The sequence below is a fragment of the Acanthochromis polyacanthus genome, chromosome 7 (genome assembly GCF_021347895.1).
Source record: "Acanthochromis polyacanthus isolate Apoly-LR-REF ecotype Palm Island chromosome 7, KAUST_Apoly_ChrSc, whole genome shotgun sequence".
NCBI lineage: Eukaryota > Metazoa > Chordata > Actinopteri > Pomacentridae > Acanthochromis > Acanthochromis polyacanthus.
The window spans coordinates 2,361,927-2,623,082 of NC_067119.1; the positions used below are offsets into that span (position 1 = coordinate 2,361,927).

Here is a 261,156-nt window from a genome sequence, read left to right on the forward strand (position 1 = left end):
GACCTGCTTTACATTATTTCATCATATGGCATGTTTTTACGACATATTGAAAAAATGTCATTTTTTTTCGACATAGTATACTATGACGTTTTTTTGGACAAAATTCGTGATGTTGGTTTTTTCAAAGAAAACTGCTCTATAGTGTTTTTCACGGCCTGCTTTACATTATTTCATCATATGGCATGTTTTTACGACATGTTGAAAAAATGTCATTTTTTTCGACATAGTATATATACTATGACGTTTTTTTGGGACAAAATTCATGATGTTATTTTTCAAAGAAAATTGCTCGACAGTGCTTTTCACGACCTGCTTTACATTATTTCATCATATGGCATGTTTTTATGACATGCTGAAAAAATGTCATTTTTTTTCGTCATAGTATACTATGACGTTTTTTTGGACAAAATTCGTGATGTTGGTTTTGTCAAAGAAAACTGCTCGATAGTATCTTCATGATAGGAGAGACAGGAAATGAGTGGGGTTCAGACATGCAGCAAAGGGCCATGAGCAGGAGTCAAACCCAGGCCACTGCATCAGAGACCAGCCATTATGCACAGTTCACCTGCTTAACCCATTGAGCTATACAGGCGTTGCCTCTACGGTATTTTTCATGGCCTGCTTTACATTATTTCATTATATGCCATGTTTTTACGACATGTTGAAAAAATGTCATTTTTTTGGACATCGTGTACTATGACGTTTTTTTTGACAAAATTCATGATATTTTTTTCAAAGAAAACTGCTCTATCGTGTTTTTCACGGCCTCTTTTACATTATTTCATTGTACAGCATGTTTTTACGACATGTTGAAAAAATGTCATGTTTTTTTCGACATGCGATATTATGACGTTTTTTTTTTACAAAATTCATGTTTTTTCTTCAAAGAAAACTGCTCTATCGCGTTTTTCACAGCCTGCTTTACATAATTTCATCGTACAGCATGTTTTTACGACATGTTGAAAAAATGTCATTTTTTTTCGACATGCTATGCTATGACGTTTTTTTTTTTTTTACAAAATTCATGTTTTTTTCTTCAAAGAAAACTGCTCTATAGCGTTTTTCACGGCCTGCTTTACATTATTTCATTATATGGCATGTTTTTACGACATGTTGAAAAAATGTCATTTTTTTCGACATAGTATAGTATGACGTTTTTTTTGGACAAAATTTGTGATGTTGGTTTTGTCAAAGAAAACTGCTCTATCGTGTCTTCATGATAGGAGAGACAGGAAATGAATAGGGTTCGGACATGCAGCAAAGGGCCATGAGCAGGAGTCGAACCCAGGCCACTGCATCAGAGACCAGCCATTATGCACGGTTCACCTGCCTAACCCATTGAGCTATACAGGCGTCGCCTCTACAATGCTTTTCACGACCTGCTTTACATTATTTCATCATATGGCATGTTTTTACAACATGTTGAAAAAATGTCTTTTTTTTTCGACATGCTATACTATGACGTTTTTTTTTGACAAAATTCATGATGTTGTTTTTTTCAAAGAAAACTGCTCTATAGTGTTTTTCACGGCCTGCTTTACATTATTTCATCATATGGCATGTTTTTATGACATGTTGAAAAAATGTCATTTTTTTCGACATAGTATACAATGACGTTTTGGACAAAATTTGTGATGTTGGTTTTGTCAAAGAAAACTGCTCTATACTGTCTTCATGATAAGAGAGACAGGAAATGAGTGAGGTTCGGACATGCAGCAAAGGGTCATGAGCAGGAGTCAAACCCGGGCCACTGCATCAGAGACCAGCCGTTATGCACATTTCACCTGCTTAACCCATTGAGCTATACAGGTATCTCCTCAACAGTGTTTTTCACGGCCTGCTTTACATTATTTCATCGTACAGCATGTTTTTACGACATGTTGAAAAAATGTCTTTTTTTTGACATAGTATACTATGACGTTTTTTTGACAAAATTCATAATGTTTTTTTTTTTTTAATGAAAGCTGCTCCATTGTGGCTTCATGACAGGAGTGGGGTGAGGACTTGCAACAGAAGGGCCACGAGCAGGAATCAAACCCGGGCCACTGCATCAGAGACCAGCTGTTATGCACATTTCACCTGCTTAACCCATTGAGCTATACAGGTATCTCCTCTACAGTGTTTTTCACGGCCTGCTTTACATTATTTCATCGTACAGCATGTTTTTACGACATGTTGAAAAAATGTCATTTTTTTCGACATACTATACTATGATGTTTTTTTTTTTTTTACAAAATTCATGTTTTTGTTCTTCAAAGAAAACTGCTCTATAGCGTTTTTCACGGCCTGCTTTACATTATTTCATTATATGGCATGTTTTTACGACATGTTTAAAAAAATGTCATTTTTTTCGACATAGTATACTATGACGTTTTTTTTGGACAAAATTTGTGATGTTGGTTTTGTCAAAGAAAACTGCTCTATAGTGTCTTCATGATAGGAGAGACAGGAAATGAGTGGGGTTCGGACATGCAGCAAAGTGCCATGAGCAGGAGTCGAACCCGGGCCACTGCATCAGAGACCAGCCATTATGCACGGTTCACCTGCTTAACCCATTGAGCTATACAGGTGTCGTCTCTACAGTGTTTTTCACGACCTGCTTTACATTATTTCATCATATGCCATGTTTTTACAACATGTTGAAAAAATGTCATTTTTTTTCGACATAGTATACTATGACGTTTGTTGGGACAAAATTCATGATGTTGGTTTTTTCAAAGAAAACTGCTCTACAGTGTTTTTCATGGCCTACTTTACATTATTTCATCATATGGCATGTTTATACGACATGTTGAAAAAATGTCATTTTTTTCGACATAGTATACTATGACTTTTTTTTGGACAAAATTCATGATGATTTTTTTTCCAAAGAAAACTGCTCTATCGTGTTTTTCACGGCCTGCTTTACATTATTTCATCATATGGCATGTTTTTATGACATGCTGAAAAAATGTCATTTTTTTTCGACATAGTATACTGTGACGTTTTTTTTGGACAAAATTCGTAATGTTGGTTTTGTCAAAGAAATCTGCCCTATAGTGTCTTCATGATAGGAGAGACAGGAAATTAGTGGGGTTAAGACATGCAGCAAAGTGCCATGAGCAGGAGTTGAACCCAGGCCACTGCATCAGAGACCAGCCATTATGCACAGTTCACCTGCTTAACCCATTGAGCTATACAGGCGTCGCCTCTACAGTTTTTTTCACGACCTGCTTTACATTATTTCATCATATGGCATGTTTTTACGACATATTGAAAAAATGTCATTTTTTTTCGACATAGTATACTATGACGTTTTTTTTGGACAAAATTCGTGATGTTGGTTTTTTCAAAGAAAACTGCTCTATAGCGTTTTTCACGGACTGCTTTACATTATTTCATCATATGGCATGTTTTTACGACATGTTTAAAAAAATGTCATTTTTTTCGACATAGTATACTATGACGTTTTTGTTTTGACAAAATTCATGATGTTTTTATTTTCAAAGAAAACTGCTCTATAGCGTGTTTCACGGCCTACTTTACATCATTTCATCATATGGCATGTTTTTATGACATATTGAAAAAATGTCATTTTTTTTCGACATAGTATACTATGACGTTTTTTTTGGACAAAATTCGTGATGTTGATTTTTTCAAAGAAAACTGCTCTATAGCGTTTTTCACGGACTGCTTTACATTATTTCATCATATGGCATGTTTTTATGACATGTTGAAAAAATGTCATTTTTTTTCTACATAGTATACTATGATGTTTTTTTTGGACAAAATTCGTGATGTTGATTTTTTCAAAGAAAACTGGTCTATCGCGTTTTTCACGGACTGCTTTACATTATTTCATCATATGGCATGTTTTTACGACATGTTTAAAAAAATGTCATTTTTTTCGACATACTATACTATGATGTTTTTATTGGACAAAATTTGTGATGTTGGTTTTGTCAAAGAAAACTGCTCTATAGTGTCTTCATGATAGGAGAGACAGGAAATGAGTGGGGTTCAGACATGCAGCAAAGTGCCATGAGCAGGAGTCGAACCCGGGCCACTGCATCAGAGACCAGCCATTATGCACGGTTCACCTGCCTAACCCATTGAGCTATACAGGCGTCGTCTCTACAGTGTTTTTCACGACCTGCTTTACATTATTTCATCATATGCCATGTTTTTACAACATGTTGAAAAAATGTCATTTTTTTTCGACATAGTATACTATGACGTTTGTTGGGACAAAATTCCTGATGTTGGTTTTTTCAAAGAAAACTGCTCTACAGTGTTTTTCATGGCCTACTTTACATTATTTCATCATATGGTATGTTTATACGATATGTTGAAAAAATGTCATTTTTTTCGACATAGTATACTATGACGTTTTTTTGGACAAAATTCATGATGATTTTTTTTCCCAAAGAAAACTGCTCTACAGTGTTTTTCACGGCTTGCTTTACATTATTTCATCATATGGCATGTTTTGACAACATGTTGAAAAAATGTCATTTTTTTCGACATACTATACTATGAAGTTTTTTTTGGACAAAATTCATGATGTTGTTATTTTTCAAAGAAAACTGCTCTGTAGCATTTTTCACGGCCTGCTTTACATTATTTCATCATATGGCATGTTTTTACGACATGTTTAAAAAAATGTCATTTTTTTTCTACATAGTATACTATGACGTTTTTTTTGGACAAAATTCGTGATGTTGATTTTTTCAAAGAAAACTGCTCTATCGCGTTTTTCACGGACTGCTTTACATTATTTCATCATATGGCATGTTTTTACGACATGTTTAAAAAAATGTCATTTTTTTTCTACATAGTATACTATGACGTTTTTTTTGGACAAAATTCGTGATGTTGATTTTTTCAAAGAAAACTGCTCTATCGCGTTTTTCACGGACTGCTTTACATTATTTCATCATATGGCATGTTTTTACGACATGTTTAAAAAAATGTCATTTTTTTCGACATACTATACTATGATGTTTTTATTGGACAAAATTTGTGATGTTGGTTTTGTCAAAGAAAACTGCTCTATAGTGTCTTCATGATAGGAGAGACAGGAAATGAGTGGGGTTCGGACATGCAGCAAAGTGCCATGAGCAGGAGTCGAACCCGGGCCACTGCATCAGAGACCAGCCATTATGCACGGTTCACCTGCTTAACCCATTGAGCTATACAGGCGTCGTCTCTACAGTGTTTTTCACGACCTGCTTTACATTATTTCATCATATGGCATGTTTTTACGACATATTGAAAAAATGTCATTTTTTTTCGACATAGTATACTATGACGTTTTTTTGGACAAAATTCGTGATGTTGGTTTTTTCAAAGAAAACTGCTCTATAGTGTTTTTCACGGCCTGCTTTACATTATTTCATCATATGGCATGTTTTTACGACATGCTGAAAAAATGTCACTTTTTTCGACATGCTATACTATGACGTTTTTTTTGGACAAAATTTATGATGTTGTTTTTTTCAAAGAAAACTGCTCTATAGTGTTTTTCACGGCCTCTTTTACATTATTTCATCGTACAGCATGTTTTTACGACATGTTGAAAAAATGTCTTTTTTTTGACATAGTATACTATGACGTTTTTTTTGACAAAATTCATAATGTTTTTTTTTTTTAATGAAAGCTGCTCCATTGTGGCTTCATGACAGGAGTGGGGTGAGGACTTGCAACAGAAGGGCCACGAGCAGGAATCAAACCCGGGCCACTGCATCAGAGACCAGCCGTTATGCACATTTCACCTGCTTAACCCATTGAGCTACACAGGTATCGCCTCTACAGTGTTTTTCACGGCCTGCTTTACATTATTTCATCGTACAGCATGTTTTTACGACATGTTGAAAAAATGTCATTTTTTTCGACATACTATACTATGATGTTTTTTTTTTTTTTTTACAAAATTCATGTTTTTGTTCTTCAAAGAAAACTGCTCTATAGCGTTTTTCACGGCCTGCTTTACATTATTTCATTATATGGCATGTTTTTACGACATGTTTAAAAAATGTCATTTTTTTCGACATAGTATACTATGACGTTTTTTTTGGACAAAATTTGTGATGTTGGTTTTGTCAAAGAAAACTGCTCTACAGTGTCTTCATGATAGGAGAGACAGGAAATGAGTGGGGTTCGGACATGCAGCAAAGGGCCATGAGCAGGAGTCGAACCCAGGCCACTGCATCAGAGACCAGCCATTATGCACAGTTCACCTGCTTAACCCATTGAGCTATACAGGCGTCGCCTCTACAGTGCTTTTCACGACCTGCTTTACATTATTTCATCATATGGCATGTTTTTACAACATATTGAAAAAATGTCTTTTTTTTCGACAAAATTCATGATGTTATTTTCAAAGAAAACTGCTCTACAGTGCTTTTCACGGCCTGCTTTACATTATTTCATTATATGGCATGTTTTTATGACATGTTGAAAAAATGTCATTTTTTTCGACATAGTATACTATGACGTTTTTTTTGGACAAAATTTGTGATGTTGGTTTTGTCAAAGAAAACTGCTCTATAGTGTCTTCATGATAGGAGAGACAGGAAATGAGTGGGGTTCGGACATGCAGCAAAGGGCCATGAGCAGGAGTCGAACCCAGGCCACTGCATCAGAGACCAGCCATTATGCACGGTTCACCTGCCTAACCCATTGAGCTATACAGGCGTCGCCTCTACAGTGCTTTTCACGACCTGCTTTACATTATTTCATCATATGCCATGTTTTTACGACATGTTGAAAAAATGTCATTTTTTTCGACATGCTATACTATGACGTTTTTTTTTGACAAAATTCATGATGTTTTTATTTTCAAAGAAAACTGCTCTATAGCGTGTTTCACGGCCTACTTTACATCATTTCATCATATGGCATGTTTTTATGACATGTTGAAAAAATGTCATTTTTTTCGACATAGTATACAATGACGTTTTGGACAAAATTTGTGATGTTGGTTTTGTCAAAGAAAACTGCTCTATACTGTCTTCATGATAGGAGAAACAGGAAATGAGTGAGGTTCGGACATGCAGCAAAGGGTCATGAGCAGGAGTTGAACCCGGGCCACTGCATCAGAGACCAGCCATTATGCACGGTTCACCTGCTTAACCCATTGAGCTATACAGGCGTCGCCTCTACAGTCTTTTTCACGACCTGCTTTACATTAGTTCATCATATGGCATGTTTTTATGACATGTTGAAAAAATGTCATTTTTTTTCTACATAGTATACTATGACGTTTTTTTTGGACAAAATTCGTGATGTTGGTTTTTTCAAAGAAAACTGCTCTATCGTGTTTTTCACGGCCTGCTTTACATTATTTCATCATATGGCATGTTTTTACGACATGCTGAAAAAATGTCACTTTTTTCGACATGCTATACTATGACGTTTTTTTTGGACAAAATTTATGATGTTTTTTTCAAAGAAAACTGCTCTATAGTGTTTTTCACGGCCTCTTTTACATTATTTCATCGTACAGCATGTTTTTACGACATGTTGAAAAAATGTCTTTTTTTTGACATAGTATACTATGACGTTTTTTTTGACAAAATTCATAATGTTTTTTTTTTTTTAATGAAAGCTGCTCCATTGTGGCTTCATGACAGGAGTGGGGTGAGGACTTGCAACAGAAGGGCCACGAGCAGGAATCAAACCCGGGCCACTGCATCAGAGACCAGCCGTTATGCACATTTCACCTGCTTAACCCATTGAGCTATACAGGTATCGTCTCTACAGTGTTTTTCACGGCCTGCTTTACATTATTTCATCGTATAGCATGTTTTTACGACATGTTGAAAAAATGTCATTTTTTTCGACATACTATACTATGATGTTTTTTTTTTTTTTTACAAAATTCATGTTTTTGTTCTTCAAAGAAAACTGCTCTATAGCGTTTTTCACGGCCTGCTTTACATTATTTCATTATATGGCATGTTTTTACGACATGTTTAAAAAAATGTCATTTTTTTCGACATAGTATACTATGACGTTTTTTTTGGACAAAATTTGTGATGTTGGTTTTGTCAAAGAAAACTGCTCTATCGTGTCTTCATGATAGGAGAGACAGGAAATGAGTGGGGTTCGGACATGCAGCAAAGGGCCATGAGCAGGAGTCGAACCCGGGCCACTGCATCAGAGACCAGCCATTATGCACGGTTCACCTGCTTAACCCATTGAGCTATACAGGCGTCGCCTCTACAGTGCTTTTCACGACCTGCTTTACATTATTTCATCATATGGCATGTTTTTACAACATATTGAAAAAATGTCTTTTTTTTCGACAAAATTCATGATGTTATTTTCAAAGAAAACTGCTCTACAGTGCTTTTCACGGCCTGCTTTACATTATTTCATTATATGCCATGTTTTTATGACTTGTTGAAAAAATGTCATTTTTTTTCGACATAGTATACTATGACGTTTTTTTTGGACAAAATTCATGTTTTTTTTTCCAAAGAAAACTGCTCTGTAGCGTTTTTCACAGCCTCTTTTACATTATTTCATCGTACAGCATGTTTATACGACTTGTTGAAAAAATGTCATTTTTTTTCGACATGCTATACTATGACTTTTTTTTTTACAAAATTCATGTTTTTTCTTCAAAGAAAACTGCTCTATAGCGTTTTTCACGGCCTGCTTTACATTATTTCTTCATATGGCATGTTTTTATGACATGCTGAAAAAATGTCATTTTTTTCGACATACTATACTATGGCGTTTTTTTGGACAAAATTCATGATGATTTTTTTTCAAAGAAGACTTTTCTGTTGCTGCTCAGGCAGCGATCGACTCTCCGGACAACACGACACTGTTTTCGAACGACATACTGTGACGTTTTTTTGTCCATTTTCAGACGACATACTAAACTACGACGTTTTGTCCATTGTTGGACGACATGCTAAAGTTTGATGTTTTTCCCATATGTCATAGTTTCGTACGATGCGTTGAACTACAGTTCTTCTTGTATTACTGCAGTTTTCTGAATTCTCCTGTTTTCACTGAGAAGCAGTTTTTTTTTGTTACAGATAAAAATTTGAGCTAATAAACTATGGAGGAGGATTTAGGTCTGACATCACATTTGTCTCTTTATTATCTTCCTTCGTCTCAGTAGATGGATGAGTCTGAACATCTACACACACACACACAGCTGCATGTGTGTTAACATGTTATTGAACATGTGATAACACATGTTGTCTGTCTGGTCGACCTCCAGCTCTGTTCTCTGTTTTTTTTTTCTATTTTAACATTCTATGTTGTTTCTGTTTGACTCTATTTCTTCAGTTAAACATGTAAATTTGTTTAATATTTAAAGCTTTTCTTTAAACTGCCATCGTAAAATGTCACTAAAAACACAGAGGAAGCATTAAAATGCTACTTTTAAGTCAATAATTGTCTGTATTCTTAATAACTATCCAATAATTTAATACTTAAACAGTCCATCTGATAAAGTTGAAGTTCAAGCTGCTGGTATTTTCTACGCTTTCCAACAAATACAAGCATAAATGTAGGATTTTAGACTCTATAATATTAGTTATTTCAGTAAAGATGGGGAGAAAAGTGCAGAAATGTTTCTTTTTGTTAAACTCACATTTAAATGAGTAAAAATTCAGCTGCAAGTGAAACAGAAAATAAAACCTCAGTCAGTGTATAACTATTTGTGAATTTGTTTTAAATTCCACGGGTATTTAATTTGATAATGAAACAAAAGAAAACTAGAGGACTGTTAAATATCTTTATTCTAGAAACAGGATCAATAAAAACTAGCACAGAGATCATCTTTTATCCAAAAATAATTTATTCTAAACAGACTCTCCGATGATAAAAAAAATAAATTAACGTCTCTTATTGTCTGCAGACTTTCCTGAGGCTGCAGCGCCACCTGCTGTCAGACTGCAGCCTCATTATGCTTCATTTTACATGTTCAGTAACTCACAGTCATGCTGGCTTTCACATGATTTTCTTCATCTAAGCTGCTCTTTCCTCTAAAAGTTCACTGACTCTCCAAAATGTCGGCGATATTTAACAGAAGGTTCCACAAGATGCTCCACTGTCATTGAACGCATCATCATGGAGTGTAAAAGTCTGCAGTTTGGTTAGACTCATCAGTAATTTGAAGATTAAAACATGAAAAACCAGCAGGATGAAGCTTCACAGACTTCAGTTGACGACAGCTGGACGTTTGTTTTCCATCGTTTAGAGTCGACGGATCATCAGCCTGGATGGACAGAAAAACAAAACAATGAAAATTTGAACTTATTCTGTCAGATTTTTAACAAGAAAAAGACGGAAACAAATCTGTAACCTCCTTCAGAGTCTAAAACGGTCGAAAGTTCACACTAAACGACACAAAACAAACAGAAAATGACCAAAGTGATCAGTTTTCCGTTCATCCAGGTGTCAGTCTGAACACCACATCTAATTTCTCTTCGTTTTCTCAAGAATCAACTTGACATAAAACTGTCCAAAATGATTCTAAACTTGTCATAAATAAGTTAAAAATACCATAAAAGTGTCTCTCTTCCCTAAAAATAGCTAAAACTGATTGAAAACAAAGTCCAGAATGATTCAACCCGATGCTTCCCATGACGACAAAAATGAGCCCAAAACCGTCCAAAGTCCCTACAACCTGGTCAAAAATGATTGGGAATGGATTAAAATGACATAAAACTGTCCAAAATAATTCTAAACTTTTCATAAATAAGTTAAAAATACCATAAAAGTGCCTGTCACCTAAAAACAGCTAAAACTGATTCAAAGCTCCGTCCAGAACGATGCAGGAATTTTCTCAAAAGTGTCCCACAATGACAAAAACTGACAAAAACGACTCCGAAACTGTCCACTGTCCTTAAAACCTTTCAGAAATTTAACACAAACATGTCAAAATGGTTGAAAATGGACTAAAATGATGTAAATCTGTCCAAAATTACCCTAAACTTGTGTTAAATAAATAAAAATGAAGCAACATTACCAAAAAAATGTCCACAACCGATTCAAAAATTCAGCAAAATAACCTACAAGTTTTTAAAACCGACTCGAAAAACGTCCAGAATGACGCAAAAACAATCATTGGTTCTCTGGATGCGTTTCTGTTGTTTGTTCACAGTGAGACAAAAATTTACCAAAATATCCCCAACGGATCCACATTCTCTAAAGCTTTACATGATGACGAGAAAATTGTCCAAAATACCTAAAATCTTTCTGAAATTGAGTCCAACATGGTTGAAAATGGACTAAAATGACACAAAATGGTCCAAAATGATTCTAAACCTGAACTAAACGAGTTAGAAATGAAGCATGTTTACAATGAGCCAAACGTTTACCAGAACACCTCCAACTGATCCAGATTCCCTCTAAAGTTTCACACTACGACCAAAAATGGAGTCAAAAAGGATCCACAGTGACTCATGATTTGTCCAAAATTAATACAAAATGGAGCAGAATTTCAAAACCTGCTTTAAAGGAGTCAGAAATTCTGCAAAGTGACATAAAAATGGACAAAACTGATTCAAAACAATGTCCAGAGTGATGTAAAAACGATCACTGTGTCCTGGATGTGATTCTGATTGTTCACACGGAGTCAAAAAATGGACCAAAATACCTCAAAAGATTCCTACAATGACAAAAAACTGCCCAATAAAACTACAAAACTCCCTAAAATACCTGAAACCTTTCTGAAATTCTGTCAGAAATGGTTGAAAATGACGTAAAACTGTCCATGATTATTCTCAACCTGCTAAATAAGTTAAAAATTAAGCAATGTTGCCAAAAAAGTGTCCACAATGAGACAAAATATCTCCAACTTATCCAGATTTTCTCAAAAGTTTCCCACAATGACAGGAAACAGCCCAAAAGTGTCCAAAATGCCTAAAACCTTTCTGAAATGTAACGAAAAAATGACTCAAAAATGGACTAAAGTGGCAGAAATCTGACCTAAATGAGTAAACAATGAAGTAAAATCACCAAAAAGTGTCACAATCACTTGAAAAATGTTTTAAAAACCTATAAATATATATAAATAAATGTCCAGATAAACTACTGCAGATATAACGACACATGAGCTGACCTGAGGGTGTTTTTAGTGGTTTAGCTTCAGAGCTAACGATGCTAACTGGACTCAGTTTGAAGATTTTCTGCTAGAAGCTCCGACACCTGAACTTCCTGGTTTACCTGCAGCTCAGGTGTGCTCAGGTCTCCTCTGATTGGCCGTCGTCATGGCGTCCTGAATCTGTCTGTTGAGCTCGGCGATGATGCGGTCTTCATGCGTGTAAACTCCGGTCCTCAGCAGCGTGTCTCGCTCCTCCAGCAGGCGGCTCAGGTGTTCCTCACCCGGATAGGGGGCGGAGTCAGAGGTGGAGGGGGCGGGGCCTGACAGCTGCTCCTGCTGCTTTAACCTGCAAGATTCAAAAACAAACGTTAGCATGATAGCTGGTTAGCTAGCTTCAGCCTCCATCAGGCTACACTAGGGCTGGACAGTTAAGCTAAGCTAATACTAGCATGCTAGTTTTCTACAGTATTTTACAGTTTAACGATCTTTCTATGAAGCGAGGAAATAAAAGGACAGCTGATGCTAATTTCTGTTTTCAGCCAGTTTTCTGCTGCTTTAACTTTTATCTTTGTTTCCTTTTCTTTCAGTCTCATTCATGTTTTTGGTCTTTAACTAGTTTTCTTCCATGTCAGTAAAATCTATTATTAATAGTTCTACTTTAGGTGTAAATGTGGGAATTAATCATTCAAAAATAAACTGCTGTAACTGTGTTTTTCTTTATTTTTAAAATTTGACACTAAATTATATAACGAGAGCTCCGTAGTTAAAATAAAACTAGTAATAATAAGTACATTGTGAAGGATTTTGATATAAAACCTGAATATTTAATTTCTTTAACGATTTAATCTTTTTTGTTTTTTGCTGTAACTCTTAGTTTTGATGCCTGACATCATCAGACTGTGACTAACTGAACCTTTTGTTAACTCGGGTACATTTATATTTATTTAAATATTAATACTGTCTCATAATAAATAAACTGAAACTAAAGTGTGTTTTACCAGATGGAGGAGCAGTTTTAAACTGTGTTAGTTCTGATTAATTTAACGATAAATCGATCAATATTTGTCCATCGGGAGCCAAATAAAATCACGTTTTTAGTGTTTTCCAGTCAAAGTTTTGGTTAGAAATGTCAGATCTAACTCAGAGCAGAAATAAATCTAACAGAGGGTCTGATTCAGTCATAATACAATTATTTATTATTGATCCAATGGAGTTCATAGTGTCTAAAGTTGCTACAATGTTTAACCTGTTTTTATGTATTATTATTAATCAACAGGATTCAATGAACGGCTTCAAACCTTCAGACGTTTTGGATTCTGTGTCTGTAGTTTCATGTAATTTACTGATATCAGACGTATTTATTAGCTTATTATTGGTATTTCATTGCTTTATAGTCTTATCACTACTTTTATTTTATTTGTTTTTTCTTTAAATCTCACCACATGTAAGGACGCTGATATTAAACAAACTTATTGGTACAATTAAAAACTGGCTTTTTTCCAGTGTTTTTTAATACGTCATTCTTCTACCTTTATACGTTTTGTTTTATTAACATTACACCTTGTTTTTTATTATTTATTTCAGAATAATGTTATTAAACTATTATAATGAATTTGTGCAACATTTCATTTTAATGGTTAATGATTTATTTCTGTCTTTATTATTCTAGTTAGTCGTCATATTTAAAACTGAAGCCTGAGTATTAATCACAGTGACTGAAGCTGTTTGGAGGTTTTAACTGTTAGTATTTCATGATTCCTGTAAATTCACACTAGAAGCATTTAAACTTTTCCTGATCTGATTTTTCCATCAGAAAACGCTTCAGCTCGATGTTTGCTGCTAACAAAGTTGCATAAATGTCCCTTTAACCGTCTGTAAATGTGAAACTAAAAAGCCAGTTCAGCATCACTCTGGTATGTTTCCATGTGTTTTAGAACAGAGCAGATCTCCGCGGTGTTTCCGTCCTCAGGTGTGCTCTCACCTGTTCAGCTGGTTCCTGATGTCGTCCAGCTCCTGCCGGTCGTGTCGCATCGCCTCCTTCTCCTCTGTTGCTAGGTAACGCAGCCTCATGGCCTCCAGCTCCGCCTGCTGCTTCTTCAGACGGCTCATGGCGTTTTCCTGCTCGCGCTGCGGAAACAAACCGTCGGCGTCGTTTTTAGTTCCTTATTATTGTTGAAGAACTTCAGAGATTTTAAACAAGACCCACAGAAAAGTCAGGAAGTCTTTGAAACGGGACAGAAACTGGAGAAAATTTAGTAGAAACTGGTAAAAGTCTGGGTTTATAACAGCAGCTAGTGATGATCAGACGACTACATTCCATGATTAACTGATGACCTGTTTCATTCTTATTCCATGATAATGTGGACATTTGCCTTCTGTTGTCCAACCTACTGTCCAAAGTCACATTAAAACATTGAAGAAAAGCAGAAAATTCTCTAATTTGTTCGCTTGGAAGCATAAAAATGAGTTAAAATGATAATTACTGGATGCTGAACGCCAGCAGGAAGGCCAGGAAGTCATCAAAACAAGACAGAAATTAGAGGAAAACTTAATGGAAACTGGCAAAAAGTTGTTGTTTATGGCAACAGCTAAGAACTATTTTCTTTATCAGGTCACCTGATGGTTAATTTATGATTAATCAATCAATAGTTTGGTCTATAAAACACCAGAGAACTGAAAAACTGTTAAAAACACCCAAAATTTAAATCTAAAATAAAAAAAAATGCAAATTCTTCTATTTGTTCATTTGGAACCATCAAATATGTGATGATTAATGGATAATCAATAATCAAATATTGGTTTTCTGTGACTGAATCGATCACATCCAGACAGAACATTCAGAACCAATCCTCTGACCTCAGTGCTGTGAAACGTTCCAGTAAACCTGAATTCCTCACATTCAGTGATAAATTTGTCTGGTTTCACATTTTTCTGAAAAAGCCGCCTGAGAAAAAATGCAGCCGGAGAGAATTCACACGGTGAGAAACCCAAAGAAAAACCCAATAAAGACGTCTCCAAGTCGTATTTCTCTCAGCTGCTCCCAAAAGCAGAACCCATAAATCAGAGACGCTTTAATTATCGATTAAAAGAATTATTACTGCATGAAAAGAAACAACCTGCTGGAGGAGAAAGAGTCCAAAATAAACGGAAACATGAAAGATCCGAGAAATCAAAGCACAGAACATTCAGGTCAGACACAGCAGGTTGGTTTTAGTAAATTAGAGAATCATGAGGATGCAAATGTTCCTTCCTGAAAAATCACCAAATCCAAGAACTTCTTTAAACATTATTTTTCCAAAGAAAAGCAGCAAATTCTGAAGTATCAGTACTTTGTGCTTTCAACTGGAAATTATGGCTGGTCCGAATACTGGTTTCTGGTCTCTGAATATTCGGGCCCTATTAAAGACAAATATCCGAATATTCGTTCCGCCCCGTAACATCCGCCGGGGGGGCGGGGCTTGTGGCGGAGACGGCCCGAATATTGGGATCCGTTCGTCTGGTCTCCTGGGTCCAAATTTTTCCTTCGTTCTGTCTTTAGTTAAACTGAAGAATTCCCAAACAGCGGAGGTCTTCAGCATCTTGTCTTGTGTTTATGAAGGAAGTGAAGCGTGACGTCAGAGTCAGCAGCAACCCGGACATTCAGGTGGTGGTAAGAAACACGAATGGATGAGCTGAAATGAGCCGAGATGAGCCAAAGGCGAAGGGAAGACGGTAACGCTGCATATTCTTTCTGCCCGGTAACGTCCGACCGGGGGGCAAATATGCGGGTACCAAAATTAATATCCGGATACCGCCATAGTGAACAAATATTCGGATATTCGGGTCCAGCCCTACTGGAAATGACCAAAAACAATGAATTAATTCTGAAAAGAATCTCTTAATTGTTGCATCTTTATCTAGAAAACCGTCCAGTTTATTGGAGCACCAATAATTCCTCTGATAATAAACTTTATTCTGATTATGAAAGTTTAAACTTAAGGATGTTTTTGACAGATTTCTGTGTGGAAGTCGCTAAAGTCTTGTTTTTTATTGTTTTCATGATTAATGAGGTGTTTGTTCTTGAAAACATCAGAGTTATGGACCTAAACCCTGAAATGTTCAAGCTAAGATGCTAAAAGACCAACTAAAATGGGGATTTGTCGTATTTGGTGACTTGAGAACCATCGATGATTGATAGATTATTGATTATCTAATGTTTGCTTTTAATATCGTGGATTTTAACCTCAAGCTGAAAAAGTCAGGAGGTCTTTGAAACAGGACAGAAACTGGAGAAAATTTAGTAGAAAATGGCAAAAGTTTGGGTTTATAACAGCAGCTAGCAATGGTTGTGTTTATCATGTGATCAGACGACTCATTTTCATGATTAACTGACGACCTGTTTCATTTTGATTCCATAAAAATGTGGAAATTTGCCTTCTGTTGTCTAACATCACATTAAAACGCTGAAGAAAGACCAAGAAAAGCAGAAAATTCTCCAATTTGTTCGCTTGGAACCATAAAATGTTAATTATTGATTAATCAACCATCAAAGGCTTGTTTTCTGCTGTTAAAATGACAACTAGCAGATTGGAACCATTAAATATTTGGTGATAATCGAAAATTAATCATCACACATTGGTTTTCTGCCTTTAAAATGACTTTAACGAGGTTTTTAGTCATAGAAGAAAGTCAGGAAGTCGTCAAACGGGACAGAAATGAGAGAACACTTCATGAAAACTGGCAAAAAGTTCTCATTTATGACTGCAGCTAATAATTATCTTCTTTATCAGGTCATCAGATGGTTCATTTATGATTAATTAATGAGTTTTTTTTTCTATAAACACCAGAAAACTAAAAAATGTCCTTGTTTTCTCTGATTAACTGTTCCAAACGCCCAATCATTTAAACTGTAAGATCAGAAAAAACCTCAAAAGCTTCTATTTGTTCACTTGGAACCATTAAAGATTTGATGATTAATAGATAATCAATCATCAAGTCTTGGCTTTCTGCCTTTAAAATGACATTAACAACGTTTTTAGTTCTAGTAGAAGGTCAGGAAGTCGTCAGAACAGAAACGTCAATGAAACACTGGCAAAACTTTTGGTTTAAAGTTGAAACTAGAATTATTTTCTTTATCAATCAATCGATCAATTAATTAAACAGCAGAATATGGTCAATATTTCCTTTTTCTGTCCAACTAACTGTTCAAAAAGCAGCAAACTCCTCCATGTGAGGACCTGGATCTATGAAATGTTTGCTGCTTTGGTAAAAACAGCAGCGTGTTGGCTTTCTGCTGATCAGCTGATTGATTTATTGATGAGCTGCAGCTGCTTCCTGGGTGTTTTTAAAGCTAAAGCTGGCTATAAATCTGCAGCTAAACGGTCTCTGGCTGCAGGGAGGCGATGTGAGCTGTGATGACGTCGAGCAGAACGTCTCGGTTGTGGATGGGAAAAGCAACATTTCCACCTCCACTTTCACACAGCGCCGTGTTGACTCAGGCTGCTCTCTGAGGACCATTAGCCGTCTGCATTACAGCCGCTCTCAGCCTAATTACTAGAAAAACAAACAGGCCAAACATTTTCTCTGCAGCCGCTGCCAAAGACAATCTGAGTCCTGGAACAATCGGAGGACGAGGCGATACCAGGAGCTACGAGAACCCTGGAAACCCAAAATACTCAACCGAACACCGAGAAAGATCCAAGAAACACGGAAAAGTATCATAGTAGTGATTCTGTCATAGTCGTCATAATTAATGTTTTGGTCGATAAAACAGTCGTAGAGCTCCAGGTGGCTGAAATAATGTCTGGTTTTGTCCAACTAGCGGTCAAAAACCCTCAAAAATATTCAAGTTAAATATAAAGTAAGACCAAAAAAAGCAGCAGATTATCACATTTGGTGGTTATTCGATTAATCAACAGGTTTGACAGAAAACCAACAGTCCAAGACCAAAAAAAATATTCAATTTAAGACACTAGAAGATCAGGAAAATGGTTAAATTCTCATATTAGTCAGTTTAGAACCATCATATTCCTGCTTTACTTCAACAACCAAACGGTAGTCTGCTCAAACAAGCACGACTCACAGCAAACTCCAGCGTTTTGGTTGAACTGATTCATGGTTCGGTCCATGAAATGTTGCTAAACGGTCGTAGAGCTCCAGGTGGCAGCTTTAAATATCTGGTTTTGTCCAATCAAGAGTAAAAAAAACTCCAAAATATTCAATTTAATGCAAAGTAAGTCCAAGAAATTCTGCCTTTTAGTGTTTTCAGACTCAACTGGTTAATGTGACAGAAAACCAACAGTCCAAAATGTTCAATGTTCAGACAGTTCACCTCCCTGGTATGCTGGAGGGCCTGGTATAAACCCACTGATGGCACCAGATGCGTCAACATCTCCAGGGGCACCGGTTACACCAAGAGATGAAGATGGTGAGGTCTCAACAGGAAGATGCTTGACAGGTTCAACTGCCCAGCTGTAGACTTGGGGTGCACCAGGTTGCAAACTTGGCTGCACCGACCCTGGAAAGTAACCACCAGGGTATTGTGCAGGTACGGGGGCAGCAGCATAGTAGGGACACTAAAAGATCCAGAAAAACAGTGAAATTCTCACATTTGGTTTCAGACTTCAAATGTTTGATAATTAATAGTTAATCCCTTATTAAATGTTGGTTTTCTCCTTGTGACATGAATTTAATTAACTCAGTTTTGAGTTGTTTGGATTGTTTCATTGCATTTTTATTCCTTTTACCGATAAAGCACTTTGTGTTCCATTACATCTGTATGAAAAGTTCTATATATAAATAAAGTCTGATTGATTAATTGATTGATTCACAACTAAAGTCAGTAGAAGATCCTTCTTTCTGGACGTGAGGCAGCAGAAGTTAACATCATGAAAGCCATCCTCAGTATTTCTGCTCACGTCTCGCTGCTGTAAAGTTTAAATAAATGTGTTTAAAGATGAAGAAGGTTCAAATAAACTGATCATTATCAGGCTAATGCTCTGATTTCTGCTCCACTAATATTTTTAAAGAGGAAGAAAAAGTGAGCTCAGCTTGGTCCTGATGATAATATGTGAGCTCTTCAGAGGGAATGAAGCTCAGATCCAGGTTCTGACCCAAACATGACTTCTCCTCCTCCATTATTCTGCTTCCAGAGCAGCTGTGCAGGACAAACACTTTCCCCCCTCACATGGAGTTTTCTGAGCACCTGTGGGAGTTCAGCCAGAGTTCCTCCTCCAGGTCTTCTGAGGGTTTCATGGATAAAAGACGAAAGGAAAAGATCTGAACTCACATTAGAGATAAACGACTGTTTCTACTGCAGCAGCTGAAACCACTGAGAAACATTACAAACATCTAGAAGATGTGTGAGAAGATGAGGAATCTTTCAGAGAAAAACTTCATCATCTGAGCAGAAACACAATAAAGTTAGAACAACTGATGAGTCATAAACAGTCATAAGATCCACCAGAACCAGAATCTGGTGGATCAGAACTCCTGGACAGAACGACACCATGAAGACGGAAGAACCAAGAAACTCTGAGAAAAGCTTCAGTCAGGATGATACAAGAACATTTAAAAGTTCCTGAAGATCTCCTGGAGTCCAGTTAAATCCATCATGAAGAAATGGAAGATGGAACATGAATAAATGTGACTAGAACAGGACGTCCTCAAGACCTGAGAGACTAGAGAGGGAGGCCACCAAGACTCTATGACTCCTCTGAAGGAGAAAGAGACTAGAGAGGGAGGCCACCAAGACTCTATGACTCCTCTGAAGGAGAAAGAGACTAGAGAGGGAGGCCACCAAGACTCTATGACTCCTCTCAAGGAGAAGGAGACTAGAGAGGGAGGCCACCAAGACTCTATGACTCCTCTGAAGAAGAAAGAGACTAGAGAGGGAGGCCACCAAGACTCTATGACTCCTCTGAAGGAGAAAGAGACTAGAGAGGGAGGCCACCAAGACTCTATGACTCCTCTCAAGGAGAAAGAGACTAGAGAGGGAGGCCACCAAGACTCTATGACTCCTCTGAAGAAGAAAGAGACTAGAGAGGGAGGCCACCAAGACTCTATGACTCCTCTCAAGGAGAAAGAGACTAGAGAGGGAGGCCACCAAGACTCTATGACTCCTCTCAAGGAGAAGGAGACTAGAGAGGGAGGCCACCAAGACTCTATGACTCCTCTGAAGGAGAAAGAGACTAGAGAGGGAGGCCACCAAGACTCTATGACTCCTCTGAAGGAGTTCCAGCTTCAGACTGGAGACAAAGAGAAAGACTCTGATGGAAAAAGCTCCAATTAAATTTGGACGAGAGTTCAGCAGAGCACACCATCCCCATTGTGAAGCACGGTGGTGGCAGCATCATGGTGGTTCTAACTTCAGCTAAAGGATCGTCTACTAAACACTGACTGGAAAGAGGTGGATCCTGAAGCACTTATCTTCTGTTTTAAAATTTAATTAATCAACATTACTTTTTTACAATTAGAAATCTCTTTTTAAAAGTTTCAAGGTTTAAATTAATTCAACAATAAAACGTAATTAAGCTCATTTAAAGTAAATAAAACATATGAAATGTACATTTAAAAATATATAAACATATAAATGTGGTTCAAATCCCAGTAAGAAATTACTGATGTTTTTCTAAATTTTAATGGCTTTAATTAGTTTAAAATAACAACAAACTAAAAAAAAAAAAATCATGAAAAAAATCTTATTTATTATTTAATTTGTCAGTTATTTTTGTCCAATTAACAGACCAACATTTGGTCTACATAAACTTCTTTCTACAGATGTCAGGTTATTATTTTTTTCTGGTTAATGAACAGTTTTTGCTTTAATTGATGGTTTCTGTTCCTGCAACAGTAAAAAGTTTAACCTTAAAATGTTTAGTCGTCTCTGGTCTGTAATTATTATCATTTCTAACGAGGTTCATCGTCTCGTTTCCAATCAAACTGATTGATCCCAGTGGAAGTCTTTACTGGTTTCCTAATAATGTTACAAACCTCTGTAGACGTGCAGAACGATATTCCCTAAAATCCCTCATCAGTTCCAGAAAACGACTCAAACTCTGTGACCGTCTGGAGCTCCAGAACATCCCAGTCTGACCGCTGAGAATCAGAACCTCCTGAGACCAGAACTCTGAAAGAAAAGTTCCATCTGCTGCCAACAGACGCTTTTATACAAACAGACGAGAGACTTTTAGCCTCTGAAACCGAGACGTTCAGTTCATCCACACATTATTCAGTCCAGATAATCAGCTTTCTATGAAACTTTTTTTTACTTCCACAAAACACATTTCCTCATTTTTCTCTTAAAAACTTAACTATAAAGGAACAGATACTGAATAACGCAGTAACAACAAACAGCTCCTAAAAAGCCAAATCTAGCTAACTGACCTCCTACTGAGCCTCTAAAAACACCAAATTCAGCCCCTCCACTCAAAACTTTAATCCAGTGGCGTCATTAGCCCCTAAATAGTTTTATGTTCATTTATTGAAAAAAAAAGTGTTTTTTTGGGGTTTTTTTTTTACAAAAAAGTGCTGACAAGTCCAATATAATGTGGCCAGAATATTAGTTTAAACAAATAATCACATAACCAGTCATAATTAACTAAAATATGATGATAAATCTTAGTTTCCCTTCACTTCATAGTGGAAGGTAGACAGTTCGACCCAGTGCGTCGTTATGTCTGAGAAAACATCATAGTTAGCCTTTGGTATGAAAAAACGCCATCAACTCCAAGATTTTAAAAACTTTCATTTACTGCAAATGAATATCTCCTCCAAATGTCTCACTAATAATCATGATCAGCCTTAAAAACCCACAAACACCCCCCCTCTATACTGGACCACACTTAGTACAGTCCGGTTCCCCCTTCTATAAATCTGCTTGGAATCTTCCACTTCCTGTTTGTCAAAGTGGCCTTCTACCTGGACAGGTTTAGTTGGAGCTCATCAACAAACATTTTGGCTAAATGCACTTTAATCTGGATGGATGACACCGAATTAGAGTCTGTTTTAATGAGACTGAGTTCAGATGTGTAGCTCTGTCATTAAATAGGAAATTATTTCTCAGAATTCACAGAGAAAAGTCTAAATGTTTGCTAGGTTAGCGTCCCACATGTTCTTTGGCTCAGCTAAAGCTAACTCTCTCCAACTTCTGGATCTCTGGAGCTGCTTGTTGTTCAAATATCTTCTAGAGGTGCTGAAGCTCAGAAAGTCTGAGATGAACTGTCCTCTTTAGTTTGAACTTTCCCTGATCTAAAATATTTAATCTTTAATGTTTAATTTCATAATTACATGTTTTGTATCTTCTGTTTAATCTAATTTAATTGTATTAAATGTTTAATTTTATTTTTTAAAGTTTTATTGTATTAAATGTTTCATTAAAAGTAGTTTATTTCTTTAATCTTTTTTTTCCTGTCAAGATTTTAACCCCAAACTTAAAAATGAAACAAACCCTTAAATCACAATAAAAATTCTTCTGTTGTCCCAATCATGAGTTAGTTATTCAGTTCATCAACTCAACTTTATTTTTTGTTTAGAACCTTTCACACAGATGACAAAACTACACAAGCAAAGAGAAAAAGCTATTAAAATTTAAAAACATATTTAAAAAAATTTAACATGTTAATAAAATGTGTTGTGTTCAGGGGATGGAGGGAGTTTATTGAAATCTTCTTGGGCTCACACAGTAAATCATTTAAAATAGAAACTTGATATTCAGTCCAAGGAAACTGCAGAGCAACAGAAGAACCAACAATATCTCCTGTTTTCTCCTTTAATGAGTCGACTCTTCTGCTGCTTTCAGACCAAAGAACTACAGACTCTTCACAACCTGCTCAAACTCTTGGTACAGGACCTCACCACACGGGTCAACAAGGTTTCCTTCTCATTTCTACTCTGAAGCTCACCTTCTCCTGCTCAAACTGCTGACAAATGTTTGTGCTGCTCTAAAGTCTGGTCTCCAGAACTTCCTAAAAACTCTCAAAGTCTCTTCTGCTGCAGGTTGCTTTGTAGAACTGTTCCAGAAAACCTCACTAAACCACATGGAGGGGCCTCAAGATAGTCGTCCTAATGAAACCGTACAAAAACCAAACTAGCACAACCCAAACGCTAAAGTCTCCTGCAGCCTACCAGAGAAGTAGCCTAGCCGCGCTAGACAACCCACGGCAATGAATTTAATTCTCTGCCAGCATGGGTCTAGTTACCCTCCATAAGGCTCGAGGCTGGATTCTCCTAAAACTGGCCGGACCAATCACCATGAAGTGTAGAGTCAGAAGGCGGGCGTAACTAAGTGACGACAGAGGTGCGACGATTCTGACAGAAACAACCGGAAACAACTAGCCTAGCCGTGCTAGACAACCCACGGCAACGAATTTAATTCTCTGCCAGGGTCGACAACAAAAACGACAACAGTCATTGAGCTCCATTAGCACCGACTCTGAATAATCTTTCTGTTAACATGTCTGTAATATACTTGAGCTTCACCCATTGACTGTATAAATAAGGCTTCACCGAACTACCGCATCCTCTGATTTCCGGCGCTCTAGGAGCCTATTCGTTGCGCTGATTGGTTGTATACCTACCCAATTGCTGCAGAGTGATTTGATAGACAACCTTTTAGCCCGCCTCCCTCCCTGTCCAGCGTGCCGAGACCCTTGTGCCTTCAGAACATGGGTCTAGCAGGGATAGGCTACCAGAGAAGCTCTTTAACTCGTTAAAGTACGGCGGCCCGCGGGCGGGCCGTTTTTTTATCGGTATACGCTTTTTTTAAAATAGAAGGACACTGCAAACACGATTATACAAACACTATACACACATAGAAAGCTGAGATTCTCATGAATCCGCCGGTATAAACCACTTTCAGATGTGATTACCACAGCGGGTAATATAAACACATTTATCCAACAAACAACAAGTCATGTAAACGTGCACAGCTCACCTGTCGACGCAGTTTGGACGCTCGTTTCTGGTCATAAAAGAAGATAATCCACAAAAACCGGCCAGAACCCAAGCTTAGCCATCCAGAGGAAACAATCCAGTATAATACTTTGGCCAAAACATGTCTCGAAATAAGTAAAAAATCCAGAAAACGATCGGCTCCGTGCGCGTGCACGCGGCGCGTGGTGGCGCTGTGCGTTTCATATTCACTGCATCTTTCTATTATAACTTTATCATACACGGTCCTATTTTCTTTGTTCGCGATTCAAAATGGATACTGGAGGCTTCTCGACCGCTTCAAACCGGACTTCAACCAATCAGGTGACTCGTTTCCGCCTACTTCGGCAATATAGCCAACCATGGCCGAGTCTGACAGATATCGATTACATCACTTGATTGACTTGTTTCTCAGCAAATCACGCCGGAGGAAACGTTAGATTGACAGGCCTGGTAGCCAATGAGCTTGCTGAATGGCTTGAATATAAATCCCGCCTCTGCCAGCGGCTTTATATGATATTTCATTCGTGAGCTCCGGGCTCCACCTGCTGTTTCTCTGTATTCCTCTCAATCTGTGTGTGTGATCGACACTGAAGCCTATCTGAAGTGATTTTTTGAGTTCTTTATGAGTTTTTGGAATGAAAATGAAGTGGAAAATGAAGTGAAAATGAATTTATACCATTCTGTAGAGAGTGTGCACAGTGTATAAAGAGTGTATCCAACATTGACAGGGGCGGAGCATATCAGTACAAATACATGTGTGAAACACTCATTTCTTGTAGTATTGCTCTGAAATTTTGACCTGAACTATGTAAGACCCCAGGCTTTTGCAATATTGTGTTTTCAAGCTCTTACAGTGCTGCCACACTGATTTTCAGGTGTTTTATTAGGGAAAAAATGTAGGCGAGAAAAAAAATTCATCCTAATTCAGTGTGTGCCAACATGAAATACTCTGTGCCAGTAGCACCTAGAGTAATTCTGACTGCACTGGGTGAAAATTCAGGTTGTCAGCTTTCAAATGAGACCCCAACCATGCATGTACTCCAAACAGTTCAAGAACAGCATTCAATTTACTTTCTGTAAATCTCAGTAGAAATTTCGGGCGGAAATTGACCAAACCTTAAAGGGAATCAGGACAGGAACTCTTACCTTCAGGACAACCAACGTTGGTTCACAAACAACCAAAAACCTCTAAAGACTCACTACAGCCAAGATAAAGACACAACTCAGCTGCACCAAACCCACTAATCACTGCACACATTAGCACCATGTGCTAACTGTGGCTAAAGAACCACATTTACCAAGACAACTATCCAGTACAAAGCCCTAAAACACACCAAGAAACACATTAAAGAGGATTTTACTGCTGGAAGCTGCAAGCCAACACCTAAATAACAAACTAAAGCAACGGAGCCAAACCGGTTCAGTGAAGAGAAGCAGAAGAAATGTTTGACTACAGACATAAAGCAGGAAGACACTGAGCTGCTCAGGTGTTCCTGATGACACCAAGCAGCCACCTGGACAGCCAATAGGAACACAGCTTACTGGAAGTCCAGAGGGCTGCTTAGTGAAGGAAATTTAGTTTAAAGTTGAAGCAGAAAGTTAACAGAGAAAGTTGAAAACCACCTTCTGATCCCTGAAATCTCTGAGTTTTCACACAAAGAACACCTGAACATGTCAAACTGGTTCCATAGTAGAACCTTCACTGTAAAAACATCATAGTATGGTGTGTTGCTCAGAAAACATTACAACCGGCTGTCTAGGAGCGACACAAAAACAGGACAAACGCTGGTTTCCAGGGGGTGAAAGAGTAAGTTTACAACAACACAACATGTGAGCAGAAAAATCACAAAGTCTGTCTTTAGTTCAGCTGAAAATATTAGTTTTTGTCTTTTTACTGACCAAACTTTTCAGGAAGTAGATGAAGAATTAAAGCTCTCATGTAGAAGTCCAACTTCTTTTGGATCCTTGTGGAGAGTTTAATCTTAGAGTTTGTAAAGCTGTGGAGTTTTTAGAGTCACATGGATTGTTTTGACATTTAATAGAGAGTTTATTGTCTGATTGTAATTCTGTTCAGTGAATGGATCATTTAAGTTATGAAGATGTTTTGTTTCTGCTTTAGCACTTTTTATTGTTTAGTTGCTGATGTGGTCAACTTGAAGCTGTCGAGTGCATTAGAATCCTCCAAGACAAATGTTACAAAGTGGTCGCTGGAGTTATTTAAATTATGCAGATATTTATGGAAAATACTGAAATGTGTTGTGCTCATCCAGCAACAGAACTTTCATCCATATTTTACATGAAGAACCATTTTCAATACTGCCTGTCCTTGTTCTGTTTTTTTCAGATTTTTTTTAAGCTCAATGTTTTTTTTTTTATTATCCCTTCATGTTAAGATTTTAACAGACAAAAATAATAATAATAAATTTAATTCATAATGCACTTTACATTTGAAAACCAAATCTCAAAGTGCTAAACCTAGTGACGCCCCTGATCATATTTAAATGAACTTCAATGGAACTGTGTGTTTATTTCTATCTAAATAGCAGCTCGGCTTTGGGAAATTCTGCAGAAAGTTTTACATTTGGGTTCAAATTTACCAAGAAAAAGAATCAAAAAGCTCAGTTTCTGTATCAGCCGACAAGAAACTAGAGTTGACTTCACTTCAAAATGTGAGCTTAAATTAAACAAAAAACTGACACCTGGGCGTAAATATTGACCCTAAATGTGACATTTTTCTTGGAGAAACACCTGACCTCCACTAGATCCACCCCACCAAACATCAGGACTACACATAGCTCTTTATTATTATTATTTATAACAACATTACTTTGATTTAAAGCTGTTAAAGGATCCTCTAGAGATGAATTTCTCTGCCCTGGAATCCAACCATCATCTGTAAAACGACCAGGAGACTTTTCCAGTTTCTCTTTTGCTAAATGAGGTTTTCTACGCTCCTGTTGGACTTTCCTTCTTTCTCGATAAAATCACCAAGTTTAGTCTTCAGTTCCACAACAAGCAGCTCCTAAAAAGCCAGATTTAGATAACTGACCTCCTACTGAGCCTCTAAAAACACCAAATTTAGCCCCTCCACTCAAAACTTTAATCCCTTTGTCCCAATATTTTCGCTTTGGAAAGACCAACTTAAGCTCCTTGTCCCAATATTTTGAATGGAGGGAGACGGAGGCCGGCGCTCTGATCTCAAACCTCGGCATTAATTCTCCGGACGCCGGCACCTCCTGGGTTGAGGAGCACATTATTCGTGGGACAAGAATTTTTATGATCCGACTTGAGCTAAACATCACGCCATGCGAGGCGCTGAGAGGAGAGAATAAATAGGCGAGTGGAGGCCGAGAAAAACCAAACAAGCGGCGGCTTGAAAAAGCTCCGAGCGGCCAGACGGACGGTTGTGTAAACACCGGCCTGATATTTTATAAAAAGCGAGAGTGTGACATCGGAATAGTTAGCGCCTGACTGGCTTATTGCTCAACAGACATCCCAGAATGATTAATAGGAGGGGGGTGACACTCAGCGCCAAACCCCCTTAGAGCTGCATAAATCACCCCGTGTTTTCTTTACAATGATGTGGCACTTAGAGAGCGAGGAAGGGGGGATGGAAGGGAGGAAAAACCCATGAAAGAGGGCAGAAGGAAGGCTAGAAAGGAAAAGGAGCAAGAAACAAAAGATGAAAGAACGGAAATAAGAAAGACGCGAGCAGAGAGAGGGGAGGATAAAGACTGAAAATGACAGTAACAGGGCTGAAGGGATGAAGAAAAGGTTGAAAATCGAAGGAAAAACTGAGAAAAAGGGGGAAGAAATCTGAGAAATGAAAGTGAGGAAGGGGCAAGAAACAAACGATGGAATAAAGAGAAAGAAAGGAAAAGAAAAAGAGCAAAAAAGTAAAGATGGAAGCAGAAAAAGAGCAAAAAAGTTACAGAAAACGGAACTGAAAATAAGGTAAAGAGAGGAAATGATGAAGACGTTTGACAGTGATGGAGAAGGAATGTAAAAAGGTTTAAATAAATGAGAGAGAGGGTAAAAGAAAGACTAGAAACCAAAAGGAGGCTAAGACAAGAAACAAACGATGGAATAAAGAGACAGAAAGACAAAGAAAATGAGCGAAAAGTAGGATAAAAGGTAAAAAGATCAGACTTACAGAACAGAAAATGAGGTAAAGATAAAGGGATAAGAAAAGGTTCAAAGAAGTCAAGGAGGAGGAAAAAACGGAAGAAAAAGGGGAAGGAAAGACTAGAAACAGAAAGGAGACAGACAAAAAAGACTGAATGAAGAGAAAGAAGAGAAAGAGGACAAAAAGCAGAAAATTATGGACTAAAATAATGTTAAGACAGGAAACGATAAAGACTATTGAGAGGGAAAACTGGATGCAAAACGGATAAAAGAACGAGTGAGAGGGACGGAAAAAGAAACGAGAAAAGAAGGATTAGGAACGAGAAAGAGGCAAAAACAATAAATACAAGATGGAATAAAGAGAAAGAATAAAGCAAAAGGTAAAGATGAAAGCGAGAGAAAGAGAAAAGACTAGAAATTTAAGACTAAAGTAAAATCGTGAAGAGGATGATGAAGATAAAAGGATGGAAAAAGTTTAAAAGAAGAAGTCAGAGGAGGGAAAATGAAGAAAAGGGAGGAAAAAAATACTGGAAATGGAAAAGAGACAGAAACTAAAGATGGAATAAAAAAGAAAGAATGAAGCAAAAAGCAAAAGATGGGAGCAGAGAAAGGGGAAAAACATGTAGAAATAAAGACTAAAACGAGGTAAATTAAGGCAGTGATGAAGATAAAGGGATGGAAAAAGGTTGAAAGGAGGAAAAAAACTGAAGAAAAGACTAGAAATGAAGAGATGAAAAGACGAAATAAGGCAAAAGAATAAAGCAAAAAGTAAAGATGGAAGCAGAGAAAGAGGAGAAAACCCTAGAAACTAAAGAGTGAAATGCGATTAAGAGAGGACATGATGAAGATGTTTGAGGACGACAAAGATAAAGAGATGGAAAAAGGTTGAAAAAAGAAGTCAGAGGAGGAAAAAACAAAAAAGGACGTAAAGACGAGAAAGAAAAGACGGAATAAAGAGAAAGGAAGAGGACAAAAAGTATAAAATGATGGACTGAGACAGGACTGAAAAAGAAAAGAGGAAATGAAGAAGAAAAAAGGATAAAAGAAGCCGTCAGACTGAGGATGAGGACCGTGGCCCAGTTGTCCAGAGTTTTCCAGCTGGATTTCGTCAGTAACAGTTATTAGTTCATGGCTGGAGGTTTACTTTGGTCTGGCTGAGACTGAAACTCCACTTAGAGCTCAACATGTGATTACATGAACGTCTATCTCTGTGAGGACGTCCAGACCTCCACCTCTTCAGACCACGATTCAGCTTTTCACTCTTTTACAGAATCAACGATTCATTGTCTACTTCACGTCGGCTAAATATTTATCTCTGGTGTAAAAACACACCTCGCTGCCTCCATTTTACTGCTCCGTCACACACAAACACTGGACAAGCTTCTGTACTTCTGAGGACACAACCTGAACTCTAACCAGGACTTCAGAACAGCGAAAAATGTCCTCACTAAGGATGCAAAATGTAGACTGTGTTTCCAGGAATATCAATCAATAAACAATCGATTATTAATATGAGTTAAGTACAGAAGAGTTTATGTCATCAAAGAACTACTTAACCCAAAACACAGCTGGCCATCAGAACGTTGTCTTTGTGGCCTGGAGGTCATTAAACGCCACTGAAGTCTTTGTCATGGTGCCCCTTTACTAGCTAAATTCCCATAATGCTCTCTGCTTGTTTCTTAATCAATAATCAGCAGCATTGAGAATCAAAAATTAATTATTTGTTACACAAATGCTGATAAGGCTGTCACAAACTTTTGGACAACACTAACATTTCACATGACTTGGATATATGTCATTAAACGCCACAGAAGTCTTTGTCATGGTGCCCCTTTACTAGCTAAATTCCCATAATGCTCTGTGCTTGCTTTCTTAATCAATAGTCAATTATTTGTAACACAAACTGAGCACAGCGAACAATAGTCATATGTTGATAAAGTGGTCACATGCTGTCATTTGTATATAGGAGGTCATTAAACGCCTCAGAAGTCTTTGTCATGGTGCCCCTTTACTAGCTAAATTCCCATAATGCTCTGTGCTTGCTTTCTTAATCAATAGTCAATTATTTGTAACACAAACTGAGCACAGCGAACAATAGTCATATGTTGATAAAGTGGTCACATGCTGTCATTTGTATATAGGAGGTCATTAAACGCCTCAGAAGTCTTTGTCATGGTGCCCCTTTACTAGCTAAATTCCCATAATGCTCTCTGCTTGCTTTCTTAATCAATAATCAGCGGCACTGCAAATCAATAATCATTTAATTGCCAACATGAGCTTCTTATAGTCTGAGTGACGCCTCCTCTGGTCTCTGCAGTATTAAACACTAAGAGGCTCCACCTGGTGGAACAACCAGGAACTACAGCTGATCTACGTTTACTGACACGCAACACCTTCTTTCTGCCTTACTGGTTAATGTGTTTTTAACTGTTTAAATTGATAATCACTCATTAACATCCCTAGTGTCATCCAAACCCACATTTTCAACACAGTGGCTGCCTCCTAGCTTAGCCGCTAGCTGTTAGCGTAGCCTTAGCCATAGTGAAAGCAGCTGATGTCCTGATTTTTGTAGATGTTTGTTCAGGTTTTACAGAGTCATGTCGATCAGTTAGAGGAGAATTAAAAAGTTAATCTGACTTTACAAAGATTCTACGATACTACAGATAGTTTTAGCTGTAGGCTACAGGACACAGCTAACATCTTAGCAACAGCCGTAGCCGACCACCATCACTGTTTTTACACTGTGAATCGTCCTGGGCACTACAATGTGGTATTTATTTTAAATATATACATTAAAATCCTATTTATATGAAGTTTTCAGCTCAAAAATATGATTAGTTTAAGTGTTTACATCCAAAAAAACAGCTTCTTAAATGATGACAGAAGCAGATTAAGCTAAATTAGCCTCCAGTGCTTTAACGCTAATTTAACTTTTTTACTTCATCAGTTTAAAAGCTGCTGTTACTTCTGATCATTCGGCCCATCTCTTGCACATTTTCCGTTTAATTAGATTTAATTTCCAGCTAACGTTTCTCGCTGCTACACGCATCGATCATACGTGTTAAAGTCGTGTTTCTGCTGCTGCGCTGACGGATGGCGTGGAGGCGGCTCGTCTTTAAACAGAGCTGCTGCTAAACGTTAAACACTGTCAGCTCGTCTCCAGCAGCAGATTAAAAACCAAACGCAGAAAAACTCCCATTATCTGCCGTGAAATACGACCGCTGGCCGACGCAGAGTTCAGCGTTTTTAAACATGTTGTTATGACTTCTGTCAGAGGTAGTTTCAAGCTTTGACTTCACGTTTAAAGTGTTTTTCTATCATCTCACTTCACATCATCTTTTATAGAGAATTAAACCTGCAGTAAGATTAATATATTATTAGTAACATTTATTATTTAATATAGCCTCATGTGTTGTTTGTTTAAATATATAGAATTTTTGTGATTTTTTTGGGGGGACTTACATTTTTTATAAATGGATTTCTTTTCTATTAATTGCTTTATTAAATAATTTTATTGTAATTTAATAGATATTTATTTTTTCATATTTATTTCACAATTTGAAAATTATGAAATTTTACTTACTTTTAATTTCATCTTTAAAATGTAATTTTATTTGTCTATATATTGTATTTTTGATTTATGAATTATTTCTCTTTATTTTTCTTTCAATTTTTGTATTAATTATTACTTTAAATGTGTTTAATTTCATTGGTTATATATTGAATTTTTAATTAATTAATTATTATAAGTTATATTTATTTTAGCTTAACTTTACCATTATTATTATTTGCTTTATTTTACATATTTTTTAAAAAATAATTATTTTCTACTCATTTTATTTCCATTATTATTGTGGACTTTTTCTTGCTTTTTTTTTTTACAAAACCAGATCTATGATTCACGTTTTCATTTTTCTGATTTTTAATGACCAACTAATGTTCTTTAGTCAGGAGAATAATTAGCAGATAATTAAAAGCTCTCTTATATCTTTACATGTTAACAGCAGTTACTTTTTTATTATTATTTATTAACATTTAAATCCTTTTTTCTTTCTATATCGATAAACACTATTTATTAACAATAAATAGTGTGAAAAATGCAGAAAACCGTCCTTTAGTGGTGAAAATAGAGACTTTCAGGCTTTAGTTTTCCGTTTTTGTTCTTTAAAAGTCGTATTGTGGCGTACACGTTGGTGAATAACGTCTTTATAAAAATGATCTGTACCTGTTTGAAGCGAGCCAGCTCCTTTAAGGCTCGACCCCACTGCTGCTTGTAGTGAAGTTTGGATTTAGTGGTCGACTCCAGTTTCCTCTCCAGCTCCACCTGAACGACCACAGAGAAACCATCAGTCACAGGAAAGACACAGTTAAAAGGTTTACACAAATATGATCAACATTTACTGACATTATGGTGGAAAATACAGATTTACAGCCTTTTATTCTAAACTAAAGGCAGAAAAATGATCAAACTATAAACTGAAAATGTTGAATCGTGTTTGTCTAAACGTCTCGATCAACTTTCAGAAAAAAAATAACACCGTATTCTGTAAAAACTAAAAATCCTGAGCTCCTCAGTGAGTCTGAGAAACCAAAGTGTGACAGAGAAAACTGAAATTAGATTAGGTTGAACTGCAGGCAGTGTTTCCACAGAGAGACTGGGAGGAAAATCACAGCTACTAGAAGAATAAATAAATAAATAGAGTTTGTTTAGTACGGTGAAGCATCTTTCTGCTGTATGTGGACACAAAACCACCACAAAGAGACACAAAATTACAAAAATGAGAAACACAGAACAACAGTGAGACAAAAAAGTTACACAAACAAGACGAAAAATGACACAAGGAGACAAAACAAGTTATATCAACGGTATGTGGAGACAAAACGACACAAATGATACAAAAAATGACAAAAATTAGACACAAAATGGCAAAAAAATTGCATAAAAAATTACAAAAATGAGACAAAATAACTATTCATATTCAGAGTATGTGGGAACAAAACAACAGACACAAAATTACAAATTCAAGAGAAAACACGGTTTAAAAAACGACAAAAACAAGTCATTTTGTGTCTTGTTTGTATTGTTTTTTTGACTTATTTATGTCATTGTTTTGCCTTGTTATTGTCATTTTGTGTCTCGTCTTTGTCTTGCTTTTGTCATTTTGTAAATCATTTTTGTTGTCATTGTCGTTTTTGTCATGTTTGTGTCTCGTTTCTGTCATTTAGTACGTCTTTGGGACAGTTTTATCACATTTTGTCGTTTATTTGTCTCGTTTTTGTCATTTTGTGTCTTGTTTGTATTGTTTTTTGACTTATTTATGTCATTGTTTTGCCTTGTTATTGTCATTTTGTGTCTCGTCTTTGATGTTTTGGTCTCCTTTTTGTCTCGTTTTTGTCATTTTGTAAATCATTTTTGTTGTCATTGTCGTTTTTTGTCATGTTTGTGTCTCGTTTCTGTCATTTAATATGTCTTTGGGACAGTTTTATCACATTTTGTCGTTTATTTGTCTCGTTTTTGTCATTTTGTGTCTCGTTTTGTCATTTCTCGTCTCGTTACAGAGAAAAACGAACCCACAGTGGGTTAAAAAACCCAGAAACCTCTTGTGGTTCTGAGGATTAACGCCTTCTGAACCTGCAGATGAGCTGTTTTCATTCTTTAATCTGGGATCTAACGCTGCAGCTCTGATATTCTCTCAGCAGTAAAAGCTTTAAAGGAGCTGCTGACCTTCTCCAGAGTGAGCAGGTTGATGTCTGCCTGCAGTCTGAACTCTGGTCTGACGTTCTGCTGCTCTCTGAACATCTGGAACTCTCTCTCCAGATGTTTGTATCGAGACTCTGCATCTGTAATCTGAACATAAACTCAGTATTAGTTTATTAATTACAGAGAAACGGGACCAAACGAGCAGACGGTTCCTACCTGCTGCAGCAGCCGTCCTCGCTCCTCCTCCATCAGACGGACCTTCTCTCTCTCCAGCGCCACCCGGTGGTCACAGTCCTGCTGCAGCCTCCTGCTGGCGTCCTGCTGCTGCCTCTGGACCAGATCATGTTCAGCTCTCAGCTCCCTCTGCAGCCTCTGGGTCTGAACATACAGGAAATAATACATGTACAGCTTTAAAACGACCTGTCAGAGCACTTTGTGACTGTTCTTCTGAAAGACGTTATACAATTAAAGTGATTATTAATAAATGAGACACAAACTGAGTAAAGCAAAACACAGAATGAGACAAGAACAATACAAACAAGACAAAAACAACACAAACAAAACAAAAAACAACAAAAACGAGACAAGAACAATACAAACAAGACAAAAAACAACACAAACAAAACAAAAAACAACAAAAACGAGACAAGAACAATACAAACAAGACAAAAACAACACAAACAAAACAAAAAACAACAAAACGAGACAAGAACAATACAAACAAGACAAAAACAACACAAACAAAACAAAAAACAACAAAAACGAGACAAGAACAATACAAACAAGACAAAAAACAACACAAACAAAACAAAAACAACAAAAACGAGACAAGAACAATACAAACAAGACAAAAAACAACACAAACAAAACAAAAAACAACAAAAACGAGACAAGAACAATACAAACAAGACAAAAACAACACAAACAAAACAAAAACAACAAAAACGAGACAAGAACAATACAAACAAGACAAAAAACAACACAAACAAAACAAAAAACAACAAAAACGAGACAAGAACAATACAAACAAGACAAAAAACTACACAAAAAACGACATAAGACAAAACGACATAAACCAGACAAAAAAATAACAAAAACGAGACAAAAAATAACAAAAACGAGACAAGAACAACACAAACAAGACAAAAAACAACACAAACAAGACAAAAAAATAACAAAAACGAGACAAAAAACAACACAAGACAAAAAATAACAAAAACGAGACAAAGAATAACAAAAACGAGACAAGAACAATACAAAAGACAAAAAAACAACACAAACAAGACAAAAAATAACACAAACAAGACAAAAAATAACAAAAACGAGACAAAAATAACAAAAATGAGACAAAAAGCAACACAAGACAAAAAATAACAAAAACGAGACAAAAAATAACAAAAACGAGACAAGAACAATACAAACAAGACAAAAAAACACAAACAAGACAAACAATAACAAAAATGAGACAAAATATAACAAAAATGAGACAAAAACCAACATAAACAAGACAAAAAATAACAAAAATGAGACTAGAACAACACAAACAAGACAAAATCAACACAAACAAAACAAAAACGACATCAACAAGACAAAAAAAACAATACAAATGAAACAAAATCGATAAAAAACAACACAAACGAGACAAAAACAAATGACAAAAACAAGACAACACATGACAGAAAGGATACACAAAATGGCAAAACATGACAAAAATGAGAACAAAATGACAAAACACAAAACGTAACAAAATGGCAAAACATGACAAAAACAGACAAAAATGACTTAAATGGAACACAAAATGAAATAAATGACAAAAACAAGACAAAACACAACAGCAACAAGACACAAAACGACACAAATGAGACAAAAAAACGGCAAAAAAAGACACAAACGAGACACAAAATGACAGAAACATGACAACAAATGACAAATTGAGACAAAATGTGATAAAAATGAGAAACAAAATGAGACACAATAAAACAAAAAACTAACACAAACAACCATCAGAGCTGATCTGACAACACAGTTAAACATTCTGATGAAAGTGAAAATGTCGTCTGCTTTAGAGCTTAACTGGAGCTGGAATACTTTAATGGATCAAATATTTTGATCATTATTGATCATTTAACTCATTTCTAAGGTAAACTGTGAGCATTTGTTGGTTTATTTACATCTGAAGGCATCTCAGCCTTCAGAAAAACACCCTTTAATTCACTGTTTTACAACATTTTATACACTAAATTATTTATTAGTTGACTAATTATTTCATTTATTTATCTAGCACCCTGAAGAATGGCTTCAGAAATTAAAAATAAAACAAAGAATTAAAGAAATCAAAGATGATATTCAAACATACCCAGGACCAAGTTTAACTTTAATTATCTAACATGCACATTTTCCAAAACTAGACTGGATTTTCTGTTTTTTTAGTCTGCTACTCTGTGTTTGACCACAAGATGGAGCTACAGTGTGAGGAGTGCAGATAACACTGAATTATGGGATGCTCTAATCACACAGAAGTGATGAAAGACAAAGAAAAAAGTTCCCACTGAACAAACCTTCATCACTATTTATCTTGTTTTTATCATTTAGTGTCTCATTTGTTATTAAATGCTTCATGCTTTGTGTTCACTGCGTCTTTTTTCATCGTTTTGTGTCTCATTTTTGTCATTTTTCGTCTAGTTTGTGTCGTTTTGTGTCTCATTTTTTCTTTAATACGTCTTTAGGATAGTTTAATCTCGTTTTGTGTCTCATATTTGTAACTTTTTGTGGTGTTTATGTCATTTCTCGTCTCGTTTGTGTCATTTTTTTGTCTCGTTTTTCTAACTTTTTGTCATGTCTATCATGTCTCGTCTCATTTTTGTCATTTTTTGTCTCGTTTTTGTCATTTTGAGTCACTTTGGGACAGTAATATCTCTTTTCTGTCTTGTTTTGTATCTCATTTTTTGTCATTTCCTGTCTTGTTTTTGTAATTTTGTGTCTCATTATTGTCATTTTCGTCCCGTTCGTGTCATTTTGTGTCTCGTTTCTGTCATGTTTTTGTAATTTAGTGTCTTATTTTCTCTTGCATTTGCCATTTTGTGTCTTGTTTTGGTCATTTAATGCGTCTTCAGGACAGTTTTATCTCTTAGTCATTTTGTGTCTCATTTTTGTCATTTTGTGTCACTTTGGGACAGTTATATCTTTTTTCTGTCTTGTTTTGTCTCATTTCTCATCCCATTTTTGTCATTTTTTGTCTCATTTTTGTCATTTTGTGACAGTTACATCTCTTTTCTGTCTTGTTTTGTCTCATTTCTCGTCCCATTTTTGTAATTTTTTGTCTCATTTGTCATTTTGTGTCACTTTGGGACAGTTATATCTCTTTTCTGTCTTGTTTTGTCTCATTTCTCGTCCCATTTTTGTCATTTTTTGTCTCATTTTTGTCATTTTGTGTCACTTTGGGACAGTTATATCTCTTTTCTGTCTTGTTTTGTCTCATTTCTTGTCCCATTTGTCATTTTTTGTCTCATTTTTGTAATTTTGTGTCACTTTGGGACAGTTATCTCTCTTTTCTGTCTTGTTTTGTCTCATTTTGTATCTCAGTTTTTGTCGTTTCCTGTCTCGTTTTTGTAATTTTGCGTCTCATTTTTGTTGTTTCATGTCTCGTTTTTGTAATTTTGTGTCTCATTTTTGTAATTTTTCATCCTGTTCGTGTCATTTTGTGTCTCGTTTCTGTCATGTTTTTGTAATTTAGTGTCTTATTTTTTCTTGCTTTTTCCATTTTGTGTCTTGTTTTGGTCATTTAATGCGTCTTCAGGACAGTTTTATCTCTGTGTTCACTTTTTTTTTGCTTCGTTTTAGTCATTTTGTGTCTCGTTTTTGTCATTTTTCATCTTGTTTTTGTCATTTTGTTTCACTTTGGGACAGTTGCATCTCTTTTCTGTGTCGTTTCGTGTCTCATTTTTCATCTTGTTTGTGTGGTTTTGTGTCTCTTTGGGACAGTGATATCTCTTCTCTGTATTGTTTCGTCTCATTTCGTATCTAATTTTTCATCTTGTTTTTGCCATTTTGTGTCATGTTGGGACAGTTGCATCTCTTTTCTGTCTTGTTTTGTCTCATTTTGCATCTCATTTTTGTAATTTTTCATCTTGTTTTTGTCATTTTGTTTCACTTAGGGACAGTTACATCTCTTTTCTGTCTCGTTTCGTATCTCATTTTTCATCTTGTTTGTGTGGTTTTGTGTCTCTTTGGGACAGCTCTGTCTCCTCCTGTTGTATAATAAACTATTCTTATGGATGTTAGACCCTCAGATACTGCAGATAAAACCGGCAGTAAGTTCTGACCTCCAGTTCGGCCTCGGCCAGCTGCTTTTCTCTCTTCTCCAGATCAGACAGGGTTTTCTGAAGCTGCTCCTCCAGCTGGTTGTATTCCACCTCCTACCAACACAGATCAGAGACGTTAAAGTCCGTCTTTGCTCTGTAATCTGAAGGATCTGAGGGCGTCTGTGCGGGTTCTCCACCTTCTTCTTGACCAGAGCTTCCCTCTCTCGGTCCCTCTTCCTCCACTCCTCTGCCAGCGCCTGCATGTGGCTCGACTCCTTCTTCCTCAGCTGGAACGAAAACTTTATTTAATCCGGCAGAACACGAAACGCTCAGCGGACAGGAGGGGAAAGTGAACGTCTGACAGCCTGAATAAACAGAAAAACGATCTTCAAAGAGGAGCTGAAGCCGCAGACGTTTTATAGAACAAAGAGCGGCTGATAAAAACCAGACAGAGCTGCTGTTTGGGGTTTTATTTACGTGTTTTCTACGTTTATACTCCACTAAAGCGTTCTTAAAATGATAGATTTTACATGAACACACAAAATAATCATGTTTAACAGTTAATAAATGAGTAAAAAAACCAAAATACTAACATTAAATGCAACAGACGGACTATTTTAGAACAAATGCAACATCAAAATTATTTTAAATATAACATTTCTTGAATTAAAATTCTAAATTTTGGAGCTTTTTTGTTTTTAGAGTTCATTCCCATAATAAATTTTGATTTAAAGTGACTTTTTGTTTAACTAATTGGTTTCTTATGGGTAAAATAGCATTAAAAAAGTGATAAATTTGAGTCATTTCTATGTTTTTTTCCCCTAAATATCTATAATTTTACCCTGAATGCAATATCCAAAATTACTAGTAGGCTTTAAAAATGTGTAAATTGTTGAGAAAATTCTGCTTCTATATCATTTCAGGACAAAGATCTGGTTTTGTGAAAAACAAGAAAAAGTCCACAATAATAATGGAAATAAAATTAAGTTAAATGAGTAGAAAAATAATTATTTAAAAAAAATATAAAAATAAAGCAAAGAATAATAATGGTAAAGTTAAACTAAAATAAAAATAATTTATAATAATTAATAAATAAAAAACACAATATGTAAAAATGAAATTAAATATATTTAAATTGAAAATAAATTCAAAAATGACAGAAAAATAAATAAAAATAATTAATAAATTAAAAATACAATATATAGATAAATAAAATTAAATTTTAAAGATGAAATTAAAAGTAAGTAAAATTTCATAAATTTTGACTTTAAGTAACTTTTTGTTTGACTAATAGGCTTCTTATGGGTAAAATAGCATAAAAAAGTGATAAATTTGAGCCATTTCTATGTTTTTTCTATTTTTAAAAACTTGTAAATTGTTGAGAAGATTCTGCTTCTATAGAATTTCAATTGATCCTGGTCATTTCTACTGTATTTTCAAACATTATCATACAATAAAACATCTATTACACATTTATATAACAATATCTTATGTTTTGTAATTTTTTTGTCATTTCCAGCCAGAAGACGTACAGCAATGAAATAAAAATCTACTTAACACCAGAGTTTTCCGTGTCTGTGGATGATCTCGTGTTTAAATGTTCAGTAAGCGTCTCTTTGTAAAAACAGCTCTCACCTGGTGGTCGAACAGATCCTCCTGCTCCTCCTTCCACAGCTCCAGCTCCAGAGCCGTCCGATACTCCAGCGTTTCTCTGGGAGCCGGAGGCCGGACGGGAGCCGCTGGGTGGGAGGACGGCCGAGTGAGGGCTGGAGGTTCATTCTGGAGACGAATAAAGAGAGGAAAAAAGTTCAGACTATGTGATCGAAAAGTCTGTTGTGATTTTGAACTTGTGCAATAAAACCAATAATCCCAGACCCAGGATTAATCATCCTAAATGCTTATTAATGTTTCTGTTTTTACACTCTATACACACTATTTTTTTGCTAAATATCAGCAATTCTGCACTTTTATTCTCAATATCAACACTTTTTCCTCCTTATTTCTTCAAAAAGCACAACTTGCAGGTTAATTTACCTTCTTTTTCTACATTGGTTTCCTCATTATTCCTCAAATTTAACTCATGTGAGCCTCTGGACACCTTAAATTTACCAAGAGAAGGATGAGAAGTCGTTCTGTCTGCTACCTTAAACATCCACAGCAGAACTGAATAAAATCTAAAGACGCACATTTAGAGAGAGCAGATGTTTGTTGAATGTGGAAAAAAATATATTTTCACAGTGAAATTTCTGATGTCCACATTTTAAACATGTCTGGGAATTTTTTGAACATTTTTTGGCAGAAAAAAGGAAATGTTAAAATGTTTCTTAGGAAATATTAGAAGTTTTACTGACACTTATTTAATCACTTTAGATATTTTCAGGATTTTTTTTGGAAGGTTTTTACTCATTTTTTGAAAATATTTACAAGAATTTTCATGCAAAGTTTGGTGGATTTTTTTTTTTTATTAAACTTTTGAGGGATTTTCTTCCTGAAGGTTTTAAAATTTTAAGAGGATTTTTTTTGCTGAATTTTTGGATATTTTTCTGACAATGAAACACTATTTTTTGATGAACGTAAATGAGGACAACGGGAGGGTGGGCATCCTTTCTGACCTGTGACGACTCGGACACGATGACCTCGGTGGCTTTAACCAGGCCCAGGTCCTCCAGCGTGGCCACGTAGCTCAGCTCTGCCACCTTCTCAGCCGCTCTGAAGGACAGAAAACAGAGTCAGACAGGTTTAAGGTCAGCGGGACGGGACGGGACGGTCAGAGCCGCCTCCTACCGCTGGGTCTGGACCACGGGGACCCGGTCCTGGTGGCTCTGTCTCCAGCCCTGCTCTCCGGCGGGCCCCAGGAACCGGCTCCTGTCAGAACTCAGCAGGTGGGACAGCAGGACGGAGGCTCGGCCAATCAGCTGGTCTCTGCTGGAGGCGTCCCGGTGCCAGACCTCTACGATCAGAGGAAACCTGCAGCAGGGGAATCACAGACAAAAACACTGGAAATCAGCGCTAGAAAACGACCATTTTTAAAGCAAGTCATAGAAGAATTTCTGCTCCACCGTCTGATTTTCCTGAAACTTTAACTGCAATAATGATTGGTATTTTTAGCAATATTTGTGAAAATTTATATGCATAAATCAAATATTTTCTATCTCAAAAACTGCCCCTCAACCCACTTTAAGCTTTTTTTGACGGGCACTCTTTTTTCTTTTTTTTTATGACGGGCACTCTTTTTTCTTTTTTTTTATGACGGGCACTCTTTTTTCTTTTTTTTTATGACGGGCACTCTTTTTTCTTTTTTGACGGGCACTCTTTTTCTTTTTTGACGGGCACTCTTTTTCTTTTTTGACGGGCACTCTTTTTTCTTTTTTGGACGGGCACTCTTTTTTTTTTTTTGGACGGGCACTCTTTTTTTTTTTTTGGACGGGCACTCTTTTTCTTTTTTGACGGGCACTCTTTTTTCTTTTTTGGACGGGCACTCTTTTTTTTTTTTGGACGGGCACTCTTTTTTTTCTTTTTGACGGGCACTCTTTTTTCTTTTTGACGGGCACTCTTTTTTTTTTTTTGGACGGGCACTCTTTTTTTTTTTTTGGACGGGCACTCTTTTTTTTTTTTTTTGGACGGGCACTCTTTTTTTTTTTTTTTTGGACGGGCACTCTTTTTTTTTTTTTTGGACGGGCACTCTTTTTTTTTTTTTTTGGACGGGCACTCTTTTTTTTTTTTTTTGGACGGGCACTCTTTTTTTTTTTTTTTGGACGGGCACTCTTTTTTTTTTGGACGGGCACTCTTTTTTTTTTTTTTTTTTTTTTTTTTGACGGGCACTAAGAAAATTAAAAACACTTTACTAGTTGGTTTAAAAGTCATTTACCAACAACAACAAAAAAAGACATTTAAATCACAAAATCTGCGCAGAATTTAAACAACTTCAGATTAAAACACAACTTTATCTTTCATTAAGCTGAATAACTACTGTAGCAATAGAACTTTACATAAAAATGTACTAAAATCCACGCTATGAAACAATAATTATTGATGTCATTCAACCTCAAATCACCTAATTTCTAGAACTGCTGCAGCATCTCTGATTTAAATGGAACTTTAACAGCATCAATTACAGATAGTAGTGAAATGTTATACGTCTAAATCAGAAACTTTCTGAGACACATTTCTCTTTTAGAAAATAGCCCATTTTCAGCACTTTGAAATGTGAGTGGATGGAGAATCTTTAAAAAATGTTATTTCTGAAAGCGTTTGATAAATCAGTTTAAACCTGTAGATGTAAAAAACGCACTGATCTCCTGGTTTAAAAGTTATTTACCCACCGTAAAAGGGAATTTTAATCACCAACTCTGTGTGGAAATGGATTTAAACAGAACTCTTCTATAAATGAACACTTAGTTCTGCAGGCTTTATCCTGTAAAAGAAACCTCATGCAAACATCATCTGTGTATTCAGACCGATTATTGTTATTTCTTTGCACCAGTTCTTTATAAAATAAATAGATTTTAAAACAACACACGCAGGCCTTTATCTGTAGTCACTCATACTCACAGCTCTATCTGCTAAAAACATGGAAAACAAACAAACTAAAGCATTTTAATAGAGTTTTGTGTTATGTAAAGAACTAAAAATGACACAAAAAGATGCAAAAATGACACAAAAAGATGCAAAAATGACATGTAAAGAACCAAAAATGACACAAAAAGATGCAAAAATGACACAAAAAGATGAAAAAATGACATTTAAAGAACCCAAAAATGACACAAAGTGATGCAAAAATGAAATAAAAAGATGCAAAAATGACACAAAATAAGCAAAAATGACACAAAAGAAGCAAAAATGAAACAAAAAGATGCCAAATTAACACAAAAAGATGCAAAAATGACGTGTAAAGAACTAAAAATGACACAGAAAGATACAAAAGATGACACAAAAGATGCAAACATGATAAAAAGAATGCAAAAATGACACAAAAAGATGCAAAAATGACACAAAAAGATGCAAAAATGACATGTAAAGAACTAAAAATGACAAAGTGATGCAAAAATGAAATAAAAAGATGCAAAAATTACACAAAAGAAGCAAAAATGACACAAAACGATGCAAAAATGATACAAAGGTGGAAGAATGACACAAAAAGATGCAAAACGGACACAAAAAGACGCAAAAATGAAATAAAAAGAAACAAAAATGACATTAAAAAACACAAACAAACTAAAGCATTTTAATAGAGTTTCGTGTTGGAGTTTGTTACTTTCTTCACTTTTACATCCGTTCCAAACATCACTGATCTTTGTCCTACATTATTAATGATAAAAAGCTCCCACTGCTTGCTCTGTACGTAAACACATTAAGAACACATGTAGAGAGCACATAAAGGTGTTCTACCTGAGGAAGGTGTCCTGAAGCTGCTGTGGAAGAGCAGCGAAGTCGAAGGCGCAGTACGACTGAGGAAGACAAACCTCCATGTTCCTGCTGAGCTCCACAGGAGGGTTGGTCATGATGGGAGCCGCACTGCCGAAGAACTGGTACGAATATCTGAAAAAACACACAAAAATCAGTCAGTAAAGGACACAATGAGACTTATATCAGCAAAAAAACCTCAACTTTAGCCTGTAAATCAAAATACTGTGAGCTATCTATGAAAATAAATGTTGTTTTAAACACCACTGCTCTAATATTATGTTAAATATTACACTTTAAAAACTACCTTTTGTTGTTTCTAGAGCTACACTTGAGCTCAAAATGATTCATAGGAGCATAGAAGTGAATTTTAACTTGACCAAGACGTTTACTTTGGTTAAAAACTACAAAGTAGCGAATTTTTATCATTTCTATGAGTTTTTTGTTGATACATATATATAAATACTATGAATCAAATGCGTAAAATTAGTCATACTCTTTTAAAATGTTGAGAAAATGCAGCTTCCATGCCATTTCTCATCATTTCTACTGTTTTCTAACGAGTTCATCGTTAACATCTCAAACAAAATCTCACTTTCTTTTGTCACTTATGGTGTTTAATTGCTCATAAATTAGTAAGAAACTAAACTTTAGCCTGTCACTATACTTAGTGTCAACTATCCTTCCACAGTTTCTCTGAACATTAAATGTCTTCTACCCTGCCAAAACTCAAAATGTCATCAAGCCTATTCGTCTCATTTTTAGTCTAAATGTCTCATCCTACTCGATTTAAGATAAATTCACTCAGCAAGTGACATTTCAGCAGATGGAGGGACTTGAAAACTCAAAATAAGTTTAACACATCTCAAATCAGCACTCGATTTAAGGCCGAGAGGTCCGATTTTTTGGGCCACCAACAAACATCAATTTAGACATTTTTAGGAGCCAAAATCAACTTTTAGTGGCCAAAAAAATTAATCCGCTGGGCAAAGTGTGCCTTAAAACCCCCCACGGCCGTGAAAAGTCACCCACGAATGAGCAGCGCATTGTCCGGAGCTCCTAGCGGGCGACTGGGACGTTGACAGCCGGAACAGGTGCGGTTTGTCCCGGGCAGATGAGCGGCGAGGAGCGGCAGGTGTTAGCCGAGCAGCTAGCGGGGGATAGCTAGCCAGTCTGGGAGTCTGAGCAGTCTGTGACCGGGGACCCGCCGAGTTAAAAATGACAGCTCCGGTGGCTTGGTGCTTTCCGTTCACGGTGCTCAGGCTCAGTTGGTGCTGTCCTCCGGATGCCGCCACCACATTCTGGGCTGGTTCTGGATCCGACGGAGTCCGCGAGATGTTAACGACGTTAACATCAGCGACAATAAAGTGTTCAAATTTAAAATAAATCGGCGGAAATCCGTGGATCCGCGGAAAATTGCCATCCCTGAAACTTGGATTTGGAGGTCAGTAGCCCAAATCAAAATATTTGGGTCCCTAACCAGCGTGTTTTTGTCATTTTTGGTCGCCAAAATCGGTTTTCAGTCGCAAATGGCGACCTGGCGACCGTCTAAATCGAGCGCTGTCAAATTAGGAGGTTACATGAAAGCAAAAACCTATTGTTGAGTTAAAAACTGCATTTTTTAAGCATGTCTGGTTTATGTTAAGACTCCTAAGGTTGAAACCTAAAATACAACTTAGAATAAGTTTTCTCAAATAACTTTAAGATCTCAGTATTCTAAACATCACGTCTTATTTCAAGAAATCTTACTAAGCCATTTTCACTTGTTCTATTAGCAGTTTTTTCCCCACTTATTTCAAGGTAAAGGTTCCTTGAAATAAGCTTTTTTTTTTCTTGTTTTGAGAGGAGCATTTCTTCCAGTGCAGACCAGCTCTTGCACCTATTTAATCCATGCATGCTTCAACATCATAAGACTGCCTTTTCTAGACGACACCCAGCTCTGACTGTTCAACAAACCACTCTGACTTGCTTCATCTTTGTTTATACTTTATCTTTGTTCCCGTCTCATCATGAAGCTCAGAAATTTACTTCTTCAACACTCAGACTGAACATCTGGACATGTTGTTGTGCTGCAGAAGAATCCAAACATCTAAAGTGCCTCAAACCTTCTGCACAGTTCTGTACTTCATGTAAAACACTCAGGGACGTTTCTCATTTCCATCCTGGAGACGAGGAGGTGTTTCTACCTGAGCGTAGCGGCGATGGGGTGAGTCAGGCTGAGGTTTCCGAGGCTGCGGAGGTCCAGAGAGAAGCAGTAGTGGTGAGCCGAGGACGGGATGGAAACCTTGGGAGCAGAAACGCTGACGGACGAAGCTGCACCTTCAGCTCCACCTTCAGCTCCAGGAGGATGGTGAAGAACGTCAGGAACCTCCACATCTGCAGCTGGAAGAACAAACTTTCAGCTCTGGAACCGAACATCTGGAGATGATCTGTGGTGTTCTGAGACCAACCTGCCAGCTCTGCCTGATCTTTGGCTCGTTGAAGCTCCTCCAGAAGACTCTCAGCTTCACTCTCAGTGTGGGAGGAAGGAGGAGGAAGAGGAGCAGTAGCAGGAGGAGGAGGAGGAGGGTCTGGAGGTTTTCTGACTGGAGAGCAGCTTCGAGGTCTTTGTTGAGCAGCAGGAGGAGGAGCTCCAGCACCTTCTTTATTCCCTACAGACTGGAGAAATGACAGAAAAATGTTAAACAACATGACAATGATAAGAAAAAACCTTTGATCCATCAAGTGCAGAGACGTATTTATTTGTGTTCCCTGTTGTTCATGATAAAATAATAAATCTTTCATGTCAACTCATCAACTTTTAGAACAATTTCTGCTCAGTTTTCTCTGATTTGATTTAATTTTTAGAACATAAAATATTTATATTATTGAATGCTTTTGTTAAATTATTTTACGAGATAAAACAAATCTGTTCAACTTTCTAGGAATAATCTCTGACAGCCATTTTCTAGCTGCTGACAAAGTCTTCATCCAGTGGAACGTTTCAATAAATCTCACAAGTTGGAAATTAAACAAGACGCCGCTTTCACATGTTCATAGAGCCTTCAGAAAATAGATGCAAAATGAAATAAAAAGATGCAAAACTTACACAAAAGAAGCAAAAAATTACAAAAAAAGATGCAAAACTAACACAAAAAGATGCAAAAATGACACAAAAAGATGCAAAAATGACATTTAAAGAACTAAAATGACACAAAAGGATGCAGAAATGATACAAAAGATGCAAAAAATGATAAAAACAATGCAAAAATGACACAAAAAGATGCAAAAATGACATGTAAAGAACCAAAAATTACATGTAATGAACTAAAAAATGACACAAAAAGATGCAAAAATGACACAAAAAGATGCAAAAATGACATGTAAAGAACCAAAAATTACATGTAATGAACTAAAAATGACACAAAAAGATGCAAAAATGACATTTAAAGAACTAAAAATGACACGAAACGATGCATAAATGATACAAAAGATGCAAAAATGACACCAAAAGATGCAAAACGGACACAAAAAGATGTAAAAATGAAACAAAGAAACAAAAATGACATTAAAAACAAAAACTGAAACAAAAATATGAAAAAATGACACAAAGGGAAGCAAAAATGACACTTAAAGATGCAAACAATTAGCCAAAAAAACAGTTCTCAGAAGATGTTCAGAGGTTTCTGGTGAATGGAGAGAATGCAGCAAATTCTGGCAAACAGGCCTCAGGTTGTGGTTCAGATCTCACATTCAGGATTTGTTTAAAAAATTGCAAATAAAGTGGATTCCCTCCTGCTGGCTGAAAGAAAGAATGCAGCTTTAATGCGAGTGTGTAAAACAATAAATAAATGGATGAACTTTTTAACCTGTGTGAACTTCTGCTGGCCATGACTCCCATTTCTACCAACATGTGAACGCCTTCTGATCACCGGGAAAACATTCAGACGTTATTCTCACAATAACATTCATCAAACAGATGCGATGGATTAGACAGAGATGTCTCAGAAGTTTTTTGGAAATCAACTTTATCTGCAATTTTTAACAAATCCTGAATCTGAGACATCGTAAACACCAAACCGCTGGTTAAAACAGAAGCGTCAAACTTAAAGTCCCCTCATAATTTAATGATTATAGGTCCGTATAGGATGCGGTCTAGGCTTTTATTTCCTCTGAATGCTGACAGACACTTGGCATAAACTGTAGTTAATGAAGTACCTGTGGCGGGACCTCCTCCCTCCTCAGGGTAACAGCGACTCCTACAGTCGGCTGCAGGTCCACAGGAACCACCGGCAGCTTCAGTTTGTTTTGTCTCGGAGGCTCCAGGACGAACGCTCCCTCCACCGTCGCCGGCTTCTCCTCCAGATCCACAGAAACAGCAGAAAGAGCCGAGAGGGAAACGTCGGTGCTGCCCAGGGAGTGGTTCCCACAGCAGAGGTGGATCTGAGGAGGGTGGAAGCTCGAGGTTAAAGCAGAGGAAGGACCAGAGGTAAAGAGGTGAGAGAGGTTCCGGTTCTCACCTGTAAACTGGGCTGCTGGGACAGGAAGCTCTGCAGGATCTGTTTGCTGCTGCGGATGCGCACCGAGGCGCGCTCCGGCTCGAAGTCGGGGCTCAGCAGGTTGTGGAACGGCTCGCTGGTGATGTCGTTGCCCAGCAGAGAGTAGTAGAAGAAGAAGTCTGAGCCCTCGGCCGACAGCTTCATGGTGCTGGGGATCAGCTGCAGGAACAACAAGAAGGTTACACCTGAGAACAGGAGGTCCTCGACCTACAGCGCTTCATCGTTAGAGTAGAACTGGTTACACGGAACTAGTTGGTTGCAGGGTGGATGAATACGTCGTCATGCGGCGCTATCAGATGGAATTCTCCGGTTCTACGTCACCTTGGATTGTGCTACATTCACAAACTTTTTACCTTCATTACGGCTCCCAGTGTAAGTCAGACTCTTCTGACACTTGAAGGAAAGGAAAGCCGTCTCCATGGAAGTGGAATTGGACAGAATAAAACTCTGGGAACAGGGCTTTTACAAAGAACTGATCTATATCGCGATGCACGTAACATCTTTGTTTACATTTTCACCAGAGTTTCGACTTATGTGAAAACCGACTTAGGTAGATCCGTAGGAATGAAACTCTGACATAAGTAGAAACCTCTGTTGGTCAGTTCTAAGCTTTAACTACTTTCATGGCTCTTATCCAGGTTGTTTTCCCCTGAATAGATCTTTGCTGGTGTTGGATCTACTCTCAGATGTACGTCGCTTAGGATCAGTGTTTCCCCTGGGTTGAAATGGCTGTGAGGTGGTGGGGTCACTTTCACCTGAAAGTTGTTGGGGGGAATTATATATACTATCGGGCCGTCTCCACCGTCTCCGCCGCAGCTGTGCACCCCCCGCGGACGATCTTGTCGGTCCGGCGGGTTTTGCGCTGCACTTTTTTTTTTTTTTTTGCCGCGGACCAGTGAGGCGGCAATGTCGGCAGAATTTTAATGAGGCGCTGCCTATACCAGCGAGGCGGCCCGCCTCGTCGGTTATATGGGAGGGGGCTTTGGATAAAAGCTAAAAGAAATGTACCCAACCTCCAACCAAGACACTGAAGGGGAGATCCAACCACCGAGGCGCTCAAAGCCAGTCCCTCGTCCAGTGATGAAGCTGAGCTGTGATGAACTTGGCAAATCCTCTGAACATCCTGTCAGTTACAGGGATCCCAGAAGCAGCTCCTGTCAGGTCCTCTGCTGCCACCCCATGGCGTTGTGTTCCACTTCCAATGAGACCTCTTCACTAAATCATAAGACTATTAGGGTCCTCTAAATAAAATTTAAAAAAGTAAACAAACTTTATTTGATTTTGATGAGGACATCAAAATCTTTTAGAAGAGGGAGGGTGCAGCCAGGTGGTAATGGGATTATTATTATTATAGGTAATCCTGCCTTGTTTTACTCTGGCTGCATGCCGTTTGATTGGTTTGATTGGTTGTGAGCGTGTCTGGGTGGAGCAGCAGACTCAGACCAGGTGGCATCACTGCTCATCAGACTCCAGGTGGCTTCTTTTGGTCTCTTAGTGGAGCAGGAGGCAGAGCGTGGCGGCGTGGAATCTTCTGGCTTGGTTGAAGCAGGAGGTTTGGAGAACGGGCTGAAGACCCATAAGACCCGCTGTCAGACGGTGAGCGGGAGGACGGAGGACCGACTGTGGGAGCAGCTGGATAGGAGGCTAGCATTAGCCACGCTAGCCCGGCGGCCTTAAGATTGTAATGTTTCACCGCACTCAGTGTTTTGTGGACCAAACAGCGTTGCAACGTGTTGTCGTTTCGGACTGAACACTGAACAGTGAGTAAACTTGGCCATGTGGCTGCGTGTGTGCGTGTGTGTGTGTGTGGACATGCGTGCCTGAGTGAGTGATCACTGAGCATAGTTCTATTGTTCTATTGTATTGACTTTGTGGGTTTTGAAACGGTGGGATAACCTGAAAGTTTATGTTTAGACCATAACCAGGTTTTATTCTCTGCTCCTCAGACTCATTCTGGCTCCGAAAAACCGACAACAAACCAGCTCAGGATTTTAAAGCCAAGGAAAAGTGTTTCTCTGTTCTCAGACTCTGTTCCAGATGTTGGAAACTTCTGGACCTTCTCCTGGAAACGTGATCCAGACAAACATGAACTCAGCTCAGGTTACCAGCTGTTATTTACCTGTTCCAGTTTGGTAGCGAACGCCACGGTGACAGAGAGGACGAAGACCTCGCTGCAGAGATCTGCAGGTCCGACCTGATGGTAGCCCTGATCTGGAACCAGAACCGCCTCCAGCCTGTCTAGGAGAAGATCCGTGACCGACGAGGAGCCTACAGCAGCAGGAGGTAAAACACAAATGTAGCAGGAAGTAAACTCTGAGTGATTGGAACGTTTAGAAGCAACAACTGAAACTGATCAGCAAACTTTTGAAACAGTTTTTAAAAATGTAAAAAAAATGAAACAGTTCTGGTGGTGATTGGTGCTGAGGCAACACCAACCACCACCAGAACTGAAGAAGCCTCTGGGATGAGAGGTGAAACGTCTTCAAGGAGCTTTCTGAAAGTCCAGTGGATTGATTTAAACTACTTTGGATATTTCTATTATTCTAAAACCAAATCCTCTCAGATGCTGGAGTTGAACCTGAAACAAAGAAAAGCTTCAGAAAAAATTATATCTGAAGAGTTTTAATCCTAAAAGAGACGTTAACGCCTCAGAGTGCAGTGATCAGTAAACGTCGTCCTGTGACCCGTTTAAGTCTGAAAATGTGGGAAAATATATATTTTCACAGTGAAACTTCTGATGTTCACATTTTCAACATTTTTGGGAAGGTTTTGAACATTTTTGGTGGGAAAGCAAAGAAATGTTAAAAATGTTTCTTAAGAACTTTCACATAAAAATCCAGTGAAATTCACTGGATTTTGGTTGATTTTTTTATGTGAATGTTCTTAAAGAAAATATTAGTTTTACTCATATATGGAATCACTTTAGATTGTTTTTGGAAGATTTTTGCTCATTTTTTGTAAATATTTACAAGAATTTTCTTGTCAAATTTGGGGGATTTTTTTTAAATACAATTTTTTAAGGGATTACTGGAATTTTCTTCCTGAAGGTTTTACAAATTTTCAGAAATTTAGGGATTTTATTTGCTGAATTTTTTGATTTTTTTTTTTTTTCCAGACAAGGAAACAATATTTTTTGGTGCCCGTAAATGAGGACAACAGGAGGGTTAAAGGTTTAATGAGCTCAAACAGATCCAGTCCTTCAACTGAGCTTCTCACTCACAGACTGAGTGAAGTGTGGGGCGTTTAGGGAACATAAGTACATTGTAGTGTCTGTTGATGACTAAATGTTCAGCGATGTGTTCTGACTGTGAGCAGGTGGAGGTTTGACCAGATGATCTCTGAAGAGAACTGCAGTGAAGCTGACCTTGTCTAGGAGGAGCCTTCTTGGCCTTGAAGCGGTCCGGTGAAGGTTCTGAAGGTCTGCTGTCGTTCTCCAGCTGCATGCTGAGGAGCAGAGCTGGTTTCTGTTTGGTGTATTTACTGCTGAGCAGAGGAAACCAGCGAGGCTCCTGAAGGAACATCAAACTCTGATCAGATCGAACAGGAGCTGGACGTGACTTTAAAAGACGCCATCAGAGAGGACGTTTACCTGCCTGACCTCCTGAACCGATCGCAGGTCCAGCACGATGTAGCCGACGTTCTCCCTCTTCTTACTGACGGAGTCGACGGCGAAACACTGAAGCTTTATGGGAGTTCTCTGAAGTCTGAGGAGAAGAAGTCAGGAAGCATCACAGAGGTTAGTAACTGTGGAGGGTTCATTCATCTTAATGCAACATCTGAGGAGACATTCAGTAGATGATATCCTTTATCTTAAACATATTTTAGAGCAACTTTAACTCATTTAGAGCAACTTTTATTCATTTAGAGCAACTTTTATTCATTTAGAGCAACTTTACTTTAACTCATTTAGAGCAACTTTTATTCATTTAGAGCAACTTTAACTCATTTAGAGCAACTTTAATTCATTCAAAGCAACTTTTATTCACGTCCACTACTGTTCAAAAGTTTGGGATCACTTAGAAATGTCCTTATTTTTGAAATAAAAGCAGTATTTTCAATGAACATAATATTAAATAAATGATAAATCCAGTGAGGACATTGCTAATGTGCTAAATGGTAAATGGTCTGTATTTATATAGCGCTTTACTATACCTGCAAGGTACCCAAAGCGCTTTACATGATACGTCACATTCACCCATTCACACACTGATGGCGGAAGCTGCCATGCAAGACGCTAACCACAACTCACCAGGAGCAATTCGGGGTTAGGTGTCTTGCTCAGGGACACCTCGAACACGACGGGGCGAGGATGGAACCGGTAACCCTTCGGTTGCAAGACGGCCACTCTACCCACTGAGCCATGCCGCCCCAAATCTAAATGACTGTTCTAGCTGTAAACAGCTGATTTTTAATGGAATATCTCCATAGGGGTACAGAGGAACATCTCCTGTGTTCTAATGCTACATTGTGTTAGCTAATGGTGCTGAAAGGCTCATTGATGGTTAGAAAACCCTTATGCAGTTATGCTAGCACATGAATAAAAGTGGGAATGGAAAACAAATCAGAAAATGAAATTTCACAGTCGATTAAAATGATTTAAAAAGTAATTTTTCAAGAAAAACCCAAATATTTGGCGGCTCGGGTTTGCCAGATGTGAGGATTTTCAGCTTCACTGTAGATGAAAATCTGTTTTTTTAAGGTGGTATTCAGAGAAAGGCAGACGTTTGATGTTCCTTTAAGCTCCATATTATTCATGACGGACATTTTACATTCTTGTCCCGTTGAATTACTCATTTAATAGAAAACAAGCATAATTATTTGCTGCTGAACTGCAGTTAAATGTTGATTTTCATCACTTTAATAGGTATTCCTGTTAATCAGAATGATTTTAAACCCATGCAGGCATCAGAGGAAACAAACAAACAGAACTAGACTGATGATGTGACGGGCGTTAGTGTCCAGACCTGTGCTGGTGCAGCATGCGGCGGTCCAGCTCCCAGGCCAGCTCGGTGCTGAACTGAGGCTGCTCTCGATGCTCCACCGGATCCGTGGAAAGATGCTCGCCGTCGAAGCTCGCCTGAACCACCAGACTGAGCCGAGGACTCTTGGGGAAGTGGCGACCTGCCGGAGAAAAGAACGTTTCATCGTCCAAATCATGAGTCAGATGAACTTAAAGTCACGTCCTGCAGGATTTAACAAATTCAATCTTAGACTTTTTACCACGTAGCTCCCAGTTTAAGACACTTTTCATGGTCTTATAAACGTCCTGCTGGGTCCACATGAGCAGAAATCCTGTCATTTATTGGCAGTTTTCATCATCTATTTGGTAATAATCGATGTCAAGTCGATAACTTCCGTGATGCTTTTAAAGCCTCACCGTTTAATCATGGAGTAAGAGCCAGAGGGTCCAGTTTGTTTTGTTTCGTTTGTCTCAGTTTTTGTCATTTTGTTTCTCGCTTTTATCGTTTTGCGTCTCATTTTTGTAATACTTTGTCTTGTTTTTGTATTTTAGTAAATCTACTACAGTAAAATTCTCTGATTCAGTTCCAGATAGCAGAGACTGAATGTTGTTTGTAGACACTCTGATGTGGAAGTTATGTGGAAATACACTCAAAAATATAAACAAGTGTAATAAACTGAGGCTGAATGTTGCTGGAATTGAACGTACTTTTCTTAAACCTGAGGTTGTTCATGTTTAGTAAAAAGATAATTCCTCAAATGTGAACATTTTCAAAATGTGTTTTTTGCACTAAAACAAAGGAAACCTTTGGAGTTGTGATTATTTATGTTATTATTCCATCATTTTACTGGTCACTGGAGATCAAACTGGACTAAGATGAGTCTGACAGCAGATAAACTCAGTCTGTCGTTTGACAGGCTTCACAAACATGAACACACACTCTCTACTTTCTTATTTAACTATAAACTACCACTTGAACAGAGTAATAATTAAGTTTGCCTTTAAAATGCGTATATTTAGTGCCAGAAAAGATTCTTTCGCTTTGGGCAGCAAACGCCAGACTCCAGGTCAGGTTTGATTTAACTGACGGAGCAACAGGCTGCTGCTAGTGACGCACGTTAACCCGCTTTGTTCAGTTAACTAAAGAGACAGAAACACCGAATGTAATAACGTATTACTGATATATTCTGGATAATTCCCTCCAGAAGCTAGCGTCCCTTTAACAACCGCTCACCTTCCAGGACGGACACAACGACCAGCAGCTGCTCCGTCCTTCCAGACATCATGACATCTGAGCAGCTCCAACCGGAAACTTTTGTCCAAAGCGACCAACTTTCCGTTAAATCCCGAACTAGAAAGAAGAAGTTTATGTTTAGTTTAGCTGAAGAGAAGCTAACTATCCGTTAAAAACTCCAAACAGCCGCTTTGTTGTCAAGCTTTGGCGCCACCCATTTTTGTTTTCAAACAAGAAGTGACGACAGTGACAGTTAAAGCTCACAGCGACGTCTGCTGGTGGGAGACGGAACTGCAGCGTCACTGCAACACAATACAATTCTATGAATACCACCAATACTACTACTACATCTAACAATAATATAATCATGTTATTATTAACAGTTAATAGAAAATAGTATTATTATTGCTATTATTGTTGTTATTAGCATTAGATGAATAAAAATATATAAGATATAATGTAATATATCATAAAAGTTGTTAAAGTAATAGAAATAAAATAATAACTATTATTAAATAAAAATAATAGAAATAATTATTATTGCTATTATTAATAATCTTATTAAATATCTAAAATATATATTTAATAAGATATAGTAATATGGTATAATGCAATGTAACAAACAAAATATATTACAAAATATACCAAGAGTAATGATCATATATATAATTGCTAATAATAACAAATATACAATAAGAACTATATTAATAATAATAATCATAATAACGACTATTATTATCATTACTATTATTATGTATTTTTAATCTTACACACAGGTAACAGAGACAAGTTTATCAGAACAATCTTGTTTTTTGTGCTTTTTTCTTCTCATCTAATGATACTTTTTTTTTTTTACAGCATTTTAAAAACAAATGTGATTGTGGTTCTGAAAATATTAGTACAGCTGTCGTGTTTTTAAAATTTTGTTTTGTTTGTTTAAAACAAGATTCTTTTTTTCTCACAAAGTGCTGCGGTTGATTTGAATTATTATTCTGAAGCCGGTACAGACTCACAGTTTCACACCACACTGGTTTAGAATTCAAAATGAGAAAAAACAAATCCTGTAGAAAAGTCAAAGCATTATTTTTATTATTATTACTGAGTTTTTCAGCCTTGTTAATCATTTTGCATCTTCGTATCTTGTGTCTCACCAGCTTAGAAATGTAACGTTTTTAGTAAACTTTTCCAAATATATAAGTTAGTCTGGTAAATTTACACATTTATAATATTGTAGCATGTTTACTGTAATCATTAGCCCCGTAAGTTTGCCATGTAAATCTTATTTATCTGTTGAAAAGCACTTTGGGGGGAAAGTCTGTTGTCTTTAATGTGATTTATAAATAACACTGGCTTTACATTTGGTCATATGCGTTTATATAAAGTGGGTTTCAAATTCAAACTGGAGCAGAGACCTACAAAACAATGTCCTCTCATGTATATTTCAATAAAACCTTGTGAATAAAAGATATTACAGAGGTCTGAAAGGTGTAAAAGTCAACAGAGATTCAATGTTTTAGACACAGAACTGAACATTTTTTTTTTTAGAGACGCACAAACACCCTGAGAAAAAAAGTCCACAGACAAGAGAATATATATAAACATCCTTTAATCATGATTGCCAAACATATGAATTAAGGCATATACAGTATAAAAAAGCAACAGCAGGTTTCATGTTTATACGGTTTCAGTGAGTTATTAACTGGATTCAGCAGGTGGATGGACTGAACAAACCAAGCAGCCTCGATAAGACAACACCGTGTCTCCCAAAAGTCGACAGCATTTTGTAAACAGAGTTCATAGCACTATATTCAAGTAATAGAATGATCACTGATACTATGTAGGTAAGGTGTTGTGTAGGTGAGGCAGAGCCGCTGCTAGACGACGAGCGCCATCGGGACGTTTGGTGTCGGCCATGTTGGCGCCTTGGCGGAGCTTTAACGGTTTAATACACAATATAGCATGAAGACATCGGTAAGTTCTTGTAAATACAGATTCCAACCCATATTTCCGTCATAAATGACGGCATTACAGCTGAATCTGAATTATGTTGTGCGTTCAATATCACAAAAACACTGAAAAACAAAGTCAGAGAGCAGTAACTGCAGGAATGGTGACAATAAATGGCTTAAAGACTCTTTCTTGCTCTCTTTTTAACTTAATTTGAAGCTCTTTCAGGCCAAATGTTAGTAATTGTGAGCCAATAAACTAAAGTTTTATATATTTACCTTTAGTTTGAAGTGTTTAAATTATAATTTAAAGGCAGTGTCATGAAATAAAATCACATGAATTCCTTTAAAGGCTGCAGAGCTGCATTAGCTGCTACTCTGATATGCTAAGCTAACTGGCTAACTTCTTCCCCATTAGAGTTAAATGCTGTATTTTTAATGTGGTATGAAAACTCAGACCCTTGGTAGATGTTGGAGCATTAAAATATTTTTCTCAAACAAGAAGCAGAAAAAAAAGCTAAATTAGCTTCACCTAATTTGATTCTTATTCTACAAAGTGAAAAATGTTGTGTCTAAAAACAAAATACGTTAATTTTGCAGCTTTCTTGTCAATCTGCACTAATGAGCCAAAGTTGAACAAGTTTATGTTTCATTAAAAGGATTTAAATACACAAATCAAAGGTAATTTACTCCTCCTCTGCTAAGCTGGCCACCAGACTTTTAGCATTAGACGTTTAGCTGGTTCTATCTTCTTTACTTTTTATGACTAGATTTACGTGCTCCAGTTATTTATATAACATATAAACTTAGTTAGTAATGAGTTAAAGCATTAAATTATTTCTTTAAATGCAACAGAAAAAACACAAAATAAAAAAGGCTAATTTAGCTGTAGCTCAGGTTTGCTCACTGGCTAGCCGTAACTCGCGAAAGTGCAGTCACATTTCATTTAACAATTGTGTTATTTATAAATACTTTTCATAACAGCTGTGAATTTCAATGCCAAAATAGTGTTTGTTTAGTAAGTAAAACGTGGAAAAAATCAAATTTTGGTACTTTTAACAGGCGTTGGAGGCAGCTTTTTCAGCAGCTCTGCTTAGCTAGATTAGCTAATTAGCCAGCTTTCAGCTGCGCTAATTTATCTAGATTGATCTTTTTATGGATATATTTAGGTCCTGCATTATTTATGCGATAAAAAACAAAGTTTTAACAGTTCTAACGTGTTAGAGCACTCATTTCTTTTTTTAAAGAAAATAAATAAGGGAGGAAATGTTTAAATTAGCTACTAAGTCTTGCTCACTAGCAAGCTGCAACTAGCTAGCATTCAGTCACTGCAGGTATAAACACTGCATCGGCAACTCAGCATTAGCCAGATATGTAGTTACTGCAATGTGATTTTGTCGGAATAATGTGTCACTGTTTATACTTCTATTTAGCATACTAGCTCATACAGCTAGTAGGAGCTAATGTGAGCATAGCAACAACTAGATTACAGCTGTTTTAGCCAAATACACCAAACAGCTCGGCTAAATTTACTCAGCAGTAAATCAGCTGCTGCTGTACACTGACAGAATATGAATTTGGCATGTTTTAGTCATCGGAAAGGAAAGCAATCACATCTCAACTAGCTTGAAAAGCTAAGTTCTGAGCAAGTAGTGAAGCAGATTTAGCCCAAGATTAGTGGAGCTGATCCTAGTACCAACCTACAAACTCACTGTGATACCGGCTGTTTAGTCCAGCATTGCATTTTTAGAACATTTTCCAGGTATTAAGATAATGATTTAAGAGTGAATTTTGGGCAAATTTTGGTTAGAAATAAGTTTCCAAACAATAACATCGTTTGTAGCTCCTTTGAGGTGATTTTAATGATAATGAACATCATCAAACCTCAAAACGTTAAGAGAAATTTGGGTTTTTATGAATCAACTTCATCTGTTCTGGATATCTGGCAGTGGTATGACGCCGATGGACAAACCGTCTATCAGAGGCTCTGCAATGAGCTAGTTCGCTTGTAGAAAGCATCGGAGCAGAGGCAGGGTGACGGAACGAGCGAGAACAAGCATTTATCAAAACTATCATCACTGAAAATACAAGTATGAGCATTTTACTGCAAGGATAATTCCAGTGTGTGTCCATTTTGCATCACCGTAGCTCCAGTTTCTGTCAGATATTCTGGTTTATTGTTCCTAAAATGTTCCTTACCAGGATGCATGTGTGTAAAAACACTTCAGCCGGCAGCATCTTATACTCTAAACTGAATTCAACACCTGTAGAATATGACGCCACAAGTCGAAGATTTAACGTGCGACTTGCAGATTTCTGAAAACAAAACACTAAAACATCACATTAAAAATTCACGTCATGCAACCAAATGTGAAAATGATCAAAGTTAAGCATCCGACAAGCAACGAGGCCAAATGTTTTCTGTGTTTTTGGTCATAAACTCACTATTTTACCTGAGTAAAAACCACCACGTTCCATTTAGTTTGGAGTATGCTGTCAGCCTCAGAGGTAAGATGAATTCATTCAAGCTAGAAAACGGCAAAAATGATCAATTTAACACTGGAATTATCCTTCAGAGAGAGGTATTGTAATGAAAAGTGTAACTGATAGCTCCAGCTTGTGCGTCTTATTTCAGCATCACTTTCTCAGGTTTATTCTTCACACTAGCAACAGTCTTGCTCAGTCATATTATCTTATGTCATTTAGTGCATTTTTATGGCTTAATGAGGTTTAGACAGTTCGGTAAAATGTCAGAAAGTCAGATTCTGGACTGCAGTTTCTGCATTTTGCTTTTAGAAAGTGTCGTGGTGTCGACACGTCAAATCTAAATCTGCTGCTGCATAAAACTGTCAGTGTGTGAATTTGTTTGCTCTTAAAACCTTCGTGAACTTCAAGAGAATTTAAAGGCAATGCATCAAAGAAGCACAAACTGGGGCGAACACATGGCTTCCAGAAAACAGTATTCATCAGCTATGCAACCTAAACAATGACAAACCTACATGAGCTGCAGATACAGGCATGAACAACAGTTTAGATCCACTTGTAAAGAGACATGACCGTTTTGAGTTTCCAATGACTCCTAGAACTCTGAATTTTCTAGGAAGGAGTCTAAAGTCCTGACTTAAACCTATCAACAACCCTAAGAAACAAGTTGGAAAGACGACAAATTGAGTTGAATTCTGTCCAGAGGAGTCGAAGATATACCAGAAGATTGAAACCAGAAAAAACAAACTGAAGTGGAAATGGACAAATTTAAACAATTTCTGTATGTATATTTCTGATCAGGTTCTTGATAGGTTTGGGGAGCCAAAGTCCTGACTTTAACCCATCAGGAACCTGAAGAAACAAGTCAGAAAGACGACAAATTTAGTTGAATAACAACTAAATTAGTTGTCTTTTTGCCTCAGACTTGAGCCAGTTAAATTGACAGTGTAATGATGCTTCCACCTCCATGCTTGACGGTAAGAATAGTGTCCGGAGGAGTCAGAGATAAAACAGAAGATTGAAACTTGAAGAACTGAATCAAATTAACATTTCTATATGTCTATTCACGATCAGGTTCTTGATGCGTTTCAATCAAGACTTTGGCTCTCCAAAGTCCTGACTTAAACACATCAAGAACCTGAAGGAATGAGTCAGAAAGACGACAAATTCAGTTGAATTCTGTCCAGAGGGGTTGAAGATAAACCAGAAGACTGAAACCAGAAGAACCTAACTGAGGTAGAAATGGACGTTTTACCAAATATTGATATTTCTGTATGTATATTTTGACCCAGCAAACCTTTAATAAACTTATGAAAGAGCCAAAATTAATGATTGTTTTTTCCTGACAAAGATTCACGTGTTTCAAAGATTCCAAGTTCTCGGAGTCATTACAAACTCAAGACTATCCCATCTTATGCTTGGTCTTTACCTGTGGATGTAAACTCTTGTTCTTGCATCCATTGATGATCTAAGTTGTGGTTGTTTGAGCTGTTCGTCGCCCCGCTCTCTGCCGCCCTGCATGGCTGATGGAGATCAACGTAGTGTACGATAAAGCATGGTAGTGCTCCGCCATGAATCTGTACAGAATATTTACACCACTGGGTTCCTACATGGCACTGGGCAGGTCGATGTGAAGGTTTACTCTCACATAAAGACAATACAATCAACATGGTTACGCTCAAGTACAGGTTAGTAATACAAATGTAGCGTCAGCACTATGGAGGGAGGACCACTTCAATAATCATAATGAGAATAATAAGGATAATAATAGACTTTTTAGCTTCCTAATGCTGTTTTTGCCCCAATAGGAGTTTGTTTAAAAAACCAAAAACGATCCACACTATCGGGAGTCATCGTCAGTACATTCAGTCATACCATCGTCTTAATACACGACCATCAATGTGCATTTATAAAGTCAGGCCGCGGTCGGGCTCAGTGGGATGGTTTTATTGGCGCCGCCGGCTTCTGGCAAAACTGCAAAAACTGAAAGCTTGAAAAGTCCAGTGATTGTGTTTGTACAGGTAGTTCCTCTCCGTGTCCGTCCGTCCGTCAGCTCCTCCTGATGACTTATAAAACTGGTGGCTGTCATTAGTAAGAAATGAAAGAGGTTTTTTTTTTTTGTTCTGTTCTCTGCCTCTCAGCGAGGCGAAGCTTATTCAACACCATGGAATTGATGTCTGATAAATCTGCCGTTCCTCATGTGAGACGTGGTCACATGGTCCTACTTCTTCCCTTCGCCGTCTGCGGAGACAAAACAGCTGTTAGCGTGTCTCGTTTTAGAAAGTTTTGTTCATGTCTCTGTCACAGTTTCAGCTCCTTTCTGTAGTTTTGTGTTGTTTTATGTCTCATTTTTCTGCTGTGTCTTACTTGTTGTTTCATATCTCTTTTTGACAGTTTTTTCTGTCATTTTTTTCCGTCTCATTTTGTCCTTTTGTACCTCATTTGTTGCTTTGTGTCTACAGCTGTCAGGAAAACAAGAAAATGAAGTTGCGTCAGGGAATAGGTTTGTTCCAGACGGGTTTCTGTCCGACTTGATTCTGACGTCATGGAAACGGAGGCAACAATCAGTCAAACGATGAAGGCAGACTGGACAACCTCAGGACGTGGATAAAAGGTTTTCCACTGCAGGAACTCACAAATCATTTGGAGGATCATGAATGAAGGTCTGCTCAACTCTGGGTTTTCTGTTGGACATTTTCAGAATATATTCCAGTTTTTAACATATGCAGCAGGTTTACAGTGGATTTTGGACACATTTTGGTTAAAAACAAACTACAGAAGTGTGGAGTTATCTGGAGATCTCATTAATTATCTTCCTTGTTATGACATCAGCAGGATTTCTAGTGAAAATCGCCGAATAAACGTCTCTTATCGGCTTCATTGTGGAACCTCTCTCTGCCGCTAGATAGAGGAAAGCGTTTGTTTTCAGATAATGAATTCATAAAGCAACAGAACAGTTTGATATCTCCAGACGAAGAGATAATTAATTAGAGATCTCCAGATATCCGTCTGGAGAAATTAAGCAGCACTGCTGCTGCTTTCTGGCTTCAAACTGGTCATGGTTTCTGAGGCGTTTTGGGTCCAATTCCTGCCATTTTGTGTCTCATTTTTGTCATTTTGTTTCCCATTCCTACCATTTCATGTCTCATTTCTGACATTTTATGCCTCTTTAATGTCCTTTTGTATCTCATTTTTGTCATTTTGTTTCTCATTTCTGCCATTTTGTGTCTAATTTCTACCATTTTGTGTCTCATTTTTGTCATTTTTTGCCTCCTTTTTGTCATTTTGTTTATCATTTCTGCCATTTTGGGTCTCATTTTTGCCATTTTGTTTCTCATTTCTACCATTTCATGTCTCATTTTTGTCATTTTGTGCCTCATTTGTGTCCTTTTGTATCTCATTTTTGTCATTTTGTTTCTCATTTCTGCCATTTTGTGTCTAATTTCTACCATTTTGTGTCTCATTTTTGTCATTTTTTGCCTCGTTTTTGTCATTCTGTTTCTCATTTCTACCATTTTGGGTCTCATTTTTGTCATTTTGTGTCTCATTTCTGCCATTTTGGGTCTCATTTTTGCCATTTTGTTTCTCATTTCTACCATTTCATGTCTCATTTTTGTCATTTTGTGCCTCATTTGTGTCCTTTTGTGTCTCATTCCTGCCATTTTGTGTCTCATTTCGACCATTTTGTCTCATTTGTTAAATTTTGTGTCTCATTTGTGTTATTTTCTGTCTCATTTCTGCCGTTTTGTCACATTTGTGCCATTTTCTGTCTCATTTATGTAGTTTTGTGTCTCATTTGTGTTGTTTTATGTAAATTAACTCGTAAAGCAACAAACAGTTTGATATCTCCAGATGAGGAGATAATTAATAATTAATTAGAGATCTCCAGATATCCGTCTGGAGAAATGAACAGTTGCTGTAAACTTGTGATGGTTTCTGAGTCGTTCCGTGGCTGCCGTTATAATCTCCTCTATTTCACAGCAATTAGCATTTCTAGATAACCGCAGCGTGGCATTAAGCTCCTCGGCTGCCTCGGCTCTGCATTATTTCACACTTTTACGTGGAGTCTGAAAGCTGAAAGCACTGCAGAGCCGGTAATGATGTAGCGGAGGATAATTTAAGCGGCCAGGTTGGAGAGCCGCTCAGCCGAACACGCAGTTATTCCCAGCGGAGAAGGCTTAGATATTAGATTCACTGACCCTGCAGACGGACTGAAGCTCGCTTTACTCCCAGTTTTATCCAATTTATTCCACAGAAACGGAGCTGAACAAGACATTCTGCGCCCAAACTGACAGATAATTTAAAAAGCACGAGAGCTACAAACAAAGCAGCAGCAGCCGCTTCAACAGCCTCTGGTTTCATACACATGCAGATAAAACACACATTTATTCAGGTTTCTACATGCAATCTGTCATCACTAACACCCTTTTCTGTATCAGTTTTTCTTGTTTTGTGTCATTTTGTGTCTAGTTTGTGTCTTTTTTTGTCATTTCTGGTTTTGTTCATGTCATTTTTTTTGCTTTTGTGTCATTTTTTTTGTCTTGTTTGATTATTTTTTTTGCCATTTTGTATCTCATTTGTGTAATTTTGTGTCTCATTTTTGTCACATTTTGTCATTTTGTGTCTTGTCTGTATCATTTCTTGCCATTGTTGTCTTGCATGTGTCATTTTTTATCTTGTTCATGCCATTTTTGTAATTTTTTTGTCTTGTTTGTGTCATTTTTGTGTCATTTCTTGTCTTGTTTGTGTCATTTTTTTGCTTGTTTGTGTCATTTTTGTGTCATTTTATTGTCTGTTTGCGTCATTTCTTGCCTTGTTTGTGTCATTTTTTGTTTTGTTCATGTCATTTTTGTAATTTTTTTGTCTCGTTTTTGTCATTTTTTGTCTCATTCGTGTCATTTTGTCTCATTTATGTCATTTCTTGTCATTTTGTGTGTTGATTTTTATCATTTTTTGTCTTGTTTCATCATTTTTAACAATCTTTTTCTTGTTTGTACCATTTTCTGTCTCAGTTGTGTCATTTATGTCTCATTTTCTGCCTCATTTTACTCATTTTATATGTTGTTTGCGTTGGGTTCTGTCAGGTTTCTGTTCAGTTCATACAGTTTCCAGTTAAAAGTTGTTTTAGGCTCCAGAACACCTTTATAAGTTATGTTTTATGTAGTACATTTAGTAAAACCAGAACACTGCTGTTAGAATGTGGCCGTAGTTTTACAGTAACTTATACTAATCATTAAGAAACAAGCTGGACAAACACTGACGTCTGAGGAGATCTTATAAAATGCAGATGTGTAAATCCAGTCACAAACAGCTGCACAGATCACTGTTCTGCTCTGTGGAATGGAATCCAAACTGTAAATCAGAGTAAATGAGTCATTGTGTTGTAAAAACTCAGCTGCAGCTCCACTGGATCTGATGCAGAAGAAGAGATAAACCCTCTGTAGACCAGCAGCTGCTCACACTAACAGATAAACAGCAGATGTTTTGTAGACGTACCGGTTGAGGAGTGTCCTGAAACCTGCTGACTGGAGACCAGAGACCTGGAACTCAAACCTGCAACAACAAGAGACAGAAACAGAGAAAACCAGCTCAGAGTTCACCAATAAATACTGACTGATACACAGATACACACATTAATGCTGACATTAAAAGATTAATACACAAAACTGGTGATTTGTTAAAGAACACTGAGATCAAACTAAACCAATAAATCCTGTTTTATGAAGTTTATAATGTTTAGGTTTGAGAATCATCTCTTCAAAGTCTCATTCATGTTATTTTGTGTCTCTGTGATAGTTTTGGATCAGTTCTTTTATTCTCATTTTATTCTCATTTATTTTATTCTCATTTAGTCTCATTTGTGTCTCACTTTCTTCCATATGTCGCTTTTGTTGTTTTTTGCCATTTTGCGTCTCGTTTTTGTTATTTTGTAACTTGTTTGTGCCATATTGTGTCGTTTTGTGACTCTTTTGTGTTGTTTCGTGTCTCATTTATGTCATTTTGTGTCTCATTTGTGTTGTGTCTCATTTCTGTCATTTTATGTCTCATTTATGTCATTTTGTGTCTCATTTGTGTTGTTTTGTGTCTCATTTCTGTCATTTTATGTCTCATTTATGTCATTTTGTGTCTCATTTGTGTTGTTTTGTGTCTCATTTATGTCATTTTATGTCTTGTTTTGCCATTTTGCGTCTCATTTGTGCTTTTTTACTATTCATTTTGTCATGTTTTGTACCGTATGTGTCATCTGTCTTTTTTTCCTCTTGTTTTTGTCGTTTTAGAGGAGCAGAATTTACTTTTTTCTTGTATCTTCTTTGTACAATGCATAAACACGGCCTGCAGTTCATCTGAAAACCGCCTGAAATTCTAAAACACCTTCTTATTTCTAATTTAACCTCTGTTCTGTGTGACTTCATCCACATCGTCAGAGCCAGAACGCTGCTTTCTGTTGGGTTTTTTCACCATTTTCAGGATATAATGTAGAATAAAACCACAGCTGTTGTTAACTGGCCGCTGTTTCAGGATTTATCGTGCTTTTTGTGCGACGTTCTGAGCGTTTCTGGGGCCTGCTGAGGAAACGTTCAGCGATAAAAGATGGGATTCTGGTTAACCTCGTCATTAAGACGAAGCCGCGGCTCTGTGGAGGTTCACCGGGATGGAAGTGGAACAGACGGCTGCCGTGAAGCTCACCGCTCACACAAACCGAGCTGACAGCTGCCACTCCAGCAGCCAACATCTGGATTCATGGATTCACTGCTAACTCAAAGCTCAATGACCGTCTAGTTTCACTGAACTTCAGCTGAAGACACAGAGTATCCAGATGTGGGTGGTGCTCTAACATCTGTAAGGACGGATGAAACCTCTGCAGCCTCAGAAACTGAACAAACAGACCATCTTTGCTACATAAAGGCGCTTTTTAATCAGCTTGCATTTAAGTTTTTAAGTGTTTTTCTGGTGGAAATGTTCTGGATTTTGAAATGATCTGTGAGTTTGTGTGCAGACAACAGCAGAAGAACAATCACAAGTTCACCAATTAATCATCTCCTTATCTTCAGATCTGTTTTATCTGTTTCATCGCATTACGAATTAATTAATTAATCTTCCTCCTTCACGGTCGTATTGTTTCCAGAGAGGTGCAGGAATTTAGATAATGGAGAACAATGAGTCCAAAAAAGTCCATAAAGACTCAAAGTTTTCTTCCACGATGCAAAGTGATGGAAAAGTTGTCCAAAATGACTGGAAATCTGCCAAAATAACCCAAAAACTGAACAAAATGACTCATAATTAGATGGAAATGACCAAAAGTTTGACCAAAACGCCTCAAAATGTGTCTCCAGTGATCCAAAACTGTCCAAAATGACTGAACATGTGTCTTACATGACTGGAAAAATGTCCAAAATGGCTCCAAATTGGACTAAAATCATTGAATGTTTGTCTGAAAGGACTTAAATTATCACAAAAGTGTTTTAAGTCCCACCAAAATTACATTATATGTGTCCAAAATTACTGCCCATCAAATAATAATGCACAAAATGACTCACAATTTAATGAAAATTACCAAAAGTTTGTCCAAAATTACTCAAAAATGACACATGATTTGTGTGAAACTACTCAAACGTCGACCAAAATGGCTCTAAAGGGACTCAACATTTGTGCTAAACAACTGGAAAAATGTTCAAAACGGCTCCAGATTTGGCTGAAACCAAATTATGATAAAAGTGGCACATTTGTTTTAAATGACTCAAAAAGTGTCCGTCATGCTTCTAAATGTGACCGAAATTACATTATGTGTGTCCAGAATCACTCCAAATCTGACCAATATAACCCAAAAACTGAACAAAATGACTCACGAGTTGATGGAAATTACTAAAAGTTTGTCCAAAATGACTCGACGTTTGTCTGAAATTCCTCAAACACTGTTCAAAAATGACTCAAAGGTCCACATGCATTCAAAAAGAATAGAAAACGACTCAACATTCATCTTTAATGATAGAAAATGATCAAAATGATTCAAACTTTGACTCTTTGTGTTGTTGTCGTCCTGCCTTGGTAACAATACTAACACAATCGTTGTTGTTGTTGTTATTGTTATTGTGTTGTCGTTGTTATTATTGTTGTGTTGTCGTTGTTGTATTGTTGTGTCGTTGTTGTCCTACCTTGATAACGATACAAACACATTTGTTGTTATTGTTGTGTTGTCGTTGTTGTTTTGTTGTCGTTGTTGTTATCATTGTTTTGTTTTCATTGTTGTTGTTGTTGTCCTACCTTGGTAACTATACTAACATATTCGTTGTTGTCGTGTTGTTGTTGTTATTGTTTTGTTGTCGTTGTCGTCCTGCCTTGGTAACAATACTAACACACTCGTTGTCGTTGTTGTTGTTATTATTGTGTCGTTGTTCTGGTTGCGGTTCTACCTTGGTAACTATACCAACACATTTGTTGTTGTTGTTGTTGTTTTGTTGTCATTGTGCTGTTGTTGTCGTTGTTGTTGTCGTTGTTGTTATTGTGTCGTTGTTGTTCTGGTTGCGGTCCTACCTTGGTAACTATACCAACACATTTGTTGTTGTTGTTTTGTTGTTGTTGTTGTTATTGTTTTGTTGTTGTTGTTGTTGTTATTATTGTGTCGTTGTTGTTGTGCTGTTGTTGTTGTTGTTATTATTGTGTCGTTGTTCTGGTTGCGGTTCTACCTTGGTAACTATACCAACACATTTGTTGTTGTTGTTTTGTTGTCGTTGTGCTGTTGTTGTCGTTGTTGTTGTTATTATTGTGTCGTCGTTGTTCTGGTTGCGGTTCTACCTTGGTAACTATACCAACACATTTGTTGTTGTTGTTTTGTTGTCGTTGTGCTGTTGTTGTCGTTGTTGTTGTTATTATTGTGTCGTTGTTGTTCTGGTTGCGGTTCTACCTTGGTAACTATACCAACACATTTGTTGTTGTTGTTTTGTTGTCGTTGTGCTGTTGTTGTCGTTGTTGTTGTTATTATTGTGTCGTTGTTGTTCTGGTTGCGGTTCTACCTTGGTAACTATACCAACACATTTGTTGTTGTTGTTTTGTTGTCGTTGTGCTGTTGTTGTCGTTGTTGTTGTTATTATTGTGTCGTTGTTGTTCTGGTTGCGGTCCTACCTTGGTAACTATACCAACACATTTGTTGTTGTTGTTTTGTTGTCATTGTTGTTATTGTTTTGTTGTTGTTGTTGTTATTATTGTGTCGTTGTTGTTGTGCTGTTGTTGTTGTTGTTGTTATTATTGTGTCGTTGTTGTTCTGGTTGCAGTTCTACCTTGGTAACTATACCAACACATTTGTTGTTGTTGTTGTTTTGTTGTCGTTGTGCTGTTGTTGTCGTTGTTGTTGTGCTGTTGTTGTCGTTGTTGTTGTTATTGTGTCGTTGTGGTTGCGGTCCTACCTTGGTAACTATACCAACACATTTGTTGTTGTTGTTTTGTTGTCGTTGTTGTTATTGTTTTGTTGTTGTTGTTGTTGTTATTATTATTGTGTCGTTGTTGTTGTGCTGTTGTTGTCGTTGTTGTTGTTATTATTGTGTCGTTGTTGTTCTGGTTGCGGTCCTACCTTGGTAACTATACCAACACATTTGTTGTTGTTGTTGTTTTGTTGTCGTTGTGCTGTTGTTGTCGTTGTTGTTGTGCTGTTGTTGTCGTTGTTGTTGTTATTGTGTCGTTGTGGTTGCGGTCCTACCTTGGTAACTATACCAACACATTTGTTGTTGTTGTTTTGTTGTCGTTGTTGTTATTGTTTTGTTGTTGTTGTTATTATTGTGTCGTTGTTGTTCTGGTTGCGGTCCTACCTTGGTAGATGTCGTACTGTCCTGACATCAGGTTGTAGCTCATGCCCAGGTGTGTGTGATGGTGTGTGTGCAGGTGTCGGGCGAACGACACGTGGTTCCTCTCTCGCTCTGGTTCTCTCTCTCCTTCAGGGGAACCTTTCTCACCGGGCTGCAAACAAACACACAAACAAACAAACAAACTATTGTTTGTGTCTATTTCAGTGTAGTTTTGTCTGTTTTGTGTAGTTTTGTGTGCTTTTCGATTGTGTTTGTGTCTAGTCCAAATGTAGGTCAAATAAATGCTAAATAATGTAACTTTTCTTTCTTTTAATTTCTCTGTTTAAATATTTATTGTAAACATATAAGCTCTTATTTTGACAGTCTGTCTGTGAGGAAGCTGTTTAAGATGCTTTGTGTTCTGTGTGTGATTATTAGTTATTGTTATTTATATTTCTAAAATGGCCAATGTTTATAGAATCACGGATTTAAATTTTTCTCTAAATCATTACAGAATAATTCAAAATATTTTACCAAAAGTCGCTCAGCTTGTCAGCAAAAAATAAATATTGAAGCTAATTTCCTGAATCTGTTCACAAAACTTGTTTATAGTTTTTGTTGAAAACCCTGAAGTGACCAAAGCTGCAGTTCTTCTCTCCACCACTAGATGTCAGGCTGACAGGAAACATTCTTAGTAAAAGCAGTTTTTAAGCTGTTTTTCTAATAAAGTGAGTCTCAGAGGTGGTTTTTATTCCTTCCAGGTGTCTCTGTTCTTTCTTTCTGACAGTGACTCATTTTTTTTAATCTTTTCTAACAGACTAAATAGTCAAACTGCTGCTTTAAAAGTCAGATTAATTTTCTTTTTCCATTTAAAGGATTATAAAACGACATTTTAGGTTTGTTCTGAACCGTTTTATAAATAGTCAAACTGCTGCTTTAAAAGTCAGATTAATTTTCTTTTTCCATTTAAAGGATTATAAAATGACATTTTAGGTTTGTTCTGAACCGTTTTTCTGTTGTTACGCTGTGAAAGTCAAACTATCTCAGTAATTTTACCTGAAACAAGTTTTCTCTGAGACACGACTCAGTTTAAAGCTTTTAGTTCTGAAAGTTTCAGAGGAAAGTTTCTGTTATAATTTATAGTGATGGAAGGATGTCAACAGGAAGGAGAGGTTATTAAATGGAAGATAAAAACACCTGAAAAGCTGCTTTGCCTGAAACAGCAGCAGTTTTTATCACTAAACGTTGTGAGCTGAAGCCAGATGGATCAAAATTAAACTGAAATTTCTTTGTGTTTCCTCTTCCTGCTGTGTTTTCAGTGTAAACGTGTCTTTGTTTCCTCACAGCGGGGGATTTTCCGTGGTACTGGTGACTCTGCTGCTGCAGCAGCTCCATGGCCGACGACGACGACGAGTCTCCGCTCTGTTTTCCGCTCACGTTTCCTCCTCGGCCGGGCGGAGTCACCTCTGACTCCTCCCTACCCGCCGTCTTCCCGTACAGAGGGTAGTGGAAACCTGCAGAGGAACGTAAGCATGTTTAGATGTTTAGATTCTGTCACAACATGAGCAGAAAGATCACATTTAAAGGACACTTCCTGCTTATTTCCTATTAAAACAGCATTTATCGGGTTGTTTTTAGGCTCACTAAAAGGAAACGCAACCTTAATAACACAACTAAATGTCCTGGATCTGGTCTAAACCAGCTCTGAATTCGTCCGGAAAGTCTCATAATTGTCCCTTTTTTAAAAAAAAAACAAAACAAGACAAACACTTCTATAAAATGCGTCCAAAATGAGTGAAAATGACTTGAAACGTTCCAAATTCTAAGGTTTGTCCACGCGGACTCACAAGTCGTCCAAAATGACGCACAACTTGTTTAAAAGGAAAAAAAATTTAAATAAACTCCAGATGTGTTCAGAGACTTAAAAGTGGTCCGGAATGACTCAGAAACAGTCCAGAAAGTTTCAAAATAAAAAAACTACAAACTGTGTCCAAAACGAGTCAAAATGATGTAAAATTTGTTCAAAATGGACCAAAAATTTGTTCCAAAACTCTAAAAATGACAAATACTTGTTATCTCGACTATTCAAAGTATCACAAATTACCTAAAATGTGTCCAGAATTATTTAAAACTTGTCCACACGGCCTCAAATGTCGTCCAAAATTACTCCGAACTTTTTGAAAATGAAAAACAAGAACAGCCCTCAGAGCTGCAGTCCTCCTCCAAGGCTGCTCAGTGTTCGGATCATTTCTGATGGATAAGTCCTGATAAGTCCTCAGAGGTGGATTTGTAGCAGGATCACAATCAGCTGATGTAGTGTTCACTGGTTGTCATGGTTACAGTGACGCCGTGCCACTATCTGGCAACGATACAGAAATCTTTAACAAATCATCTCTGCCAGGATGTAATCAGGTGGTCCTTGTGTCATTTCTGACCTTCAATGGAAATATCATCCAAATCTGTGAGTCTGTTTTTGAGTAATGTTGCTAACAGACAGACAGACAGACAGACAGCCTCACAGGTTGTCCAGAAAAACATCACATTTGTTAAAAACAAAAAAACTTTCTGAATGGAGGTTCATAAAAGCAGTTATCAAAATATTAATTCCAAGAGGCCAATTTCAGACTGAAAAAAAAACATTTAAAATAATTTACAGAGAAATTTCTGGAAAGATGCAGGAAGCTCACACATCTGTTGTGTCTATTCTGTGTGTAGTTTTGCCTCTGTTCTCTGTGTGTTTTTATCTGTTTTGTGTCTATTCTGTGTGTAGTTAACCATGCCCGACGGGTACGTCGGCGGGGTTATTGCATTCGGTGCGGTATCTGGCTGGGTAAGTATGTATGCATGTATGTGGCTATGTCCGGTCCGATATCTCTGCAACCGCTGAAGTCAGGATAATCAATCTTGGCACTGAAGATCAGTTTAAGGTCCCCTGCTCAGTTGTGGAGTTACAGGTCAGCAGATCAAGTAGGGAGGGAGATATGTACGATGATCAAAATTGATACATATTGCATCATTTGTATAGGGAGAACAGGGTTTTCGCCAGCAGAGGGCGTGGTTCTGCCCTCTACTGAGGGCTCATCTAGTTCTGTCTGCTTTGTGTCTATTGTGTGTAGTTCTGTCTGTTTTGTGTCTATTGTGTGAAGTTCTGTCTGTTTTGTGTCTACTGTGTATAGTTGGTAGGTAGTAGTGTGTTGTCTCACCGGGGTAGTTGTGGACTAGGGTGGGGGATGATACCCCCCTGTAGGAGCCCCCGCTGCCCTCACACATGGCCAGGTATGGGGGGTAGGAGGAGTGCTGGTACTGGATGTAGGGCTGCTGGGGGTCATGGGGGGCGACACCGCTGCCCGGGCGCTCTGGGACTCCTCGGCCGGTCCTCCGGTGGCCTCCTGGCCCGGTTCCTCCAGGGCCTCCAGCCGGTCCGGGTCGTCGACGTCGGGCGGCGGGTCGAGTCTGGACTTCTTCCCCTCGGCTCCTCTATCTGCTGCCCCTGAGGTCATCTTGGCCCCGGCCGGCTCCACGGTGACGCCCCACTCCTTCCCAGAGTCCGCCTCGCCCTCCTCGGCCTCCTCGCCGTGCTGCAGCTCCGAGTATTTCCCGTGAGCGAGGCGGTGGGGCCAGCCGGGGCCGTCTGAGGGCTAGATCGATGGACAAGAGTTGGTGCGAGTCGCAGTGTTTCCCCTATAAGTCTGACAGCGGCCGACAGCTTTTAGGGTCAACGTTAGCGGTTTCTTTTGGCGTCCTGATTCCGCCGCTGCTCAGCGACTATAGAGGAAACACTGAGGGCCTCAGACGGTGAGGATCTGGGCTCTGGGTGGGATGGAGGATGACGGCTCGGCCGGTCGGAGGTGGGATGTGAGGAGAGGCGGCGTCCCGGTCAATGAACCAACAGACACATGAGGCCACGACCCGGCATGGAGGGCGGCTAAAAAAACTGTACAAGCTTTTATATCAAACAACACTGAACATAGAAGAGCTTCTGTCAGAGTCTCACTTTAACCCTCTGAACCCAGAAGACCCGCCGGCAGGTTTAAGATGCAGTTTCTTTAGAAAAATAACAGTAAAAATTACATCATTTAGCATAAAAACGGAGAGAATCATTGGATATCCAACTTTTCTGACTTGTTGAAAAAACAAATAATCTGAGCGTAAAATCAAGTCTCATTTAAAAATCAGGAAATTATTTTAATTTGTGCTGCTGTTGAAGTAGGGAAGCAAATGATTGATTGGAAATTGATGGATTGCTGTTAAAAATTATATCATTCTGAACCATTTTCAAGCATTTTGAACAAATTTCAAGTCATTTTGAACCATGTTCAAGTCATTTTGAAAAGGTTTTAATCATTTTGAAGAGGTTTTAAGTATTTTAAACAAATTTTAGGTAATTTTGAACAATTTTCAAGTCATTTTCAACAAATTTTGAGTCATTTTGAACTAATTTTAAGTCAATTTGAAGTCTTTTCAAATCATTTTGAACAAATTTTAAGACATTTTGAACCCTATTCAAGTCATTTTGAACCATTCTCATGTCATTTTAATCATTTTGTCATTTTTTTGTTGTGATGAAAAACCAAATTTGAGCTTAAAATTGTGCCATGTGGTTCTGTTGGGAAACTTAAATCAAATTAACTTTACAAATTCACAAAAAAAGAAACCTTTGCTGTAACCAGATTCGGTAAAACACAAAAACTTTTGTGTTTCTCGGGGTAATTGTGAAGCCATAACAGACTCAGGTGTGACCAACAGTCACGTGACAAAAATTTGTGGACTTTTTGGGTTGAACTGCAGGCAGTGTTTAAAATTTAAGTTACAAAATATTGATAGTTATGTGGATATCTATTTTTTTTAGTGTTGGTACTTAATATGTACATGTTGAATTAAGTTTTTTTCAGTTTTTCTGGGAATAAATGATCAAAGGAATTACATTTTAAAGCTCTTTCCTCTACAATCCATGGTTGTGCTGCTTCCATACAACGTGACAGCTGCAAAAAGAAAAAAAAAGGCTTGAAACTTGCTTGGAGTTCAGAGGGTTAAACGTTAAAAACATCTGCATCCATCTAATCAGATTACATGACTGGAGTGGAAGTACAGCACCACAGAAGCCACACGGTTGTTGACATTAGCACCTACGGGTTTTAGCTGTACACATTTAATCTCTTTGCGACACCCACAGCGGTCGTTAAAGCACCACAACAACAGCGTCAGCGGCGGCGGCGGGTTATAGACAGAGGGAGAAACTTACACTGGAAAAGGAAACATTTGAGTCCAGATCTGTCTGACTGTTCGGGTTGTGGAGTGATGAAGAAGAGGAAGAGGAGGGCGACTTGAGGTCGTCACAGTCTTTGATGGCGGCCGGGTGCTGCTCCACCTTCACGCCCAGGCCCTGCCCCCTTTCCCCCCTCTCACTCATCTCCACGTAGGACAGGACGGGTTTGGGGCAGCAACCTTTAGTACCGTCGGCGCCTTTGCCTCCCGGACCCCCGACCATGTGCTTGACCTCGTCGCTGTCCCTCGCCCCCCTCTGCTTGGGCGTCTGGTCGCAGCACTTGGAGGCCAGTAACAGTTTCTGGTCCATGTAGAGTCCTCTGGAGTACTGGCCGTAGTACAGCGACTGGGCCAGCGCCGTCTGGGTCTGGCTCATGGCGAGCTGCAGCTGAGACTGAGGCGGTCCGTCGCCTTTCTTCGAATCCGAGAACTCGTGGACGGAGCTTTTATCGTCCTCTTTTACCTCCTCTTTTCTGTCCTTCCCTTTGCAGTCGTGGGAGCTTTTGTGGAAAGCGACGCCGCTGCTGTTCTGCCGGTCCGACTGCATGTACCCCTGCAGGTAGTAGGGATCGTAGCCATGGTAGTACGGAGACTGGGGGTCTTTCGGGGCTGACGCCGTGGGTGGGGTTTTACCGGAGTTACCGTGGTTGCTGCTGGAGCTCACCTCGGATGAAGCCGAGGAGCTGGACTTGGATCTGAGCCCATCTGACCGACATTCGGAGGATCCCCCATCATCCCCGGCGTCGGAGATATCGGAGTAGGCGGGGCTGTTGTTCTTGCTGCTGCCATCCCCCGTTGCCAGGCAGCTACCGCTAGCGTCAAGCCTCGATGACCCACCGATGGAAGGACTGGGGGCGTTGTCGGTGAAGGTGTAGACCTTGTCGGCCTCGGCTCGGATGCTGGCCATCCTGCTCTCCTGGCTCTCCGTGAGTCCGTTTATTACATCCTGTTTGCTCAAGTGCTCCTTCAGAAGGCTTCCGGAGATTTCCTTGATGCCCATTTTGGATCCGCCGCCACCGTCCTCCATTTTGATCCCGCCGCTGTCACCATTTGGCGTCCTGGATGGCGCATCTTTGTTGTGTTTGTCCTTCAGCCTCCGTTTCTCCTTCTTCCGGGTCTCCTTGCAGGTCACCAGGGTGGCTTTGACGAGGCTCGGCTCCACGACGATGCTCAGCTTTGGTTTGATGGGTTTCAGTGGGAGGTTCTTACTGGTGAGGCCAACGGCTGCCATGGGAGATGGCTGCTGGGAGGTGACTGGATCCGTGGTGCTGCTCGGATACGCCGTGTTGGGTATGGCGATCAATTTGGGCGGAGCTGGTGCCGGAGCGATCGGCCGATTGGTCCTGGACTTGGACATCTTCTCGACCTTCCCATTGGCCTTCTTGCCCTTGTCACAGGCACCTCCCTTCTTTTCGATCAAACCTTCTGCTTCCAGTTTGGGCATCTCCACCGAGGAGTTCCTGTCCGGGACCATGCAGTTCTCCAGAACCACGGTCATGTTGGAGATGATGGGCAGGTTGCTGAGGTCATCGATCAGGCCGTCTTTCAGCAGCGAGGTTCTTCTGGTTTTGGAGTTGGCGTTGGGGCTGTGGTCGGTGCTGAGCAGCAGCCGCCTGTTCTTCGGAGAACCCACCGTGGTCACCTTGTACAGGGGAGCGGGTTTCTTGGAGGAGCTGTTGGTGTTGCTGTTGGACTCCGAGAGGTCGTACGTCACGTTGTTAATGCCGTCCTCACAGTCAGACAGTCGCTCCTCGCTCTCCACGTCCTTCATGGGCTCCAGGTCAGGCTTCCTCTGCTCCTCGGCCTCCAGATGTGCATGCGTCTGGTGGTATCTCAGGCCGTTGATGTGCTTGTAGCGCTTAGTGCAGTTGGGATGGGGGCAGTCAATGAGGATGGGCGGGGGAGGCGGCGAGGAGCCACAACCTCCCCCCGGATCCATGAATGAGGGGTCGGATTTACCCTGCGGTGTTGACGGGGCGCTCCGGGATTTTGCTCGGATCCTCTTCCCGTTCCCGTTTTTAATGTCGTCTGAGGACACCAGGCTGAGGTCCAAATCGGCCGGCGGTTTGTTCTTACGCTTCCCGGAGGAGAGCGAGGTGGCGCTGTTGGCCGGTTTCACGTCGTCCACGGTGAAGAAAGACGGAGGCGCTCGGCAGTTGCTGTTGATGAGGTTTAGGCTGCCTCTCCTGCCCTTGCTGTGGATGGGAGCGGTTGATCCGGCGATGCCGCCTCCACGGCTCCGGTGCTGTGATAAACCCCTGACTTTGGTGGCAGGCGTCGGATCCATGCAGGGCCGATCCGCCATGGCCATTCGCATCCGCTTCCCTCGACCACGACCGCCGGGCAGCTCCGGGTCGCTGGAGGGAGACTCACAAAACCTGGACAGAAATAAAGAAAATAACAGAGAATTAGTTTTAATTATCAGAGACTGGAAATGCTTCAAAGATGTTGTTTAATTACAATTCTACAATTTCATTTAGTAGACGCTTTTATTCAAAGTGACGTACATCTGAGAGTAGATACAACAACTAAGGTGGGAAAGAACCAAAGAATTGTTTGTTATTTATTTAAAGTTGTTTAATATTTATGTTTTGCTTTTTAAAGCCTGGCAAACCCCTACTTATTGTATAAAGAAAAAAAATAACAACAACATAATCAACAATACTTCTGATTTAGTAAATTAACGTTCTGTATAAGACGTTCTGGTTATGTGACATATTATAAGCAGAACAGTGAGGCTTTTTGAAGAAGGAACACATTATGGATCATTCTCTATAAGACGTTTCCACAAAGTTTGAAAAGGAAGAAATTTCTCCAGAAATGTTTTGAAGATGTCATCCAGGCCTCAGATGACGGAACGTTCCTCATAAGACTCTAATGTGATATATTAAAGGTGGAACATTCTTCTTACAGTGTTCTAAGAGTGTTTTGGGGAATGTTGTTGGGGAAAAACATTCCCACAATGCTCCACAGTGTTCCATGACAACAAAGGAAGAACGTTCCAAAACTAACATTTAAAAAATGTTTTCCAGCTGTTATCCAGGCCTCAGATGATAGAATGATCTTTATACAGAAGGCTTTTTTTTTAACATTCCTGTAATGTGATATATTAAAAGTTTTTCTTTTAGTTGAAGGAACACATTAAAGAACACTCTTCTATAAGATGTTTCCACAATGACAACAAGTAAAGGATGTTCTTAATACAACATGTTTGTCAGACGTTCCTGTACTGTGACATATCAGCAAAGGTGGAACGTTCATCTTACAGCGTTCTGAGAATGTTTTGCTGAAGGAAGACATCACAGACTTGATAAACATTTTTAGAACATTTGTAGTCATCCTGTTTTCACGAAGAACATTGTGGGCACAAATATTGGAGGAACTTTGCAGAACTTTCTCAGATTTCTGTCGTACTAATAGAGGGAGTTGATGGAAGAGAGCAAATCGATCACGTAATCTGTCAACACAATCTTAGCATCGTTTCATTTTGTGTTGCTGTTCCACCAAATCCTTAAATCCCGTTGTTCTTGAATGATCCTCGCCATCGGGTTCCTCCTTGTCACCCAAACTGAACTCAACCATCAGACGGATAAACCTCGGAGAGATAACGGATCCGGGGCTCATGTGAACCACTTTGCCCAGACGTCGAGCATAAAAATTGATTTTTTCCTGTACAAAGCCTGCTCCTCTTTTGATAACACAGAGGAGAGAAAAAAAAGCCCTGTTCAGTTCTCGGTTATCTCTGTATTTGATACGGAGACATTTTCTATTCGCCCGCCGTCGCTCCGACTTTGAAGTCCTTTGATGCTGTTTACGACGGCACCTTGCATCTCAACGCCGGAGACGCTTTTCCACGTTTCAGAAACCTTTCTGCTGTGATGAGGTCATATTTACCCACATTTCTGCAGCTGGAACCTCGATGCATTAATTATTATTGCAGCTCTGGTTGGTGTTAAAGCCTCAATGGATGAATTCTGACCTTGGAACGGCTGTTTTTGGGTTCTAATCACCTTATTAATGGAACCGGCTGCAGAGCACGTTGACACCAGACTTTCTCGTCCCCCCTCTGTGATTTCAAAAAGCGATGATATCTCACTCCTCCTGTGATGTTTGTAATTGCTTTTTTTCTTTCCTTCTTTTTTTTTATATCGCTGAATGTCACCGCAGCTGAAATTTTTACTGATTTCCTCTGACATTTCAAGGATATTCGTCGCCTCTCGCGTTCCCTTATGACGTGTTTTCTTTTTAATGTTTTTAATTTGATGTTTTGGTTTCATAATGAATCATCAAAGTGGAAGTGTTTTACTCCCATTGATCCGCAGAATAAAACCGCATTCGGCGACCGCTGACAGACGGTGACAAGAGTCCAAATGAAAAAAGCAATTTAGCCCCCGCTTCCCGAGATTAAGCCGTAATCGCCATGACAACAACCATTTACATACAGGAGCAATAATTGAGAGGTTTCAGCCGAGCGAGGAGGGACTGTCACATTTTCCACTTGGCAATTACACAAAAAAAAAAAAAAAAGGACCCACTCGGCGTTAGTGAAAGTGGAGAGCGACTCTGTTAAATCTCATCAGCTGACAGCCAGTTTGGCCCTTTTATCATTTCAGCAACATTAAAGCTCTTTGAAGAAAATAAGTGCTCCTTTCAGCTGATCAAATAAACAATCAGCGGCAAATAAAGGCCAGCGAGGACGACAACGAAACGCCATCGATCAAAGCGGGGAAATAAGCGGAGCAGGAGCGTGCTGGGGAAATTACACAGTTCTGTCCCCGTCATTAAAATGTTTTCATTGCCGGATTAAGGATCGATTTTCAAATATGATTTTTAGCCTGATTTCACCTGCAGACGAATTTTCACAGCAAGGCCTCGACTTCTGGCCAAAAAATACTCTGTCCCTGTGTAGAGATGCAACAAGGAAAGCAAAAAGACGGTTTTAAAACTAAAATGTATACTCAGTACAGGAAAATGGTGACTGTATAAGACATTGCATTAGCAGGAATAACTGTTTTTAATATTAATATTTTAGTCACTCCAAAAACATCATGAAGCACGGTGGGGGCAGCATCATGATGTGAAGCATGGTGGTGGCAGCATCATGATGTGAAGCATGGTGGTGGCAGCATCATGATATGAAGCATGGTGGTGGCAGCATCATGATGTGAAGCATGGTGGAGGCGGCATCATGATGTGAAGCACGGTGGTGGCAGCATCATGATGTGAAGCATGGTGGTGGCAGCATCATGATATGAAGCACGGTGGAGGCGGCATCATGATGTGAAGCATGGTGGTGGCAGCATCATGATGTGAAGCATGGTGGTGGCAGCATCATGATATGAAGCACGGTGGTGGCAGCATCATGATGTGAAGCATGGTGGTGGCAGCATCATGATGTGAAGCACGGTGGTGGCAGCATCATGATGTGAAGCATGGTGGTGGCAGCATCATGATATGAAGCACGGTGGTGGCAGCATCATGATGTGAAGCATGGTGGTGGCAGCATCATGATATGAAGCACGGTGGTGGCAGCATCATGATGTGAAGCATGGTGGTGACAGTCACTAATTTTTCATTTTCTAGTTGTAATTAATGAACATTACTTTGTAGAAATCCCTCCTCAACCCTCCCACTAGTCTTGTGGTAGGTCTTGGATGTTCTGGTTACCTTGGAGGAGCCCAGTCATGTTTGGTGCAGTCCAACAGAGTTCCTACGTAGGTCCTCTTCCTCCACGTCACGTTCACCACCAGCACACCTGTCGACCACAAACAAAGAGGTTAAGGTGGATTTACTGGGACTGTATCAGGGTGACACAGGGTTCAGGACTCAAACAGGAGCAGCCGGTGGAAAGAAATTAATGTTTACTGCATGAATCTCACAAACAGACACATTTTTACAGGAAATAACATCTTAAATTGGACTTTTATGCAGAAATTAGACTCATAGAACCAAAGAGTTATACAGGTATGTGAAATGGTTTGTTTCATTATTTTACATCCCAAATATTCACCCTTTCAGAGAAACTCTCATGTGATGGAGACCACCAAGACACCTATGACTCCTCCGAAGGGACTTGTGAAGGTGGCCACTAAGAAATTAATGTTTTGTGACTTTATTCTTGCATACAAACACATTTTTATGTGAAATAAGACCTTAAAATGCTGAATTTGGACTCCAGAGATACAGGTGTGTGAACAGATTTGTTGTTTTATTTAAAAGACGAGTTGCTGTCCAGCACCAACCCTGTCTGACCGTCTACTTCGCCTCTATTTCGCCTCTTTTTCACTCTTTCACGGAGCTGCAGAAACTCTCGTCTTTGTTCTCGCTTGTGTCTAACGAGGAATGTGTAACGAACGATAAAAGACGACATAAAAAGCAGCACCTGAAAGAGGAGGAAAAAAGCCGGCTGTGATGAGCAGACGTCTGTAGTTAACAATCTGGAAATGAAAAGCTGAAGGACGGAGTTCAGCTTTTAAGAGGCTCAAAGTGGTTCCGACTGTTTGTTGCCGCCTCGGTTAGTCAGAAAGTGGAGTCTTACATTCCTGTCAGGTTTCTGCCGGAGAGAAATGTTTAGTCTTCAAGGTTTAAACTCTAATCTGAAGCCCCTTTAGTCGTCTGAAATCAACGCCGCACTCTCAGGCTGACATTTGAAAACCATTAACCTCCGTTTTTTGCGATACGCCGGCGGCAAATCAAATTTTGGACGCATTACAGCTTTGAAACGAGGTTCGACTGCAGCACACGACTCCTCGCTCTTCAATTACGTCTGACGGCCGCCACCTTCACAGGTAAACCAGAGGAAGCCAAACCTGCAGATAATAAACTGGATGGATGTGATTAGAAACAACCCACAGCTGAAACACAGCTCTAACGTCTGATAAAACATGGTCATGAACAGGAATCTGTCGCTTTATTGATTTGCTATTTGGGATGACAAAAATTAAAAAAACTTCTTAAGGGTTAAATATCTCCAGATTAAATGATGACAAAAGTAACGGTTAGTCACGGAAATATAGTTTAAAAAACATCAATAAGCCACAAATTTTACATTTTTTTGCATTTTTGCAAAACATAAACGTATAAATATATTACAGAAGTAGAATTTACATGTCTAGTGCAAAAATACAGTGAAGAAAATAATCTATGAAGTGTTTTTAGGTAAATTTATTAATTTTAAACATGGACAGTTTTTGAACATTAAAAATCTGTCAAAAATCTGTGATATGAAGCACGGTGGAGGCAGCATCATGATGAGAAGCACGGTGGTGGTAGCATCATGATGAGAAGCATGGTGGAGGCAGCATCATGATGAGAAGCACGGTGGTGGCAGCATCATGATGTGAAGCACGGTGGTGGCAGCATCATGATGTGAAGCATGGTGGTGGCAGCATCATGATGTGAAGCACGGTGGTGGCAGCATCATGACGTGAAGCACGGTGGTGGCAGCATCATGACGTGAAGCACGGTGGTGGCAGCATCATGACGTGAAGCACAGTGGTGGCAGCATCATGACGTGAAGCATGGTGGAGGCAGCATCATGACGTGAAGCACGGTGGTGGCAGCATCATGATGTAAATACAAGATTTTTGCGCAAAATACATTTAAAAACTCCAAAAATACTTGATATGATCTCAGACAAACTACTACTAATAAACAAGATTTTTATGTAAAGTTATATGTGAAAAACACCATAAAATTGATATTAAAGAAAATTTAGTTATTATTGTTGTAATTCTACTAAAAAATGCTTTTTGTTTTTAGTGTTTTAGGTAAATCCATTCATTTCACATTAAATATTTGTCAAAAATACAAGATTTTTGGGGTAAAGATACATTTAAAAACTCCAAAATACTTATGACAGATTATAATTATCATAATAATAATCAGTTAGTGTTTAATAATAGTGATGTAACATTATTTTATATTCAGAATTGCCTTTTTCAACACAAAAAAATGCAAAATAACCAAGGTTTTTATCTTTATGTTGTGTTTTCATGTAATAAAACATCCTTGACATGATCTAACTACAGGAACTTTCAATTAGAACCTTAACTTAGTAAATTTAACTTGTATTTTTCTTTTTTGTAAGACTTACATTGTAATTACACAATAAAAATAATAATGCCACTTTACTGCCGAAGAGCAGTATGTCTGATTATTTGCATTTTATCATTCAAATATCATTCATTTAACAGTTTTTGCATGTGTAAATATCCTTTATTAAGCAGTTAAAAGCTATAAAAAATGTAAAATTGAGGCGAGAAGCTGTATTCAATTAATAAGGCGATTGTTTTTCATTTCCAGTTTATAGAATGTCAGCATTTTTTCATTTTATTTCGTGTAAAATGAATATAAATGAGGAGAAAAGTGGATTATTTTGGAGCTGCAGAGACACAAGTGGCTGAAAATGAGAAGAACCGGCAGCAGAGACGGAGAAATAAAGCGACGCTCGTTAAACGAAGCGGCGATAACGAGCAGCAACGTCTAAAAATACGCAGATAAACTGCAAAGATCAGCAGCAGCAGCGGCTTCTCGTCGTCGCCTGAAGCCTCGCCGGGTCGGAAACGTGACGGCGTTTCTATTTTTAGGCCTCGTGACTCCGTCTCCGCCTGAAGACGCCAAACACTCGACATCTCGTCAGTCTGCTGGAGGCGGGCGTCGGTGCTCAGGACGTGCCTGACATTCACAAAGTCTGTTTTCTCCTGAAGCTCCCTGAAATAAAAACAGCGTTTCCGCCTCACAAACGAGCTGAACGTTTGTTGTGACTCGGAGGAAAGCGACGCGTTCTCCAGAAACATCACAACAAACCTAAAGGAGGAATTAAAAATGAATGTTCCTCTCCTCTCTCAGCTGATTTCTGTCTCGAAAGAGGCCGGTTTAGCTGCAGTTTGGTTTATTTCAGCTGTCAGAGTCGCTGCTGCTGCTTCCTTCCTGCTTCACAGATTTTACTGCTGCTTTGCTTCAAACATCAGCTGACGTCTCCTCGGCAGCTTTAGACACACTTCTTCTCCAGAAACCTTCCAGAAATCAGCTTTATGAAGCATTAATAGTGCTGTAAAAGTCCCTTTTAGCAAAATTACAGATAAAAGCTTTGATTTCTATGTTAAAAAACTGAATGTTAACGTACTAGAGCATCAAAAGCTTGAGTATTAATATTTCAAAGCATCAAAAACCTGGAAATTAACACATAAGAGCATCAAAAAGCTGGATATGATGGCACAAAAGCAACAATAATCCAGATAATATCACACCAAAACATTAAAAACTAAATTTAGACGCACCGAAACGTCAAAAATCTGAATAGTAACACATCCAAACATAAAATAGCCTCATTATTAATGCATTAAAAGCTAAAAATACTGGAAATCAATGCAGTAAATCTTAATATTAATATCAATAATCTTAATAATATCACACCAAAACATAAAAAACTAAACTTAGACACACCAAAATGCCAAAAACTTGACAAAAAAACAAACTAAAATGCAAATAAACTGAATGAGAATGCACCAAAGCAGAACAAATGTCATATTATGGCAAAATCTGAATAAGATCCACCAAAATGTCCAAAATCTGAATACTAACGGACCAAAATATTTAAAAACACACTCAAGATTAATGCACCGAAACATCAAAAACCTGAATATTACCACACAAGAGCATCAAAAACTAGATATGATGACACAAAAGCATCAATAATCCAGATAATATTGCACAAACACATAAAAATACTAAATTTGAAGGAACCAAAACACCAAAAACTTGGATGGTATTGAACCGTAGCATCAAAAATCTGAATACTGATGCTCCAAAATGTCAAAAAAAACTGGAAATTGACACAACAAAACAACAAAAACCCGGACATTTATGCATCCTAACATCAAACATCATGTGTTGTGTTAGTACACAACAAATTGTTCAAAATCTTATTAATGCACCAAAATGTAAACAAACCTGAATATTAGCACACTAAAACATAAAAAACTGGATATAATGGCATAAAAGCTTCAATAATTCAGATAACAATGCACCAAAATGTCAGAAACCTGAACATTATTGCACCAAAACATCCGAAATCTGAATATTAATGCATCAAAACACCAAAAACCTGAATATTAATGCAACAAAACAGCACCGAAACATCAAATAATCTCAAGATTAATGCACCAAAATGCACCGATATGTCAAAAACCTTAATTTCGATGCCCCAAAATGATAAAAACAAGGATATTTTTGCATTAAAACACCAAAAAATGAATATTAATGGAACAAAACTCAAGATTAATGCACCAAAATGTCAGAAATCTGAATATGTCCAACCAAAACATCAAATATCTGCATATAAAAGCCCCAAAACTGCAAAATCTGGACATTACTGCATCAAAAAGGTGAATACTATGAACCAAAACCTGAACTATGTGAATGCAAAGCGTTCCTTTAAGAGCTAACGGGCTAACGGAGCGTTTTCTGACTGTTTGCTGTTTACTGGATGCAGATTTATTCTGTGATAATTATTTACAGACAGTTAGAGGTTTAGTTAATCAGGCTCTGATTAGAGTCTGCTCTCCTGCAGGGAGGAAGAGGAGGAAGAGGAGGAGGAGGAAGCTTCCTTTCTGTCGCTACAATTAGCATTCGGCTTAATTAACATTCAACCTGCGTCGCCGTGACGACGGGGCTCCGGTTGTCACTCCGCCTCCCGAACAATAAAACAGCCTCCATGTTTTTTCTTTTTCCTCTGAATCGGATGATGATGATGATGATGATGATGATGAAACTCTTCCTCTGGTCTCCATCTTTACTGCAGTCGTCTAAAAACACGTTTAAATCCTCCTCCTCTTCCTCCTGTTCTGTGTTAGCTAGAAGATTCCATATTATTTTATCAACCAGAGCTGCGGTTCGACTCATTCTGAAAATGCCAAACAGTGCAGTGAGGCTGAAGTATTTACTCCCCAGGAGGCGTCACGAATCAAAAAACTGTCCTTCTCCAGCTTCTAAATGCAGACGAACGACTCCACAAACAGCAGCATCTTCGGTTTTAACGAGGACGACTAAAAGAGGTGATTTACTGGAAACCTGCTGGAGGTTTAGTAGAAGAGGTCTTCTGTGTTCTCAGCAGGTTAACCTCAAACTCTCACAAACAACAGGAATAAAACCTGAAGGAGAGTTTTTCTTTTCCAGACGTCTTCGTCAGCTGAGATCAGAGGAGCTGCCGAGGCGTTTCAGGCGGCTCAGATTCTACTGAGGCGTAGAAAAATCCATTTTATTTGACACCAAAGTCTTTCCACATCCTGCATCTCTGGAAACTCTGTGAATTGGACTCAGCACTTTATTTTTCCAGATTTTATTCACATCTCTGCTTATAGACAAAGTGCATCAAAGCTACGCTAACAGGACTTCATTTTGAAATGCAGAAATTCCACGACATTTACAGTAAAACAGAGCAAGAAATCTCGATTGCTTTGTCTACATTGGTCTGACAATCTCTGCTGTTACTTTCATAAAGAGAAAAGCTCTGAATAGACGAGGTCCTCGACTTAGGTCGGGGTCCGTTCCTTCGGATCAATGTAAGTCGGAACAAAGCGGTTACGTGCATCACGATATCGATCAGTTCTTCATAAAAGTCATGAATACCAACGACTTTCATGCATGTATGAATCAATCTATAAGAAGATACCAGAATATGGTGACCTGTGTTTACAACTTGGTCTACTTGATCATGCTTGGAAGCCATAATGAAGGGCAAAAAGTCAGCAAATGTAGCACAATCCAAGGTTGGCATACATCCGAAGAACGGAAACAAAGTCATCTTATAGCGCCATGATGACGTATTCATCCACTTCGCTTGCCAAATAGTTCCACGCAACCAGTGCTGATGTAACGACGAAACACTGTAGGTCAGTGACGTCGTAAACCGAGGATCTTCTGTAATTAGTTATACAGGAGGAACAAACCACCTCTGGACACCCCCGCAATTTTACAGCTCTGAACCCAGTGCAGACAGCTGGGTTGAACTTGCTGAACGGAAGGTTTCCTCCAAACTATCTGAGACCACATCAGAGAATTCATCAATATTGGTGCATTTTCATCCATTTTGGGAAACGATGTAAAATGTTAAATTTGAGAAATCTTATCTGTGTCTCTGAGTACGAAATACGACATCGTGTTTTATTTTTTTCCAGTGTTTCTGGTCAGATATTGGAAATTCCAAGTTCCCATTTCAGGAACTTGGAAAATTGTTGGGTTTATTCCTCCTGCAGCCAAAAATAATGGACTAACCCTGGAAAACTGTTCATTTAGAGCTTTTCTCTTTGTAAAAGTAAGACCACAGATTGTCAGATCAATGAGAATTTGGTCAGATGAGAACATATCAACCAATCAATCAAGATTTCTTTGCTCCATCCGTCCCTGTTTTACTGTAACTCTCTGTAAACGTAGCGCAAGTTCTGCACTTTGAAATGAAATCCTTTGAACGCAAAACTTTACTTGCCAAAACTACATTTACCCTCTAACGCTATATTTACCCTCTGATGCTACATTTACCCTCTGACGCTACATTTAGCCTCTAACGCTACATTTAGCCTCTAACGCTACATTTAGCCTCTGACGCTACATTTACCCTCTAACACTACATTTACCCTCTAACGCTATATTTACCCTCTGATGCTACATTTAGCCTCTAACGCTACATTTACCCTCTAACGCTACATTTACCCTCTAACACTACATTTACCCTCTAACGCTACATTTACCCTCTGATGCTACATTTACCCTCTGACACTACATTTAGCCTCTAACGCTACATTTACCCTCTAACGCTACATTTTCCCTCTAACACTACATTTACCCTCTAACGCTACATTTACCCTCTGACGCTACAATTACCCTCTAACACTACAATTACCCTCTAACACTACATTTACCCTTTGACGCTACATTTACCCTCTAACGCTACATTTACCCTCTGAAGCTACATTTACCCTCTAATACTACATTTACCCTCTGATGCTACATTTACCCTCTGACACTACATTTACTCTCTAACGCTACAATTACCCTCGAACACTACATTTACCCTCTGAAGCTACATTTACCCTCTAATGCTACATTTACCCTCTAATGCTACATTTACCCTCCAATGCTACATTTAGCCTCTGACGCTACATTTAGCCTCTGACGCTACATTTACCCTCTAACACTACATTTACCCTCTAATGCTACATTTACCCTCTGACGCTACAATTACCCTCTAACACTACAATTACCCTCTAACACTACATTTACCCTTTGACGCTACATTTACCCTCTAACGCTACATTTACCCTCTGAAGCTACATTTACCCTCTAATACTACATTTACCCTCTGACGCTACATTTACCCTCTAATACTACATTTACCCTCTGACACTACATTTACTCTCTAACGCTACAATTACCCTCGAACACTACATTTACCCTCTGAAGCTACATTTACCCTCTAATGCTACATTTACCCTCCAATGCTACATTTACCCTCTAACGCTACATTTACCCTCTGACGCTATATTTACCCTCTGACACTACATTTACCCTCTAATGCTACATTTACCCTCCAATGCTACATTTACCGTCTAACGCTACATCTACCCTCTAACGCTACATTTACCTTCTAATAATACATTTCAGACAGTGTCATACTGGAGTTTCACTAAAAGGTTCATGCTCACCTACAGAACATTGAGAATAGATTCAGAAATAGTGTTGTTTCTTAACAGATTGCAGATCTTTCCAGTTGTCCAGCATTCATCGGATCGCTTTTAGGAACTTTGAGGAGTGTATTATGTAGAAAAATTGCATCAGATTGGGACTTGGTATCAGCAAATACTAAATATTAAATGATTCAGATCAGAGTGAGGGCAAAAATAACTCCAGACATCTCTAAAGAAACGCATGCACCGTTAAAAACATGGACGCAAACACTTGCATCATCCTTTGCATAACTGAAGCGTTGAAAATGCTGCTGTTTTAGTGGATCAAATCATGCAAAACACATATTTTTCAACTTAAATATAAATCAAGTCATGTGGTTAGTTCTGGTCTATGTGTTGACATTTTGAAAGACATTTGGAAGAGAAAAACTGACAGCAGCCGGCATTTCCAGAAATAATGAGACCGTAAGACTCTACAAAACAGTTCCTGTGAGATGTTTAGAATGTGTTAGAGGTCCAGAGTTTCCTTCCTCGGTCTCGTTAATGGAGACAAAGTCTAAGAATCCTGAGAAAGAGTTTTCCTTAAAGGTCAGTCGGACTACTGTTGGTTCAGTATCAGCACCGGAAATCAGACTGATAGTTTAGGTTGGACATCATTAATGTCACCATTGGTCGGAACCATTTGGTCTCCAAGCAAACTTTTTTATTTTAGAATGAATGAATGGAAACTGTTGGCAGTAGTGAAAAGCACCATGCAAAATACACATTTTTCTGCTAAATTAGTGAGAATTTTGTCAGGATGTCCCAGTTGTACCTTAAAAATTGGGAGTGTCGTAAAGAGAGAACTCAGTTAGTGGCACAACGATAGATATGCTACTTTTTGGATTGATTGTTAAACTAAACTGACATTTGAGGAGATTTGTCTTGTGTTGATATTAGTGTTTTAGTCAACAGACATATGATTCACGCCACAAAGCCAGCTCTGTTATTAGAAATACCACTCAGATATGAGGTCATTAACCGCCACAGAAGTCTTTGTCATGGTGCCCTGTTGCTAGCTAAACCCCCACAATGCTCTCTGCTGGCATCATGTAGTGAAAACAGGTTTTCTTCGTCTTTAATGAGACCGTAAGTCCGGATACTCAACGAAACCATCCCTGTGAGGTGTTTGTGATGTGTCTACTGGTTCAGAGTTTCCGCCTACCTTCCTCGGTCTCGTGCCAGACGATGCCCTCCAGGTTGACGCTGGTCCCCGGCTGGCAGGGACCCAGGCAGGCCGAGTCGCCCTCCAGGGCCCCTGAGGCACCTCCGTCCTGGGTGTTGGTGCCGATGGACCTTGTCCTCACCGCCAGCTGCTTGGGGTTGGAGGTGGGCAGGGCTGGAGGGGAGAAGGATGGGGCCGAGGGCAGGGAGGATCCAGGGGCCCCGGGGTGGCCTGGAGCTGGGGGAGCTGGTACTGTGAACATGGGGTCCACCTGGAGGTCAAAAAGAAGAGAGGACTCAGACAAGTAAGAAAAAACGTAGAAATTTTCTGTTCCGCCATCTTTGATTTGCCTGAAATTTTTACAGGAAAAAATATAAATGTTAAGATATTTGTGATTTTTTTCTTAATATATCAAATGCTTTCTGAGCTAAACTTTTTTATTAAATTGCAGACTTTCAGCAGGTTTTTCTCGCATTGAAATGTGAGTCTGTACCATCTCGAATCATCTGAGGCTTCTGCTCGACCATCTCTGATTTACTTTAAACTTTTCCATCACACACTGGATATTTACAATGATATCTTTGAAATTTTAGATGGATTTATCAAGCACTTTGAGATATTTTTTTTCCCCATCGACCCATTTTTCTCAGTTTTTTTTTCCACATTGAAATTTGAAGCTGTTTGAACGACAATATCTCAGGAACTATTAAAGACAAAAATCTGAAATTTCCAACATAGATTACCAATAAAGTCCACTACTGTAGTGATATTTTCTGAACCACATGTCACAGTAATTGAAAACTAAACATGTAGAATACTTTTATGATGAAATATTTGATCACAGAAATGTTTTTGTTGTTGCACTGTCTTAAATGGCATGACACATTGTACCACAAAACAAAAAGAGACTGGATCAGACAAAAAAGTTCCATCTGGTCAGAAAACAACTTTGGTTCTCCAAATATAACTGGACTAATTTGTTGAACATTTCAGATTCTAAATCATGATGAGAAATAACTGTGGAAATGTCAGGTTTTTGTCTGAGATACTGCCATCCAAACACAGGCTTATATTTCAAGTAGGGATGTGCGTGACTAGTCGTTTAATCGTTTAACCGCCTACTCATTTATTAAACGTTTAGTATTTTACTAGTCGGTTAAACGTTGCATTAAGCATCATGCACCTTGTTCTTCGCGCCTCTGCATCGGCTTCTTTGTAAACAGGCTGAGCAGTGAGGGAGAGAATTGCTCCTCCCCCCCTCCCCTCATACGTAGCAGGGGGCGGGGCCACACAGTTTGGGGAAGAAAGTTTGGAAAGGTAAAGTGGGAAGATGGCGACGCTCCTGCGTAAGAAAATCAGCACCGTTTGGCAGTATTTTGAAGCAGCAGATGACAACAAGGTCGCCTGTCGGCTGTGTAAGCAGAAACCAGTGTTGCGAACTTAGCGACTTTCTCGCTAAATCTAGCGACTTTCCAAAGCGTCCTAGCGACTTTTTTTTTGTCAAAAGTGACTAGCCACAAATCTAGCGACTTTTTCTGCCGTTTTGGAGACTCTGACAGGAAAACTCGGATCATTCTGCAGTTACTGTTTTCAACAAGCAGCAGGTGCTGCTGTGAGCTCCTCCCCCTCCCAAAGCACAGGCTGTCAGTCCAGTAACCCCACAGCAGTCCCAGTGTCTGATTAGAGGACACATCACTCCAGACGGCAGGTGAATCGCGCATGCACAGTCACTACAGATCCCATCCAGACTTACGGAGCGGGATATAAATGAAAATGTTTCTTCACTGTCATTATGTGGCTTTATAGACTAGTCGACTAGTGGCAAATAAAATTTGAGACTAGTTGGTGGGGAAATTAGTCGAAATTCCCATCCGTAATTTCAATGTGCGGGAAAAAAAATTTTTCACCAAAAATACCTCGGAAAGTACTTGATAAATCCATCTAGAATTTCACAGATACCATTTTACACATCCATGGTGTGTGATGAAAAAGTTTCCATCAAATCAGAGATGGTCGAGCAGAAGACCCAGATGATTCGAGATGGAACAGTTGAAATCTGTAGTTTCACTTCAGATAACTTCAGTTTCATTATTTTTTAATGAGATTTAGATCTAGAGCGGCGCTGAATGTTTCTGCACAAATGAATATGTGAAAGACTGCATGCGAGAGGGAGAGGGATGGTCGGAAATATAAGATTATTAAAGTCATTTTAATATTACCGAAGTGAGCTGACATCTGATTATTTGAATGTGGATAATGCCGCATAACGGCGTCAAGCATCGGAAGGACATTTTTAGAAGAGGAGACATTTTCTCCAAATGTCACACCGTTCATTATTCCCTCCGCAGGCTGCAGCTACCAACTTCCTAATGTTGAGTGGCAGCTAATCAACTCTCAACTACATCCAGACTTTAAAAAAAAAACCTTTTTCTTTCCCTCTCTGTCGTGACTGCCGGAGTCCTTACGAGACCCTCCATCACGAGTTTCTGGGATGAAGGTTTTCCAGCCGAACGTACAGAAGCTGCACATTTTAATTAGCTGACACTTTCTCACGGAGTGACTTAGCAAAATTCACCAACAGCACAATGAAGCAACTCTGGAACTCGTCCAACTTGAGAGTAATAACAGGAAAATGGTTTCTGTGTTGGCAGGGAAATGAGATTTGCCTGCTGTTTAATGTGCAGATCACTTCCTCTACAACGCAGATTATTTACTGACCTCCGTGATCTCTGAAATTTGTCAACCCTGATGGTTCCACTCCACTGTGTTGTTGCGGAGATGTGAGGAATAAAGAAAGACTAAAAAGGAGTTTGCAGACGACTTTTAGTGCTAATTTGAAGTCTGATTAAAGGACAAGACTTTAAATTACGTAAAGATTTTTGTTGAAAAACTGAAGGATGCTATGAGTTTGTGTAGAAAAAACTAAATTCCAGATGTGCTTCTAATGTGAAAAACATTTTGTGGTTGGTCCAAGCTTTCAGATCTATTGATCCATACACTACCATTCAAAAGTTTGGGGTCACCTAGACAATTCCATGCTCTCCATGAAAACTCCCACTTTTATCCATGTGCTAACATAACTGAACAAGGGTTTTCTAATCATCAATGAGCCTTTCAACACCATTAGCTAACACAATGTAGCATTAGAACACAGGAGTGATGGTTGCTGGAAATGTTCCTCTGTACCCCTATGGAGATATTCCATTAAAAATCAGCCGTTTACAGCTATAATAGTCATTTACCACATTAACTATGTCTACACTGGATTTATCATCCATTTAATGTTATCTTCACTGAAAAAAAACAACTGCTGTTCTTTCAAAAATGAGGACATTCCTAAGTGACCCCAAACCTTTGAACAGTGCTGTATGTGAAATTTAACCGGTTAAAGTTATATAAACTGATACAATAGAAGGACAACTAAATGATTATAATATTGTAAGTTTTTCTCTACTTCCAACTGAAACCAAGGAGCAGTAAACCGAAGCTGCATTATTGGAAATTCTACACGAGTTAAAGCTGCAGCGACAGTTTTTTAAAAAGCTAATTAGGAGGCTGAAAGCTTCGATTTTCAGCAAAAACAAAACCACATCTTGTCATTTCTCTGCATTGTATGAAAAATTCACGACGTTCAAACTAAAATTTAATAACTTTAATATTAATAACACACTGTAATGTTGTTTATTCGTATAAATGAAAACTACGAGGACATGATGATGACATAAAATACAAATGATGCCAAAAGTCTGGAAGCATTCAGCCTCGGTGTGCCTGCAGGAAGGTTTAAAACTCTGACAGGGTTTCACTCTGCATTCAGCACCGAGCTACACTCATTTTACAGTCTGTCAGACACTCTGTCTCTCAGAGAAATGCTCACAGTTATTCCATATTTCTTCCCACTTTCTCCTTCCTAGCAGTGTTTCATAAAACCAAGAACACGTCTTTAAGTTTTCAAAGCTTGTGAGTGATCTTAGCCGCCATCATCACCATGGCAACGCGTAATGAAATCCATGTCAACGGCGCCTTTAAGAGCTCCACTCTTATCTTCGCCACTTATTACGGTCACAATTACAACCGCTCTGGGAAATAATTCTGCTGAGAGAGCAGCAGCAATCAGCGGCGAAGGATTTTTCTCGCCATTACGGCTCAATAAAGATTACCGGCTTGACAGATATTCTTGAGCGATTTAACGGCTCAGAAGAACTTCCTCGTCGTGCTTCGTTGTGGACGAGTCGAGAAAACAGCAGCGTTCTGTCAAGTCGGAGCTCATCCGAGGCGTTTCCCGGATAACGGAGCGGCGCTTCTGTTCTGTTATTATGAAGATCAATCACACAGGTAGCGCTCAAATCCGACAAGGAAAGATTTCTCTTACTTGTTTAGCCGGAAAAACAAATGACTGGAAGTTGCTCTGAATCTTTCTTTAAAACCCTCCTGTTATTTTTCTTCTGCAGAGGTTATGGTCAAGGTCACAACTCCATCACTGTGGGCTGGATATCAACAAGGTTTCTGCAGTTTTAGAGGACTCAAACTGGAATCAGAGCCAAAAGCTGTTGTCAGCAATGTCTCAGGGAAACTTTTGCCAAACCTTCCATCTATCTGCAACCAACTCTCGTTAAAATGTGAATCTGAGTTTCTCATTGAATGCTTTTCCCAGGAAATGCCAGAAACTTTTATCTCACAGCAACTAAAGTTATTGCAAACATTAAAAGACAAAAACACTGTAAAAAAAAAACAGTCATCAAGGGTGGCGAAAAGTACATTAAACCCGGCCGGACACCATGAACATCACAGAAGTCTTTGTCATGGTGCCCCTCTAATAGCTAAACTGCTTCCCAACATGAACTTCCTGTAGTCTGAGTGACGCCTCCTCCGGTCTCTACAGTATTAAATGGTAAGAGTACTACACCTCATCTACAATACATTTTTAACATGTATGCTATTCGCCAGTCTTCCTACATTTGGTACACTACAAACAAACCGTGCCATGGTTCACTTTGACTGTGGTCAAGATCAGGTTTCACATCTATAATTTTGGTTTGAATTGATCTTTGTGTCCTTAACACGATAACATTTGACTCGCATCCTTTTTAGCAAGAAAAATGTTTACGAGAAAGAAACTAAAGCATCCTGAAGTTATTCGAAAAACTCAATTTAAACTTAGACTTTATTAATCCCCAGAGGGAAATTCACGATTAAGTGCCACAGAAGTCTTTGTCATGGTACCTGTTGTTAGCTAAACAAGTTAAGTTTCCTTCAGTGCAGAATGGTCTTCTTTTAGTTAGTTTTGGTCCCTTTTAGAGGAAAATTAACGACAGTTCTCAGTTAGATCCCATTCTCGCTTTTTACATCCAGCTTCAAAAAAAAAAACCCAAGACAGTCAATTTCCAAGAAAACACTCTATATACAACGGGTGACATCTATCTTTTGGAAGCCCAAGTAGATACCAACTAAAAAGTATAGAAATATGAACATAGCATCCAGATCTAGACAGCAAAGTCAGAACCAAAGTATCTTCAACCCGCATTCCTTCCACCAGCCAGCAGGGGGCGACTCCTTAAGTCCGATTCTGTAGAAGTCTATGAGAGAATGAGCCTCTATCTCACTTGATTTGTTACTTCAGCAAATATTTTCCTAACGGGTTTATGATTTTATTTGTAATAAAACCACATGATGTTTATTTTGTAAATTATGGTCCCATTTCAAGGGAAATAGACAAAACGAAAGAAAAACCCAAGAAAACCCGAGATGGTCAAATTCCAAAGTCGAGGCTTCAAAACAACATTCTACAAACAGTGGGTGACAGCCATCTTTTGGAAGTCCAAGCAGATACCAAGCAAAAAGAACATATATATATATATATATATATATATATATATGAATGTAGCATCTAGGTCTAGACAGCAAAGTCAGAACCAAAGTATCTTCAACCTGCATTGTATCTTCAACCTGCATTCCTTCTACCGGCCAGCAGAGGGTGACTCCTTTGTCTGCAATTGAAGTCCAATTCTGTAGAAGTCTCACTTGATTTGTTACCTCAGCAAATAATTTCCTATTGAGTTTATGGTCTTAACTGTAAGTTTCAAGTCTTCTTAAATGGTTTTTATTTTGTAAAATATAGTCCCATTTCAAGGGAAATCAACAAAAAAACAGGTTATGAGTTCTCAGTCAAATCCAATCTTCACTTGTTAGGTAACCAAAGGAAACCCAATGGTCGAACTCCACAACTGAGGTTTCAAAACGATTCTCCACAAGCGATGGATGACGTCCATCTTTTGTATACAATCTATGGTTAAAACTACCTCTGGGATCCTCGATTTACACTTTGGTTTCTCTGGTGAAAATGCATCTGAGTTTCTTTAAAATCCTTTGGAGAAGAGACATCTATAATTCCAAGAAAGCTGAGACTACTGAGGTTAATTAAAGAGGTCAAACCGGGATTTATGTGACGTTTTCCAGTTGCACATATTCTTGCAACTTCTAAAACAACTACTTTCTTCCTCTTTTGTCACTTGCATGCTTCAGTACGTGGATGAAACTCACCAACACTTCAGGTTCTCGGCCGCCCACGCAGCCTCAGTAATCCAGCTATTATGGGAAGCTTTGTTTCGGCTGCACCAACCGGCGTTGACGTTAAAACCTCGACAAACAATGCAAATTTATCATGCAAAGCAGCAATAAAACAAAAGGCAGACGATCCGCCGAGCTTCCTGTTAACTCCCACACAGCTGCTGACAAAGACCACCCAGGACGACCTCGACCAAAACACAGAGCAAATTAACTATAGAACAGGAACCACCATCCCCGGTGACTTCTGTTCTGCCGTTAACGCCTTTTTTTTCTTCCTCTTGTAGACAAATCACACGGCAGCTACAGCCATCCGGAGTCGCACTGCAAAAATAACAATAAAAACATGAAGCCGATTCCCTCGTGGCTTCAAACAAATCATCCTTTCTCACAGTGTTTCTTAATTAAAAAAATCCCCACACTGAAATATCACTTCGACACGACACAGCTGGAGGGGTTTTTATTGTGACTGCATGGTTTAAACCCGAAGCTTTTACCCCATCTGACCCGACAGGGGATGTATTCCTCTCTACGCCTGACAGAGCTCGGATAATTCTCTGCAAACGGCAACATAAGGGAAATAAATGAACAGCCCCGAGGCCAAGAACATGACGGGGAGCTGTCCGATAAAACTGCTGGACAACTGATGTGCGTCAATGCTGCATAATTAGCACAGTAGAGCCAACAGACTGAGTTAATTCTGTGTGGAAGAGCAGATTATAAAGATTCATGTGGTGAATCCATGAGTTTCTGGTCACGTCAACAGCGTCAGCTCCAGTTATTGATCAGCCACAGACAGTGAGACAGTTTCAGACAAAGCAAAATACTCATTTATAGTGGTACCACTAGCAGAAACTAAGCAAGGAGTAAATAATTATGAATATAGCATCCAGGTCTGGACAGTGAAGTTAGTATGGAAATGTCTTCTACCTGCATTCTTTCTAAAAGCCAGCAGGGGGCGACTCATTATGTCTATGAGAAAATGAGCCTACTTCTTAATTGATTTGTTACTTCAGGAAATAATTTCCTAATGAGTTCATGGTCTTAACTGTAAGTTTCAAGTCTCCTTCGATTCAAAATAGTGTTTATTTAGTAAATTCTGCTCTCATTTCATGGAAAACAGATGATAAAAAGTGTTATGAGTTCTCAATCAAATCCAATCCACTCTTGTTAGGTACAGTTTCAGAAAACCCAAAATGGTCAAATTCCAAAATGAAGGCTTCAAAACATTAGTCCACAAACAATGGGTGACATAGTGGAACAGAATGTGTTAATTTTTTGAAGAGCAAAATACAGGGCTTCATGTGGTGGAATCCATGAGTTACTGGTCACAATAACAGCATTGGCCAACTCCAGTCTACAGTTTTACACAAAGCAAAATAGTCATTAGTGGTAGCCCTAATAGTTACGAAGCAAAAAATACATAAATATGAACATAGCATCCAGGTCTGGACAGTAAAATCAGTGTAGAAGTGTCTTCAACCTGGATTCTTTCTAACAGCCAGCAGAGGACGACTCTATAGAAGTCTGTGAGAAAATGACTTTACTCCTCACTTGATTTGTTACTTCAATAAACATTTTTCTAACAAGTTTATGGTCTCAGTTGTAAGTTTCAAGACTCCTTCAATTCAAAATGGTGTTTATTCAGTAAATTATGGCCCCACATGGAAAATGGACGATAAAATATGTCATGAGTTCTCAATTAAATCCAATCCTCACCTGTTAGGTATAGTTTCAGAAAACCCAAGATGGAAAAATTCTAAATTTAAGGTTTCAAAACAGTAGTCCAGTAGCGACTCCTTAAGTCTGATGTCCATGATAAAACAGCTTTACTTCTGACTTGATTTGCTACCTAAGTAAATATTTTCCTAATGACTTTATGGCCTCATTTTTAAGCTGTAAGTCTCTTTCAATTCAAAATGGTGTTTATTCAGTAAATTATGGCCCCACTTCATGGAAAATGGACGATAAAATATGTCATGAGTTCTCAATTAAATCCAATCCTCACCTGTTGGGTATAGTTTCAGAAAACCCAAGATGGAAAAATTCTAAATTTAAGGTTTCAAAACAGTAGTCCAGTAGCGACTCCTTAAGTCCGATGTCCATGATAAAACAGCTTTACTTCTGACTTGATTTGCTACCTAAGTAAATATTTTCCTAATGACTTTATGGCCTCATTTTTAAGCTGTAAGTCTCTTTCAATTCAAAATGGTGTTTAATTAGTAAATTATGATCCTATTTCTAGGGAAACCAATGAAAACCTATGATGGTTAAATCCCAAAACTGAGGGTTCAATACGATTCTCCATAAACAATGGGTGGCGTCCATCTTTTATGTACTATTTATGGTGAAAACTACTTCTCCAATACCGAATTTATTCTCTGGTGAAAACGTATGCGAGTTTCTTTAAAATCCTGTGAGAGGGTGTGAGCCAACAGAGCGTCTATATGAGGCTCCATGTGGTGAATCCATGAGTTTCTGGTCATGTTAACAGCGTCTTTATTTTCTTGTCGGGTGCTTTGCTGATTGAAGCTCTGCATCACTGCCGCTGCCTTCAGCTTCTGCGAACATCGATTTCACTTGTTCTGTTTTTTTATTTACCCCCCCCCAAAATATCTTGTTTTGTGAGCATCTTAGGACAACAAAGACGGAAGAAGAAACGAGAGAGGAAGAAATCGAGGTTTTAACTAAACCACACAGGAGCGCGAAAATACACAAAGACCCAAATAACACTAAAATATGCATGGAGCCTGGAGCTGAGCACAAACACAGAATCTGTCTTCCTCACTTCGCTTCAGTCGAAATCCACCCTCGCTCTTCCTCACAGAGCCGGAATCAGACGGCATAAAAGGCCCACTTTAGTGCATTTCTTATTTCCTCTCCTCACGAAAATAAGCCAGTTAATTATTTACCATATTGGGATATCAAAGTTGATTTGCTGTGGAAGTAAAACGGATAAATTAGCGTCAGAAGTCTGTTTATCTCAACGCCTCGTGGAACAAACAAACGGAGCTTCTAGTTGTGGAACGTTTTGGCAGAACACCAGATGTTGTCCATCAGTTTAACAGCGTCTCGTTTTAACTCCTGCAGCCACAACCTGAGACTTTAATCCGAGAATGCAGGATTCAGTCGATGTGAACACCAAACCTCTGTCCACTTACAGATCAATACAGGTTATTTCAACACCTCCAGTGTTTTCAGGGTTTAAAATCTGAAGATAAAAGAGAAAAACATTAATTTAAGAGTTTGTTCTGTTTTTTCTTTTGTACTGAAAACCCATTTTGTGTTCTGTTCAAACCCCTACTCTCAAAAATTACCTGAAAAACAACCTTTTATTGTCTCAATTTAACAACGTAGTGAACACAAAGCCACAAGAAAACTGATGAAATTGTGAAGCTATCTTGAGATTGTGACCAGAAAGTACAATCCCTTTGCTTTTGCATGAGGTAGCAGCTACATTATTCGTATTAATTTGGGGTTTTACCAAAGTGAAGTGTCACTACTTACATTCTGAGGGTTGAAATTTACCTTTATGTTTAATATCTATTAATCTGCTACGTTTTCAACAACTTTGCAGAATTCAAGGTGATCAAATGCCTTGCTTTGACCGACAAAGATTTAAAATCCAGTTTTATCTGGGCCAAATTTGCGTCATCTTAGGTGGACGACTGTTTTCAGCACCGTTTCTTAGTCCGTTTGTCAGCAACATTACACAAAACTACCCAAACTTGTTGGAGATGTGGAACATCACCAAAGGAAGACTCTGTTAAACCGAAGAAATTTTCTTTAAAGTCCCTCTTCAGTCATTGATTAAGCCCCTAGAAACTGAATTCTACATACCGGTATTTAAGTTACATATTTTGAAGTTTTCGTCCATGAAAACAGCCCCTTGGAGCCTTAAAATGTCTTGGATGTAGCTCAAGCACACCAGCTCACCTCCAAACTCTGTACAACTACTCAACACAACCCAATGGTAAGCTGTAACAATGGAGTAATCCAGCCACACATGTTGGAGCCAGAAGAGTTTAGATGCAGAAAATTCCACCCTACAAGTTGTCAGGATCTGGGTTCTTTACGTTTGTTACGACTGAAATCCAAAGTGTCATCGGTACACTGCAGCTTTACGATGGAAATGCTCGACCACATACACCATATTTACACGTTAACAAGGTTAAAAAAACAGAAGGACAGAGTTATTTGGCCACAAGTTTGGAAGATTTTCAGCAAAAGAACTCAATATCAACTGTGAGGCATGGTGGTGGAAATGGTTTGGGGCTGTCTGAAGGACTTATTGATTCAACTATGAATTCTGCATCATATCAAGGTGTTTGAAGATAACTGACATTTTCTGGTCTTCTCTGTAACAACAGCATCAAAAACATAAAATTCACCACATAGTCCAGCATAACAAACCCCCATTGTTCTGTTTCCTACATAGAAACTGATTTATGTCCAGTAACTACTATCTGTTGGTGCAGCCGGACTTTACGTCTTGATCGAAGCAGAAACCAAAAAGACTTCAAGAGTCGATTAGTTGGATTTCTTGTAACCATTTGAGCAACTGCCCAAGTTCCTGCAGAGGAAATCTCCTTAACGGAACACCATCTGTTTAAAAGGTGAAACAGAAGTGGACATTTCAACAGGATAGAGATGCTAAGCAGACTAGCAAACCCAGCTCAGAAAGTAGAAATGGAAGTTTATCAAAAGGCCTCATCAAAGGGTTTAAATACCATTGATGTCAGAATTGTTAACATTTATGCAAAACACTTACAAAATATGATTTCTGCTAAAGGTGGTAAATACTAGCTTCTGGTGGCAAGGGTTAAGTTATTTTATGAGTATTTTTGCTCAATACAAGACTGAAAAAGCAGATTTTCATTGTGGTTTTGTTCAGATACATCAGTTTTATCTGTAGGAACAAAGAGGATCAAATGTTTGCTTAATTACAGGGGAGTTTATGTAAAAAATTGTCTAATTGCTCAAGTTCCTGCAGTGGAAAACCGCCCAACAACACAACATAAGTGGATAATTCAACAGGATACAGATGCTATGTAGGCTAGCAAACCTAATTTAGAAAAAAGAAATGGAAGGTTATCAAAAGGCATGATATAAGGGGGTTAAAAAGGGAATTTTACAAGAAAAAAATGGTCAAAAACCCAATAAGGTTGACGTCAGAATGGTTAACTTTTATGCAAAAATGGCTACAAGATGTTATTTCTGCCAAAGGTGGCAATACTAGCTTCTGATGCCAAGGGTTTATTTACTTATGTGCATGTTTTTGTTCAATACATGACTGAAAAAGCACATTTTCATTGTGGTTGTGTTCAGATCTATTAGCTCTATCTCTCGAAAAATCAAATGCTTCCAAATAAAAGCCAACAAACTCCTTATTTTTCATCTACAACCGCAAGTTCACCTCAAAAGACATAAAACAAAACTTCACAGAGCTCGTATGCGTCAATAAGACCTGCGTGTTTGATCAGTTTCGACTGTTTAAATCCTCTGAAAGGCGTCGGACGAAGGCGAGGGGAGGAAGATTTGCTGCAGTGACTCGACTTTAATGTTTCCTGCGACTACACTGGAGCTTTGTGTGGGGCTTGAATCACAAACAGCTGTCCTAACTGGCATGCAGAGCTGGATTTACCCAAATTAATCAGGAGAGGGAGGCTGGGCGGCGGGTGTCAGGGGAGCCGCCGGAGTTTTCCATTAATTCTGCCTCTAAAATCTATAATTAAACAAAGACACGTTTTTTCATCTCTAGTCTTTTTATGCAGATTTTTTCCCTCCTTTTTTTTTTTTAAAAGCTTCAGTCACATTTCCATACGCCTCTGACTACAGAGGAATGTTCAAAAATGCCAATAAAGAATTTCAATCAATGCAACGATCCAATTATCCATCCATCTTTTGGTTTTTCCGTCCGGCCGCCTCCTCATCCAGCTCTAATGGATGCAGGAGGGTTTATAGCTCGTTTGGGAGGAAAACGACGCCTCGTCTTTGTCTTTTAATGTCAGTCTTTTCTTTTTTCCCTTCCTTCAACCATCTTTTTCTTTTCCTCCTCCTCCTTGAAAGTTCCTTCACTATTCTCCTTTTTCCATCTTGTCTTTCTTTGCTCTTTTCCCTCCATCACCTTTTATACTTTCCTCATTTTTCTATCCTTTAATTCAATTTAATTCGGTTTGAATGTCTGTAGCACCAATTTATATTTTGCAGTGCAGAATATAGAGCCTTTTATTGCCTTTCAACATTGAATCAAAGTCGGTAAAAGTATAAATGATGCTGCCACCACCGTGCTTCACGTCATTATGCCACCACCTGGCAGCAGCTTCTTCTAACTAAATGAAAGGATATTAGATGAAAGACAGCTGAAGTTACCACTTCCTGCATCAAAATGAAGCAACTGACTCTTTTACTCCCCAACTCACACCATGATGCCGTCACCACCGTGCTTCATGGTGGAGATGATGCGCTTGTTGATAGTCTAAAATTTCAATTTTGGTCTCATTAGACTAAAGACAACTCCTTTCTTATACTTGACTTCAGAATCTCCTACATGCTTTCTGGTGAACTCTAGACAAGATTTGCTAAATATAAGATAGACTGCCATCACCATGCTTCATACCATGATGCTGCCACCACCGTGCTTCATTATGATGCTGCCACCACCGTGCTTCATTATGATGCCGCCACCACCGTGCTTCATACCATGATGCTGCCACCACCGTGCTTCACACCATGATGCTGCCACCACCATGCTTCATACCATGATGCTGCCACCACCGTGCTTCATTATGATGCCGCCACCACCGTGCTTCATACCATGATGCTGCCATCACCGTGCTTCACACCATGATGCTGCCACCACCATGCTTCATACCATGATGCTGCCACCACCGTGCTTCATTATGATGCTGCCACCACCGTGCTTCACAACATGATGCTGCCAACAGCTTCATCTAGCAAAATAAATGGACATTCAATGATAAGACGGCTGAAGATTCCACTTTCTGCATCATAATTGAGTAACTGAATCTGATACTCCTCAATTCACATCATGATGCTGCCACCACTGTGCTTCACAGTGGAGATGGTGTGTTTGTGATCATGTTCAGTGTTTAGTGTCCAAACATTTCATCTAGTCTGATGGACATAAAGCTCCATCCTGGTCTCCTAACCAAAGAACCTTCTTCCAGGTGTCTTCAGAGTCTCCACATGTCTTCTGGTGAACTCTAGTCCAGATTTAATTGGAGCTTTTTCCATCAGAGTCTTTCTCTTTGTCTCCATAAAGCTTTGACTGGTGAAGAACAAACAACAGTTGTTGGATGAACAGTCTCTAACATCTCAGCTGCTAAAGCTGGAACTCCTTCAGAGGAGTCATAGAGTCTTGGTGGCCTCCCTCACTAGTCTCAGGTCTTGAGGACAGTCTGCTCTAGTCAGATTTATTCATGTTCCATCTTCTTTCCATTTCTTAATGATGGATTTAACTGGACTCCAAGAGATCTTCAGGAACTTTAAATGTTCTTCTATCATCCTGACTGAAGCTTTTCTCAGTTTCTTGGAGTGTTCTTTAGTCTTCATGGCGTATTTCTATCCAGGAGGACTGGTCCACTAGATCAAGGAGTATTTATACTCCAGTCACTGACCTCAGAGCATCTTTATTTCGCTCATTATGTGGCTTTTAGCACCAACTGACTGCAGCTGTGTTCAATTAGCTGACTCACTTCTACTGATGTAATCACTTATTCATGTTTTATATTTCAGATAATTTAAATTACTGCGTAGAAACCGGTTTCATTTTGACATGAAAGACTTTTTATTTCTAAAAAAATGGGAAACCAAAAGGTGAATGTGTTTTATGAGCACCGTCTGTCATGGTGAGGTGAAGTCTTACTTATAAATTAAACATCTGTTCTCTTCTTCAGTCCTCTTTTCCTATCTTACCTCTACTTGAAGCATCTTTTCCTGTTTTTTCTATCTTTGCATCTTGTCCTGATTTGCTCCTTCTTACCTCCCGTCCTCCTTTTCTTCCTCAAACAACTCATTATTCTTTCATCTCTTTCATCCCATATTTCCTCTCCATGAGTCCTCCTGAATCCCTATCTTTGATTTTTGTCCTTATTTGCTCCCCTTTTCCTCCATTTTCCTTTCATGTTTTCTTCTTTTCTTTCTTCTTGTACTTTCTCTTTGCATCTCACCTCTTCTTGAACCATTTTCTTTTTTCTTGTCCTCATTTTTTACCCATCTCTTTCCCAATTTTCTCATCTTTTGGCCTTATTTTTCCTTTACCCGTCTTTTTCTTCTCCCATCTCACCTCTCCTTGAACCATTTTTCTCTTTCCTTCTTGTCCTAATTTCTGCTTCTTTCCCTCCATTTTCACTCTCAACTCTTCTTTTCCTTTTTAATATTCATTATTTTTGCTTCTTGTCCTCCTTTCATCCATTCTTTTCCTGTCTCATTATTTTTCATCTATCTTTTCAGTTCCTGTCTTTTCTCTCTTTGCACCATTTTTTTCCATTTTCTATCGTTGCATCTTGTCCCTGGTTACTCTTTTCACATTCTTGTCTTTCCTCCTGTCCTTTTCTTCATCAACCACGTCTTTATTTTCTCATCTATTCTCTCCATGAGTCCTGCTTTCATTTGCACTTTTCCGATTTCCATTTTTTATTTCTTCTTCTTTTCCTTCCTTTTGCCATCTTCTCTTCATTTCTTCCTCTCCTATTCCTTTCTTCTTCCTCATTTTTATCTTTCCTCATCTGTCCTTCTCTTCCCATATATTCATTTTCTTTCTTCTTGTACGTTCTTCTCTCATCTCCCATCTCACCTCGAACCATGTTTTCCTTCTCCTCGATGCTGCTTGTCCTAATTTTAAATTTTGGTCCTCATTCTTTCCTCTACCCATATTTTTCATTTCCTATCTTTCCTCTCCATGAATCTGTTTTCCTTTGCAGTTTTTCTGTTTTCATTTTTCCCATTTTTCTCTTTACTTCTTTGTCCTCATTTTCTCATCTTTTTACCATTTTTTCTTTTTCCTATCTTCCCTTCTTGTCCTTATTTGTTCTTCTCTTCCTTCCTTTTCTTTTCCTCGACTGTCATCCTCCTGTCTTCACGTCTTTCCTCCTCTTCCTCTCCTAATTTCCTCCTCTCCTGCTCTTCCTCTCCCTCCTTTGTGTCTTCCTCCCCCTCCTCTTCCTCCTCCCCTCCTATTAAATCCCTCAGTGAGCCGCCACACACTGTTTTTTTCTTTCCGTTCGCAGACAGAAATCATCGCTGTCTTTATTGTCAGGCTGCTGCTGCTGAAGGAGGAGGTGTGTGTTTGTGTGCGTTTGTGAGAACGGCAGCCATCTTTTCTCTTTTTTTTTCTTCCTATTTCCTCCCTGCAGCCTCGCTCATCTCCGCTCTCCCCTTTTCCAGCCAGACACAAACGTTCTCCACTTACCTTCCTGAATGACAAGCCCTAATGGCATTTAAACCGGCCGAGTGAAAAACAATGGACATTACTCACCGCCGTAATAACTCCTGAAGCCGCCGCCGCTTCAACGCCGCCGCACAATCAAACCAATAACAATAATTACGTTAGCACAGTTCTGCATAAATTAATCTGCCCGAGTTGCAGTGTTTGCAATCACAGTGATATAATTAGGAGGCGTCTGAAGCGAGGCTGACAGCTGACGAGACGGTTCTGATGTGCAGGAAGCCTTTAAGGTGGCGGAATAATCAGCCAAACCGACAAACAAATCGATAAGCGGCCAACGCTCAGTGTCTATTATCCTTTAAAAATGACATTTCAGGAGCACAATAAACCCAGATGTGAGTGCCAGATGCAGCTCGCCAACCTCGCATCCTCAAAATTACAGAAGCAAATTGAAACAACTGCCACCAGACAGCATCTTTATAACGACATAACGTAAATATTTCACTAACCAAACCACACACAGACCTCCAGTTTCACAGAAAAGCCTAAAAACTATTCTGATAAACGACACAAAGCATATTATTTCCACAAAAAGGCTGTAAAATGATGAGATGTTTGCGTTCTTAGGGGCTGTTTCTGTGCAATTTATGAGCTTTGTGGTGGGTCTGGGTGATAAAACGACGGAGATAAACACCAGAGACGGTCCTGATATGCAGGAGACTGTCAGGTTACGATGGGAAACCTTTAAATGGTCCAAAAAAAACAAATGTTAGGCAGCTAGCATCCATTAAAAACAACATTTCATTAACACGAAGACCCAGATGTGACGTGCCGACCTTGTATCCTAGAAACTACAAAAACAAACAGCAGTAACTGCCATAAAAACACGTTTTCTAATAATGTAAAATATGCTGACGTTGAACATATCGTTGCTTTTGTGCCGTAAACCAAACCACAGACGGACCTCAATGTGTGCGGTCGCTTCCCACTTTCACAGAATCTGCATCACAAAACAGAATTGTCACAAGAAATCTGTAAAATTCTGAAATGTTTGTGTGTTTAGGGGCTACTGTTGTGGCCTCATGAACCGAATGAATCACAAAACAGCTGAGTAGACATGAAAAACCGCGTATGATGACAATAAACAACATTCCAGCCATGAAGCACGGTGGTGGCAGCATCATGACATCTGTTTTCACTTTCACTTTTTTGAGTCAAAAAAGCTAAATTAAATTAACCATAATTCAACGCTGAAAAGCAGGAACAGAGTAAATCCTCCACTGAGGGTAAATATTTAGATTTTGGATTTATTTGTAGCAACATTTTCCTAAATAAGCCTTTAAATCAGAATCATTATTCTACATCGATCAGGAAATTTCATTGAAAACAGAAGAGATAAATGTTCGTCTATAATTAAAAATCCAGTCTGATGTCACTGTGAGTCTGGAGGACGTCTAATCATCTTCCAGAACATTTTCATTAGATAAACCACTTTACAAGGACATTAAATATTATTACCATTACAAACAACGCTCAGAATTAAACCAGAACTCTCCCCAGAGCCTCCATTGGCCGATCGATGCAGATGAAAGCGGCTTTAATCTGATTTCTACAGATATCTGCTGCCAGAGAGGAAGTGAGGTGGTTCTCAGACGCTGTTTTTCTGTTTCAGGTAGCGACAGACGGTGGGAGGTGATGTTATGATGCCGTTTCATTTCAGTGGTTCCTCTGAATGGATGCTGAGGTGAGCGGAGCGTGGGCGAACCGTCCAACCACCGAGACTTTCACGGACTCAGGAAAACACTCGCTTCAATCCAGTCAAACATAGAAACCATCTCCCATCCACCAGAATCACCTCAAAAAATCAAAATAAACTGAGTCGTATCAACGTTCAGTCACAGATGTCCAGCCGTGATTGATCACATATTTATTATTCCAGCTGATCAATAATCATAATGACCCAACATGTATTTTTAGGAAGAGCTGTAAAAATTATGTTTTAAAATGTAATTGGTATTGTACATATTTCTCCAGTTTTGTTAAATTCTACAGAACTAGTAAAAAAATGTCAAAAATATTAATTTAGACATTAACCACAAACAACTCAAAACTGTAAATAATGTCCACATCAAAATCTCTAATTTGTAAATTTTAAAAACTATCTAAAATCTGTATTTTACAGACATTTGGTGTTATTTAAAAAAAACATGCATCTATCTATAGCCTGTCATCTATCTGTCTATAGTCTATCCATCCATCTATCTGTAGCCTATCCATCCATCTATCTCGAGTCTATCCATCCATCCATCCATCTATCCATAGTCTATCCATCCATCTATCTATAGTCTATCCATCTATCTATCATCTATCCATCCATTCATCCATCTATCTATAGTCTATCCATCTATCTATAGTCTATCCATCCATCTATCTATAGTCTATCCATCTATCTATAGTCTATCCATCCATCTATCTATAGTCTATCCATCTATCTATAGTCTATCCATCCATCTATCTATAGTCTATCCATCTATCTATAGTCTATCCATCCATCTATCCATCCATCTATAGTCTATCTATCTATCTACACTGTATATACAGAGTTATGGAACGTATTTATCTTCTGTCCTTCCTCCTGCTGATCCTCTCCAGTTCTGTCAGATCCCACGATTACTCAGCTAGTCTGGACGACCAGCTCTAGAAGAATTCTGGTCGTCCCAAACGTCTTCCATTTAAGGATCACGGAGGCCACTGTGCTCGTAGGAAGCTAAAGTGCAGCAGAAATTCTTTTATAACCTTGACCACATCTGTGCCTCGGCATAGTTCTGTCTTTGAGACCTTCAGGTAGTTCCTTCAACCTCATGATGCTCATTTGTTCTGACATGCACTGTGAGCTGTAAGGTCTTCTACAGACAGGTGTGTTCCTGTCCTAATCAAGTCCAATCAATACAATTAAACACAGCTGGACTCCAATGAAGATGTAGAACCATCTCAAGGATGATCAGAAGAAATGGACCCGAGTTAAATACACGAGTGTCACAGCAAAAGGTCTGAGCACTTGGTCTTCATTTGCTGCTTTCACATTTAATTTGCTTTCTGTTCTCAAACTCTTTCAGCCCTTCAGTTATTTGGGTTTTCGTCTTGAAAAAGGTGAAATAAATAGCTGTGAAAAGCTAGAGGCTGGTTGTTTTCTCACATTTCTACACAGTTTGAATGTCAGACGTCAGAAATATGAGTTTCTATTTCAAGTATTTAAAGTACGAGAGGATAGACGGATCTCACAGCAAACATTTTAATTCTGACTCTTGAGGTTTTGCTTGTTGGAAACCGACTAATTATCATCAGAATATTCTGGAGGAGGAACGTGAGTTTGTTGAGCATTAAAGGATTAAACCTGCTGCAGATCTCAGCACAAAGTTACCCCGAACAACCGAAGCACAAGAAAGAAAAATAAAGAACTTTCAAGGTCACTCGCTCCTTTTCAAAAGCCTCTGAAGTGGATCCACCAGGAGCCTTCGTCCCGTCTGATCTACACGTTTTTAACCAATAACCTGAGAAAGCTTCACACCACAACACGGAGGAAAATATCTACCAACGAGGTAAAACATCAACAACTCCTCTTCAGGAATCAGGCAACGGTGAAAGTGAAATGTCCCAGGAGAGAGCGTGACCCTGAACACACCGTGCCGGCTTGTTTATAGTGAATAAAGCTGGATTTTACTGGAGGACTTTAAATCTAACACCTGCTGGAATCACATCTGAGGACCATAAACTGTTAATAAAGAGACTCCAGGACCGGTTCTGAATTTAAAACAGGTTCTCCCAGAAGTCCGTGACGAGCTCTGAACACTGATACGATCAATAACGGAGTTTTTTACCCCAGACCTGATTCTTCACGGCATCGACTAGTCTTTGGGTTTTCTCTAACATCCAACTAAAGCAGCTTTTCCACAAAAACATTCTGGTTCTGGTCCAAAATGTGTTCGTTGGGCCGAATCATAAAAAGGTTTCAGTTTCTCAGTAAAGTTTGGATTCTTGGATTTCTACATTAAAACAACGTTCCTAAAGGAGAAGGTGGTAGCGTTAACATCAACACACTGAAGCTGGATTCCTGTTTCTTGTGGCGTTTTTACTACTTTTATCTTCTAACACTACATTTTCTGCCTCATTTTTGTCGTTTCGTGTCTCGTTTTTGTCATTTTCTGTTTTGTTTCTGTCATTTTCTGGCTTCCCTCTGTCATTTTTTGTCTCATTTTTGTTGTTTTGTTTTGTCTTTTTCTGTCTCATTTTTGTCATTTTCTGTCTCGTTTTTGTCGTTTTCTGTCTCGTTTTTCTCATTTTTGTCTTGTTTTTGTCATTTTCTGTTTTGTTTTTGTCATTTTCTGTCTCGTTTTTGTTGTTTTCTGTCTTTATTTTTTCATTTTCTGTTTTATTTTGTCTTTTTCTGTTTTATTTTTGTCTTTTTCTGTTTTATTTTTGTTTTTTCTATCTTGCTTTTGTCATTTTCTGTCTTGTTTTTGGCATTTTCTATCTTGCTTTTGTCATTTTCTGTCTTGTTTTTGTCATTTTCTGTCTTGTTTTTGTCATTTTCTGTCTTGTTTTTGTCATTTTCTATCTTGCCTTTGTCATTTTCTGTCTAGTTTTTGTCATTTTCTATCTTGCCTTTGTCATTTTCTGTCTAGTTTTTGTCATTTTCTGTCTTGTTTTTGTCATTTTCTATCTTGCTTTTGTCATTTTCTGTCCAGTTTTTGTCATTTTCTGTCTTGTTTTTGTCATTTTCTATCTTGCCTTTGTCATTTTCTATCTTGCCTTTGTCATTTTCTATCTTGCTTTTGTCGTTTTCTGTCCAGTTTTTGTTGTTTTCTGTCTTTATTTTTTCATTTTCTGTTTTATTTTTGTCCCTTTCTGTTTTATTTTTGTCTTTTTCTATCTTGCTTTTGTCATTTTCTGTCTAGTTTTTGTCATTTTCTATCTTGCTTTTGTCGTTTTCTGTCTAGTTTTTGTCATTTTCTATTTTGTTTGTCTTTTTCTGTCTAGTTTTTGTCATTTTCTGTTTTTTTTGTCATTTTCTATTTTGTTATTGTCATTTTCTGTTTTGTTTTTGTCATTTTCTGTTTTGTTTTTGTCATTTTCTGTTTTGTTTTCATTGTTTTGTTTTTTTTTTTTTGTCTTTTTGCAGATTAGTGATAGGAGTAGGGCTGTCAAACAACAAATAAAACATGGAATAAAAATGCTACCAATAGTGTGTAAGCTGAGCCAATCAAGCCTTTGCTAGTGTATTACCTATTTTTGATGAATACGGAGCAGAAGCCTGGAAAAGAGAAGGTTTATTTTTCAAACATTTAGAAGCCCAAATGTCCTCCAGTTCTGGAATGACCCGTCTTGTCGAACACATCAGATTTATGTCATGTTCGATATCCCTGTGTTATCTCAGAGGTTGTGTTGTAGTAACTGAAGCAGCTCCACTGCCTCATTCAGAGTTGAAACGTGGCTTCAGTCTAATTCATCTGCTCTGAACGCTGACACTGGTTATTGTTCTGCACAGAGAGCTTTTAAATCAGCGCCCTGTAGCCTCCTCCGACTCACAGCCTAACAGCCGTAAATCTGAAGTCTTTGGATATGTCAGCACCGACGTCTCAGCGGTCGTGACTCAGATCCCCGGCAGTTCGTCCCTCTTCACAAATCCACATCAAGAGATCGCCGTCAGACATTTTGTGCCTTTAGAAAGACGTGCTCGGCGTTTTGGAAAGACACGCGGCCGGCTGTTAGATAACCGTCTGCAGCCGATACTCTTTGAAAAATGAAAGGACGAGGCACATCAAAGCGCCGCTGATTACCGGCCTCGGGTGAAGACCGGACACATGTGACGCGGGTTTGAATCCCGCTGAGGACCGGTGACCTTTCTGTGGCGATAACACGTTAAATAAAAAAAAGCAACCGACCGCCACAAACTCCTGTCAGCGATCCTCAGGCGGTGAAAAAAAGCCACAGCCGACAAGCATAAAAGACGCGGCTGCATTTCATTTTTCTCTTTAAAGCGGCGGCAAACTGATTCTAATTCACAACGTCTCTCTCTCTTTGTGGCGCTGAAATACTCCACGTTAGATTTCAAGACATCATTAGCGCTTTTTTCTCTTCTCTTTAGCATCATTAGCGGCTTGTAGGTGTAAAGTGATGAACCTGCACAGCTGCTCTTCACTTCCATCCTCCACATGCAGACGCTTCGGAGACGAATGTTTTTTCTGAAGTCAACTAAGTGATGTTATGAGTCACAGAATATGTGATTAAAAAGGGTTTTCTTTTTTTTGGTTGCTGTTGTTTTCGCTCTGAATCCTGTTTAAAGAATAAAAAATGACTGAAGAATTAATGAAGCATTTCACGACAGCATCAGTAAATGCCCCAGATGACTAAATGACAAGCTGTTTTCCATTGGATTGCCGTTTTTCTAGTTATCTTGCGTCTCTTTTTGTGCGTCCTTGCTTTTGTTTTGTTCCTATTTTCATTGAATTTGCATCTATTTGTGCTCATTTTTGCATCTCTTTCTAATGTTCCCGTTGATTCGTCTCTGTTTGGATTGTTTTCCCATCTGTTCGTGTTCATTTTGTGTCAGGTTTCATCTCCCTCTGGTCATTTATTGTGTTTTTGTAGTTGTTTGACGTCTATTTGTGACCGCACTTTCAGTAATTGTACGTTTATTACATTATTTTTTGATATATGGCCACGAATTGGAACAGGGAGGAGGTTGGGGTGGATGGATGAGCCAACAAAACACAGAATTTTTACCACATCAACGTTGCTTCTTTTAACTATGTGTTGACTATTGGAACCACAACAACTTAGCCGAAGACCAGAGATGCTCCAATCCGATCTAAAACACTGTGATCAAGAAATTGTTTGACTGATCGGTATCAGCACAAACCGAAGCCCAAGACTTTGTTTACATCTGTTGTCACACAGGTGTTGTAAAGGCAAAATACAATTTGTGGAAAGACCTTAGGGATGGATGCAAATTATTACAGATGTTTGTCATCAATAACATTATCAGCATTATCAATCAATGATCAGTTATTAGTAACACAAACTGAGCACAATCGATCGCCTTATCACCAACACATTAGTGTTCGCCAGAGGTCATTAAACGCCACCAGAGTCTTTGTCATGGTGCCCCTCAACTAGCTAAACCCCTTACCCTTCAACGCTACATTTAGCCTCTAACGCTACATCTATCCTCTAACGCTACATCTATCCTCTAACGCTACATTTAGCCTCTAACACTACATTTAGCCTCTAATGCTACATTTAGCCTCTAACGCTACATTTACCCTCTAACGCTACATTTACCCTCTAACGCTACATTTAGCCTCTAACGCTACATTTACCCTCTAACGCTACATTTCAGTGTCCTATTGGAGTTTTCCTACAAGTTTTCCTACAATGCTCCTCAACGCCTATGGAGCATTAAGGAACAACTTGCATGCAGAAATGCACTTTTTCCTTGATTTTAATAACTTCAATGTGCTCAAATTGTACATTATGTAGGAAAATAGTATTAGACTGGGACAGACTGGGGACAAAATAACGACAAAACAAAACCTGCATGGTCTTTTCCACCTTTTCCACAAAACCGTCACATCAGACGGTTTTTGCTTTATCTTTCTCTGACTTTAAACACTTAATGAACGTCATATTTCATTCATTTATCATTGATCCATTTAGTGGTTGATACAACTGAAGGAGCAGTATGACAGCCATGTTGAAAAAAGGTAATTACTTTGAGTTCATTGCTGATCTAAAAGGTGCGTCACATGTTCCTCCACATCCAGCTATTTTTGTTCCAATGAACAATCGTCACTTGCACTACTGTGCATGTATGTATGTATATATATATATACATATATATATATTCTTATCTAGATGTGTAAATATCCTTAGTTATTCTTAATTTTTTTCCACAGATATTTTGTTTTTGTCTTTCCTTATTCCTAGAGTGACACCAACAGCCAAATTCTTTGCATATTGTGAACATGCTTGGCCATTAAAGCTGATTCTAGTCTCAAAAGTAAACATAAAAGACAGTTGAAGGAGTCGCTGTCACCTGAACAGAGAGACGATTAATTCAACATAAATTATATAATGGCGGTATAGAAGTGGACTTCCAGCACATAGAAGAACACCAGCGGAGGTAGAAGAGACAAAAACACGACGAATCTGCACAAAACGAATCAGCTGTCACCTCGTTAAAAGGTTCACCGACACCGTTCGTGAACATCCTCCTCTATGCAGCAGCTGTTTACATGCGACGTCACACCCCAATTACAAACCGGCCCTCGGACAAACCAAACACCGCCACCGTCGCCATGGAAACCCAGCCTGTGCAAACCTGTTAAAACCCGGCAGGTGAGCGAAGGGGTGAGTCACAGCAGGCGGCAACGTGAGACGTCTCCGTTTTAGAAGAATCAGCGGGTATCGACCTGGGCGACCGGGGCTCGACGGGATGTGATTTTTGTTGTTGGGTCGTCGTGCCGCCTGTAGGGAAGCATCGCCGACAGACAGGAAGTGATGGCGGATCGGACGCCGTCATTCGCACAACAACTCCACCGAACCTTATTGTCATGCTGATGGAGTCTCAGAGATGCTTTTTATTCCTGTCAGCGAGGAGCTTCATCACTGCTGCTGCTATTAAAGCTAAATTTTAACCTTTGTGATAGAGGCTTGGGTGGTCCTGATTTAAATAACTCCACAGAGGTCAACTAACAGATGACATAATTCACAGATTAGTCGATAATGGAAATATGATCGATCGAGGCATTTTTTGAACTCATCATTCAAATCCTTTGTTTACATCTGCTCTTACCCCTAACAGAAAATGTAACCACCTCAGGCTAAATTGTAGTCATCAGGGCACACGTGCGATAATTATTGTTAAGGTTTCCTCGATGTCGGTTTCGAAATAACTGATGTCAAAGAATCCGTCTGCATTTTGCTCAGTTTTGGGGCATGAGATCAAGGTTGGAAATCTGACTTCAGCTTTCATTTCTTTGACTTTTCCAAGCTAGAAATCAGAAATTCAGAAGTTCCTGTTGCCGCTGAGCGCAGAAGTAACAGTACAACACTCCACCTTTGCTCCCCAGTAAGAGGAGAATTATGTATTTTAGCCTTTTAATGTGGATGAAGCTATTTGCAGAAACGAGTTGGTGTCGGCTGATGTCTGACCCAAACTAATGGAGTCTCTAATGGGTCAGACTTATTTAAAGCTAACTTGTCTGTGTTTTATTTCTCAGTAGTTCTTCTGCTGGTTGATATAGTTTCAGAAATCCTGTGAATACGTGCAGCTGCTGGAGAAAACAACTATAAAATGCTGCATAAACTGGCTTTTTATGTTGATTTATAATTCATTTAGGCTGATAGAGCTGCAGGCAGAATGAACTTTTACCCTTCAACTCATCAAGAATCAAGATTTCTGGTTCACGATAGTCCTACAGATCACAACAGTGCCGATAACTGGACAAGAAGGACTAAAATATGAAGCTCAATCCTGACGAGATTACAGACATTATACCTGCCAACCAGCTCTCCGTAAATTACACTTAATATATGGTTCTGTGCTATAATCTTCCTTCCTCTCACGGCTTTGAACAGCTACTACTCCACGGTTGTTCTCGTCTGCAGGCTGCAACTGTTTAATCCAATCCTGATTCCATTTAAATTAAACGCAGCGACTCATTTTAATCAGATTAACGTCCGAAAGGTGCAGCGGCTCTAGAACCGTCTCTTAATTGGAAGCCGCGTCGAAAAAGACTCCGGAATAATAATTAAACGCCGAGACGAGGAGCGGCGTTTGTTTTGAAGGCTGAACTTAAGCCGGCGGCAGCTCGGAGACGAGACGAGCAGGTGGACGGAGGTCTGGGTTTGATTCTACCGAGAGGAAATGCGATATTTCTGCAACAGCTGTCATGATTTTCTTTTTTTTATTCTGCAGAAAGAAAAAATAAATCAGATGCAAACACCGTGACGACAGTGCAGCGAGCGGAGCGTTCATCCAATCAGTTGTGAGAAGGGTTCGTGGTAAACCGTCGATCAGACATCGTTCAGCTGGGAGGTGAAAATCAATTATTGTGTGGCTTTACAGGAGCTTTACAAACACTCAAAACCTTCTGAAAACACCCTGGAACCAACTGAGCAGATGTAGGTAAGACTGGGTGACGTAGATGGAAAATATATCACCATAAACGTGTCACTTTAATCCATATCAAGACCAGCAGAAGGTTTATTTTGCATGTAACCACCTTTGATTAAACTTTATTCATCGGGGCACACAGATGAGAATTTTAATGTCAATGCAACAATGAAAGAGATGCAAATAAGCGAATTTATGTACATATAACACTTCATGAGGATAAAGGACTCTACTAAGTAAATAAAGTAAAATAAAGTGTAGTTAGTGGTCAGGAACCTTGTAGGGGTTTAGCTAGCAAAATGGCCACCATGACAAAGAATTCTGTGATGTTTAATGACCTTTTACCAGCACTCATGTATTTAAAATAAGTCAATAGAGCAAAATAAAGTTTAGCTGGTGGTCAGGAACCTTGTAGGCGTTTAGCTAGCAAAAGGGCCACCATGACAAAGAATTTCGTGACGTCTAATGACCTTTTTACCAGCACTCGTATTTAAAATAAGTAAATACAGTAAAATAACAGTTAGTTAGTGGTCAGAAACCTTGTAGGCGTTTAGCTAGCAAAAGGGCCACCATGACAAAGACTTTCGTGACGTCTAATGACCTTTTTACCAGCACCAGTAAAAGAGAGATGAAGCACCATGTTAGCCACTCTTTGTTTGCGTGAAGTTGAGGTTTAGGCTACTTTATGACATCGAACCGCCGCTTGACGCCTCTGGAATCTTATGAAAACGTAAAATTAAGACAGATTCAGCAATTTCATGTCCTATTTCTCACCTCAGATGTTTTCAGAAACCTACTCTGATCAACTATTTTAATCATTTAAGAAACCCGTGTTGGTCCAGTTTGAAATCTTGTCCACAACTGCAGCATTTGTCCAATCAGGTGCAGCCAGTTTTTTCTATAAGAGGGTGTAGCCTGTATCATTGGATGACATCTATAGACATCGTCTGGTTGCACACCTGTCAGGCGTCCAATGTTCACATCTAAAAACACCCCTGTGGACACATAGTTCCTCCTTTCACAAACCAGTGAAGGGATCGAACCAAAAACCTTATGATTAGTAGACTTCCTGCTCTATCACCCCAGCACTGACAGACTTCTGGTCATTTTGGTCAAATTTGGAGCCATTATGAAGAAATATTGGGCAATTTTCATCAACTCGAGTTATTTGGGACAGTTTTTATATAACTTTGGTACGATTTGGAGTTATTTTGGAGATATAATGTAATTTTGATTAGATTTAGTCATTTAAGACAAATATTGAGCCGCTTTATCATGACTGTAGTCCTTTTAGACAAACATTTAATGATTTTTGTCAAAATTTAAGTCATTTTTTCCAGTCATTTAAGATGAATGTTGAGTTGTTTTCATCAAATTTTGAGTAATTTTAGACAAATGTTGAGCCATTTTGGTCAGATTTGGAGCTATTTTGGACAATTTTTGACTCATGGTGACATTGTGAGTTCCTGTGGGCAGACTTCTAGTTATTTTAGTCAAATTTCGAGTCATTTTGGACAAATATTTGGCAATTTTGAGCAACTTATGAACCATTGTAGACAAATGTTGAGTCACTGAAGACAAATTTGGAGTAATTTTGAACAAATTTTTGGTAATTTTCATCCCTATGACCCTATGCTTTTATTCTAGCGCCACCAGGAACATCCATCCGTCAACATCCGTGGTTTTGTTAGTAAAGTCATAGCCTCCAGGTCAATTAGTTGACTGATAAGTTCTCATCTCACCAAAATCTTATTGATTCAAAAATCTCTGATGCTACTTTAACAGTCTTCCAGGATTGATCCATTATTTTTGGCAGCAGGAGGAACAAACCAACAACAGCTTCATGTTCTCACAACTTTGAACTGAGCTGAATGTGGACTTGGTTCCAAGCTAACCGACGTTAAAGAAGTGAACAGTTTCTACATTTTTGTGTCAAAAACTCAAGTATAAACTTCACAGCTCAACAACCAACACATAGATCATCTTGGACATGTGGTAACGTCCAAGGGAGTTCAGGTGGACCCTGAGAAAACGTTCAAAACTTCCCAGTGCCCACCAACAGGAAGTCCTTTTAGCGTGTCTTAGGCAGCAGCTACCAACCAACGGCTATTCTAGCACTAAGGATTAAACAACAGACCAGTTAGTCAGTTAGATGTCCAAGGAAGGTCAGGGAGGAATGGAAGAATTTACTTTTCTTCATATTTATTGTGAGACCTGCCTGCCTTAGCTCATCCGGAGCTTCTTGAACCTCTTTGAAATGCTGGTTCCAGGAGTGGGAAGAGATGATTACATCATCAAGGTTCCCTCAAGGTTTTTCAGCACCATGTCCATGAGCCTTTGGAAATGGTCAGGGGCATTTTGTAAACTGAAAGGCATTATTTGAACTGGTAAAGACCATCAAGGCAAACGAAAGCTGTCTTTGATCAGGAATCTGGATCCATCTCCACCTGAGGAGGTCCTTCAGGGGACGTCAGAATCCCAACGGCTGCAGGCGGCTGAGGACCGCAGATAACTTAACCGATTCGCCTGAGGAGGAACCCTGACCTTCCTCCAACATGTGGTATCGTCTAATGGCTGCTAACTGGTCTGTTGTTTATTCCTCAATAGTTCTTGTGCTGATATATTTTCAGAAATCATACGAATATGGTGCTTCCTGTCAGGGTACAACGATTAAACATGCTGCTCATACTAACTTTTTGTGGAAGTCTATCAAGGTTTTGGGTTCACAACCGCCTCTACAAATCACAAGAGGGAATAAAATACGATGCTCAACGCTCACAGATAAGTGTTTTAATGCCTCTGATGCTTCAAAGTGGAACTATTACCCCTGACAGTTTTACATATTGCTATTGGTTTCCAGCCTGGTCTGCATAAAAGCTACTTTTTCAACATCCACCTGAATAAACATCCCTAAATTCAGCTCCATAACCGCGAGGTCAAACCAAACGACGTGAGGTCTGCAGATTAGGTGCAAATACAGAAATACTTCTTCACTTCTGCAAATTAGAGAGTAAAAAAACTGCCTGAAAAAAACTCTCAGCTGCAAAATCCACCAAATCTAAAGCAACGGAAGTGAAGCACAACCAAACGCTGCATCCATTTTATTCGCAGCAGCAGCAGACGGCCTCATTGGAGGCTCTACGCTCGTCCAGATCAGGAAAACAGCAGCAGATAGATGTAGAAACTGCTCTGAATACACGACGTTTTAACATCTCACAGCTCAATGAGAAGAAACAGCGTCTCCTAAAAATGTTTCCTCACAACAAACGTCCAGGAAAACAAAACATGGAGGTGTTTCTACGATTCCTGGTTCAAGTTTTGTTTGCAAAAAATGTAAAAGTATAGGATAGTGTGCAAAATGTCCACTGATCTTCCTCTGATGTGACTGCTGCACGTGTCGATGTTCAAACTAAATATAGAATAATAAATTGTGCAGATTTTCTGCAACTCTATTAGCTAAATGTAATTTCAAGCCATCTAATTTCTATGATTTCTTTCAGATAGGCTGAAAACAAAGAATAATTCATATAAAAGTCAGATTTTTTTGGAATGTGCTTTTGTTTTGTCGTCTTTTTTCTGAATCTGATGAATGAGGAGAAGTTAGCGAGAAGCAACACAATGGAGAGAAACGCAGCGGCCCGAAATGAAGCGGAATCTCCAGAATAATCCAGTTTTCAGGGTTTGGGAGCGTCTGAAAAGCCGTCAGCGCTGCCCGGATCGGTGCTGACAGGGAAGACTGGGAGTCTCAGGGCGACTGGGAGCGTTTCACCGGGAATCCTTCAGATCAACAAACAAACAAAGCAGCCGAGCCGGCCAGCGTTCCTCCTGTCAGCAGCATCTGCCAGCAGCGGGAGGAAGCTGCTGCCGCCGCCGCTGTGTCTAATCCTGCATGTATGAAATAATAACAACACAACAAAAGAACTCCTCCTGGACGTCCTCCATCTGCCTCGCTCACACTCTCTCAGCTCGTGTCCTCTGCTGTCACATCCAATCCCTGCCTCTCCATCAAACATCTCTCTCCCACCTCAGCTCACCTCTCCTCCATCTTCCTCCGTCCTCGACTCCCCTCCACCAAAGACACAAAGAGACGCAAAACAGCAGAGAGAAACGCCAAACAGAGGCTAAATCACATGTAAAATGAGCAGAGAGACGCGAAAACCACCACAGAGAGACAAAAAATTACCAAAAAATGCAAAAAAAATGGCAAAAATCACAACACAGACTAAAGAAAATCCAAGACGAAAACAGAATAGAGACTAAATCAGACACAAAATGACCAGAGAGATGTGAAGAGGGACATAAAAATGACCAAAAAATGCACAATAATGACAAAAATCACAACATAGACTAAGAAAATCAAAGAGAAATGTGAAATATAGACTAAATCAGATAGAAAATGACCAGAGAGATGTGAAGAAAACGACAACAAAGAGATGGAAAAATGCAAAATAATGACAAAAATCACAATATAGACTAAAGAAAACCCAAGAAAAAAAGAGAATATAGACTAAATCAGACATAAAGTGGCCAGAGAGATGCGAAAATGACAATAAAGAGATGGAAAAATGCAAAATAATGACAAAAATCACAACATAGACTAAGAAAATCAAAGAGAAATGTGAAATATAGAGTAAATCAGATAGAAAATGACCACAGAGATGTGAAGAAAACAACAACAAAGAGATGGAAAAATGCAAAAAACAACAGAATCACAACACAGACTAAAAAAAACTAACACAAAAACAGAATAGACAAAAATGTGACACAAAATGACCAGAGAGATGCGAAAATGATCACAAAAAGACAGAAAAATGATCAAAAACAACGCAAAGTGGACACATCGACACTTAAAGTCACAACACAGACTAAAGAAATCTGTCAAAGACAGAACAGAGACAAAAATAAAACACAAAATGGACAGAAAGATGTGAAAATGACCACAAAGAGGCATAAAAACGTTAAATAACGACAAAAATCACAACACAGATTAAAAAAAAATGTAAGAGAAACACGGAAAAGAGACAGAAAATGACCAGAGAAATGTGAAAACAACAACAAAGAGACGGAAAAATGACAAAATATGACAAAAATCACAACATGGGCTAAAAAAATATCAAAGAGAAACACAAAATAGAGACAAAAATTAGACACAAAATGATCACAGAGATGTGAAAACAACAACAAAGACACGGAAAAATGACCAAAATAACGTAAAATAACAACAAAAACCTTCAAAATCACAAGAGACTAAAAAACTACACTTAATGTCTCCATAAAAATATACAATAAAACCACAAAACACCAAAAACACCAAAGACAAACACAAAATAGGGACAAAAATTGGTCAAATGAGAGACTAAAAATAATTAGAAAATGCTAAACAACCACTAAGATGCTTGAAATGACAGAGATGTACGCAAAAAATACGCAATAACCACCACAAAAAGATTCAAAATGACCACAAAGAGACTAAAAACACCAAAAACAAACAAAATATAGTCACAAAAAATCCAAACTAACCACAAAGAGACTGAAAATTAGCAGGAATAAAGCTAAATAACCACAAAAACCATCAAAATGTCAACAAAAACACACCAAATAACCACAAAGAGACGGAAATTACCAGAAAACAGCTAAACAACCACAAAGTTACTCTAAATGATTAAAACTACACCTAATATCTGCACAAATTTATGTAAAACACGCACAAAGAGACTGAAAATGAGAGCAAAAATACACCAAACCATCAGCAAGAGACTGAAATGAGCAGAAAAGAAGTTATTTAACCACTAAGGTGCTTAAAATGATGTAAATAACATTAAAAGTTAACCCAAATATATGCAAAACAAACACAAAAAGACAAAAAATACCAAAGAGAAACACAAAATAGGGTCAAAAACTGGTAAAATGACCTCAGAGGGACCTAAAATAAGCACAAAGAGACAGAAAATGACCCAAAAAAGCTATGAAACCATAAAGATGCTGTAAACAATGAAAACTACACTAAATATAACCTCAAAAATATGCAATACAGTTAAAAAAAACACTCTAAATAAGCACAAAGAGACAGAAAATGACCCAAAAAAGCTATGAAACCATAAAGATGCTCTAAATAATGAAAACTACACTAAATATAACCTCAAAAATATGCAATACAGTTAAAAAAACACTCTAAATAAGCACAAAGAGACTGAAAATGACCAGGTAGAAAGCTGAATAAGCATTCAGATGCTTAAAATTACATAAATGACACTCACAATTAGCACAAATATATGCAAAACCACCACAAAGGGATGAAAAATGACCAGAAAGAAGCTCAATAAGCATTTAGATGCTGAGAAACTGAGAAAATTGTGCTAAAAATTCGCACAAAAATACACAAAACAACCACAAAGAGACTGACAATGACCAGACAGAAAGCTAAATAGGCATTCAGATGCTAAAATTGAGTAAATTATGCTGAAAATTAGCACAAAAATACACAAAACAACCACACAGAGTCTAAAAATGACCAGAAAGAGACCAAAAACAGCAAAGAGAAACACAAAACAGCAACACAACCCCCTAAACCAACAATTATTTGGATGTAAAATGATTCTTCTGCTGCTTTTATTTCTGCTCTGAAACGAACCAGGAAACAAAGATAGAAAAACAGGAGGATCTGGTCTGAGACAGAATTAAAGGATGAGGAGGAAGAAGAGGAGGAAGAGGAGGAAAGGAGGAAAAGGAGGAAGAGGAGGACACACTGCTGCTCCTTCATCATCATCATCATCATCATCAAGACAAATACAAACCTGAAGCAGCAACAATAGAATAAACCTGAACATCTGAAGCTCTTTGTGCTGCACCTGAGGCCTGGAGAGAGGCTGTGTGTTACAATGTGTTGGTGTGTGTTATAGTGTGTTATAATGTGTGTGTGTGTGTGTGTGTGTGTGTGTGTGTGTGTGTGTGTGTGTGTGTGTGTTGTGGCCTGCAGACAATAAAAGCTGTCCCGGTGTCCTACCTTGTCTCCTCGGTGTTTCTTGGCCGCCGGTGTGTCTTCATGCTGCCTCCGGACAACAATAGCTCCGCTCTTAACTCCACAATCCAGCGCGGCTTTACCGGCGCCGTTACCGCCGCTATTGTTGTTATTGTTTACGTTGCCGGTGTCTCCCGGGAGCCTGGAGTCCGGCGCGGCGGCGCAGCGGCACAGACCGGGGCCGTCGCGGCACAGATGATGCTCGGGCAGGAAGACGGAGGGAGGAGGGGACGAGCCTTCCCCGGGCTTCTCCTTCCTGGTCCGGGCGGGAGGAGCGGCGGCGTCCCTCTCCCGTTCCCGGTCCCGGTCCCTCTTCCAGCCCCGGATCACGTTCTTCCCCTTCCTCTCCTCCTTGGCTTTGGCGCATGGCGCAGCGGGAGCGGCCGCGGTCACCTCGGAGACGCCGCCGCCGCCGTCCGCGTCCCTGCTGACCGCAGAAATCATCTCCGGAGCTTCTCCTCCTCCGCCGCTGCGTCCTTGAGCCTCCCGACGCTGCTGCTGCTGCTTGGCGACCCCGAGGATCGGCTCTCCGCCGCCGCCGCCTCGCACCGCGACACCCGCCGCCGCCGCCTCCGGTTCCTCTCGTCCCTCCCGGCCGGCTCGGCTGCGTTTAAGCCCGGATCTCCGCGGCTCCGACCCGCCGCCTCCAGGTCCCCGGGTCTGGAGCGAGGGCAGGGCCGCGTGTCTGTCGCCTGAGCCAGCGGCGCTGGAGGAGGAGGAGGAGGAGGTGATGGAGATGGAGGAGGAGGAGGAGGAGGAAGAGGAAGAGGAGGAGGAGGAGGAAGAGGAGGAGGCGGTGTGCTTCGGTGACAGCTCCCTGCAGTCCGCTCTCAGGAAACGGTTCATCTCCTCCTTTCCTTGTCTCCTTTGTCGATCTCCACAATAATCAGCATTCAGGTCATCGTGGAGCCGCAGAGGCTTCAGTCTGTCGGCCTGAAGCACCGAAACTCCGGAACACCGGAACACCGGGATGAAGGACAGCTGCTGTCCACAGCCTGCCAGGACCCATCTGTAGAAACACACTCAGATTACTAGATAATAATTAGAATAGATCGGAGAAATTACCTTTAAAAAGTCTACTTTTAATGTATTTTGGGCACATATGACATAAAATGACAAAAAAGAAACCAAAAATATCAGAGAAAAACAAAAAAAGCTACAAAATTAATTATAAAGAGACACAAAATAAACACAAAAAGAATCAAAATGATGAAAAAAAGACTAAAAACAGCAAAGAGACTAAAAAAAAACAACAAAAACACATCAAGTGACCACAAAGAGGGGCAAAATGGTAACAAAAATGCAAAAATAACTATAAGAAAGACTCAAAATGACCACAAAGAGACTAAAAACAACAAAAAGGAAACCGGAAACAGCAACAAAAACACATCAAATGACCACAAAGACGCACAAAATGACCAAATTACCTTAAAAGATGCAAAACAATGATAAACAGACTTAAATATATCAAAGAGAAACACAAAACAAGAACAAAGATGCATAAAATTACCACAGAGATGCAAAACGTTCTTTACTAATATTCTAGAATATTTTGCAGTAATATTAATAATATACGTAGAATAATACTCTTTCTTTGTGTTCCATCATGAATAATAATAAATGAGCTGTGTGTCAGATGTAGTGTTCAGTCAGCAGGGGGCGCTGCAGTGTTTGGGTCCATAAATTCAGCTGGAACTGACTCAATATCTGCACAGTTTGATGGATTATTATCATCTGTCTTTGTTGGTCACGCTATAACGCCTGACGCTGTCTTTTTATGTTGTTATAAATATATTTACATTCTGCTGTTGGAGCCATTTCCAAACATTAAACCGGTTTGTGCTGCAAATCATTAAGAAGAAACAGCATGATTCTGACTCAAAATGACCAAAATAAGAAGAGAAATTTCCAAAGGGAGACATAAAATAATTACAGAGTCAAAAAATGCCAAAAAGAGATTCAAAACAATCACAAAAACACGTAAAATGACCAGAAGGGAACACAAAACGGCCACAAAATACATAAGGTGGCCACACAGAGGAACAAACTGACCAAAGAAAGTCACAAAATGATCACAGAGATATGTAAAATGACCACAAAAACAGCCGCACAGAGGCCAAAGAGAGAAAAAAAATCATCACAAAAATCTGGAAAATGACCACAAAGACATAAAAATGATTACGAAGAGATAAAAATGACCACAAAGACATAAAAATGATTACGAAGAGATAAAAATGACCACAAAGACATAAAAATGACTATAAAGAGATAAAAATGACTATAAAGAGATAAAAATGACCACAAAGACATAAAAATGACTATAAAGAGATAAAAATGACCACAAAGACACTTAAATGATGACAAAGACACTTAAAATGACCGCAAAAAGACACAAAATGACCACAAAGAAACTAGAAATGACCACAAAGACTCTTAAAATAACAACAAACGCGTCACCAACCCACCAAACAAACAGACATTTCATGAGTTTGTCAATGACTGACCAGAGATTAGAGATTTGGGGTAGCAGAAGAAGAAGGAGGTCAGAAGCATCACAGTGTTCCATTAAACCAAACAGAAGACCAGGAGGTGGATTTGAGTCTGAGTGAAGATCTACCACCATGACGTCCACATCTGGAACCACCGGATGGCACCGGTAGGAAGAAACTACACTCAATGTTCAAACCTGAGCATTTAAAATAGGTTTTCCATGTTAGTGCAAGGAAAAAGTCCTAGAAATCTGCAGACGTTGACTCTAAACACCAAGCTGTTCTTCTGTTTACGTCAAACAAGTGTTTCAAGCAGTATAAACGGACAATTATTCTAAATATAACCCAACAGTTTATTGGAAAAGTGTTGCATTTGTTGCTTTGACTGGTTCCAGTGCAAACAGTGACTATCTACAGCCTTGTTAGCTAAAAAAAACAACTCTAAATCAATGTATAAATCTGGTATTTACAACATATTTAATAGTTTTAACCTGGTAATTTCATCAACATCTGTACACCAACGGATTTCACCAGTAAGAAAAAATAATATTTACTGGTAAAATCTACGATAACTAAGGTCCAGAAATCCGCAGATGTCGATGCTAACTACCAAGTTTTTCTTCTGTTTACATCAATCAAGTGGTGTCACATTTTAAAAAGTGTCTCATACAGTTTTAATGGACCGTTCTGCTCTTTATAATACCAACAGTTTATTGGGAAAGTGTTGCATTTTGGGCTGTAGTGGAAGAAGTTCCCTCAACTTGCAGCCTTATTAGCCCAAATCTACGTAAAAAGTTGGTATTTGGAGCATATTTAAACATCTTAACCTGGTTATTTTCTACTGAAATGATCAGAACAGACTCTGAAAACATATCAACCTGTAAACCAGCACAGGACTGAAACACAGACCAGATAGCTGCTGTTGGTGGACGATACTGGATGTTGAACTGTTTGCAAAGTTTAGTCTTCATTACTCTTAATAAATAAGTCAGACCAGTCCAGACTTCTGAAAGACTTTCTAACCGATGAGAATTTGCTTAGAGAAGAACGTATCGACCAATCAGTTGACTCTCATCGTGGTTTGTGTTGCTGATTGGTGTCCAGATGTTTTTGGGACCTTTCAAGACTCAGAAGCGTCAACCTTGGAGAAAACAGCTGACAATGAAAATATCTCTTTGTTGAAGCCTCGGCTAATTATTCTCTGGACTAATCGATGAGTTGTTTGGTCTATGAAATGGCTTAAAACGTAGAAAATGTTGATTCCCAAGTTTACTCTTAAACTCTTGAACACCGAGTTAAATAAATTCAACCCCACCATCTCCGCTAGTTTAGGACTGTTGATAGCTATAAAAGTGGCACCATCGATTGTCCAACCAATGAGAATTTCCACAGATAAGATAATATCGACCAACCAGTCAGCCCAGAGGTTACACAACCACTTCATCCTGGTTAATGTTGATGTTTAGTCTTGTAAACCCCCAAAAGACTGGAAATCAACTATAATTTAGAAAATACAGTTAAAAATGTGCATTAAGGTGCTGATTTTGTTTCCTCTACTGCACTGAAAACAAACCATGATTCTAAAACCAAGCTACAAACTGCCACTAGCACTAAACTCACACCGTCAAAATTAGCCGTCAAGCATTTCCTCAGTTAATCAATCAGTCGTTTGGTCTGTAAAATGACAGAAAATGGTGAAACATGTGGATCACAGTTTACTCAAATGTCTTGTTTTGTCCAAAGATAGACTATATTTGGTTTGGAGGACAAGTGTCTTGTGTTTAAACTAACATGATGAAAATGGCTGTTGGGGCTGCAGAGGATTTCTTAGTTGCAATACCACAAATGGCCACTAGGATAAACTGTACCATTCTATTAATAAATCCACTGACAATTGATGGAAAAATGGTGTTAATCTTGTTTTATATTGCTACACAGGCGAATTATGTCATAAAACAGCAACTAATAGTTTTGCTGAGATTGAGTTTGATGCTTCAAATTAGTGAAATTCTCCTTTAACTGTCTTTTCTCCAGTTAATCAGCCTTTGAAGGGTCCAGCAAACCCAGTTTAACCTGCAGAGATTTTCTCTCCAGTGGCCTCCTGCGTTGAATGAATCAGTTGGATATTAAAAAAGAGGCGCTGCAGGGATTTAGAACCTGCAGTTACAGTTCAACACAGATTTAAAAATTGATCAGAATTGATTGAGCGGTATTTTGGAGGTCTAGATGTTTGCGGTTCACGCGGTTTATGTTTGCGTTTCAAAGGGCAGCTGGTCTGTTTGTTCATGAAAACACACCACTAAGATTATCTTCTGGATGTATGCAACAGGATCTGGTTTAAACTGAAGCATTTTACAGCTTCAGTCCTAAAACAGCAGGAATTAAAGCATCCTGCAGCGGATATAACACGAAATATACATAAAATAAGAAGAGATTCGGTAGGATTTAATCAGAAATACAACGTACTGATGCTCTGCAAGGTAGGAAATCAGAATCTAATCAAGAATTTAAGCATTATTTCTGATTATTTTAGCTCAATGTGGGAAAAGAGGGATGTAAAGACGAATCAGCAGCAAATTGAAAACCCTTTGGAACATTCAGGCCTGTTTGTATTTCAAAGTGCACCGACTTTTATCAGCGAGTTCCATCTGTGAAGGGTCAGTTTGTCAATCAGTGAATAAACAAAAGTAACGCCACAGAATTCTGACAATCAATAACACAAACACACAAAAATGATGCTCAGTCTGATCACAAAGACAAAAAAAAGGCCTTAAAGAAACTTAAAATGATCAAAGAAGGTGTAGTAGGAACACAAAGGCTAAAAAAATAGACTAAGTATGAACAGAGAGACACTAACTATCCACAAAGCACAAAATAACCACAAATAGATTTAAAATGAACACAAAAAACAAAATTAATCACAAATGAAAACAAATGACTCAAAGTGACCACAAACACACAAAAATAACCACAAATAAACATAAAACGACCACAAAATAACCTCAAAACAACAATAAATACGTTCAAAATGACCACAAAAAGACAAAAATAACCACAAATAAACGTAAAATGACCACAAAATAACCTCAAAACAACAATAAATACGTTCAAAATGACCACAAACACACAAAAATAACCACAAATAAACATAAAACGACCACAAAATAACCTCAAAACAACAATAAATACATTCAAAATGACCACAAAAAGACAAAAATAACCACAAATACACTCAAAATGACCACGGATACACAAAAATAACCACAAAATGACCACAAATACACTCAAATGATCACAAAAAGAAAAAATAACCACAAAAAAGTAAGAAAATAACCACAAAGACTCAAAATTACCACAAAACGCCAAAAATAACCACAAAATGATCACAAAAGGACAGAAATAATCACAAAGAACAATTTTAAGCTTATTTTTTGTCATTTTTCATGGCTGAATCTTCATTTCACACATTTTCGGACCTTTTTTTTGCAGTTTCTGGCTGATAAATGGTGTTATTTTGTTGATTTTTTAAACAGAAAACATTGCTGGTGAGTTCTGGGCTTCAGACGGTTAAATACAGGTTGTTGTTTTTAAATGTGTCAAAGGGAAGTGGGTCAGATTTCAGTCTGTTTGAGAGAATTAAAGGGAAAGCTGTAACCTGAGCAGGACAGATCATGTTGGGAAATCACCGCATTTCTACCGACACCGAATATCTGTGTGTGTTCAGGTGGTCCAGAATTAATATAAACAGAACTAAATGTAATAAAATGTAACACAATAATGTAATTTAAAGTGTAAATCAGTGTCTCAGAGTTTAATTGAGGCTCTGCTCTCCAAACCGGCCTACATGTCACTGATCAAAGGTTTAAATTCTCACCACAACCTGCCTGTGTCCTGCCCTCTGATTGGCTGAGACACGTGAGCCCAGGGGGCCCGTAGGCCACGCCCCCTCACACAGGTGAGGATCGGGCTGCAGGTCGCCTCAGCTTTCAGTCTGTCAGTCGGTCGGCAGGAAGTCGTGATGACAGAACAGAAGCAGCAGAAGAGAGGATCTGGAAAGCAGCAAGACCGAGATTACCAGTGAGTCAGAGAGCACAAATACTGCAGGAGTAGGAGTAGGACTACAGTTTTTATCAGGGCTAGTAGGACTACAGTTTTTATTAGTTCTAGTGGTACTAATACCTGTCTGAGGATCCTCTTAGCTTCTCAGGTGGAAGAACTCAGTAATAACGCAGAGAAAACTCATTTCCAGACGCTAAAAAACAGCACAAAAAAAAAAACAGATTTTTTAACTATACGAAAGAAAAGAAGTTGCATTCTGGGAAATGTAGGATAAAGAGCTGCTTTAATTCAGATTTAGCATTTATCAGGTGATCGTTGGTCTCATGTGCAGTAAAACTACAAACAGTTAAATTTGAAATGCAGCTTTTAATGCATTTTATTCTTAAGCCTTTTCCCAGTGTAATTATTTTAATCTAAATTTGTCTTTTGATATTTTCTTTTTTCTTTGTCTTTTAATGAAAATTGATTTTTTATCTTTTTTTCCATTTTATCATAATTTATTTGATAAATTTCTTTATTTTTAATGCTTTGTATTTAAATCAGCTTTAATTAAGATTTTATTATTTTTATTCTATTTGCATTCTTTGTCTTTTAATGAATATAAAAATAATTTTTGATTATTGCCATTTAGTCTTACTTTATTGGCTTATTCTCATGTTTTGTTTTTTTTCAATTTTTATCAATTAAACTAAAAAATTTACTTAAAACAATGTAAGTTTAAAGTTTTTATATTATTTATTATTAATTTATTGAATTATTATTTTTATTTTCCTGCTTTTTTGTGATTGAATTTTTATTTTTATAAGTTTTATTATTTTATTTTTCTTCTTGTCTTGCCCAAAATTGAAGTATTTTTGAAAAATTATTTTCTTTTTCTTTTTTTATTTAAATAATCGAAGCTAAATTTATGTTTTCATATAATTTTATTATTATTTTATTGACTTCTTTTGCTATTTTTATGCTTTGTTTATGTGTTTATTATCCAGTTTTTAAAGTTTGATTGACTGACATTCTTTTTCCTACATCTCCTCGACTTATTTGGAAATATGGAAATTCCTCTGTTGCGTTGCTACGCAGCAGAAAGCCAAATCCAAGCTGCAGCTAATCTTTCGTTTTGCATTGCAGTCGTTCAGGGCGATAAAAGTGGATCTGATGGACAATCAGCAGCTAAAAGGTCTTTAAAAAACAAAACACTGGGTGAAAAAGAACGTCAGAAACAACTGAAATTAAAGTTTAAATGAATGTTTCCCTCCATTAACCATAAAAAGTGCTAATGCTAAGCTAACGAGTTCCAGATATGTAAAAAAAAAAAAAAAAGACTTTCACTTTGTTTTATTACTCAGACATCATTTTACACCCTAAAACATCCGGCTGCAGGTTTTAAACAAGCAGCAAAAGGAAATCTGAATTAATTAAGCAGTTTAGATTGCAAATAATTTAATTCTTTTTGGTTTTATTTAATTTTCCAGAATTTTAATTATTTTTACGTTTATTTTTTATGCTTTATTTTTGATCTAATCTTATTTAAGATTTTATTATTTTATTCTTTAATTTTATTTACTTTGGGTTGCATTGATTTTACTTTAATCACTTCTATTTTAATCTAATCTTATTGAATTTTTATTATTTCGTTTATTATGACTTCTCTTGTCTTTTAAAGTAATTTAATTTTTTATTTTCTTGTTTGTATTTTAATCTAATTTTATTGAATTTTTATGCTTTGTCTTTTAGTCTAATTGATCTAGTCTTTATTATTATATTTTTATGCTTTTTCTCATATAATTTTAAGAAGTCATTTTGTTTTATTTCATGCTTTGCTTTCTAATATTATTTATGTTTTTAATCCATCAATTTAAGTAGTTTATCTACAAATTTATTCACTTTTTTTAATCCAAATTTAATTTTATTGTATTTTACATGAACAGAATTCTGAGTTGTAAAGAAAGATGGATTTAGACAAATGTAAAGAACTTTTGTCGATGAAAACATCACAGAAATGTCTGAAAAATTATAAAAAATGAGAAAAATGTGGCAATTTTTAAACTGTCGAATAAAAGTCTTATTTCTGCAGCTTTAATACTGACTGGCATTCTCATATTTATTCTGTTCGTTCTCTGGTGTCCTCCTGTCGGCTGCTAGTTAATATTTTGGGTGATTTGTCGGTTTAATTATCTGTTTTTCCTGTCTGTGTGCAGCTCTGATGTGGACAACGTGGTGGAGGAACGTCAGAAATATGGAAGAACCGTCAGCGAGATTCTGCAGGATCAGGATCAGGAGGCTTCAGGGAGGAGGAAACCAGTTCTAATCCGGTAAATAAACACAGATTTATTAGTCACAAGTCTATCTGCATTATGTAGACTGTTGCTGTTTGATTAACAAAGAAAGAAAAAAATGGAAATGATACTAAAGGGGGAAAAGAAGAGATTTGAATTGTTTGCGTCGCTTTATTTTCATTATTAATGGACAATATCAGTGGGGAAAATGCCAATTTAGTGTCTTATTTGCTCATGAATTAAAACCAAAAAATAGAGAAAATGGAATTACACCACACCAAAAACAAATTAGCGGTTTTACTTCTTCTATTATCTTTAAACATTTAAAGTCAAACGGGGAGGGGGTTGTACTTTGATATTTAAGGTTATAAATTTGCAAAAAAATCAACCCCAATCCAGCAAATTTCTCTGGATTGTGACTGATTTTTTTCCGAATGTTCTTAAAGCAGCGTTTTGTTTTTAGCATTTCTATTTTTGCACCATAAAATGTTCAAACATTTCCCGAAAATGTGGAAGTTTTCACTGTGAAAATATATTTCTTTTTCTCCACATTTTCAAACTTGAAAACAGGTCAATTTGATCAACAGCAGGGTTAAAGTAAATGGTCTGTATTTATATAGCGCTTTACTATACCTGCAAGGTACCCAAAGCGCTTTACAAGATACGTCACATTCACCCATTCACACACTGATGGTGGAAGCTGCCATGGAAGGCGCTAACCACAACCCACCAGGAGCAATTAGGGGTTCGGTGTCTTGCTCAGGGACACCTCAACATGAGCTCGATGGGCCGAGGATCGAACCGGCAAGACGGCTCCTCTCCCCACTGAGCCATGCCGCCCTCCAAAGTGTCCTGCTGTGCTTCAGGTGTACTGTAATTACATTTAGATTATACCACCAGGAGCCACAGATGGACAGAAGGTGGAACCCAACAGTTTACTTTAGGTCTTGTTTGTTACGTAATCATTGAACTCTTAGATCGATTTTCTTCGTCTGCAGGTCAAAGACCTTCGATAATTCGCTGCTGACTCAGGTTCAAATCGACTCCGACTCCAAGATAGAAAGAAAGAAATCTCACTACAGCCAGGTGAGCCTTCATTATGTCTGATACATGTTTTATTACGTCTATAAACCTTACATCATGTCGGACGCCTGGTGTCCAGATGAGTAGCATCAGATTTACTTCTGCTGACTGCTGGTCTTTATTATCTGAGGTCCTGTGAGGACAGTAGAGTCTCTGCTGCTTCACCAAACAGCTGCTTTTTTTACTTTTAACACTGAATGACAGATGAAATAAATGATAAAAGGGAAACCACTGAGCTAAATCTGGCATGTTTCAGCTGTAATAATGTTAATTAACAGGATGTCCGTGGATCATTTATGCCAAATTAAAGCTTTAATTGTCCTTAAAGTGACTGTCAAGTCCTCAAATCTATCTTTCAAAGGTCTTCAGATGCTTTAATTGAGATTTACGCTCAGTTTAACTTCAGATTAGCTGTAAATTGCAAGAATGTGCACTCAGATGTTTGTAACTGGACATTTAAGAAGATTTAATATGGGACTTTAAAAGGTAAAGACGTCAAATTTGTCTATTAATGCAATTTCCTTCTAAAAAAAACTCACTCATGTGCTGCACATCTGTCAAATCAAACAGACACCCACCAAGTTACATCATTCACACGCCTTCATTAAGACTTTGGTGCGATCAAAAGGTTCCTGGACTACAGTTATAAAAATCCAACTAAACTCAGCCACCATGCCCATCAAAGTAGTCTCCTGGTGCAGCAATATTCTGCTCCCAGTGCTCCTGCAACACCTGGAAAACTCTGGAAATCCTGTTTTCTAAACATGTCAACAACAACAACAACTTCTAAACAGCAACCCACATGCTGAAAATAGCAAGTTCTCTGTGACACGCTGACTTCCTGTTGAGTGGAAATCACTAGAAATGGTTTTGTTTAAATGAAACCCAGGTATACCATCTTTGGCTCGATGGATCAAAGACACTCTGGAGACTTTTAAATACAGTCAGTGAGATTTTGAAGTCAACTCTGGAGGTTCCTGTACCAGCTCCAGGAAATATCTGGTTTAATCAGAGCTTCCCTTCTGCAATCTAGATGTTACGGTTCAACAACATCTAAACTCAGGCATCATGCCCATCAAAGTAGTCTCCTGGTGCAGCGATACTCTGCTCCCAGTGCTCCTGTAACACCTGGAAAACTCTGGAAATCCTGTTTTCTAATTGTGTCAAGCACATACTGCAAACAAAAAAGGTGTTAAACAAACCAGAATGTGTTTAGTATTACAGATTCTTTGATGACACCTTTGCACACTCTTGGCGTTCTTTCAGTCAGCTTCATGAAGTTGTCTCCTGGACGGTTCTCCGACAGTTTCTGAGTTTCTGGTTTCTGAGGCCGGTAATCTAATGAACTTATCTTGGTTTCCCTTTCCTCATGAAAGCCAGTTTTGTTTGACGGTTTTTGGGACTTCACTTGAGGATACAATCAAAGTTCTTGACATCTTCCAGATCGACTGACCTTCATGTCTTGAAGTAATGATGGACTGTCGATTCTCTTTACTGAGGACAGCAGTTCTTGCCGAACTATGGATTCCAACAGCAGTCAGATAGGGTTATCCACTGTGTACCATCAGTTGTGTTGTCCTGATGGCCTCAAATGCATTAAGAAGGCAAGAAATTCCATAAATCGACTCTTGACAAAGCACATCTGTTAATTCAGAACCATTCCAGGAGACGACTTTATGAACTTTTTTTGTTTACTACTTAATTCCATGTGTTCTTTCATAGTTTTGACGTCTTCAGCATTAATCTACAACATAGAAAACCACTGATTGAGAAAGTTGCCTGGACTTTTTACTTTTTGAAACTGGAATCTCTGCTGTTCTATTCTGTATAAAACCCTCTAATTTATATTAACATGATTGAAGCCTCATCTCGTCTTAAGGAGTTTTACGGAGTCACACTGTGCATTTTAACAAACTGTGTATGTGTCTTTGCTAATGCAATCCGTTGTGTTCCAGCTTTCCAAGAGCAACAGCCAGTACCATAAAATATTCAAAGAGATCAGCAAAGAGGAGCAGCTCAGACAGAGTAAGTCCTTAATGATCACAACCATCGGTCCACCTTAAATACTGCATGAGGATGAGATAATCACCAAACATCTGATACCCGTTTGTGAACCACCCGATGAGGATTTAATGCTTGTAACTGAAGCAGCACAGGAGGACAGAATCTCAGCTCAGTAATCAGTTTAATGTTTTGTGTTGTCTGCTCACCTGTCCATCAGGTTACACCTGTGCTCTGCAGAAAGACATCCTCTACCAGGGCCGCATGTTCGTCTCCGACCACTGGATCTGCTTCCACTCCAAGGTGTTTGGCAAAGATACCAAGGTACTGAAAACACAGGGACACTGATAAAAAAGTGGTTGCATTTGAGTGAGTAACAGATGGAAACCTGAAATCTTTTGGAGAAGATTCCTTCGACTTTCTCGCTAATGTTTCTTGTCTCCACGTCGGTTTCCGACACCGACTTCACAGCGTTTCTTTGTTGTGTTGAACCTGAATGAGACTTTAAATCCAGCGAGGTGCCAGCAGCAGCAGCAGATGTGATTTGATTCTGAGATGTTGGTTTAAATTATTCAACATTCGAGCAGCTTCACAGGAAAAAAAAACTTCAAGTATTGACTGCAGTGCAGGAAACGGTTGACGGAAAATGGTCTTTTTTTTGGAGAGAAATGTTTCAAGAACGACTAAACAGAGAAGCTGCAATGACTAAAATCACTTTTCAGTTTCATGTGGTGTTATTTCACCTTTATATTACTGAGATAGTTGGGTTTCAGGTAACCGTTCCTGCATGCTTAGAATAAACTATTACTAACTTGGTATGTATAGTGTAGATTCAATGTGTGGGAAGCAAGTGAGGGATCATGACCTGACTGGACTTTAAGGCTTTATTACTTGTGCATCCTCATGAATCCTCACTGTACAGAAATTAGTGACACACTGACTTCCTGTTGAGCGGAAATCCCTAGAAATGGTTTAGTTTAAATTAAACACGAGTATACCATCTTTGGCTTGATGGCTCAACGACACTAGGGAGAATTCTTGAAATACAGTCAGTGAGATTTTGAATTCCACTCCCTGGAGGTTCCTGTACCTGCACCAGGAAATATCTGGCTCAATCAGAAGTTTAATAAGATCAGTGTTCGTTAATATATAGTATAAACTTTCACATTTCATGCAGTATCTTCCATCCCTTCTGCAATCTACATGATATGATTCAACAACACCTAAACTTTGACACCATTCCAATCGAAGTAGTGTCCTTGCGTAGCGATACTCTGCTCCCAGTGCTCCTGCAACACGTCTAAAAATCTGGAAATCCTGTTCTATAAACATGTCGTCAACAACATCAGCTTCTAAACAGCAACCTACATGGCTGAAAATAGCAAGGTAAGAAAAGGTTTGGATGGTGCAGTCAGGAAGGCCCTAATTAGCCGTTAGCCACCCTCAGAGTTGTCAATGATACATTTTACATGACATGTTTGGATTGTGTCACATCTGCTACAACATCTGGAACCATCAGTCTGGGCAGAAAAACGCTAATATTTCAAATTTACTCAAGTTCCTCAATCCTTTTACACGATGAGGTTTCAGAGCTTTAGTTTCAGCTTCAGTCCGTCCAGAACTAAACGTCCGTCTCGGTGTTTGTCGTCTCAGATCGCCATCCCAGTGGTGTCGGTCACCAACATCAAGAAAACCAAAACCGCCATCCTGGTGCCAAACGCTCTGGTGATCGCCACCGCAAACGACAGGGTGAGAAAGAAAACTTAACGTTCTTTCATTTGACACTCGTGGAAAAGCTTCTGAAACAAATCTTTGCGTTTGCAGTATGTGTTCGTGTCGTTCCTGTCCAGAGACAACACCTACAAGTTCCTGATGTCCGTCTGTCTTCACCTGGAGGTAGGATGGAGATGGATAGATGGATGGACAGATGGATGGATGTATAGATGGATGGATGTATGGATGGATAGACGGATGGATGTATGGATGGATAGATGGATGGATGGATGATGGATGGATGTATGGATGGGTAGATGGATAGATGGATGATGGATGGATGTATAGATGGATGGATGTATGGATAGATAGATGATAGATGGATAAATGGATGGATGGATGGATAGATGATAGATGGATGAATGGAACGGATGGATGGATGGATGTATAGATGGATGGATGGATGGATAGATGGATGGATAAATGGATGGATGGATGGACGGATGGATGGATAGATGGATGGATAAATGGATGGATAGATAGATGGATGGATGGATGTATAGATGGATGAATGGAACAATGGATGGATGGATGTATAGATGGATGGATGGATGGATGGATGGATGGACGGATGGATGGATAAATGGATGGATAGATAGACGGATGGATGGATGTATAGATAGATGGATGGATGGATGGATGATAGATGGATAAATGGATGGATGGATGGATGGATGGATGGATGGATGAATGGATGTATAGATAGACTGATGGATGGATAGATGGATGGATGGATGGATGGATGGATGGATGGATGGATGGACGGATGGATGGATAAATGGATGGCTAGATAGACGGATGAATGGATGTATAGATAGATGGATAAATGGATGGATGGATGGATGGATGGATGGATAAAACCTTTATTAATCCCACAGTGGGGAAATTTACTACATGCTGCTATTGGCTTTTTTTGAGGATCAGATAGATATGAGCTCAACAAATGTGCACTATTACCCCAGAAGAAGAAACCGACTAACATGCACGAATAGTTTCTTCATTTGCCTACGTGTTGCAGCTGATTGGAGTCATGCAGATTTGAGGATATTCTGAGTTTGTAAAGATGCTGTATTTGTGTTTTATGTGCAGGAGAAAAGTCCATGCAGCAGCCCGGTTCCTTCATCAGCCGACAACAGCTTCAGAGGTCAGAGGTCGCCGCTATCGCCTCGTTTCCCTCTGGTGGGTCCAACACATGACAAAAACTGATTTTATTCAGCTGACATGAGGGGAGATGTAGCCGTAAAACCCTCACTAAACACTTATCAAATCAGCTTCATTCATACAAAAACAGAGTCGACCAAAGTTCTGCTCATGTGACCAGCAGTCGTTGGCTTTTGCTCGCTCCTAACGATCCAACTTCTTCATCTTTTAATCTGTATTATCTTCAATTTTCAGCCCATAACTTGTTTTTCCTTGTTGCATTCTCTTACGGGGAAATAACTAAATAAAATAAATAAAGGCCACATTGTGATACATCTCCTTATAATACGGTATTTTCTTTAGATGTTCAGTTTAATTTATGCTCATTTGTATAAAATGTGTGCAACAACATCTACAGGCACATGAGTGAACCATGAACCGGCCTTAACTGGACGTTCTGCTGCTGGTACAGCTCAGAGGGACGTAAAACCTAAAAGTGGTGGATCTAAAAGTCCGCTTCAGAAGCACCAGGAGCTGTGATTTTCTAACCTGCTTCATGCTTGATTTCCTGCAGAGTAAGTTCAGCGATCTGGATGGATCGGTCCGACATAGGAGGCAGGAGATGGAGGAGAGCAGCAGCTCCGACTCTCCAGAATACGAGAAGATAGCAGGTAAGAGACCAAACATCTGCCAAACATCATCACAGCTGGAGAAAACAGCTGGATAAGATCTACTGGTAAACAACAGCCAGAAGTCTACTGTATGGTAGTAAAACTGGACAGAAATGTCAAAAACTAAACCAAAACTCTAAGAAATAAATCTGTAAAATAATAGAAAATAACTAGCAGGAATCAATACACAGACTTTATCCCATAAATTAAAACTGGAGAGGAAAAAACTGACATTTTCTACATTTTAATAGAAATCAGTGATAATAAAATGAGCATTTTCTGTAACTTAATTGTGTATCTATGGTGAAAAACAGGAATTTCTTGTCATTTAATGGTAAAGCTATGGATAGAAAACAGATATTTGATATTATTTAAAGACAAACAGGTCATTTTCTGTTATTTAATGGTAAAACTATAGACAGAAAATGGGCATTTACTATTATCTAATGGAAAAATAGGACATTTTCTGTTTTTTTTAATGGTAAATCTATAATAAAACAAATAACTTTACTGGTAATTGTTGGTAAATTTACAGCATAAAAACAGCAAATGTTAAATAAATCTTTAAAATTACAGAAGACGTGATGGGAGATGTTTTCAGTCCTGGATGTAAAAAAGAGAACATTTTCTTCTAGTTAATGGCTCCCCAACTGTAATTTTATTTCATGTTTTTAAATGTTAATGCCAGCAGCATTATAAATGACTTTAATAACGTTAATTCTGTTTCATCTGTTTCCTACTTTAAATAACTTTCTTGTCTTTTATCTGCTGCAGAGTTCCCCGTTCCTCCTTTCCTGGATGTTTTAAAGCACAAAGACGCTTCATCTCCTCCTGAACATCCAGAACACAAAGTCAAGAACCAGCATCAGAACCAGAACCAGCATCAGAACCAGCAGAGCCCCGACAACCAGCAGCACAAAGGTACCATCAGTTCATTCTGTAATACCAGCAGCGTCACATTTTATTTATCTACAGTAACTTCAGTTTATTTAACGAATCCATGCAGAGTTTTACCTTCATACTACACATAGTGTCAGTTTCAGGCCCTAAAAGTCCAGATTTAGCACTTTTTTAATTAACTTTAGCTTCAGAACTTCATCAGTGCAGCAGACAGACGTCCTGGATGTGTTTCTGTTATGATTGTTCACAGTGAGCCAAAAAATCTCAAAATGCCTAAAAGCTTTTCTGAAATGTGACAAAAACAGTCAAAATTGAATCAAAAATGGTGGAAAATGACTCGAAAATGACCTAAAACTGCCATAAAATATTCTATTCTGTCTAAAAGAATTTAAAATTCAATCATCACCAAAAGTTCTCCACAAAGACTCAGTGTTCCAAATTACCTCCAACTCCAGATTTTCTCAAAAACTTTTCAAAATTACTAGAAAATCGTCAAAATACCCGAAACCTTTCCGAGACTGAACCTTTTTTTTTTAAATTGAGCCAAAAATGGTGGAAAACGACTCAAAAAGGAACTAAAATGGTCATAAATTATTCTAAACTTGTGTTACATTTATAAAATGTTGCCTCAAAATGTGTCCAAAGTTCAAGTTCTCCAGAAGACCCCAAAACTTCTAGAAAATGAAAGGAGCATCTAGACTCACATTCAACACCAGAATCATCGATAAACACGATTAATTCTGTGGGAAAATGATTAATCTGGTAGCTAATAATAATAATAATAGAGCAGCTTTAGGGAACGTTTGGGAATTACTTTCAGGATATTTCTTTTTTGTTGTATTTAAGATGATTTTTTCACTGTTTGACATCAAGTTTGCGTAGAATTAAGCATCATTTTATCTTTAGACGATTAAAAACAGGCTGCATTCATGTTTTCTAACTGATTTCGTGTTTTTTTCTGGTCTCCAGGCTCAGAGCTGATGATCAGCAGCAGAACTCTGAAAGCCGTTTCTATCAACACGTTGCTGCTCGTCTACATGTTTCTGTACGTTTGTTTTATTCATCCATTACAGAAAGTCTTATTTTAATCCTTTGTTTCATTTCTAATCAGATAATAAGCAGATTTTTTAATATTTATTCAGAATTTGGTCTTTGTTTTATCACTAATTTATTCACTTTTTCATTTACTGACCTCATAATTCACTGATTTACACCCCTTGTCAAAAGTTTTAGGACACTTTCTCATTTATTTGAATGAGAAAGTGTCCTAAAACTTTCGACAGGGGGTGTATCTTCCATTTCTTTCTTTCCCTCCATCCTGCTCCTCCAGTTCAGCTCTTCATTAATCTGACACTAAAGTTTTGGACCTTTCCATCCCTACAGCCTCCTGTAACCCTATAAATCTCACCGTTTTCTTTCCGTTCCCTCTCAGAGTTTGTGTCCTGGTGCTGTCCTCTTGTTACCTGGCCTTTAAAATCGTCTCGTTGGAACAAAGACTGACGACTCTCGGCTCCGAGTTCGTTCATCCAGGGTGAGTTTGTAAACCGTCCCAGGTGGAAAAATCCTGGAAAACACGGAGAAAAAAGAGATTTAAAATCTTATTCTGGAGCTGCAGAATTAGAATAAAACACATTAAAGCTGCAGGATGTTGTGTAATATGAAAAAAATTGCAGGAATTTACAGAATAAACTGAAATAAGTCTAGTTAGAAAGAAAAAAATAATTATTTGCACAGAAACTAAAATCAAAAAGCTGTTTGGAAGATTTCTAGTAAAGCTTTTAATCAACATTTTTCACTTATTTTTATTATTTTATGATTATGTTATTATTATTATTAGTTAAACATGGAATTATAAAAAAACTACAGGTATTTTAACAGATTAAATAAATGAACAAATATAAAAAATAATAATTATTTGCATAGAAAATAATTCTAAGACAGTTTTGGAAAATTTATTATTATTATTTATTTCTATATTTTATTTTTTCATAAAACTAAGATGAATCTAAGGTTCCACTGAAGCATCTTTTACAGATTAAATAATTATTTAAAATAATTTAGTATTTTTATTTAATATATTTTACTTTATTAATATAGTGATGACTATATATATTAAAAAACAATAAATCTACTTAAAAATTTAGAATAATCTCACATTGCCACTAAATAAGTTAAATAAAATTATTTAGCATTTTAATTAAATAAACTTTATTTCATTAATCTACTGAGAGATCCAGGATGGATTTTTAGTTTATTTTCCTTTCTGTGCAGAAAAGTTCTTAAATCTGTTGACTGCAAACTCAGTATTTATTTCTACAGTTTTATTTATCATGTTTTTTTCTGATTCATCTGAACATTTATGTGTGTTTTTGTCCACAGAAATGATTTTCTGAGTTCTGACGTGAACACTGACCTTTTCTCTGAGCTGCTGACCGTCAACCTGATGAAACTGGAAAAGGTTGGTTTGTTTGTTTGTTTCTTACAGGTTCTATACTGTTTTGTTGTTCAAACAGAATCGACGCTAAATGAACAAAAAAAGCTGAAAGTGGGTCGACGGGCAGTTTTTAAAAATATCTCTGAAAACATTTGTGATATGAAGCTAAAACTCCACAGATTCCATTTATTTTATAAACGCAGATTTTATCCTAAAAAAGGTTTCAACAAATCAGAGCTGGCTGAGCAGAAAGTTTCTGATGATTTTAGAAGTAATAAACGATATAAAACACACAAACCCGCCTATTGAATACGTCACAATCCCCATTTACACGTAAAAAACCACACGGGATGGGGTTAAAACTGAACTTCCAGCTAGTTTAAAACATCCAAAAGTTTAAAATTTGGAGGATAAATGTAGAAAAAACCAACAGAAATCTGTTTTATTTGATAAACATCGCATGGCATGGCTCATAGTAACACATTTACCTGTGAAAAGTCACAAAAAAGTAGAGAAATAACTGTTTTTTTAATGCTGGATGTTTAAATGTGCGGGTTTCTTTCATTTCCATCACAGTGACCTTTGTGCAGACTCAGTTCCTGCAAACTTAAATGTTTCTCAGGACTTTACGCTCCGTTCTGCACGTTTAAGGCTTCAGAGAGCAGAGTGTAACCGGACGCCGGTCTGCGTTAATCAAACATTTATAGTGAGTGATCTGTCGGTAGAGAAGTGAGGACGTGGGCTGTAACAGGAGCTTCTCCTCATCCATCAGCCTGTCGGAGCTGCATTAACATTTCAGGCCGACGCTCCGATAAATAAAGCAGCCGACGTTCAGTTTGTGCACCGTGAAAATAAACCACGGCGTCGTCTGCAGACGGTCGAATCCACCTGTTGATATTCACTCAAAACCGACCCAAAAAAGAAGAAATGTTACAGTAAATGAGCCAAAAAATGAAGTCACGGAGCTGTTTTTGTTCGTGCAACAGCCCAGATTTCAGGGAGGATGCAGGATAAATGTTTTCAGGATAAACTAATGCAGAAAAGATTAAATTTGGTGCACAAAAACTCACCAAAACACTCAGAATTCAGTGTTTGATGCACAAAATGCTCATACCCACTTTCACTGCACATCCTCCAAAAGATCAGCAAAAATCATTTTTAATTTATTTCAGTTTAAAAAGTGAATGTAAATTAACTGCACTCTGATTGGTTAAAGAGTAAAACCAGACAAGAAACCTTATTAAACCTAAAAAAAAAAAAAAAAGTTTGGCAAGTTAAGGATATTACAGCGAATCAGTCACATATAAACTGTTTGATTTAAGTGTTTTTGGTCGAGTTTACTATAACTTTACACATTTATTTAAATCACAGATCATTTCCTGAAGTAAAACCATTAATTTATATGTCAACTCTTACACAACATCTGACTGGAAAATTACATTATTTTTAATCAGCAAAAAATGGTTTTATTTTAAAGATAATAGAATGAAAAATGAACTATATTTGGGCAAAATTCTAAGAAGGCAGTCTTCATTTTTATGTTAACTGTATGAAAATAAAATATAAATTTAAAAATCAGGTCATGACTGTAAATAATGTTAATAATAATCATTTGTTCTTTTACAATACACGACCATAAAATTAGCCTTTACTGTATTTTAGTCTGTTGAAAATGATCATTTTACAGTTTTTACATTTTTAAATATTTGTGTGTATTTTTTGGCAGCTCATCTTTATTCATTTTTCCATATTTTTACTATTTTTTTAATAGTTCTACTTCACTATTTTAGAAGGAAATCTTTTACTTTCTTGTCTTTGTTATAAATAAAACTATCTAAATTTAGTTGATTAATAAATGTCACTTGTGTGAAAATTTGTGATTATTTTTTAGGAATTTCTCACCATTTTGCTGAATTTTTAGATTTTATTTTACTCCATGCAAAAAAAAACTCTTCCATTTTCATCACACATTATATTAATGTTTATTTAATTATCAGTTTACAGCTCAGTAAAAGGTATTTCTGTTGTTCCAGGTGCAGAAGAACCTCCAGAGGCTGCTGGAAGAAGCAACCTGAAGAAACATGAAAGTTCTGTAAACATTCTGTACATATTCTGTAAATATGGAGTTTATTAAAGGTAAACGTTACAACGCTGACATGTTGCTGCCCTTTAAAAACAAACCGCTGTAGCTGCTGTACGTGTTCGATGAAACAAAGAAACTGCATCTGGTGTCAGTTTTTACCTGTGTCTATCTGCTGATGACTGATGAAGCTCTGAGGCTCAGAAACGACGGAAAAAGACAATAAAAAGTGACTAATCTGGACATTTGAGGGTCTAAATCTCTGGAAATATTCACAGTATGAAGGTAAAACTCTGATTAAATAAACTAAAGCTCCTGGAGGTGAAGAACCAGATGATTTTTGGGGAGAACTGGTTGAATTTTAACGGAAAAACATCAATTTCCTTCACAGTGTTATTCTCCATTTGACCACCAGAGGGCGCCACAGTAAAACCACTCACTACACATTAATCACGTTTATTTCTGCTTCTTCCAACAGACTGTTACAGAGAGAAGAATGTCTGCGATTCTGTAAATATTCTAACAATAATGAGTGGAATGGAGTTTTATTTTGAAATAAAGCTTTATTTTTGCTCTACATATGTTTGAATCTTGGGGTTTTTTTGTGCTTCCTCCTACAAAACTAGATTTCTATACGATGAAATCTCATTTAGAGAAATGTTCTGCTGCTGGACTAAAGTTTTCTGTTTATTTATGAAAAACCTGCATGTCCGTTACTTTTCATCACCTGCTTCTTTTTCATCACTGATTTGCTGCATTTGGTTGATTTTTAAAATCTTAAAATGAAGATAATTCTGACTCTAGTTTGAGAGATTCCCCCCCACACTGCCTCTCCTTGTAATCTGACCCCGACCCATGATGCACTGGGGGGTTTCTACGGCGACCCCGACAGTCAACAAACATGGCCGAAGCTGCAGAGAGCCCAGACCAGCACGGGTGAGTTAAATTACTGATTATTAGACTAAAAACTGAGCTTCTATCGAGTCAAAACCACGTTAAAAATCAGTTTGACTTGAAGATTTTACAACAATAATTTGCATTTTTCTAATCTGATTGTCTCAAACGTGGATATTTTTGTCGGTTTGCATGAAAAACCTGCAAATTTTCCAGATTATTAGACGTAATCAAAGTGTTTTAACGTATTTTTAAGCGGAAATGAGCCTCAATTAACGATATACTGATAACAATGCCCAGCCCAGTTTACATTTTCTGCATATTTAAGTTGAACTTTGCTTTTTTCTGTTGCTGAATCCGGTCAGTTTTAGATCCAGTAAACTTTAATGTTCTCCTAAAGTTCAGATGTGCTGCTTTAACCGGAGTTTAGAGGATCTTTGAGCAGCAAAAACTTTATTTCTGCATCAATTTATGACAAAAATTATCTAAAAGAAACCCAGTGACGTGATTCAGTGAAACCTGCAGAAAACAAGAAAATAACCTTCATTTATCTTCCAGTAATAATATAATTATTGTATCGCATGAATGGATAAAAAGGAGTTAAAGCAAGAATTTCTCATATTAGCACTGTTAAAAATAAATAAATAAAATGTTAATATTCTAATAAAATGATGGAAAACAACCATTTAATGAAAGTACAGTAATTTCACAGAATTAAAACCGTTTTTAGCTGCAGTTAAATTTTATGTTTGTTTTGTGGCTCTTTTTAATGATTGAGGATAATTTTATAAAAATGCAGCATTTTTATATAACTAAAACAGTTTCTTGCCTCAATTTTATTCAATGTTTGGTTTTTAAAAGCTTTTTATGTTTATTGAACAATATTTTATATAAAAATGCAGCAATTTTATAGAATTAAAACAGTCTCTTGCCTTAATTTCATTTAATGTTTGTTTTTTTTTCCTTTTAAATGTTAAATGAAGGATATTTTTTATAAAATTACAGTAATTTTACCGTTTCGTTTCTTTGGCTTTTTTACATTTAAGGAAGCATATTTGTGCAAAAATACAATAATTTAAATAATTAAAAAAACATTTTTAACTTAAGTTTCATTTAATGTTCGTTTTTGGCTCTTTTTTGTGTTTAATTAAGGATATTTTATATAAAAATAAAGCAATTTTATATAATTAAAACAGTCTACCGCCTTGATTTTATTTAATGTTTGTTTTTTCCTTTTAAATGTTAATTTAAATTACAGTAATTTTACCGTTTCTCACCCTAATTTTATTTACCGTTTCGTTTCTTTGGCTTTTTTACATGTAATGAAGCATATTTGTAGAAAAATACAGGAATTTAAATCACTTAAAATCAGTTTTTAATTTAAGTTTCATTTAATGTTTGTTTTTGGCTCTTTTTGTGTTTAAGGATATTTTTTTATAAAAATACAGTAATTTCAAATAATTAAAACACAATTTCTTGCCTTAATTTTATGTTTGTTCTTTGTTTTTTTAAGTTAAATAAAGGATAGAAACACTTAAAAACGACAATAATTATAAATAAATTTGATTAACAGCATTTTATAAATAATTCAGACTGAATACTGCAGTGATGTGCCAACATTAATTGGGCTTTATTCTATAGTTTAATGTAAAAAAATAAAATAAAATTAATAAAAACATCAAAGCAGTGTTGTATGCTGTAAATATTTGTTGGTAATTCTGATCATATGAAGCGTAATAATTGTTTTTCATTTAACTTTACATCATTTTCAGGATAAAACAGTAAAAACTTTAAACCCTAAATTGTCAAGTTGGAGAAGTTTGCATGACATGAATGTTAAGAAACAAAAAGCCAAAAATATTTTAGTTAAAATCAGAGCGTTGAGACGAAAACTCTCAGATTTTAACGATATTTTCTGATATTTTCTGCCAGACAAACTTCCTCCCACGTCCCGACGTTTTCCGCCCGACACCCGCTGATCCCCAGACTGTACGTGATGCCCTGGAGGCGGGACATGAAGCACCGGGGGCTGCTGATGAAGGTACGTCCAGGTGAGGGGAAACAAACGCACCTGTCTGCAGATCATCCAATCAGATTCTCCGTTTGTTTGTGGATCAGAACGCAGCTCTGGCCGGCATCCCCACGGCTCCTCTGGAGGAGTCTTTGTGTTTCTGTGGTCGAGAACGTCTCTGCCACGGTCAGGACTCCACCAGCAGATCTTCATCCTCCTCATCCTCAGCTCCTCTCAGCCAGACGCTCCTAACAGCTCATCTCTCCTCACACCTGTCCAGGTAAGAGTTCAAGATGACACGAAAATAATACGAAATAGTGGTTGGAATTCACTCAAAAATGTTCAAAAAGACTCTAAAATCATCCGATATTACGTAAAAATGATTCAAAATTACTCAGAAAATGTTCCAAACGACACCAAAACTGCACAATATGACTCAGAAATCACTCGAAAACGTTCTAAATCACACTAAAGTTGTCCATTACATTAAAATGATGCAAAATTACTCCGAAATTATTCAAAATAACACAAAAATTGCTCAGAATTACACTAATTGTTGAATGAGACTCAGAAATTATCCAAAACATTTGATGAAGTTGCCTAAAGTCACACAGAAATTATGCCACATTAGTCGTATCTCCACGTTCCTAACAGCTGATCTCTCCTCACACCTGTCCAGGTAAGACAAAAAGCTTGTTTCCACTGATATTTCAGAGGAAAATTAAATACTTTCTGTTGTTTTCCTGCAGGTACAACAGCTCAGTGGTGACGACCAGGAGCCTCTACCAAACCTGAGCATCACCAGCGGCTGTGTAACAGTAAAGATAAAACTGCTTTGTAGGTCCAGTTTAGTTTAATTAAGTCCAAGAATCTTCTTTATAAAGCACCAAATAATCCATTTATACAAACAAAGTTGCTTTGTAGGTCAATTTAACTCGAATTAAGTTGAAAGAGTTCCTTGTAAAGCCAAATAATCAAAAACAATTTGATATTTGAGTCTAAATACACAATTATTAAAGAAACTGTGTAATAACAACAAAGCTGTTTTTAAGTTAATTGAACTTTCTGGGACTCCTTAAAGTCAATGACCTCTTCTGATCAGTCTAATTATTCTCCAAAAATGATTTTTCTCTGGTCCTGCAGTTCACAGTTTTACCACAGGAGGTCAGTATTTTAAATGTCACCCATCAACAAGTGCTTCTTCAGCACCAGAACTTCCTGCCTCAGGTAGCATCACCTGAGAAGATCCAGCATCTGACAGCAGCTCCAAGCTCAACATCTGTGAAGTCTGAAACATCTGGAAGCTCTGATGAGCCAAAACCTGATTTAAAGTTTGACTCCCTGAATCTTGACTTTACAGCTGAATAAATATAAATAAATGTCTCCTGTCCTGTCTGTGTATTTATTGTTCAGTGTTTGGCTCCAGCATCAAGAGTTCAGCCACAGAAAGCGGCTGTTGTTCGCTATGCTAATGTTGCTGCTGCTGCTGCCTATCTGAGTGAATGTCTCAGTGTGTCACCAGCACCGATGACAAATGGCTTTGTTTGACACGAGCGCACGCACGCGCAGACACACACACAGGAGCGGTGGAGACGCGGAGAGTTGGTGTCCTTTACGCACACACCAGTGCGGCAGGACGCACGGCACCGATCTGTGCGTAAAGGACACCGAGTCTCCACTGCGTCTCGAGCGCACGCACACGCGCACACATACACACACACCGTCTTTCTCACCGTGTGTGTGTTTGTGTGGAGACGCGGAGGCTTGGTGTCCTTTACGCACAGATCGGTGCCGTGCGTCCTGGCGCATCCATCCACATCCAGAGTTTGCCAGCGGACACCAGGAGAGTAAATGACCGCCTGGAGCTTTAATCTCTGAATGTTTGACCTGGACTCCAGTGTTTTTAGGATTTATCTCCCTCTGGCTGTTCGGTATTAAATGCTGCGGCTCCTCTCGGTGCCTATCTAACGGTTCGGTGCGTCGCTGACTCCTGGTTCCGTCATGTCGGGACAGAAACCGTCGCTGAGGACCGGAGGCTCCCCTCAGAGCCGCTTCCAGGTGGACGTGGTGACCGAAGGATCCTCCGCAGCTCCCGGAACAACTCCCGCTCCTGCCCCGGGCTCCACCGACGGATCCCGGCAGCCGGAGGAGTCCAAAGGCCGGTTCCGGGTGGTGGGTTTCATGGATCCGGGCGCGCTGGGCAGCGCCATGGACATCGGCCTCCCGCCTGATGTGTCCCACGAACCGGACACGACCAAGAGCGACTCGGTGAGCCTCCACTCCACCGGTACCGGACAGACCCACATCTCGGACTCCCACTCCAACACCTACTACATGCGGACCTTCGGACACAACACCATCGACGCGGTGCCCAACATCGACTTCTACCGGCAGACGGCTGCGCCTTTCGGGGAGAAGCTGACCAGACCGTCGCTGTCGGAGCTGCACGACGAACTGGATAAAGTAACAATGAACACAGTTTTACTGACTTATCACCTAACTTGTCCTAAACAATTCAAAATTTGTAAAAAAAAAAAAAGTCTTGAAACTCGTCCCCAATTATTAAAAATGTGTCAAAATGACAAAATCTAACCAACATTACTGAAACCTTCTACTAAACTATTCAAAGCTGTTCCAAAATGTCTCAAAACTCCTCCCAAAATACTCCAACTTTTTCCAAAACAACTCAAAAAAATCTTCACAAAGACTCCAAACGTGTCCAAAAACACTGAAATAACAGATTTAACTGTAAATGTTCCACAATGAGAACCGAGTGGCTTCATTTTGACCTTTAAGTTAATTTAAAACTGGCTGCATGTTACATTTACTCAAGTTGAACATGTTTCCAGGATAAAAATCATTAAAGTAAGTCTTATTTGTACGATATCCAGCCACTTAAACTAAATTAAGTTTAAAAATCTTCCCTAAAAAGCACCAAATAATCCATTTAAACGAGAAAATACTCTAAAAAAAAATCCAATTTTTGAGTGTAAATGTGCGATTATTAGCCCTATCCTGCAGCTATCCGTCCTTCTTGTCCACCTGACAGCAGTCGGCTAGTTTTTATCCTCCAGTAAAGTTTCTCTGAACACAAAGCAGCCGGTCATGACGCCTACGGCTCACATTTAAGGTAACAGACGCTCACTGTACATCAGCAGTGGTCAGAAAACTACAACAACTGGATAAAGTCTGTGAATGTCTCAGGTTCTTCCCATAGAATGATCTAATGTGCAGAAAATTCACCCAAAATCTGTCCTGAAGACCTGAATTGTTTGTTCCATCAAACTGCTTCATGTAGCAAAGTGAGTGAAAACAACGAGCAAATATTCACATTTAGGATGCAGGTTGAAGAGAATTTTTTATCTTTGCTTTAAAAAGGAAGTTAAACAATTTAAAGAAGTTGTTGAAAACCCAATAAATGTTCTCTAAAACTAAGTAATGCAGTTTTTCAAGGGTGTATCTGGGCCGATAATGAAACCACTGTGAGCTCAACAACAATCCAGACGTTTTACTTTAACGAGGCGACAAAAGGAGCGAGAACATAAAGCATCTCATCAAGGTGTTGTTGCAGAAGAACTATTTACATCATTTTTATTAAACTATTCAAGAAACTGTCATGTTTTTCCTTTAATTTGTGTTGTTTTTATCTATTTTTTGGTCTAACTTTGTCTCATTTTATGGTGGTTTTGTGTCCACATACTATAGATATAACAGTAGAAAGATGCTGAATGGATCTCCAACAACTTGCTCCTCTGTTCACCGTTTCTGATCCATGCTGACTTTATTTTATTCATCCAGTAGCTTTGATAGCTTTGGTGTCTCATTGACTCTTTCCATCTTGTCTCTGATTGGCTGTCAGGAGCCCTTTGAGGAAGGTCTGGCCAATGGCGAGGAGCCGTCAGCAGCCGAGGAGGCGGCGGCTTTGGCGGCGAAGGAGGCGAAAGGAGGAACGGTCAAGTTTGGTTGGGTCAAAGGAGTCCTGGTTAGTGTCGGCTGGAAAAATGGAAGCGAAAGACAAACTCTGCTTCGTCCTGTCGTATTTAAACGTGTTTTAATGATTAAACTGAGCTTTAAATCTGTTGTTAAACAGACATGCACTGTAAAAAAATAAATCGGTAAAATGATTGTAAACGTGGTTCGGCAGGATGTACCAGAAAAAAGGTTTAAAAAGGTGGAATAATGTAACATTAAAAAATGTAAAACCTTTATTTAAATACAGTAAAACACCAGTTTCACAGAAATAAACAAGCAGATTTTTTTATGTGGACATTATTTACAGTTTTGGTGCAATTTGTTTACGGTCAACATGTAAATTAATGTTTTTCTGGGATTTTTCTTGACATCATTTAACAACCAAAGAGATGATATTTGTAAAAATACAGATTTTAGATGTGTGTACTGTTTACAGTTTGGGTCTGTTTTTGTTTTAACAGTCAACATGTAATTAATACTTTTTCCTGCAGTTTCACTAATTAGTATCTACAATTCTCCAAAATCATTTCAAATAACAGTCAAGCATTATTTTAAATGTTTAAATTTTAGGGATACATAGTTCTTCTTTTAAATATCAGAAAACAGTGATGAAATCTGTAGATTTTTTTATACATTTCACTATTTATTTGTATTTAAACCAAAATGGAGAAGTCTGTGAAATAACAGCAAATTGAAAAAAATCAGTTAAAATTGCTTAAAAAGATATTTTTACAGGATAATTTAGCAGATAAAAATCTCACCAGATACAGCAGCTCCAAAAATTCTGCTCCTACAAAACTAAACTGCATTCTAGTTTAAATTTTAAAAGAGTCAAAGTCAGTCTGAGGACTAAATCAGTGTCTGGTTTCATCTAACGTATGACTGGTTGGCTGAAAAGAAGTGACAGTAGAGCAGTAAAATAAACGGCACAGATATTTTAATGTGTGTGAAATTATATTTGTGATCAGTTACAAAGAAGCAGAAAATGTTTACCTCAAAATCCTCTTCAGAAAAAGTTCATGTGACTTTAATCTATAATCCCCACGATGTGAATTCTTTGTTTCAGATCCGCTGCATGCTGAACATCTGGGGTGTGATGCTCTTCATCAGAATGTCCTGGATCGTTGGACAGGCTGGAATCGGTACGTACTGATCAATCAATCATGGTGATCTGATAATCAATGACCATGGCTTGTCTGCAGGGTTCTCAGAGGAACCTTTAACCCTCAATTTAGAAAACTGCAATAAGTCCAGAGGGCGTCCTGGAGGATTTTTTGTAGACTTATATATGTCGGTCCAACTGAAAGTTTCCACCTGATTTTATGCTGTTTCATTTATTTTACCTTTAAAGCGGACAGTCTTACAATGTTTTATTTTTTGTCTGATATAAAAACTATGCTCAAAATTCTCAATATTTACAGAAACCTTCTGAATGAGAATCTAAAAGATTCTTTTTGCTGAAGCTCTTGTGATTACCAAAACCGTAATGATCGAGCGTCTTTCCATATTATAGTGATAACAAATAATTAAAAGTAAGCATTGGTCATATGGTGGAAATGGGACACACTAAAGCACTAACAAACCGTTTTTAGACTTTAATATTGAGATAGCTTCAAAATAAACCTCCATCAGTTACTTTATCGTTGGATCTTTGGTGTCCACATCAACAAACTAATGAAAAAGTGCAACCAACAACTGACTGACTATAAGTTATCATAAGGCAAACGGCATTTGTGCAAAATTTCACCGTTTATTCCACATAAATAACCAGTGTACACGTTTTATGCTATATGCACTTAATTACTGATAATTCAATGTTTTTCTTATTGTTGTTAAACAGGGCTGACCATTGCGATCATCCTGATGGCCACTCTGGTCACCACCATCACCGGTCTGTCTACATCTGCTATAGCGACCAACGGCTTCGTACGGGGAGGTCAGATACAAAACGCACTATTTTTAAAATGTCACCTTATTTGTCCTGTTTTTTTGTAGTATTAAAGATCTAAAAAGTGTAAAAAGTCCAAGATACAAAGTTACAAACTAAATAGAAAACTTTCATAACCATAACCAGTTGTGTTCACACATTCAGCAAAGTGATTTTCAAGACATTTAAAAGTTTTTTTTATATTAACTTTCCACCAAGAGCCAGGTTCATCAGTGTTTGGTGGTTTTTGCAACTGAACTTAAAGACATTTTCAAAGATCTTGAAAAATTCTGGACCGACTGACCTTCAGGTCTTAGAGGAATGATGGATTGGATGGATTGTAGCTTCTGTTTACATTGTTGAGCAGTTGTTGCCATAAAATGGATCTCTACAGTAGTTGAATCAGACTGTTTGTTGTATGCTAACGCTATACTGACACAAGGCATGAAGAACTATCCATGCCTTGCATCCAGGTGGGGCGTACTACCTGATCTCCAGGAGTCTGGGGCCTGAGTTCGGAGGCTCCATCGGCCTCATATTTGCCTTCGCCAACGCTGTGGCTGTGGCCATGTACGTTGTAGGCTTCGCTGAGACAGTTGTGGAGTTGCTCAATGTGAGAAAGTCTTTGGTTTAACTATCACAACCTCTTTCTGTCTGATTAGAACGGACTCTAGTATTGATCTTCATCGGGTTGTTGATTGCAGGACGTTGACGCCCTGATGACAGACGAGCTGAACGACATTCGTATCGTCGGGACTCTGACCGTCATCCTGCTGCTGGGAATCTCTGTAGCTGGGATGGAGTGGGAAGCCAAGGTAGGGCTGTGGTTCCACAACATCACTGGGGCAACTCAACGTCTTCAGCTAACATCTAAATAAACATTGATAAGACTGGTTTTGACCATGTAAATTGGTAAATGGTCTGTAATTATATAGCGCTTTTTACTATACCTGCAAGGTACCCAAAGCGCTTTACGTGATACATCACATTTACCCATTCACACACTGATGGTGGAAGCTGCCATGCAAGGCGCTAACCACGACCCATCAGGAGCAATTAGGGGTTAGGTGTCTTGCTCAGGGACACCTCGACATGAGCACGACGGGCCGAGGATCGAACCGGCAACCCTTTGGTTGCAAGACGGCCACTCTACCCACTGAGCCATGCCATTCCTAGAGCCTGTAGAGCCTGAACCCTTTGATGAGGCATTTTCTACTGGAAAAGTGACAGTTGTAAGTCGGTGTTGTGAGAAGATCGTGCCCACATATCATCCAACCAAAGTTTTGTCTATGGTAATGCCATGGCTGTCACTAGCTGTGTTTCCATAACATATGCTTATGCACTTTTATTAACTATTGTATTAGCAACGGGTAAATGGTTCTCGTCCTTGACCTCTTCTCCTACTTTCATTAGAGCCTACAGGACTGTAAGCAACCAAGCGTATTTGCTCTAAAGCAGCTACTAGATTTTTAAAACGATCTTATTATCGAAACCAGCTCCATCCAGACAAGCATTTAAACAGTGTTTTAGCTTTAACTCGGCACATTAACACGCCTGAAAATGCAAAGCACCATTCATGTACAACGTATAAAGATGTTCTGGTATGAACATGAAGCAGGTTGATCGCTTTGATTCAGAAAATGCTACAGACAAACCACAATCATGAAAACTAAGACCAGAGATTTCCTTACATTCTGCCAGCAGAAATAACCAGATCAGCAATGCCTGTAGCCTTATTTATTATCTATGATTAAGTAACCACCAGTAGTCAAGACTGACATCTTTGTTTTCTTCTTTGAACTTGATTGGAGAAGGACGAATCAGGGACGACACATATTGACAACTAAAACCCAGAAAGTCTTAGTTTTTCCTGTCCAGACAAATCATAGAGTTAGCACAGTATCCAAAAATCTGTCTTCTAGAGGTCCTAAAACACCTGAATTGTCTTTATGTGAGGTATAAAAGTATTGTGGTGCAATCTGGCGGTGTAAGCTAGCAACCCAGATTCAAACACATCAGCAAATGTCCTTGCTAGTTGAGAAAACCTAACATCTCTAACATCTCTTCCTGTCAGGCTCAGATTGTCCTCCTGGTGATCCTGCTGGGAGCCATCGCCAACTACTTCATAGGAACCTTCATGCCATCAGAAAGCAAAGAGCCCAAAGGATTCTTCGGATACCACAGTCAGTCTGGTTTTGGTTTTCATCAGTTCACGACGGCCCACGACAGGATTTAAAATCAATAGTCTGCTGTTTGTTTTGTCTCTCTTCTCCTACAGCTGCCATCCTGTTGGAGAATTTTGGTCCAGATTTCAGGGACGATGAGACGTTCTTCTCGGTGTTTGCCATTTTCTTCCCTGCAGCCACTGGAATCCTGGCTGGAGCAAACATCTCTGGAGACCTCACTGTAAGTTTTAGGTCTTCATAAAGGCCCTTTTATTGCATTTAACACGCTCCTAAAATCTTGTATTTGCTGACATCCAGAGGTTGTAGATCTCACATTGTTTTAGCGATGGAGTCTTTGATCAGCAAAAACTGTTAATCAAAATAGTCACTGCCAGAGTACTTTCTTACTTTTTATCTTCTGTTGTGTTGTACGCAACTTACTGCTATTTTTATAGCATTGCATTTAATTGTAATTCTTCTGAGCAGTGTCTGGCAGAAGGTTTACCTACTGGATCTTATCTTATTAATTATTTGCATTTAATTTCTACATCTCTTTTTGCCTTCAAGTCTTTTCTGCATCTTTTAATGTCTCCTACATCTTGCATCTTTCTGTGGTTTGAACGAATTGCATCTGTTCTTTTAAGTGTTTGAACAGTCTATAAATTTGAACCTAATCATGTTTCCGTCTTTAGGATCCTCAGTCGGCGATCCCTAAAGGCACCCTGCTGGCCATCCTCATCACAGGACTCACCTACGTGGCCGTGGCCTTCTCCACAGGTTCACATCATACACTTGATTTTAACACTAAATTTTATTTTGTTTTCAGAGACTTCCAGCTCTGATCTCATATGTATCGTCTAGACGTTGACCGCAGTGCTTTACTTTTAGGGAGACAAAACCATGATGATATGCCCAACACCATCTTTACAAATATGAAATGTCTACTCTTTGAATTTTTGTCCAAAATCAATTATACATCAATAAGAAAGTGCTGTTGAAGGTAAATATCACCCAGATGTACAGTGTTAGATGTCGGATGACCTTTTAAATGGGCCTGGTGGACCTTCTAGTACTGGATTCTGCTGCTGTTACATCAGCGCTCATGTCGGTTTGTCCTCCTGCAGGTTCCTGTATTGTCAGAGATGCGACCGGCGACCACAACGACACCGTTAGCGACACGGTGAACTGCACCGACGCCGCCTGTACGCTGGGCTATGACTTCTCCATCTGCAAGGAAGGAGGCTGCCAGTACGGCCTCATGAACGACTTCCAGGTAACGCTGCAACCGAGTTTAACTTTCAAACCTCGAGGCACAAACAAAAGTCTACATTCACTTAGATCTTACATATCCTGGCATTCGTGAGTTTCCAGTGACTCCTATAACTGCTTCAAGTGACTTCCGTGGCTTGTTCAAGTTAACGATTTACTTTTAGAGCCCCAGAGCATGATACTGCCACCACCATGCTTGATGGTAGGTTTGGTCCTTTTGGGATTAAAGGCCTCATCTTCTCTCCTCCAAACAGATTTCTGCTCAGTTTTTGTTCCATCTGACCACAGAACTTTCCTCCAGAAGACATTTTCTTTAAGTGATTTTTGCAGAAACACAACTTTTTCAGATTTTTGCTGGGCTCATCAGACTTTACACAACTTTTTACGTCACCGAAACTGGCAATTTAAGTTGTTGTATGTATATTTTTGAAACAGCAAATCTTGAAATATTGCTAGAAAACATTTAATAAATCCATGAAAGAACCAAAATGAACATTTGCTCCTTTGTGACAGAGATTCATGTGTTTAAGTGATTTCATTATAGAAAATTCTGAGACATAGGAGTCATTGGAAACTCAAGACTGCCAGGATATAGATGGTGAAGAGGATGGAAAGTCCAGTTTCCCTCTATAGAAGTGCTTAGGAAGCTACAATGAAAGGTCCAAAAGTGATTGCAGGATGAATCAACATTTTGGCAGATTATTATCACTATTATTGTTCACTTCAGTGAAAACAGTCGTAGAAGCCGAGGAATTCGTATTACATAAAGGCCGGCACACAGCAGCAGAGTGTGACGTGAACAGAACAACCCACAGCCATTGTTTTCTATGGAAGCCCACACATGGACGGTGAAGCCGTGTCAGGATACAACGATGCCCTATTTCCCATCGCCGACACATCGACACCACACCGACTGTTGGATTAACGCCGTCTGTTTACCTTCATAGCATACTGGTGCTTATAGCTAACTACTGGTTCTGTCTGATGCTACGCTACACAGACTGTTTATTTATCATATTACTGTATTTCCATTATAACACAAGCATTTCACACACTTATGTTTTCAGCTGCCAACATTCTTCACATACCACCAACTCTTTATAGCTAATATTGTATTTTCACACATTTTAAATGATTAAAAACATTTTTAGCACATTTTGTAGCTGTATAGCACGACTTTTTATGTAAAATAACAGCAAAAGAGGCATTTAATTATGTGAAAAATCTAATTTCAGTCAAGAAATGTAAAAATGCATAAACTTATTTACTAAAATACAGATGTTTTGCATTATAAGATGAACATTTTAGACACTTCAATGTTTCGAGCTGCTAACATTCTTGACATACCACCAACTTTTTATAGCTGCTATCGCATTTTAATACATTTTAAATGCATTATGGTGTTAATAACTTCAAAATAATTTAAAACTTTATATATTTTTCTTTGAGCTCAAAATAACTAAAAAATAAATGTAAAAATGCAATGAAACATGTTTAGCTCTGATAGTAGGGTTTTAACTTAAAAATAGCAGCAAATATTTGTAAAATGTGCGTATAGCTATGGTAAAATTATGTTTTTATTAAGTCAAGAAATGTAAAAAATGTAGTTTTGTTGTAATTTATTGCATTATTTTTGTTAATTTCACACAACAGGGAACATCTATAAAATAACTGACAATTTTCAGGTCAAAAAATACAAATAAAGTTCATTTATTACAGCGTATTTATATATTACTATTGATGTTAAACAACTTTCTGGATGTAAATTGTACATTTTAGTTTTCTAGTTTTATAAGTGTACTGGTTATTGCACATGGGATCAAAATTCCTGATCAATATATTGATTATATATTGGTTACTGCTGTAAAGATATAAACCAGGTTTATAGATTTCATGTTTGAGTTCAGTTCTGGTTTAACAAGAGTTCAGATCACGTCATTCTGCAGCTCTGATCCTGTTTCTGTGCACGTGGATGTAACGATGGCTGCAGAGGTTGTGTGTGCATGTGTGTGTGTTAATGTGCATGTGTGTGTGTTTATGTGCATGTGTGTGACGGAGTTGTTCCCAAACAAAGTGCAGCAGAGATAATAGCTGCTGTTGTTTTGAGTCACAAGGTTCTCGCTGGTCGGAGCTGAATGGGAGCATTGACAGCGTCCACCTACACTACCACAGACACACAACAACACACAGACAGACTCACACTGCTCACTGACACTGATATCGCTGACATTGTGCGCGATCTCGTGCGCCGCTGCAGACACAAACAGCCGTTTGATTGTAATTCTTGTGTATTCACAAATCTAAGCGTGTGTTTCTGATCCTCCTCCATGCCAACAGACGACACATGTTGTTAGTCGGCAAACATGTTAGACTGCAGAAGTCGTTCACACCTTCAGTTCACACAGGAACAAACTACAATAGAAGCCTCTAAACCTACGTATTTCTTGAACTGGGCGAATGTCTTGTGATAAATTATCTACAGGAAGACCAGTCGCCAAAGACAATCTAACCCGAGTTTTTCTGATCCTCTTTCATGCTGACAGACGCCTCATGTTTGTAGGTAAACATTCAGGAACAAACTAGGATTTCTTCCGTTACACCTGTCCTTCCTGCTCTCTGAATGTGCTTTATACTTCCCATTCTTGAAAACTGTTGCCCCATTTGGACAGAGGTTGAGTACATTTAGTTAAATAACGCTCTTAACTACTTTTTGAGATACTTGCACATTTACTACCATTCAAAAGTTTGGGGTCACTTAGAAATGTCCTTATTTCTGAAAGAAAAGCATTATTTTTCAATGAAGATAACACTAAATGAATGATAAATCCAGTGGAGACATTGTTAATGTGGTAAATGACTATTGTAGCTGGAAATGTTTAATGGAATATCTCCATAGGGGTACAGAGGAACATTTCCAGCAACCATCACTCCTGTGTTCTAATGCTACATTGTGTTAGCTAATGCTGTTGAAAGACTCATTGATGATCAGAAAACCCTTGTGCAGTTATGTTAGCACATGGATAAAAGTGGGAGTTTTATGGAAAACATGGAATTATCTGGATGAACCCAAACTTTAGAACAGTTGTGTATCTATTGTAGGATCTTCACCCTAATATTTAAATTACTCAGATAAAGTTGTATTTTATAAAACATTAGAGGGTCTTACTGATAACATTTACTCAATACTGTAAGATCTGAACCTTAATATTCAAACTTGTTCAGTAAATTCATGACGTCTCATTTCTCCGTTGGAAAAGGCCGTCATTATAAATGGAAAAAAACAGCGATTTGACTATTCAGGTTTCATTGATTTTAATGTTCTATTTGTGTTTATTAATGTTGGCATGTTGAGTTTGCTTTTTTGTGTCTGTTTCTTGAGTATCCTGGATTTATATAGTCTGTCAAACCATTGTTTTTACCTATTTATATTATTATTATTATTATGTGATGTCATACACACTCTTTAAACAATAAGACGTCTATAATCTACATATCTACTCGGTAAACTTGCTGTTTGAGTGAAATCTCCATTCTGTGACTGGTCAGTGTGAACCTGAAGGTCTTCCTGTTTCCTCCAGGTGATGAGCTTGGTGTCGGGCTTCGGTCCTCTGATCACTGCTGGGATCTTTTCGGCCACTTTGTCCTCGGCTCTGGCCTCGTTGGTCAGCGCTCCCAAAGTCTTCCAGGTCAGGAACCAAATATTTACATTCTGCACGTTCAGATTTGTTGTTTCTCTGTTGGTTTTAAATCTGCTTCAAAAACAGCTCCTTTGTCCTTCTTTTGCCATAACGATGTAAATATTAGTGCATTTCAGGGATTATGTTAATTTTTCCCTCTGACAGCAGCTTTAAGTCAAACATGCATCACCATAAATACTCCCTGACTAAAGGCATGAACACGGCTACAAATTCATGTTGGAAACAGCAAAACATGGTTAATTTCTAACAAAAAGTTGGTCTCAGTGGTCAAGAAGCAACTCTTAGTCTCAACTTTTACATGAAAAAGTGCTACAGAGGTGCTGACGAAGGTCAAAAGGAGTTTATGTTAAGATAGTTTTTCCAAATTAACAATAAAGGAAATGTTGGCTGGTTGTAATTTAGGCTTTTTAGATTTTTTTCAGGGGTTTTAGCTGCTTCAAACAGTTCTCTTTGTCATTGCATGACATCTAAGTACAAAATGTGACAACTGAGAGCATCTTCCATTCATAGATTCAAGACTATATTATGGAGTTAAAAATCACCAAAAAAGGTTTACGCGATGCTTTTAGGCTATCCAAGGTGGTAAAACCTGCACGAAAGTCTTAATTTAAGGCCAAATCCCTGTAAAAGACTAATATATTGAAGCTGTTGTGGTTCCAGGCGCTCTGTAAGGACAACATCTACCCAGGTCTGGGTATGTTCGCTAAGGGTTACGGGAAGAACAACGAGCCTCTCCGTGGCTACGTCCTGACCTTCTGCATCGGTCTGGCCTTCATCCTCATCGGTAGGTTGGAACTCTGAAGGTTTTAAAGCTCCTACAGAACGACTTTCTTCTGTTTAATCCTGAACTTGTCTGCCGTCGTCTCTCAGCCGAGTTGAACATCATCGCTCCCATCATCTCCAACTTCTTCCTGGCTTCTTACGCTCTCATCAACTTCTCCGTCTTCCACGCCTCCATGGCCAACTCTCCAGGTGAACTCTGATTCTCTAAATAACTAATATGCTGTAATAAAACAACTAAAATACTATAAATAAGCTCTGAAAGTTTCTAGTCTGGATATTTAACAAAACTTCCTCAGGGTTCAACTTTTAAAAACTTGAAAAGGTCTAAATGAAATTAAAGTGACAAAAATCATCATATTAACAATAGATTTCTTTAAAAATGTCAAAATATTGTGTTTTTCTACACTATTAAAAAAATAAATTCTGAAAAAAGCAAAAACTCTGCCATGAGTGACAGAAAAAAATACATTAATAAATGGCTTACCGTACAAAATACTGAACAACTGTAGAACCAATAAATATCAGTAAAAGAATGATATTTTTTGCCATTTTAAACACAGTAAATGTGTATTTTTTTAATCAAATGCTGTAAAAGAACAAATTACTATTAGTAAAAACACAGATTTTTAATAACTTAATTATTTACAGTTTGTTGGTCTATTTTTGTTTGCTCAAAATGTTACTTTGGTAAAAGGAAAATCTGTAAAATAACAGTTTTACACAATGGTTCACCATTTTTCAATCCTCAATATGCACACCTTTACTGGAAATAATAGCAAATATCTGCAAAGTAATTCAACTTTAATGCTGATTTAAATATATTAAAAACTAACGTAATTTCATAGTCAAAGATTAGAAAAAATTAAATTACGACGGGTAAAATTACAGATATTTTATGAGGACATTGGAGTTTTGATCTGTTTTTTGTTTTGTTTTGTGATATCGTAAAAAATACAACAAAACTAAGAGGAATACTCCTGATTAGTGCACTAAAACACACACAAAGGCAACCTCATGAATGCAATAATTATTCTAAATATGAAATTAAAAATAATTACTGTTTAAATCCAACCCCAGACGTTGCATCAGTCTTGTTCCATCTATTCTTCTGTTATCTGCAGGTTTAACTCTGGTGTTTGATGCTAACATGTCCCGTTCCCTCCACAGGGTGGCGCCCCAGCTTCAAGTACTACAACATGTGGGTTTCTCTGGCCGGAGCGATCCTGTGCTGTGTGGTGATGTTCGTCATTAACTGGTGGGCGGCTCTGGTCACCCTCCTCATCGTCCTCGCTCTCTACATCTACGTCGGCTACAAGAAACCTGGTGAGAACCGGCAGTTTCTCTAAGACTTACTGGTTACTTTAAACCCTCGTGTCGTCCTGCGGGAACGTTTTCACAATGAAACTTCTGATGTCCACATTTTCAACATTTTTGGGAAATTTCTTAACATTTTTTGGTGGGAAAATAAGAATTGAAGATATTTGTTTAAAAATATTCACCTAAAAATCAACCAAAATCCAGTGAATTTCACTGCATTTTGGTTGATTTTTAGGTGAATGTTTTTAAAGGAAATATTAGAAGCTTTACTGATATTTATCTAATCGCTGTAGATATTTTAAGGGCTTTTTTTGGAAGATTTTTACTCATTTTTGAAAATACAATAATTTTCTTGCTGCATTTGGAGGATTTTTTTTAAATAAAACTTTTAAAGGAAACTTTTAAGGAATTATTTGAATTTTCTTGAAGGTTTTGCAAATTTTGAGAAATTTGGGGAATTTTTAGATTTTTTAAGACAAGGAAGCAATATTTTTTGGTGCCCATAAATGAGGACAACAGGAGGGTTAAACTGTTCACTGTTTTCGATTGTACAGATGCTACTAGTTTTGTTATATTGCAGAAAATAGCTAGTAAAATAACAAACTAACATGTCAACTGTCAGAAAAAAAACTGGCTAAAACTGTCAATAATGTCCACATCAATTAATAATTCTTTTACAACATTTGGTCAGAAAACAAATATTATTGTAGAGATATCTGGCAGCATTTGAAATAAAAATGTGCATTACAGACTGAAAAAATTGGAAATCATCTGTAATTTTACAGATTCTGCTCATTTTTTGTTAAACTTCAGATAACTTAGTGTAACCACAGACAAACTATTACTTCATATGTTAACTGTAAAAATAAATACATAAAGTGTCCACATCAAAAAAATATATCTGTTGTTGTTTTTGTTTGCTTTATAAAGACTCCTCTTCACTGCTTTACCCTCCTCTTTCTTACAGATGTGAACTGGGGTTCGTCCACTCAGGCTTTAATCTACAACCAGGCTCTGACTCACTGTCTGAACCTCACCGGAGTCGAAGACCACGTTAAAAACTTCAGGTTTGATTTGGATTTTAAACCTGGGAACAGACGTAGTAGACGTTTTGTACCAACTCAGATGGCTAACGTTAACTAGTATGTGTCTATGACGAGAACCACAAAGTTAATTTACCAAAATGACCATAACTTAATCGTCCTTTACCAGAATTCCATCAAACTCAACTTGATTTCATTTTATGTTCTAAGTGTTTAATACCCTGTTTGCAGGCCACAGTGTTTGGTTCTAGCGGGTTATCCAAACTCTCGTCCTGCTCTGCTGCATCTAGTTCATTCTTTCACCAAGAACGTCAGCCTCATGGTCTGCGGTCACGTCAGGACGGTACGTAAACGCCGCCAGCTACCACGAATCACCAATCAGTGAGGTCATAATTCAACATTTTGTCCTCTCTTCTACCACCAGGTGACCCGGCGGCCGAACTTTAAGGAGCTGTTTCAGGACCACGCCCGCTGTCAGCGCTGGCTCAATAAAAAACGAATCAAAGCCTTTTACGCTCCTGTTCTGGCCGATAACTTGAGACACGGGACGCAGCTGCTGCTGCAGGTACGAACACCTGGACAAACCCAGCACTTTACTTTGAGAATCAAAGTAAAAAATTAAGCTGCAAACAGTCTGTCAGGTCCTCACATCCTGGGGGTGTTGTGACTGAGACTGGATATTGTTATATGGATGTCATCAGGGCTGGACTGTGATCAAACATGTCAAGTTTGAGGCCAATTGGAGCATGTACAGGCTCGTTAGACAGCACTTCCTGTTTCATTTCCTGTTGTATCTACAGGCCAACTTTAACGTGTGTTGGACTAACTCACAGGAGGAGTTTGCTGTCTTTTTTGACCAGTTCGGACATGTGTACCAAATTTAACGTGTCTTCAAGTATGTTTAGGACCTCAAAAACCTTTTTTTGTATGAAGAATGGCTCTTTGGATTCCAACAGGGTTCTAGGACCCTAACTAACTAATCTGGCTTGTGTACTACTTCAATACCTTTTTTTCTGCCCTACAGGCGGTTGGATTGGGTCGACTGAAGCCCAACACACTGGTCATGGGTTTCAAGAACAACTGGAGTGATGGCGACATGAGAAATGTGGAGATTTACATCAACACTATACAGTAAGGACTGAGGTGTCTTTAAACATAACATAAGGTAGTTCAGAGGAAGTTCGTCTTCACTTCAGCAAACTCAGGGCAAAAGAACCAAAACTTCAACAGGGATACAACAGACAAACAGGAAGTTGATACGCATGCTTGAGGTGTTTTTTTGTTTTGAGTTGAGCTTCATGGGAGATGGAAACTTTCTGAGTTTAGAAAATGAATTGATTCATATTATATCTCCTGCTTTACATTCCAGCGATGCCTTCGATCTACAGTTTGGAGTTGTGATCCTCCGACTGCAGGACGGACTGGACATCTCTCACATCCAGGGCCAAGGTCTGTCCATCTTTTTACTGTCTATCCTCTGTATCTACTTCCTGTTTTTACTGAATCTGTCCGCTTTCCATGCAGACGAGCTGCTGTCTTCTCACGATAAACCACCAGTCGGCAGTAAAGACGTTCTGATTTCTGTCAGTCTGGCCAAAGACTCGGATTCTGACTCCTGTCCTTCAAAAACCACCAGCAACCAGAGCAGCCCGCTCATCATTAGAGGTAAATGTCTCATTTTTCCTCACGGTGGGTTCATTTTTCACTACAATCTAAAATCCTGCTGCTCTACGGAAACAGCACAACCACGAAGAAGGAGAGAGAATTAATCTGGGCAGTATGATTCAGCTAGAATGACAAAAAAAAGTTGATTTTCTTTGATTATTTTACAAAAATCGGAAAAAACGCAAATATGTGCAACATCTTTCCTAGCGCTCACAAATGTTACCAACACTGAAAAATATGGAGGCTTCACATGCTGCAGATCTTAAATTATTTACATTTTTACAGGCTCTACAAACAGAAGAACTGTTTACATTACTTTTTATCAAACTGTTAAGGAAACTTTCACTTTAGTTTGTGCTGTTTGTACATTTATTTTGTCTATTTTTGTCTTGTTTTTGTCATTTAATATCTCATTTTGGTCATTTTATGTCTTGTTCATGATGTTTTGTGTCTCTTTTACTGTGCTTTTGTCTCCACATTCTGTAGATATTTAACTATTTCCATGTTTACAACCTCTCCAGATTTTTTTCTTCTGGTACAAACGTTTTATTTTTAGCTATTTAAAAAAATGAGACACGTAGAATGAAGGAACTTTGGTGAAATTTCACAAGTTTAAGCTTAGATTTGGTTAATTTTCTCAGCGGAACCATTCAAGACACATGATTAGTTCAAGGACCCTCAGAAATTTGAAACTCGGATGATTTTTTCTGTTTTTACTGTTCCTTTCTCTGGCATAACGTGTATTTTTCTCTTTTTTTGAGAACATAACATGCTTTTAAAGTCCACTCGCAGGTTTTGGAGCTCAGAGCATTACCTGCCAACCTCAGTTAATTATGAATAATTGCTGCTTTAGTTGAACTGAATCTGACACGGAGTTATTTCTGTTTCTTTATCTTGTTGCAGAGACCAAATCTCCTCTGAGTCTGACCGACCAGCGTCTGTTGGAGAGCAGCCAGCAGTTTAAGAAGAAACAAGGCAAAGGAACCATCGACGTCTGGTGGCTGTTTGATGACGGAGGTCAGCTTTTATGAACTGAACTTTCCACCGCATGTTTTCTACATCACCCTGATTAAGTGCCTTTTTGGTTACTCACTACAGCAGAGTTAAATTTAATCAAACTCTGATGTAAAACACATGATGACCTGTTTTTCACCACAAAAACAAAACTAAAAGTAAATCTAAAGTTAGATTTAAGACAGGAACTATGACAACATATCATACATTTTGACATAAATATTCAAGCTAATTAACTCAAACAAACTAGCTAAGAAAGCTGAAAGAAAACGGGTCATGAGTGGTTGTGTTGCTCATGATTTTTGGAGGTTGAAAATCCAACGCAAAAAGATTAAAATTAAGAACGAGTGTCTCTTAATGGACAAGGCTTACCCACATATGTAGCAGACATGTTTTTTGTTGTTTTTAGCTACTTTGTCCATAAAACTGACCAACACGTTGACTTATCAAGACATGTTCATGTTCTGAGGCTCATTTTTCCTAATTGGAATTTCTAATTTTGAGTAACTAGACAGACACATGTTGTGAACACCGCAGTTTTCAAGGAAAATGAATGTTACAGCCTAACGATAAATCAGATTTAAAACACAGCTACCATGCATGCAACACTGAAGTAGTCTGAGCAAATCAAACTGTTTTATTACAAACAGTTTGATTTAGAAAATTAATTTGGGATCCATCTGATGGTACCAACTGATGGATAAGAATCTAAAACAACTAAAATATCCCAAACTTTATCACCATTTTGTATAACCAGGAAAATATGGTTGTATGAGAAACTTAAGAGTGAGTTTTATTTTCTTGTCAGTTGTGTTACTGGACCTTACTATCTGTATTTTAGATTCTTGAAAATGGAGACTGACGTTGATTAAACATCAAGAGAAGTGAAGCTGGTTCTAGATGAGAGCTAATTATAATCTTTAACATGTATTTTGTGTGTTTGTGTGCAGGTCTGACTCTGCTGATTCCCTACCTGCTGACCAACAGGAGTAAGTGGGGCGACTGCAGGATCCGAGTTTTCATCGGCGGAAAGATCAACCGGATCGACCACGACCGCCGAGCGTGAGTCCTCCGTCTTCTGCTCTGCGATAGAACACACGCTGTGAATCTACAGTATTTACAAACACTGGTTAACAGACGTGTTTTCTAAATGTTTAATTAGCTGTTATTGTGCGTTTGTGCTGTCAGGATGGCCACGCTGCTCAGCAGGTTCAGAATCGACTTCTCTGACATCAACGTCCTCGGAGACATCAACACCAAACCCAAGAAACACAAGTACGACCTCTAATGGTGTCTACAGAATCACTAAAATTCATCATGATTCTTATTTAAAGGTAATATAAGATTAAAAAAGAGGTTAGCAAGTGCTTCGCTGGTCCACTCGGTTCTGTGAAAACAAGACAAGACTTGGAACCAGTAACTCTAACTGGGTTGAAGCGCTGCAGGAGAATCCACAACAAATATTAGAACTATCCGACTCTGTTCCACTGTTGCTGTTTGTTAGTCAATCAGATTGATTGATAACTGATCATTCTGCTGTTGGTGGTACTTCTGTTCTCTCTTTTCTAATCTTTTGCATTTTCAATCGAGTTTATTCGCGTTGGGTCTAGCATTGGTCGAGAAATTCAACTTTTCCATGATACGTTTGGGTAGACGCAACATTTCTGACATATTAAAAGCATGGATGAAATTAACAAATTCAAAAAGATACATCAATTACCAATTACCAGCAGTGAGATCAATTGTCCAATCATCTTTACTTCAGTGACAAATTGAGAGTTTGGTCCAGTGATTAGAGATCAGACGGTCACACCAATAGAGAGTTACCAGATCTGCTATGATTGAAGTTGGATTTTTCTATTGCAATAACCACAAATTAAGTTAACAAAAAAAAGTCTTCAGATATTTTAAAGATTTAAAAGGCACAGAGTTTAAAACTGTTCTGATAAGAGTTTCCAAACAGTGCAGCTTTAATCCCATTTATTACGATTAATTTTAAAGGAAAACAAAAGTCCTCAGGTTGGATGACGTCACTAAAGGGCACCAGGAATCAACACATATAGGCCGTAAAATAAAAAGAAAAATGTTTTTAAAGAGTCTGATTAGATGACACATCTTATAAATTCTTAGTTTAGCTGTAAGATAAAAATCCATTGGTCGTAAATAATGTTTTAACAACGACTTTAAAGGTTTCAAGGAGTTAATCTGTAGTTCTCTTTCAAGGTAAAACCTAAATAATTACCAACATATAACTTCATGCTTTTTGTATAGTTGAACTAGACTGTTAAGTATATAGTATTGTTTTCGCTATTAGCATTTTTTTTTTAGTTATTTCTGCCTCATTTCATTGAAAGCGTTTTAAAATGCATCACCAGACATGTTAGTTAAAAACCTAACGTGTGTTTTCCAGTAAGCTGAGTTTCAAGGAGCTGATCGAGCCCTACAGGCTGAAGGAGGACGACATGGAGCAGGAGGCTGCAGAGAGGCTGAAGGCCCAGGAGCCCTGGAGGATCACCGACAACGAGCTGGAGCTCTACAAGGCCAAGGTCCACCTCTGACCAGTCCCAGCACTCTATCTGTTCAGGTTAACGTCCACGTTTGAGTTTAAACGGACATGCTGTTTGTCACTTTCAGACCAACCGTCAGATCCGACTGAACGAGCTGCTGAAGGAACACTCCAGCACCGCCAAGCTCATCGTCATGTAAGAAACTCATTGGGTTTGGGTCTAGATGTAGTTCTCATCAGAGGTTTTGTTTTTAACTGATAAACTAGATGAATCCGGCTACCCAGAAACCTAGATCTGGGGTTTATATGACAGAATGTACGACAGTTGAAGAAAAAGAAGAAAAAGAACGTGTTAACCACAGAGAACAGACACAGCTTTTAATATGAGTAAAAACATTGAGCAAGATGGTCACAGCTTGAGGGGCAATGCTGTGAGTAGCGTAGTATGTCCCACCTGTACTGCATGTAATACTGAGTACCTTGTAGGAGCAGTTACAACCTGTGCAAAAGTTTCTATAGACATAGTTGGCATTTACAAAAGTTTATGCGAATCTTTAAAAACCTTAAAGACCTAAAAGGAAGCTTAAACTAGGAATGGAAAGCAGCTAAACTAGAAGCTACGAGATGCTAATACTAGCAGCTAAAATACACAATTATGATAAAAAGCAACTAAAAAACGAGATTCAAACTAGCAACAAAAACTACGAGCTAGAAACTACCAAATGTAGTTTCTGTAACGCTAGAAGTTAAACGCAGCTGAAGTAGAAGGTAGAGCAGGATAACGCTAAGAGTTGAAATCAGTTCAGCTAGAAGCTAAAAGAGGTTAAGACAGGCATCTAAAAGACACAAAAAACTAATAATAAATAGCAACTAAATTAAAAGCGAAAAGAGATGAAAGCCAGTAACAAAACGGGCTAAAACTATGAGCTAGAAGCAGTCAACCTAGAACTTAACAGTGGCTAATGCTTAGAGTTAAAAGCAGCTAAAATAGAAGTTAAAAGTGGCTAATGCTAAGAGTTGAAAGCTGCTACACAAGAAGCTAAACTATGCCAAAAATATGATTACAAGCAAGTAAAGATGAAGCTAAAAGAGATTAAAGCTAGTAACTAACCAGGTTAAAAGTATGAGCCAGTAACTACCAAACTAGAAGCTTAAAGTGAGTAATGCTTGGAGTTAAAAGCAGCTAAAATAGAAGCTAAAATAGGCTAACATAGCAGCTAAAAGATGCCAAAGCTATAAATTAAAGGCAGCTAAAGTACAAGCTAGAAGAGATAAAAGCTAGTCGCAAAACAGGAAAAAACTATTAGCCAGAAGCCGCCAAAGTAGAAGATAAAAGTGGCTGATGCTAGAGGTTAAAAGCATCTAAAGTAGAAGGTAAAAGAGGCTAGCACTAGTAGCTAAAAGACACCAAAACCATTAATTAAAAACAACTACAGCAGAAGCTAAAAGAGAATAAAGCTTGTCACAAGACAGGCTAAAACTACAAGCTAGAAGCAGCCAAACTAGACGTTAAAAGGGGGTAATGCTAGGAGTTGAAAGCAGCTAAACTAGAAGCTAAAATAGGCTAACACTAGCAGTTAAAAGATGCCAAAATTAATAATTAAAAGCAGCTAAAGTACAAGCTAGAAGAGATTAAAGCTAGCAACAAAACAGACTAAAACTGCTTGCTAGAAACAGCCATACTAGAACCTAAAAGTGGCTAGTGCTAGGTTCACTGTGTTCGTTTGCACTACTGATAAATTCTTTCTAATTAATGTTTCATTTTCTGGACTAATTTCCATTCCTAACTTATTAAACTTACAGTAAATGCTGTGTTTTGTGTGTAGGAGCATGCCTCTGGCCAGAAAAGGCACGGTGTCTAGCGCCCTCTACATGTGCTGGCTGGAAACTCTGTCCAAAGACCTTCCACCGCTGCTGCTAGTCCGAGGAAACCACCAGAGTGTCCTCACCTTCTACTCCTAACGCAATTATCTACTCTGTCAACGCACAAATACACCGTCTGTGTCAGTCTTCATGTATATTTATCACACATCTGCAAAACAACAGACATATTATCCTGGTTTAAGTTTGAGAGACTCCTGCTGTGAAGAGAAAGTACATTTGTGTCGACCCTCATTAACAAATTAATTAACAGTGAACATATAAAATGGATGATTGTTTACTGTTAATAATAACAACAGGCTGTATATTCATTCTATGGCTTCTGTGTGTTTTACATGAATGAGAGTAACCGCGGTAAATAATAAAATTATTTGTAATGATGTTTTCAGAATGTGTGTTCAGGTGTCCTATGATTATGCGTTGATTTTATTTTTTAAGTGGCAAGACGCTGTATGTCTGGTAACTTTATTTTGTACATTATTTTATTAAAGTATTAACTAAACCACATGTTTCTTGTCCAGTTTTTCTTTTTTCTTTTTTTTTTTGGGGGGGGGGGGTATTTATAGAGATTTGATTGTAAGCTAAAACACAGAGGAGGATAACGATAGTATCAAAACAGACTAAAACTATGAGCAATAAGAGGCTAATCTAGAAGCTAAAAGTGTGCAATGCCGGGAGTTAAAAACAGCTCAATGAGGCTAAAACTAGGGGTTGAAAGTATCAAACTATAAGTTAGAATCACAGAAAGTAGAAGCTATATTAGGCTAAAATAGGAGCTAAAAGTAGCAAAAGTGGACGCTAAATGAGGCTAAACTATAAGCTAAACGCAGCCAACGAAGTTAAATGAGGCTAAAACTAGCAGGTGAAAATAGCTAAATTAGAAACTAAAACAAGCTAAAACTAGACTAAAGCGTGCAACAAAACTGCGAGCTAGAAGAAAATAAAGCGTGAGCCAAAACTAGTAGCTAAAAGAGTTCGAAAGTAGGAGGGGAAAGAGTTAAACTAGTAGCAGAAGAGGCTAAAACCAACTAAAACTAGCTGTTGCTGGGGAGTACCTGAATGCAGCACAGGTCTGGCCAGCAGCCGTTGTTGCTCTTGAACGCAGCTCGTCGTTTTTTATACAACACCGGAGGGACGACGGAGGAGAAACGACACAGAGCAGAAGGTAAGCTCGTGTTTTCATAACATTTCCACCGCAAAACCGCAACCGTTAACGTTCTTTTAGTCCCGTTAAAGTTACAGTAACGGTTACGTAGCTCCGGTTGTCATTTCCAGGACTGTTTGTGAGTCAGGGAGCTGCAGGACGTTTTTAAAAGAACACGGTGGAGAAACAAAAGTAAATGTCATTAACCGGAACTGAAGGGGTTTAGTTTATGTTTACCTGACGGTTAGAGCTGAAACACACCTGCGTTAAAGGCGTTTCACGTAACGTTACGACGGCCATACGGCCGTGTCCTTTGGTGGGCGGGACTTTGATTGACAGCCGTGTGCACCAGTGAGAGAGGACAACCTCTTATAGCAGAATTTGGAGGGATTTAAATTAAATATAACATTAGTAAAATTATGTTTGAATGAGTGATTATTTACCTAAAATGTCTTTTATTTAACCTTTTACCTAATCCTATAAGCTGCACCTTGAATACAGATTTAAAAATAATAATTAGGATAAAATATGAGTAAAATGGACATAATTTATTATTAGTATTTATTAGTTTGTTTGTTGCCTTTTTATTTGTGTTGAGTTTTTTCCAAATATCTGCATGATTTAGACTTGATTTATTTTATCTGTTGTGGTTTATTTCAATGGTTCACACTACCCACAGAGCTATCAGATGAACTATCCCCAAATATTATGTAACTGGCTGAATTCAGATAACATTAATAACTTTGATCTGCCAGTGTTCAGATGTTTGATTAGGTGTGGTCAAGTTTGCAGCTGTGATAGAAGTTAAATAAGCTTTTTCAACATTTATCCATTACATTTATTTTAAATATTATTTCCATGACCTTTAGCTTCTTTAACTTTTCTATCCATAACCTTTAACTTATTAACCTTTGATCAGTTACTCATAGCTTTATTTTAACTATTATAGCCATAATTTATAGTTTTTAAAACATTTATCAATTTGTTTTTGCTCCATTTTAACTGTTATATCCACAACCTTTAGCTTTTTAAACATTTACCATGCACTTAAAACTTTATTTTAGCTGTTATAACCGTAATTTACAGCTTTTTAAACATGTAGCATTTTTAAAGCTTTTTTTTTTACTGTTCTAACTATAATTTCACGCTTTTTAAACACTCATCAATTCCTTTTAGCCTCATTTTCTCTGTTATATCCATAACTTTTAGTGTTATAACAATTTATTGGTTATTTATAGCTTTATTTTAACTGTTATAACCATAATTTATAGCTTTTTAAACATTTATCAATTACTTTTAGCTTCATTTTCACTATTATATCCATAACTTTTAGCTTTTTCAACATTTATCAGGTACTTTTAGTTTTATTTTAACCCATTAAATTTATATGTTTAAGCTTTTCTTAAATCATTGGTTACTTTTAGCTTAATTTACATGTTATATCCATCATTCTTAGCTTTTCCACCATTAATCAATTACTTTTAGCTTTATTTTTTATAGTTGTACCTATAATTTTGGGCTTTTCAACATATATCATGTACTTATAGCTTTATTTCAACCCTTATATCCATAACCTTTAGCCTTTCAACATTTTTCAAATACTTGCAGGTATCCACATCTCAGTTGTTTTCAGAATTTTTAGCCTTTTTACAATTTAGAAATGGCTCTTAGCTGTTTTGTCTGTTTGTACGTCCCATTTAGCAAACTCAGCTGTTTATAAATTGCTTTTTTCTGTTCATACCTCACTTTACATCTCCTTGTGATTTAACTCAGCTTTGAGGCCAGGATGACGAGCTTACAGATGAGTGCGAAGGAGGAGATGGTAGAGAAGTTTCTGGATGCTGCAGCCCGAGGAGATGTGGTCCTGGTGACTGCACATCTGGCCCAGCTTCCCTCCGTCATCAACCAGACGGGATACAGCGGCTGGACGGCGCTGATGCTCGCTGCTCGTAACGGACACTACGACGTGGTGGAGAAGCTGCTGTCACACAGGTACATGCAGTTTTAATGATAACCACCGTTTCTGCTTCATGTCTAATGACTTTACTTTATAAAACTGCCCTTCAGGTCTTAAACATCTTGTGAGAAAAGTTGGATTAATCATTTTTGAGCTATTAGGAGGCAGATGAACTATGAACTTTGAAATAAGCACAAATCCCACATATCTTTCTTAAAATGCATAATATGAGGCTAAAACTAGGAGCAAAAGTAAACTAAAAAGATATCTGAATAGAGGCCAAAACAAGGTGAAATGCAGGAACCAAAAGAAGTTAAATTTAATGATGAAAGACACTAAGTAGAGGCTGAAAAGGACGCTAAACAAGGCAAACAACAGGGGATAAAAGAGGTTAGAATTGTTGCTTATAGATGCTAAAACCAGATGCTAAATGAGGCTATAAGGAGGAGCTAAAAGTAGCAGCTAAAAGAGGCTAACACTTCGAGTTAAAAGTAATTAAACTAGAAGCTATAAGTGGTTAAAGCTAATACTAAAACAGGCTAACAGCCAGAAGTAGCTACAATAGAAGCTAAAAGCAGATAATGCTAGGAGTTAAAAACAACTAAAGCAGAAGCTAAATTAAGCTTAATCTAAAGGCTAAAAGCAATCAAACCAGAAGTTAACAGTGGTTAAATCTAGTAACAAAACAGGCTAACAACTAGATGCAGCTACACTAGAAGTTAAAAAGAGGTTATAGCTAGTAGCAAAACAAGCTAACATCTAAAAGTAGCTACATTAGAAGCTAAAAGAGGTTATAGCTAGTAACAAAATGGGCTAACAGCTAGAAGCAGCTACACTAGAAGCTAAAAGAGGTTATAGCTAGTAGCAAAACAAGCTAACATCTAAAAGTAGCTACATTAGAAGCTAAAAGAGGTTATAGCTAGTAACAAAATGGCTAACAGCTAGAAGCAGCTACACTAGAAGCTAAAAGAGGTTAAAGCTAGCAACAAAACAGGCTAATACCTAGAAGCAGCTACACTAGAAGCTAACAGAGGTTATAGCTAGTAACAAAACAAGCTATCATCTAGAAGTAGCTACACTAGAAGCTAAAAGAGGTTAAAGCTAGTAACAAAACGGGCTAACAGCTAGAAGCAGCTACACTAGAAGCTAAAAGCAGGTAATGCTAGGAGTGTAAAGCAGCAACAAATCAGGTTAAAACATTGGGTAAAGGTAGCTAAAGTAGAATGTAATTTGGGCTTAAACCAGAAGCTGAAAGCAGCTAATCTAAAAAATTATTAGGCTAAAATTAGGAACTAAAGCTAACCCTACAACTAGGCTATTAAACTAGATGAGAGAAAAACTACAACTAGAAAATAAATTAGAATAAAACTAGGAGTTAAAAGAGGCAAAAACATGTCAAAACAAGACTAAAACTGAGAGCTGAAAGAGGATGAAATTAGGACTAAAAACCAAGGACAAAAAAGGCTAAAACTAGAAGCTGAAAGAATGTAAATTTAGCTGTGGATAGAGGCTAAATGTAAGAATGAAGATGCAAAACTACCAACTAAAAGAAGGTAAAATGCTTTGAGAATGTGATCAGTTTGATTATGTAGAAACTCAAAGGAGATAAGAAGAACCCCAGACTTCACTGTCATCTGAAACAAAGCCTAAATCCCAGAATAGACAGCTTCCAGATATTTCTAACCTCTTGTTTTTCTGCTTTTCTACACTAAAGCTGTGATAAATACTTGGTGAACAGTTCGTCACAAACCGCTTACGATATCGCCAAGTTCTGGGGCCACACACACATTTCCAACCTGCTGAGCCGGACAGACGAGGGCAGCCAGAGAGTTCTGCCGGGTTCTGAAGTCAGTCCACAGGAAAACTACTTCAGCAGGGAGATGCTGGACCGGCTGAGCGGGAAGAGGACCGATAAGACCTGGTTGGAGTCCAAACACAGCGACCCGGATACCGTCTACCTGATGTTCTCCAAGCTCAACCCCATGGTCAGCATGCCACAGGAGGACGACGGGGTATGTAGCCGTGGACGTTTTTAGGTTAAACCTGCTGTGATTCGTCTGGAAATTAACGTACTGCACTTGAAACCAGCCACAAGGTTTAGAGGTGAAGAACCAAAAGTATATTAGAAGGTGGTTACCTGAGCAGGCAACAAAAGTCTACTTATTCAACAACACAAGGAGTGAAAACAAAAAGAGACTAAAAGCTGAAGCTAAAAGAGCCAGAAACTAGGATTGAAAGGAGGCTAAAAGAGTCAGAAACAAGGAATTAAAAGAGCTAAAAACTGGAGGGAAGCTATAACTACTTGCTAAAAGATGCAAAAACTTTTAGCTAGAAGAAACAAAAACTAGGAGCTAAAAGAGGCTACAACTAAGAGCTAGACGAGGCTAAAACCGGGGCTAAAAGTTGCTGAAACTGTTAGTGGTAGGAGACTAAAATAGGCTAAAACAAGGCTACAACTGGTAGCTAAAAGATGCTAAAACTAGAACCTAAGAAAGTCCAAAACTAGAAACTAAAAGAGGTAAAAACTAGGAGCTAAAAGAGGCTAAACTTATAGCTTAAAGGGGCTACAACTAAAAGCTAAAATAAGCTAAAACTAGCAGCTGAAAAATGCTACAACTTGTAGCTAAAAGAAGCTAAAACTAGAGCTAAAAGAGATGAAGCTGGACGTAAAAGAAGCTAAAACTATAAGTTATAAGCGGCTAAAACTTGTAGCTAAATAGGCTACAGGTTGGTGTTTAAAGGGGAAAAAAACCTGTAGCTTAAAGAGGTTACAACTTCTTGCTAAAGGAAGTTTACTTTGGAGCTAAAATATTCTGTAACTTGTAGCTAAAATTAGCTAAAACTGCTATGAGCTAAAAGGGGTGACCACATGGACCTAAAAGAACCCAAAACTAGGAGCTAAAAAGAAAATGTACAACTTGTAGCTAAAAGAGACAAATCTAAGAGTTAAAAGATTCTACAACTTGTAGCTACAAGAGTCCATAACTTGGAACTAAAAGAGGTAAAGGTGGAGGTAATAGAAGCTAAAAGTACAAGGTAAAAGAGGCTAAAACTTGTAGCTTAAAGGGGCAACAACTAAGAGCTAAAAGAAGCTAAATTTGGGGGCTGTAAGAGGCTACAGGGTATGCTCTTAAAGGGGCAAAACCTGTAGCTAAAGAGGCAAAAACAAGGAGTTGAAAGAGTCTACTACTTTTAGCCAAAAGTGGCTCAAACTTGGACTAAAAAAGGGAAAACTGGAGCTAAAAGAAACTAAAACTAGGTGCTAAAAAATTGTATATCTTATAGTTCAGAGGCAAATCTAAGAGCTAAAAGATTATACAACTTGTCACAAAGAGGTTAAAATTTGTGGCTAAAAGAGGCTAAAACTAGGAGCTAAATGAGGCTAAAAAATAAGTGCAAATGTAACTATTAAACGTTCACTTAGTTTCTGAAGACTTACAAAGACTTTGGCAGACAGATTTGACGTAAAACTTAAAGTCACCACCTACTAAACCTGGACAACATACAGATGTTTCCAGGTTTAGCTAGCTGCTAATAAGTGTTTCTAACTCTATCAGGGCGAGACCAAGCTGTGTCGGTTCAGATACGACGCTGTGAAGGACCTTTTCCAGAAACCTGCCACTGTGCTCATCTTCCTGGGAGTGGAGAAGAGGAAGAATCCCTCGTCTTCCTCCGACGGCGTCCGGGAGCCTCCTGCCTGGTTCGCCATCGGCACTGATGAAGACACCGTTGAACTCCTGAAACGCAGCAGAGAAAAGAACTGCTGCTTCCCCAAGTCGCCCCACAGAGACCTGCTGAAGCTGAACGAGGAAGAGGCCGGTGAGGAAGATGCTTCGTATTAGTTGTGTTTTCTTTCTCTGCCCTGTCTCGTATATGAACGTAGAGCTTCTTTGACCTCCAGGAGTCATGGCCCAGGCCCGGTCGGTGTTAGCCTGGCACAGCCGCTACAGCTTCTGTCCGACTTGTGGCAGCAGCACCAGTCTGGAGGAGGCCGGATACAAGAGGAAATGCCTGAACTCTGAGTGCAGGAGCCAGCAGGGCGTCCACAACACCTGCTACCCTCGAGTCGGTACGATTATCCAACCTAAACTCACCTGTCTGCTCCAGAACTGAAGACGGCAGGTTGTTAAGTGTGCAAAAACAATAAGCAGCATCCCTCAACAAAGTACAGACGGACATTTATGTTGAAGTACACGACTGAGCGACCACAAACAGACATTATATTACTGTAAGATCACAGAAAGAGACGGAAAACATCCACAAAACAACCACATAATGATGCAATATGGCCACACAGAGACACAAAGCAACTCAGTGACACAAAATGATCACAAAGACATGGCAGAACAACCGATGTAACACACCTGCAAAGAGACAAAAACAAATAGATTTAAAAAGACCACAGAGGCACAAATTGACTGCAAAACTACCCCAAAAAATCCAAAATAATCATAAAGAGACACAAAACAACTGCAGACTAAACATGACCACAAAGACACCAAAAGCAACTGCAAAGAGATAAAAACAACTGCAAATAGAAGGAAAAAGATCACAAAAAGATGCAAATTGACTATTAAGAAATGCAAAGCAACCACAAAAACATGCAACATGGCCACAAAGACACACAAAACAACTGCAAAGAGAAGCAAAATGCCTGCAAAAAGATGCCAAACAATGACAGATAGACACAAACTGACCCCAAAGAAAAACAAATCCACAGCAGAGAGATGCAAAATCATGACAAATAGACACGGAACAAAAACAGAGACTCAAACAACCACAAAGACACAATAGTAAGACCGTGTACTCACGGCTGAAACAGCGGTGATGAATGAGGTTTTGTGTTTCCAGACCCGGTGGTGATCATGCTGGTGATCCACCCTGATGGAAACCAGTGTCTACTGGGGAGGAAGAAGATGTTCCCAGCTGGGTTTTTCTCCTGTCTGGCTGGATTTGTGGAGCCTGGTAGGTGTTAATAAAGTTTTATTCTAATAGATGTAATAAACTAGAAGCTGACCTGGTAACGCCGTGTTAATAAAGTTTTATTCTAATGAATCTAATAAACCAGAAGCTGATTTGGTAATGTTGTGTTAAAGTTTTATTCTAACAGATGTAATAAACTAGAAGCTGACCTGGTAACTTGTGTTATTAAAGTTTTATTCTAATAGATGTAATAAACTAGAAGCTGACCTGGTAACTTGTGTTATTAAAGTTTAGTCTAATAGATGTAATAAACTAGAAGCTGACCTGGTAACTTGTGCTAATAAAGTTTTATTCTAACAGATGTAATAAACTAGAAGCTGACCTGGTAACTTGTGCTAATAAAGTTTTATTCTAACAGATGTAATAAACTAGAAGCTGACCTGGTAACGTTGTGCTAATAAAGTTTTATTCTAACAGATGTAATAAACTAGAAGCTGACCTGGTAACTTGTGTTAATAAAGTTTTAGTCTAATAGATGTAATAAACTAGAAGCTGACCTGGTAACTTGTGCTAATAAAGTTTTATTCTAATAGATGTAATAAACTAGAAGCTGACCTGGTAACGTTGTGCTAATAAAGTTTTATTCTAACAGATGTAATAAACTAGAAGCTGACCTGGTAACTTGTGCTAATAAAGTTTTATTCTAACAGATGTAATAAACTAGAAGCTGACCTGGTAACGCCGTGTTATTAAAGTTTTATTCTAACAGATGTAATAAACTAGAAGCTGACCTGGTAACGTTGTGCTAATAAAGTTTATTCTAACAGATGTAATAAACTAGAAGCTGACCTGGTAACTTGTGCTAATAAAGTTTTATTCTAACAGATGTAATAAACTAGAAGCTGACCTGGTAACGTTGTGCTATTAAAGTTTTATTCTAACAGATGTAATAAACTAGAAGCTGACCTGGTAACTTGTGCTAATAAAGTTTTATTCTAACAGATGTAATAAACTAGAAGCTGACCTGGTAACTTGTGTTATTAAAGTTTTATTCTAACAGATGCAATAAACTAGAAGCTGACCTGGTAACTTGTGTTATTAAGTTTTAGTCTAATAGATGTAATAAACTAGAAGCTGACCTGGTAACTTGTGTTATTAAAGTTTTATTCTAACAGATGTAATAAACTAGAAGCTGACCTGGTAACTTGTGTTATTAAAGTTTTAGTCTAATAGATGTAATAAACTAGAAGCTGACCTGGTAACTTGTGTTATTAAAGTTTTATTCTAACAGATGTAATAAACTAGAAGCTGACCTGGTAACTTGTGTTATTAAAGTTTTAGTCTAATGAATCTAATAAACCAGAAGCTGATTTGGTAATGTTGTGTTAAAGTTTTATTCTAATAGATGTAATAAACTAGAAGCTGATTTGGTAACGTTGTGCTAATAAAGTTTTATTCTAACAGATGTAATAAACTAGAAGCTGACCTGGTAACGTTGTGCTAATAAAGTTTTATTCTAACAGATGTAATAAACTAGAAGCTGACCTGGTAACTTGTGCTAATAAAGTTTTATTCTAATAGATGTAATAAACTAGAAGCTGACCTGGTAACTTGTGCTAATAAAGTTTTATTCTAACAGATGTAATAAACTAGAAGCTGACCTGGTAACTTGTGTTAATAAAGTTTATTCCTGGTGTTTACAGGAGAGTCTCTGGAGGAGGCGGTGAGGAGGGAGGTGGAGGAGGAGAGCGGGGTGAAGGTCGGACCCGTCCACTACGTCTCCTGCCAGCCCTGGCCGATGCCGTCCAGCCTCATGATGGGATGTCTGGCCGTCGCCGTGTCGACCGACATCCGCGTGGACGAGAGCGAGATCGAGGAGGCCCACTGGTTCCCACGGCAACAGGTACCTAACGAGTTCTACCAGTTTATCAGTATTATTTAGAAGCTGACCTTTACTTTATAAATGACAATAAGAATTATTATAAAAAAGAAATCAAATAATACTAAAAAAAAACGTTTTTATTTTATCTTAATTATATTGTATATTAAATATTACAAGTAATTATTATTTTAATTGTGTATATAAAAATAAAACATCTATTTTATTATTGTGATTTATTTATTTATGATTATTTAAGTAATTTAATTGTATTTAATCCAAAATATTATTATTAAAATAAATACATTATTAAAAATAAATACATTTATTTATTTTAATGATACTTAAAATAATATTTTATGCTAAATATTATCATTCTTACTAGTAGTATATTATTAATTATATACAATAGTTAGTTATTATTTATTCTTTCAGACATTTGTTTGATCATGATCGATACAAAGAACTCTAAACTTTCAGATTTTAGCTTCTTTAATGTGAATATTTTCTGTTTTCTTTCCTCCTCCGTGTCAGTAAGCTGAAGACATTTGGACAAAACGAGACATTTATCATCTCTGACTTTGGGGAAAAAAACTTTTATCCATTTTCTCAAACAACTAATCAGTTAATTATTCGGCACATTAATCAGCAGTGAAAATAGTTACAGCCTTAAATAAAAATACTAACACCAGTTTTCACACAAGATGGCGCCACTGCTCCACATTAATTCTTTTAATTTCTGAACTCATTTCACTGATTTATTCTGCAGACAAATCTAAACTCCTGAAACTTGACAGTCTTTTCTGGTCTTTGTCGTTGCTGTTTAGTCTGATTCAAGAACTGTTTCTGTCTTTTCTCAGGTGATCGACTCGATGTTTAAAGGTTCCCGTCCGGCCTTCACTGTCCCTCCCAGACAGACCATCGCCCACCAGCTCATCAGACACTGGATCGGCATCACCTCCAACCTCTAACATCCAGACTGTTCATTCCCACCGTTTGTCTGTAAATGAGTCCAGAAAAACACCTCAGGTCTGAGGTTTGGACTGAAATCTGAGACGTGGCACCGAGAAGACGAATTAAAAGAAGAAGAAATGTGTAAAATTCCTCCAGACACAGAAGAAGAAATGTACTAATAATGATGATCTGAAGGCATTTCAACACCTTTAATCAATGAAAAATAAACTTATTTTAATTCAAATGTGGTTTTAAGTCAAACTAAAAATACTCAACAAATCTACAAGTTGACATGATTGTAAGATAAATCTGCATTAATAAATGATGTCTTGTACAATTTTATAACAGTAAATAAATGGAAAATGTGCAGTAATTTACTTTTTAAAAATGCAAAATGATCACACAGAAACAAACAACTGCAAATACAAAAATAACTGCAACACAAGGCCAAAAATAGTCAAAACAATCACGACTGGACGCAAAATGATCACAAAGAGACGCAAACTGACTGCTAAGAAATGAAAAATAACCATAAAAACACACAAAACAACTGCAAAGAGACATAAAATGACCCCAAAGAGACCAAAAAACAACTGCAAGTAGAGGCAAATCAACAGCAAAACAAGCCCAAAAAGATAGAAAACAGTCACAAAAATGAATAAAACAACTGCAAAGAGACACAAAACAGAGAGATGTAAAAATGTGGCAAAGACACAAACTGACTACAGAAAGATGTAAGTCACCTGCAACGAGACAAAAACTGCAAATAGGTACAAAATGACCAAAGTGACTTCTAAGAAATGCAAAACAGCCACAAAGACACATTTAACAACGGCAGAGACACAAAACGACCACAAAGATATCGCAACAAGACACGAAACAACTGCAAATAGATGCAAAACAGCCACAAAGACGTGAAAAGTGGTCACAAAGAGACCAAAAAACAACCGCAAAGACAAAACACTGCAAATAGACGCAAATCGACCGCAACACAAGCCCAAAAATAGTCAAAAGAATCACAACTAAAGGCAAAATGATCACAAAGAGACGCAGACTGACTGCTAAGAAACGCAAAACAGCCACAAAGACACACAAAACAACTGCAGAGTCAGAAACTGACCCCAAAAAGACCAAAAAGCAAGATGATGCATAGATGGATGCAAAATGACCACACAGACACAAATTGACTGCAAAACAGGCCAAAAAGATTCAAAACAATCACAAAGAGACACAAAACCACAGCGGAGAAACCTAACATTGTGGCAAAAACACCAATTGACTGCAAAAAGATGCAAATCACCTGCAAATAGACGCAAAATGAAGCAGACAATTTAAATGCTAGGAAATGGAAAACAGCCACAAAAACATGCAAAATAGCCACAAAGACACAAAAAAAACTGTAAAATTACAGAAAGAGATGGAAAATGTCTTAATAATGATGATAATCTAAAAGCATATCAAAACCTTTAATCAATGAAAAATAAACTTATTATATTGAAGTTATGCTCGACACTGAAAAGACTAAAAATACTCAACAAATCTCGACATAAAATATAAATTTTAGCTGATTTTAAGATACATTTTTGCAGTAATAAACTAGTTCCTCACAGTTTTACAGGATAAAAATTCAAATAAAATATTTAAACAAACTTCTGTCTGCTTTGAGCTAACGCTGACCCTCAGTGTCTTATTCCCAGAATCATCTTCATTTTTCTTCCTATTGTCCTGTTTTTTCTTTTTAGGTTATAGATTGGCTGAAATCCACGTCATTGTATACATTTTATACATGTATACATACATATAAACATTTATGACTATTATTATTCCGTCTGTGTGCATCTGTTCTGGATGATTTTCATCAAAAGGACGGCGACAGAAAAACTAGAACAGCCGTTTTGAACACCAGCGGAGAAAGCAGGAACCACCAGCCCTTGGAGTTATCTGCAGAGACACAACATCAGCATCAGTTAGAACAAAAACACAAGAAACCATCAATTAAAACAGTTCAGAAAGCGATCTTGGTGATTAGATTAGTTTTTTTTAGGGCTGGGATGTTAATGTGTTAATTTAGATTAATTAATTACAGAAGAAATAACGCGTTGAATAAATTAACTCATTTAATCACACCTTTCTGTTTCCTAATTTGTAACTCTGATGAACACTCAGGCCCAGTAGGTGGCGCTAATGAACCTACAGTCTGTCTGCAGCATACGGTCTATGGTTTGCAGTGAAGAAGATAACCAGGAGTGACGTCAGCGCACGAGGAAGTTTGTTCAACAGTGAATGAAGAAGAGACTCATTGAGCTTGTTAGGAGGAAAGTTTTCTTTTAAAGATCTTCCTGATGTCAGCTTGGAGAAAAGCCTGGTTGTTTGAAACTGTGCCACAAAGTTTTCTGATCACTTCAGTGTAAAACATGCTGCTGTTAGCACCAGAGCTAACGTTTGCTACAACAGACCTGCTAACGGCTAACGGTGTAGCCATCCCATAATAGACCACTTTAGAAGACACTGAAAGTGCTTTAGTTTACAAAAACTCTTAAAATATTGAATATAATCGCTATAATTGCATTTTGAGTTTGCAGTAATCTGTGAAAGTAGCAGACAGATGAAAAATGCAGATAAATAGAAATAAAAAACATTTTTGTGGTTTGAGTTTTTACACGAAGCGGACCCTCGACAGAGGAATAAGTTAAACCACAAAATGTCTGTCTTTTAATAACTTAATTATATATATATAATTATAATTTATTATTATTATTATTATTTATCAGACCCAAAAAACTATGAAAACAGAATGAATCTGGATTTTCAACTTTCTGAAGCTCCTTGAACTACTTACACTGATGTTATAGCCATACAGTGGAAAAACACAAATCACTTTTTATCAATATGTCCCATTTTAAATTGGATTATTTTATAAATTTTAAGTTATAAACACTATATGTCTGTTTATTGATTCAACAAAAATGTGCTTGATTGAACATTATTACTTATTTTGTCAAATATTGCTTTTAACAAAAAGCGATTGAGATTAATTAATTACAAACCTGTAATTAATTAATTTTTAATTGCATCTCACCACTAGTTTTTGCCCCCCTTTCTCAGTTAAAGGAGTGAAAAAGTAGAATTCATCCCAGCAAGGACTACAGATTCAGATTAGTTACGATTTGCAGAGTTTCAAACCAGCCTCAAGGTTTCATCTGAAGTCAAATTTGAGAACTGTCGCTTTCAATCATAATCTGAAAAGTTATGCGTTCAGCAAGTTGTTGGAGATCCATTCAGCATGGTCAAACATGTTTCTACAGCATAAACAACACAAAGGAGACACAAAGTGACAGGACCGAGACACAAATTACAAAAAAAAAAAAGACAAAATGACAAAACACAAACTAGACACAAAACAAGAAAAGCGAAGAAAGGAAAGAAAAAAAAACAAGACACAAAACGACCAAAAACAGAAACAAAAAATGACCTAAAAGCTACTGAACGAATAGAATAAAGTCAGCATGGCTCAGAAACAGAACAGAGCAGCAGGTTGTTGGAGATCCATCCAGCATGGAGAAACATCTTTCTACTGATGATGAGCAGAGCAGAGAGGAAAAGTCTGGAGAGGCTGGAAACATGGAAATAATTGAATATCTACAGGATGTGTAGACATAACAAAAACACAAAAAAAATCTCCAAAACGGCACAAACAAGACAGATTTTTTTTTAAAGAAACAAAATGACACAAATGTTGTATTTACAGCTCTGAGGTTCTTCTGTTTTCCTACCTTCCCCGTCTTCAGGACAACAGATTGGCTCCAATTCACCTGAAAAAATAAAAGAATAAAGAAGACTTTGAAGCATTTCATTCAGTAAAGTCTTCATTGGTGGCATCTGCAGCTCTATCCACAGAACACAGCAGGAAGCAGCTCTTATTCACAGGTTTACCTGCAGGACCAGCTACAGGGCTGCACAGGAACCACCACAAAGAGTCAGTAGTTGAGAGATGCATGAGGGGCAAGATGCAGAGCATCCTGACAAATCCCACCCATCCTTTGTACAGTACTGTCTCCGGATAAAAGAGCAGCCGCAGTGACGACTGCTTTCAATGCGCTGCAGGACGGAGCGCTTCAGGCGATCCTTCATCCCTTCAGCCATCAGAATACAGAACTCCTCATAGCTGCCCCACTTTCAACTCGGTTGCCCTTTTTATGTTTTTACATGTGACGATGTTTTTATGGGTTTTGTTTGGTGTTTTATATGAGCTGCCGGATACAACAATTTCCCTATGGGGATAAATAAAGTATCTATCTACTCCACTCCACCCACCGGGGTTTCACTGCCACATGTGGTTTTATTTTTAACTGCCCGCCTGCTGTTTAGTCTCACTATTAATACAGATGTGTTAAATACAGTGTAGGTTGTGTGATACTGCCACCTCCATGCCTGATGATAGGTTTGGTGTTCTTGGAGTTAAAGGCCTCACCTTCTCTCCTCCTGACAGATTTCTGCTCATTGTGGCTAAATAGCTTTGGGGAAACTAATCTGGAACCTTCATTCTATCCTGATGGAACCCATTTCTTTACCACATCTGATGAGTGTTTGGACTCATTGTCTGATTGAAACATCCAACTGTGTCCAAGATCAACCTTCTGCTGATGGTTTTAGGTTTTCCTGAAGAATGTGGAGGTGATCCTCCTCATTCATTATTCCATTTACTTTGTGTAAAGCTCCAGTTCCACAGAGCATGATACTGCCACCTCCATGCTTGATGGTAGGTTTGGTGTTCTTAGGGTTAAAAAAGATCCACCTAAGACAGTCTGAAACCAGTCCAAAAAATGCTCAGAACCAGTTAGACTACAGTCTGAAACCAGTCCTAAAAAGCCAGTATAAAATCATGACCTAAACTATTCCTAAAACAGTCCAAGACCATCTAAAACCAGTCCTCATCCAGGACCAGATCCAGAGTAAAATAATCCTAAACCAACTTTAAATCACATCCAAAACCAGGAGAACCAAGACCAGAACCAAACATAAACCAGTCCCAAGAAAGTCCAGAACCAAGAGAACCAAGACTGAAAGCAAACATGAACCAGTCCAACAAACAGTCTGAAACCAGTCCAGAAATACTTCTAGAAAGCCCCAGAGCATGATGCTGCCACCACCATGCTTGATGGTAGGTTTGGTGTTCTTGAGGTTAAAGGCCTCACCTTCAGCTTTTGTTCCATCTGACCACAGAACTTTCCTCCAGAAGGTTTTTTCTTTAAGTGATTCTGGCAGTAACACAACTGGACCATGAACTTTATTCTGACAAACAGATGATTGTGGATCTGAAGCTGCTTGGGAATGGCTCTAAGTGACTTTCTGACTTGATTTTCTTTTTCAGATCTTTCCTGATCTCCTCAGACTTTCCCACTGCAGTGTTTGAGTCTAATGAGTGGATCTAATGGTTCTGTTTAAACTGGATCAGAGGAGTCAGCAGCTGTAGTCAAATTGTAATGAACTACAGAAAGTACCAGGTCATGACAGTAAGAAAATTTGATTAAAGCAACCGTCTTCATCACCAAAAGTGATCATTCCAGTTTTTGTGTGTTTAGATTACATCATATTTCCAGAAGACCTTAAATAAATCTACAAAAGAACCAAAATGAAGATTTGTGTAGTTCGATTATTCCCTTATGTTAGAGTTGAATTTGTAAATACATTTATCATAATCGAGCCTTTGAGCATTAACTGTGTGTGCATAGTATTTTACATGACTATTTTATAGAATACCACTCACTCACTTCTACCTGCACACATCTCTCCCTCTCTCTCTCTCCCTCGTCTCCACATCCCAGTATATTTCCACTCTTACAGCTTAGCACACCCCCTTGTGTAACTCGAGCTATTTCTTATCTTATGCCATGTCTTCATTTCTGCTCGTGTAAAAAATAAACCTTGTATGGGAGCAGTCTTTGTAGCTCGCACTAATGTGTCTTGTTACACTGTGCTGTGTTACCCTTGCAAGTAAAATTACAGTCTCTGTGTTTTTCTGGTTCGGTGAATATCTTCTTATGTTATGTGGGAGCTCTCAGCGGAGCTTCTCTCTGACACCTTATTAGAAAATTCAGAGTTGTATGAGTAACTAAACTCCAGACTGTCATAACATTCCTGGTCTTCCGGTGTTTCCTCTAGGATTTATTTTTCCAGCAGCAGGCTCTCCAGGAGCTGCGACGCGTAAACAAATGACACTTGACTGTAGACTTTACTTCTACAGCCTATTTATTGAATGGCCAGTTGAAAATGACTTTTTAAAGGCTGAATGTAAAAATATATTTTTGAACAAGCTCATCTGAAAATGCAGTCAGCAGTTACATCATGGAGTGTCGATACTAGCTTCATGCTATCAATAGTTTACTTCCGTTAGTGACGTCAGATATATGTCAATATTTTTGTGAATGTCTGACTTGTAAAATCTATTGTGCGTTATCTTAAGCTAATAACTTTTCTCCAGTGAGTTGCTGACCCATTTTCCAAGATGACACTCCTCTGACTCTCTGACCTGCTGCCTGGATGCTTGAAGTGACGCTACTTTCAAGGTCACGCTCTCGTGAGTAATTAACATCATATTAACCCCACGTATCAAAGAGTACATAATGAGCAAGATAGTTTATCTGTGGTTTATTTTGGAACTTGCAAGTACCTGACACAGTGGAGGACTCTGCTGTGAAAGTGGAGACATGTGGCGGTGGTGTATATGCGACAATAACAAAAAAAATGAAAGAAATTTGAAGGAGTGGCAGCTAGGATTTAGGAACGACGGCCCGTCACTGCTGAATGAATGTAGAGGAAACAGTCTTCATAAGTGGGTGTAAACTGCTGCTCACATCTGTACCAACATTTTCCTCCTGTTGTCTGTGACGGTGCTCGTAGGTTTACTTACCGAACACTGTGAGGTTGTAGGACTTAGCAAAAACATTTCCTTTGTAAGATTCAACGGTATAGAGCCCGGTGTCATCTCTCTGCAGCGCTGTGATTGTAAGAGTCCAGTCCTTCTGTTCCACACTATCCTGTCCCTGTAACGTTCCTGCCAGATGTCGAACTTCTGGTCATGAACTACAGCCAAAGTTGTGACGTCAGAAATCAGAAGTCCTGATTCTCCCACAGAGGCAGGCAGAGTGACGTTTCCTCCCTCACTTCCTGTCAGAGTCTCCTTCACTTCCACACCTGCAGCAGGTGAAGTCAGCGCTGGAAATGATCGTCACAAAGCAGCTTTTAGACGCACAAATCCAACACTATATGGAGTACCAATAGTGTCTTTTACTTTTAACACAAGCAAAATGTTTAACCTGAAAAAAGGCCAAAATTAAAGTTTAAAAGCCAAATGTAGAACTGAATCATTCATTTATTACAATTAACTGATATTAGCACCAATAACAGTTTTTATTGGTTAAAACGCTAAAATAATCCAGCAGCTACTTTTTAACACACGTAAAAAGACTCAAACTGCAAAAAAAAAATCTAATTAAAATTTAAAAGCCAAATTTAGAAATGAATCGTACATTTCTGAAGTTTGACTAATATTGTATTATATTTCTATACAGACTCTCCATCTAAACATATATCCACATTAAAAAAAAATCACTTTTCTTTTTGCACAGATTAGTTTAAATACTTCGTGTAAACCTCTTTAAGAGCAGATTTCACATTTAAATTTGAGTTCAGTGCCGTCACCAAACACTCCAGCGCTGCTGAAATTCACTCAGAAAGGCTTTCAACAATCAGACAATGATTGATAATCAATAAGTCCAGTTACCTAGAAGAAGGACGAGGCTCCTCATGAAGACCTTCATGGTTCCTTGGAGGTCTTCTGCTGCTTTTACTGCATTTGACACTAAAGAGAGAATGTGCAGCTTCTTCCTGGATCATGTCTACATGAACATCAAGAGCATTTAAAGCAGCCCCTCACCCCCACCTCGGCTAATCAGACCACATCTTCCTGCAAGTTGTCTTCAAACTCAACCAACCGCTGAAACCACGGGTGACTCTTGTTGCTATAGAAACAGCTACCTGACCAGGAGTTTTGCTGCATGTTCAGACAGAAAGGGTATGATCTTTTTGATGTTAAACAGGACAAATCGACATGACCGAGCAACAGAGGACACACATTCAAACATCTGTTTCCCTTTACTTAGACTTTCTTTACAGTCCACTTCAAGTAAACAGCGTCCAGTTCATCGTACTCATTAACCCTATGTAGACCACTCCAGTCAAACCACCATCTCCATCCTGCACCCAGCAACCCCTGGTGGCTGGAGAAGCACTTTAACAGTGTTGGAAGAGAAACAAGACCAGGAGGACCATACATGGGGTGGGGGATTATCTGGGCTGTGAGACGATGGTGACAGACTGGCAAGTAGTGGAGACCAGGAAGCCAGGCAATTCGGAGAACAGGAGCAGATGGGACATGAGCGGGTGGCAGTCCAGATAGCATCATTCATGCTGTCTGGTTATATTGTAGCAAGAGAGGCTCCTGATTGGCTCTGATTCACCTGCTTGTGCTTCTGCTGATGATGACTACTGATAGTCATCACCTGCCACTGCAGCTTAGATAGATAGAGCTCTTTATTGTCCCGAAGGAAATTTGTTTTCACAAGCTGTCATGTCACAACAGCTTCTGGGCCAAGCACATCTAAAAGGAAAACAGAAAGGTGGGGGGAAGGAGGAGCCCCATCCAGAGCATGCAGCAGAAGACCTGACAGCTGAATAACACACAGAGTTTCTCACCCAAATCATGTCAGCCATTATGTGGCCAGACTGAATGCACACAGTCAATTGCTCATTTGACTGGTGAATGTCTGTAAGACTTCAAGGAAGACCTGCCACTTGATTGACCATGAATAATAATAAGTTGCCATATGAACACAAAACCCAGAATTCTTATATTGCTTATGTTGTTATAAGTCACAAGGGACTGTTAAGCCATCCATCCATCAATCTATCTATCCATCCATCCATCACCTGTACACCATTTAACCCTCATCAGGGTCATGGGGGGTGCTGGAATCTATCCCAACTGACTCGGGTGAAGGCAGGGGACACCCTGGACAGGTCACCAGTCTGTCACAGGGCTACATATACAGACACACAATCACACTCACATTCACACCTACGGACTATTTAGAGTAACCAATTAACCTCAGCATGTTTTTGGACTGTGGGAGGAAGCCGGAGTACCCGGAGAAAACCCACGCATGCACAGGGAGAACATGCAAACTCCATGCAGAAAGATCCCAGGAAGGCTGAGACACGAACCGGGAATCTTCTTGCTGGAAGGTGGTGGTGCTAACCACTGTCACTGTGCAGCCCTATTTTGCCTAAAATGTTTAATTGATTTGTGCTTAAGTTAATATAAATTTATTTCATTGATGTAATCTCATATTACATGTGATGTATTTTAACATGGAAGGGTATATTCTGAGCTGGGCTATTTCAGCCTCCGGGGTATAAATTAGGCTAGCTAAAGTACACTTTGCGTGGGGGTTTAATCTGGCCTGTTACACATGGTTGTTGCTAGAGGTACGGACCCGTACCCGTAGTCTGTGGACTGCGGATACAGCACTTGCCATTTGCTAATCAGATACGCGAGATCTGGTCACGTGACTCCCGGTAGACGCTAGCAGTACGGACCCGTAGCATCGGTACTACAGGTACGGACCCTAAATCTGACCTTAACACTAACCCTAACCTTAACCTTTGATTACCTTTCAACAGTTTGCAGTGGTTAGCAGCTTCTTGACTCGTGAGACTCGCGTACGGGTCTGTATCTGTCTGGCAAATGGAAAGTGCACTTTCGGGTCCGTATCTGTAGAAACTACCGTTACACATAGATCAAGTAAATCTTAGTTTAAGCACAAATCATAGACAATACAAAGTGATATTCTATTGAAATCTGTTACACAGAAACAATTGAAAGCAACACCAGCCCCAGTGTGGATGTTCTTTCATAATGTTTTGCTTAATTTTTCTTGGTTTGTAATTCAGTTTTTTCTTTGTTTTGAGCTTTTTCATAGTCGTGAACTTAAGACCACACTTCTTTGTAAAAATAAAACCCCACTAAATAATTTAACAAAAAAGGGTTGAACATGCTTAATCTTCATGTGTCAACAAAGTGTACCTCGAGGTATAACTTTGGCCTAGGCCAGTTTATACCGGGTATACCTTAGTCGAACCACTAACCCAAAGGGAGAATTCATTTTTGTTGGGGATTGTAACCAGGCAAACATGAAGACAGTTTTACCCATTTTACCTGCATGTGGACTTTGCAACTCGAGAAGGGAACACACTGGATCATGTCTACATGAACATCAAGAGCCTTCAAAGCAGCCCCTCACCCCCACCTCGGCTAATCAGACCACATCTTCCTGTAAGTTGTCTTCAAACTCAACCAACCACTGAAACCACGGGTGACTCTTGTTGCTATAGAGACAGCTACCTGACCAGGAGCTTTGCTGCATGTTCAGACAGAGTCTGATCTTTCTGAGGTTGAACAGGACAAATCGACATGACCGAGCAACAGAGGACACACATTCAAACATCTGTTTCCCTATACTTAGACTTTCTTTACAGTCCACTTCAAGTAAACAGCGTCCAGTTCATCGTACTCATTAACCCTATGTAGACCACCCCAGTCAAACCACCATCTCCTGCACCCACAACCCCTGGTGGCTGGAGAAGCACTTTAAAGAGGTTTTGCAGTTATTGCTTTTGTGTCTACAGCCTGTTTAAAGTTATTATGCAAGTATCGCCTGTCAACCGAACTGGTCAGTTCTTTGATGGTCTCTTTGCTTCCTCCATCTGCGGCAGCTTTCACCGTGCACCAGAGTTCATCCGTGGAGGTGTACTGATTTCCGTTTGCCACAAGAAAGCCACCTCTGAACAACAAACACAAGCCTCAACGGATGGAATGGGCCACGAAGTATATGAAAACAGACTTTTCGAAGGTGATCTTCACAGATGAGTGCTGGGCGACACTTGATGGTCCAGACGGATGTGCGCGAGGCTGGGTCAGTTCACAGCATGCAGCACCAACACGTCTCCGTCGTGAACAGGGAGGCGGAGGTGTCATGTTCTGGGGCGCCATTGTTGGGGACAGTCTGGTGTGTCTTGCCTGAGTAGAAGATGCCGTAAAGATCAACTCAGAGGGGTACTGCAAGTTTCTGGACAAAAACTTCTTTACTTGGTGGAAGAAGCAACCAGTGAGGATCCGGAAATCACTGATGTTCATGCACGACAACGCTCCATCACATGCTTCTACATATACCAAAGACTGGCTCAAGAAACATGGCATCAAAGATGAACAGCACATGTCATGGCCGCCTTGCTCTCCGGATCTCAACCCCATCAAGAATCTGTGGTCCATCATCAAACAGTCTTCGTGGCCCATTCCATCCGTTGAGGCTTGTGTTTGTTGTTCAGAGGTGGCTTTCTTGTGGCAAACGGAAATCAGTACACCTCCAAGGATGAACTCTGGCGCATGGTGAAAGCTGCCGCAGATGGAGGAAGCAAAGAGAACTGACCAGTTCGGTTGACAGGCGTCTGATAGCTGTGATCCAGAAGAAAGGTGGATATGTCAGCAAGTGATCTCCTGAACATTGTGTACCAGTAAATGGGACTTGTTGCTGAATATTTATGGTTATTTGTTGGTTAATAAATATATTTTGGTTCGTTTTCAGTAGTTTTGGTTTCATCTTCGCCCGATAAATATAAAAAATCTGATTTGCATAATAACTTTAAACACTTCTTACATAGCATTTTCCTTAAATTATTCTAAAATACCTTTAATTTTTGCGTATAGATATCACTGGGCTTTTTACAGTTTTAGTTCTTCAATATAAATCAAACTTCCAAATTTGAGCGAATGAACATTAATATTTCCTTCGATATTCTCTTATAGCATACTTGCACAATAACTTTAAACAGGCTGTATGTAGGAAGCTCCCAAACCATTTAGAAACCATATCTAGAGCCAGCACTCCCTGAGAACTACTGTATTTTTACTGTTTTAACACAGTGGAACAAACTCTTGACTGTCAGAACAACTCAGTCAGTTCCTCACTTTAAAAAGCTCATAAAAACCCACGGCACAGACGAGCATTCATACGTTTTTGTGTTTTTATTATTAGAAAGTGAAAAACAAGAGAATAATTTAAAAGCAAACAGCAGTAAAATATTTTTATTTAGGCTATATTTACACAGGTAATCTCATTGAGACACTGAGTGTCATTCTCAAGAGAGACCTGTCCTTAAATAACATTACAGGATAACATTGAGTCACTGACAACACTAAGGGACCTATACTAGACAATACAACAATACAATAAAACACTGAGTTCCAGACGAACAGGGTCATAACAAAAACACAACATAGACATTAAAATGGCACCAAGCAATGACGTTAAAAAATATACAAATAACAGAGATAAACAGTAACAAAAACAGCACTAAAATATACATCTAACAGAAAAGAAATTAATTGTCAACATGCTGCTAGGTATTAAAGCCATTTTAAACAGAAAGGTTTTGAGCTTTGATTTATAAAACCCAGGTCAGTGATGGTACATGTCAGCAGGAGCTTGTTCCAGAGCCTGGGTTAAGCTACAGAGAACCCCCAGTCACCCCAGTGTCTGGATTTAGACCTGGGGACTTCAAGCAGCCCCTGATCGGACGACCTTAGAGCTCAGCTTTGGTCCCATGAAGTTAAAATCTCAGATAAATAAGGTGGAGGAAGAACGTAACGCGCTTTAAAAACAGTGCAGCCGTAAAAAGCAGCAGCTAAAAGACAGCCATACGCTTTTAGAAGAGATTTAAAAGAGGATCCTGAGTTTCTGTTCCTGAGACTGGAGGCCTGAACACCGAAGGCTGGGAGAACTTTAGTGACCAAACTGGATTTAGGAACCGTCAGAAAGACTCCTCAGGTGGATCTCAGGCTCCTATCAGGCTCATTAGGTCTTCTAGAATGTGGGAGTCTGGTCACTGAAGGCTTTAAACACAAGAACTAAAATCTCTAAAACTGACAGGAAGGCAGTGAAAGGCAGCAAGGACTGATGCAATGTGGTCACTTCTCCTGGTAGGAGCTAAAAGACGGATTAGTTGGAGTCTCTGAATGGTTTCAGAAAGTAGTTGTCAGATATTTGTTAATTGAGCAAAGCAGGATTGTCTAACCTTGGTCATGTGTGCATCAAAAGACATCTGGGAATCAGGAATAACACCTGGGTTACAGACCACCAGACTGGAGGTCAGACCTAAATGGTGTTATCGCTGTGGCCAGGAGGGGTAATGATGATAAACTCTGATTTAGTGTCATTTAACTGTAGAACATCTTTGGACAGACAGGATACCTTCAGCTCAGCTGAAACTGCCCCAATTGCACACAGAAGGATCAATCTGGGAGGTAAGATGTGAACCAGTCCAAAGCGGTGCCTTTAATGTCTACACAGCGTTCGAGGTGTGACAGGAGAATAGTGTGATCCACTGTGTCAAATGCTGCTGTTAGGTCTGGAAGAACTAAATTCAATTCAATTCAATGAACTTTATTTTTCCGATAGGAACTTCATTTGTGCCATAGCATCTGTGTGTGAGTTGTACATGCAAAAAATAGTATACATAACACAAGCAGCATACTATACACACAAGACGTCCAACATACCAGAGATGGTAGATAAGAAGAATGATAAATATAAATATATAAACTTAAATATTATCCTTACAAAAAGTGAAATGCTAAATATATAAATAATTAAAAAGACTTTAAAAGGTGGTAACAAAATAGATAAAATGGCTCAATCATTCATAAGTCTGATGGATGTTGGCACGAAACTTGACAAGGCTCTCCTGGTCTTAAAAATGAGTGACCTGTATCTCTGCTCTGAGGGCAGCAAACTGTAGTGTTTGTACAGTGTGTGAGTGGTGTCTGATGCTATCAGTGTTCCTTTACGTTTTGTCCTGTTGTAGATGCTAATGAGTGGTTCTTGCTCCAGTTCGATTATTTTACTGCACATCGTTACAATTTTATTTAGTGGATTGCGATGGATGGTGGACAAGGACACAAACCAAACTAAAAAAGGCACAATTACCAGAATCAAGGTTTAGAAGAAGATTATAGAAACGAGACTGGACAACACTGAAAGCAGCTTGGACAAAGTCTAAAGCCTGAGTGAGTGAGGATGAACAGCAATAAATAATAATGTCATCTGCATAAAGATGAAACACTGCATTTGACAAGTTGTAACAGAGATTATTTGTGTAGACTGAAAATTAAATGGGTCCCACTACTGAACCTTGGGGCGCCCCTTTGGTAATGTCCAGAAAAGAAGAGGTAGTTCCAGCCCCCTGAACACATTGTGTCCTGTTGGAGAGGTAGTTGGTAAACCAGACAGCTGCATGTTTAGATCAGCCAATGGGATGCAGGGATTGTATCAGCAGGCTGTGGTCTACTGCGTCAAATGCTGATGAAAAATCAATACAAAGAGACACAATGTTTATTGATGTCCAGAGCCCCAATGAAATCCTTCAGGACCTTCAGTGTAACAGTGATGAGCTGTTTTCTAAAACCAGACTGAAATGGAGATTAAACATTATTTGATTCTAAAGATTCCTTTAGATGTCACTAATGATCCTCTCAAATAATTTAGTTAAAAACACAATTTAAAAACTGATCTGTAGTTATTCACATGTGCAGGTTCTCCCCCTTTTTAAACAGGGGAGAACAAAGGCCGACTCCAGATTTTAGGGATTTTATTGCTGGTAAGAAACCTGTGAGAGGCTCATCTATAAAATCAGCTGCTAGCGTTGAGAAAAAGGGTTCAGTTTCATCAGGTCCTGCTGCTTTACTTGTGTCCAGCCTCGTTTTCATTAATTAAACATATTAATTAAACTGAGGTCTCTGCAGTTTCGTCACCAGGAGGCATCATGGGATGATTCACCTCGTTTCCGTTTGCTGTTAGATTCAAATCAGGAGCAGCTTCTCGATTTGTTCTAACAGTTCCGTCACCAGGAGGCATCATGGGAAGATTCACCTCGTTTCCGTTTCCAGGAGCAGGTTCTCTATTTGGTCTCTGAAGCACAAGAAGTGATAAAACATCACAATTAGGGGAAACAACACACCAGACAGCAAACCCTTTCTCCCTAAAGACACGGTAAATGGAACTTAAAGCATAAATCTGCTCTACTTCAGGTGATCAGGTCAGACAGCAGCTTTTTCCTGATGGATAATTACAGTTTTTCTCAGTTGATAACACTAAATTCCACTCACTGCACACAGACACCAACTGACTGCACACATTTCTCAAAAACAGGACTCTGCTGTCTAAATGTTGGACACTATTCATGTTTGCACACAGTTTCCATAACTCTTGCACTCTTTTTGTAAAAGACTGAACACCTTTTTTGCTCATTTGAGTATAATTTTTTACTCACAGCACACATTTTTCAAAAAATGAACACTAGGGAGCAGAAGTGGGACACTGTTCCAACACTGCTGACACATTTAAGACACAACAGGTCAAAACTGAAAAGACTTTTACCAATGAACTGCACACTATAAAACCTGCTGGTAAACTATATTAGCTGTTCAGAATACAATCTGTTGGTGAGGTCAGCAGCTGGTAAGGATGGTGCAGTTTTGTGATGCGTGGAATCTCTGCACGCTGGAGTCCAGTCTACTTTATGCAAATGAGCTGCAGGTAAACACACCGGCTCACAGCTGGAAACACCCCACATGTGGCATTCTGGTCTGGTTGTGGTGCGTTTCCATCTGCGATCCGGTGTGTTTACCCGGAGACGGCTGCAGCTCATTTGCATAAAGTAGACTGGATTCTACTTTATGCAAATTTGATGCGGGTGTGGAGGTTCCACACATCCTGAAACTGTCCTCAAACTTCTAAACTAGCCGTTGCTGAACTAAAATGAGAACAGATTCAGCTGCTGCGGATTATTTCTCACCTCAAATGCTTTCAGAAATACTTTTCGCTGAAGTGTTTTTGAAATAAAAGGGAAAGTTTGTGGCCGAGCCGCTGTGTTTATCTGACATGCCTGTCAGACCATCAAGCTGAAAGCTTGATCACATCACCACATAGTGACCTGCTGTTGCTCAAACACTGTCATATGACAATGTTGTGGTCCGTTAGTGACTGCCCACAAGCCGTGCGATTTTCAGATGCAGTGCGTTGCCGTACAGGAAAATCACATCTAGTGGACACACGGCTTAGCTCTGTCTGTCCACAGAAAACATAGCTTGTGATGAGCTCCTGTGTCCTGACCAGGCTGAAAGAACTGATGCAGACGTGGTGTAAATATCTGCATACTGTACTGTGGACAATACAGTGCTGTATTTTTTTGTCTAACATTAATTTTAATTTCTAATGTACAGTCAGGTACTGCAGTGACCCCCCCGATTCATTTATAGGATGCATTTATGTTTAACTTATCATTTTTGAGGACTGGATCATTTTTTCACACTTCATGTTAAAACACAGTAGTGTTCTGTATTTAGCAGTGCAGTGTCCTAGTTTTACTTTGTGTGTCTTAATTTTGAAAACAAAGTTTAAAATTAGACAATAAAGTGCACTTTTGACATGTGTGCAGTGTTCAAATAAAAACTATAGGGTGCAGTGTGTTAGTAAATGTGTGCTATTTTTCAGGAACAGTGTCTTATCAGAGAGAAACTGTAATGCTGGTGATAAAATGTCTGTTCCAGGTTCTAAGATGGAGTCTGTAGAGTCTGAATCTGGTGCAGACGCCATTTTAAACTCACTTATTTTAGCATTGTTTTGGTCTTTTTGTGCCATATTTGTGTTACGTTTGGATCATTTTGTTTAATTTCTGAATTATTTATGCATGTTTTTGTGTCATTTTTGTATCTTTGTGTCATTTAAGCACCGTTTTGTCATTTTTCTGTTATTTTCTCCCAGATGGAGATCCTTAATGTAGCTGATAAAATGTCTGTTCCAGTCAGACTGAAAACTAAGAAATAAATAAGTTCTACAAAGCTACAAAGCTGTTCTGACCCACAGACACATTAACGGTCTGAAATAAACCTAAACTACTAGTTTTAAAGGACGGCTGCTCAGTAAGTCTTCATTTGCAGCTTCCTAGGAAAAAAAATCTCACAAATTAAAAGCTTCTGTAGCTGCAACATTCTGGTATTTTAACGGTTTGACCAACTTTCTTTGAACCACATTTAAACTAGAACAGAGACGGAGTGAAATGAAGCAAACATGCACATTAAATTGATCTGTTTTGGTGAATACACCACATTTATCTGATTAAATCCTCCTCTACAGGCAGAAATCATCAGAAATCATCAGCTTCCTTCTGTTTTTTCATCATAAACTCTGGATATTTAAAATGGCGTCTGCAGAAGGTGGAACAGACCAACACGGTCCTGAACATCCTTTAAGCTTCCTGCTGTAAACAATCTGAACTCATCCAGAAGGTTCCGTCCACCTCTGGTTTACATCAAGGACTGGTTCTACTCTTTATGCAGCTAAATGAACGTTCTGGACAGAAAGAAGATAAAGTTCTGTAAAATGAGCAGTGACAAAAGAAACACTTACATTGGCTGCCATCTTACGGAGACAATACACAAGTCCTGCAATGACTGGGACCAGGACCAGGACCAGGACCAGAGGCAGGAGCAACCACAACATTTCATTCCCTGGAGGAGTCGCTGTAGGAGTTGCTGTAGGAGTTGCTGTAGGAGTCGCTGTAGGAGTCGCTGTAGGAGTCCCTGTAGGAGTCCCTGTAGGAGTCCCTGTAGGAGTCCCTGTAGGAGTCGCTGGTGGAGTCGCTGGTGGAGTCGCTGCAGAGGAAAAGTTAGACTTTGGTCAACATACATTCTATATTTTCTTCATTATACAGCTTATAATAAAGACTATTTACTTCTAAACTCTGTTTTTAAAGGTCGCTACTCTGTAAACAAGTAAAGCACTCAGAGAACACAGTATTCTGTGAAGGCTGTTCATTCCTCCGTATGGCATTGTCAGAAATGAAGCATATTTATTGTTATTATTGATGATCAGAAATCACAACACTATAGAAGGTCTGTTGATCAGTTCATCACTTTTTGCAAGCCTGTGTTTTGCTCGTGTTAAATAATCGTTCCCTCCATGCTTTTATTTTGAAGGCATTTTTAAAAAAAATAATAATACAGGCTCGTAATTTCGGCAGCATTCCAGCGGCACAGGAAGTGTTTATCTCAGGTTTCTTGACATGAAGAAGCTGCGGAAAAGTCTGAAGGTTCACGTAAAGATGGAAGGAAAACTTAGAAACACCTTCACAATTTAATCAACTGTTCATTGGATCATTTCTGACGGATAAGTCCTGATAAGTCCTCAGTGGTGGATTAGTAGTAGGATCACAATCAGCTGATGTAGTGTTCTCTTGTTGTCATGGTTACAGTGATGCCGTGTTGCTATCTCAAAATGATACAGAAATCTTTAACAAATCTGTGAATCCAGACTATAAGCTGCATCACTGCCAAAATCTAATCACTCTGACCGTCCTTCAAAGTTTCATTCAAACCCGTTGGTCTGTTCTTGAGTAATGTTGCTGACAGAAACACAGTTTGACAGAAATGTACAATGACACATAACTAATAATAAAGTTATAATTAATAATCAGAACAGGAAAAGGCCTGTTTTATGGTGACGATGGTCCAGAGAGAACAACTCTGTGGTTGATTTTTCTGAATTTCATCTTCAAATGTTCCAGTAAAACTGATTCACCTTCATGGTTCCAGTGAGTCTGTTTACTGTGATTATTATAGAATTCAGAGCTGGACAGAGGCTTCAGAACCAAAAACTACTTTAACTTACTTTATGACTGACTCCAGACCTATAATCAGTAGATTACGAGGGAATTTTAAATTTGACAGGACACTTATATTTTAACCAGAGCAGCTTTTCTAGTGTTTACAGTATTGTTTAGATCAGAGGCTGAACTATGAAGACAGTTTAACACAGTCAGACTTTCTTTGTGTGAGTGGACAAAAACTAAAACCTCAGTCAGAGTTTACAGGTGTGGAGGTGGTTTTCTCCTTTCTTGAAAGCAACATCAGGAGTATTTGCCTTCAGACTGATACTCACCATGGACGGTCAGGTTGTACTTTATAGAGGAGTTTTTGCGGCTCAGAGTCAGCTCCCCAGTGTCGTTTGTCTGGAGATTAATAATCGTAATCTCTCCGGTGGAGCTGTTCCATAACACTTTGCCATCCAAAATATGATCGATAGTACCATCTACCACGTGCAGATAAGTTTTTCCTCCCCCTCTCAAAGTCCCAGATTTCATCACTTTGTCAGGTAGAGTGATGTTCTTCCCTTCAGTACCGTTCAGAGGCGTTGGTTCCCCGTAGACCTGACCTACAAGCATCCCTGGAAAACAGAGAACAACAGTCAGCAGCTGCAGCGTTTCAAACCAGTTAGATGAAAACCAACAGCATGGAGAGGACGAACCTTTCAGTTATGAGTCAAAATCTGCTGAAGAGTAATAATGTGTAACAAATCATCTAGAAATTTAAATTCTTTTATTGATTAATCAAAGGACATTTTATTACACTTTGATGATTGCCTTAACAATAGAAACATATGAAAAGATAGTAAACTAGGCAAGTTTTTGACAAATGGTCTATCAAGTTTCCAAAATTACGCTTATGTATGTTACTTTCTGAAGGAAAAAAATCAAAGTTTTTTATGAGTTTTTCCCTCTGTTTGGTGAAGTTATATGCATGTAAGAGTGATATGATGAAGTTTTCACCAACCAAGATTAAATTTGACAAAAAGTTCATCAGAAGATGGAAATATAATTATCTTATGAACTGCCGACATAATCTATGTCTGCCATGCCAACTAACAATGTTTAAGATTTCCCCTTTACTCAGAGAAAGGAAAACAGTTTCTATGGAGAATTCCTCAAAACACAACAGAAATAACTTCCAATTCATGATCAATATCCACAATTTGTCCATGCTTAGTAAGCAGAAAGTTAAACATCGCACACGAGTACAAAATTGATCTCAACTCAATAGAATTTAGTCGAAACGATTGAGGGACCGAATGAAAGAGTCCACACAGCATGTCAATGAGAATTAGCGTAGATATGATGGAAGAACTTCGCTGGTAGGGTGAACGATTGTGCATTTTGTGTTGAACTCTGACGGAAACAGGAAGTCGTACGTTACATTTTGACGGACATTTTTTATGTACATTATGTATTCCGTACGTTATGTAGTTTGACAGACGACACCACCACACCGCTTAGGCAGTCATTTTCTCCTTCTTCCTGGAAAGCGCCGACGTAGTCAAAACATGCTTTAGTGTGGGTTTTCCAGGAAATGTGTGTACCACGTGGACCCGTACATCGAGCAGATACCACCACGACTTATGTACGTTATTTTTGGACAGACAGCGATCTAGTTATCATGTGATCGATATATTTTGATCACAGACGGGCTGCTAGCCACAAATGATTTATTTTTCAGTCGGAAATATTTCAGTGGGTTGATTGATTGCAGAGAATGTTTCGTTGTACTGTTTTTTGTTGAGATATCTGGACTGACAGCCGACTTGATTGTTTGATGGATGCAGTAACGTGCATAAGGGCTGTAATTTCCTTTCGTTTTCTATTAAATAAATATGCTCTTGAATCTAGTTAGACTTTTTAGTAGGTCAATGTCTATGTTTTTCAGAATAAAGTTTGTTTTGTGGCAAATACAAATTGTAAAGCAGCAGGTGAACTCCAAATGTGGCTCATTGGAATTGTTACACTCAGCACCATTGTAATCGTCGATTATGAAAATAAAACCTTATTTTTCTCAAGAAATCATTAGAACTGACACATGGAATTGTTTCTATTATCTCTTATCACTTTATTATTTTGTCTAAACTATTTTTAAGGCACATTTTCTGAAAAACAGTCTTAAGAAATGACTTTTTGAAATACTAAATCTAATTTTACCCATTAGCAGATAGTGACTTTTATAGACACTGAAACAACCACCAGCAACACAGGAAGAAACTGTGTGACTGTTAAACCAACTTTACTCGTATCTACACCTCACCATAACAAAAAAAGCAGAAAAAGACACAAAAGGATGCTTAAATAACTAAAAAAAATTACACAAAAGTAACAAAATAACACTAAAATAACAAAAATGATAAAGCAATGCTTTGAAATTACACAAAATTAAAAATAACACAAAGGCATGCTTAAATAACTATACAATGACAAATAAAAACACACAAAACAATGTTTAAACAACAACAAGTCCCAACAAGGACACAAAAGCACGCTTGAATAACTAGAAAAATACACAAAAAGACACAAAAGGATGCTAAAACTACACAAAAATGACAAAATGCTTAAATAATGCAAAAATGACACAAAAGTATCCTAAATAACTAAAAATTACACAATTACACAAAGATCCACAGTGGCAGCTTTTTACCATCAAAATGTTTTTATGTTCCTCATTGTTCTCCGTTAAAATAATCTGTTTGCACACAAAGACACAAAAAATGACAAAAGATGCCAAATTTATCAAAAAAAATACCAAAATACGACAAAAATGACACAAAAATATGCTTAAATAACTTAACGACACACGAAGACACAAAAGGATAATAAAGGAACACAAAAATGGCAAAACTATGCTTCAATAACCAACGAAACAGAAGTAGAAGTCGCTCTATATTAGTTAAAGTTGCTCTAAATGAGTTAAAGTTGCTCTATATTAGTTAAAGTTGCTCTATATTAGTTAAAGTTGCTCTAAATGAGTTAAAGTTGCTCTAAATGAGTTAAAGTTGCTCTAAATGAGTTAAAGTTGCTCTATATTAGTTAAAGTTGCTCTATATTAGTTAAAGTTGCTCTATATTAGTTAAAGTTGCTCTATATTAGTTAAAGTTGCTCTAAATGAGTTAAAGTTGCTCTATATTAGTTAAAGTTGCTCTAAATGAGTTAAAGTTGCTCTATATGTTCCCCATTTAAACTCCTACTTTTATCCATGTGCTAACATAACTGCACAAGAGTTTTCTAATCATCAATGAGCCTTTAACACCATTAGCTAACACAGTGTAGCATTATTTGGTTTTAAAAGCGGCCCAGAGAGGATTGGACTCTGAACTAAACCATGTAGAGAACTCCATCTGAACGTCATCTATCAGCACCCAGGACCTCTCCCTGTTCATCTCACTGGATAGCAGCTACACACCTTTAAATAATCCGACTAGCAGGTAGAAAAAACGCTTTTCTCCAGTCCACCTCTCCCTCCCTCTAACAGCATAGCTCCAACCTGGAGCTCGTACCTTGAATGCTTTTCTTTGCCATTGTAAAACACCGTGATTTGCCTTGTTGCGCCAAACAGATAAACTGTCCTTACTAGCAGAGAAAAACGGCAAAACACTTCACATGGACGCGATGAGGACGATTAAAAAAACCGCTCCCTTCGACAGGGCAGGTCTCCGCCGCTGACAGCCGGCGTTACGCACCGGTTTGTATTTTTTCACAGCAACTTCAGTAAGCTAAATACGGAAATGAAAGACTTACCTGTACAGGTGGCGAGGAGCACGAATATCCGCACAGGTTTCCTTGAGGACATCGCGGCGTAGCAGCAAAAAGTGAAATGAAGGAATTTTCCAGAAGTTGAACACCGGCGCATCCGCGCTGGATTAAAGGGAGGAGTAAGAGGGAGAAGACCAATGACGTTGGGGAAGACGCTACAGTGATTCTTGATGGGTTTAGCCGGTGACGTGCTGAGAAACGTCAGTATGCGCTTTTCAGACAGGTGTTTGACTCACCGGTATAGTGGTTAGCACCATAGACATAATAAAGAGTAGACACCGCATCGACCTCTACTGCCTATTGGGGCTGACGAGACGTGGGGCCGCCATCTTGGTCCGGTCAGCCGCTCCACTCAGCGCTGTTTGACAGCGCATTTAATCCATCTTAACTCTGAATATTAAACTGATTTTCACGCGTTTTTTATTTTTATTTTTTTGCTGCAAACGTCATACATGTAGCTATGATACAGGACAAATGGTTCGGCGTATTTTAATATTCATAGCGGGAATAATATATAATAATAATAATAATAGGTAATAGAATATTCTGATATTAAGATCAACTGTAGACAGGTATTTTGCAAACACTGTAAACACACACACACTAATATATGTTAGAGAAGCAGATAATGGCAGTAAAGTCAATTATTTTAATAATTTAAAGAGACAATATATGATTAAGCAATATATACATATATAAACAAAATACTGACTAATGAACACATATTTCTATATAAAACAATAGACAGAAGTTATATAAATCATAGATGGAATATCGACATCATTCACATATATATATAGATAAAAGTTATATATCAGAGAAAATTATTATATAAATCACATATAGACTATCAATATAATTCATACATATATATTAAAAAAGACATGTCAGAAAATGATATTATATATATATTGTTTTATATAGAAATATGTGTTCATTAGTCAGTATTTTGTTTATAAATGTATATATAGCGTAATCATATATTGTCTCTTCAAATTATTAAAATAATTGACTTTATTGCCATTATCTGCTTCTCTAACATATATTAGTGTGTGTGTGTTTACAGTGTTTGCAAAATACCTGTCTACAGTCGAGCTTAATTTCAGAATATTCTATTAGCTACCTATCATTATTATGAACTATTATTCCCGCTATGGATATTAAAATACGCCGAACCATTTGTCCTGTATCATATCTACATGTATGACGTTTGCAGCAAAAAAAATAAAAATAAAAAACGCGTGAAAATCAGTTTAATATTCAGAGTTAAGATGGATTAAATGCGCTGTCAAACAGCGCTGAGTGGAGCGGCTGACCGGACCAAGATGGCGGCCGTATTTCTCGCTGCGCAGCAGAGTGGCGTCTACCCTTTATTATGTCTATGGTTAGCACTTTCGCCGGTTCAAATCCCGCCCTGGGCCTGGGATCTTTCTGCATGGAGTTTGCATGTTCTCCCTGTGCATGCGTGGGTTTTCTCCGGGTACTCCGGCTTCCTCCCACAGTCCAAAAATATGCTGAGGTTAATTGGTTACTCTAAATTGTCCGTAGGTGTGAATGTGAGTGTGATTGTGTGTCTGTATATGTAGCCCTGTGACAGACTGGTGACCTGTCCAGGGTGTCCCCTGCCTTCACCCGAGTCAGCTGGGATAGACTCCAGCACCCCCCATGACCCTAGTGAGGATAAAGCGGTGTATAGAGGATGGATGGATGGATGTTTGACACACCTGTGGCTCACGGGCCAAAACCGGTCCTCCAGAGCGTTCAATCCGGCCCGACTTTGCAAAGTGCAAAACTTCCAGAGAAGACATTAACTGCAATTAATTGTAAATTTGTAAAACTATGAATCTAAAACAATCTCTACATCTTGACAAGTTGTTTGATCATGAAGTAAAATACCAGATTGTGCAGAAGCAGCTACACTAGAAGCTAAAATCAGGTAATGCTAGGAGTTAAAAGCAGCTAAATTCGGCTAAAACTAGAGGCTAGCATCTAGAAGTAGGGTGACCGTACGTCCTCTTTTGCTCGGACATGTCCTCTTTTGAGAGGCTGTCCGGCCTGTCCGGCCGGCGTTTATAAAGTCCTTCAAATGTCCGGGTTTTTGATCCCCTAAATTCCACATAACGCGAAACTGCCGCGCCGCGCTCTTGAATCGTACTGTGCAGCACTTAGAACCCATTCTCCTCTATCAGACAATTTCCACTGCACACGCTGCGGAGCGCCAGCGCCGCGTCTCTGAAGCCCCGGCGTGCGCCACGGCGCTGGAGATTCACTTCCTCGCAGGCTGACAGGCAGGTAGGCACACTGCGAGAGAGCACTCGAACAGAAAGAAAATACCGAAACGCAAATGTCATTTCACTGATGAAATGCAAATAAAGTACCCCTGTTTTCATCCGGGTCGTGTCAAATGGGAGGCAGAATGTACAGTCTGCAAAGCTGGGACTTATGTCTCTGTAGCTAATAAGAAAAGGAAAAAGAAGGAAAAAAAGGACTGTTGACTTGAGGCATTATTTCTATATTTTTTTCATTTGCCATTAGACACATTATTTTGAAGAATGGTACTCTACCTCACTTTTCCTAACTAAGGTGTAAGTGTCAGACTTAAGAGAGATGATTATTTCTTATTTTGTTAAACATCTGAATACATGTGTTCCTACACAACTTGAGTCAATAACTATTAAAGACTAGAGCATGCCATGTTTGTATGTGACTGATTATATTGTTTAGGAGAATTGCTTTAAATTAATAAATATATTATTTATAAAGCAACTGTTTGTGAGTGTTTTGGGCCATTTTTCTGTATATCCAGGTAAAGTGTTCTTTTCTGGGGAATTCAGAATATCTGTTTAACTGAGTTTGAAGCACAGAAAGCCCCCTGACCCATGGAAAACCCCTAAAAATTGGTGGTGGTGGTGGTGGTGGTGGTGGTGGGGGTGGGGGGGGGGCTGAAAATTTTTCGCGCGCGAGCTGGACGTGTGTCCTCTTTTCAGAGAAACAGAATATGGTCACCCTATCTAGAAGGAGCTACACTAAAAGCTAAAAGAGGTTAAATCAAGTAACAAAACAGGCTAACACCTGGAAGCAGCTACAATAGAAGCTAAAATAGGTTAAAACTAGTAATAAGACAGGCTAACAGCTAGAAGTACCTACACGAGAAGCTAAAAGCAGGCAATGCTAGGAGTTTAAGGCAGCTAAAGCAGAAGCTAAATTAGGCTAAAACTAGAGGCTAGCATCCAGAAACAGCTACACTAGAAGGTAAAAGAGGTTAAAGCTAGTTGCAAAACAGGCCAACAGCAAGAAGCACCTACACTAGAAGCTAGCGAAGAGTGGGTAATGCTTGGACTTAAAAGCAGCTATACTAGGCTTAATCTAGAGGCTGAAAGCAGCTAAGCTAAAAGAGAAAGGTGGGTAAAACTGGTAGCTATAAGAGGCAAAAACTATGGATTGAAATCACGTGAAGTAGAAGCTAGAAGAGGTTAAACCTAGTAACAAATCAGGTTAAAACCTTCAGGTAAAGGTAGCTAAAGTAGAAGCCAATTTGGGCTTAAACCGGAGGCTGAAAGCAGCTACACTAAAAAATATATATATTAAAGGTTAACAACACTAGCGGCTAAAAGAGGCTAAAAATGTGAGTAAGTTTGTAAGAAAATAAACTAAAGCTATGAGCTAGAAGCAGGAAAAGTGGAAGCTAATTGAGGCTAAAATTAGATGCTAAACACAGCTAAATTAGATTCTAAAAGAAGTTGAATTTACGAGTTAAAAGCAACTAGACTAGAAGCTAAAACTGGGAACAAAACAAGCTAAAATTAGTAACAAAAGATTAAAACTCGGAACAGAAGAACTCCAGACTTCACTGTGCATCTGAAACAAAGCCTAAACCCCAGAATTCACAGATTCCTGACATTATTTACCTCTTGTTTTTCTGTTTTTCTACACTAAAGCTCTGATAAATACTTGGTGAATAGTTCGTCACAAACCGCCAACGATGTCTCCAAGTTCTGGGGCCACGGACACGTTGAGCCGGACAGACGAGGGCAGCCAGAGAGTTCTGCCTGGTTCTGAAGTCAGTCCACAGGAAAACTACTTCAGCAGGGAAATGCTGGACCGGCTGAGCGGGAAGAGGACCGATAAGACCTGGTTGGAGTCCAAACACAGCGACCCAGATACCGTCTACCTGATGTTCTCCAAGCTCAACCCCATGGTCAGCATGCCACAGGAGGATGACGGGGTATGTAGCCGTGGATGTTTTTAGGTTAAACCTGCTGCGATTCGTCTGGAAATGAGTGTTCTGCACCTGAAACCAGCCACAAGGTGTAGAGGTGAAGGACCAGAGGTATATTAGAAGCAGAGGTTTACCTGAGCAGGTAACAAAAGCCTACTTATTCAACAACACAAGGAGTGAAAAGACTAAAAGATACTAAAACTACGAGTGAAAGGAGACTAAAAGAGGCAAAAACTGGAGGGAAAAGAAGCTAAAATTAGGAGCTAAAAGAGGCTAAAATAACTAGTGAAATGACATTAAAAGATGCAAAATTAAGATCTAAAAGGGGCCAGCCATTTAGCTAATAGGGCTAAACTAGGAGATGAAAGAGACTACAACATGTAGCTAAAAGCGGCTAAAGTAGGAGCTTAAAGAGGCTAAAAGTGGACCTAAAAAAGTTAAAACTAGGACCTAAAGGAAATTGAGATAAGGAATGAAATGGAACTGAAAGAAGCAAAAACTAGTAGCTAAAAACAAGCTACAATTTGTGGCTAAAAGAGACAAAAACCATAAGGTAAAAGAGGCTACAACTTGTGTGTAAAACAGACCTGGGCATCATACGTCATCATCCATTAATCAGCAGTGAAAATAGTTTGAACCTTTAAAAAATACTAACACCAGTTTTCACACAAGATGGCGCCACTGCTCCACATTAATTCTTTTAATTTCTGAACTCATTTCACTGATTTATTCTGTAGACAAATATAAACTCCTGAACGTTGAAACTTGACAGTCTTTTCTGGTCTTTGTCGTTGCTGTTTAATCTGATTTAAGAACTGTTTCTGTCTTTTCTCAGGTGATCGACTCGATGTTTAAAGGTTCCCGTCCAGCCTTTACTGTCCCTCCCAGACAGACCATCGCCCACCAGCTCATCAGACACTGGATCGGCATCACCTCCAACCTCTAACATCCAACATCCAGACTGTTCATTCCACCGTTTGTCTGTAAAATGAGTCCAGAAAAAACACCTCAGATCTGAGGTTTGGACTGAAATCTGAGACGTGGCACCGAGAAGACGAATTAAAAGAAGAAGAAATGTGTAAAATTCCTCCAGACACGTCTGTGTGAGCAGTAACAGAAGAAGAAATGTACTAATAATGATGATCTGAAGGCATTTCAACACCTTTAATCAATGAAAAATAAACTTATTTTTATTAAAATGTGGTTTTAAGTCAAACTAAAAATACTCAACAAATCTACAAGTTGACATGATTGTAAGATAAATCTGCATTAATAAATGATGTCTTGTACAATTTTACAACAGTAAATAAATGGAAAATGTGCTGTAATTTACTTTTTAAAAATGCAAAATGACCACAAAGAGACACAAACAACTGCAATTAGATGCAAATCGACTGCAACACAAGGCCAAAAATAGTCAAAACAATCACGACTGGACGCAAAATGATCACAAAGAGACGCAAACTGACTGCTAAGAAATGAAAAACAGCCACAAAAATACACAAAACTGCGAAGAGACATAAAATGACCCCCAAAGAGACCACAAAGCAACTGCAAAGAGACAAAAACAATTGCAGATAGATGCATTATGACCACACACAGACACAAATTGACTGCAAAACAGGCCCAAACACTTTCAAAAGAACCACAAAGAAGCACAAAACCGCAGCAGAGAAACATGAAATTGTGGCAAAAAGACACAAACTGACCGCAAAAAGACGCAAACAGACAAAAACGACGATAAATGGATGCAAATAGCCAGAACCACCCCCCCACCCCCCACTGCACCCCTCTACTCCCCCACCACCCACCACACCTTCTCCCGCCCGACGAGTTTTTCGAAAATCCGAGTTTTGGCGGGTTTCCCGAGTTTCTAGGTTGGACGCAGAACAAGCTGTCATGAAGAGGTGTTGAAGTCGGTGAGGATGGAGTGACTTTTTACAGCGACTAGAAGGAAGACGACTAGAAGAGCAGGTCTTTAAGCAGCATCCCTAAAATCCATGGAGTCGCTCCAGAGAAATGAAGGGAGGTCAACTTTTATCAGCCTCCATCCAGATGTTCAACTTGATATCTTTACTTTGACATTTTTAGCTCCACAAACCTTTAGTATCACACTTTATGACCATTTATTAGGACTTTAATGGAATCCAGCAGCAGTGTCTAATTAAAGGACATTTATTTCCAACGTAAATGTGTGATGTTCATCCTCTGGAGCTTCTCTTCACATCGTCTTCCACCTGGACTGGTTTGGTCGGGAGCATGAGCAACAAACATGAAAAACTGCACTTTAACATCAATGAATGACACTGAAGTTTAATCTCTACATAAATGAGACTCAGTCTGGATGTGCTGCTCTGTCATTAACTCCTAAGTTTAAGGAAAGTTCAAACTAAAGAGGACAGTTCAGATCAGACTAGAGAATGAGCTGATTCTGAACAAACATCTCAGACTTTCTGAGCTTCAGCACCTCTAGAAGATATTTGAACAACAAGCAACTCCAGAGATCCAGAAGTTGGAGAGAGTTAGCTTTAGCTGAGCCAAAGAACATGTGGGACGCTAACCTAGCAAACATTTCAGACTTTTCTCTGTGAATTCTGAGAAATAATTTCCTATTTAATGACAGAGCTACACATCTGAACTCAGTCTCATTAAAACAGACTCTAATTCAGTGTCATCCATCCAGATTAAAGTGCAGTTACCCAAAATGTTTGTTGATGAGCTCCAACTAAACCTGTCCAGGTAGAAGGCCACTTTGACAAACAGGAAGTGGAAGATTCCAAGCAGATTTATAGAAGGGGGACCGGACTGTACTAAGTGTGGTCCAGCATAGAGGGGGGGTGTTTGTGGGTTTTTAAGGCTGATCATGATTATTAGTGAGACATTTGGAGCAGATATTCATTTGTAGTAAATGAAAGTATTTAAAATCTTGGAGTTAAACTTAGAAGAACACAAACTCTAACAGAAAACTTTGTTGATACGTTTTTGTTTTGTTCACAGATCTTTTATTGGTGACATATAACCAATCAAATCACTGCAGAAGACAGAGCGACCACAGCTAGACAAAGGTTCAGAGCCAAAGTAGCACCATTTTTAAATGGATTTATTACCGTAAATCAGTAAAAAATAAAATGGCGATAATCAGTAAATCAATCAGAACCACCACTGCACAAAGATACACAAAAACCAAAGCAGAGAGACGTAAAAATATGGCAAAGACACAAAAGACACAAACAGACAAAAACAACTGCAAATAGGTACAAAGTAACAACAAAAAGAAATAAATTCACTGATAAGAAATGCCACAAAAACATGTAAAATGGCCATAAAGACGCACAAAACAACTGCAGACACAAAACAGCCACAAAGACAAGGCAGAGACACAAAACAACTGCAAATAGATGCAAATCGACTGCAACACAAGCCCAAAAATAATCAAAACAATCACAACTAAAGGCAAAATGATCACAAAAAGATGCAAACTGACTGCTAAGAAACGCAAAACAGCCACAAAAATGCACAAAACAACTGCAAAGAGACAAAAACAACTGCAGATAGAGGCAATATGAGTGTACATAGACACAAACTGGCTGCAAAACAGGCCCAAACAAATTGAAAACAATCACAAAGAGACAGAAAAAAGACACAAAGATGCACAAAAACACAGCAGAGAGATGTAAAATTGTGGCAAAAAGACACAAACTGACTGCAGAAAGATGCACACCACCTGCAAACAGACAAAAACAACTACAAGATGCAAAACAGCCACAAAGACATGAAAAATGGCCACAAAGACATATAAAACAACTGCAAAGAAATGCAAATTGACTGCAAAACAAGCCCAAAAAGATGTAAATTGCCTGCAAACAGACAAAAACAACGGCAAATCGATACAAAACAGCCAGACAGATGTGAAAAATGGTGACAAAGAGACCAAAAACAACCGCAAAAGACAAAAACAACTGCAAACAGATGCAAATCAATTGCAACACAAGCCGAAAAATAGTCAAAAACAATCACAACTAGATGCAAAATGATGACAAAAAGATGAAAACTGACTGCTAAGAAATGCAAAAAAGCCACAAAGACATACAAAATGGCCACAAAGACACAAAAAACAACTCCAAAGAGTCATAAAATTACAAGATTCCAATTATAAGATTACAGAAAGAGATGGAAAATGTCTTAATAACAATAATCTGAAAGGATTTCAAAACCTTTAGTCAATGGAAAATAAACTTATTTTAATTAAAGTCAGATTGTAAGTCATGCCTGATACTGAAAAGACTAAAAATACTCAACAAATTTCAGTATAAAATATACATTTTAGCTGATTTTCAGATCAATCTTTGCAGTAATAAATTATTTCCTCACAGTTTTACAGGAAAATATAAAAAGGAAATATTCACTAAATGCAAAGAAACTGAACTGACAAAACTGTGTATTCATAAATGATGTCTTGTACAATTTTACTCCAGTAAATACATGAAAAATGTGCTATCATTTACTTTAAATAGTGAATAAATAAATAAAAATAATAATAAAATTCCACGATGTGCATCAGCTAATAACAAGATCTTTTTTTTTTGTTGTTGAAAAATCTACATCCTTTTAAAATCCATCTATTTTTTTAATAAATAAAAGGAATCCTGCACAAAAACGAATGATTTAGCTCATCCTCATACAGGTCACATATTTAACCATCAGTAATTATAATAATTAAGTTCATTAAAATGACTGAATATTAATATAATACACTGTCAGTTATACCAGACTAATCTGGAATATAATTAAGGTAAAACATTGAAGTGAGTGTGCTTTTGTTTGGTTTCATGATGCCATAAGAACCACAGTCGTTTCACTTCCCTTTAAAGCAAGAATTCCTCAAAGATGCGGCTGAAAGTAGCTCGACTCACCGCTAGACGAACTCTGTTTCTAAGTTTAACCAACACTTAGTGAAGCATTAGTGCTGCCGAGGAGATCTGTCTGTATCTCTGAAGAAAAAAAAAGACGCAAACCGGACACGAAACAATCAAGCAAACAAAAAAAAAAAAACAACAAGCAAGAATTTACTTAACCCGTTGCGCTTCAGTGTCCCGCCCGCGGAACACTTTGAGATCTGCATAAGCATTTCCTTAAATATCTGAAGCTGCAAACGTGATTATACAAACAGTATACGCCGATGGAAAGCTTAGATTCTCATGAATCCGCCGGTATAAACCACTTTCAGATGCGATTACCACAGCGGGTGAGAAAAACACATTTGTCCGACAAACAACAAATATCCATCCATCCTTTCTCTGTACACGGCTTCAACGCACACAGCACGACTGACATTTGTGGGTTCATTATTACACACAGATGAAAATATTCCACAAAAAACGGCCATAATCCAACCTTTTACATCCAGACGAAACAAGCCAGTAAAATATTTTTTCCAAAACATGTCTTGAAGTCGGTATAAAATCCACGAATCGGTCGTTTTCAAGGAAATGCACCTCGCGATGCGCGTCCAGTATTCCCTGTATTTCTCGTCATATTTTCATTTACAAATAGAATATTAGCGATTTTTTGTACTGAAAATGGCTGGAATTGACTGTACCTTATAGGGCTATTAAACACTGCCTGTCCAAAAAAAAAAGTCAAGCACTGATATGTCAGTGGACTGCCTTAAGCTCTGAGAACGACACACATCCACTGTGGTGTCTAGGGCTGGCCCAAATAGTGGTTTCTGGCCTCCGAATATTCGGGCCCTATTAAAGACGAATTTCCGAATATTCGTTCCGCCCCGTAACGTCTGACCGGGGGGCATCTGTCTCGAGATGGATTCCTTTTTTACCAAGATCTTCTATTGATGATGGGAGAGTCGGACAAAGTCTTCTCCAGAACATCCCAAAGGTTCTTCGTGGGGCTGAGGTCTGATCCATCTCATCTCCCTGATCCAATCATTTACAATGTGAACCCCATGAATCCTGACATAGTCATCATACTATCAATTTAACAGACTCAGGTCTGAGTCAGAAAGATGACAAAGCACAATGATACTGCCACTTTCTTTCCTGACACAATTCTGAGTCAGAAAGAAGACATGTAGTGGAACAGCACCAGAATTGAAACATGCCGTCTTTCTGACTCTGACTTGGTTCTTCAGGTTCTTAATCGGTCCTAAGTCAGGACTTTGTGGAGACCAGTCTAGAACCTTCATTCCATCCTGATGGAACCATTTCTTTACCACGTCTGATGTGTGTTTGGACTCATTGTCTGGTTGAAACATCCAACTGTGTCCAAGATCAACCTTCTGCTGATGGTTTTAGATTTTCCTGAAGAACATGGAGGTAATTCTCCTTCTTCATTATTCCATTTACTTCCACAGCGCATGATACTGCCACCTCCATGCTTGATGGTAGGTTTGGTGTTCTTGGGGTTAAAAAAGACCTGCCTCAGACAGTCGGAAACCAGTCCTTAAAAAGTCTCAAACCAGCACAAAATCAGGACCAAAACCAAACCTAAACTTCTGCCCCCATCACTCTGGAACAGGGTAAATCTGGACTCATCAGACCACATGACCTTCTTCCATTGATCCAGAGTCCAATCTTTATGCTCCACAGCAAACTGATCAGTGGTTTTCTTAGAGCTACAGCTGTTTAGTCCCAATCCTTTGAGTTTCCTTCATGTGGAAATGTTCTTCCTTTCACTATTAAACAGCTGTGGGTTCTACTGTTGGTTTCCTACAATCATCTAAGAGTTTGTTCCTGAAGATGAAGGTTCTCCGCTATCCTTCAGGTTTTAATGATGCGTTGGACGGTTCTTAACCTGATTTTAGTTGTTTCATCTTCTTGGTTGTTTTCTTTGTTTGATGCAGGCCAATAATTTGACCCTTCTGAGACAGATTAACATCCTTTCCATGACCACAGGAAATGTCTTCCAACATTTAAGAAATGAGAAGCTCCTCACTGCATCAGCTCCAGTTAAAGAAGTTGTTTCATCACTGCAGTTATTATCCAATGGAAGGATCTGAACTATTTGATTAGCTAAATCCAGGTTGTGTCTTTTTTTTTTTTTTTGGACTGGCAGTGTATTTGCGTAAAAGCTGAACTGAAGCCTTTGTGATAAAACGTGTCCAAAAACAAAAGAATTCAGCTAAAAATTGACTAATCGGTAGAGTAAACATTGTGTTTCTTCCATTTATCTGGTGGAAAATAAAATATTTAAATGAAGCAGTGGATTAATGTCAATTCTGTGCAAATTCAACACAACTTGCAAAATAGTTTAGAGGTAACTCTGACCCTCAGTGTGTTAAACTGCACAACAAGGTTGTTCAGGATTCACAGAATCATCTTAATTTTTCTTCTTGTTTTCCTGTTCTGTCTTTTTAGGTCACAGTTTGGTAGAAATCCACGTCATATATAAAAAAACAAACAAAAAAAGCACAATAAGCACACAAAGATGTGATTAGTTTTGGGAAGTCTCACATCGTTTGGTGTTTAACCAACGCCTGCCGTCTCATCTGAACACTTATTACGATTATTACTTATTACCACTTATTACTAACACAATTATTACTATTATTATTACGCCCGTGTGCAGCTGTTCTGGATGATTTTTGTCAAAATGACGACAACAAAAACAACAACAGCAGCTGTTTTGAACACCAGCAGAGGAAGCAGGAACCACCAGACCTCAGAGTTATCTGCAGAGACACAACATCAGCATCAGTTAGAACAAAAACACAAGAAACCATCAATTAAAACCCAAAAAACACTTCAGAAAGAGATCTTGGTGATTACATGAGTTTTTTTGTCTCTACATAAAAGAGACACAAAATTAGACAAATAAGACAGAAAGCAAAACACAAAGGGACAAAACCGAGACAGAAATTACAAAAAAAAAAAAAAATGACGGAAACAAGACACAAAACAAGAAAAGTGAGGAACAAAACAACAAAAACAAGATATAAAATGACTAGAAGGAGACGCAAAAGATGACAAACTAATGTGGTCAATAAATAAAGTCAGCTCGGCTCAGAAACAGTGAACAGAGGAGCAGGTTGTTGGAGATCCATTCAGCATGGAGAAACATCTTTCTACTGATGATAAGCAGAGCAGAGAGGAAAAGACTGGAGAGGAAACATGGAGATAGATAAATGTCTACAGCATGTGGAGACAAAACTGCAAAAACACAACAAAATCTCCAAAACAGCACAAACAAGACACAAGGTGACAAAAACAAGACAGAAAATTTAAAAAAACACGAAACACAAAATGACACAAATGTTGTATTTACAGCTCTGAGGTTCTTCTGGTTTTCTACCTTCCTCGTCTTCAGGACAACAGATTGGCTCCAATTCACCTGAAAAAATAAAAGAACAGAGAAAACTTTGAAGCATTTCATTCAGTAAATCTTCATAGGTGATGTATAAAGTCCTACCTGTGAGGTTCAGTCCGCTGCAGAACGTCTCAGCGTCCATCTGAAGGCTTTTATTCTCTGCAGGGTTTCCAGCCTCACATCTGTAAGAGGAGCTGAGGTTCTGCTGGGTCACGGTGAGCAGCAGAGACTCAGTAGAGCTGATCTGGTTCTGCATCTGCTCGTCTCTGGACCACCGCAGTTTGACGTCTGCAGCTTTATCCACAGAACACAGCAGGAAGCAGCTCTCATTGACAGGTTTACCTGCAGGACCAGCTACAGGGGCTGCACAGGAAGCACCACCACAAAGAGTCAGAACAGAGAAAGTCACACTCCACTCCACCCACTCAGTCCTACACATGTGGTTTTATTTCCAACTGCCAGCCTGCTCTTTAGTCCCACTAATAATGGAAATGTGCCAAATGCAGCGTGATACCGCCACCACCATGCTTCATAGTGGGTTTGTTGTTCTTGAGGTTAAAGGCCTCTCCTTCTCTGGACTAAAAATGTGGACTTCAGTGATTTCTAGCTCCAAATTTAGTAATTAGGAAATTACTTTTACAGGGTGTGAATGATTCCAGAGTCAGGACAGCTGAGCAGAAAACAGAGTAGTGATGACTAAATTTATGTTTTTTTTACAGCAAAAACAAGAAGTTCGGAGCCTAAATGACTCACAAAACAATAAAAGTCTTTACTAGAAACATGTCTGGATTTCAATGTTTCGATGATTTCCTCATAGAACATTCAGAGTTGTAAGAGTAACTGGAAACTTCAGACTGTCATAAGTGGGTGTAAACTGCTGCTCACATCCGTACCAACATTTTCCTCCTGTTGTCTGTGACGGTGCTCGTAGGTTTACTTACCAAACACTGTGAGACTGTAGGACTTAACAAAAACGTTTCCTTTGTTAGATTCAACGGTATAGATCCCGGTGTCATCTCTCTGCAGCGCTGTGATTGTAAAGAGTCCAGTAGTTCTGTTCCACACTATCCTGTCCCTGTAACGTTCCTGCCAGATGTCTAACTTCCGGTCATGAACTACAGCCAAAGTTGTGATTTCAAAAATCAGAAGTCCTGATTCTCCCACAGAGGCAGGCAGAGTGACGTTTCCTCCCTCACTTCCTGTCAGAGTCTCCTTCACTTCCACACCTGCAGCAGGTGAAGTCAGCGCTGGAAATGATCGTCACAAAGCAGCTTTTAGACGCACAAATCCAAAACCATGTGGGACACCAATAGTACAACACATTGTATTCATGTTAACGTACAATAGATGGTTTGGTTTTAATTGATCTGTACGAGCTGAGAGAAACACGACAGCAAACATAGAATGAAACAGACGTGTGAAGGAGTGGATTATTTGTTCTTTAACCCTCCTGTTGTGTTCGTTTCTGAGGAACACCAGTGACGGTAATTTGGCCTGGAGCATGTTTAATTGTCCAAAAATGTCAGAAACCAAAAACAAATCCCCAAATTTGTTCAAAATGACTAAAACTGAACCAAAATGAATGAAAAATTGTTCAGTAATTGGTCAAAATGTCTAAAACTGGTCATAAATCAATCAAACTTTGATCAAAGTGGCTAAAACTGGTCAAAAATTAATAATAATTTGCTTATAAATGATCAAAATGCTGAAAACTGGTCATAAATGCATAAAAAATTGGCTGTAAAATTGGATGCAAATCAAATCAGAAATTGTTCAAAATGACTAAAACTGGTCAAAAAATAGATGAATCGTGTAATTTCTTAAAAATGAACTGATATCAGCACCAGTAGCAGCAGTTTTTATTGGTTAAAAAGCCAAAAATAATCCAGCAGCTACTTTTTAACACAAGTAAAAAGACCTAAACTGTCCAGAGTTTGAAAGAAATGGCCAAAAATTAAAATTTAAAAGCCAAATGTAGAAATGAATCATACATTTATGAAGTTTAATATTATATTTCCACACAGACTCTCCATCTAAACATATATCCACATTAAAAAGTCACTTTTCTTTTTGCACAGATTAGTTTAAATACTTCCTGTAAACCTCCTTAAGAGCAGATTCCACATTTAAATTTCAGTTCAGTGCCGTCAGCAAACACTCCAGCGCTGCTGAAATTCACTCAGAAAGGCTTTTAACAATCAGACAATGACTGATAATCAATAAGTCCAGTTACCTAGAAGAAGGACGAGGCTCCTCATGAAGACTTTCATGGTTTCTTGGTTTTTTTTCCTGTTTTTACTGCGTTTGACACTAAAGTGTAAATGAGCAACTTCTTCCTGCCAGTCGGTGTCAAACTGAACCAACCACTGAAACCACATGTGACTCTTGTTGCCAGAGAAATAGCTTCCTGAGGAGGAGTTGACAGAAAGGATGTGATCTTACTGAGGTTGTACGGAAAAAACTAACAGAAAAAACAGCAGCTAAGAAAAGGCCAAAATCTTTAAAAAGAGATTTAAAAGAGGATCCTGAGTTTGTGTTCCTGAACCTGGAGGCCTGAACACCGAAGGCTGGGAGAACTTTAGTGACCAAACTGGACTTAGGAACCATCAGAAAGACTCCTCAGGTGGATCTCAGGCTTCCATCAGGCTCATTAGGACTTCTAGAATGTGGGAGTCTAAATTCTCTAAAACTCACAGGAAGGCAGTGAAAGGCAGCAAGGACTGATGCAATGTGGTCACTTCTCCTGGTATGAGCTAAAAGACGGATTAGTTGGAGTCTCTGACTGCTTCACTGACTGATACCACAGTGAAGGGCATTTCAGTAGTCAGGGGTGGAGCAGATAAGAGAAGACAGCAGAAAGAAGTGGTCAGATATTTGTCTTAATTGAGCACAGCAGAATTGTCCAACCTTGGTCATGTGTGCATGGAAAGACATCTCTGAATCAAGAGTAACACCTGGGTTACAGACGTCTTCACAAACATTCTGGAACTGTAGAACATCTTTGGACAGACAGTTTTTGACTCTGGTTAGGAAGGACAGGACCTGCAAAATAATCAGTACTACCAGGTTTAAGCTAAACATAAAGTTGGGTGTTGTCGGCATGACGGTGAAAATTGATTTTGTGGCTGCGCAGGATAAGTCCCAGTGATAACATGGAGATCATGAAAAGGCATCTCCACGCCTGACCAATCAGATCTGTTAGACAGGCAGGAAACGAACCAGTCCAGAGCCACGTCACTACACTGTGCTTCAGACTGATTAAAACTTTGTGGTTCCACCAAGATGAGGTCCAGGAGGATTCAAATGGAAAGCAGACCAGAATCAGCTGCAAGCATTAGCTGAGTGTGTACACCTTTCTCTACAATTTTGGAGAGCTAGCACAGAGGCTATTACTAATACGGCAGTTGACGCCGGATCGGAGGCTCTGGACCCGACTGGTGATGAGGTCCTCGATGCTAAAGAAGCAATACTACCAACAATATGTAGCTTAAAGTCTGAGAAAAAGTCTTGGATGGCATCCTGCATGTTGTTGAAGTAAGGAAAGAGCTGGTGGACTGCAGAGAGAAGAACATGAATGGAGACGCACAGATCAACAGTGGAAGACGATCATCTTAAGTTAAGAGAGGCGCTCCAGACGCTGGAAAAAACAAACAAAACTCTGGAAGGAAAAGTTGTCAACATGGAAACGAGGGTTCAGATGAATGACGTGAGGCTGGTGGACATGCCTGAAGGAGCAGAGGAAGTGGATCCTTGACCTTTTCTGGAGGGACGGCTGTCGGACGCTGGACCTGGATCCTCTGAGACGCACCATCACAGCTGGAGAGGGTGCACCATGAGAACTTTGATAATGAAGTTCCAGAGCTGTAAGAAAAAGATGCTCATGATGAAGGCGGTGAAGGCGAATAAAGATCTTCTCTATAAGAACCAGTACGAATGATTGTACAACAACCACGCAACAGAAGTACGTAAACAACGAAGGCAGTACGACTCAATACGCCAGCAGGATCTGGGACTCGGACACGGATTCATGCCCAACGCCAGGCTGGTGGTCATCTACAAGGAACAGACACAAACATTCAACGGACCGACCGAGGCACAAGAGGAAGAAACTGGATCAGTAAACACAAGTACTATAAGAGGCCCTTATGGTAGAAATAGCCGGATAGAAATTAAATAGGGGCACCTTTTGCTTTTGAATGCTTATGTGACAAGAGCCCTCGATTTTGGCAAAGATTGTTTTTGATAACTGACCAACTTATGCTGCAGTTTAAACTTCTTGTAGTAAAAAGGATGCCTGCATTCTGATGGCTGAGAAAGTTCTAATTTTACATTATTCTCTATTTCATTCTAACATTTAATAACCTTTCATTCATCATTAGGAGTGATAACAGTTTGTGAAAACAGAGATGGGATGTGAGTATATCTGGTTACAGTAAGGCAGACAGTTGCTTGTTTACGTTTTTTAGAGAGACGGGCAATGGAAGAAGATTAAGATACCAGTTCTATCACCGCCCTTCCAGATTATTTTCCACTCCAGTTTCAATCTTGTTGGTTTCTTTAAAGACTTAAATGTTTTGAGAAATGGAAATTCAAAATATTTGGATCTTCATTTATTTATCTATTCCTTTTTACATTTGGGTATAACATTACAGAATAAGCAGATGCACCTATAACTCTATAAGCGGCAATGAGTACGTAATACGGGTCGAAGGTTGCTGTTTTGTAATCTGTAAACTCACGAGTGATGACTAATCCAGAAACCTTTCCAGAACAATAACAGGAAGTGAAATACGATAAGGGGGTTTCCATTCATCTGGGTTCAATGACTCAGTTAACCGTTAAATGTGTCTGTCCTCTCAGACATGACAACTTTATTGCAGGTAATTTCATGACACAAAAACTTAAATGTCACAAAATGGAAAACTTAAATTCATTTCCTGGAATTGTATGAGTTTACAGAAAACAAAGAGAATCAAGCGATTCATTTTTTACAAAAGACTCATACTTTAAATGAAAAATAATAATAAAACCCGCTATAGGACATGGAAAAGGAACATTTATGCACCATCATTTTATGGGGTTGGAGAACAACATCAGCTTAGCATTGTCTGCATTGAGAACACATTTGAGGTCAAGTAATGAGTGCTGGACTGGGCTTTCTGCAGGGATTCAACAGCCTGAACAAGAGTGGATCCACAGCAGTAAATAACTGCATCATCTGCATAGAAATGGAGATCAGCACCTGACACATTTAGACCCAGATCACAGATATGAATAATGAATAAAAGTGGACCTAATACTGAACCCTGCAGCACCCCTTGTGGACAGTACCACCTTCAGCGCGCAGACCATCATATTTAATGTTACTGAGATAGTTTGAAAACCAAGCGACCCCGTGTTCTGAGAGTCCCGAATGAAGGAGTGTAAGTTTTAAAATATCGTGGTCAACGGTGTCAAACGCTTTTCACAGATCAATAAAAAGTGATGTTAGTTTGATATAAACGTGAACACGCAGGGCTGTGCTGTTATCTGATTCCATTTTGTTGTTTTTCACAGTAAAGCTCAGCAGTGTTAAACTCATTCTAGTCCAGGGGCCACATGAAGCCCAGTTTGATCTCCACTGATCAATAAAATCACAGCATAATAACCTACAAATCAACACAACTCCCTTTGTCAGCATTTAGCTGTCTGGAACTGAACATTAAAGGATTTTACTTTATGATCCAGACAACTTAAGATGTAGAAATTATTTAAAACTGACAGTTAACCCTTACAAGGCCATGTTTCTGGAGAAGTACACATACTAAAACCACCTAATCCATAAAAATATCAATCAAGTCTTGCGAGGTCGCATTGTTGTAGACGTTCGCCACATTGAATTTCGGCCGTGTTATTACGGCAACAGTTCAGCTAATCAGTTCGGCGTAGAGGACCCATGCCTCTGTCTTACACTCTGAGAAACACCGAGATAATCTCAGAGCTCATGACTGATTTTACTTTCACAACGTCCCCAGGCTTGGGACCTGTCCTCTGTCTGCATCCAAGGCTGCTCCATGACTAATCACAATAGACTGAGGTCTCTGCAGTCCGCCACCAGGAGGCATCGTGGAATAAATGTTCTCATTTCTGTTCGCCGTTGGAGTCAAATCAGCAGTAGATCCTTTATGTCCTTTCTGAAGCACAAGAAGTGACAAAACATCACAATTAGACAAAACAACACACCAGAGAGCAAACCCTTTCTCCCTAAAGAGACGATAAATGGAATTTAAAGCATAAATCTGCTTTATTTCAGGTGATCAGGTCAGACAGCAGCTTTCCTCAGATGGAGATCTTTGATGCTGCTGATTAAACGTCTGTTCCAGGTTCTCAGATGGAGTCTGTAGAAGGTGCAGGCACCATTTTAGACTTATTAGGCAGTATTTTGTGTCTTTTTTTTTTAACTTATTTAAGCACGTTTGTGTGTTATTTAGGCATCGTTTTGTCATTTTTGTGTTACTTTAGCATCGCTTTGTGTCTTTTTGTGTCATTTTTTAGTTCTTTAAGCACACTGTTGTCATTTTTGTTCTATTTAAGCATCCTTTTGTGTCTTTCTGCCCTTTTTTTGTGTTGTTTAAGCATGCTTTTTGTGTCATTTATTAGTTATTCCAGCATGCCTTTGTCATTTTTGTATCTTTTTTTAGTTATTCAAGCATGCTTTTGTGTCATTTTTGTCTTTTGTGCCATTTTTGTGTTATTTTAGCATCCCTTTGGGTCTTTTTGTGTCGTTTAAGGAGCGTTTTGTCTTTTTTGTGTTACTTTAACATAATTTTGTCTTTGTGTGTTATTTTGGTATTATTTTTGTTGTAAATTGTGACATGTTTTTTGGTCAATATTGTCTGTCATTTTTTATAAAATATTTTAGCATCAATTTATTGTCTTTTGTGTCAGTTTTTAGTTATTTAAGCATGCTTTTGTTTCATTTTTGTCTGTCTCATCTTCTTCATTATTTAAGCATCGTTTTGTCATTTTTATGTTATTTTCTCCCAGATGGAGATCCTTAATGCAGCTGACCGAAAACTAAAAAATAAATAAGTTCTACAAAGCTACAAAGCTGTTCTGACCCACAGACACATTAACGGTTTGAAATAAACCTAAACTACTGGTTTTAAAGGACGGCTGCTCAGTAAGTCTTTATTTGCAGCTTCCTAGGAAAAAAATCTCACAAATTAAAATCTTCTGTAGCTGCAACATTCTGGTATTTTAACTATTTGACCAACTTTCTTTGAACCACATTTCAACTAGAACAGAGACGGAGTGAAATGAAGCAAACATGCACATTAAATTGATCTGTTTTGGTGAATACACCACATTTATCTGATTAAAATCCTCCTCTACAGGCAGAAATCATCAGAAATCATCAGCTTCCTTCTGTTTTTTCATCATAAACTCTGGATATTTAAAATGGCGTCTGCAGAAGGTGGAACAGACCAACACGGTCCTGAACATCCTTTAAGCTTCCTGCTGTAAACAATCTGAACTCATCCAGAAGGTTCCGTCCACCTCTGGTTTACATCAAGGACTGGTTCTACTCTTTATGCAGCTAAATGAACGTTCTGGACAGAAAGAAGATAAAGTTCTGTAAAATGAGCAGTGACAAAAGAAACACTTACCTGTCTGCAGAACTCGACTGCGTTCTGACAGAGACGAAAATGATACGCTAGTCCTGCAAGGACCAGGACCAGGACCAGAGGCAGGAGCAACCACAACATTTCATTCCCTGGAGGAGTCACTGGAGGAGTCGCTGCAGAGGAAAAGTTAGACTTTGGTAAACATAAATTGCATATTTTCCTTCTAGCTTACAGTAAAGACTATTTACTCCTAAACTCTGTTTTTAAAGGTCGCTACTCTATAAACAAAGTTATTGTTAATAATCAGAACAGGAAAAGGCCTGTTTAATGGTGACGATGGTCCAGAGAGAACAACTCTGTGGTTGATTTTTCTGAATTTCATCTTCAAATGTTCCAATAAAACTGATTCACCTTCATGGTTCCAGTGAGTCTGTTTACTGTGATTATTATAGTATTCAGAGCTGGACAGAGGCTTCAGGACCAAAAACTACTTTAACTTACTTTATGACTGACTCAACAACAGAAGGTCTGTCATGAATTCATCTCAGGTAATGTACTGCTGTGAGAGTCTACGAGGCTGTTCCTGTTTTTCCCTGCGATGAACATGACGGAGGAAGAAACTTCCTCAGAAACTAACAGACATTCTGTCTTTTGGCATTTACAGAAATAACAGTGGACATTTCAGGTGTTTATCTTTAACAGTTCCACAGATACTGCTGTTCAAACCTTGTTCAAAGCCACATGAGGAGTATCTGACTTCAGAATGATGCTTACCATGGACAGTCAGGTAGTAGGTTATAGGCTCAGAGTTTCTGATGTTCAGGATCAGCTTCCCAGTGTCGTTTCTCTGTAGATTTTTAATGGTGATCTCTCCAGTGTTGTTGTTCCACATCACCTTGCTGTGGGATCCATCAGTGTTAGTACCCTTTAACACCATCAGACAGGTGGTTCCTCTCCATGTCAAAGTCCCAGATTCCATCAGTTTGTGAGGTAGAGTGATGTCTTTCCCTTCAGTACCGTTCAGAGGCGTTGGTTCCCCGTTGACCTGACCTACAACCATCCCTGGAAAACAGAGAACAACAGTCAGCAGCTGCAGCGTTTCAAACCAGAGATAGATGAAAACCAACAGCATGTAGAGGACGAACCTTTCAGTTACAGACACTGAAACAACCACCAGCAACACAGGAAGGAACTGTCTGACTGTTGTGAAACCAACTTTCCTCATAGCTACACCTCACCATAACAAAAAAAAGACAAAAACACACAAGACAATGCTAAAATAACACAAAAACAAACATAAAAGCGTGCTTAAATAACTTAAAAAAATGACACAAAAATGTTGTTTTAGTTTCTAATTTTTCAAAACTTTCACCAATGGATCCATTATTTCTCAGTGGAGCTACATGTGTGCTGTGGAACATTTGTGGGTACGATGTGGTAAAAGTAAGAGATGACATCATCACGGCAAATTCTGGTGAACTGATAAAACACGAGTGAGACACATAAAGAATATTCTGGTAATCAGTGATGTTCTGATGATATGAGTAGAAATGAAAGTAAAGAAGGTCATGAAGGAAACATGTTTTTGGCATGACGATGAATCACGTTTTTAAAAAATGAAATATGGAGAACTCCGAACATAACAGTCTCTATTTAAGGTGAATTAAGTTCTTAAAATGTGCATGATGGTGTCAAATCCATGAAGACTGTCATGAAAACGGAGGGAGGTCAGGACATGTCTGAACGTGTCCTCCTGCAACTGTGACCCCATGATAGAAACAGAGAACACATCTGAACCACATCCTGATTGTAGCTGCAGCTCAGAACTTCTCGGGGGTTAAAAATAACTCTGCTGCCTCTGAATGCTGACTTCTCCTGGTGAAACCATGAAAAGACATCAGAGAAAATCACAGATAAGAATCACAGTGGAATTACCCCCAGATGTAGACGAGCAGCTGTGTCAACAACAATTACGTACAAAAAGAGAGGTGGGACTCATGAGCAAATCATCAAAAATCATGAAAGCATTTGTCCAACAATACAAAAATAGTCCAGTATCAACATATTCACATTCATCCCCCAGCGTGGAGGACCCTCCTGAAGAAACTAAAACTTTGTAAGATAAGGTGAACAGTGAAAAGAGTAAAAATACATAAGACGATAAATACAGAACGATACGAACATCGGAAGGATTTAAAAGGTTAGTTACAAGCCTGATTAAAAAGGTGAGTCTTTAACCTTCTTTTAAAAGCATCGACAGTCTCTGCAGTCCTGAGGTTCTCTGGCAGACCATAGTGGCTAAACGCTGCCTCGCTGTGGGTTTTGGTTTGTGGTATAAAGGCCGCTGCCAGAGGACCTCAGGGTCCGCGAGGGTCGGTATGTTAAAAGGAGATCAGGCACAACGCTGTTAAGACGTACGAATAAAAAAAAAGGGTGTCCTGATAGCTCATTGGGTTATGCAGGCGAGCCCCGCCCACTGCACCCATCTAATGAAGGCATAAAAGGCCACGAAAAAAGAACTTTAAAAAAAACGTAAATTGATCCTGAAGCGGACAGGGAGCCGATGCAGCGATTAAAAATGCTCTTTTTGGGAAGACCAGAGAGCAGGGCATTACAAAAGTCTAAACGAGAAGAGATAAAAGCATGCATTAGCACCTCCATGCTGGCCTGAGAGAGAAACAGCAGACTCTGGAAATGTTCTTCAGATGGTAAAAACCTATTTCTGTTATATTTTTAATGTGTGGCATTAAATTCAGCTCAGAATCAAAAACCTCGTGTGCTAGTTTAAAATCTTGTTTTGATAAAAGTTTCTCTCTGGCCTTCAGGACGTAAAACTAAAACCTCAGTTTTGTCCTGGCTGAGCTGCAGGAAGCTCACTGTCATCCATACTTAATGTCTAAAATACAGTTTAAAGGGTTTCTATTGGCCCCGTGTCATCAGGAGACACCTTCCTACAGCATTAGCTAACACAATGTAGCATTAGAACACAGGAGTGATGGTTGCTGGAAATGTTCCTCTGTACCCCTATGGAGATATTCCATTAAAAATCAGCTGTTAACAGATACAATAGTCATTTACCACATTAACTATGTCTACACTGGATTTATCATTCATTTAATGTCATCTGTTTGGAAAAAAATGACTTTCTTTCAAAAATAAGGACATTTCTCAGTGACAAATGTGGCACAAAGCAACAAAATAATCACAAAAATGAGGCAAAAATGATAAGAAAAGGACACAAAATGACAAAAAGGGACAAAAAAATCACAAAAATGAAAAGACGGAAAAAGACAAAACTGACAAAATCAGCCACAAAAGGACAAAAACACAAAAAAACAACCACAAATCAACAAAAAAGAGAAAAGAATGACAAAAATGAGAAACAAAATGACAGAAAAGGACAAAAATCACCTTCAAAACAACAAAAGACACAAAAAAAGCACCAAAAGCAGTCACAAAATGACCAAAAAGAACAAATGAGGCACAAAACTACAAAATATGACAATAATGAAGCACATCTTATTTACCACATTAACAACACCTACACTGGATTTGTCATTCATCTCACTTTCCAAACATGCGGTTACAAACCGGTTTATCTGTACCGCACCGCTCTGAGAAGCCAGTTTTCTGCAGCAGTGTCTCCCTCTGCGCTCCACACAGCTCTCTGGCTGCAACTTTAATGAGATAATAAATAGGAAAAGGGAACATTTACCTGCACAGGTGGTGAAAAGCGCGAGGAGGTAAATCCCAGACATCACAGTGTTGAGGTATGAAGTGACAAGCGTTGCTCTACTGCTTACAGCTGAAGCTCCTTCCTCTGCAGGCGCTGATTCTGTTGAACTAAAAAAAAAAACATTTCCCGACTTCTACGTCAACTACGTCATTTCAGTGAATGTGTCACGTGAATCAGATTTTTGCTTTTTTTTTAAAATCAGATTTTGCTGACAGGGAAGAGATGACGTTGTGCTGCCTGTTGTTCGCTTTCATGTTGTGTTTATTTTATCTGTCAGAGCTTGAAGTGAGTTGTTTAGACGTGTGGAGAGAATGAGTCACTGAAAAGACTCACATGTCAGTCAGAAGACGAGAAACCAAACAGGAAGCAGGTTACAATGCTGAGCTCATGAAAAAATCTGCATTACAGTTACCGCTATTTATTATAGGTTTGGCATTAACACACACACACACACACACACGCACACACACACCTACACACACACACACACACAGTGTTTTCTATCATTGTGGGGACATACCATTGACTCCCATTCATATCTAACCCCTAACCCTTACCCTAACCTTAACCTTAACCAAACCTTAACCCTAACCCTAACCCTCAACCTAACCAAAACAATGACTAACCCTAAAGAAACGTTTTTGCACTTTTACTTTTTTCAGTAACAACAACATGGCCAAGAAAACACTGTTTAAACTTGTGGGGACCAAATGAGGTCCCCACAAGTGACATTTCTTTTGGTTTTCCTACAGTTGTGAGGACATTAGGTCCCCACAACCCCTATAATTACCCACCCACCCACACACACACACACACACACCTCAGAGCTCACTGGATATGGAGGATCTTTTTAAACTTGAAAAAATGTTGTGAAAAAGAGAAAACACACACTGGAAGTCAAATTTAACATCTATTAAAGTGTGATTCCTCCTTTTTCAATCCTCCTCCTAAATAAAATCCAAATAAAACAACCTTCTATGCATCATGTGTTTATTTTACCAGTTCACCATCACTTCCACCCCCAGATCCACAGATGGAGGCAGAGACCTCTCAGCATGACCATACTGTTAGTTGTTAGATCATGAACTTTATTATCTATAATGTTTTCTGTTACCTTTACAAACATGAAGAAGTAACAAGTAAAGACAGACCACATCATGGCACACGTTCAAACTAGCAAAGCTTATTCATCAACATTATTAATTAATCAAATAAACATTATTGTGGCCTGGTATGAGACAGAACGGTCACCTGATACTGAACAGAATCTGAGGGAAACCATCATGGAGCACTTCAATCCAGCTTCTACATCCAGCTGCTCTTCTTGCTTTTGGTCACCAGATGTCAAAGAGGACTGTGTTGAAAAGTTTTAATCAGAAATCTTTCTGGCAGAGCGCTTTGACTCCATCACTACCGCACTGTTTACTCCACACCCCGCTGATCTGGATTAACAAAGTTCACAGAGAGCAGCACAGAGGCAGCAGCTGGGTTCAGGTTGGTGACTTTCATTGTGTTTAAAGCATTTCTTACATTCCTGTATGATCAGTCACCTCCTGCTGTTTCTACTGTGTCCAGCAGGTGGAGCCAACATCAACTAGTGAAGTCTGTCTGAAGGCTCCAACTTCAACTAAACCCACAGCTGAACCTCAACACTTTAACTGATTCATGTTCAAATACGTTGGTTATTTACATAGAAAACTGATGCATTTAAACTGTCTGAGGTTCTGTTCCTGGTTGGTCAGAGCTGCTCGGTTCTATGTGGTCCAACTGTTCTAATTCATCTCTCCGGGAACAACGGACGTAGAAAATGGTTCCACAGATAAAGTTCTACCAGAACAATATTATTGTAATGTGAAGGTTGATGATGGTGGTCGGATCACTTCCTGAGGAGAAACAGCACGATGGAGACGAGAACTTCAGCTCTGAACTCTTACTGTCCCGTTTCATTAAAACTTAATCATTCTGACTGACATGTGACAACCACAACCAATCAGAAACAAGAGAGACTCAGGCTGAGATAACTGGAACTGCAGCTCTCTTAAAGCCTGGGTTATGCTTTCTGCACGAACATGATGCTCAGAATCAGCACGAGAAAACACGTGGCTTTTATACTCCGTGTGGCATCTGCTCCCAAACTGCAGGGGGCAGTATATGCTAAACACACGTCTACCATGGTACTAGAGTAGAAGAAGTTATCCATTGTTTACACCACTTACAACGATAGCCGCATTTCAGCAGTTAGCTTTAATTTCTCACCATAAATCGTTCATTAATCGGTTACCACGGTGATCTGTGTGATGAATCGTATAAATGCCTGGATGACTTGTAATTTCCGACGACTACATTCAGACCAGACTGAAGTCATTGTATTTGGCCCCAAACATCTCAGAAACTGTCTTTCAAAGAGTTACTCTGGATGGCATTGGCCTCCAGTTCTACTGTGAGGAACCTCTGAGTTATTTTTGACCAGGACATGTCCTTTAACTCACACATAAAGCAAGTCTGTAGGACTTCCTTTATTCACCTGCGTAATATTGTAAAAATCAGGAACATTCTGTCTCAGAGTGATGCAGAAAAACTAGTTCATACTTTTGTTACTTCCAGGCTTGACTATTGCAATTCCTTATTATCGGGTTGTCCAAATAGCTCTCTCAAACATCTACAGTTGATCCAAAATGCTGCATATATACTGATTTCTCTTCATTGGCTTCCTGTGAAAGCGAGAATAGAATTTAAAATCCTTCTTCTGACATATAAAGCTCTTAACAACAAATCTCCATCATATCTTAAAGACCTGATAGTACCTTATTATCCTAGCAGAACTCTTCGCTCTCTGCAGGCTTACTTGTTCCTAGAATTTCTAAAAGTAGAATGGGAGGCAGACACATTGAAGTAAGTGTGGTTTTGTTTGGTTTCATGATGCCATAAGAATGGTTTGTCGAAACTGTGAAGGAAGTCTGATGACCACAGTCGTTTCACTTTCTTTTTACCCAAGAGTTCTTCAAAGACGCAGCTGAAAGTAGATCGACTCACTGCAAGATGAACTCTGTTTCGAAGTTTAACCAACACTTAGTGAAGCGTTAGCGCTGCCGAGGAGACGAAGCGACAGAACCGAGACGAAAGTTACAAAAAAAGACGCAAACCGGACATGAAACAAAACATAAAAAAAAGCAAGAATTAATTTAATATATTTGTGTAAAAGCTGAACTGAAGCCTTTGCGATAAAACGTGTCCAAAAACAAAAGAATTCAGCTAAAAATGGACTAATCGGTAGAGTAAACATTGTGTTTCTTCCATTTATCTGGTGGAAAATCAAATATTTAAATGAAGCAGTGGATTAATGTCAATTCTGTGCAAATTCAACAACTTGCAAAGTAGTTTAGAGGTAACTCTGACCCTCAGTGTGTTAAACTGCACCACAAGGTTGTTCAGGATTCACAGAATCATCTTAATTTTTCTTCTTGTTTTCCTGTTCTGTCTTTTTAGGTCACAGTTTGGTAGAAATCCACGTCATATATAAAAAAAACAAACAAAAAAACCCCATGATAAGCACACAAAGATGTGATTAGTTTTGGGAAGTCTCACATCGTTTGGTGTTTAACCAACACCTGCCGTCTCATCTGAACACTTCTTACTATTATTACTTATTACCACTTATTACTAACACAATTATTACTATTATTATTACGCCCGTGTGCAGCTGTTCTGGTAGATTTTTGTCAAAAGGACGACAACAAAAACAGCAACAGCAGCTGTTTTGAACACCAGCAGAGGAAGCAGGAACCACCAGACCTCAGAGTTATCTGCAGAGACACAACATCAGCATCAGTTAGAACAAAAACACAAGAAACCATCAATTAAAACCCAAAAAACACTTCAGAAAGAGATCTTGGTGATTACATGAGTTTTTTGTCTTTCTCAGTTAAAGCAGTGAAAAAGTAGAATTCATCCCCACAAAGTTAAAGGTTCAGATTCAGGATGATTTGCAGAAATTAAAACCAACCTCAAGGTTTCATCTGAAAATTGTTGCTTTCAGTGATTTTATTTATAATCCAACACTGATGGAGTTTAAAGTTATGTGTTGAGCAAGTTGCTGGAGATACATTCAGCATGGTCAAACATGTTTCTACGGCATAAACAACACAAAGGAGACACAAAGTGACAGGACCGAGACACAAGTTACACAAAAAAACACACAAAACAAGGAAAGTGAAGAATGAAACAACAAAAAGAAGACACAAAATGACTAAACGGAGATGAAAAATGAGAAAAATGAGACACAAAAGAAGAAATGACCGCAAGTTATCAGTAAGTTGTTGGAGATCCATTCAGCATGGTGAAACATCTTTCTACTGATAATGAACAGAGGAGACAGAAAATGTCTGGAAAGGCTGTAAACATGGAAATAGGTAAATATATATAGTATGTGGAGATAAAACTGTCGAAACAAGGCACTAAATGACATAAACAAAGTACAAAACAACACAAATGAGACACAAAGTGACAGAAACGAGACACGAATACACAAACAGACATAAAATGACAGACATGAGACACATAATGAGAAAAATGAGAAACAAAGGAGACAAAATTGTGCAGAAGAGAGACAAACCGACATACAAGAGACACAAAATTAGACAAATGAGACAGAAAACAAAAAATAAAGCGACAAAACCAAGGCAGAAATTACAAAAAAGACACAAAATGACGAAAACAAGACACAGACTGGACACAAAACAAGAAAAGCAAAGAAAGGAACAAAAACAAGACACAAAACGACCAAAAAGAGACACAAAAGATGACCTGTAACCTACTGGATGAACAGAATAAAGTCAGCATGACTCAGAAACAGAGAACAGAGGAGGAAGTTGTTGGAGATCCATCCAGCATGGAGAAACATCTTTCTACTGATGATGAACAGAGCAGAGAGGAAAAGTCTGGAGAGGCTGGAAACGTGGAAATCAACAAATATCTACAGTATGTGGTGACAAAATGACCAAAAAAAAAGGGGACAAAACCACTCAACTGAGACATGAAATGACAACAAAGAGACACAAATTGAACACAAACTGTCCCAAAGATGCATAAAATGGCTACACTGAGACACAAAAATGACAAATACAAGATAAAGTGAGACAAAACAATAAAAATGAGACAGACTGAGAGGAAAACCAAAGCTACTGGATGAAAAGAATAAAGTCAGCTCGGCTCAGAAACAGAGAACAGAGGAGGAAGTTGTTGGAGATCCATCCAGCATGGAGAAACATCTTCCTACTGATGATGAGCAGAGCAGAGAGGAAACACTGAGATAGTTAAATATCTGTGGTATCTGGAAAGAAAACAAGAAAAACACCAAAAAAAAAATCTCCAAAACAGCACAAACAAGACAGAAAAAAAAACACGAAACACAAAATGACACAAATGTTGTATTTACAGCTCTGAGGTTCTTCTGGTTTTCTACCTTCCTCGTCTTCAGGACAACAGATTGGCTCCAATTCACCTGAAAAAATAAAAGAACAGAGAAAACTTTGAAGCATTTCATTCAGTAAATCTTCATAGGTGATGTATAAAGTCCTACCTGTGAGGTTCAGTCCGCTGCAGAGCGTCTCAACGTCCATCTGAAGGCTTTTATTCTCTGCAGGGTTTCCAGCCTCACATCTGTAAGAGGAGCTGAGGTTCTGCTGGGTCACGGTGAGCAGCAGAGACTCAGTAGAGCCAATCTGGTTCTGCAGCTCCTCGTCTCTGGACCACCGCAGTGTGACGTCTGCAGCTTTATCCACAGAACACAGCAGGAAGCAGCTCTCATTCAGAGGTTTACCTGCAGGACCAGCTACAGGGGCTGCACAGGAAGCACCACCACAAAGAGTCAGAACAGAGAAAGTCACACTCCACTCCACCCACCGTGGTTCCACTTTATTTTTATTTAATTTAATTTTTTATTTGTAAGTCTGTCTGTAAAAGTCTTTGTGGCCCAAACTAGTAAATTAAACAAAAATAATAATACATCAGATCCACGTAGACGTCCCTCACTGCTCTGACGTGCCCAGATGTTCCCTGTAGCTCAGCGCTAACTCTGCTAGTCTACAAACCGAACACTGGAGGGAGGACTTCAACAACTGATGGTCCTGATGATGAGGAGGTTTTGTAGTGGTATTTGTTTGTGCACGGTGTATGTTTGCAAGATGGCTGATGAAGTGAAGTCAGCATCCTGTGTCTGATTCTAACACCCCCCCCCCCCCCCCACACACACACACACACACACACACACACACACACACACACACTGCTGACAGGAAAGAGTATGTCAGGCTTCTATACATTTCTCTGTTTCTGTTGTCGTGGTAAAGTGCATCAGAGAGATGTTTTATTTTACTGTCAGTGAGCTGCAGTGTGTTTCCTGTTTCTACAGGCAATGAGGCAGCGGTTTTGTTATTTCACTAAAACTTTGTACATGCATTTTCACATAATTTTGGACTATTGCAGAAAAATACAATCAGAAATAAAAGAATTTGAATTGTGATTTTCTCAGCACTTGTTAGTAACACAAAATATAATATGCATAAGTAAAAAAATATTTTATAACCTTGCTGTCTTGCACAAAGTGGATAGTCAATATGAATAAAAGCACAAACACTTAAATACATGATGTCTATGTCACTTAATTATATATTTTTACTTTAATATTAACACTACAAATAATAATAAAGGGCAGATTGTGAATCAGCACCGTGGAGCAAGTTCATGGCTACACAGTATGTCTGGAAAAGGTATAAAATGTAAAAACAAGGACTCCAGGAGCAGCAGCATTTAAACAGTCCAGTGTCTAATGGTGATCTAAATTCAACTTAATACATTATCTTCCTTTGTCCTAAATTAATGCACAGCTTGAATGATGGCTTTCTGGATGCAGGCTGTACCTCCACCCCTCGTTTATCCTGGTCACCAACACAGACAGAGGGAAACAAACCAGGACATAAACTAAACTAAGACTTGTATGAACTAGACCTACAAAAAAACCAAAGCTCAACGACAAAAACAGAACAGGGATACACTAAACCAGGCAGCAAAACAATAGACTTAAAAAACCAGGGGAATCCAGAAGTTAGTTAGAGAACAAAACTGGCAGACAGAAAGCAGGGGAATATCCATGAACAGGTCAGAGCAAAACAGAGTCCAAGTGAGGGAAAACCAGGATGGGGGAAGCAGAAGAGTCCAAGGGGCTGAATCACAGGAGGAGTTCACAGGGCTTGGTGTGGAGAACAAAATCCAAGGAGGGAACAGAGTCTGTGATGGCATGTGAGGCGATGATCCAGCAGGAAGGGAATGAAAGCACAGAGCTTAAATAGGTGGAGAACAGGTGATACTGAGGGCAGGTGAGCTGATTACTGCAACAGGAGTCACCTGCAGTAATCAGCTGAGTGTAGACAGGTGAGCAGGGACGAGAGAGATGACAGACAGAGGGAGCCAAAGGAAGAATTTTTACAGCAAAAGCAAAAGGTTTGGAGCTTAAATGACTCACAAGACAAAATCTTCACAAGAAACATGTCTGGATTTCAGTGATTTCTAGTTCCACTGCCACATGTGGTTTTATTTTCAACTGTCAACCTGCTATCCAGTCGCATCGTTAACAGAGATGTGTTGGTACGATACTGCCACCACCATGCTTGGTGTTAGGTTTGTTGTTCTTGGAGTTGAAGGCCTCACTTTCTCTCCTCCAAACAGATTTCAGCTCATTGTGGCCAAATAACTTTGTGGAGACAAGTCTAGAACCTTCATTCCAGCCTGATGGAACCATTTTCTTTACCACGTCTGATGACTGTTTGGACTTTGTGTAAAGCTCCAGTTTCCCAGAGCATGATACTGCCACCTCCATGCTTGATGGTAGGTTTGTTGTTCTTTGGATTCAAAAAAAAAAAGATTCATCACAGACAGTCTGAAATCAGACCTAAAAAGGTCTAAAACCAGGACCAAAATCAAACCTAAACTAGTCCAAAAAATGTTCAGAACCAGTTAGACTACAGTCTGAAGCCAGTCCTAAAAAGCCATTCCAAAATCATGACCAAAACCAAGCCTAAACTACTCCCAAAAAACAGTCCAAGACCCACCCAAGACCATCTGAAACAAGTCCTCATCCAGGACCAGATCCAGTGTGAAATAAATGCTAAACCAACTTTAAACCACATCCAAGAACAAGAGGACCAAGACTGAAACCAAACATAAACCAGTCCCAAGAAAGTCCAGAACCAGTCCAACATCCAGTCTGAAACAAGTCCAAAAGCTCTTCTAGAACGCCCCAGAGCATGATACTGCCACCTCCATGCTTGATGGTAGGTTTGGTGTTCTTGAGGTTAAAGGCCTCACCTTCAGTTTTTGTTCCATCTGACCGCAGAACTTTCCTCCAGAAGGTTTTTTCTTTAAGTGATTCTGGCAGTAACACAACTGGACCATGAACTTTATTCTAAAAAACAGATGATTTTGGATCTGAAGCTGCTTTGAAATGGCTCTAAGTGACTTTCTGACTTGTTCAAGTCAGTGATTTTCTTTTTCAGATCTTTGCTGATCTCCTCAGACTTTCCCACTGTAGTGTTTGAGTCTAATGAGTGGATCTAATGGTTCTATTTAAACTGGATCAGAGGAGTCAGCAGCTGTAGTCAAACTGTAATGAACTACAGAAAGTACCAGGTCATGACAGTAAGAAAATTTGATTAAAGCAACTGTCTTCATCACCAAAACTGATAATTCCAGTTTTTGTGTGTTTAGATTATGTCATATTTCCAGAAGACCTAAAATAAATCTAGAAAAGAACTAAAATGAAGAAGATTTGTGTGTTTCGACTAGGGCTGCACGATATTGGAAATATGTGCGATATGCGATATGGGTGTTCAGAACTGCGATACCGATATATATTGCGACATTGGATATTAGTGCCATTGTCCGTTGTGATCGTCACTTGTTTCTCTTCTTGCAACCCCCAGTTTGTCAACACATCCCACAGGGCAGCCGCTATATTTTCACCGGTGTGGGAGTCTGGAAAGCAGGAGACTTCTAAGCAGCATGTTTTCAGTTCAAAGTCATTTGTGAGAAAGTGAACAGTAAAACTGATGTAGGGCTCAGTAGTACGACTGGACCATAAATCTGTGGTGCTTGCAAAGAAATCCACATTATTAAGCTCCACTTTTACAGACCCCAAGCATGCCTCGTACATCTGTGGAATGGCGACTTGGAAAATAGTTCTGTGATGGCACTTGGTGTCTGCGGTCAAATTCTTTCAGCATATCCAAAAAACCTTCTTTGCACACGACATTAACGGAGACTGTGCATTTCACGATATAACGTGTAATGAATGGCCGCAGTTAAAACTTGGTGGCGCTTGGAAATTTTTTCATGTGGTGTAACAGAAGAAAAACTTTCACCAATTGTTGTCTGTGCGCTTGCCTTTCGTTTGTCTGCCTTCATGGGAGTAGCTCGTGGTGTTTTAGATTGTAACAAAACGGTATACAGTTCCTTGTGGTTGTGTTCGAGGTGGCTGTGCAGATTTGTAGTGTTTCCTCACAACGTAGCCACAATTTTTCGGCATGACTTGCAAAGTGCTTGCGTCTGTGACTCGTCCTGTCTCCTAAAGACATAGTACTCCCAAATTTTGGAGGTGTGGTGTTTTTTTAGGTACAAGTTGTTCATTACAGCCGTTTTTCTCGCGTCCTGCCATGTTGTGTTGTGGCGCTTTCCCTTTCCACTGGGAGCAAAAGTGCTATTCGGGGTGGGGGAAGGGGGGTTTAAGGTCGCGCTCAATTGGTCACAAGAAAACATCTATGCATGCAAAAAGCATGATTTATACATCTAAATAATCATAAAATTATCACGCAACTTTGCGATATGGATATCGCACTTACCATTATCGCAATAACGATATTTTTTCAATTTATCGTGCTGCCCTAGTTTCGATGATTTCCTCACAGAACATTCAGAGTTGTAAGAGTAACTGGAAACTCCAGACTGTCGTAACATTCCTGGTCTCCATAAGTGGGTGTAAACTGCTGCTCACATCTGTACCAACATTTTCCTCCTGTTGTCTGTGACGGTGCTCGTAGGTTTACTTACCAAACACTGTGAGGTTGTAGGACGCAACAAAAATGTTTCTTTTGTAAGATTCAACGGTATAGATCCCGGTGTCATCTCTCTGCAGTGCTGTGATTGTAAAGAGTCCAGTCCTTCTGTTCCACACTATCCTGTCCCTGTAACGTTCCTGCCAGATGTCTAACTTCCGGTCATGAACTACAGCCAAAGTTGTGATTTCAAAAATCAGAAGTCCTGATTCTCCCACAGAGGCAGGCAGAGTGACGTTTCCTCCCTCACTTCCTGTCAGAGTCTCCTTCACTTCCACACCTGCAGCAGGTGAAGTCAGCGCTGGAAATGATCGTCACAAAGCAGCTTTTAGACGCACAAATCCAAAACCATGTGGGACACCAATAGTACAACACATTGTATTCATGTTAACGTACAATAGATGGTTTGGTTTTAATTGATCTGTACGAGCTGAGAGAAACACGATAGCAAACATAGAATGAAACAGATGTGTGAAGGAGTGGATTATTTCTTCTTTAACCCTCCTGTTGTGTTCGTCTCTCAGGAACACCAATGATGTTAATTTGGCCTGGAGCATGTTTAATTTTTCAAAAACGGCATGAGACAAAAACAAAAATCCCAGTAAACATTGGTTATACCAAGATGTATAAAACTGACAACAAAAAATTTTTAAAAAAAAAGTTGTGATACAAGTAAAAAGACAAACTGCAAAAAATGTCAAAAATTAAAGTTTAAAAGCCAAATGTATAGATGAATCATGAATTTATTAAGTTTAACTAATATATTATATTTCCACACAGACTGTCCATCTGAATGTAGAGCCACATAAAAAAATAATTAAAATTAATTAAAAATTTTCTTTTTGCACATACTAGATTAAATATTTCATGTATGGGCGTGGCGTGGCTCAGTGGGTAGAGTGGCCGTCTTGTCACCGGAGGGTTGTTGGTTCGATCCTCAGCCTGGAGAGCTCATGTCAAGGTAAGCAAGACACCGACCCTCTAACTGCTCTTGATGGGTTGTGGTTAGCACATTGCATAGCAGCTTCCACCATCAGTGTGCGAATGTAATGTAAGGCACTTTGGGTATCGTTTCAAGTACACTAAAGCGCTGTATAAATACAAACCTCCTTAAGAGTAGGTTCCACATTTAAAATTTAGGTGCAGTGACTAAACATTCCAGCGCTGCTGAAATTCACTCAGAAAGGCTTTCAACAATCAGACAAAGACTAATAATCAATAAGTCCAGTTACCTAGAAGAAGGATGAGGCTCCTCATGAGGACCTTCATGGTTCCTTGCGTTTTGTTTTTTTTCTGCTTTTACTGCGCTTGACAGTGCAAATGAGCAACTTCTTCCTGTCAGCTGGTTTCAAACGGAATCAACTGAAGCTAAGTGTGACTTTTGCTGCCATTGAGCTGCACGTTCAGACAGAAAGGATGTGATCTTATTGAGGTTGCACAGGAGAAATCAACATGAGAAAAAACAAAAACAAAACAGCAGCTAAGAAAAGGCCAAAAGCTTTAAGAAGAGATTTCAAAGAGGATCCTGACTTTGTGTTCCTGAGCCTGGAAGCCTGAACACCGAAGGCTGGGAGAACTTTAGTGACCAAACCGTCAAAAAGACTCCTCAGGTGGATCTCAGGTTCCCATCAGGCTCATTAGGACTTCTTGAATGTGGGAGTCTGGTCACTGAAGGCTTTAAACACAAGAACTAAATTCTGTAAAACTCACAGGAAGGCAGTGAAAGGCAGCAAGGACTGATGCAATGTGGTCACTTCTCCTGGTAGGAGCTAAAAGACGGATTAGTTGGAGTCTCTGACTGCTTCGCTGACTGATACCACAGTGAAGGGCATTTCAGTAGTCAGGGGTGGAGGAGATAAGAGAAGGCAGCAGAAAGAAGTGGTCAGATATTTGTTAATTGTCTTAATTGAGCAAAGCAGGATTGTCCAACCTTGGTCACGTGTGCATGGAAAGACATCTCTGAATCAAGAATAACACTTGGGTTACCAACCACTAGACTGGAGGTCAGATCTAAATGATGATAAACTCTGATTTAGGGTCATTCAACTGTAGAACATCTTTGGACAGGGATGCACAGTGCTACAGTGGTTAGTACTGTCGCCTTGCAGCAAGAAGATCCATGGTTCAAATCCCGGCCTGGGATCTTTCTGCATGGAGTTTGCATGTTCTCCCTGTGCATGCGTGGGTTTTCTCCGGGTACTCCGGCTTCCTCCCACGGTCCAAAAACATGCTGAGGTTAATTGGTTACTCTAAATTGTCCGTAGGTGTGAATGTGAGTGTGATTGTGTGTCTGTATATGTAGCCCTGTGACAGACTGGTGACCTGTCCAGGGTGTCCCCTGCCTTCACCCGAGTCAGCTGGGATAGACTCCAGCACCCCCCATGACCCTAGTGAGGATAAAGCGGTGTATAGAGAATGGATGGATGGATGGATGGATGGACATCTTTGGACAGACAGTTTTTGACTCTGGTTAGGCAGGACAGAAGGTGCAAAACATCGGTACTACCAGGTTTAATGTGGATGTCAGATTTATTTATATAACACATTTAAAAAGGCTTGTGGCCAACCAAAGTGCTTTACATGAAAATAAATCATTGACAACAAGAAAACAATAAAAGTAAAGTAAGGGAGGGACGATGATCCACAGCGTGGGAGCTACAACCACAAAGGCTCCACAAAGGCTCTCCTCTGGTTTTCGTGAGGGATGGAAGAACGCCCAGTACCATCTGATCAGCTGACCTCAGAGCTATGGAGGGTTGATGCACCTTAACGAAGTCAGATAAATATTCTGGGGCCAGTCCATTCAGAGACTTAACAACAAATTAAAGAATCTTAAAATCAATCCTGAACCTAACCTGAAGTCAGTGAAGTTAGAAAGCACCGGCGTTTTGTGCTCGCATTTCTTTGTACCGATTAGGAGATGAGCTGCTGCATTCTGAACAAGCTGCAGACGGTTGAGTTCTGACTGGTCAATGCTGATGTACAGGGAGTTACAACAGCCAAGCATGATGTAATAAAAGCATGGACAACTTTTTCTAGATCAGCCCTGCTTGGGCAGGGTTTGACTTTGACTAGAAGAGGGGCCACGGAGGAGGAAAACTGCCCCAATTGCACACAGAAGGATGGGGGGTAAGATGTGAAGCAGTCCAAAGCGGTGCCTTTAATGCCTACACAGCGTTCGAGGCGTGACAGGAGAATAGTGTGATCCACTGTGTCAAACGCCACTGTTAGGTCGAGAAGAACTAAAAAAAAAAGCACAAAAAAAAGCACAATTACCAGAATCAATGTTTAGAAGAAGATCATTAAAAACTTTTAAAAGAGCAGCTTCAGTGCTATGAAGAAGCTTAAAATCAGACTGAAACAGCTCAGTTGGCCCGTTTTAAAAATTCTTGGAGTTGGTAAGAAACAACTCTCTGTAAAACCTTGGAAATGAAAGGGAGTTTAGAAATTGGCCTGAAATTAGACAGAACCAAGGGATCAAATGTTTCTTTTTTAAAAGTGGCTGCGCAGTGGCATGTTTGAAGGAGGACGGAACGCATCCAGAGCTGAGACACAAGTTTATAAGAAACAAGATAAAAGACCCAGCTGAGCTGAAAACATTTTTAACAAACGAGATGGAATGCTGTCAGATGGACAGTTAGCAGGACGTAGGTGTTCAACAATTTCAGTGAGTGCAATCGATTTTGTTGCTGCACAGGATAAGTCCCAGTGATAACATAAAGATCATCGCTGAGCCTGACCAATCAGACAGACAGGAGATGAACCCGTCCAGTGCCACGTCACTACACTGTGCTTCAGACAGCTGAATAAAACGCTGTGGTTCCACCGAGGTCCAGGAGGATTAAAATGGAAAGCAGACCGGAATCAGCTGCAAGCATTAGCTGAGCATGCACACCTTTCTCTACAATGTTGGATAAAAACAGTAACTTTGAGAAGGATCTAAAGTGACTACAAAGAGCAGGGAAAGTAAGATGGAAACATCTCAAGAGACAGAGAGCAACTTATAAGAGCTAAAATGTGGTGACCAGCTGTGTGCAACAGCTTTTAAAAACGAGGTTGGGATGCAGAGAGGCTGGTGGACGACAGAGAGTTCCATCTCTGATGAGCTAGTATTGCTTTTCTTAAGGTTGCATAGTTTATTTGTACTCTGGTAAGGAATGCAGTGAAGTTATGTGACGATCAACGTTGGTTTGTCTGTAACTTTACTCGAAAACATACTACATCGTCACGCAGCACCATATGAAGAAGACAGCTTTGTTTCCATTTGCCGTTTGTATGCCACATACGTCACAGTATGTGACTTCCAACTTGTGCCGAAAATCGAGTTATGTCGTGCCGTACCAATGAAATTCCGACCTAAGTCGAGGATTCCTTGTATCTGTAATTTAAAACCGGCTCTTCAAGTTTTCCTTTTCATGTTACAATACAGTATTTACAGTGTTCTTTGGTAGCACCTTTGTATGAGAGAAAATCATGAAGTTAGTTTTGTCTGTGTTTAAAACCATTTTAAGATTATAGAAACGAGACTGGACAACACTGAAAGCAGCTTGGACAAAGTCTAAAGCCTGAGTGAGTGAGGATGAACAGCAATAAATAATAATGTCGTCTGCATAAAGATGAAACACTGCATTTGACAAGTTGCAACAGAGATTATTTGTGTAGACTGAAAATAAAATGGGTCCCACTACTGAACCTTGGGGCACCCCTTGGGTAATGTCCAGAAAAGAAGAGGTAGTTCCAGCCCCCTGAACACATTGTGTCCTGTTGGAGAGGTGGTTGGTAAACCAGACAGCTGCATGTTCAGATCAGCCAATGGGATGCAGGGATTGTATCAGCAGGCTGTGGTCTACTGCGTCAAATGCTGATGAAAAATCAATACAAAGAGACACAATGTTTATTGATGTCCAGAGCCCCAATGAAATCCTTCAGGACCTTCAGTGTAACAGTGCTGAGCTGTTTTCTAAAACCAGACTGGAATGAAGATTAAACATTATTTGATTCTAAAAATCATTTAGATGGTCACTAATGATCCTCTCAAATAATTTAGTTAAAAACACAATTTAAAAACTGATCTGAAGTTATTCACATGTGCAGGTTCTCCCCCTTTTTAAACAGGGGAGAACAAAGGCCGACTCCAGATTTTAGGGATTTTATTGCTGGTAAGAAACCTGTGAGAGGCTCAGCTATAAAATCAGCTGCCAGCGTTGAGAAAAAGGGTTCAATTTCATCAGGCCCTGCTGCTTTACTTGTGTCCAGCCTCATTTTCATTAATTTAAACATATTAATTAAACTGGGTTCTCTGCAGTTCCGTCACCAGGAGGCATCATGGGATGATTCTCCTCATTTCCGTTTGCTGTTGAGTCAACTCACACCAGATCCTCCATGTCTTCTCTGAAGCACAAGAAGTGACAAAACATCACAATTAGACAAAACAACACACCAGAGAGCAAACCCTTTCTCCCTAAAGACACGGTAAATGGAACTTAAAGCATAAATCTGCTTTATTTCAGGTGATCAGGTCAGACAGCAGCTTTCCTCAGATGGAGATCCTTAATGCTGCTGATTAAACGTCTGTTCCAGGTTCTAAGATGGAGTCTGTAGAAGGTGCAGGCACCATTTTAAACTCACCTATATTAGCATTGTTTTGGGCTTTCTGTGCCATATTTGTGTTACTTTTGCATAATTTTGTATATTTTTTTAAATTATTTAAGCATGCCTTTGTGTCATTTCTGTGTCTTCATGTTATTTAAGCATCCTTTTGTCATTTCTGTTATTTTTCCCAGATAGAGATCCTTAACGCAGCTGACTGAAAACTAATAAATGAAGCTGAGGTGTTTTTTGGCACTATGAAGCTGTTCTGAACCACACAGACACATTAATGGAACTACTAGTTTTAAAGGACGGCAGCTCAGTAAGTCTTTATTTAAAAAATCTCAAAAATAGGAAAAAAAAAATCTCACAGCTTCTTTAACTGCATCACTGTGGTATTTTAACGGTTTGACCAACTTACTTTGAACCACATCTCAACTAGAACAGAGACGGAGTGAAATGAAGCAAACATGCACATTAAATTGATCTGTTTTGGTGAATACACCACATTTATCTGATTAAAATCCTCCTCTACAGGCAGAAATCATCAGAAATCATCAGCTTCCTTCTGTTTTTTCATCATAAACTCTGGATATTTAAAATGGCGTCTGCAGAAGGTGGAACAGACCAACACGGTCCTGAACATCCTTTAAGCTTCCTGCTGTAAACAATCTGAACTCATCCAGAAGGTTCCGTCCACCTCTGGTTTACATCAAGGACTGGTTCTACTCTTTATGCAGCTAAATGAACGTTCTGGACAGAAAGAAGATAAAGTTCTGTAAAATGAGCAGTGAGAAAAGAAACACTTACCCGTCTGAAGAATTCGACTGCGTTCTGACAGAGACCAAAATGATACGCGAGTCCTGCAAGGACCAGGACCAGGACCAGAGGCAGGAGCAACCACAACATTTCATTCCCTGGAGGACTCACTGGAGGAGTCGCTGCAGAGGAAATGTTAGACTTTGGTAAACATAAATTGCATATTTTCCTTCATCATACAGCTTACAGTAAAGACTATTGACTCCTAAACTCTGTTTTTAAAGGTCGCTACTCTATAAAGGTATTGTTAATAATCAGAACAGGAAAAGGCCTGTTTTATGATGACGAGAATTAAATTAAATTATTTTTAAAGCCATTTAAGACCTTAATTTTCGCAAAATCAACTTAATGACTATTAATGCTTTTTAATGCCCTGCAGAATCTTGAACCTGATGGCAGTGAGGGACAGAAACGAGCATTAGACATGTCACATGTTGATAATCTTCACGGTGTATGTGAAAACACTGATGCTGATGTACTCATCATCAAAGACATCTCTTTTGGCGCTGCTAAACATCAAGAGATTGAAAACTGGAAAAATAAAGTTTACACAGAGGTCACAGACAAAAAGGTCAAAAATGTGTTTCTACCAGATGGGTCTGTACCCTGAAAGAAACCCTGGTATTGTTCCCAAAGCACGCCTTGTGGTGGGAGGTTTTGAAGAAGTAAATATTCACAGAAAGATTCTCCCACATGTGCATCAGAATCACTCAGGCTGCTGTTAGCTGTGATCTGTCAGCACAAATGGAAAGTTCATTCTATGGACATTAAATCTGCCTTTTTGCAGGACATGGAACTGTCAAGAGACGTTTACATTCATCCTCCATCTGAAGCAGGCGTGGACAATGTTCTGTGGAAACTAAAGAAATGTGTGTATGGACTTGCAGATGCTTCCCTCTACTGGTACAACAAGGTCAAGAATTCATGCTGAACACTGGTGGTAAAGTGTCACAAGTTGATGCTTCAGTGTTCTATTGGCAGGATGAGCAGTCTGAGGTCACAGGACTGGCATGGCATGTTCATGACTTTATTTGGGCAGGATCAGAGTACTTTGTAACTAATGTCATCTCTGTGCTTGAGTCTGCTTTTCATGTGGGTCGTGAAGAACATGAGAATTTCACATGTGGGGGTAGACATTGTTACTGCCGTGGTGCAGTGCAGGTACATCAGCACAGTTACATCGACAACCGACAACCAGTTCATTCACAGGCAGCATGTGCTGTACAGACAGAACAACTCAGGTCCCAAATAGGACAGATTTTATGGGTTGCTGAACAATCGGGGCCAGATGTAGTCTGGCATCCAGCATTAAGAATGCTACTGTTCAGTCCATACATGGAGTGAACAAAGTGATTCGTAAACTCAAGTCAGAGAAGGTCACACTTCAGCTTCAACACTTGGCTAACAGTAATGATTTGAGTTTAGTTGTCTTCAGTGATGCTTCACTGGGCAATCTTCCAGACGGAGGCACACAAGGAGGGGCTCTGATTGCTCTCATGGGAAAAACAGGAAAGTTCTCCCCTCTGTTTTGGAGATCTAAAAAACAGACGTGTGGTCAGAAGTACGCTGGCAGGAGAAACCCTTGCTCCATCAAATGGTTTTGACAATGAAACGTTCTTGGCTATGCTCTACTCTGAGCTCACCACTGGTGAAGCTGGTCTCAACACTCCTCCTCTTATCTGTGTTACTGATAATCATTCCCTGTTTGACGCTCTGAAGTCTACAAAACAGGTCACAGAGAAGAGGCTCAGATTAGAAATAAGCAGCATTAAAGAACTCCTGCAGGCGAACCGCATCAAAGAGGTGTGTTGGTCAGAAACTAACTCACAACTCACTGTTTGACTAAGAAAGGTGCTTCTCCTTGATGCTTCTGAAAGCGCTGGATGAAGGTGTGTGGCTATTGTGATATTATTTGCGCTGTTAATTATTCATTTTTACTTGAAGAGAGAGGGAGATTGTTAACTTCCTGTCGTGAAAGTCTATGAGACTTTGCTGTTACTGTTTTACCCTGCAATAAACGTGACGGAGGAAGAAACGTTCTCAGAAACTAACAGACGTTCTGTCTTTTGGCATTTACAGAAATAAGAGTGGACATTTCAGGTGTTTATCTTTAACAGTTCCACAGATACTGCTGTTCAAACCTTGTTCAAAGCCACATGAGGAGTATCTGACTTCAGAATGATGCTTACCATGGACAGTCAGGTAGTAGGTTATAGGGTCAGAGTTTCTGATGTTCAGGATCAGCTTCCCAGTGTCGTTTCTCTGTAGCTTAATAATGGTAATTTCTCCGGTGGAGTTGTTCCACAACAACCTGTTGTGGGATCTACGAGTGATAGTACCCATAACCACTGTCAGCCAAGTGGTTCCGTTCCAAGTCAAAGTCCCAGATTCCATCAGTTTGTGAGGTAGAATGAGGTCGTTCCCTTCAGTACCGTTCAGAGGCGTTGGTTCCCCGTAGACCTGACCTACAACCATCCCTGGAAAACAGAGAACAACAGTCAGCAGCTGCAGCGTTTCAAACCAGAGATAGATGAAAACCAACAGCATGTAGAGGACGAACCTTTCAGTTACAGACACTGAAAAACTACCAGCAACACAGGAAGAAACTGTATGACTGTTGTGAAACCAACTTTACTCATAGCTACACCTCACCATAACAAAAAAAAGACAAAAATACACAAGAAAATGCTAAAATAACACAAAAACAAACACAAAAGCGTGCTTAAATAACTAAAAAAATGACACAAAAAGATGCACAGTTGCAAATTTTTACCATCATGAAGTTTTATGTTCCTTATTGTTCTCCATTAAAACAACCTGTTCACACAAAAAGACACCATGACAAAAATATATGCCAAATTTAACACTAAAATAATACCAAAATACCACAAAAAATACACACAAAGACGCTTAAATAACTAAACAATGACACACAAAGACACAAAAGGATGATAAAGTAACACAAAAATTCAAAAACGATTAAAAAATGACAAAAAAATGTTGAAATAACTAAAAAATGACAACCCCCCCCCCCCCCCCCCCCCACAAAAGGACACCAAGTTTAGTACAAAAAATGACAAAGACAGAGAAGGATGCCCACATGAAGAAAAAAATGACAAAAATGGCACAAAAATGTTTTGCAGGAAACAGTGGATTTCTCAAAACTTCCACCAATGGATCCACTATTTCTCAGTGGAGCTACATGTGTGCACATGATGTTCCTACGGCCACACTAGTACTGAAACCAGCCCTGAGACCGATACAGAACCAGAGAACCAGGCTTTGCAGGGTTTTCTCACTCACCCCTTAAAAACCTGATTGTTTACTGCAGCTTCTCTTCGATGCTAAATCTGTTTTTTTTTTACTTTTATTGCACTTTTAAGATCTTAATACCTACTTTTCTGTTTTATTTCTATGATTCTAACGTACACTACTGTTCAAAACTTTGGGGTTTGTTTGATTTATTAAGATCCTCTGTTAGCTTTTACAAGGCAGCGGCTGTTCTTTCTGGGGTCTTCAAAAATTAGTTTGCAGTATGTACACAGAACACACACAAATCAGGTTTGTTACCATCCACCTTCCACTCCACACAGCTCTCTGGCTGCAACTTCAATAAGTTAAACAAGAAAAGATTTACCTGAGCAGGTGGCGAAGAGCACGAGATGAATCAGAAAAGACATCACGGTGTTGCGGCAAAAAGCGGAATCAAATAAATTATCTCGACAGGACATCCGGACGGAGGTGCTAGACTGACGGAGGTGCGCCGGCTGAAAAGAACAAGGAACTCGCGTTCGACAGTGAGCAAGGGTGTGACTTGAGCACATTCGGCTCAAAGGAGTGTTCTTTTAGTGCCTCTACTTCCCCAGGAAGCTGTGGCGTGGCAGTCTGGGAGGCCAGTCCTGAAGAGTTTCTACTGAGGGGCGGTGGAGAGCATCCTCAGCACTTGCATCACCGTGTGGCATGGCAGCTGCACGGCCGCAGACAGGAAATCTCTGCAGAGGGTGGTGAAAGCGGCTCAGAGGACTGTAGGAGACTGCAGGAGGAGGGCCACCTCCATCCTGAAGGACCTCACCCACCCTGCACACAAACACTTCAAACTTCTCCATTCAGGGAGAAGGTTGCGCAGCATCCGGACTAGAACTGCAAGACTAACAAACAGCTTCTTCCCCGAAGCTGTCAGGATGTTGAACTGTAGCAGGTCTCTGTGTAGACTCTGGTTTCGATCATCACCAACTCTCCCCCGCAAACACACATGCATGCACACATCCCCACAGACACACACAACCATACACACATGCATACACACATACATGCACACACGCAAACAGGCACACATTCATACACACACTGCACTACTGCACTAGGCTCTTTATTTATTTATCTACGGTCAACCACTACTTCGGAGCCAAAGCTCCTGTCTGTACTGCACTAACTGATGGTTCATTGCACATCTATTTATGTTGTAGGCTTGTATACATTAGTAGTGTCTTTTTATACTTATATCGTCTTTTATGGAAGTTTTTATATTGTCTTTATGGCTGAAACCAGGACCAGGGTCCAATTTTGCATTGTTGCATGTGCAAATGTGGAATGATACGACAATAAAGAACCTTTGACCTTTGAGCAGGATGTGGGGTTTGTGGTGGTGTTTTGTGACATGATGATGCACAGAGTCAAAGAGCTGCAGCACAAACAAAGCATCAAAAAAGTAAACCAGTCTGGTTCATTGTGGAGCAAGCTGGGGGTGTGGTGACCTCCGAATGACCTTAAAAATAATCTTTAATATCCCAAAAAACTATAAAAACTATAGCATATTAATGTGAGTGTGGGGGGGGTCAGCTTCACTGAGCAGATTTCCAAGCATCTGATTTCTGCACCGCTCATTCGTGCAGAAAGCAAAACCCGGCCTGATGGCCTCCTCCTCTGACAGCGTCCACCAACAAATTCCTGGTTTCCTTCAGGTACAACAACCAGTACCTATCTGACCACAGCTCTTAACCAGGGTTTTTGCAGAAATCAACCAGTCAAATTTAATGCCTTTTAATGCCATTTTAATGCTATACTGTAAAAATTTTAATGCCACGACTGTGACCTCAACAAATAACGCAGTTTTGATTTTTTTTTTTGTAAAAACCCTCCTGTTGTCCTCATTGACAGGCACCAAAAAATGTTTTCTTGTCTGAAAAAAATTCAAAAATTCAGCAAAAAAAAAAAAAAAATCCCCAAATTTCTGAAAATGTGCAAAACCTTCAGAAAGAAAACTCCAATAATTCCTTTAAAAATTTTCCTTAAAAGATTTTTTTTTTAATTCCCCAAATGTGGCAAGAAAATTCTTGTAAATATTTTCAAAAAATGAATAAATATCTTCCAAAAAAATCCTAAAAATATCTAAAGTGATTCCATAAATGTCAGTAAAACGTTTAATATTTTCTCTAAGAACATTCACATAAAAATCAACCAAAATCCAGCGAATTTCGCTGGATTTTGGTTGATTTTTATGTGAATGTTCTTAGAGAAACATTTTAACATTTTTTTTAAAACCAAGAAATGTTCAAAGATTTCCCAAAAATGTTGAAAATGTGGACATTAGAAGTTTCACTGTGAAAATATATATTTTTTCTCTACATTTTCAAACTTTAAAACGGGTCAAATTCGACCCGCAGGACGACACGAGGGTTACCATCCTTTAGCACAGAGGTCAGTCTTCTGGTTCATTGAGGAGAACTCCAGCACTCCAGCAGTAGAACCTTTGCATTGTGTGGAGTTGAGCCCAGATATTTCTAGCTGGTACCGCTCCACCTCCCACACCAGCTACATTTCCTTCCCTACCAGAGAAGCGACGTTTCACATCCCCAGAACCGATCTACGATGCCGGGTTTAACACGCCCAGGTACCCACACCTGCTGCTGCCCAGCTGACATCACACCCCACCCTTTTACTGCACCTGTCCATGCAGGCGGTGAAGTCAGACCAAGTGAACAATCCAACAGAACACCGGTAGTGTTTATCCAGAGATTCCATCAAAGGAACAAATAAACAGAAATGTATGGAATTGGGTGCACTCAGGCTTTAATGGCTCAAACGGGGCAACACTTTTGGTTTCATGTGTGACAGTGTTTTTCTACTTTTTATGTCTTCCAGGAAACGACGCTGGTCAAGAACGGGATTCCAGAAGAGAATCAAAGAGAATGTGGTCTGAGGCTGAGGGTGCTGCAGTAATGTGACATTTCAGAGATGACATATCTAAAGGAAAACTGGCCACCAAAATGAATGCAGTCACTGTAAGCTGGTAGAAGACCCTGTCAGCCCAGAGAACAGAGCAAAACATGAGGGACTTTGTGAGAAATCGAGGAGCAGCCGCAAAGAGACAGGCACGGAAACAAAAGCTTTACGCTCATTTGCAGTAATTATCTTGTGTTGTAGTTTTGCTGTTGCTCAATATGTTTCATTTTTAATCCGTTTTTGTCTTTTAAGTGACTGTGTAGACAGCTGTTCAAGTGTAAGTGTACTTTTTTGGATGATAAACCGACTGTTATATTAATGTCGTGTGCAGTCAGGTCTGGTGTGTGTTTATGCTAATGAGGTGCTGACATCATCGTCCCTTCAATGTAAAGTTATCTTTCAGGTAGAATGCTTCATTTTTAATCCACATCCGGCTGATCTGGATCAACAAAGTTCACAGAGGCAGCAGCTGGGTTCAGGTTGGTGACTTTCATTGTGTTTAAAGCATTTCTCAGATTCCTGTATGATCACAGTCACCTCCTGCTGTTTCTACTGTGTCCAGCAGGTGGAGCCAACATCAACTAGTGAAGTCTGTCTGAAGGCTCCAACTTCAACTAAACCCACAGCTGAACCTCAGTCATCCACACTTTAACTGATCCATGTACAAATACGTTGGTTATTTACATAGAAAACTGATGCATTTAAACTGTCTGAGGTTCTGTTTCCTGGTTGGTCAGAGCTGCTCGGTTCTATGTGGTCCAACTGTTCTAATTCATCTCTACGGGGACAACGGAGGTAGAAAATGGTTCCACAGATAAAGTACTACTTGAACAATATTATCGACCACTTCCCGAGGAGAAACAGCACGATGGAGACGAGAACTTCAGCTCTGAACTGTTACTGTCCCGTTTCATTCTGACTGACATGTGACACCCACAACCAATCAGAATCAAGAGAGACTCACTGAGATGCTTGATCTGCAGCGTGAAGGTGGTGGTACATGTCACACATCCACATGAGTGTCAGGACCCAAGGGTTTCCAGCAGAACGTTGCATTATATATACACATTTGTAAAGAGCATGTCTATCACAGCAGTTTCAAGTTTCCAATGACTCCTAGATTTTGTATTTTCTATGATGGAATGAATGAAACATAAATAGATTTGTTAAAGGTGATCAGAAACTATAACTAAATCTGCTGGATCATAAATATACATACAGCAAAGATAATATTTGGTTAAAAAAGCCTTCTCTGGACAGAATTGGTTCAGTTCAACTAAACTTGTCTTTCTGACTCAGACTTGTTTCTTCCTGGGTTTATATCAAAACCAAAGGATTATTCACTAAACGCAGTATCTTAATATTTTTCTAATATGTTGCCACAACTACAGCAAATTTAAAGCTGCAAAATTTAACCTTAAATCACAAACAAAATGTCTAAAATAGATCATAAATGAATCAACATTTGCTCAAAATGACCAAAAGTGGTTCAAAGTGAATAAAAAAATGTTGAGAACTGGTCAAGATATGTAAAAGAAATAAATGAGATTTGGTAGATTTTAAATTCTTACATTTACTTTTCACTTCCTGTTTGGTTCAGTTTAGGAGGAACTTCACAGTTTTAGTTAAAAAGCGTCTCGTTCACAGCGTGTTTGGAGCCTGATTAAAGAGGAGCGACAGTAAAACAATAAAACATGTTGATTTAAAACGGATTTCACAAACAAATTCTCAAAAAAAAAACCTTCAAATTTAACTGAGCTTCACTTCAGATGATTTTTAGAAAACTCACTGCTCCTCCATGAAGGATCCAGTTTTCCAGCATCTACATCAGGGCTGTCCAACATGAGGCCAGTGGCCCAAAAGTGGTCCTCCAGAGGGTCCAATCTGGTCCTCAAAGTGTAAAAATTACAGAGAAGACATTGACTGCAGATTGTAAATTATTAAAACTATAAATTTAAAATCATTCCTAGACCATGACAAGTTGTTTGGATCATGAAGTAAAATACCAGATTGTTCTTTGTTCTTTTGTGTCTCATTTTTGTAAAATTTTGTCTTGTTTTAGTTTTTTTGTCTGACTTTTGTCATCCGTCTCATGTTTCTGTTGTTTTGTCTTGTTTTTTGTTGTTTTGTTCCCTGCTTGTGTTGTCTTATTTTGTGTTTTGGTTTATTCATTGTTCTTGTCTCAGTTTTGTAATTTTTTTTATCTCTGTCCCTTTTTGTAAATAATATTTTGTCTTGTTTTGTCTTTTATTGTCTGATTTGTCGCTTGTCTCATGTTTTTTTGTCTTGTTTTTGTTGTTTTGTGTTTCTTTTTTGTCTTGGTTGTGTTTTTGTTTTATCGTTGTCATTTTGTGTTTCACTTTATTGGTTGTTTTTTGTCTAATTTTTGTGTCTTGTCTCGCTTGTCCATTGTTTTGTCTCTTTATGTGTCATTTTGTAATATTTTGTCTTGTTTTTGCCTTTTATTGTCTGACTTTTGTCGTTTATCTTGTTTTTGTCATTTTTTTGTCTCGCTTGTGACGTTTTTTTATTTTTATGTCGCTTTAACTTAACTTTTTTCGTCTAACTTTTTGGTCTCTTTTTGTTTTGTTTCATGTTGTCTCATGTTTTTGTCATTGTGTGTCTCAAGTTTGTAGTATTTTGTCTTGTTGCTGTAGTTTTTTGTCTTTTTTTCTCTGACTTTTGTCATTTTAATGAGAAAGTAGAAGCCAGATGGTCCATTTTGTCTCTTTGGTTTCGTTTTGTGTCGGTTGTCTATTTTTTTGTCATTTTGTTTCATTTTTGTAATATTTTGTCTTGTTTTGTTGTTTTTGGTCCTTTTGATTTAACTTTTGTCATTTATATTTTTTAAGAAATATCAGTTTGTTTTTGATGTTTTGTAAAAAGATAAGTCCTTAAATATGAACTTTTCTGCACTAAAACAACGGAAACATTTGGAGTTGTGGTTATTTATAGGTTAAAATGCTGTGATTTTATTGGTCGCTGGAGATCAAACTGGGCTGAACTAAATGAGCTTGACTCCTCTGATTTATCCAGTTAACTGAACATGTGATACCAGTGAGTTAAACATTAAACCAACACTCTGATCACTGGGTTGGTCCTCATTTCATTCTTGAACTCGGACTCAGAAGGAAGCAGTGACTGTCCACAGGTGACTTCCGTTCATTAAAACCTAGAGAAATGAAAACAGCTGTGAAGTTCTGTGACTGTAAACTGACAGCTGATGGTGTGTTTCAGGTGTTTGATCAGATGAAGAATCCCTGCATGAACTCTGTTACCTGCAGAAACAGAGTGAAGAGCGACGGCCGCCTCAGGTAAGCAGGACGTCTGCTTCTGTTTTTACCTGGAACAAGTGGAAACATGTTCTGCTTTGATTTCTCTCATTTCAACAACAGTCTGAGGTTTGTGTTCATGATGAGTTAATGATCATTAAAGCTGCTGTCTGGAGTTTGAATCGCAGCGTCTCCCAAAACACTGTTGGTCCCTCCCTCTGATTTCGCCCCTTTATTTGTGCACGTGCGCAGTACATGAGAGAAGTGCCCGGAGTGCTGCAGCATCTCGCCTGTTTTGCTGTTTTCCCCTCTTCTACATTTAGTACATTTAGTAAATAATAAAGGAATTACGTTAGAATGCTGTATTGAGTCTAACTTGTCCTAATACCAAAATAACATGAATCTGCTAGGACGAACGAGTAAAGTTTCAATATGTGATTACACTCGTGTATCCCTCTGGATGACGTTGTTTATCAAACTTAATGCATTTACGCGTGTATATGTGTTACATTGTTTATTTATTTCTATCTAGAGTTCAGAATTGCATGACTCCTCTGATGAAGAGTATGTCCCAGACGCCCCAACATCTTCCTCCAGAGGTCGGGCATCTAAACGAAGCCGTCAGGCGGGCTATGGAGGCCGTGGTCGGGGAGCGACGCGAGCACCCCGAGCCAAAAAACGTCCTGCAGTCTCTTGGCCTGACAAGCCGTGGGATTGGTAACTTTTCTGGAAGTTGCTGAGCCCTGATGCTCTCTCCTCCACAAGCAAAACAAATGTGCGCGTGGTTGCGTAGTGCGTAGCTCGCCCACCTCTGCATGGGCTTGCTTGCTGTGCGCGTAACCGTTGATTGACAGCATGACAAAGCTGAAGCTCGAACTTGATTGGTCGGCAGCAACCGGCGCTTTTTGGAATAACATGGGGGTCTATGAGAGGAAGGCGGAGCTCAGGAATAAATTTTCATATCGCGTTATACTAACTTTATATTATAGTATCGAACTAGACTAACACATTTAAGCTTTGTTAAAAAATGATACATAAATTGAAAACAAACGGAAACTCCGGACACGAGCTTTAACTCAACCATTCCTAGAATAGAGACCAGCCTTCATGATCACGATCAGTTAATGATGACATTCATAAATGTTTGCTGCAGAGTCCAAAAGTCCTCAGTAAAGATCACTGCAGAGGTAAACTCTGATTTGACTGGAGCAGTAGTAAAAACTATAAAGGAATATAAAACCAATAAAGAGAACAAAGGTAACTATGACCTTTAAGAATCTGTGTTGCTGCAGAGTCGATTGTGTTTGTTTCTGGGTGGAAAACTGGAGAAAAATGTGAGTTTTGTTGGAAAAAAAATCATTTGAAGTTGATTTTTTTTCAGCTCAAAAGAATAGATTTTATCTAATCTTGTGTTGCTGGAGACTTTGAGGGTTTTCTGATGTAAATCACCATCATATATTTTGATCTTGACTTATTATTTTCATTCTGGCAGCAGCTTCCTCAGATTTTACACAAAGTATTCAGTCTGGATCCATTTAAGATCACAAACATCCACAGTAGATGATTTTATTTGTCTCTTTTGTTTTATTTCCTGTCTTTTGTTTCATTTTTTTGTCTTTTGTTGTTCTGTTTCCTTTGTCTCGCTTTTTTGTCATTTTGTGTTTTTTTGCCTTGCTTGTGTCTATTGTTTTGTCATTTTGTAATTTTTTTGTATCCGTTTTGTTTTGTGTCGTTTGTTTTGTTTGTGTCTAATTTTTTTTTAATGATTTTGTTTCTCGCTTTTGTCCCTTTGTGTCTCATTTTTGTAACATAAACATCCAGAGATACTTCACAGGAAAACACATTTGGACTTTGATGAAAATAACTGGATTCCTCCAGAACCTGATGCTTTGTTCTGATGATTTCACTGCAGAAACTGTGAACGTGTTTGTAAAAAAGTGTTGAGCTTAATGAGGCTCCATGAAACAAAAAGAGCCGTCAGAGGATGGAAATGATTGATGAATTTACTGCTGCTGTGTCCCCTGATTAAATGACTCACAGCAGATCCTAAACCAGAGTCTGAAAGCAGGTTTTTAATGAGGATAAAGCTGTAAAAGTGAAGGAGACGATGCTGCAGCTGAACTCCTGAAAACACTGAGAGGTTTTTGGTGAAGAAACAGACCAGACACTGCTGCTGGAAGCTGGAGATAAAACTCTGCAGCCTAAAAACACAATAATTAGACCAACTTAACTGGTAACAGGGAATTAAATAAAGTTTACCCAAAATAACTGAACCAGTTATTTAATGCTGCTGGTTTATGGTAGATTTATTTCAATCCTCTGATTTGTCTCAGATAAACAGTTTAAAATGCTGCAGCTTCATTTGAATGAAAGTCAATAAATGTTTGTTTTACTTGAAACATAAAACATGTTTTTGTTGTTAGAATTACTGTTTCCTTTTCTTTACTCTGTGATCTTACTGGAAGAAAACTGCAGCAAAAAATTGTAAAGAAATGTGAACATCTTGACCTCAGCCACTAAAGGAGCCGTTAACATCATTTTTACACTTTCAGTGAAACTGCAAAACTGGCTTAAAGAGACAAAATGTAATTTCAAGTTGATAGAATTCACAAAAGCAAACTGACGTCATAAGAATTAATATATATAAAAAGTTCTGAGTTTCTAACTGTATTTTCTTAACATCCCATAAAGGTGGTCGTCCAGGTGAATTCATGTGACGCTGTGGCAGCTCCTGGTGAGTCCAAGTTTATCGTGTTCACACTGACATTAAATGTTTTATTTCACCTTCATGTACGACTCTGACCTGTCAGAACTGCAGGTTTCTCTCATCGATATTAATGCAGAATATTTGTTCTAATTTAATAGCTTCGATTTTTTACTAAAACAGTTTTAAATTATATAATCAAATTCAATTAAATTTATTTTCTGCCAGTGTACACGTTATCAGACAAGCAGCAACAACAATTAAGACTAGGATAAGATCTGTAAAGTATATCTGTAGAACAAAATGGTTTAAAATATTCAAACAAGCACCACAGGATCACAGCTTGAGATCCATCCATCCATCATCCATCCATCCATCCTCTATACACCGCTTTATCCTCACTAGGGTCATGGGGGGTGCTGGAGTCTATCCCAGCTGACTCGGGTGAAGGCAGGGGACACCCTGGACAGGTCACCAGTCTGTCACAGGGCTACATATACAGACACACAATCACACTCACATTCACACCTACGGACAATTTAGAATAATCAATTAACCTCAGCATGTTTTTGGACTGTGGGAGGAAGCCGGAGTACCCGGAGAAAACCCACGCATGCACAAGGAGAACATGCAAACTCCATGCAGAAAGATCCCAGGCCGGGATTTGAACCGGGGATCTTCTTGCTGCAAGGTGAAAGTGCTAACCACTACCTCACTGTGCAGCCCCAGCTTGAGATCCATTTTTAAAATAAAACAAGATAAAATACTCTGACCATTTAAAGCAGCTGAAAGTCATTAAAATATGTCCATCTTGAGATATTTCTTAAAAATGTTAGTGGAGGAGGATCAGAGAAAAAAGAAAACTGCTCCAAAGCTCTGAAGTTCTGATGGAAAGCAGAAGTTTGGGTCAGTTTTGGCTCCAGCTGTTTTACTGACACTCTGATGTTTGCTGCTCTTTTATTGGATCCATTCATCACTGAAATGTTCCCTGAACCACTGGCTGCAACACCAGCCAGAGAATGATGGTTCCACCACCATGCTGAACAGCTGGAGACCACTTCTTTTCTACAAACTTTAGTCCCTGCAGCCAAAAAGTTCTGTTTTAACTTCAGTCCACACATTTTCACAAAATGCCTCAGCCTTGTTCTGATTTGCAAATATTTGATGCTAAACTAAGAGATGAGAGAAATGTCTCAGCTCACAGCAACAAGCATTCCTAGAATAGAGACCAGCCTTCATTGACTACTGACTAGCATCCCAAGGCTAATGAATGGCAACCTGTGCTACCAACTAGTACTCCTTAGCTAATGACTAGTGTTCTAAGGCTAGTGACTAGCATCCCTATGCTAATAATTAGCATCCCTAGGCTAGTGACTAAATGCTCTGTACTTATATAGGACTTTACCATGTGTTTATACACCCACTCACACACATTTATTCACCAGCGGAGACAGAGCTACTAAGGTTCCTCCATCAAAGACATTCGGTGTTCTACCCAAAGACACTTCAACATGTGGAGGGATGAGAAATGAACTGTCAACTGTTAAATTAGTAGAGAACTGTCCAACTAGCCCTTATAGAGTAGTTACTGGTATCCCAAACCTAGTGATTGGTATCCTTAGGTCTGTGACTAGCATCCTATGGCTAGCAGCTAGCATTCTTCGAGTAGCGACCAGGTTGTTAACCTAGTCACTGGGCTAATGACTCTTAGGCTAGCCACTCACCATTAGAGGCTAGTAACTAGTGTTCTTTGACTATTCATGAGCATTCTTAGGCTAGTTGTCGTGTTGTGTCAAATAAACAGTTCTTTAGTACTATTTTATGCTCTTTATTTGCACATATTCCATGTTAATGTCCCTGCCTTCTGTCTCGTTCACTTCTCGTCTCCATGCCACACCTTGTAGCTACTCTCGCGCTAACTCAATAACATTACTATACTACACTAGTCATCAGCATTCTTAGTTAATAACCAACATTCCTAGGTTAGTGACCATCATCACTGGCTAAGGACTAGCATTCTGAGACTAACGACTGACATTTATGACTAGTCCCTTATAGTCCAAGGTCAGTGACTAGAATTTGCGTACTTGTGAACGTTGTGTTGTGCCTGCACAAAGGTTTTCCTCTGCTGCATTCTGCTTGAGCTGCTTCAGTTATTTTACTGTTCAGAGTATTTATAAAGCTGTGAAGGTTCCCAACTTTCACTGTGAACACAGTCCTGAAAAAACAAATCAGGTCAGAGACCTTCAAAGTAAAAGTATTTGAGAACTCAAATCAATAGAGGACCCCAAACTGTTGCATGTTGCTGCCTGTTTTTACTCAAATGACAAGGCAAACTGACAAATTTGCCTTGTCATTTTAGTGTCTTTTATTGTAGCCAGCCTGAGGTACACCTGGGCAATAATCATTCTGTTTAATCAGTATCTTGATCTGTCACAGCTGTGAGGTGGATGGATCATTTTGACAAAGGGGAAGAGCTAACTAACAGATTTAGACAAATTTGTGAACAATATGTGAGAGAACTACATCTTTTGTGTTCATAGAAAAAGGCTCAGATCTTTGTGTTCAGCTCATGAAAAATGGGAGCAAAAACAAAAGTGCTGCGTTTATGTTTTTGTTCAGTGTATTTTTGTGTGTTTTTATTTTGTTAGATATGATCTTCAGAAGAATAGATCAGATTCTCCTCGAGAGGAGAAATGTTCGAGAACTTCCTCTAGTCAGTCAGAACTAAAGGAGCTTTTAAAAAAAAGGTGAAATGTCTTCGGAATATAAAACCACTTCAGCTGTCTTCATCTCTACAGATACGATGACAGACATGGTGCTCTATATAACTTTAGGAAATGTCCAGTTTTTCTTTTAGCAGCTAGAATCATTTCTGTTTGCAGCTACAACAACACATCATGTAGAGAACAGACAGAACGTTATGAGATCATTTACACACAATCGTGTTCATAAATGTCTGTAGGTTCTCCTTCATCCAGGTCATGGTTATCCAAAGTAGTTTAAAACAATCCACTGGACTTTAAGAAAGTTCCTTGAAGACGCTTCACCTCTCATCCAAGAGGCTTCTTCAGTTCTGGTGGTGGTTGGTGTTACCTCAGCTTTTAAACCTCTGTGAGGTGTGTTCAAGGCTATTATTCCAACGACCCATACCAAAACTCATCTGACTACTCAACGATGGTCGTTGTGAGTATCGGTGGGGGTCGTTGAAATGCGTCACTGAGCCCTTGTGTGCTAATGGTGGTCATTAGCATGAGTCTGCTGAGTAGTTCTTTTGGGGAGTTTTGAGAGGACCTGATTGTAAATTGGCAAAAGATGATGTCGCAGACCACCCCCTCGTTCAGAGATGGCTTCTCTACTTTGACATGGATGGCTTCTTTCACTCCTCTCTCAAACCATCTGTCCTCCCTGTCCAAAATCTGAACTTTGGTGTCCTGAAATGAGTGTCCTTCCTTAAGGTGAAGGAAGACTGCCGAATCCTGTCCTGAGGAACAGGCTCTCCTGTGTTGAGACATGTGCTTGTTAAGTGGCTGTTTGGTTTCCCCTATGTAGAGATCTGATCATTCCTCATTGCATTTAACTGCATACACCAGGTTGCTCTTCTGGCTTTGTGGTGTGGGGTCTTTTGGGTGGACCAGTCTCTGCCAGAGGGTGTTATTTGGCTTAAAAAAGACAGGGATCTGGTGTTTGTTGAAAATCCTCCTCAGTTTTTCAGACACACCAGACACATATGGCATCACTATATTGTTGCGACTGCTCTCCTTCTCTTCCGTCTTCACTGGGTTGTTCTCCTTTCTGGATCTTGCGTGAGCCTTCACAAAGGTCCAGTCAGGGTATCCACAAGTTTTCAGTGCCCCTTTTTTTTGCCCGTGTTCATAAATCAGACCTTTGTCCTGCAGGTATAAAGTTAATCTGACTGATCAGGTTTCTCTGTAGTTAATCACTAACAGACAGTAAAAGAATCAAAGTGAATCTTCTGGTTTTTAGCTGATTAAATCCAGAGCTCTGCTGCCGCTCTGCTCCCTGTTAGCTGCTTCCATTTAGACACCAAGAAACTCAGACAGACATTAAAGAAGAACTCCACCTGTGGAAATCCTCTCTGTTGAAGTGCTCACCTTGCTGCAGTGATGTTCAGGTGAACTCCAGGACTCTGTGACATCACTGCTGGCTGTGCTTCCACTTCTCAGGTGTGTTAAAGGTGAAACAGCTTTGAACCACAGATGGCAGCAAAACACAACTTCTTCCCTCCAGTCAGTGGAAGCTGCAGAAACCTTCCTGATGAGATGAAATGTCTCTGAGAATCCACAAGTCCAGGGTTTGACGTAAAACCTGGATTTTTATTCCTTTAAATAACTCTGCAGTGTAAAAAGTCATTCCTAGAACCTGTTCTTACCACTTAGAGAACTGCAGAGTTACAAGATAAAAATCTCATTTAGACTTTGAAGTTACAAACTTTATTTTCATTGGTTGTGTTGACAAAATAATGTTGCATCAACTTCATATTTAGTGCAATTTAAACTCTAATCTCTGTCAGTTGGTTTAAAACTAAACTCAAGTTGAGGTAAATGAATGAAAGTGTCTTGATAACTTCATTTTTCTTCATGTTGAGTTCACGATTTAAAGTCTCTAAATATAAACACTGGAGCAGCTTCATTTGAATCTGACGGTTTGAAAACTTCTGTTCATAATTACAGGAAATAAATATGTAACACTTCTGAAGTAATTTTAAATGTGGAAATTCTTGTTTTTTTAATACGTTTTCAACTTTAAAATGTCCGTTTCTGCTGCCAATCATTAAATAAAGTAATTCCATTGGTGGAACATAATTCCATTGAAAGTCTGAGGTCATAAAGATTGATGGAAACAGTTTTTGTTGAGTCCAGACATTATTTCAGAGTTTATCCACCAACATGTCAGAGCAGACAGACTGATGAAGGTAGAACTTCCTGTTTAATCTCACTCTGTGTTTTAACCTAACAGATCTGATTTCTTTCTGGTGGGTTTCCAGCAGAGGGCAGCATGGCAGCAGCACCTGGTGAGTCCATTCAGGATTTATGTCACCTGGATGTTACCTGAGAGTTCATTTCTTCTACAGGGTGACCCATAAGTTTGGAAACGAAGTTTAACTGCAGTGTCTATTTCAGTTGGGGGTGCATGAATTTACTCTTATTTTACCCATATTTGTTATAGCATAATAATAAAATAACTTAAAAGCATAGTATTTGCCGAGTGCAATAACTTGGAAGAAAATGAATAGAACCATAAGGTCCAGGTATGCTGGAGCATAACTTCAAAATGCAGGCCATCAGTGTCAGATTTCAAAACCCTTGATGGTAAAGTATCTGACAGTTTTAATTTTTTTAAACATCAAAAAGTACTATGAGGCAACATTTACTGGCCAGTTTGAGGAACCTTCATAAGCATGAATGAAGATACATTCCAGAAGATACCAGTGTAACCAGTTGGTGGAAACGTTCACAACTTTGTATAAGAAACAAACATGAACATGTCGAAATATGTTTGTTTTACACTAATCTGATACTCTTCTGAATATATCTGTGGTGCTGATTTATTGAAATAACATTATATTATTTGGATTATAGACTTTTTATTTGTTTCCAAATTTTTGGGTCACCCTGTACACACGTTTTTTTGTTAATTACTATTTTAGTTACTCTGACTGATGAAGACTGCAGCATTGCAGGGAGCTCAGCAATGTTAATATGACCTGATTGTATGCAACATAATGGAATATGCAGAAAGAAATCACGGGGATTCCGCTGCCAGAAATCACATTTGATTTGATATAATTGCTTTGTTCCTCAGATGGACATTGATAGATTCTGTGTTCACTTCGTGATGTTTTCATTTGCCGTCATTCTAGTGTCTGAGATGAGGGTTGTTCTATTGGGGAACAACTGGTCTGAGAGGAGTTCTGTTGGGAATTTACTAGTGTTGTTCCGATACCATTTTTTTCCTTTCCGATCCGATACCGATACTTGGGCTTGAATACTCGCTGATACCGATACCTAGCCGATACCAAGGTGTATGAACAAAAAAACACTACAACTGTATTTACCATTCAACCTGTTTATGTCCTTTGCATTTTGGACAATTTTAAGATTCAAAACTAGTATAAAAAAACAAAAACATATGACAGTATATTATTTGAATGAATGTTGTTTATTCTGTCATAAACAACTTGACAGTAACTTTATAAAAAATAAAAAAGTTAACGTTTGTGCAACATTAATATCACGTATAATACTATTTTCTTTAACTTTATATCAAGTGTTTCAAATCAACATATAAGTGTCTACTCTAA

At 38.7% G+C, this 261,156-nt stretch overlaps 7 protein-coding genes and 1 long non-coding RNA gene across 11 annotated transcripts; 5 read left to right on the forward strand and 3 right to left on the reverse strand.

Moving 5' to 3' along the window:
• Positions 1 to 9,725: 9,725 nt before the first annotated feature.
• LOC110972312 (centrosomal protein of 120 kDa) lies at positions 9,726 to 54,454 on the reverse strand. The gene is made up of 21 exons (XM_051951174.1): positions 54,225 to 54,454; positions 52,995 to 53,151; positions 51,620 to 51,734; positions 51,395 to 51,539; positions 50,150 to 50,298; positions 47,992 to 48,189; positions 47,690 to 47,914; positions 45,943 to 46,150; positions 45,679 to 45,874; positions 43,478 to 43,627; positions 40,874 to 41,056; positions 40,702 to 40,798; positions 39,725 to 39,868; positions 38,287 to 38,376; positions 38,111 to 38,203; positions 34,005 to 34,166; positions 33,813 to 33,935; positions 32,313 to 32,411; positions 14,034 to 14,179; positions 12,175 to 12,398; positions 9,726 to 10,222 (listed from the first exon to the last, which is right to left on the reverse strand). The coding sequence occupies exons 1-20, from the start codon at positions 54,274 to 54,276 to the stop codon at positions 12,182 to 12,184; spliced, it is 2,949 nt and encodes a 982-aa protein (XP_051807134.1). The 5' UTR covers positions 54,277 to 54,454; the 3' UTR covers positions 9,726 to 10,222; positions 12,175 to 12,181.
• A 1,359-nt stretch (positions 54,455 to 55,813) lies between these two features.
• Positions 55,814 to 122,784, reverse strand: znf608 (zinc finger protein 608). The gene is given in 10 exon segments (XM_051951275.1): positions 55,814 to 60,895; positions 64,151 to 64,207; positions 68,455 to 68,602; positions 69,775 to 69,944; positions 71,634 to 71,756; positions 71,759 to 72,068; positions 73,673 to 76,073; positions 79,363 to 79,450; positions 88,585 to 88,855; positions 121,738 to 122,784. Coding segments are annotated over 10 exon segments (4,449 nt in total). The 5' UTR covers positions 122,599 to 122,784; the 3' UTR covers positions 55,814 to 60,875.
• A 60-nt stretch (positions 122,785 to 122,844) lies between these two features.
• On the forward strand, positions 122,845 to 143,232 carry LOC110966957 (GRAM domain-containing protein 2B). Of its 2 annotated transcripts, none has more exons than XM_022216459.2 (14): positions 122,845 to 124,408; positions 130,496 to 130,609; positions 131,572 to 131,659; positions 133,612 to 133,681; positions 133,878 to 133,981; positions 135,311 to 135,406; positions 135,482 to 135,553; positions 136,520 to 136,609; positions 137,145 to 137,241; positions 138,016 to 138,162; positions 139,111 to 139,186; positions 139,574 to 139,672; positions 140,521 to 140,599; positions 142,609 to 143,232. In XM_022216459.2, exons 1-14 carry the CDS (start codon positions 124,374 to 124,376, stop codon positions 142,648 to 142,650), a joined length of 1,209 nt encoding a protein of 402 aa, XP_022072151.2. In that variant the 5' UTR covers positions 122,845 to 124,373; the 3' UTR covers positions 142,651 to 143,232. The 2 variants fall into 2 exon arrangements, with proteins under 2 accessions (XP_022072151.2, XP_022072150.2); XM_022216458.2 differs by lacking the exon at positions 122,845 to 124,408 and adding an exon at positions 124,434 to 128,318.
• A 197-nt stretch (positions 143,233 to 143,429) lies between these two features.
• Positions 143,430 to 146,943, forward strand: LOC110966958 (testis-expressed protein 43). Its single transcript, XM_022216461.2, has 4 exons — positions 143,430 to 143,591; positions 145,482 to 145,590; positions 145,668 to 145,840; positions 146,310 to 146,943. Exons 1-4 carry the CDS (start codon positions 143,557 to 143,559, stop codon positions 146,353 to 146,355), a joined length of 363 nt encoding a protein of 120 aa, XP_022072153.2. The 5' UTR covers positions 143,430 to 143,556; the 3' UTR covers positions 146,356 to 146,943.
• Positions 146,944 to 147,327: 384 nt separating this feature from the next.
• On the forward strand, positions 147,328 to 169,307 carry LOC110966956 (solute carrier family 12 member 2-like). The gene is made up of 26 exons (XM_051951276.1): positions 147,328 to 148,023; positions 149,420 to 149,542; positions 150,599 to 150,674; positions 151,373 to 151,468; positions 151,933 to 152,072; positions 152,164 to 152,274; positions 153,534 to 153,642; positions 153,738 to 153,865; positions 154,317 to 154,401; positions 154,749 to 154,897; positions 158,472 to 158,579; positions 159,252 to 159,375; positions 159,462 to 159,563; positions 160,542 to 160,697; positions 161,659 to 161,758; positions 161,966 to 162,077; positions 162,159 to 162,299; positions 162,759 to 162,865; positions 163,104 to 163,183; positions 163,259 to 163,399; positions 164,303 to 164,416; positions 165,364 to 165,475; positions 165,602 to 165,688; positions 166,824 to 166,959; positions 167,048 to 167,115; positions 168,746 to 169,307. The coding sequence occupies exons 1-26, from the start codon at positions 147,562 to 147,564 to the stop codon at positions 168,879 to 168,881; spliced, it is 3,303 nt and encodes a 1,100-aa protein (XP_051807236.1). The 5' UTR covers positions 147,328 to 147,561; the 3' UTR covers positions 168,882 to 169,307.
• Positions 169,308 to 169,806: 499 nt separating this feature from the next.
• nudt12 (nudix (nucleoside diphosphate linked moiety X)-type motif 12) lies at positions 169,807 to 207,789 on the forward strand. 3 transcript variants are annotated; one of them, XM_051951252.1, is made up of 9 exons: positions 169,807 to 169,965; positions 171,718 to 171,936; positions 173,616 to 173,913; positions 175,459 to 175,720; positions 175,803 to 175,970; positions 176,753 to 176,866; positions 178,528 to 178,727; positions 179,564 to 179,672; positions 207,409 to 207,789. In XM_051951252.1, coding segments are annotated over exons 2-9 (1,359 nt in total). In that variant the 5' UTR covers positions 169,807 to 169,965; positions 171,718 to 171,730; the 3' UTR covers positions 207,411 to 207,789. The 3 variants fall into 3 exon arrangements, with proteins under 3 accessions (XP_051807212.1, XP_051807211.1, XP_051807210.1); XM_051951251.1 differs by lacking the exon at positions 179,564 to 179,672 and having other exon boundaries at positions 207,293 to 207,789; XM_051951250.1 differs by lacking the exon at positions 207,409 to 207,789 and having other exon boundaries at positions 179,564 to 180,026.
• A 3,167-nt stretch (positions 207,790 to 210,956) lies between these two features.
• On the reverse strand, positions 210,957 to 216,030 carry LOC127534839 (T-lymphocyte surface antigen Ly-9-like; the record flags this gene model as incomplete). The annotated part of the gene is made up of 4 exons (XM_051951102.1): positions 210,957 to 214,144; positions 214,738 to 214,803; positions 214,882 to 215,142; positions 215,721 to 216,030. Coding segments are annotated over 4 exons (756 nt in total), but the record flags the coding sequence as incomplete, so codon positions are not given.
• A 36,112-nt stretch (positions 216,031 to 252,142) lies between these two features.
• LOC127534889 (uncharacterized) lies at positions 252,143 to 259,912 on the forward strand. Its single transcript, XR_007943440.1, has 3 exons — positions 252,143 to 252,169; positions 254,819 to 254,861; positions 259,812 to 259,912. It is a non-coding gene; the product is annotated as an uncharacterized LOC127534889 (long non-coding RNA).
• The last annotated feature ends 1,244 nt before the right edge of the window (positions 259,913 to 261,156 follow it).

Coding starts and splice junctions, on each gene's coding strand:
- LOC110966957 (XM_022216458.2), top strand. CDS start 128,260: ATGACAGAACAGAAGCAGCAGAAGAGAGGATCTGGAAAGCAGCAAGAC. Junction 131,660..133,611: donor AGAAATCTCACTACAGCCAG/GTGAGCCTTCAT, acceptor GTTGTGTTCCAG/CTTTCCAAGAGCAACAGCCA. Junction 138,163..139,110: donor CGACAACCAGCAGCACAAAG/GTACCATCAGTT, acceptor TCTGGTCTCCAG/GCTCAGAGCTGATGATCAGC.
- LOC110972312 (XM_051951174.1), bottom strand. CDS start 54,276: ATGATGTCTGGAAGGACGGAGCAGCTGCTGGTCGTTGTGTCCGTCCTG. Junction 41,057..43,477: donor CTTCAGGACACCTTCCTCAG/GTAGAACACCTT, acceptor CCCCTGCTGCAG/GTTTCCTCTGATCGTAGAGG. Junction 14,180..32,312: donor AGCTGGCTCGCTTCAAACAG/GTACAGATCATT, acceptor TTGTTTCCGCAG/CGCGAGCAGGAAAACGCCAT.
- LOC110966956 (XM_051951276.1), top strand. CDS start 147,562: ATGTCGGGACAGAAACCGTCGCTGAGGACCGGAGGCTCCCCTCAGAGC. Junction 153,643..153,737: donor AGGATTCTTCGGATACCACA/GTCAGTCTGGTT, acceptor CTTCTCCTACAG/CTGCCATCCTGTTGGAGAAT. Junction 167,116..168,745: donor ACCGCCAAGCTCATCGTCAT/GTAAGAAACTCA, acceptor TTTTGTGTGTAG/GAGCATGCCTCTGGCCAGAA.
- LOC110966958 (XM_022216461.2), top strand. CDS start 143,557: ATGGCCGAAGCTGCAGAGAGCCCAGACCAGCACGG. Junction 143,592..145,481: donor GAGAGCCCAGACCAGCACGG/GTGAGTTAAATT, acceptor ATTTTCTGCCAG/ACAAACTTCCTCCCACGTCC. Junction 145,591..145,667: donor ACCGGGGGCTGCTGATGAAG/GTACGTCCAGGT, acceptor TTTGTGGATCAG/AACGCAGCTCTGGCCGGCAT.
- nudt12 (XM_051951252.1), top strand. CDS start 171,731: ATGACGAGCTTACAGATGAGTGCGAAGGAGGAGATGGTAGAGAAGTTT. Junction 171,937..173,615: donor GAGAAGCTGCTGTCACACAG/GTACATGCAGTT, acceptor TCTACACTAAAG/CTGTGATAAATACTTGGTGA. Junction 176,867..178,527: donor GGCTGGATTTGTGGAGCCTG/GTAGGTGTTAAT, acceptor TGGTGTTTACAG/GAGAGTCTCTGGAGGAGGCG.